General features: G+C 48.5%; 8 protein-coding genes, 3 non-coding genes and 1 pseudogene across 17 annotated transcripts; 5 read left to right on the top strand and 7 right to left on the bottom strand.

Moving 5' to 3' along the window:
• Positions 1–1,166: 1,166 nt before the first annotated feature.
• On the bottom strand, positions 1,167–6,929 carry LOC136314515 (large ribosomal subunit protein eL32). Its single transcript, XM_066245532.1, has 4 exons — positions 6,823–6,929; positions 5,551–5,651; positions 4,759–4,940; positions 1,167–1,361 (listed from the first exon to the last, which is right to left on the bottom strand). The coding sequence occupies exons 2-4, from the start codon at positions 5,644–5,646 to the stop codon at positions 1,232–1,234; spliced, it is 408 nt and encodes a 135-aa protein (XP_066101629.1). The 5' UTR covers positions 5,647–5,651; positions 6,823–6,929; the 3' UTR covers positions 1,167–1,231.
• Positions 5,720–5,859, bottom strand: LOC136314847 (small nucleolar RNA SNORA7). The gene has a single exon (XR_010727420.1). It is a non-coding gene; the product is annotated as a small nucleolar RNA SNORA7 (small nucleolar RNA).
• Positions 6,930–11,877: 4,948 nt separating the features above from the next.
• LOC136314516 (large ribosomal subunit protein eL32) lies at positions 11,878–17,357 on the bottom strand. Its single transcript, XM_066245533.1, has 4 exons — positions 17,248–17,357; positions 15,944–16,044; positions 15,152–15,333; positions 11,878–12,072 (listed from the first exon to the last, which is right to left on the bottom strand). The coding sequence occupies exons 2-4, from the start codon at positions 16,037–16,039 to the stop codon at positions 11,943–11,945; spliced, it is 408 nt and encodes a 135-aa protein (XP_066101630.1). The 5' UTR covers positions 16,040–16,044; positions 17,248–17,357; the 3' UTR covers positions 11,878–11,942.
• On the bottom strand, positions 16,113–16,252 carry LOC136314845 (small nucleolar RNA SNORA7). Its single transcript, XR_010727419.1, has one exon. It is a non-coding gene; the product is annotated as a small nucleolar RNA SNORA7 (small nucleolar RNA).
• Positions 17,358–19,984: 2,627 nt separating the features above from the next.
• EFCAB12 (EF-hand calcium binding domain 12) lies at positions 19,985–41,695 on the bottom strand (the record flags this gene model as incomplete). Its single annotated transcript, XM_066244317.1, has 8 exons — positions 19,985–20,243; positions 20,943–20,999; positions 24,163–24,322; positions 29,728–29,941; positions 33,708–33,901; positions 37,255–37,411; positions 39,418–39,603; positions 41,234–41,695. Coding segments are annotated over 8 exons (1,689 nt in total), but the record flags the coding sequence as incomplete, so codon positions are not given.
• Positions 41,696–55,728: 14,033 nt separating this feature from the next.
• On the top strand, positions 55,729–56,532 carry LOC136314341 (large ribosomal subunit protein uL23-like; annotated as a pseudogene).
• Positions 56,533–57,154: 622 nt separating this feature from the next.
• On the bottom strand, positions 57,155–68,315 carry MBD4 (methyl-CpG binding domain 4, DNA glycosylase). Of its 5 annotated transcripts, none has more exons than XM_066245268.1 (8): positions 68,185–68,315; positions 66,546–66,770; positions 65,277–66,133; positions 61,692–61,766; positions 61,480–61,614; positions 60,154–60,303; positions 59,146–59,249; positions 57,155–58,235 (listed from the first exon to the last, which is right to left on the bottom strand). In XM_066245268.1, exons 1-8 carry the CDS (start codon positions 68,196–68,198, stop codon positions 58,158–58,160), a joined length of 1,638 nt encoding a protein of 545 aa, XP_066101365.1. In that variant the 5' UTR covers positions 68,199–68,315; the 3' UTR covers positions 57,155–58,157. The 5 variants fall into 5 exon arrangements, with proteins under 5 accessions (XP_066101365.1, XP_066101363.1, XP_066101362.1 ...); XM_066245266.1 differs by having other exon boundaries at positions 59,092–59,249; positions 66,546–66,766; positions 67,949–68,219; XM_066245265.1 differs by having other exon boundaries at positions 66,546–66,766; positions 67,949–68,219.
• A 128-nt stretch (positions 68,316–68,443) lies between these two features.
• IFT122 (intraflagellar transport 122) lies at positions 68,444–149,056 on the top strand. 3 transcript variants are annotated; one of them, XM_066244490.1, is made up of 30 exons: positions 68,444–68,574; positions 80,539–80,605; positions 81,904–81,988; positions 88,284–88,362; positions 90,469–90,545; positions 93,142–93,208; positions 94,176–94,322; positions 95,305–95,481; positions 99,130–99,205; positions 103,644–103,835; positions 103,996–104,134; positions 105,672–105,874; positions 106,914–107,051; positions 109,028–109,192; positions 112,403–112,600; positions 117,719–117,859; positions 121,216–121,269; positions 124,055–124,216; positions 128,707–128,873; positions 131,940–132,111; positions 133,525–133,627; positions 135,383–135,523; positions 136,675–136,769; positions 141,015–141,115; positions 143,177–143,342; positions 144,267–144,378; positions 145,764–145,889; positions 147,553–147,629; positions 147,979–148,143; positions 148,614–149,056. In XM_066244490.1, the coding sequence occupies exons 1-30, from the start codon at positions 68,534–68,536 to the stop codon at positions 148,701–148,703; spliced, it is 3,723 nt and encodes a 1,240-aa protein (XP_066100587.1). In that variant the 5' UTR covers positions 68,444–68,533; the 3' UTR covers positions 148,704–149,056. The 3 variants fall into 3 exon arrangements, with proteins under 3 accessions (XP_066100587.1, XP_066100589.1, XP_066100588.1); XM_066244492.1 differs by lacking the exon at positions 95,305–95,481; XM_066244491.1 differs by lacking the exon at positions 95,305–95,481 and having other exon boundaries at positions 94,176–94,334.
• An 8,524-nt stretch (positions 149,057–157,580) lies between these two features.
• Positions 157,581–164,067, top strand: RHO (rhodopsin). The gene is made up of 5 exons (XM_066244883.1): positions 157,581–158,051; positions 159,776–159,944; positions 161,183–161,348; positions 161,452–161,691; positions 162,544–164,067. Exons 1-5 carry the CDS (start codon positions 157,691–157,693, stop codon positions 162,652–162,654), a joined length of 1,047 nt encoding a protein of 348 aa, XP_066100980.1. The 5' UTR covers positions 157,581–157,690; the 3' UTR covers positions 162,655–164,067.
• Positions 164,068–168,706: 4,639 nt separating this feature from the next.
• LOC136314877 (U1 spliceosomal RNA) lies at positions 168,707–168,867 on the top strand. The gene has a single exon (XR_010727447.1). It is a non-coding gene; the product is annotated as a U1 spliceosomal RNA (small nuclear RNA).
• A 1,857-nt stretch (positions 168,868–170,724) lies between these two features.
• Positions 170,725–177,984, top strand: H1-8 (H1.8 linker histone). The gene is made up of 5 exons (XM_066244357.1): positions 170,725–170,824; positions 174,583–174,842; positions 176,528–176,768; positions 177,341–177,405; positions 177,733–177,984. The coding sequence occupies exons 1-5, from the start codon at positions 170,725–170,727 to the stop codon at positions 177,982–177,984; spliced, it is 918 nt and encodes a 305-aa protein (XP_066100454.1).
• An 11,880-nt stretch (positions 177,985–189,864) lies between these two features.
• On the bottom strand, positions 189,865–242,480 carry PLXND1 (plexin D1). The gene is made up of 36 exons (XM_066244528.1): positions 240,998–242,480; positions 225,441–225,617; positions 222,766–222,897; positions 222,375–222,475; positions 222,148–222,277; positions 220,308–220,485; positions 220,021–220,129; positions 219,488–219,590; positions 213,221–213,325; positions 210,531–210,620; positions 210,235–210,328; positions 209,083–209,237; positions 208,136–208,287; positions 207,170–207,269; positions 206,925–207,064; positions 205,978–206,145; positions 205,806–205,896; positions 205,310–205,573; positions 205,073–205,222; positions 204,091–204,205; positions 202,144–202,251; positions 201,937–202,049; positions 201,013–201,117; positions 200,367–200,497; positions 199,721–199,919; positions 197,615–197,761; positions 197,264–197,420; positions 196,036–196,139; positions 195,891–195,954; positions 195,140–195,174; positions 194,788–194,892; positions 194,082–194,245; positions 192,835–192,982; positions 191,422–191,562; positions 191,199–191,273; positions 189,865–191,040 (listed from the first exon to the last, which is right to left on the bottom strand). The coding sequence occupies exons 1-36, from the start codon at positions 242,315–242,317 to the stop codon at positions 190,924–190,926; spliced, it is 5,787 nt and encodes a 1,928-aa protein (XP_066100625.1). The 5' UTR covers positions 242,318–242,480; the 3' UTR covers positions 189,865–190,923.
• Between the last annotated feature and the right edge of the window lie 14,287 nt (positions 242,481–256,767).

Below are 256,767 nucleotides of genomic sequence, written 5' to 3'. Positions count from 1 at the left end.
GCACTATTCAGTCAGGGGTAATGACCTCTTTTCCCTTATATTGTAAAAAAAAACCCCAAAACCAGCCATTTGGTCAGATAGGCAAAATATGTGCGTATTTTTTGAGAGGAGGGGAAATAGTGAGACAGATACCCATGTGCACCCCAACTGGGATGTGGCCTGGCACCCCATCTGGGCCAGTGCTTGTGGACTGAGCTATTTTTAGCACCTAGGCTGATGCACTCCAAGGGAGCTATCCTCAGCACCTGGGGCCATGCTCGAACCAATCGAGCCACTGGCTGCTGTGGAGGGGAACAGAGGAAGGGAGGGAGAAGTAGATGGTCACTTCTCCTGTACGCTCTGACAAAGAATCAAACCTAGAACAACCATATGCTGGACTATCTACTGTTCCACCAGCCAGGGCCAAAAAATGTATTTTTTAATGTGCTGAATTTTGGTAATTGTGTGCCATGAGGTGTAAGTTTTAAAATCACTGTACTAGAGTATCACACACCACATACCATGCGACCTATGTTGCTAACTGAATACCATTTCTTGGGGTAGCATAATCTTAGAATTAAAAACAGCTAAATTCTAGCTTTTGTAGCTGAAAAGGAGTTTGAGTGTTCTATTCTGAGTCCCAAGAGACCTGATTATCAACAATCAGTTAAGGATCTGATATATGTGGAGTGTATACCTGAAGTAGCAAGCTGGAGGAATTTATATAAGAGACTGCAAGCTATCTTCAAACATCTAGGACTGACATATATTAGAGGGATTTGTGTGTCATCCTGTTTTGTATTTTTGGACAGAAGCTATATGGTGTTACTTAAGCACCAAATTAACGATTAAACCTTTCACACACGTTCTCAATCTTCACAAGAACCATACTGGGTAATTTGTTATCCAACATTACAAAAGTGAGGCTAAGCACAACTTCTTGCTCTGAGATGCAAGGTCCTTCAATCCAGGGTGTTGGAACCTACCTTGGTCTGAGGGCCATGTCTTCCCCAGCCCTTACTGGAGCTGACCAAGGCTGGTCTGGGCACCTGAGGCTAGTGTCCTGTGAAGGATTCAGTCTCCTTTATAAAAGCCCCTTTCCAAATGGCAGATTTCAGACCACTAACAGGCAAACGAACAATCTCTGACAAGCTGTCAAAGTAAGAAACAGAGAATAAAACCAAGGGTGGAAATGCCAGATGGCATAATTTTTCAATTTTATTAACACAAATACAACGTGCACACAATCTGTCTATTCATTTTCTTCACTGCGCAGCCTGGCATTGGGATTGGTGACTCTGATGGCCAGCTGAGCTGCTCTTTCCACAATGGCTTTGCGGTTCTTTGAGGAGACGTTGTGAGCAATCTCAGCACAGTAAGATCTGGAAGAGAATCCATAAGTAGGTGAGGAGCAAGCCAGCCTAGAACATGCACTTGTGTGCTCCACTGGGAAGGCAATGGGTTTGGTCATGTCACCTCCAGAGCCACAGCACTGACCCAAGAGGGTGTTGGTAAGTGGCTGTTGAGTGCGACCTGAACACCCCAAACTCCATGTTACTAGCAAGGATCTTAAAAGTGTTTCCTGTGACATTAAGAATCCTCACTGCCCTCTCTTATTTAATCCTCATGGCAGCCATGTAAATTCAGGTATCATCTCTATTTTACACACAAGAAAGCCAAGGTCTACAGAGCCGGAAGTGAATTTCCAAATCACATATTCAGTAACAGACAGGGTCGGATGGCTCAGGCCCAGACTCCAGGCTCAGAGATTCTCCCCGTTTTTCTGGCCACTCTGCTCAACTCTGGCAGTTTCAGGGAGCTTGGACTTGCTTCTGAAAAGTTTTAGAGCTGCAAGAAGCAGAACAGACTATAACAGTCTGATTAATCCAAAGGCTCCTTGATCCAGACCATCAACTTTTTACTTGTTCAACAGCTGCAGATCAATTTTAAAGGTGAAAGTAATATTGCCTCAAACCACCCAGTAAGTGGCAACACCTTACTATTCCCAAACACAGGATGCTAGGAACCAGTTTCATCCATTCCTCACAGGTAAGCCATACCCCAATTTGGTAACAAATTGGTCTAAAGAACACATTTCAGTGGGGAGGTGATCTGTAGCCCTAGAAGGTATCTTTAAGAAAAGATACTACTCACCCTGGAGGAATTTCAGCAAAAAAGGAAAACTGTAAGGAGTGATTAAATAAGGCAGTAGGTATATGTTAAGTTATAGCTTAACAGTGAGACAAGCAAAATAGACAATTTTTTTGTTTTGTATAAATGAGTTCACTCCAGCTCAAAGTAGCTACATTAAAATGTTTCCATGATCTTTGTTTTCAAGAAAACTTAAGTTGTGCCTGACCAGGAGGTGGTGCAGCGGATAGAGCATTGGACTGGAATGTGGAAGACCCAGGTTTGAGACCCCAAGGTCGCTGGCTCCATAAAGGGGTCACTCGCTCTGCTGTAGCCCCCTGGTCAAGGCACATATGAGAAATCAATCAATGAACTACTAAGGAGCCGCAACGAAGAATTGATGCTTCTCATCACTCTCCCTTCCTGTCTGTCCCTATCTTCCCTCTTTGTCTCTGCCACAAAAAAACTTAACTTGTATTATAGCTTTTGTCTTTTTAATTTCCCCAAAATTCCTCAGTCCTTGTCCATATGTATGTAATAACCACAATCATCCTGTACATATTTAAATGCTTTCCCTGCAGCTTGGGCATTTTCCATTCTCAATTTTTTTTATTTTTAAACAAAGGACCCTTTAATTGTTTTTTTTATTTTTATTTTTTTTACAGTGACAGAGAGAGAGAGAGACAGATAGGGACAGACAGACAGGAACAGAGAGAGATGAGAAGCATCAATCATTAGTTTTTCATTTTCATTGATTGCTTTCTTATATGTGCCTTGACCATGGGACTACAGCAGACCGAGTAACCCCGTGCTCGAGCCAGCGACCTTGGGTCCAAGCTGGTGAGCTTTGCTCAAACCAGATGAGCCTGCACTCAAGCTGGCGACCTCGGGGTCTCAAACCTGGGTCTTCCGCATCCTAGTCCAACACTCTATCCACTGCACCACCACCTGGTCAGGCCCATTCTCCATTTTCTTAATGTATGAATAACATTCCGCTCAGTTGCACTCCCACCATCTGCCAATTACATTTACAATTATTCAGTTACTGTTGCAATGATCAGCTTATAAAGTTTCCCTTTTTAATTATTTAAGGATAAATGCCCAGAAATGGAACTTAATGATTAAAAATCATGGATTCAGAGTATTTCTATGGTTCTCGATACCACAATATTGCCATCACAATCTTTTTTTTTTTTTTCCTACACAACAGGTATTAGATTACATCTTTGTGTCATAATTCTCCTTCTGGCATTTCAATGTCTGGTTAAATCTCCAACCTAGAAACTCAACCAAAAATGGTTTTGTTCATTTTTATTGCTTGTGTCTTCAATCACAATAGCTAAAAGATCTTAGAAAATATGTACACATCACCTCCCACAAGCGATCTTTTCTCAATCCACTGCCCTAGTTTTGGCCTAAGCAGACCAAAGTCTCATACAGAGCTAAGTGTCTACCTTTCTTCAAACAGTGAAAAAGTGAGTCACCCCTCCACACACTCTTTTTTTTACAGAGACAGAGAGTCAGAGAGAGGGATAGACAGGGACAGATAGACAGGAATGGAGAGAGATGAGAAGCATCAATCATTAGTTTTTCGTTGCGCATTGCAACACCTTAATTCAGGGGTCCCCAAACTACGGCCCGCGGGCCACATGCGGCCCCCTGAGGCCATTCATCCGGCCCCCGCTGCACTTCTGGAAGGGGCACCTCTATCATTGGTGGTCAGTGAGAGGAGCATATTGACCATCTCATTAGCCAAAAGCAGGCCCATAGTTCCCATTGAAATACTGGTCAGTTTGTTGATTTAAATTTACTTGTTCTTTATTTTAAATATTGTATTTGTTCCCGTTTTGTTTTTTTACTTTAAAATAAGATATGTGCAGTGTGCATAGGGATTTTTTTATACATTTTTTTATAGTCTGGCCCTCCAACGGTCTGAGGGACAGTGAACTGTCCCCCTGTTTAAAAAGTTTGGGGACCTCTGCCTTAATTGTTCATTGATTGCTTTCTCATATGTGCCTTGACTGCAGGCCTTCAGCAGACCGAGTAATCCCTTGCTCAAGCCAGCGACCTTGGGATCAAGCTGGTGAGCTTTTGCTCAAACCAGATGAGCCCACGCTCAAGCTGGCAACCTCGGGGTCTTGAAACTGGGTCTTCTGCATTCCAGTCCAACGCTCTATCCACTGCACAACCGCCCAGTCAGGCCCTCCACACACTCTTGCATGTATACAACTCTGTGTAAGTGCCTTCTGCCTGCGGTCTTCCTCTTCTTCTCCATCTCTGGTCACTGAGCTCTAAATCAGTCAGCAGCTCCTCCGTGCCTGTAGCAATCTGAAGATACCCGTAGCCACAGTTTAAGTGCTCCTTAAGTCTGAGGCTCCTACCCCTAACATAAATAATGGTCTGCAAATGACTCCCAAAAGCCACTGCAGTGTCTGTGGTGGCAGAGTCCTTCTCTTTAGGTATCTACACTTAGTAGAACAAGTTGCCTCCTTCACAACACAAAACGTCTTGAAGTTCCCAACAAGCATTCACTAAGCTGAGAGAATATACTTCTCCAAATGTGTTCTGAAAGGTCTAGAGTCCCTACCAAAAATGTTCACACAGATGCACCCTTCTGACAGCTGAACTCAGAGGTGGGATCCAACTCACTTGTTGCACATCAGCAGTACTTCAAGCTCCTTGACGTTGTGGACCAGGAACTTCCGAAAACCACTGGGAAGCATGTGCTTTGTTTTCTTGTTGCTCCCATAACCAATATTGGGCATCAAGATCTGGCCCTTGAATCTCCTGCGCACTCTATTGTCAATGCCTCTGGGTTTCCGCCAGTTTCGCTGGAAGAAAACACACAGGTGGGTAAGTGTCTGTGCAAACTGCCAACTCTTCATTTGGAGGAAAAGGGGACCAAATGACAAGGAAACATAACAAACAGCAGTTGTCTCTGGATAACAGGACTTCCCTACTTCTATTTTCCTGGTGAAGAAAAATAGGGCTCCTGTGTCTGCACACCAGGAATGTAGACCTACATCCACACTCCTTCTAAGCAAAGGAAAAGTGGACTACACACCGACAGACTTTGAGGGGATTATGTACACAGGAAGGTGAAGAGCATGGGTTTCAACACTGCACTCACGACCCAAGGTTTCTCATCTATAATATAGGGATAACCCTACTCATCATCACCATCATAAAGCCACCTGAAATACAACACAAATATAAATATAAGCGTGTAGGGACCTCAAAACAAGCACATGTGCCTTGTCATCTAAACTTCAATTTACATACCAAGAGGCTGAGGGCCAGTAAGTACAGTACCTGGGTTTCTACAGTGAGCTCTTCCACCAGAATGGTTGGTTCTCTGCCAAAGGCAAGCTTCTGACTAGGTGATGACAGAAACTCTTTCCTTTACCTCAATACTTTCACTTCCATCTCAGGACCACCTACCTTAATTTTGACATATCGGTCTGACTGGTGCCGGATGAACTTCTTGGTCCTCTTTTTGACAATCTTGGGTTTCACCAGGGGTCTGAGGGCAGCCATGGTACCTTCAAAAGAGAAAAATACCATGAAACAAACAGTCCTGGAAGGAGGCTTTCCTTGCTCAGGGCTTTAATGTTGTTGCAGAGTGTCTTCCAATCACCAGCTACAGAGCAAGCGGGGACTGGAATGGGTACCTCTGCCAGGCTTGCTTTCCCTCCCATCTCCGAAGCTGGAAGAATATTAGCCACTCTCCAGACGCGATCCTGGGAGGTTAGGACTCATCTCTTGCATTCAAAGCCAAGAACGAATGCCAATAGCTGACCTAAACAAAACGGCCTCCAAAAGGGCAGCAAATCCTACTCCACAAAGTATCCGAACCCCCAAACAATCCAATTTCTTTTTGTTATGCGGGCCTTTAACAAACTACATGAACTGGAGTGTTTCCTTATATGTAAAACGGACATTCTATTGCAAACTGAATGCTTGCAGTGCCCAGACCAAAGAACATTTAAATAAACAAAAACCTCTAGATACACTGCCAGAACGTCTCAGCCTTTGAACATACCGATCTACCAGGAACTCAAGTTACGTTCCTAAAGGTGTCCTCGGCAAGCCTCATTTTCCCCCCACTGCAGCCATCAATTTCCCTGTCTCACAGTTGGTACTCAATTAAGGACACCTCCGCCGCTGCATCATGATTTCCTCACAAACATGATGGAGTTTCAATTCCCAGAGAGCCTGACTCGCTATCAGAATTTCTGGTAACTGAACAAGTGAATTCACAACTCTATTTTTATCTCTGGCAGTCCTACCGCAGCAGTAACCCCAGGGCCAGAAACTGGAAGGAAGGGAGGGTCGAGCAACAAAAATAGTTTTTTTATTTCTGTAACATGTGGGCAGATATCGCTGATCCAGGTAATCCGACGACTCGAGCACTGGCCAGTAAGACCGCAACCCCCGGATCGCTCCACGTCCCGGAGAAGCCCCGAGGTTTGACCCCGGCCCCGCCAGGCCCTGTACCTCCAGGATTCAAAGAAGGCGCCCCGCAGTTCACACTGACCCTAGCAGGCCACCGTAGGAACGAAAGCGACTCGGGTAAGCGAATCTCAATCAACAGCTAAATCACTTCGTCCTGTTCCTGTACCCGCGTCAGCTAGGGGACAAGGACAATACCGCCCAAACGATGGGGCTTTGTGGAGACCGCAGAAACACAGATTACCAACGACTAAAACTCACCAAGTAGGAGATGGCTGCCACCTCCTTAGGCAACGCCGAGGAAGAGAAGGGAAAGTAGGACGCGAGGCCTGATGGGACTTGACGTCTGGGTCCTGGCAGGGAAAAGGCAAGATCGTCGGGCTCTTGGTCGTTAGAAAATAAAGAAACGTCAAAATAATAAAAAAATTTCGGATTACCTATATTTATCTAGATATTATTATCCCAGTTTCATACCTATTCAGTGTAGTTCGATGTGGGCTCACGCACAGATTTTTTAGGGCTCCTTAGGTAGCTATCCCGTATAGCCTCTACAGACTGGTCTCTGACTGATGGCCTACCAGGACGGGTTTCTCCACCAAACTGCTGGTTTCCTTCAACTGCTTATCCCACCTAGTAATGTTATTCCTATGTAGTGGCGCTTCATTATAAACGCGCCGATATTCACGTTGCACTTTGGTCACGGATTCAAATTTAGCAAGCCACAGAACACACTGAACTTTCCTCTGTACTGTCCACATCTTGACTGGCATGGCCGTGGGCTGCTCTGCTGTATACACGGTGTTACGTCATCATCTGCGCATGCGCACATGCTGCCACATCATCCTACAGAAACTGGAAGGGTTTTCCTTTTATTTGGTGCAGATTTCACATTTCCATCGTCTTTTGTTGTACTTCTTGTCAAGGGATAGAAATTAAGTGAACACTTTACAGCAATAGTCACTATAATTCTTTTTTTTTTTTTCTTTTAAATGATAGGGGGAAGGCAGATGCAGACTCCAGAATGCAACTGGGATCCACCCACCAAGGACCCTCCCTACAAGGGGATGCTCAACCCATCTGGTCCCCCTGCAGTTGCTTGGCTACTGAGCTATTTTAGTGCCTAAGGCGAGGCCATGGAGCCATCCTCAGTGCCCAGGGCCAACTTTGTTTGAACCATTGGATCATGGCTGTGGGAGGGGAAAAGAGAGATGGTGGGAGGGAAGGGTGGAGAAGCAAATGATTGCTTCTCTGGTGTGCCCTGACTGGGAATCAAACTCTACATGCTGAGCCTATGCTCTACCACTGAGCCAACTGGCCAGGGCCACCAATTCATTATCAAAAATAAAGGTGCATAATATAAATTGGCTGCTCAAATGCCCTGTAGGTGACCTTGAAACTGATTTGAATGACAAAGAAATGGTTTCTTGGGAAACCAGCCAGTGTTAAGGTCCAGAGGGGAAGAGACTGCCAGGCTGAAACCAGAGGAGATTGTGAAGCAGGGTTGTGTGCCATAGGTGGTCGAGAGTAAAACAAAGATGTGATGCAAGGACAGGCTCAATAAAGGATGATCCATTGTTGTTTCCCACTTTAGGTCAAAGCTGGTTCTGTGAAGCAAGAGTTTGAGAAGCAAGATGAACTGAAACGCTCTGCAATGAGGGCAGTGGCTGCCTTGCTAACCATCCCAGAAGTGGGGAAAAGCCCCATTATGGCTGACTTTTCTTCCCAAATCAGATCCAACCCTGAACTTGCTGCCCTCTTTGAAAGCATCCAGAAGGATTCTGCTTCAGCCCCCAGCACAGACTCAATGGAACTCAGCTAGCCCTACCCAACCTAATCCCTAGATGGGCCCTTACTCAAAGCGGGATCCACCCAGTCCTGAGGCCTCAGCCTCCTTCTGCCACCCCAAGCCTTTACCTCTCCCTTTCATCTCAGTGGGGTCCTTGTTCTCTTTGGGGTTTACAGTGCCTTCTCCAAGGATCCCAACTCAAAGGCCTCCAATCTGAAGCTGTAAGGCTGCCAACGTTGGGCCCTTAAACTCAGAACAGTCATTCAAAGCAACAGGGTGGAACGTTCCAAGCCTTTCACATAGGTTGATATGACTTCACACTGGTCTGGTTCCTTCAAGCTGATGAGGCCCTGCCTCACAAAATACCACTTAGTATTTAGATCTACTCATGCTCACAGCTGAGAGGTTAGGAGGCAGTAGGCTGGCCTTTCTTCCCACTAGTGTCCCAGATTTGTCCCACCATTCTCATTTTTCCAATTCACTCAATCTATTGATATACCAAAAATTAGTGCTTTGGCTGGGCATCTTAAAAACTCAAGATACTTCCGAGTTACACTTTAGAATTAAAAAGCTTTCTAATTGGCAATAACCAATCAGAAATGTTTTCTGTGGGGTGTGGTAGAGTGTGGGTAGTGAGTTACAGCTGATGTTTTCTAATTTCAAAACTCTCACTCAGCCAACTGTGAAACAGTAAAGCATGAAAGTATAAACAATCTTTCACGTCACCCCACGTAGGCATTTCCAGGTTTGTGTCTTTCTGAGGAAGGTTTTGAACATGTCCTTTTTACTATCAAGGACACAGAATTAAGTGACAGGCCAAGGAATTTTCTGTGCTATCCCAAGTTAATAAAGGAGAGAGCATAACTTACAACTATTTTCTCTGCACAATTCCTCCAGTCATTACTTACACCACATATCAGTATGTCTCAAGTACAGCCCACCTCAGTGCCAGCAGCCAGGGGCAGAGGCCAGGCAATGGTTCAGGGCCACAGTTTGCACTGGCATGGGGCTCAAGTCAATTTAAAGAAATGAAAATGACCAATAATTTACTTAAATATTTCATATTAGTATTTGAACAGGAGGCAACCTGTAAGACATTTACTAACTGAAACAGCCTTAAATCCAGCCATGACTAGCACACCAAGAAAATTATAATCAGTGTATTATTTCTGGCTCAGTTGACCAGGATGGTGAAAAAGAAAAAAAACAAAACAAAACCCAACCCAACTCTTATACCAGAACAGCAATATTCAACCAGTGTGCCACAAGAATTTTTTAAACATACTTGCCCTAGCTGGTTAGCTGTTGGTTAGAGCACTGACCTAAAACGCCAAGGTTGCAGTTCAATACCGGTCAGGGCACATATAATCAACTCATGAGTGCATAAATAAGTGGAACAAACTGATGTTTTTAAAATAAAAAACATGCACTATTCAGTCAGGGGTAATGACCTCTTTTCCCTTATATTGTAAAAAAAAAACAGCCATTTGGTCAGATAGGCAAAATATGTGCTTATTTTTTTTTTTATTTTTTTTATTTTTTTATTTTTTTTTTTTATTTTTTTATTTTTTATTTATTCATTTTAGAGAGGAGAGGGAGAGAGAGAGAGAGAGAGAGAGGGAGGGAGAGAGAGAGAAGGGGGGAGGAGCTGGAAGCATCAACTCCCATATGTGCCTTGACCAGGCAAGCCCAGGGTTTTGAACCGGCGACCTCAGCATTTCCAGGTCGACGCTTTATCCACTGCGCCACCACAGGTCAGGCCTGTGCTTATTTTTTGAGAGAAGGGGAAATAGTGAGACAGATTCCTATGTGCACCCCAACTGCGATGTGGCTGGCATCCCATCTTGGGCCAGTGCTCCTGTACTGAGCTATTTTTAGCACCTAGGCTGATGCACTCTAAGGGAGCTATCCTCAGCACCTGGGGCCATGCTCGAACCAATTGAGCCACTACTGTTGTGGAGGGGAACAGAGGGAGGGAGTAAGATGGTTACTTCTCCTGTATGCTCTGACAAAGAATCAAACCTAGAACAACCATATGCTGGACTATCTACTGTTCCACCAGCCAGGGCCAGAAAGTGTATTTTTTAATGTGCTGAATTTTGGTAATTGTGTGCCATGAGGTGTAAGTTTTAAAATCACTGTACTAGAGTATCACACACCACATACCATGTGACCTATGTTGCTAACTGAATACCATTTCTTGGGGTAGCATAATCTTAGAATTAAAAACAGGTAAATCCTAGCTTTTGTAGCTGAAAAGGAGTTTGAGTGTTCAATTCTGAGTCCCAAGAGACCTGATTATCAACAATCAGTTAAGGATCTGATATATGTGGAGTGTATACCTGAAGTAGCAAGCTGGAGGAATTTATATGAGACTGCAAGCTACCTTCAAACAACTAGGACTGACATATATTAGTGATTTGTGTGTCATCCTGTTTTGTATTTTTGGACAGAAGCTATATGGTGTTACTTAAGCACCAGATAACGATTTAACCTTTCACACACGTTTTTTTTGTTTTTTGGGGGTTTTTTTTTTGTATTTTTCTGAAGTTGGAAACAGGGAAGCGGTCCGACTCCCACATGCACCCGACCGGTATCCACCCGGCATGCCCACCAGGAGGCAATGTTCTGCTCATCTGGGGCGTTGTCCATTGCTCTGCTGCAACCAGAGCCATTCTAGTGCCTGAGGCAGAGGCCATAGAGCAGGGGTCCCCAAACTATAGCCCGCGGGCCACATGCGGCCCCCTGAGGCCATTTATCCGGCCCCCGCCGCACTTCTGGAAGGGCACCCCTTTCATTGGTGGTCAGTGAGAGGAGCATAGTTCCCATTGAAATATTGGTCAGTTTGTTGATTTCAATTTACTTGTTCTTTATTTTAAATATTGTATTTGTTCCCATTTTGTTTTTTTACTTTGAAATAAGATATGTGCAGTGTGCATAGGAATTTGTTCAGTTTTTTTTATAGTCCGGCCCTCTAACGGTCTGAGGGACAGTGAACTGGCCCTCTGTGTAAAAAGTTTGGGGACCCCTGCCATAGAGTCACCCTCAGGGCCCAGGCCAACTTTGCTCTAATGGAGCCTTAGCTACGGGAGGGGAAGAGAGAGACAGAGAGGAAGGAGAGGGGGAGGGGTGGAGAAGCAGATGGGCGCTTCTCCTGTGTGCCCTGGCCGGGAATAGAACCTAGGACTACCGCACGGGCCTCACACATGTTCTCAATCTTCACAAGAACCATACTGGGTAATTTGTTATCCAACATTACAAAAGTGAGGCTAAGCACAACTTCTTGCTCTGAGATGCAAGGTCCTTCAATCCAGGGTGTTGGAACCTACCTTGGTCTGAGGGCCATGTCTTCCCCAGCCCTTACTGGAGCTGACCAAGGCTGGTCTGGGCACCTGAGGCTAGTGTCCTGTGAAGGATTCAGTCTCCTTTATAAAAGCCCCTTTCCAAATGGCAGATTTCAGACCACTAACAGGCAAACGAACAATCTCTGACAAGCTGTCAAAGTAAGAAACAGAGAATAAAACCAAGGGTGGAAATGCCAGATGGCATAATTTTTCAATTTTATTAACACAAATACAACGTGCACACAATCTGTCTATTCATTTTCTTCACTGCGCAGCCTGGCATTGGGATTGGTGACTCTGATGGCCAGCTGAGCTGCTCTTTCCACAATGGCTTTGCGGTTCTTTGAGGAGACGTTGTGAGCAATCTCAGCACAGTAAGATCTGGAAGAGAATCCATAAGTAGGTGAGGAGCAAGCCAGCCTAGAACATGCACTTGTGTGCTCCACTGGGAAGGCAATGGGTTTGGTCATGTCACCTCCAGAGCCACAGCACTGACCCAAGAGGGTGTTGGTAAGTGGCTGTTGAGTGCGACCTGAACACCCCAAACTCCATGTTACTAGCAAGGATCTTAAAAGTGTTTCCTGTGACATTAAGAATCCTCACTGCCCTCTCTTATTTAATCCTCACGGCAGCCATGTAAATTCAGGTATCATCTCTATTTTACACACAAGAAAGCCAAGGTCTACAGAGCCGGAAGTGAATTTCCAAATCACATATTCAGTAACAGACAGGGTCGGATGGCTCAGGCCCAGACTCCAGGCTCAGAGATTCTCCCCGTTTTTCTGGCCACTCTGCTCAACTCTGGCAGTTTCAGGGAGCTTGGACTTGCTTCTGAAAAGTTTTAGAGCTGCAAGAAGCAGAACAGACTATAACAGTCTGATTAATCTAAAGGCTCCTTGATCCAGACCATCAATTTTTTACTTGTTCAACAGCTGCAGATCAATTTGAAAGTAATATTGCCTCAAACCACCCAGTAAGTGGCAACACCTTACTATTCCCAAACACAGGATGCTAGGAACCGGTTTCATCCATTCCTCACAGGTAAGCCATACCCCAATTTGGTAACAAACTGGCCTAAGGAACACATTTCAGTGGGGAGGTGATCTGTAACCCTAGAAGGTATCTTTAAGAAAAGATACTACTCACCCCTGGAGGAATTTCAGCAAAAAAGGAAAACTGTAAGGAGTGATTAAATAAGGCAGTAGGTATACGTTAAGTTATAGTTTAACAGTGAGACAAGCAAAATAGACAAAGAATTTTTTTGTTTTGTATAAGTAGTTCACTCCAGCTCAAAGTAGCTACATTAAAATGTTTCCATGATCTTTGTTTTCAAGAAAACTTAAGTTGTGCCTGACCAGGAGGTGGTGCAGCGGATAGAGCGTTGGACTGGGATGTGGAAGACCGAGGTTCGAGACCCCAAGGTCGCCAGCTTGAGCGCGGGCTCATCTGGTTTGAGCAAGGCTCACTAGCTTGAGCCCAAGGTCGCTGGCTCGAGCAAGAGGCCACTCGCTCTGCTGTAGCCCCCTGGTCAAGGCACATATGAGAAATCAATCAATGAACTACTAAGGAACTGCAATGAAGAATTGATGTTTCTCATCTCCCTCTTTTCCTGTCCGTCCCTATCTGTCCCTCTCTCTGACTCTCTTTGTCTCTGCCACAAAAAAAAAACACTTAAGTTGTGCCTGACTGGGTGGTGGCGCAGTGGATAGAGCGTCGGACTGAGATGCAGAGGACCCAGGTTCGAGACCCTGCGGTCGCCAGCTTGAGCGAGGGCTCATCTGGTTTCAGCAAAAAGCTCACCAGCTTGAGCCCATGGTCACTGGCTCGAGCAATGGTTACTCAGTCTGCTGAAGGCCCGCAGTCAAGGCACGTATGAGAAGGCAATCAATGAACAATTAAGGTATTACAATGCGCAACGAAAAACTGATGGTTGATGCATCTCATCTCTCCGTTCCTTTCTGTCTGTCCCTGTCTCTGACTCTCTCTGACTCTGTTTAAACAAAAAAAAACTTAAATTGTATTATAGCTTTTATCTTTTTAATTTACCCAAAATTCCTAAGTCCTTGTCCATGTGTATTTAATAACCACAATCATCCTGTACATATTTAAATGCTTTCCCTGCTGCTTGGGCATTTTCCATTCTAAATTTTTAAAAAATTTTTTTTGTATTTTTCTGAAGTTGGAAACGGGGATGCAGTCAGACTCCCGCACACCCACCAGGGGGCGATGCTCTGCCCATCCGGGCTGTCGCTCTGTTGCAACCAGAGCAACTCCAGCGCCTGAGGCAGAGACCATAGAGCCATCCTCAGCGCCCCAGCCATCTTTGCTCCAATGGAGCCTTGGCTGCGGGAGGGGAAGAGACAGATAGGAAGGAGAGGGGGAGGGGTGGAGAAGCAGATGGGCGCTTCTCCTGTGTGCCCTGGACTGGAATCGAACCCGGGACTTCCACACGCCAGGCCGACGCTCTACCACTGAGCCAACCGGCCAGGGCCCTCAATTTTTTTAAGGTATGCATAACATTCTGCTCATTTGCACTCCCATCATCCACCAATTACATGTACAATTATTCAGTTACTGTTACAATGATCAGCTTATAAAGTTTCCCTTTTTAATTATTTAAGGATAAATGCCCAGAAATGGAACTTAATGATTAAAAATCATGGATTCAGTGTATTTCTATGGCTCTAGATACCACAACATTTGCATCATAATCTTTTTTTTTTTTTTGGCTACACAGCAGGTATTAGATTGAATCTTTCTGTCATAATTCTCCTTCCGCATTTTAATGCCTGGTTAATCTCCAACCTAGAAACTCAACCAAAAATGGTTTTGTTCATTTTTATTGCCTGTGTCTTCAATCACGACAGCTAAAAGATCTTTGAAAATACGTACACATCACTTCCCACAAGCGATCTTTTCTCAATCCACTGCCCTAGTTTTGGCCTAAGCAGACCAAAGTCTCATACAGAGCTAAGTGTCTACCTTTCTTATAACAGTGAAAAAGTCAGTCGCCCCTCCACACACTCTTGCATGTATACAACTCTGTGTAAGTGCCTTCTGCCTGCAGTCTTCCTCTTCTTCTCCATCTCTGGTCACTGAGCTCTAAATCAGTCAGCAGCTCCTCCGTGCCTGTAGCAATCTGAAGATACCCGTGGCCACAGTTTAAGTGCTCCTTAAGTCTGAGGCTCCTACCCCTAACATAAATAATGGTCTGCAAATGACTCCCAAAAGCCACTGCAGTGTCTGTGGTGGCAGAGTCCTTCTCTTTAGGTATCTACACTTAGTAGAACAAGTTGCCTCCTTCACAACACAAAACGTCTTGAAGTTCCCAACAAGCATTCACTAAGCTGAGAGAATATACTTCTCCAAATGTGTTCTGAAAGGTCTAGAGTCCCTACCAAAAATGTTCACACAGATGCACCCTTCTAACAGCTGAACTCAGAGGTGGGATCCAACTCACTTGTTGCACATCAGCAGTACTTCAAGCTCCTTGACGTTGTGGACCAGGAACTTCCGAAAACCACTGGGAAGCATGTGCTTTGTTTTCTTGTTGCTCCCATAACCAATATTGGGCATCAAGATCTGGCCCTTGAATCTCCTGCGCACTCTATTGTCAATGCCTCTGGGTTTCCGCCAGTTTCGCTGGAAGAAAACACACAGGTGGGTAAGTGTCTGTGCAAACTGCCAACTCTTCATTTGGAGGAAAAGGGGACCAAATGACAAGGAAACATAACAAACAGTAGTTGTCTCTGGATAACAGGACTTCCCTACTTCTATTTTTCTGGTGAAGAAAAATAGGGCTCCTGTGTCTGCACACCAGGAATGTAGACCTACATCCACACTCCTTCTAAGCAAAGGAAAAGTGGACTACACACTGACAGACTTTGAGGGGATTATGTACATAGGAAGGTGAAGAGCATGGGTTTCAACACTGCACTCACGACCCAAGGTTTCTCATCTATAATATAGGGATAACCCTACTCATCATCACCATTATAAAGCCACCTGAAATACAACACAAATATAAATATAAGCGTGTAGGGACCTCAAAACAAGCACATGTGCCTTGTCATCTAAACTTCAATTTACATACCAAGAGGCTGAGGGCCAGTAAGTACAGTACCTGGGTTTCTACAGTGAGCTCTTCCACCAGAATGGTTGGTTCTCTGCCAAAGGCAAGCTTCTGACTAGGTGATGACAGAAACTCTTTCCTTTACCTCAATACTTTCACTTCCATCTCAGGACCACCTACCTTAATTTTGACATATCGGTCTGACTGGTGCCGGATGAACTTCTTGGTCCTCTTTTTGACAATCTTGGGTTTCACCAGGGGTCTGAGGGCAGCCATGGTACCTTCAAAAGAGAAAAATACCATGAAACAAACAGTCCTGGAAGGAGGCTTTCCTTGCTCAGAGCTTTAATGTTGTTGCAGAGTGTCTTCCAATCACCAGCTACAGAGCAAGCGGGGACTGGAATGGGTACCTCTGCCAGGCTTGCTTTCCCTCCCATCTCCGAAGCTGGAAGAATATTAGCCACTCTCCAGACGCGATCCTGGGAGGTTAGGACTCATCTCTTGCATTCAAAGCCAAGAACGAATGCCAATAGCTGACCTAAAACAAAACGGCCTCCAAAAGGGCAGCAAATCCTACTCCACAAAGTATCTGAACCCCCAAACAATCCAATTTCTTTTTGTTATGCGGGCCTTTAACAAACTACATGAACTGGAGTGTTTCCTTATATGTAAAACGGACATTCTATTGCACACTGAATGCTTGCAGTGCCCAGACCAAAGAACATTTAAATAAACAAAAACCTCTAGATACACTGCCAGAACGTCTCAGCCTTTGAACATACCGATCTACCAGGAACTCAAGTTACGTTCCTAAAGGTGTCCTCGGCAAGCCTCATTTTTCCCCCCACTGCAGCCATCAATTTCCCTGTCTCACAGTTGGTACTCAATTAAGGACACCCCCGCCGCTGCATCATGATTTCCTCACAAACATGATGGAGTTTCAATTCCCAGAGAGCCTGACTCGCTATCAGAATTTCTGGTAACTGAACAAGTGAACTCACAACTCTATTTTTTCCTCTGGCAGTCCTACCGCAGCAGTAACCCCAGGGCCAGAACCTGGAAGGGAGGGTCGAGCAACAGAAATGGGTTTTTTATTTCTGTAACATGTGGGCAGATATCGCTGATCCAGGTAATCCGACGACTTGAGCACTGGCCAGTAGGACCGCAACCCCCGGATCGCTCCACGTCCCGGAGAAGCCCCCCCGTTTGACCCCGGCCCGGCGCTGCACCTCCAGGATTCAAAGAAGGCGCCCCGCAGTTCACACTGACCCTAGCAGGCCCCCGTAGGAACGAAAGCGACTCGGGTAAGCGAATCTCAATCAACGGCCGAATCACTTCGTCTTGTTCCTCCTGTACCCGCGTCAGCTAGGGGACAAGGACAATACCACCGAAATGACCATTCAGAAGAATAAGCCTCCTCACCAGAGGATGATATGGCTTGGTGGAGACCGCAATAACACAGATTACCAACGATTAAAACTCACCAAGTAGGAGATGGCTGCCACCTCCTTAGGCAAGGCCGAGGAAGAGAAGGGAAAGTAGGACGCGAGGCCTGATGGGACTTGACGTCTGGGTCCTGGCAGGGAAAAGGCAAGATCGTAGGGCTCTTGGTCGTTAGAAAATAAAGAAATGTCAAAATAATAACAAAAAAATTTCGGATTACCTATATTTATCTAGATATTATTATCCCAGTTTCATATCTATTCAGTGCAGTTCGATGTGGGCTCACGCACAGATTTTTTAGGGCTCCTTAGGTAGCTATCCCGTATAGCCTCTACAGACTCATCACTGACTGATGGCCTACCAGAACGGGGTTTCTCCACCAAACTGCTGGTTTCCTTCAACAGCTTATCCCACCTAGTAATGTTATTCCTATGTGGTGGCGCTTCGTTATAAACACACCGATATTCACGTTGCACTTCGGCCACGGATTCGAATTTAGCAAGCCACAGAACACACTGAACTTTCCTCTGTACCGTCCACGTCTGGACTGGCATGGTCGTGGGCTGCTCCGCCGTTTACATTGTTTTACGTCGTCATCTGTGCATGCGCGCATGCTGCCACATTATCCTATAGAAACTGGGAGAGTTTTCTTTTTATTTGGTGTAGATTTCACAATTCTATAGTCTTTTGTTGCTTTCCTGTGACCGGTCAAAAGTGCACCATGACTTGACGGACACAGTGTATTGAAAAACTTTTATACCTGCTGTTCGGACTATGTAGAATATTTGGAATTCTTTCTGAGCTTCTAAGACCTGGGGAGCATCCACTTCCGCCAGAAGTTGAAGCCAGTTTTTAGATTATTTTCGCCCTCGTTTCTTCTACTTCAAAGCGCGCCTCTTGGTGGCCGGGAGGAAACAAAACAGAGACTTCCTAATACTCCCTCACGTCAAGAGCAATGAGATTACCTATTCATCCAATAGGATTTACTATCCTCAGAATTCTATGAAATAGGTTTATTGTTTCCCCCATTTTACATATGTAGAAAATGAAGTTTGGAGATTTGACTCAAAAAACCACACTTCTAACCATTAGGCAAACTGTCAAATATTTAATTATTCTTTTTTTTTAATTTATTGATTTAGAGGGGGAGAGAGAGAGAGAGAAAGAAATATCTATTTGTTGTTCCACTTGTTTATGCATTCACTGGTTGATTCTTGTGTGTGCACTGACTGGGGATGGAACCCACAACCTTGGCTTATCAGGAAGATGCTCTAACCAACTGAGCTATCTGACCAGGACTTTGTTTTGTTTTGTTTAGCTTTTGGGTTTAAAATTAGTGCATGGCCATGGCTGGCTGGCTCAGCGGTAGAGCGTCGGTCCATCATGTGGATGTCTCAGGTTCAATTCCAGGCCAGGGCACACAGGAGAAGTGACCACCTGCTTCTCCACCCTTCCCATCCTTGCTTCTCTCTCTCTCTTTCTCTCTCTCTCTTCTCCTCCCCTCCCTTCCTGCCAGGGCTCCATTGGAGTGAGTTGGCCCCAGGCGCTGAGGATGGCTCCATGGCTTCCACCTCAGGTGCTAGAATGGCTCCGGTTACAACAGAGCACGCCTCAGATGGGCAGAGCATTGCCCCCTAGTGGGTTTGCTGGGTGGGTCCCGATCCAGCACATGCGGAAGTCTGTCTCTGCCTCCTGTCCTCTAAAACAAAACAAAACAAAAAAACAAAAACAAAAACATTACTGTGAAAATTAAATTTCAGAAGGCAAAAAATGCCCCTTGATTCCACAATACTAACGTCATTAGTGATCTCAATAGGAATAATTAAAGGGGCCAGATGAGGACAGAAGCTAAACTGGATGTGTTGTTAACTGAATGAAAAGTGAGAAGGGAGGAGGGCAAGTGTTGGCAACTCCTTCATGAGATTTTGACTCATGAAGGAGAATTTGAGAAGACACAGAGAAGTGAAATGGGAAATGTAAAATCAATTGTCTTGTCTCAGGTCACACAGCTGGCAAACAGAATTGAGACTAAAACCCCATTGTGTCTGTGACTGCACCACACTTCAAGAACCCTGCTTATCCTGTGGTCTGTAGAAAGTCATATGGGATGTGGAGTGTGGGAGCACTGTGTTAATAGCTCCCCACATGATATGTGTCCTAAAGGAAAAGGTCTTGATGGGATCAGATGGGTTAATCAGGCAAAGAGCTCATGAGCTGGACAGCATGCTTCCAATTGCAAAAGAACCAAGAGATTTGGAAGTAGTAATTCAATGGCTCAGTTTTGAGGAGATGAGGGACAGTTTTGAGGGGATGAGAGACATGGTGTTTCTGAGAGGAGGGTTCAGGGCTCCCTGCACTGCTTGCTGCTTCCCCAAGAGCACTGACATCTCAGGATGAGAGGCTGCAGGTGCCATGCAGGTATACGTCAACACCCTAGGGAATGTGCCTGCTGTAGTACCTCAGGCTCAGGACCCCAGCTTTTCTGACCACCACTCTGGCCACAACTTCTGAGCAAGAAATCACGTCAGCTGGATCAGAGGTGACGTAAGAAAAACTCCAACTTGATTTGTTTCAAAAGGCCAGGGAAACACTAACGAACTGCACCTCTTTCCCTAGACATATCTGCCTCTAAGACCCTGGACACCTTTGCTCTAGAGAAAGCTAGCCCCAGGCCATCCTACTAAAAGGATTTATTTTGTCTGGCTTTTTGACACTCCTGGTGTTCATGGCTCTGGGTTCAGCCTCAGGATAGCGGAGTCTGACAACACCTGAGTCACTCTAGTTGATGTGGTAGACCTTAGGGGCATCGTAATAGGCACAGGTCATGTAGTTCCCATTCCTAATGGGCCACCAGTGGTTGGAGTGGTAGGTGGCTGAGTAGGCATGGGGCGGCTGTTGGACACAGCTGAACAGTGCCAGGCTCCGGTCCACAGTCACAGTGGGCAGGTAGAGCTGCAGCTTGTCCAGGAGGTGACCTGGCCAGAAGAAATTGGGATGGGTTTTCTGTGAACCATTGGGACTCTTGGCCTTCAGCTTCCTGTAAAATGAGAAGATACAGGGAAGGTTGTCATAGTAGACAGGCCAAGGCTGGGGTTCCTCAGCAGAGCAAACCAACTGTGACCATAGAGGAGATATAGTATTGTGCTAAACGCTCCAATATCTCAGTCTTTACTACAGTTCCATGTGGTAGGTTCTGTTACCTTATCTACCTGACCAGTGAGGATCCAGAGGCCTAGAGAGGACAAGTCATTTCCCCAAGGCTACACAGTGACTAAATAGAGAGCACAGGCTTGACTCCCAATCTGCTGACTCTTAAACCCAAACTCTTAAGAGTATACTGTCTAATCTCTAGAAGCTTTTTAATGTGGTGTTCAGAGTTCAGCCTCTGGAGCCTGTGTAGTGGATTGAATTCCTGCTTCACATCTTTAACAGATGGGTGACTTTAATAAGAAATTAACTTTTTGGTATCTCAGTTTTCTCTTTTGTAAATAGAGTATGTTGAGAGTAACTTCATAGAGTTATTGAGAGGATTTAAATGAGTTAACACATGGAAAGCACCAGAGCAGAGTCTGCCTGGTACTCTTAAGTTTTTTCCTTCCTCTCAGCTCCTGGGCACTGAGCTCCAAACGCTGTGCTAAGAGCACCATGGAACATGCAGAGTCCAGGCATCTCCACAGAGTGAGACTAGACCTCTGCCCACATACCCCCCTTCCAGAGATAGGTAATTGCTACAGACCTGGTGAATTCCTCAAATTCCTTAAAGTGTACTCTCTTAATTTTCTTTGGCAGTTTCCTGGTGGATAAGAAAGAGGTACTGTGTCAGGAGAGTGGAAATCCAGGTTGGTGGGACCCCAGGGATGTAGATTGGGAGCCTCAGGGATGGGCCCATCTCTGAGTCCAAACCAGAGTTTTGAAAGGAGAATTTTTTCTATCTGGGCTGGGGCCCCGATTCTGTCCTCCCATGCTCCAGTGGAACATGTAGTGGGCTTGGTTCAGCCAGGCCTGGGCTCATCACCTGGCTGACTGGGTGACTCTGGGCAAGTCATTTCCCGTTTCGGAGCCTCAGGTTTCTAATTTCCCAGAATAGAAAATAGTTATGAGAGACGCTTAACAATCTGAATCCTTGGCTAGCTATGAGAAATGCTCAATAATCTGACTCATTTTTAGGTCCCTGGCTTCCACTTCCCCTGCCAGGGCAGAATCCAGCCTTGGAGATAAGGATGGTAAAACTAACTCTCTAGACCCAAGGCCTGGCAGACATCACTAATCAACTACAGCTCTCTTTCCCAGAAAGCCTGCTTTCAGCCTCAGAATCTTACGCGACACAGTCTAAGTAGCAGCATGAAACCAATGCCCATCCCTGCCCAAGGTGACCTCTCTTTATCCTTTATAGCTGTGGCCTACGGAAGCATGGTTCCCACCTATGTCCTAGGCTCCCGGTTCAGGAATAATTGGTGCCAGCCACCTGGGGGCTGGAAGGCAGTCATTAAGAGATCAGAAAGAGCCCTCTAGGCCAATACCATCTGTGTGGCTCAGCTCAGTTCTTCCCAACCAGAGTTACAGACAGACCCTACCTGCAACCTAGGCCACTCCTGTGCTTGAGAACATCCTGACAACTACATCAATCATTGCTCAAGTACCAACTATCTGCCAAACACCGTGCTAAGAAGTTTACATGCATTTCTTCTCTTGGTCTCATTGTATATGGTAGGAGTTTTGTATATGTCCACCTCACAGATAAAAATCCTGATGCTCAGAGAATGAAGTAACTTGTCTATTTTGATCTGCAACTTGTCTAATTTCCACTCAGCTCTGCTGCATCCCATCCCAGCCCTTCTGGCCATACCAGCCCAGTGGGCAGCTGACAGGGATCCAGAGTATAGGCAGGTTTTGTACGCCTCCCCCTTGTGATATCCAGCCAGCTGCCCCTCCTGTTCCCACGCGGGCCCCATCCCTCTGCAGTTCTCCAGTCTACAGTCACCATAGCTGCTGGCTCATCATCTGCCCTTGCTTCACCTCCTTCCAAAAAAGGACATTTTCTCTTCTCTTCTTTGTTTCTTTCTTTTTTGTTTTGTGACAGAGACAGAAAAAGAGAGAAACAGAGAGGGACAGATAAGCACAGGCAGACAGGAAGGGAGAGAGATGAGAAGCATCAATTCTTCATTGTGGCTCCTTAGTCTCCTTTGTTTCTCAATGATTGCTTTCTCATATGTGCCTTGACAGGGGTGGGGGAGGCTACAGCAGAGCAAGTAACCCCTTGCTTAAGCCAGAGACCTTGGGGTCATGTTTATGATCCTACACTCAAGCCAGTGACCCCGCGCTTAAGCCGGATGACCCCGCGCTCAAACCAGTGACCTCAGGATTTCGAACTGGGGTCCTCCATGTCCCAGTCCTACGATCTATCCACTACACCTAGTCAGGCCTTTCTTTCTTTCTTTCTTTCTTTCTTTCTTTCTTTCTTTCTTTCTTTCTTTCTTTCTTCCTTTCTCTCTCTCTCTCTCTCCCTCCCTCCCTCCTTCCTTCCTTTTTTTTTTTTTTTTTTAAGTAGAGGAGGGGTGATAGTGAGACAGACTCCTGCATGCTTACCGACTGGGATCCACCCAGCAACCCCTGTCTGGGGCAGACGCTTGAACTAATCGAGCCACTGGCTGTGAGAGGAGAAGAGAGAGGGAAGTGGGAGAGGGAGGGGAAGAGAAGCAGATGGTTGCTTGCGTCTGCTGTGTGCCCTGACTGAGGATTGAACCCGGGATGTCCATATGCTAGGCCAACACTCTATCCTCTAAGCCAGCCGGGCAGGGCCTTTTCTTTTTTTATTTTATTTTGAGAGTACATTCATTAAAGTTGGGTACAATGAAACAGGAAGGGCTTAGGGTAAAAGAAGCAACAGGAGAGCCTAGGCAAGGCTGCTTTGGCTCACTGGAAAGTCAGAGAAAAGAAGGCCTTGGAGACAGGTTCAAGAAGTTAGCCTAAGATGAGCTGCCACTTCCCACTGCTCCACTGGTTGCAAGCCTTGTGGAGTCCCATAAGTTTAGGAAATGCATGCCTGAGAGGGAAGAAAGGTGTAGGTGTGCTCCTGTGAAGGAGAGCATGCCCTGGGTTAAGAAGTATATTTTCTGGCCCTGGCCAGTTGGCTCAGCAGTAGAGCAATCGGCCCGGTGTGTGGAAGTCCTGGGTTTGATTCCCAGCCAGGGCACACAGGAGAAGTGCCCATCTGCTTCTCACCCTTCCCCCTCTCCTTTTTCTCTATCTCTCTCTTCCCCTCTTACAGCCAAGGCTCCATTGGAGAAAAGTTGGCCCGGGCGCTGAGGATGGCTGCATGGCCTCCTCCTCAGGTGCTAAAATGGCTCTAATTGCAATGGAGCAACATCCCAGATGGGCAGAGCATCGCCCCCTGGTGGACATGCCGGGTGGATCCCACTCGGGCACATGCGGAAGTCTGTCTCTCTGCCTTTCCACTTCTCACTTCAGAAAAATACAAAGAAAAAGAAAAGAAGTACATTTTCTTAGAGAGGACTCGACCTGAGGATTAGAGATAGTACCCAGTGCAGTTATTTTCTCCTCCCAGGGGCTACAAGCCCCCTTCATGCCAGAGGTGGGCAGGAGAAGGGGCTGCCCCCACTATGTCCTTTGTAGTGTCCCTGACATTGGGCCTGTAATTGGTAAAGGGGCCTCTGATTCTCTAAGAAGTCTTTCTTTTTAATCTTTTCCAGAGAGCTTGAGATCATGTAGAATGTGGCCAGGAGGATAGCTGAGTAAGAATGAGATGTGGCGGCTCTGGACCTCAGACGTATGCTAGGGGTGACACCAGGGACTAGCCAGGCTGTGCAGACTCAGTTGGGCATGCTGGGTTAGGACAGAGACACTGGTACAATGTGACACCCCAAATCTGTCAGCATGTCAGCTTCTGTAGCAGGGCAGGAGGCAGAGGGAAGGGGGAAGGGGGTGAGATACTCAGCTTGTCAGTCTTCTTAGCCATAGACTCTTCGAAGCCCATGGACTTGAGCAATGCTCGAGTTGGGATGAAGGCATTAAAGTCTGAGTAGTAGCCTCCTGGCTGCCGGATTGGGCGCACCTGATCGTTCTGGAAAATGATCCTGTCCCCAGGGTACAGGAGGGCTGTGAGGAGCAAGAGAAATGTGGCCTGTCAGCCCAAGACCCCTCCCCACCACTGAGGCTTTGGGGCAGAGGGGAGCTTTAAAAATAATAAAGTCACATTTTTTTGTTTAAAAATATTTTTTCTTATATATATTGTTTACCTTTTAATTTTTAAGTGATTGTAGATTCAAAGCAAATGGCAAAAGTAGTGCAGAGGGTCTCTTAGTCATAGCATATACAGGTGTACCTCCTTTTATGGCACTTTGCTTTGTTACGCTTCACAGGTGGTACTTTTTTTTTTTTAGCAAGAGACAGAGAGAAAAAAAAGAGACAAAGAGTGACAGATAGGGACAGACAGACAGGAAAGGAGAGAGATGCAAAGCATCAATTCTTGGTTGTGGCACCTTAGTTGTTCATTGATTGATTTCTCATATGTGCCTTGACCAGGGGCTTCAGCTGAGCCAGTGATGACCCCTTGCTCAAGCCAGCGACCATGAGCTCAAGCCAGCAATGTTGGGCTTCAAGCCAGTGACCCTTGGGCTCAAGCCAGCGACCATGGGGTCATATCTATGATCCCATGCTCAAGCCGGCAACCCTGTGTTCAAGCTAGTGAGCCCACGCTCAAGCAGGCAACCTCCAGGTTTCAAACCGGGTCCTCTGTGTCCCAGGCTGACGCTTTATCTACTGCACCGCCACCTGGTAAAGTGACAGGTGGTACATTTTTTTTTTTCAAAAAAGTGAAAAACGGCCCTGGCCGGTTGGCTCAGCGGTAGAGCGTCGGCCTGGCATGCGGGGGACCCGGGTTCGATTCCCGGCCAGGGCACATAGGAGAAGCACCCATTTGCTTCTCCACCCCCACCCCCTCCTTCCTCTCTGTCTCTCTCTCTTCCCCTCCCGCAGCCAAGGCTCCACTGGAGCAAAGATGGTCCGGGCGCTGGGGATGGCTCCTTGGCCTCTGCCCCAGGCGCTAGAGTGGCTCTGGTCGCGGCAGAGCGACTCCCCGGAGGGGCAGAGCATCGCCCCCTGGTGGGCAGAGCGTCGCCCCTGGTGGGCGTGCCGGGTGGATCCTGGTCGGGCGCATGCGGGAGTCTGTCTGACTGTCTCTCCCCGTTTCCAGCTTCAGAAAGAATAAAAAAAGAAAAAAAAAACAGTGAAAACCAAAACCTTCCACAAGTAAAAAAATTATGACTAGCTTTATTGGGATACTCGCTTTAATATGGTGGTCTGGAACTGAACAGGCAACATTTTCAAGGTATGACTGTAACTATAGTGCAAGATCAGGAAATGGAGTTGGTACCATACTGCTAACTGCACTAGAGACAAGGGTGTTTATTACAAGATTGGCAATGGTCCTGGGCTGGGGTGCGATTAGGATGGAGCATGAGGCCCCACACCACACTCTGCAGGGAGCCTCCCAGTTAGATTGCCAGGAAGGGGGAGGGGAGAATTCACCCAAGACTTCACTAGATTCACTTAGACCTAGTTGATGGCAGTTTTCTCCTTGCTTAGAATTAGTTTTACAGATAACCTTGGGAGAGTTTTCTTTTCTTTTTTTTTCTTTTTTTTTCTTTTTTTTGTATTTTTCTGAAGCTGGAAACGGGGAGAGACAGTCAGACAGACTCCCGCATGCGCCCGACCGGGATCCACCCAGCATGCCCACCAGGGGCGACGCTCTGCCCACCAGGGGGCGATGCTCTGCCCCTCCGGGGCGTCACTCTGTTGCGACCAGAGCCACTCTAGCGCCTGGGGCAGAGGCCAAGGAGCCATCCCCAGCGCCCGGGCCAACTTTGCTCCAATGGAGCCTGCGGGAGGGGAAGAGAGAGAAAGAGTGGAAGGAGAGGGGGATGGGTGGAGAAGCAAATGGGCACTTCTCCTGTGTTCCCTGGCCGGGAATTGAACCCGGGACTTCTGCACGCCAGGCCGACGCTCTACCACTGAGCCAACCGGCCAGGGCCAGGGAGAGTTTTCTAAGAAGTGCAGTACATAAGAAACACTGGGCCAAAGTCTCCATCTTCCTGCAACTATGGAGCAATGTTTGTCCTAAGATGGTGACACTTGAAGAGTTCAAGAAAAATTGCTGTAAAGTTACACTCCTGATTATTAATGTTGGTTATTTGTGGGGTGGGCAGGGATTATGCAGGTGAGAAAGGAGAATAGGGAAGAGGATATGCAGCATCAGCGTTTTTTAAAAGGCATATAGGGGTTTTGTTTGTTTTTTAGTCAGAGAGACAGAGAGAGGGACACATAGGGACAGACAGACAGGAAAGGAGGGAGATGAGAAGCATCAATTCTTTGTTGTAGGACTTTAGTTGTTCATTGATTGCTTTCTCATATGTGCCTTGACTGGGGGGCTCCAGCTGAGCCAGCGACCCCTTGCTTAAGCCAGCGACTTTGGGCTTCAAGCCAACAATCTTTGGGCTCAAGCCAGTAACCATGGGGTCTCTGTCTCTGTCACAACACAACACAACAAAACAAAAACAACTACATTTAAAAATATATACACATGACTTTAAAATGATTACATAAATAATTTTGCATTAATGGAAAAGAAAAATAGGTTTGTGAGAGAACAGTCACTAAAATATTAGTAGTGGTTAACTCAGGCTGGAGGGGGATTTTTATTTTTATGTTTTCAAAAATATTTAAGTGAGCAAATATTATCTAATAAAATAAGGGGGAGAAAACAATGAAGCTATATTCCCTGGGGAGAGAGGAAGTGCCTCAGTGTTCTAGAATCCTGGCCCATGAGCTTGAGACGTGGAGTTTGAGCTCGCCAAGTTCTAGTCTAGAACACAGACTTGGAAGTCCCGGCACTTGTGCTTCTTTGTCTATAGCAGAGCAGGCATCTGTCATAAAGACAGCCACCATATAGTGGCCAGGACAGTGGGACTTGTTCTAGAAATCCCATCTAATGACAAAACAGGCTGAACTCTTCTTCCTCTCTTCTCCCTCCTTCTTCCCAGGGTCCCCACCACAGGCCTCAGTGGCTCTAGTCAGAGATGGACTAGAGCAGCGGTTTTCAACCTGTGGGTCGCGACCCCGGCGGGGGTCGAACGACCAAAGCACAGGGGTTGCCTAAAGCCATCGGAAAACAGCGGTTCTCAACCTGTGGGTCGAGACCTCGGCGGAATATGTATTTTCCGATGGCTTTAGGCGACCCCTGTGTTTTGGTCGTTCGATCCCTGCCGGGGTCGCGACCCACAGGTTGAGAACTGCTGGATTAGAGTCTATTCCATCTACAGATGCTCCTGTGTGCCCATGAATGTGAGATCCTGGCAAGAGGGAAAGCTCACAGACCCGGGAGCTGGCAAAAGCCAGCAGTGGAGAGAATCAGTAGGGCCTTCATATTCAGGCAGGGACAAAGAATCCACATCCGGAAGGAAGACCTGACCCACAAGAGTAGTTCAGGGTGCATGGCAAGCCTGCCTACGTTTCAGAAGACAGCTGCAGCTCCACCACTAACCAAGATGAGGGGTGTGAAGGATCAGGGAAGACGAGGCTCCCTGAGGAAGAAAGGAGAAAGATGATTTGGTGAAAAGTCAGGGCCCAGAGCTGCAGAATCTCCCGTTTCTGCCCTCCCAGCCCAGGCAGTAGTAGCAAGTGGACACCAAGCAAGGATGTACAACACATACAGGAGACAGTGGCCATTTAGGTTGTTTTTTTCCTTGAAGGCCCTTGGCTACATCCTCCTGGATAGACCTATATATTATGGGCTGAATTGTGTTCCCCCCAAATTCATATATTGAAGCCCTAACCCTCAGAACCTCAGAATTTGTATTTGGAGAACAGGCCTTTCAAGAGGTGATGAAGCTAAAATGAGGCTGTTAGGGTGGACCCAAATCCAACCTGACTAGAGTCCTTATAAGAGAAAATTTGGACACACAGAGAGACGCTGGGGCATGTGTGCACAGAGAAAAGGCCATGTGAAGAGGCAGCCATCTGCAAACATGGGATTGAGGCCTCTGAGGACACCAATCCAGCTGGCCCTTTGATGTTGTATTTCTGGCATCCAGAAAATAAATTTCCTGTTGTTTAAATCACCAAGTCTGAGGCTTTTTGTTGTTTATTTTGGGGGGTTATTTTTTGTTTGTTTGTTTTTTGTATTTTTCTGAAATGAGTAGCAAAGGGAGGCAGACAGACTCCCGCATGCACCTGACTAGGATCCACCCAGCATACCCACTAGGGGGTGATGCTCTGCCCATCTGGGGCATTGCTCCTCTACAACCGGAGCCATTCTAGTGCCTGAGAGGGAGGCCATGGAGCCATCCTCAGAGCCTGGGGCCAACTTTGCTCCAATGGAGCCTTGGCTGTGGGAAGGGAAGAGAGAGAGAGAAAGGAGAGGGAGAAGGGTGGAGAAGCGCCTCTCCTGTGTGCCGTGGCCGGGAATCAAACCAGGGACTTCCACATGCCAGGCTGATGCTCTACCACTGAGCCAACCAGCCATGGCCACTCTGAGGTATTTTTAATGGAAGCTCTAGCAAACTAAAACAAGAGTCTTATACATTTGGCACTTGTTTCCCTTCCTCTTGGGGAAAAAATGGAAATAATCTATTGTGACTGTTAACTCTTGCTCTTGGGGAAGACACCAGTCTCTGTGTGCCCTTTCTCAGAGAACCTCATTTCCCAATATGGCTACAGCTTCTGCAAAATTCCTACAGAAAAACCTCTTCCCTCATGCAGTTTGCTTTTCATGTTTTTTAAGCACAGAGAGGAAAGGAACCTGCGCATTAAATTTATAAATTCATCAATTTGGGATGCCAGCATTGCTCTGTGATCATCAGGAGAATAAATATGTTGGCACTTTCTGCCCCTATCTCTCAGAAGCACACACTCTACCCAGAGATGTGGAAGATTCAGGTCTGTGTGGATGTATGAAAACATAATTCATAGGGTGGAACCAGTATGGAAAATTTAGTGCTGAGTCCTGTTGTCTGAGCAGAGAGCAAAGGTCCTCAGCAGAACCTGACTCTGGGTGCATTCCTACCTTACTGTTGCAGAAGAACCAAAAAAATGGAACGGGCCAGGCCCAGGGAGGTAGTCTCAGAAATGCCCAATACAGCATTGTGTGTCACTTATATCAAATCTCCCTCTTTGAAATTAGGATTGTTCCTTAATGCTCAACTTCAGGGCTTCCTTGCCCAGTATTCCTGTCCTTGGAGCTTTCTGCTCTAGAATGCCAGTTCATCAAGCTCAGATGGGGAACCCAGACCTCTAGGCCTGCGGAACTTGTGGACTCACAGGATTCTAAACTAAAGTTCCCCTCTAACAGCAAAACAGGCTTTATTATTCTTCCCCTCCTCCCCCTCTTTCTCCCCAGTGTCCCCACAACAGGCTACAGTGGCTTGGCTGGGTGCATGTCACTGGGGAGGGACAAATCTCAGGTGGACATCTGAGCATCTTTTGGGGTCAGTGACCAAGGCCCTTACCTTTTACAAGGATGTCCTCTGTCAGCGGGAGGCCATAGTACTCACAGACCTTCAGACATTGCAGGTAGACCAGAAAGTTGTCCCTGCGGTACAGGTTGATGAGCTCACTCATCTCCCCGCTGATGGTGGACGGGAGGCAGTGGCTGTCAAAGTGCTTATTCCCACTGCGCACCAGGCGGCACTGCTCCGTGTACTGGATGGAGGGGATCGCGAGCTGCAGAGAGATCAGCGGTTGGCACACACTTCCCTTCACCTTGCCTCTCTCCTCTTGGCCTGAAGGCTGACAGTCTACCTTTCCCCACGAGTCCCCTGTGAGGGGCACAGCAAAGAGTGCATGGTGGAACCCAAGTTCAGGTTCAGAAGTCAGTGACTTGAAAGAAAAGTCACACGTGGTCAAAGTTACCCTTGAAGAGCACTTGATGGTCAGTGCATGCGGTTCTGTGTGCACAGCCCCATGTACAGACAGATGTGCATGCCTGATTGTATAATATATAAGTAGGGAACAGTGCAAATGTTCCACACGTGTCCTACTGGAACATTACATTCAAGCGTTTGGCTGCATGAGAATTTAAATTAGGTGCAGCCACTTGTGACTTTGAAGTGGAAGCCACTCATTACAATGGCAGAGCAAGGTAGAAGAGGCCTGGGGAGTGTGTAGCCACTTTGAGCTTTCTTATTTATCTATTTACAAGGAAATAAAAATCTATCTTTTTAAAACTTCTAAAACCAGCCTGACTGGTGGTGGTGCAGTGGATAGAGCGTCAACTTGGGACATTGAGGTCCCAGGTTTGAAACCCCAAGGTTACTGGCTTTAGCATGGGCTCATCCGTCTTGAGTGCAGGCTTGCCATCTTGAGTGCAGGGTTGCAAGATTGAGCAGGGGGTCACTGGCTTGAGCGTGGGATTATCAACATGATCCCATGGTTGCTGGCTTGAACCCAAAGGTTGCTGGCTTGATGCCCAAGGTCACACTGGCTTGAGCCCAAGGTTGCTGGCTTGAGCAAGGGGTCACTGACTTGGCTGGAGCCCCCTGGTCAAGGCACTTATGAGAAAGCAATCAATGAACAACTAAAAGTGATACAACTATGAGTTGATGCTTCTCATCTCTCTCCCTTCCACACCCCCTTCTCTCACACACACAAACAAAACTAAAGCTGGAATCAGTAAAGTACAGCCTTATAGGTCAAATCTGGCCCACCACCTGTTTTTATAAATAAAGGTTTTTTTGTTTGTTTTTTTTTTTGTTTGTTTGTTTTTGTATTTTTCTGAAGTTGGAAATGAGGAGGCAGTCAGACAGACTCCCACATGCGCCCAACCGGGATCCACCCGGCATGCCCATCAGGGGGCGATGCTCTGCCCATCTGGGGCATTGCTCTGTTGCAACCAGAGGCCACAGAGCCATCCTCAGCGCCCAGGCCAACTTTGCTCCAATGGAGCCTTGGCTGCGGGAGGGGAAGGGAGAAAGAGAGAGAGGAATGAGAGGGGGAAGGGTGGAGAAGCAGATGGGTGCTTCTCCTTGTGTGTCCTGGCCAGGAATCGAACCCGGGACTCCTGCACGCCAGGCCAATGCTCTACCACTGAGCCAACTGGCCAGGGCCTATAAATAAAGTTTTATTGAAACACTGCTGCCCTCATTTGTTTAGATGTCTGTGGCTGCTCTTGTGCTCCAATGGCAGAGCTGACTAGTTGTGACAGACACAATAGGGCCCAAAAAGCCTATTTATTATCTGACTGTTTATCAGAAAAGTTTGTCACTCCTGATTCTAAGATTTTGGGGGTTTTTGTTTCATAACTAAATCAGATCTTAGTTGGTGTAGCAGTTACCAATACCAAACATTTTATTATATTGCTATATAAAACATTAAAATATACTTCTCACAAAAATTAGGGGATATTTTATAGTTTTATATTCATTTTGAAATATCCCCTAATTTTTGTGAGCAGTATATTTATCTATATATAGTATAATATTAATAATGTCTGCTTTCCTGGCTAGACTCTCTAGACTGGCAGCTTCTTTACTTTTTAATTTTTAAATATTATTTATTGATTTGAGAGAGAGAGGAAGGTGGAGAGAGACAGAGACAGACAGAAACATTGTTCTGTTCCTGTATGTGCCCTGACCTGGGATGGAGCCTGCAACCTTTGCATATTAGGATGGAGCACCAGACTGGCAGCTCCTTGGTGGCAGGGGCTGTTTTGTTGTCTGCAGCACCCAGAGAGTTGCCTGGTACATCATAGACTCTCAATAAATCTTTATTGGGTGAGGCTTGACCTGTGGTGGCGCAGTGGATAAAGCATCGACCTGGAAATGCTGAGGTCGCCGGTTTGAAACCCTGGGCTTGCCTGGTCAAGGCACATATGGGAGTTGATGCTTCCAGCTCCTCCCCCCTTCTCTCTCTCTGTCTCTCCTCTCTCTCTCTCTCTCTCTCTCTCTCTCTCTCTCTGTCTCTCCCTCTCCTCTCTAAAATGAATAAATAAAAAAAAAATTTAAAAAAAAATCTTTATTGGATGAATTAATTCAGGCAATCAATTCTTCCATTACTGGTCATGTATACTTAGTGCCATGCCCTATGCTAGGCTCTTGGGTGATAAAGATGTAGCCCTGGCCTAGCGTGCGGAGGACCCGGGTTCAATTCCCGGACAGGGCACATAGGAGAAGTGCCCATTTGCTTCTCCACCCCTCCGCCGCGCCTTCCTCTCTGTCTCTCTCTTCCCCTCCCGCAGCCAAGGCTCCATTGGAGCAAAGATGGCCCGGGCGCTGGGGATGGCTCTGTGGCCTCTGCCCCAGGCGCTAGAGTGGCTCTGGTCGCAACATGGCGACACCCAGGAGGGTCGCAACATGGCGACGCCCAGGATGGGCAGAGCATCGCCCCCTGGTGGGCAGAGCGTCGCCCCCTGGTGGGCGTGCCGGGTGGATCCCGGTCGGGCGCATGCGGGAGTCTGTCTGACTGTCTCTCCCTGTTTCCAGCTTCAGAAAAATGCAAAAAAAAAAAAAAAAAAAAAAAAAAAAAAAAAAAAAGATGTAGCCCTGGCCTGACCAGGCAGTGGCATAGTGGATAGAGCATTGGACTGGGATGCGGAGGACCCAGGTTCAAGACCCCAAGGTCTGGCCCTGGCCAGTTGGCTCAGTGGTAGAGCATCGCCCTGGCGTGCAGGAGTCCCGGGTTTGATTCCTGACCAGGGCACACAGGAGAAGCGCCCATCTGCTTCTCCTCCCCTCCCCCTCTCCTTCCTCTCTGTCTCTCTCTTCCCCTCCCGCAGCCGAGGCTCCATTGGAGCAAAGATGGCCCGGGCGCTGAGGATGGCTCTGTGGCCTCTGCCTCAGGTTCTAGAATGGCTCTGAATGTGACAGAGCGACACCCCAGAGGGGCAGAGCATTGCCCCCTGGTGGGCATGCCGGGTGGATCCCGGTCGGGCACATGAGGGAGTCTGTCTTCTGACTGCCTCCCCATTTCCAGCTTCGGAAAAATGAAAAAAAAAAAAAAAAAGACCCTGAGGTCACCAGCTTGAGCGCAGGCTCATCTGTTTTAAGCAAAAGCTCACCAGCTTGGACCCAAGGTCGCTGGCTCGAGCAAAGGGTTACTCAGTCTGCTTAAGGCCCACAGTCAAGGCACATGTGAGAAAGCAATCAATGAACAACCGTGTCACAACAAAAAACTGATGATTGATGCTTCTCATCTCTCTCTCCGTTCCTGTCTGTCTGTCCCTATCTATCCCTCTCTCTGACTCTCTCTCTGTAAAAAAAAAAAAAAAAAGATGTAGCTTTGGTCTCAGGATGTAAAGTCATAATTAAAGAGTGGGCGGAGGGGAACCTGATACTTTCATAAATGTTGTATCATTTCATCTTCACCAAGACCTTGTGAGGTTATCCAGATGAGGGAACACAGAGGTAAAGCACCTGCTCCCAAGACTTTCCCCAGCTAGCCAGTGTTACAGGGCAGGGGATCCGTCCTGTGTCCTCCCCCTTTGGTGGGGTACCTTGGTCCGCCGCTTCCTCTCCCGGTACCGCTTGCCAACTTCCTCCATCTCCTCCAGGGTTAAGGGCCTTGCCTCTGTCCGGTTATCAACCACAGGCACCGTCAGCAGGTCCATCTTGGGAGGCTGCGGGGCTAAATTCACCTTCTGCTTGCATGGACGTTGTGAGGAAACTCTGTGTTTGGCAGATCTATTATCTGGAGGGAAGAGACAAAGGAAGGAGGGACCGAGAGGGTGCCCAGCCATGGAATCCGTCAAGCAGTTAACCAATGTCACCAAGCAAGTGCTAGGTCATCTCTCTGCTTGTTTCGTATGTCCATTCAGTGCCATCTGAGATGCACCTTGAAGGTGCCTTTTCTCTCCATCTCTATTATGGCCTCCCTGGTACAGGGCACTTCCTTTCTCACCTGCACCTCTATTGCCATTCTCATCCTCTAGCATCCTGTTTTCACCAAACAACAGATAGGACCTTTAAAAGATATAAACCATATCACTTCATTTCCCCTGGTTTCCCTAGCACTTAGATTAAAACCCAGATCCTCTCCCTGGTCTGCAAGGCCCTGCAGGGCTCAGCTGACTGTCCCCCTGACCTACTCTTACTGCTCAACCCTCACTCACTCTACCCAGCCACCCTCATTTCTTTCTGTCCTCTGAAGACTTTCCTGTCTCGGGACTTTGCCTTTGCAGTTGCATCTGCCGAAGATTCCATTCCCCAGACTGGCTCCTCATCCCTCACTCAGGTGTCAGCACTGATGGCTGCTTTTCAGAGAGGCCTTCCCTGACCACTAACCCCTCATTCTGACCTATTTTCTTCAAAGCATTAATCATAACTGAACATCATCCATGGAAACTCATTGAAGGTAGGGGTGTTGGCTTCTTCACTGCTGTAGTCTCAGTTCCTAGAAGTTTCTGGCACATAGCAGGTACTCAACAAAGATCCAAATGAATAAGAACATCCCATTGTCCCTGCCCTGGTTCAGGCCTGCACTGTCCCTGGCTGAAATGAAATCCAGGCCCCGCCACCTTCTGGTTTTGAGACAGCGGACAGATGGTCAACCTCTCTGATCTTCAGTTTCCTCATTGAAAAGCTTGACTAGCATCCCTGATGTCCGGGACCTTGAAGAATAAATTAAGCTAATGCTGTGGGTAAAGCCATCCAGCATACAGAGAGTGCCTCAAAAGGCTATGTTGGGCAGATAAAATGTATTATGCTCACTTTGTTAAAGATGGCGCTGCCCACATGGAGGCTGTCACCCAGGTGATATTAATGTGTGTTGGGGGCGGGCTGTGGGCAGGCAGGATCCTTGTAGCCTGGGGTTTGGTTTTGGGATTAAGCCTTTCCCACCCTTTTTGATGTGGGGTGGTATAATCCCATCATGTCTCTGATAAGTGACTTTGTATTAGAGACTTCCCTATTTTGTATATTGGATTAAAGGTTATGAATCTACAGTATAAAATGAGGGCAGAACGGGAGCTTGCTCTCTTGGTTCCTGAGATTATCATTAGAGGAGAGAGCAGAGAGGAGAGCAGAAAGAGGCCATGTGGCCAGGAGAAGCAGCCAAGATGGCAGAGTGTTGAGTGAGAAGCCAGTTTGTACAGAGTTTGTGCAGGGAGAAGGAAGGAGATGGGGAACAGAGGTGAATAAATCTGGTGAGCTAGAAACCTTTGATTCTAGGAAACTCGGATAAGTCAGTAGCTTTGTGAGCACTGAATGTGAGTGGGTTTTGGAGCCCAGTGTGTGTTTTTACTTGCCCGCCGGGTGCAAGCTAGGATTAAAGATAATGGCCCATCAGTTTTTGGCTTTGTTGTTTCTTTACCGACTGTCCAAATCCAATGCGAACCTGCATGGGTCAGGGTGCTGTGATAGTAGCCCTGGCTACTGGCCTTACAGGCTACCATTGCCTGACCTGTGGTGGTGCAGTGGGTAAAGCCTTGATCTCGAATGCTGAGGTCGCCAGTTCACATCCCTGGGCTTGCCTGGTCAAGGCACATACAAGAAGCAACTAAAATGAGCTGATGCTTCCCCCTTTCTCTCTTTTTCTCTCCTTTCTCTAAAATCAATAAATAAAATCTTAAAAAAAAAAAAAGGCTACTGTTTTCTTTCTTGTGAGCCAGGTGCGCAGACTCTTGACACTGCTACTGCTCTGGGCAAAGCAAAAGACTCCCAAGTCTGCTTACCCTACTCACTGTGGCTCTCCAGGGAAAAAGGACTCAGCTATGCAGCTGTGATAGCACTATTTAAGCAAATACCCATTGCTTGGCTATTTACTGGGAAATAATCGGCCCTAAATACCTTTGCTGCAAATACACATTGTGGCATCGTGGCTTGTAGCCAACTACACAGATAAAGATCAGCTTTGGTAATTTATCATGAAAAGGTCAACAGAGAACTTAGGGCCCGCTGAGGGTGTGCTTGATGTGAAGGGTGTGGGAGGTGGTGACTGTGGGGGTGCTCATGTTCCCTGAGACTCTGTGAGGGCAGTGACCCTGCCTGGGAGGGAGGATGCCTCTGTCCAGTGGCTTGTTGAGACTAGAGGTCAGAAATTTGTAAGCTATGCTACGATTTAAGCTCCGGAGAACTGAGGAATGGATGGTCTAAGGAAGCTGCCTGTTGTCCCCTAAAGAACTGACCAGTGAGAACGTTGAGCACTCAGCCCAGAGTGACTGGGAACTCCAGAGGCCATGCTCCAAATCTTCCTCCATGTAAGGAGCCCCTTCCACTACCCACCTAGGGTTCTTTCAATGACCTTGGAGAGGACCCGGAGTTCCTCCTTCCCAAAGAGGTCTGAAATTAAATTCCTGCCAATCTGACAGGTAGGAGCAAAGAAAGATATGGTTATATTTAGGGAGGGCTCTGGAATGGGGGGGGGGGGAGGTTAAAGGAAGGCTTTAATTTATCTGTAGTTGTTCAATTTTCTTTTTTTTTACAACTAAACTATAAAGAAGCATGACACATCCTTATATTGTAACTTCATATCCAGAGCTATGTATGGCAAGTACATTTCTAATTTGCCTCTGGGCTTCATCTGGACAGAAATGGCTCCAGAAGCACATGGCTTGGCAAAGGAAACTTGAGCTGTATGTAACCTGTACAGCTGTGCACAGCAGCCTGCTACGACCTCTGAGAGTAGAATGCCACAGCAGACTTTCCAGTAAACTCTAATTATGTGCTAATTCTGGTTGCTAAACTTTAGTTAACTTTTTATCAATAAGGTGCGGATTAGTAATAAGAAGTTCTTGGACCCACATACAAATAGAAAGGCTTGGCATTTGGGTTCTCAACCTATTAAGTAGGCTGAAACCACTCTCTGAGAAACATCCTTTAAGGATAAGGGCTGGGCCCCTCCAGTTTTCAATGGACAAGGTAGCCTGGTACTCCAGAAAATACCCACTCCTTATTTGATCTCTGGGCCGGAAATTCCAGAGTCTTGGTCCCCCAACAGTAAGCCAAAGTTGGAGAACACACTCAAGGAATGAGCTAAGGCTGCCTCTACCCTGCTTGCTCCAAGGATGGGGAAGTGGAGGCATGGGAGTGACTTTGGATACATACAGTCCCTTAGGGTTGGCAGCGTGCTTCTCTGCTGGGCCAAAGACCACTCCTTGTAGTTGCTGGCCAGGATATCCATGGTGATGCTGTTGTATTTACCCAGAGAGCTGAGATAGATCACAATATCCTCTATCTCCTGGTTTCCCAGAGGGACTCCAACCTGAGCAGAAAAGAGAAGTTTCTGAAGTGGACAAGTTCCAATCCAAACACCCTACTAGGATGGCCAAGGCCTTGTCAGCTTGGTCCCACCTTTCAGTCTGGTTTTAACCACTCCTAGCTCATATCTGAGGTTTCTGCTGCAGGAGTGTAGGGCCCTTTCCTGCCTCTGAACACACCCTGTGCTTTCTTACCCCCCCCCCCCACACGTCTACTCAGATGTTTCTTTTTCGCTGCCTGAAAAACTATCCCTCCTTCAAAACACAGTCCAGTCTTGCCTGTGGTGGTGCAGTGGATAAAGCGTCGACCTGGAAATGCTGAGGTCGCCGGTTAGAAACCCTGGGCTTGCCTGGTCAAGGCACATATGGGAGTTGATGCTTCCAGCTCCTTCCCCTCTTCTCTCTCTCTCTCTCTCTCTCTCTCTCTCTCTCTCTCTCTCCCTCTCCTCTTTAAAATGAATAAATAAAAAAAAATTTAAAAAAAACAACACAGTCCAGATATGCCATCATCTTTGCAGAGTCTGTTACTTCTTACTCTGGCACCTGACTTCATACCGATCTCAACGCCAGCTTCCCCATGATGGGTGTGAGGAAGGACTTCACTATCTCCCATCCTTGCCCATTCAGGACTGAGCAAATTTGGAGGAGTGTAATGCTTGCCAGCCATATCAAATATTCAAGAAAAATGTTTTAAAGGAAATATAATTTTATTCTTCAGCTTCTTTAAACAGCAGTCATTGTTATTGAACTTTCTTAGAAAACTTTTTTTATATATTTTTTTATTTTTAACTTTATGCAGTTTTTTTTTAGAGAGAGAGAGGAGCAGAAAGCATCAACTCTCATATGTGCCTTGGCCAGGCAAGCCCAGGGTTTTGAACCAGCGACCTCAGCGTTCCTAGGTCGACACTTTATCCACTGCGCCACCACAGGTCAGGCTTACTAACTTTCTTTAAAGAAGACCAGAACTCTCCAAATATGAAAGAATTTCATGTTTTATCTTATTGGTTATGAGAATTAAAGACTTTATCTTTTTGTTGTTTTTAGTGCTTTGAAATATTCAGATAAGTATATGTCATAAAATGGTGATGTGAAAACATGGTGATTTAAAACCATAAAGGTGTGGCAGTCAGCTTCCTACAATTCTTTTATAAAGTATTTTGTATTTGAAGTATATAAAAACTTAATTCATTCAGACCAAGGATCAGCAAACTTTTTGTATAGAGGGCCAGATAAGAAATAGTTAGGCTCCATGAGTCATATGGTCTTTGTCATAACCACTCAACTCAGCCATCATAGCATGAAAGCAGTCCTGACAATCCATAGATGAATGAGTGAGGCTGTGTTCCAATAGAACTTTATTTACAAAAACAGGAAGCAAGCTGGATTTGACTCCTGCGCCCTAGTTAGCAACCCCCTGTGAAGACTAATAGAACCTTCTATAATGATGGAAATATTCTCTGTGTGGTCCAATAGAGGAATGGCTCACTGCATGTGACTATTGAGAACTCAAAATGTGGCTGGTAAACTGGATTTTAAATTTTATTTATTTATAATTAATTTAAATGAAGAATAGCCAGTGAAAGTGTGGTCCGTGGACCAGTACAATGGGCATCACTGGAGCTGCACAGAGAGGTACTGAGTCAGAGTATGCATTTTTAAAAGACCTCTATGTGATTCATGTGCCAGTGACAGTTTGGGAAGCTCTAGAAGGCTCCATAGGCAGGACTGAAGGCTTAGCAATCTCAGTGCTCAGTTCTGGGGTCTGATGGGCAGCTGGTTGGTTATAGGGTCAACTGCAGACTTTCTACTCAGGTAGGGCCTTTCAAGGTCAGACTGGTGCAGGGAGGTTTTTACAGGTCTGAAGTGGCGATAAGACCGATAGTTTGAGTTCCTTCAGTCTCCTTTTCAGTTGGTCCAGGAACCTGGGGTGGAGGCAGCAGCAGGGAGAAGGGTGGTACACAGACACCCTCCCCACTCTGGTCAGCCCAGAGGGAGCACGGGAGGCACTTACCGCCTTCAGAGCCAAAATGAACTCCTCCCTGGAGATCTTATGGTTTTTGCTCTGGTCCACCTTGTTAAATAGCTCCAGAATCTTGATCTTGCGGCTGCGCAGGTAGGAGTACAAGGCCAACAGGGAAGAGGGCTTGGGCAGTTGAAGCCGGGGCACTAGTTGGTGGGCAAGTCGGAGGTATTTCTTCTGAAAGAGGCAAGTGAGTGGGATAGAAGGGAGAGTTCAGGGGAGACAGAACAATGGAACATGACCCCTAGAGTTAGAGAGATATGGGAGACAAGGGCCGAGCAACTCTAAACAGCAAAATTAAATGCAAAGGGCCCTGGCTGGTTGGCTCAGTGGTAGAGCGACGGCCTAGCGTGCGGAAGTCCCGGGTTCGATTCCCGGCCAGGGCACACAGGAGAGGCGCCCATCTGCTTCTCCACCCCTCCCCCTCTCATTCCTCTCTGTTTCTCTCTTCCCCTCCCGCAGCCAAGGCTCCATTGGAGCAAAAGATGGCCCGGGCACTGGGGATGGCTCCATGGCCTCTGCCCCAGGTGCTAGAATGGCTCTGGTTGCAACAGAGCGACACCCCGGATGGACAGAGCATCGCCCTCTGATGGGCGTGCTGGGTGGATCCCAGTCGGGCGCATGCGGGAGTCTGTCTGACTGCCTCCCTGTTTCCAACTTCAGAAAAAATACAAAAAAAAAAAATAATAAATAAATGCAAAGAACATGAGATTCAGGCAACCGCGGAACAATTGCATTCTGCCACTGAACTCCTGGGAGACTTTGCTTGGCTGGGCCTCTATTTCCCATCAGAAACAAGAAGCTTGAACAATATGAGAACTAAAATTTTATTCTTTTCCACATCTCTCTTGTCAGACTAGTCATTATTATAATCCCACTGGGTTCTTAGTGCACCAAAATGCATGCTGGTCTGGAGTTAGATGGGGCTCCCCACCCCTCCCACCTCCTAGCCTTTGTTCCAGCTGGGCCTTCTGCCTAGAATACCTTTCCTTCTTTCTCTACCTGTCCCAATCCTCCTCCTCCTCCAATTTTAGGTGAACAGAGAAATTTAAAAATAACACTCCCTAATCTTGATGCAGCACTTGACAGTTTACAAGGGCCTTCCTGTCCCTTAGCTTATAGCTCCTCTGTGCTCCTGAAGGGTTGGAACCCACATCTATTCATGCCTGTAGCAAACTGTAGAGTCATATCCCTCCCAGGGCCCAGGGTGGTTTTAAGTTATAGCCACAAATTCTTCAACTCTTTCCCTTCCCCTCAAGTGTAGGCAATACTTGGTGACTTGCTTCTGACAAATGGAATATGGTAGAGGTAGTAGTGTGAAGCTTCTGAAACTAAGACCTTCTGAGATGGATTATAGAAGACACTGCAGCCTCCTCCTTGTTCTCTCTTGGACCATCCACTCTGGAGAAAGCTGGCTGCTATGTAGTGGGGACACTCAAGCAGCCCTACGGAGAGGTCCATGTGGCTAGGAACTGAGGCGTCCTGCCAACAGCCATGTGAGTGAGCCACTGGGAAGCAGATCCTCCTACCCTAGTCAAGCCTTCAAATGTCTGTGGCTTGGACCAACATCATAAGATGAAAAGACTGAGCCAGAGCTGCCGAGCTAAGCTCCTCCCAGATTCCTAACTCTTAGAAATAGTGACACAATAAGCACTTGCTGCTTTAAATCATTTTGGGGTATTTGTTATCAGCAGTAGATAACCTAATATACCTCCCTTTAAGGACTTCTGTTTGCTGCTCTGTCAAATGGGGTGAATGATCCCTATCCTGCCCCTAACATCCTCATTTGGCAAATAGGGCTGCCCACCTTGGTGGCTTTGGTGGTAGTTAGGGGGACCATCAGCTGGGCCTCAGGTTCCTTGCGGATCATGTGTAATAGTAAGATCTTGGCCTCTGAAGGAGTGAGGCTGGACTTGTTCTGCAGCCACCTGTCTATGTTGCCAAATGACTCCAGTTTCTGCCGAAACATCAACCTCTGCCTCAGCCAGGTTCTTGCATCCTCTGGTGGGTGTTGGATGTCCCCGGCTTCCAGAGCTTTGAAGTTGGGGATGGGTTGTGGGGGAGCCTGGGTTTGGGGCGTTGGATTGACGGGGGTTGGATCTTCCTTTTGAGGCAAGATGATGATCCGCCGACGGCTTTGAGGCAGGTGGAAGTCCTTCTGCTTGAACTGCTTGAAGCAGTGGGCAGTGACCAGTTCAGGGTTGAAGACCGGGTCCCTGCTGGTGTTTTCATCACCAACCATGGTCTGAGATTGGCAGAGCCCTTTGAGGGAAGAGTATTAAAAGGTGAGCTCCTTTCAGGAAGGATTAAAGGAGTCAAGAAGGAAAAACTTTAGCATAAGGCTGGGCACCAGGACACTTGGGTTCCAGGCCTGGCTTTATCATTGTCTTCCAATAATGACGAAAATGATTACAGGGGGTCCTCGGGTTAGGACAGTCTCAACATACGACATTTCAAGTTTATGACGTTCACTCCAATAAATAGTATAGGTAGAGGCCCTGGCCGGTTGGCTCAGTAGTAGAGCGTCGGCCTGGTGTGCAGGAGTCCCGGGATTGATTCCCAGCCAGGGCACACAGGAGAAGCGCCCATCTGCTTCTCCACCCCTCCCTCTCTCCTTCCTCTCTGTCTCTCTCTTCCCCTCCCACAGCCGAGGCTCCATTGGAGCGGAGATGGCCCTGGTGCTGGGGATGGCTCTGTGGCCTCTGCCTCAGGCGCTAGAACGGCTCTGGTTGCAACAGAGCAATGCCTGGTGGGCATGCCAGGTGGATTCCGGCCGGGCGCATGCAGGAGTCTGTCTGACTGCCTCCCTGTTTCCAACTTCAGAAAAATACAAAAAAAAAAAATAGTACAGATAGAATCACCTCCAGCATCTCCTGCATGTTCCTTAGGCAATTCTGATTCACCTGACCCAGTATCTCCAGCACCTTCTGCAGGTTCTCCTGCCTCTCCAGCTTCCTCCTCCCAATAGGTCACTCTCTCCAACCACAGGAATAAAGGTAAGAAATTGTTTTTTTGGGTTTTTTTTTTTTGCATTTTTCTGAAGCTGGAAACGGGCAGGCAGTCAGACAGACTCCTGCATGTGCCCGACCGGGATCCACCTGGCACGCCTACCAGGGGGCGATGCTCTGCCCACCAGGGGGCAATGCTCTGCCCACCAGGGGGCAATGCTCTGCCCATCCGGGGTGTCACTCTTTCCCGACCAGAGCCACTCTAGCGCCTGAGGCAGAGGCCACAGAGCCATCTTCAGCACCCGGGCCATCTTTGCTCCAATGGAGCCTTGGCTGCGGGAGGGGAAGAGAGAGCCAGAGAGGAAGGAGAGGGGGAGGAGTGGAGAAGCAGATGGGCGCTTCTCCTGTGTGCCCTGGCCGGGAATCGAACCTGGGATTCCTGCACGCCAGGCTGATGCTCTACCACTGAGCCAACTGGCCAGGGCCAAGGAATTGTTTTTACACTCATTTTTTTTCTGTTACTACAATACAGTGTACAGTACAGTATATTTATGTCCTTTTTGTTTTCTGTGGCCTAGTTGTGTTTTTATGTTCTAGATTATGATTTTACAATTGTGTTAGGATAGATAAGTGACTTAGTCTAGGGTGTGTTTCGACTGACACCAAAATTTGGGTTACGTCACTGCCGTAGGAAGAGAACTGTGTTGTAACCCAAGGACTCCCTGTGCATCTAATGTGACTAGGCACTCCCATAGGCATGCACTATGCTAAGGGTTTTATGAGCTTTTTCTTATTTAATTAACTCAGATTCTACTCTTACTCTACCCACACCCCAGTACTCTGTATTGGCAATTCGAATGATCCTTTTAAAATACCATTCTTATCTGCTCTGATCATTCAAGGCAGCATAGTGTTGTTAGGAACAGAGGCTTTGAAGCCAGAATGCTCCAGTATGGGTCCTGACCCTGCTACTTCCTTGCAGCGTCATCTTGGACAAATCCCTTATCCATTCTATGTTTCAATTTCTTCATGTGTAAAATGGGGATAAGTGGTTGTATAGCCAGAAGCCAGGGCTACCATCGCAGCAGCCTGGCCCATGCAGGTTCTCATTGGATTTGAACAGTCGGTAAAGAAACAATGGAGCCAAAAATTGGTGGGCTGTCATATTTAATCCTAGCTTGCACCCGGCGGGCAAGTAAAAACACACACTGGGCTCCAAAATCCACTCACATTCAGTGCTCACAAAGCTACTGACTTATCCGAGTTTCCTAGAATCAAAGGTTTCTAGCTTACCAGATTTATTCATCTCTGTTCCCCATCTCCTTCCTTCTCCCTGCACAAACTGCACAAACTGGCTTCTCACTCAACACTCCGCTATCTTGGCTGCTTCTCCTGGCCTATTCCACGTGGCCTTTCTCTGCTCTGCTCTCTAATGCTAATCCCAGGAACCGAGAGAGCAAGCTCTCAATTCAAAACCTTTAATCCAATATACAAAATAGGGAAGCCTCTAATACAAAGTCACTTCTCTGAGGCATGATTGGATTGTACCATCCCACATCAAAAAGGGTGGGAAAGGCTTAATCCCAAAACCAAGCCCCAGGCTACAAGGATTCTGCCTGCCCACCTCCTGCCCCCAACACACATTAATATCACCTGGGCAACAGCCTCCACGTGGGCAGCGCCATCTTTAATAAAGTGAGCATAATACATTTTATCTGCCCAACAGTGGTGAAGCTGTTTAGAATCAGTCCATTTTGGAGTTGCTTTGTTCACAGTAAGTGTGCCATTATTTATTTTATCTATTTATTTATTTTTGTGGCAGAGACAGAGAGACAGAGAGAGGGGCAAATAAGGACAGACAGACAGGAAGGGAGAGAAATGAGAAGCATCAATTCTTTGTTGTGGCTCCCTAGTTGTTCATTGATTGCTTTTTCATATGTTCCTTGACTGGGGGGACTACAGCAGACCGAGTGACACCTTGCTCAAGCCTACAACCTTGGGCACAAGCTGGTGAGCCTGGCTCAAACCAGATGAGTCCGCGATCAAGCTGGAGACCTCAGGGTTTCGAACCTGGGTCCTCCGCATTCCAGTCCAACGCTGTTGGGTAGATAAAATATATTATGCTCACTTTGTTAAAGATGGCGCTGCCCACGTGGAAGCCCTTCGCCCAGGTGATATTAATGTGTGTTGGGGGCGGGCTGTGCGCAGGCAGGATCCTTGTAGCCTGGGGCTTGGTTTTAGGACTAAGCCTTTCCCACCCTTTTTGCTGTGGGGTGGTGCAATCCTATCATGCCTCAGATAAGTGACTTTGTATTAGAGACTTCCCTATTTTGTATATTGGATTAAAGGTTTTGATTTCTGCACTATAAAATGGGACAAACTGGGAGTTTGTTCTCATGGTTCCTGAGATTAGCATTAGAGAGGAGAGCAGGAGAAGCAGCCAAGATGGCAGAGTGCTGAAGGAAAAGCTAGTTTGTGCAGAGTTTGTGCAGGGAGAAGGAAGGAAATGGGGAACAGAGGTGAATAAGGCTGGTGAGCTAGAAACCTTTGATTCTAGGAAACTCAGATAAGTCAATAGCTTTGTGGAGCACTGAATGAGTGGATTTTGGAGCCTAGTGTGTATTCTTACTTGCCCACCGGGTGCAAGCTAGGATTAAAGATGATGGCCCACCAGTTCTTGGCTCCGTTGTTTCATTACCATCTGTCCGAATCCAATGCAAATCTGCATGGGTCAGGTGGCTGTGATGGTGGCCGCGGCAACTGGCCTTACAGACACTATCCATTGTGCCACTGCCTGGTCAGGTTGCCATTACTTTTTTATGTACTCACCCTCCAGCCATTTTGAAACACTTCTATGACTTTCTATAGCCCTCAAAATAAAGTCCCATGACCCTCCTCTGCCAACCTTTCCTGCCTCAATACCTGTCCAGCTTTCCTTATGATGTCCCAGAGGCCTTGACCTTCTCTCTGAATAATTCCTGAATGATCCAAGCCCTGTCCTGCCTAAGGGTTTTGCACATGCTGCTCCCCTTTCCAGGAATGCTCCCTCCCTCACCCCCTCCTCCCTCCTCCTCATCCTCCAGCTCTTAGATCAAATGTTACTGTACCACCTCCCAGGCTCTCTTATATCCTCATGTTATCTCTGCATAACACAATCCACACTTTTCCTTCAGACCACTTATCACAAGTATGTAAATGAAGAGTTGAAAACTGACAGACCTCACTCTTAACAAGGCTTGGGGTTCACTTTTATTTGACATTCTTTAAAATTATTCAATTTGAGTTACTTTAGGCTGGGGCACACCCTCTTCAGCCTGCTCTGGTTCCCACCATTCCCTATCGTCTCACATGCAGCACAATTCTTTCATTAATGTGTCTGGTTCAGGCAGACATTTGTGTTTAAAATCCCTGGTTCAATTACTTGGTTGATGTTTGTTTGTTTGTTTGTTTGGGAGAGAGAGAGAGAGAAAGAAGCATCAACTCATTCCACTTAGTTGTGCCATCGATTGCTTCTCATATGTTTCCTGATTGAGGGCTTGAACTGGCGACCTTGGGGGTTGAGCTGCACCCTCAATATCAAGCTGGCAACCCTCCAGATCGAACCTGTGACCTTGGCGCTCCAGGAGGATGTTCTATCCAGTGCGCCACCGGCCAGGACTACAATGTTGTTGTTTTTTTCAATAGGTTGTGAAGCGGGATCTCATCTTTCTGCTCCCTCACCTCTCAAGCCCTAACACCTCAATGTGGCAGCTCAGTAAATATTTGGTGAATGAGTGAATGACAAATGGGCAGACCTAAAAGGTTAGCTCTATGATTATACTCATTTCACAGATAAGGACAGTAAAGTCCAGAGAGGCCCAAGGTCACATGGTTGATAAGTGGCAGAGTTAGGACATGAACTCTGGTTTGCCTGGCCCCAGATCTCTGCTCTTAGCCATTATCCCAGGCTGTCATTGATTCTTGCTGTTGGGCAGATAAAATGTATTATGCTCACTTTGTTAAAGATTACGCTGCCCACGAGGAGGCCGTCACCCAGGTGATATTAATGTGTGTTGAGAATCCTTGTAGCCTGGGGCTTGGTTTTGGGATTAAGCCTTTCCTACCCTTTTTAATGTGGGGTGGTACAATCCAATCATGCCTCAGAGAAGTGACTTTGTATTAGGGACTTCCCTACTTTGTATATTGGATTAGAGATTGTGAAGCTACAATATAAAATGGGGGTAGAACGAGAGTTTGCGCTCTTGGTTCCTGAGATTATCATTAGAAGAGAGAGTAGAGGAGAGCAGAGAAAGGCCACGTGGAGGAGGCCAGGAGAAGCAGCCAAGATGGTGGAGTGCTGAGTGAGATGCCAGTTTGTGTAGAGTTTGTATCTGGGATAAGGAAGGAGATGGGGAACTGAGGAGAATAAGGCTGGTGAGCTAGAAACCTTTGATTCTAGGAAACTCGGATAAATCAGTAGCTTTGTGAGCACTGAATGTGATTGGGTTTTGGAGCCCAGTGTGTGTTTTTACTTGCCCGCCGGGTGCAAGCTAGGATTAAAGACTATGGCCCACCAGTTTGTGGCTCCGTTGTTTCTTTACCGACTGTCCGAATCCAATGTGAACCTGCACTGGCCGGGCTGCTGTGATAGTGGCCCTGGCCGTGGCTTCTGGCTTTACATTTGGCGTAGTCTGTGGCAGGATTCGGTACAGATCGGCAAGGAGCCTTTGAGCGGTGGAGTAGAGGACTGGCTAGAGTTATGGTTCCCCATGGCTGTCCTTTTGGGGATTGTAGGCTGGCTGACTTTTACAGCCATGCGTGAGGAAACCGAGAGCTCTGTGGAAGAGGCTGCCCGGGACCTGCAAACCGAGCAGTGGAAGGAGCTGGAGCAAACGTGGGAGAAACAGATGCTGACCCTGGAGCTGGAGGAAGCGCTGGAGGAGGAGGCCGACCAGGTTTGCGAGATTCGCCTGGAAATGGAGCAGCTACTGGAGGAGGATTCACAGGTTCGTGAGTTGCAGATTGCCCTGGATGTTGTGGAGAGCCAGCAGCGGCAGGAGGCCGAGGCTGAGGCTGAAGCTGAGGCCGGGTCCGGAGGTGCAAGGTCTGCAGAGCAGAAGGTGGCAGCGGACGGAGGCTCGAGCCCGGCAGCCGGAGCTGGTGTTTTCAGTTCCTCTTTGGAAGATGAGGAGAATCGAGCTGGAGTTGTGATCTACGGTCTCCAGAAGATGGAAGCCCAGCTGGAAGGAGCACCTACTGCAGCCCCAGTAGGTCTGCGATTTTGGGACATAGGGCTGGACATGTTATCCGGAGCAGAGATGGAAATGCTGACTGACATTGCCACGTGCCCCTCTTTGGGACAGTGTAAGACCTGCCAGGATGGCAGGAATGAGGGGGGTGGCTGATGACCCACGTGCGTGGACTGATTTCCTGGACTACGACCGGAGTGGGCATTGGCTCCTTTGTTGGATGGATTTACGGATTATGGATTTTGGACAATGTGAAATACCCTGATGCGGGTGGGGGGTGGCTTTGCTGGAAGCACTCCCCTGCCCCGGGAAGCTTTTCCCATAGGCCGAGGACATTTTGCGCTTTGGGCAAAGTGCTCAGAGACTGGTGAAGTGTACCTTTGTAATTGTTGAAATTGTATAATTTGCCATGTTGTAATTTGTGTAATATGCCTAATTTCCTTGTACAGGGATGCCGGTGGTATAGATTGTGGGTAGTAAAGTGAGCATAGGGGTGGATTGTTGGGCAGATAAAATGTATTATGCTCACTTTGTTAAAGATTACGCTGCCCACGAGGAGGCTGTCACCCAGGTGATATTAATGTGTGTTGAGAATCCTTGTAGCCTGGGGCTTGGTTTTGGGATTAAGCCTTTCCTACCCTTTTTTGATGTGGGGTGGTACAATCCAATCATGCCTCAGAGAAGTGACTTTGTATTAGAGACTTCCCTATTTTGTATATCGGATTAAGGGTTTGGATTTCTACACTATAAAATGGGGATGGAGCGGGAGCTTGCGCTCTTGGTTCCTGAGATTATCATTAGAAGAGGGAGCAGAGGAGAGCAGAGAAAGGCCATGTGGAGGAGGCCAGGAGAAGCAGCCAAGATGGTGGAGTGCTGAGTGAGATGCCAGTTTGTGTAGAGTTTGTATCTGGGATAAGGAAGGAGATGGGGAACTGAGGAGAATAAGGCTGGTGAGCTAGAAACCTTTGATTCTAGGAAACTCGGATAAGTCAGTGGCTTTGTGAGCACTGAATGTGATTGGGTTTTGGAGCCCAGTGTGTGTTTTTACTTGCCCGCCGGGTGCAAGCTAGGATTAAAGACTATGGCCCACCAGTTTGTGGCTCCGTTGTTTCTTTACCGACTGTCCGAATCCAATGCAAACCTGCACTGGCCGGGCTGCTCTGATGGTGGCCCTGGCCCTGCCTACTGGCTTTACACCCCGGATGGGCAGAGCATCGCCCCCTGGTGGGCATGCTGGGTGGATCCCGGTCGGGCACATGCGGGAGTCTGTCTGCCTCCCCGTTTCCAGCTTCAAAAAAATACAAAAAGGAAAAAAATAAAAAAAACATTGTCAGCATCATTTTTCTTCTAAAACTAAAACTCCTGCCTAAAACCCTTCCATTGCTGCCAATTATTATTATTTTTTTTTTGGTATTTTTCTGAAGCTGGAAACGGGGAGAGACAGTCAGACAGACTCCCGCATGCGCCCGACCGGGATCCACCCGGCACGCCCACCAGGGGCTACGCTCTGCCCCTCCGGGGCGTCGCTCTGCCGTGAGCAACCAGAGCCACTCCAGCGCCTGGGGCAGAGGCCAAGGAGCCATCCCCAGCGCCCGGGCCATCTTTGCTCCAATGGAGCCTCAGCTGCAGGAGGGGAAGAGAAAGACAGAGAGGAAGGAGAGGGGGAGGGGTGGAGAAGCAGATGGGCGCTTCTCCTGTGTGCCCTGGCCGGGAATCGAACCCAGGACTTCTGCACGCCAGGCCGACGCTCTACCACTGAGCAAACCGGCCAGGGCCTTATTATTATTATTTGACAGAGACAGAGAGTCAGAGAAAGGGACGGGTAGGGACAAACAGACCAGAAGGGAGAGAGATGAGAAGCATCAGTTCTTCATTGCTGCACACTAGTTGTTCATTGATTGCTTTCTCATATGTGCCTTGACTGGAGGGCTACAGCAGAGAGTGACCCCTTGCTCAAGCCAGTGACCTTGGGCTTCAAGCCAGCAACCATGGGGTCATGTCTATGATCCCATGCTCAAGCCAGCAACCCTGCGCTCAAGGCAGCAACCTCGGGGTTTCGAACCTGGGTCCTTCATATCCTAGTCTGATGCTCTATCCGCTGTACCACTGCCTGGTCAGGCAAAGTTCAATCTTTTTAATCTGATTCTACCTGTCCAATTCAACCCTACCAGCCTCTCTGATTTCTTTTTCTCTTTTTTCTTCTACTTTATCTTGTATTTACACCCAAACTGTATCTGACTGTGATTTCTCCGTTCTCCCTTCCTACCTCCCCATAAAAAAACATGCTGTGTCCTCCCTCTGGAATACTCTTCTCTCTCCTCTGCTTCACTTATTTTTTATTGATCCTTCCAGACTCAGCTCAGCCATCACCATCCTCTCAAGCCTTCCCAGCCCTTCCCTCGTGCCCCTTCTGGATCCCCACAGTCCCCACACTTAGCCCCATCACAGCACTGACCATATTTTTCTGGATTAAGATGCATTCTGAGTTTTTCTTTTTCAAAAACCTGTGAGTTTTTTGATGGCAAAGACTGTGTCTTAGTTTCCAAGTGTCCCCAGTGCCCAGCCTGACACAAAGTGAACATGCGGTACATTCACTAAGGCTCTTTACAATCAATGCCCATGTGTTCCTTTTGTGGTCAGAAAATAGTGAGTGTATATCAATGGACAAAAGTGAGCGCTTCTCAACAACCCACTTATCATATCCTTGAGGACAAGATGCTGGGTACGACTGAGAATTTAGTCATTCATTGAACCAGCTTTTACTGAGAATCACCCAGGGCTTGGTACTGGCCTGGTGCAGATCCAAAATAGGCTGGTTGCCCAGCCCCAGTGCACTGGCACAGAGCAAGATGGGGTAACCAGAGCGATAATGAGGTACTCTCAGCCAGGGAGGGGAGAAACACTGATGGATGGACCCAGGTGGTCATCACAGAGGAGGGGACATGAAGTGCGCCTTCAAGAATGAGTCGAGTTTCAAGGGGTGCAGGGACCAGTGTGGGGGCAGATGACGTGTGGTGGGATTTGGGGATTTCAGCATCACGCAACAGTTTCATAAGTTGGAAGCACATTGTGTGTGCGGGAGGAGTTTAATGGGAAATAAAGTTGAAGTCATCTCGAATGCCAGGGTAAAGGTTTTAAATTTTATCTTGTAGACCCATGGGGACACATTTAAAATATGCTTCTTGGCCCTGGCTGGTTGGCTCAGTGGTGGAGCGTCGGCCTGGCATGTGGAAGTCCCGGGTTCGATTCCTGGCCAGGGCACACAGGAGAAGCACCCATATGCTTCTCCACCCCTCCCCCTCTCCTTCCTCTCTGTCTCTCTCTTCCCCTCCCGCAGCCAAGGCTCCATTGGAGCAAAGATGGCCCGGGTGCTGGGGATGGCTCCATGGCCTCTGCCTCAGGCGCTAGAGTGACTCTGGTCGCAACAGAGCGACGCCCCGGATAGGCAGAGCATCGCCCCCGATGGGCGTGCCAGGTGGATCCCAGTTGGGCGCATGCGGGAGTCTGTCTGACTGTCTCTCCCCGTTTCCAGCTTCAGAAAAATACAAAATAAATAAATAAAATAAAATAAAATAAAATAAAATATGCTTCTTACTGGTCTCGCTACTTCCAATTGTGCCCTACCTAGACTCACAATTCATGCTCTACCACAGAAGAGTCATCCCCATCTGAAACCCTTTAATAACTTCTTTGAAGTATCTTTCAGTGCTCTTAGAATAAATACACCCCTCCTAACAACTGCCTACAAAACTATCCTTGCTGGGGCCCTGATCCTCTTGCTTCCCTCATCTCCTCCCCCTCCCCTCCCCCTTGATCTTTTGATCCAGCTACACTGGCCTCCTTTCTCTTGGTCCAACTCTCCCAGCTCAGTCTTGGCTCTCAGTTTTGGCATTTGCTGTGCCCTATGAAGGGCATGGGATTTACAAAGTTTTGCCCCTTGGCTGAGTCTTTCTCATCATAGAGTCCTCAGCCTAAGTATCATCCCCACCCAAAGTCACCCCAACTACCCTCTTGAAGGTAGCATGCCTACCACACCATGAAGCTTGCATTTTAGTGATCTTTGGGGTCATGTATCCATTGATAGGAAAGTGAGGCAGGCTCTTGTAACAAAAGAGGTCACTATAGTTTTGTGTAGAGACTGTGTGAAAATGTTCCTGTGGGATTGATGAGGAGAACTCTCAGAGGCTAACTAGTCCCATTGCCTGCCCAGGTCAGGGAACTCTTTCTGTAATGCCCTTGGCAGACTTTGCTTCTGTATATGTCCTATGATGGAAGTTCTCTAACTTAACATTGGAATGCCTAATTCTGACTGCTAGAAAAGGCTCCCTTATATTGACTCAGACTTTGTTTTCCTGGAATTTGTACTTTTTGGTCTTAGTCTTCTCCACCGATACCTCAGAAAACACATTTGTTCCCTCTTTTTCTGGGAAGCCTTTTAGGTGTCTGCAAACAATTCTACTTAAAAAAACCAAACAACTCTCCCTTTTTCCCTTGGCTCTGATTCAAATTGCTCCCTAAGTTTCATCTTGCCCTTCTGGCCACTTGCTCTTGAGCCCCTCTTTTCCTACTCATTTAAAAATTGGTACTTTTAAGCTTACTTTTTTTTTTTTTTTTTTTGTATTTTTCTGAAGTTGGAAATGGGGAGGCAGTCAGACAGACTCCGGCATGCGCCCGACTGGGATCCACCCTGCATGCCCACCAGGGGGCGATGCTCTGCCCATCTGGGGCGTTGCTCTTTTGCAACCAGAGCCATTCTAGTACCTGAGGCAGAGGCCATAGAGCCATCCCCAGCGCCCGGGCCATCTTTGCTCCAATGGAGCCTTAGCTGCGGGAGGGGAAGAGAGAGACAGAGAGGAAGGAGAGGGGGAGGGGTGGAGAAGCAGATGGGCGCTTCTCCTGTGTGCCCTGGCCGGGAATCGAACCCGGGACTCCTGCACACTAGGCCGACGCTCTACCACTGAGCCAACCGGCCAGGGCCAAGCTTACTTTCTTTTTTAAAATTAATCTCCTTCACTCCTGTTTCTATAGCCCTCTATACGCTGAGGACAAGCATACCAATATATACCACTTGGAATTATCTGCAACTTTCTACATACAGTTAGTTGTTCCTAAAGCATCTCCATTTTGATGGCTTACAAAGATTTTATACTCAACCAACTAATACTAAACTTGTCCCTGTCCTCACCTAATCTGGTCCTTCTGGTAGGTTCCCTATCTCTGTAAAAGGCACCTCCATGTACCAGGTCATCCTATCTACTAACCCGAGCATCATCATCTCTGATTGTTCTTTCCATGTTCCCCATCCAATCAGCCCCCAAGTCCCTGTAGTCCCCTCTCTTCCTTACCTCCCAGTACCTCTCACTCCCAACATCCTTAGTCAGCTAATTCAGTCTCTGCATTTGCTGATGCTCCTAATCCAATCTTGTCATTCCCTTTGGCTTCTCTATCTCCTGGCTCACAAGATCTTTCATGATCTTATCCCTTCTGACCTCTCTTGCCTCATCTCCAGCAACACTCAAACTACCAGCAGTTTCCTGAAGCCACCATGTCTCCAGGGATCTATGCATGCTGTCCCCTTAGCCTGGAATGCTTTTTCTCCCCCTTTTGGCTCGGAGAACTCCCTGTTAAGCTCCAATGTAAAGGTCTCTTTCAGGATCTTGCCATTGTTCATACCCATCCTCTATATTTAGCAGGTCTCTTACTCCTGGATGTCACCCCTGGACCCAACATTCACTTCTTGTTCTGTAGTTATCTGTTTATCTGTCTGTCCTTCACCTCTAATGTTGTAGTGTTTTGCCAAGGAATTGTCCCACAGAAGGCTATTCCCGAAAGTTTGAAGACTGATAGTCTTCATGCCTCTTCTCCGGTACCAAATACATTAAGGTCCAGTGGAAAAATGGGGTGAGCCTGGGCCTGGATGCTTTTCCCAGGCACAGGGGGCTTGGCCCTGGTTTCCAAGCCAAGGCAACTTGTCCCACTCCTCAGCATGGAAATCTGAGAAATGTGCTCGACCTGCCACAGACTCCTGGCAACCCCTCACCCAGAGTGGGTACGGCAAAATGAGCTATGCACGAACCCCCCGCCCCCCTCCCATCCTTGCCCTCACTCCACTTGCACGAATCCACACAGGCTCAGGGGTTCCTGGAGGCAGCGCTGCTTCCCGGGAGCGGGAGCTTACCGAGCAGCGACGGGAAAAGAGACTAGAACTTTTTATAGGAATAGTCTATGGTCGCGGCTCTGAAGAGCGAAACGCAGGGGTGTTGGGGTACCTGAAAAGAGAGTAATTTTAAGTTTTGGAGGCTTGAGATTCGCAGAGCGAACGAAACAGTATGTTGCCAGGACTACGACAGCCCGCGCTGATTGGCTGAGCGCTGCCACTGGCATGCGCTGAGGCCAGCTGATCCTGAGGCTAAGATTATTCCTTTTACCTGTCCAGGGAAGGGTGCTGGAAACTGTAGAGTTCCCGACTTGGCGATAGGCAAGCTTTCTTAGTTTAGCTCAGTGGCCCCTGAATCTGGAGTAATAATAAATTCTTGGTTTTCCAGTAAACCGTGGGATCTCAAGCAGGTCTCTATTTTTCCATCTCAGTGTTTTCATCCAAAGGACAGGCCCTGATGTAGGAATCCAGTTGAGTGGTGGCCAGACAGAGGCAGTGGTTCTGATATACTTTCTCCATGCAAAACAGCGTGCCACGTTTTGTAATTACAGAATCTGAGAAATGGAGTGTTAACGAACATTTGTAATGCCCATCAACTAATGAATAGATAAACTAAATGTGGTCTATTCATACAATGATAAAAAAGGAATGGAGTATTGATATATGATGACTTCAAAGATACTGTGCTAAGAAGCCACCACCACACACAAAAGGCCACAAATTGTGATTCAAAATATAAGAAATGCCCAGAATAGGCAAATCTATACACACAGAAAGATTAATGGTTAACAGAGGTGGTGGGGAGTGGGGAGGGGGCACTGGGTTTGACTGCTAACAGGTACAGGGTTTCTGTTTTTGGAATGATGGAAATGTTCTGGAATTTAATGATGGTATTGCACAACATTGTGAATGTACTAAAAACCATTGAATTGTACACTTTAAAAATGGTTATGAGTTTTATATTGTGATTCTTGTCTATATAAAAGTTAGGACCTGGGAGGTTGGCTCAGTGGTAGAGCATCAGCCTGGTGTATGGAAGTCCCGGGTTTGATTCCCAGTCAGGGCACACAGGAGAAACGACAATCTGCTTTTCTACCCCTGCCCCTTCTCTCTCTCTCTCTCTCTTTCTCTCTCCCTATCCTGCAGCCATGGCTCAAATGTTTTGAGTAAGTTAGCTCTAGGCACTGAGGATGGCTTCGTGGCCTCAGGTGCTAAAATGACTCAGATGCCAAGCAATGAAGCAGCAGCTCCAGATGGAGAGAGCATTGCCCTGTAGGGGGCTTGCCGAGTGGATCCCAGTCAGGGTGCATGCAGGAGTCTGTCTCTCTGCCTCCCCACCTCTCTCTTAATAAACAAACAAAGCACTTAAGTGCTTACTCTGAGTAAGGTACCACTTTTACTGAAATGCATTATCTTTGTGACTCTCTCCATTCTGAGTTAGACGCTCAGATCATTCCTATGGGCCACAGTAATGTAGCTCTTTTGCAAGGCTCCATTTAAGCACTTACATGTATTAACTTAATAATCATAGGCACCACTATGCCATTCTAAAGATGTTAGGATACAGGTATAGAGGTCAAGCAACCTCACCTGCAGCGAAGAGGAAAAGTCAGGTCTGGCTGTGGCACTCCTGATGGAGATTTTAGGGAAGGGAATTTGATAGCAGGCCCTGCCACCCAGCCATACTCAATGCCCTACTCTTGGTGAGCCTACCCTAGCCTCCAACCCCAGCTGCGGCCCAGGGTTTCAGAGGCTTCTATTTTCTTAGCTGCAGTATTTGGGCATCTTATTTCCACAGCTTACCCCTTTTTTCCCCCCTTAATTATTGTGTGTGCTTTTTTTCCTCTTCCTGTGAAAGTCTCTACAGAACGTTTCCATCTTTGTATCCTTCCCCAGCACAGGGCTTTGCACTTAGTGAATGCTACTTTAATGTTTATGAAATAAAAATGTGATGGGGCTCTTCACAAAGATGGCACCAAAACAGAAGGAAGCCCCTGCCAAAGTTGAAGCCAAAGCAAAGGCTTTGAAGATGAAGTCAGTGCTGAAAGGCGTCCACAGCTACAAAAAGACGAGATCCGCATACCACCCACTTTCCATCGGCCAGACACTGTAGTTCTGAAGGCAGTGTGTCCCCAGAACGTCCCCAGGAGAAACAAGCTTGACCACTATGCCATCATCAAGTTCACCCTGACTACCAAGTCTGCCATGAGGAAGACAGAAAACAACCATACATTTGGGTTCATTGTGGATGTCGAGGCCAACAAACACCAGATCAAACAGGCTATGAAGCCCTATGACACCCTGGCCAGTTGGCTTAGTGGTAGAGCTTTGCCCTGCATGTGGATGTCCCAAGTTCAATTCCAGTCAGGGCACACAGGAGAGAAAAGCGACCATCTGCTTCTCCACTCCCCCCATCCTCACCTCCCCTCCTGCACCCATGGCTCAATTGGTTCGAGAGAGTTGGCCAGGGGTGCTGAGGATGGCTTCATGGCCTCCACCTGGCTCTGTTGCAGAGCAGCAGCCCCAAACGGGCAGAGTATCAACCCCTAGTGGGTTTGCTGGGTGGGCCCTGGTCAGGGCACATGCAGAAGTCTGTCTCTCTGCCTCCTCTCCTCTCACTAAAAAAATAAAATAAAAAATAAAAAAGAAGCCCTATGACATTGATGTGGCCAAGGTCAACACCCTGATCAGGCCTGATGGAAAGAAGGGATATGTTCAACTGGCTCCTGACTATGATGCTTTGGAAGATGCAAACAAAATTGGGACCATGTAAACTGAGTCCAGCTGGCTAATTCTAAATATAAAATTTTATACTGTAAAAAAAAAATGTGATGGGAATTTATGAAGTAGATGTTTGCCTTCAGGGTGTGTGTGGCCAGTTTTCCTGTTCTCTGGCCAAAACCCATCCCTCTCTAAAAACAAACTTGCTCACTAAAATGGAAACAACTGACTAGCTCTGCAATACACTGCATTCTGATTCTATTCACACAACCTTACAACAAAGGTAGTTTCCTTAACAATTTTATTTTTCATTTATTCAATCCACTTAATTTTCAAATTATACTTTAAAATAGCAATTGGTCATTGAGACTTGCTAATAGGATTATTTTGGTTCTTCCTAAGGCAAATGTTTCAGTTAATGAGTTATAACATTATAAAATATATTAAAAATGACATAAAACTTAAAACGTCCTGTCCTCTCGTCAGAAGATAAAAGATGGGTGGTAAATGCTTGAGTTTTCACAAAGGGAAAGGTAGAAGTCAATACTCTGAAACGGAGCTGTGGGCAGATGTTCACATTATCAAATGGATGCTGGGGTCAAATCTCCAGTTCCTAAAAGCCAACACATGATGGCAAAAGAATCTTATTTTTCTTTGGGGGAGGCGGATTAGTAAATATTTCTTTTTTTTTTTTTTACAGACACAGAGAGAGGGATAGACAGGGACAGACAGACAGGAACAGAGAGATGAGAAGCATCAATCATTAGTTTTTCTTTGCACAATGCGACACCTTAATTGTTCGATTGCTTTCTCATATGTGCCTTGACCACAGGCCTTCAGCAGACCGAGTAACCCCTTGCTCGAGCCAGCGATCTTGGGTCCAAGCTGGTGAGCTTTTGCTCAAACCAGATGAGCCCACGCTCAAGCTGGCAACCCTGGGGTCTCGAACCTGAGTCCTTCCACATCTCAGTCAGACGCTCTATCCACTGCGCCACCTCCTGGTCAGGCAGTAAACATATATATTTTTTTAATCTTTTTTTTTTTCTTTTCTTTTCTTTTTTTCTTTATTCATTTTTAGAGAGGAGAGAGAGAGGGAGAGAGAGAGAAGGGGGAGGAGCTGGAAGCATCAACTCCCATATGTGCCTTGACCAGGCAAGCCCAGGGTTTCAAACCGGCGACCTCAGCATTTCCTGGTTGACGCTTTATCCACTGCGCCACCACAGGTCAGGCAGTAAACATATTTTTAAAATTAACTGCACAATACCTACTGTACCATCTTTCCACATTTGGCTGCAAACTCTTTGATTATATAATGATTGTATAGATCATTTTTATAGAAAGAGAACAGAAAGCCTAATCTTTCCTCAAGCAAGGGTGACAGAAATTTGCTTTTATTATTGATAGCTTAGAAAAATTTATCTTCAGATCACATTTCATTATTGGAAGACATATACATTTTTAGGACTGTTTTCAAATCACAATTTATTTTTTAAAGAAATCTCTAAACATGTCATAGCACATTCAGTAGCAAAGATCTACCACACATTAAGAAAACATAATTAGGTTTCTAGTTGGTCTGATTAAAATCTATACACCTGAAAAGGTAGCTGGTTGGCTTAATGGAACTTTGAAGAATCAAAGTAATATGTAAAAAACAAATCTGAAAATGTCACAGTTTTACGACAGACTTAATTTTTCGTGATTTTCCCAAAGCCAGTCATGATATTTATTTAGCTTATGGTCTTCAGGGTGCACCTGCAAGAAATTAGGAGACAGAGGTGTTATCTAAGTTAGTCAGAAATACATTTTTGAAACTGGCTTTTTAAAGATATGGTCGGAGAACATATATTATGATAATATACCTAACAATTATAACCTTAAACCTAATGAGATTCACAAATGTTTAAAATTATAGCTTACATTAAGGTAATCCTTTATAGTTTATAAAGTACTTTCCTTTAGTACTATTCTTCACCAGAACCTGGGTGTGAAGTAGTGATAACATGATGAAGCATCAACATGCCATTTTCCAGTAGCAGGTTATAGACCCTCAGAGTTCAATGGATTGCTCAGGTCACAATAAATGGTGGAGCAGGGATGAGCTTGGCCAGACCTACTAGCTAAATGCTTTAGAGTGGTCACAGACTAAGAGGACACTGTACCAGGCTACTTGGCAGTGCCCACCAGCCAGGACATTACCCAGATTCCTGTGTGCTAGGAAAATTCAATAGAATGGGCAGCTGAAATAGGACCCAGTTACCACAAAAATAGCCTAGACTATTAGTAGAAACCCTAGGTGCATTCCAAGTTCAAACCTGCCTGCTTTCCTGTGGTGTACTTTTGAAGACTAGTATGATTGTGACAGGAAGAAAACCACATCAGGCTTAGAAGCATTACTTGAATGGAATGACAGGAACAGTGCCAAGTGACAAACTGTTGGAGGTCAGTCAGAGGCACCCCAAGCAGTCTTTGACTTGGGAGAGTCTATGAATCCTCTCCCTGCTGCCAATAACTGCATGCCAGCCACTACCCTTCAAGCTTGGAACAAAACTGTTTGTGACTGTAAAAATATATGTATCCAAGAAATAGTTTTAGCCATAAGTGGACTTACATTGTCTCAGAGACAAAATATGCTGGAGATGTTCTGGCTACAAGTAGACCTCACCTGCTTCCATTCATTGATGCAAAAAATTCGGTAGGAGTCATTGCCATATTTGCCAATCCCATGAAGCTCAATTGGATATCTCCACTGCTTTGTCAGATATTCATCTGAGAAAACAACAGCTCAAACGTCAGGCCCACCTCTAGGAAGATACCTTCCCCAAATGTGTGGTGATGGGGGCTGGATGGGAGAACAGAAGAAAGGAACAGGAAGAAAGAATCTTTCCTAACAACCTTAATTGTTACTGCTCTTTTTTCCGAGTTCCCGAAGCACCTCTGTCTGAACATCTCATCTACCACTTACTGACCATTATTATTTTGCACTAACTCAAAGAGGTATTGTCCTGAGGGTTTTCTGCTTCACTGATTTTTTTTCTCTAATTATGCCCACACGGCCTGACCCAGTGCTGGGCAAAGATTTATTGCCCGGTCAATGGGAGTCTGTGGGTTGGGGCAAGTGGACTGTTATTTTTTTTATTTTTTTTTTCATTTTTCTGAAGCTGGAAACAGGGAGAGACAGTCAGACAGACTCCCGCATGCGCCCGACCGGGATCCACCCGGCACGCCCACCATGGGGCGAGGCTCTGCCCACCAGGGGGCGATGCTCTGCCCATCCTGGGCGTCGCCATGTTGCGACCAGAGCCACTCTAGCGCCTGAGGCAGAGGCCACAGAGCCATCCCCAGCGCCCGGGCCATCTTTGCTCCAATGGAGCCTTGGCTGCGGGAGGGGAAGAGAGAGACAGAGAGGAAAGCGTGGCGGAGGGGTGGAGAAGCAAATGGGCGCTTCTCCTGTGTGCCCTGGCCGGGAATCGAACCCGGGTCCTCCGCACGCTAGGCCGACGCTCTACCGCTGAGCCAACCGGCCAGGGCGAAGTGGACTGTTTTTAGATGCCTTTGGTGCTTGAGCTGAATGACCAAGATTAATGTAGCATTCGTGGACATAAAAGTTTAAGGTGTGGCTTTCTTAAATAGGCACAGTTTATGTTTTTCCTATGGGTATATGGGAAAGTACCTGAGAACTTAATAATGGTTTTGGCTCGAAGTTCGTAGAGACCAATGGGTTTAAGAAGTTCTGACACATCTCTCCAGTCTGCAGTTCTTGCTACCTCAGCTGAAGGATACTTGTCCAGAAACTCCCAAAGCACAGGGATTGCCATTTTACCTGGGGTGTAAAGATAACTGTGATTATAAGCCTCCAGATGGGCTAATTTAGGTTCCGGTACTTCCTCCACTAGAAATCTCATACAGAGCTTTTTATTTTCTTTTTAAACCACTAAACCAACAATCACTTTCAGAGTAAAAAACCTAAACTAGTAACGGATTTGGTTAACAGTCCAGATCATGCTGAAACCTGGCCCTACATAATAAAAGGGTGGGCAAAAATAGGTTTACAGTTGTAGTACAAATAAATAATATAATAATTGATCAATAATAATACAAGAATAAACTCTGTTTTGCATACTCACCACTGTAAACCTACTTTTGCCTATCCCGTATTAGTTTTTAAATAACGAGATCATCAGATAACTAGTGTAAAAGCATACAGAAGAGAAAGTATGAATGAACTTAGGGTCATGTCTATGACCCCAAGCTCAAGCTGGTGAGTCCATGCTCAAGTCAGATGAGCTCGCGCTCAAGCCGGTGATCTTGGGGTTTCAAATCTGGGTCTTCCGCTACCCAGTCTTACACTCTATCCACTGCGCCACTGCCTGGTCAGGCAACAAAGCTTTTTATATACAATAAAGGTGAAGGGATGTTATATAACTGATTTTCATTGATAACCAAAACTAATTTCAAGTAGAAAATACCCTGACCAGCCGTTGGCACAGTGGATAGAGCACAGGACTGGGAAGCGGAGGACCCAAGTTCAAAACCCTAAGATTACCGGCTTGAGCGCAGGCTCATCTGGTTTGAGCACAGCTCACCAGTTTGAACCCAAGGTCGCTGGCTTGAGCAAGGGGTCATTTGCTCTGCTGTAGCCCCCTGGTCAAGGCACATATGAGAAAGCAATCAATGAACAACTAAGGTGCAGCAACGAAGAATTGATGCTTCTCATCTTTCTACCTTCCTGTCTGTCTGTCCCTGTCTGTCCCTCTCTCTTACTCTCTCTCTCTGTCACACACACAAAAAAGTAGAAAGTAAATGAAAACCTGCTCCTTAATGCAAACGCTAGTCTAACTTTTGCATGGGTGAAACGTTTGAGGGCTGAAAGGGGAAAGCCTTTACCTGAGGTAACACAGACACAAAATCAAACTTGAAAACAAATTTCCCAATCAATTCAGTGCTCTTTCTCATCACACTGTCTCTACTAAGGCACAGATTAAAATAACCCACAAACCTGAGGTCCGATTGAGAAATATAGTTGCTATGAGGAGCTTCCATGGGTCATGAAAAAGTGTTTCTTGAACAAGATTAAAAGGTGACCGAGGAGGTGTCCACTTCTTAAAGGCTTTGCGTCGTGGGGGACTAAGAGCTGAACAAACACACTGCATCAGAGCTAAACATCTGAAACAGATTTAAAATCTAATTTTCTGATTGGGAAAGGGATACCTTCTTTGTTGTATTTGCTGGAAAAATACAGGCTTGTTTTCCTTTTCTCTACTTGTGTCCGTGGGATGGTGTCTTCTAAAAAGGAAGAATATACATTATTTATAGTATCTATGGTTTAGCCTAAAGAAACATTCAGGGATGCAAATAGTAATAATAAACTACTATTATAAAGCATTAAGTATGTGCCAGGCACTATTCTAAGCACTTTACAAAAATTAAACAATTTAATCCTACTAATGAACCATGAGGTTAGGGAGTATTTTATCTCCACTCTATAGATATGGAAAGTGAGGTACAGAGAAGCTGAGTAACTTGCCCAAGAATAAGTAAGTATTAGGGCCGAAATTCAAATCCAAGTCCTCTCGCTCCTGAGTTTACGCCTTTAACCACTCTGTGACACTAGTTATTTTTTTTTTTCCCATTTTTCTGAAGCCGGAAATGGGGAGAGACAGTCAGACAGACTCCCACATGCACCCGACCGGGATCCACCCGGCACGCCCACCAGGGGCAAAGCTCTGCCCACCAGGGGGCGATGCTCTGCCCCTGGGGGGGGGGGGTCGCTCTGCCGCAACCAGAGCCACTCTAGCGCCTGGGGCAGAGGCCAAGGAGCCATCCCCAGCGCCCGGGCCATCTTTGCTCCAATGGAGCCTTGGCTGCGGGAGGGGAAGAGAGAGACAGAGAGGAAGGAGGGGGGGAGTGGAGAAGCAGATGGGCGCTTCTCCTGTGTGCCCTGGCCGGGAATCGAACCCGGGTCCCCTGCACGCCAGGCCGACGCTCTACCGCTGAGCCAACCAGCCAGGGCTGACACTAGTTCTTTATGACTTACATTCAGAGTTCATAGTTTTGAAAAATTGGCAATAATGTAAAATATTTTAAATTATGACACATTTGTATAATGTCATTAAAATATTTTGAGAATATCTCATGAAGATTTTCTCACATCATTCACTTTCAAGTGAAAAAAGGCAATATTCTACATATGACCCCAATTTAATTTTAAAAAGAACACACACACACACATACATACAGATTGAACAAAATAAATCAAAAAGGTATAAGGGTTGTTTCTGAATGGTAATTTTTCTTTTCTTCTTTAATTTTCTATATTTTCCAAAATTTCTGCAGTGAACATTTTTACACTTGCCCCTAAAAAAGGGCGGGGGAGATACACATATAGACAAAACAGAACCTGTAGAAAAACCCAAGATTTCAACCTTGGAACACCTGAGACCACTATCTACTGGGAAGCTCAGTTAATTTGACCAGTGTTATCAGGCTTCCCAAGTTTCAAAAATTATCACATTCAACACTCCCTTTAATCATATCCTTTAAATTTTTGAATGTCAGTTAATAATATCTATCTTGTATTCATAGTGTTAAGCCATCTTTTTCATTTCTCATTTTACTTTACTATATTCTTAATATGAAAAACAGCACTATTGAAGGTTATTACCTCCATTTTACAGATGAAGAAACTAAGACTTAGAAATTAAGCAACCATCCCAAAATGTTAGTGGGACTAAATTTAAAGGTAATTAGTTCAGTGTTTTTGCCTTTTAAGTTTAAATAGGTAAAGACCAGTAGAAAGTAAAACAGAGTTAGAACAAAGGAAACTGTACTTAGTAGCTACTTGATAATTTTTTTTTCTGTAGGTTCCCATAAATAATTACTAACTAGCCTCCTTTATTACCAGGAGACTGGGCTATTTCTACATAAGCAAATGGGAAAGTCTTTATTATTCCACTGAATATTTATTAACCTAGGGGTACTTCATTTTTTTTTTTTTTTTTTTTTTTTTTAACAGAGGCAGAGATAGACAGGGACAGACAGACAGGAACGGAGAGAGATGAGAAGCATCAATCATCAGTTTCTCGTTGCGCGTTGCGACTTCTTAGTTGTTCATTGATTGCTTTCTCACATGTGCCTTGACCGCGGGCCTTCAGCAGACCGAGTAACCCCCTGCTGGATCCAGCGACCTTGGGTCTAAGCTGGTGAGCTCTTTGCTCAAGCCAGATGAGCCCGCACTCGAGCTGGCGACCTCGGGGTCTTGAACCTGGGTCCTTCCGCATCCCAGTCGGACGCTCTATCCACTGCGCCACCACCTGGTCAGGCTAGGGGTACTTCATTTTATGTTGAGAACTAGACTTCATGTATAGGATAAAGATTCTTCCATTGTAATTGCAAAGGATGTTTTTAATATTTAATTTACCCATTATACTAGCAATAAATCTACATAAGTCTCCAGGTTTTAAGAAGCTCAAAGTCTTTGAAGAACAGACTTTAAGAATTCTTATGCTGGTTCTAGGTATCATATATGTGGCCACCTTCTGTTAAAAGTGGAGAAATTCTAGGTACAGCAAAGACATAAAATCGTGAGTGGGCCTGAGAGCAGTAATCAAAACTAATCCCCAGCCCCACCAATTTGTCCAGGCTATCTTCCTACAGGATTTAATTAAAATTACTATTGTTCTTTAAAGGAGTTATTCATTATACCATAATCACATAATGAATAACTAATACTGGGCTGCTCAAAAGGTCTCCTTTTTATCTTTTATTTACTGAGTTATCATAGAGGCAAAAGTACTCAGCTTTAAACTCTGTATTAAGAATATACTACAAATAATAGATGTTCTAAGTGAGTAGCATTCTGAATTATTTAGAGCTTTAAAGCAGTTCAGGGAGGCCCTAGCCGGTTGGCTCAGCGGTAGAGCGTCTGCCTGGCGTGTGGGAGACCCGGGTTCAATTCCCGGCCAGGGCACATAGGAGGGGCGCCCATTTGCTTCTCCATCCCCCTCCTTCCTCTCTGTCTCTCTCTTCCCCTCCTGCAGCCGAGGCTCCATTGGAACAGAGATGGCCCGGGCGCTGGGGATGGCTCCTTGGCCTCTGCCCCAGGCGCTAGAGTGAGTGGCTCTGGTCACGGCAGAGTGACGCCCCGGAGGGGCAGAGCGTCGCCCCCTGGTGGGCGTGCCGGGTGGATCCCAGTCGGGCACATGCGGGAGTCTGTCTGTCTCTCCCTGTTTCCAGCTTCAGAAAAATACAAAAAAAAAAAAAAAAAAGCAGTTCAGGGAAACATTACATTATAATAGATAAAAATGACTATGATATCTGTACATACAAAATTAAAGTGGAATTTACATATCTGTAATAATCCGGAGTGGTGCAAAGAGAAAACACTATTTTCAACCAGTTTACGTACAAGAGGAGTCTTCCTCAAACCTTTTCCAAGGAAGCCTTTCATTTCCCTCAAGTTGTAAGATTATTGGCTGGAAAGAAGATGGAAAGAAGAGAAAGCACTGTTGAGGAGAGTCCTAGCTGATGCACCAGGGAGAGATTGTAGCAGCTGTTAATGGCACAGTTCTCCTCTGCTGGGGACATCAAGGCAGTAGCCAGCTGATTCCCTCTGCTAAAGATAGGAGTTTGAAGATTGGTGAGACAAGGTACCAGGATCAACTGGTAGGATGTATCTGATATTTGACCCTATTTCTTCATTTTACTCCCATATCTTAACAGGTTACAAGCATGCAATCCAGTATCCAGGAGTATCAACTCATCATATGTTTAATAGCACTTTAATGCACTGAATACCTTGACATATTTTCACAGAAGTAGAGTCTTTTTCGGTTTGTGAGCAACTGTCGTCCATTTCGGAGCCACATTTTAAATTGCCAATATGCAAATGTTCCTTCCTCTCTGCAGCTTCTACTGCAGTTTTTGTTATTTCCTCAGATTCTAAAAAGGTATCCTCAGACTTCTTGCGTTCTGCTTCTTTGGTTGAACATAATTTGCTTATGATGCCAGAAGTTATTTGTTCAAAACTAAAATTTGATCCTGAACTCAATTTTTCTTTTACAAGTCTCTTTTCTTCATTGGTCACACTGAGGGACTTGTTGCTTGCTCTGGCATCAGAAATGCAGAAAGTTCTATCAAGCTGACTTTCTTGTGCAACAGGTTCACTTTCAGCATCTACCTTAGTACACACAGATTTTCTTTTTCTATTCCTTTGAACAGAATCTGGAAGACTCTTCCGGCACCCTGTTTTAGTTTTGTTAATTTGAATTCCTTTCAAAGTAGTTATCTTCCCTTTCGACTTTCTAACCATTCTGGGATCAACATTATTAACACTTTCAACTTCTTTCAAAAGCAAATGCACAGAAGTAAAGTCAGATAGTTCTCTGCTGTCTTGCAATTCCACACTACCACTTGGCAGAGGAAACACCTCTTTTCTCCACCTGCTTCTTGTCCTGAGGTTCTGGTTTGAAACACTACTTTCCTTTTGCAGTTGGGATGTCAGAGCTGCCATGCTGGAGTCTTTGTACCTTGACTTGATGCCCTTTTTAGAAAGTACAGTAAAATCAAAATCTTCTGGCTTAAGAGAATTCTCTTCATTTTTGTGAAGATAATTAGCAAGTGAACTTTTGGATCTGAACTTCAGTCCTTGTGGGCTAGAAAATGATATTAAAGGAAACTTACTGATAGTAAATAAAAGCGACTTTTAAAAGAATTGGACCACATTTCATATTTTTAATTAATAATTTCCAAATATTGCCACAGGTATTTGTCATTTAAAATAAAAATAGTGCTAAAACGGTATTTTTTGTTTCCTCTATAGGGAGGAATATGATACTATAAAATAATTTTGCAAATATAACTTAAGTGCAACCTTATCATTAACTAGTCACAGTAGGATAAACTGTATGTACTTGTCCCTAAAACTAACCAGTGACACTTAGAAACCTGAATCCATAATGGTTTTATGGTAAAAATAGAAAAAAATCAAGATACCTGCTGTGCTTTCCCACTACCTGTTTAGACAAGTTATTTGGCTGTACTATCTTTACCACATTACATGCTCACCTGATAAAATATACATCATATCTTCCTGCTGTTTTTCCAGATAACCTCTGCTTCACAACTCTTTCCCATCCACATGGGACAGACTTATGGCACTCTGCCATTTCAGTGCCACCAAGCTGAGCAGAAGCAGTGGGTTCTCGTAAAAGGGGATTACACTCGTTGCTGCTTTTTATCACCGTTTGTTTTTCATCTTCTAATCTTTCTGATCCCATAACATTATCCTCGCTGGAAAAAAGTACACGTGGTTAGCTCATTTAAAATTGATTTTCTTCTGCTTATTCAATTTCAGTCCATGACAGAGCAGGAACCAAATGAACTATTTGGATTATGGAGAGATTAAAATCAGTATGAACCAGTATTATGCTATGGGAATATCTTCCTGCCCTCCAATATGAATTAAAAAGGGTTGGAAATCTCTATACACAATGAAAAGTTTAAGCTATTTGCTAGAAACTTAAAAAAAGAATTAATCATTCAATAGGGCTTTAAAAATATGAACCAAATGCTAAGCTCTTAACCTGGGTCCAACAAACCTGCTTAAAAGAGTCAATGAGGCCCCTTCCCCTTCCCCAAATAAGTGAGGTAAAAATGTGTTTATATATATATATATATGTGTGTGTGTGTGTGTGTGTATATATATATATATATATATGTACATTTTTCTGGGGGAGACCATCACTTTCATCAGCTGTTGTAAGCCTTCAAAATGTAGGTAATTTCTGATACAGAATAATCTAATCTCTTTGATTCTTGATTTTCATAACTTTATGAAGTAAACTGGATAAGGATTACTCTAATTTTATTGATAAAATTGAGTAACAGTAAGATTAAGTTACTTGCAAAACTGATATCAGAAATCAAGTCTATTAAATGTTGGTCTAATACTTCTTCCCCTGTGCAATTATGTCAATATACTGGATTCAAATTCTAGCTCTGCCATTCAGTAGCTGTGTGTTCAAGAGCAAATTACTTAACTTCTCACTCTCCTTTCCTCATCTGTAAAAAGGAGGTTATACCCTTTAACATAGTTCTGAGGATTACATCTTCAAAGTATGTAACTCGTTTTAGTCCCAGATTGCACGTATACAAGTACTCAATACATGACTGTAGCTTCCTCTGTTAGTTGTCATATGACCCATTTTTGGGGTGCTCCCCGATACTTACAAAGACATCTCCTTCAAGGTCTTCATCAAGGATCCTCCAACCCAAGCAGAACACTCCTTGTATCACCCCCATGCTCCTCCCAGCTCCCTCGTCATTTTGGGTAAAGAAGACGGAAGCACCCCAGGGCTGACCCCACTGAAATAGTACTGAGCTCCAGCCTTAACTCCTAGTAACTAACCCTTGAGCCCCTGCTACCATTTTACAGGCGCTGAAAATGAGTTCTCAAAGGGGACAATAACTTGCCGGAGGTCACGCAGCGGGTCTGAGACTAGGAGCTCACTGGAGGTCACGGAGGGGGCAGCTCTACCATTCCCCAGGCTTGGACTTTCCATCGCAGCCATGCTTCTCAAGCGTGCTCCGGCTACACCAACAGGCCGACAGGGTGCGACGCCGTGAGTGCGGAGCTGAGTAAGATGTGAAAACTTCTTCAGATCAAAGCACTACGCTAAAGCCAAAAGCTGAGGGCGGTAAATACCTGTCAGACTCCATTGCCACCTTTTGGCCGCCCACTCTGCCACAGCTAGTTCCACTGCTCAGCCAATCAAGTCCTTTGAGAAGAAAAACGCACCGCCCCACCGCCCATTCCGACCAATCGCGCGCGCCCCAGTTACGCAGACGCTCACTAGACTCCTGTTCCATCTTTGCTTTTGCTCCTTTCCTAGCTCTCCTTTTTAGACATGCGCACTCGGAACTCTCTGGCCGCGCGCGCGTAGCTCACTGCGCATGTGCGTTGCTAGGGGTAGCGCGGGTAGCCGAAGTGGCCTGCGGAGAGGGCCATAGCGCTGAGGTAGAAAGGAGGTGCCCCAGGCGTGAGGGAGGCCGTGATGAGGGTCGTGTTGACGTGGAGAGATAAAGTCGAGCATTGGTGAGGAGCGGGGCAGTCTGGGAGGAACGGGAGGCTGAGGCCCGGTGGGGATGGCGGGACCCGTTTAAAAGAACTCCTGTGGTTGCCAGGGGCAACGAGCCTGTGGCCTAGGCTGAAGGTACTGAAGCCGGGACTGGGCGACTGCGAGGTCGGCCTCCTACTCCTTTGTAGATGGAAAAACAGGCCTAGAGAGGGGTAAAGGAGTGTACAGCGCGTGAGGTAGTCGCCTGTCGAGGTGGTTTTACACATAATCACCATCTGGTCTTGTCGCTCCCTTACTCACAGTCCGCCCTGGGCTTCTTTTACATCCACGATGTTTCTCCAACTTAATTTTTTGCCACATCCACATATTACCCATACTCTTATTTACTGGACTTTTTTCTTAAGTTGTTTTTTATATTTTATGATTTTTACTAAGAAATTTTATTGCTCCATATTTAAAAATATCACTTGGCTGTAATAAAGTAACTAAAACTTAAAGCAAGGAGAAACAAAACTGTTAGTAAGTTGTAGATACGTAGTTGTTGCTACGGAGCCTTTAAGCCTGAGGTCTACTGTCTCTAGAACTGGAGATTTAGCAAGTTTGGTCGGAAAGGTGCATGAGATGCTTAGCATCAAACCTAAGACTTTCTCCTATGCTAGTTAGGGAGGCTTGCGGAGAGGCCCTGGTGCTGAGGTGGGAAGGAGGGCCCCCAGGGGCTAGGGAGGCCCAGACGAGGGCCGTGTGGACATGGCGAGAGAAAGTCGACCAGTCAGGCTGAGGAGCGGGAGGCTGAGGCCGGTGGGGATGGAGGGAAGTTAAAGGAACTCCTGGAGCAACAGGCCTGCTGCCTCCCCCGAAAGCACTGAACCTGGGACCTATAGTAATCAAAAGAGAATGACATTCTCACCTTAATGTTACTTAGTATCCTATTCCATTTTTATCACCGAAACCCATCACACAGTGATACATTTTGGAAAACTTGATTTGTTGGGTAGTTAGTTCTCCTCAGCCTGACTTTTAAAATCTTTGCGTAGATGATCTTTTCAGCTTCATTGTGAAGGCTGTTTTGGCTCCTGACACAGGATATTTGCCATTCCCTCCTCTGTCTTTTCTTAGGACTTTCTGTGTGAAGAAAGGTAACCTTCTTTCCTCGTCTATTCACATTAAACCCTAAAGATCCTATCAAGCTCCCTTTAGAGATGGTCGCTCTGTCTTTTGTACTCTGCACTAGTGATAGCTGTTACCTTGTGCCCGGCACTGGCTAAGAACATCATATCTTTTATCTCATTGTCATCTTACAACAGTCCTCTGAGGTAGGTACTATGATTACCCCTATTTTACGTGTGAGAAAACTAAAGCACAGAGAGGGTAAATAATTTGACAAAGTCACACAGTGAGTAAGTGCTGAAGCCAGCTTTCAAGCTCAGGTCTTCCTCATTCCAAAGCTAATGCTTTTAGCCACTACATTAATTTTCCTTAGTAGTATAGAGGCTGAGAACTCAAAGGCCTGCAGGAGTCAGGCAGGCAACATAAATGGGAGATGTTTATATGCATCTTAAACACAAGGAATTGTCTGTTTTCCCTAGGAGTATTCTATTCATTCTACAACCCACTTTTCTTGAAACACATAGCTCATCAGTTCCACTTAATAGAGATTTGAGTTTTAAAATTTTTCTTCTTACTTTTAACTCTATTATTTGTTTTTTTTAATTAATTTATTATTTTTTTTACAGTGACAGAGAGAGAGACAGATAGGGACAGACAGGAAAAGAGAGAGATGAGAAGCATCAATCATCAGTTTTTCGTTGCGACACCTTAGTTGTTCATTGATTGGTCTCTCATATGAGCCTTCACCGTGGGCCTTCAGCAGACTGAGTAACCCCTTGCTTGAGGTGAGCCTTGCTCAAACCAGATGAGCCCGTGCTCAAGCTGGTGACCTTGGGTCTCGATCCTGGGTCTGCCTCATCCTAGTCTGATGCTCTATCCACTGCGCCACTGCCTGGTCAGGCTTAACTCTATTATTAAAGTAACCACAGCACAAGCTGATGATAACCGGCAACTGAACATACTTGGCTTTGGTGTCAGAGAGTAACGGAGTGGCAACGATTGTGGCAAACTGGAGAGCTCATGCTCTGCCTAAAAGGGGCAGCTGCTGCTCAGATCCTGCCAATTACCACCCTGTAGTAATTGGCCTAATATTCTCAGATCTTCCTATTTTCACGAGACACTAGGAATCTGGGTTTTTGTGCAAACCATCCTAATTTTTTAATATTGTAATTTATAAAAAAATTCCAAAAAACATTGTGGGCCAAACAAAACATTTGCTGGCCAAATACAACCTGATTTGCTCCAGTTTTCAACCCCTGTCATAGAATTTTGTTCATTCCTCTCTTGTGGTACTTAGAATCTGTCTAGTGCAACAATTTTCAACCTATGTGCAGATGAATTTTTAAAACATGCACTACCTATTTAGTCAGGGGCACTGGCCCTTTTACCTTAGATTGTTAAATAAAAAATAAAAAAATGACAACAGCCAACAATAGTTGTCCGCTGTGAATTAATCAAAATTTTCCTTTTTTTTTTTTTTTTTTAAGCAAGAGAGACAGACAGGAAGGGAGATGAGAAGCATCAACTCATAGTTGTTTCATCATTTTTAGTTGTTCATTGATTGCTTCTCATACTTGCCTTGTGGGGTGGGGGTGGATCTAGCCAAGCTAGTGACCCCTTGTTCAAGCCAGTGACCTTGGGCTTCAAGCCAATGATATTTGGGCTCAAGCCAGCAACCATGGGATCATATCAATGATCCCATGCTCAAGCTGGTGACCCTGCAGTCAAGGTGGTGAGCCTGTGCTCAAGCCAGCGACCTCACTGTTTTGAACCTGGGTCTTCATCATCCCAGTTCAACGCTCTATCCACTGCACCACCACTGATCAGGCATATACCTGTTTTACTTATTGATTGATTTATTTTTTTAGACAGAGAGGGGGACAGATAGGGACAGACCGACAGGAAGGAGAGAGATGAGAAGCATCAATTTTTCATTGCGGCTCCTTAGTCTCCTTAGTTGTTCATTAATTGCTCTCTCATTTGTGCCTTGACTGGGGGCTACAGCCGAGCAAATGACCCCTTGCTTAAGCCAGCAACCTTGAGTTCAAGCCAGCAACCATGGTGTCATGTCTATGATCGCACGCTCAAGCCAGTGACTCCGCGCTCAAGCTGATGAGTCCGTGCTCAAGTCAGATGAGCCCGTGCTCAAGCTCAGGGTTTTGAACCTGGGTCCTCTGTGTCCCAGTCCGATGCTCTATCCACTGCGCCACTGCCTGGTCAGGCCCCATTTTTTTTTTATCAGACATGCAAAAATATATTTTTTGGTGTGCCACAGAATTTTGTAATTAGTTTATGTGTGCCAAGAGATGAAAAAGGTTAAAAATCACTGGTCTAGTATAAGAGTTATTTGTGATTCTATTTATCCCAGAAGTCTATAAAACCCTTAAAGACAGCAACTATGTTTTATTCATTTCCAAATTATTCCAGAATCTACGCAAATAAATCAGTGTTTGTTGTGACAATTTGGTGAACAGATAGATAGGTATACTGTAATAATGAATGTGTAAGTGAGTGAATGAATGATGAATGAAGATTGGTTATTTGGTTTTTGGTCCATTACAGGTTTGAAACAACCTATTAGAATATAGGCTGTAGTGGTTCTATAGACCAGCAATCTCGATGGCAGCTACATGTGCCAGCTGATAGCCCAGAATGAGACAAAACAATAACAAAAAACTATAAGAGATAGGTAGTACAACTAAAAAAATCCCAGATGTCAAATATAAGTACTTCACAACTAAACCAGCAGCTGTCTCCTCTCTGATCTTTTACTTCCATTCTAACCTTTGCATATCAGCAAGAATTCTCTTTTTTGAGTGCTGTTACTCTGATGGGCTAGTCTACTTTTCATAAACCTATAGTGACTCCCAGTTACCTTCCACATCAGATTATGCACTTCAGTAGGTGGTCCTACTTACTCCCCACCTCCAAGTGCTAATGTTTAAATTTATGCTTTTTAGTTCAGCTAAAACCTCCATTTTCCTATCTAAAGGCCCTTTCCAAATGCTATGTAATTCTCTGAACTCCTTCATTTGCTCCCTTAAGAGTACTGCTCCAGGTTCAAAAAAAAAAAAAAAAGAGTACTGCTCCAGGTTTATCTCTACTATGATGCCTTATTTGGCTAGCCCACCTTATTCCAGTCAGGCCCGTATCTACTATAACCCTACTATTTACTGGAGTTAATTCACACCAGCTGGTATTTACTGAGTACTTGCTGTAGACCAGAGTGGGTTTACATGTGCTACCTTGTTTAACATACACAACAACTTGTGAGGTTGGAATTGTTACTCCATTTACAGATGAAGAAACTGAGACTTAACAGGTGACATAATTTGCCAAAGTTACCAAAACAAGTAAGTGGGGCTGGGTCAGATTTTGCAGGATTTAGAGAGGCTTCTTGGGATTTCACTTTAAAGTGGGGAAGGACCAGGGTTGACAGAGAACAATTTGCAGGACTCACCCTCTGTCTCTCTGCCATGGAATCTGATGATGTATTTTTTCCATAAAAGGGGGTAGGGTAGGAGAGAGGAACATCTTACAGTGTTAGACTGCCTTTAGGTGGGTGAGCTTCCCAGCCCTGGGAGTGTTCAAGCAGAGGCTGGATGGCCATCTATAGGGAATTCCTGCCCGGTAGGGGAGTTAGAGTACATGCCAAGGTCCAATTCGGAGTTTCTGTAATCTCATGATGTAATTAAATTCCAAAGGATTCAAGATAAAATATTGTCAGTTTGTCAAATATATTCATTATGTATCTAGGACAAGTCCATGCACATGGGTCCACAAATGTCTAAAACAGGGTTGTTCCCCTCAAATTGCATATGACTGTAATGCAAAGGACATAAGATAGTATCTGAAACAGTGTAAAATATTGAATAGTGTATAATTCAGAGCTAACTTGAATTGTACAGATTCTAAGTACAATAAGAATTTAGGTTGGATAAATCAGGCATCTATATGTTAGGAAGGCGAATTTTAAGAAATTCAGAGAAAATGAATTTTGACATCTGAGGGAACATAGTTTAAGGCTTGGCCCAAATGAGACACTCAGAAATGATTTTCTGATAATGTAACCCAAAATGATCCTTATGAAGAACAGGCCATACAGAAACCACTTTGAGGAGCTCAGACATGTACAAGGCAGAAAGGATGCCACATATCCTAGGTTTACTATAAAAGAGAGGTGCAGACCCCTCCAAAATCTTAATACCTCATCATACAACCCACAGATGGCAGGTACTTTGCCCAGGCTGGCTTACACACAGTTTTCTATCCTTGTTTTGTAGGTAAGGATGAAAGTTTAGACTAGAGGTTAGCTCTTCTGGGCCCAGGGTCTGTGTTTGCTTCTATCAAGAGGGATGCCCAAGTAGAAAGGATGTAACAATCATCCTTGTTCCAGCTTCTCTATCAGTCAGCTATGTAACAGCAGACACATGACTTGCCTTTGTTCTTCAGTTTCCTCACTGATAAACATAGGCCAATAGTGCCTGGCCTACCTCCAACATTATGTTATCATAGGATCAAATGAGATAATATAAGTTTATACTCTTTCACAACTCTTATTTGGTGAATATATGTGAAGAGTTATTTTTCCTTTAATAAGCTTCTGAGGTTAACAGAGACTGTATTAAAACTTTGTGAATTCTACATGTGAAGGTGTTGAATAGATGAGAATACTTTTTAACTTTTTATTTTTTGCTGTTGATAAACCATGGAAACTGTTGCTAGTTATTTTGTCAACCATAGCATATGCTAATAATAAATAACAAAGGCCACAAAGCATAATGATTAGAGCCTGGGTTTTGGAGCCAGACTGCCTGGATTTGAATTTTGGCTCTGCCTCCAATCAATAGCATATTATTTTGGGGCAAGTTATTTAACTTCTCTGTGCCTTGGTTTTCTCATCTGCAAAATAGGTGTAGGATTGTGAGGATTAAGTGAGTTAAAATATGTAAACCATTTAAATTGTCCTTTAAGGGTAACAGATTTGTTATACTCGACAAGAACTCAAGAGAGTAAAAGGCAGGCAATATAACAGACTCTAGAGCCGTGATGGTGAACCTTTTTATAAAAACCAGAACCAGCCTGACCTGTGGTGGCACAGTGGGATAAAGCATTGACCTGGAACGCTGAGGTCGCCTGTTCGATACCCTAGGCTTGCCTGGTCAAGGCACATATGGGAGTTGATGCTTCCTGCTCCTCCCCTTTCTCTCTCTTTCTCTCTCTCTCTCTCTCTCTCTCTCTCTCTCTCTCTCTTCTCTGAAATTGAATAAATAAAATCTTTAAAAAAATGGTCATATGGCCCTGGCCGGTTGGCTCAGCAGTAGAGTGTCGGCCTGGCGTGCGGGGGGACCCGGCTTCGATTCCCAGCCAGGGCACATAGGAGAAGCGCCCATCTGCTTCTCCATCCCCTCCCCTCCTTCCTCTCTGTCTCTCTCTTCCCCTCTCGCAGCCAAGGCTCCATTGGAGCAAAGATGGCCCGGTTGCTGGGGATGGCTCCTTGGCCTCTGCCCCAGGCGCTAGAGTGGCTCTGGTCTCGGCAGAGCGACGCCCAGGAGGGGCAGAGCATCGCCCCTGGTGGATGTTCCGGGTGGATCCCGGTCCGGCGCATGCCGGAGTCTGTCTGACTGTCTCTCCCCATTTCCAGCTTCAGAAAAATACAAAAAAAAAAAAAATAGTCATAAAAACCAGAACCAAATGGTGCTATGATTGGTGGACTAGTGCAGGGGTCTCAAACTCAACTCAGCATGTGGGCCGCAGAGCAAGATCACAGCCGTTCTGCAGGCCGCACTAGGTCTACAAAAGGCAACTGTTTACGCAACACTTTTCTCACTGCAGTTGAAAACAAAAAAAAATCAGTACAACAAGCACAATCGTACATGCAGTTTACTCAGTGTCACAAAACGACCAGAAACTGTAGTTCGCATCACAACTGCTGTTAACTAAGCTAATATCTAGCTAGGATGCTAGAGAAATGAAAAATACAAGTAGGCCCCTAGGCTTACTTAATTTTATCCAAAATATTTTGAACTTCGTGGATTAGTCTGTGGGCCGCACAAAATTGTTCAGCAGGCCACGAGTTTGAGATCCCTGGACTAGTGGAACGCCCACTAGTGGGCAGGAGGGACCAGGTTGACCAGCACTGCAAAAGTGGGCGGTTTTTATAAAAAGGTTCGCCATCAAGGCTCTAGAGCAGGGGTCCCCAAACTTTTTACACAGGGGGCCAGTTCACTGTCCCTCAGACCGTTGGAGGGCCGGACTATAAAAAAAACTATGAACAAATCCCTATGCACACTGCACATATCTTATTTTAAAGTAAAAAAACAAAACGGGAACAAATACAATATTTAAAATGAAGAACAAGTAAATTTAAATCAACAAACTGACCAGTATTTTAATGGGAACTGTGGGCCTGCTTTTGGCTAATGAGATGGTCAATGTGCTCCTCTCACTGACCACCAATGAAAGAGGTGCCCCTTCCGGAAGTGCGGCGGGGGCCGGATAAATGGCCTCAGGGGGCCGCATGTGGCCCGCGGGCTGTAGTTTGGGGACCCCTGCTCTAGAGGCAGCCCCAAGTTGAAACTCTGGCCCTTTCACTTGCTGTTCCTGTGATGTTGGGGGAGGTACTTGACCTTTCTGAGCCACGGTAGCCTCAACTGCAAAATCAAGTAGTAATTCCTACCTCATAAAATTGTTGTTGAGGATGAAATAAAGGAAAGCATTTGAAGAGCTCAGCATGGGATCTTTCTGTGGCAAATGCTCCAAATACTATATCAGGGGTGTATATTTTTACTGACAGTTCCCAGGTAAATTTATTTCACTCTAAACTTTTCTAATAGGCTGTCTTGGCAGTGCTGTCCAACACATTCTTACTAGAGTCACCTGACATAATGAAATACTCTGCCTGGGGCATTCAAGAATCTTTATAATATGGCTTATGCCTGTTTTTTGGCCTTATCTCTCCCTACACTGCCTTGCGCAGAGCCAAAGGTTTCAGTCAAATTAGATTACTTAGTGCTCCCCCTTCATGTCTTTGCTTTTGTTCTCTGCCTGAAATACTGCACCTACTCGATCTCCTGTGTGTCTGGAAAGCCCTACCCTTTTCAAATACTGCTTTCATCATAAAGCTTTTTCTAATCCTCTTTCCAAATCAGAACATTGAGTTTTCTTCCTCTGAATCCTGTATGTTCTAATATATCTCTTAAAGCCTTTTTTAAAAATTATTGAATTTATTGGAATGATACTGGTTAATATAATTATATATGTTTTAAGTGTACAATTTTATAATACATCATCAGTATGTTGTGTTGTATGTTGACAATCTGAAGTCAAATCTCTATCATCATTTATCCTGCCTTTACCCTCTTCTACCTCCCCTCACTCCCCTTTCTGTCTGGTAATCATCATACTTTTTTGTCTGTGTCTATGAGGTCTTTTTTCTTTGCTTAATCTTCTCACCTTTTTTACTCAGTCCTCCAATCTCCCTGCCCTCTAATAGCTGTCAGTCTGTACTCTGTATCTTTGAGTCTTTTCTATTTTGTTTGTTTGTTTATTTTGTTCATTAGATTCCACATATAAGTGAAATCATGTGGTATTTGTCTTTCCCTGGCTGGCTTATTTCACTTAGCCTAATACTCTCCAGGTCCATTCATACTATCACAAAAGGTAAGATTTCCTTTTTTTTATGGCCAAGTAGTATTCCATGGTGTAAATGTACTGCAGCTTTTTTATCCACTCATCTACTGATGGGCACTTGGGCTGCTTCCAAATCTTGGCTGTCGTAAATAATGCTGCAGTGAACATAGGGGTACATATATTCTTTCAATTAGTGTTTCAGGTTTCTTCAGATATATTCCCAGAAATGGAATTGCTGGGTCATAAGGTAGTTTCCTTTTTAATTTTTTGAGGACACTCTATACCGTTTTCTTTTTTTAATTTACTTTATTTTTTTAATTTATTCATTTTTAGAGAGGAGAGAGAGAGACAGAGAGGGAGAGAGAGGAGAGAGAGACAGAGAAAGAGAAGGGGGGAGGAGCTGGTAGCATCAACTCCCATATGTGCCTTGACCAGGCAAGCCCAGGGTTTCGAACCTGTGACCTCAGCATTCCAGTTTGACAGTTTATCCACTGCGCCACCACAGGTCAGGCTATACCGTTTTCCATGGTGGCTGCATGTATGGCCAGTAGTCGCTGCCATCGTGGCCATGCACATGCAGATTCTCAGTGGATTAGGGCAGACAGTAAAGAAACAGTGGAGCCAAAAAATGGTGGGCCGTTCCTTTATTAAAGTCTCACACTGGCCAATGAGAAACACACAGGGGAAAAACACTTCCCTCTTCAGTCAGAGCTCACAAAGCTACTGACTCATTATCCGGTTCCACAGTCAGGAGAATCTTCTCCAGTTCCTCCTAGAATCAAAGGCCCCACCAGTCTCAGTGGAGCTCACGAAAGTCCATCACCTTTTCTCTCTGCAAAAACTGGCTTCTCTTTCCCTGCTATCTTGGTTTCTCTCTCCCCTTCTTCTCCTTCTTCAGCAAAACACTAACAAAACAATGTCCCCTCCCAAGCAGGAAGGTAATTTGCAATTTCACAGATCACATACCCGGCGCTGCCCAGCGCCATTTTTTGTTGTTGAATATTTTATTGTTGAACATTGATTGCCATAGTTTTTTTTTTGTTTTTTTTTTTTTTTTTTTTTGTGGCAGAGACAGAGAGAGTCAGAGGGACAGATAGTGACAGACAGACAGGAAGCGAGAGAGATGAGAAACATCAATTCTTCATTGCGGTTCCTTAGTTGTTTATTCATTAATTTCTCCTATGTGCCTTGACCAGGGGCACTACAGCAGACCAAGTGACCCCTTGCTCGAGCCAGCCACCTTGGGCTCAAGCTGGGAGCCTTGCTCAAACTGGATGAGCCCGCACTCAAGCTGGCGACCTTGGGGTCTTGAACCTGGGTCCTCCGCATCCCAGTCCGACGCTCTATCCACTGCTCCACTGTCCAGTCAGGCCCCAGCGCCATTTTTTTTTTTAATTAATTAATTTATTTATTTCAGATAGAGGGATAGATAGGGACAGACAGGAACGGAGAGAGATGAGAAGCATCAATCATCAGTTTTTCGTTGCGACACCTTAGTTGTTCATTGACTGCTTTCTCATATGTGCCATGACCACGGGCCTTCAGCAGACTGAGTAACCCCTTGCTCGAGCCTGTGACCTTGGGTCCAAGCTGGTGAGCTTTTTGCTCAAGCCAGATGAGCCCGCGCTCAAGCTGGCAACCTTGGGGTCTCGAACCTGGGTCCTTCTGCATCCCAGTCCAATGCTCAATCCACTGTGCCACCGCCTGGTTAGGCCCCAGCGCCATTTTTAACAATAGATGTGAGCAAACTCAAAAAACACAAATTTTAGAAACTCATTTGCCCAGCCCTGCACCAATCTGCATTCCACCAACAGTGCACAAAGGTTCCCTTTTCTCCTTATCCTCACCAACACTTGTTTGTTGATTTATAGATGATAGCCATTTTGACTGGTGTGAGGTAGTATCTCATTATGGTTTTAATTTGCATTTCTCTGATGATTAGTGACATTTAGCATCTTTTCATATGTCTGTTGGCCATCTGTATGTCCTCTTTGGAGAAGTGTCTATTCAGGTTCTATGCCCATTTTTACATTGGATTGTTTGTTTTTTTGGTGTTGAGTTATATAAGTTCTTTTTATACTTTAGATATCAACTGTTTATCAGACATATCATTGGCAAATATGTTCTCCCATTCAGTGGGTTGCCTTTTCATTTTGAGGATGGTTTCCTTTGCTGTGCTAAAACTTTTTAGTTTGACATAGTCCCATTTGTTTATTTTTTTCTTTTGTTTCCCTTGTCTGAGGCAATATATCAGAAAAAATATTGCTACGAGAAATGTCCAAGGTTTTACTATGTTTTCATCTAGGATTTTTATGGTTTCAAGTCTTACACTTAAGTCTTTAATTCATTTTGAGTTTATTCTTGTGTATGGTGTAGGAAGGTGGTCTAGTTTCATTTTTTTACATGCGTCTGTCCAATTTTCCTAACACCATTTATTGAGGCTGTCTTTACGCCATTGTATGTTCTTGCCTCCTTTGTCAAATATGGGTTGACCATAAAGGCATGGATTTATTTCTCCTAAAGTCTTTATCACAGTATTATTCTGTATTTAATCTAAGAGGACATTTATTATAAAATACCATTAATTTTCATATTACTAAGAAAGCAAAAAATGCTGCCAGGTAAACTGACACATCATCGATTATAAGACTAATCCCAACCTCAGAGATATTAAAATGTGAAAATGTACGCTTTAGAATTGATGACATGTGGTAGCTCCTTGTGAATGTGTCTGAGTCACACCTTCCCAGTGGATGGTAATTTCTTTGAAGGCAAGGATGGATTATGATATGCATCTTTTATCTTTTAGCATCTAGCACCTCAGAGGCATTCATAAGTATCTGATTAATTGGAAATAATTATGACTGAAGAACCAATTTTTTTCAGAGATGTGTGGATTTACTAGCCCTCACACATTCTTTCAGGTTGTCTAGCCTTTGTGGTATTATTAGGATAATTAGTGCCCTCAACTGTTGACCCTTTGAATCATATCTGGCCTCTGGCTTCTGGACAAGGGAAACTGGGACATAGAGCTAGCTGCCCAGTGGATGTGATTGAAAGGGCTGTCAAGGTGTCATGGTTGAATGAAATTTGCTACCAAATGCAATTCCTAACCATTATTTTTCTCCCTTATCCACAAGTAGTGTTTTATAATGGAAATAAAGTTTGCTTTCCTGACTATTAGCAGACCTCATCATTTTGGTTCCTAATTGTCCTTTTGTCTTGTCTTGTCTCCTCTTTAGTATATATGATCTTGCATTTAAGCCTGATGGAACCCAGCTGATTTTGGCTGCAGGAAACAGATTACTGGTAGGATTTTGTCTGAGTTTCCTTTTTAAGTGCTTTTTTTCCTTTCCTTCTTGTAAGTACTCTGATATCTGACCCCCTTTTCTTGAGATAAAAAAGGCAAGGGCGGAAAAACCAGTCATTACTTTTTAATTAGGGAAGGAAATGGGCTATGTAAAACAGGTAAGTAAACTGTCTGTCAGATAAGAACCCGTGAACAATACCTCCTTTGGAGCTATTAATCTTTCTCTTTTCACTTTGAGACACTCATGAAAGATTGAAAACATTCAAAATGCCTTTGAAACTGGGCTGGTGTCAGTTTACATTTTGTTCCCCTGAAAAATTCAAGCAACAGGATTGAAGGGGCTCCCTCAATGAGAAGGCAGATAGCCTGACCCCAGCATTTAGACACTGGTCTACCTAGACAACTCCATATGGATGCTGTGCTATTTTTCATATTTTCAAAGAAGATAAGCTCCCTCTGAAAACTATCCCAGTATATTAAAGTAATTTTAAGAGAATTCTTTGACCTGAAAACCTTTGTATGATGTCTCCTTCCTTCTGCATAAACCGACTTCCTCTTATTCTGTTGTCTCTAGATATGCAGACTGACTGATCTCTATTCTTTCATGGTAACTACATAATCTTAAAGTTATGGTTAAATTGTTCTGCAGACTTCTTTTCTCTAGGGTAAACAGTCCAAATCCTTTTAGTTTTTCTCCCCATAGGTTATTTTCTCCAACACTAATCATTTTTTGTAGGGGTTTGCCTTGATTTCTTATATGTGTTTTTTAAATCTCATATTTATAGGTGTTATATAGCTGTGAAATATCCTAAATCCCCATTACAGCTGAATTTTATGACATTCCTTTCAGTTTGCAAACCTCGAGTTTAGGTTTGTGACTTTCAAACTCTTGGTATCAAATATGAAACATTCCCTAAGATGTTGATATTGGGGGCAGAGCTAGCAATAAAATTTAATCATGTTGTAGGTGATTCTTTCTATGTGCTGGCTTTATTTAGGAGGGCCTAGCTTGATTGGTAATATATCCAAAACACATAAGAATGAGTGAAGTTTGTAGAGAAGTTCCAGAGTAATGTTATGTTTTTGGTAATAAAATGCATAGAATTGGGATCTCACCTTGGGTTTCCCAACATTAAATCACATTCTTTCTGGTTTCTCAGTGCACTTTTATTTTATACACATTTAGAATGTTGACATATATTTTGTTATAAAAAGAAAAATAACAGCAGCAGCCTGTAGGGATTTCAACTAATAAATGCCATGTGAATAATCTGTACTTTTGTACCCTTTTTGCCAGGTTTATGATACTTCTGATGGCTCCTTACTTCAGCCCCTAAAGGGTCACAAAGATACTGTGTACTGTGTGGCGTATGCGAAGGATGGTAAGAGGCTGCTCTGGGTTTATAGGCTCTGTAATGGCCTCATGGCTTTTCATTTTTCTCCTTAGTCACTCTTTAATTCTTTTGAGTAAGCTAAAGTACAACGTGCAAGTTCAGAAGATAAGTCTTTTAGCCTTTGTTTCAGTCATTCAATTCAACAAGTATTTAGTGAGGACCTATGTGCCAGGCACTGTTCTAGCTGCTTTAGATACTTCAGAGAACAAAACAGACAAAAGTCTCTGGCCCTGGCTGGGTTGCTCAGTGGATCAAGAGTCATCCTGGCATGTTGAGGTTGCGGGTTGATCCCTGGTCAGTGCACATATGGGAAGCAACCAGTGAGTGCAGAACTACACGGAACAACTAGGTGGAACAACAAGTTGATGCTTCTCTCTCTCTCTCTCTCTCTCTCTCTCTCTCTCAGATCAATAGAAAATTTTAAAAACAAAAAACAAAGGTCTCTACCCTTATAGGGCTTAAATCTATGGGGGAAGGGAAGGAAGAAGAGAGAGTATGAGGGATGATACACAATAAACAGCAAACAAGTAAATGAAATAGTGTGTTGGAACATGATAATTGTTAGGGAAGAAGAACAAGGTCAGAATGAGGACTGAGAATAGTATTGAATAGGTAGGGTAGTGAGGGTAGACTTACTGAGCCAGGGACAGGTGTGCAAAGACTTGAATGTGGGGAGGCAGTGAGAGTCTGATGGTGGACATCTGGGGGAAGAGAGTTGCTTACAGAGGGAAGAGCCATTGCAAATGCTCTCAGGTGTGAGTGTGACTTCCAGCAGCTGGGGCAGCAAGAATCAGGGGGAGCAAGGGGATAAGGGTAGAAGGGTAACAGGCATGGGGTGGCTAGATCATGTTGGCTGTCATAAGGACTTTGACTTTGATTCTCAGTGAAAATAGGGAACCACTAAAGAGTTCTCAACGGAGTAAAGATCTGATCTGACTTGGATTGAAAAGCTGCTGTATTGGAAACAACCTGCAAGGAGAGAGAGTTGGGACTGGAAGATGAACAATGAGATCATTCAGGCAAATTTTATAACATTGATGATGGGGGCTCAGACTTCTGGAAACAGAGGAAGTGGTGAGAAGTGGTCTGATTTTGGATATAGTTTGAAGGTGGAGCCAATAGGATTGCCTGACAGATGTGGGGTGTGAAGAAAGGAGTCTGGGGTGATGCCGAGGTTTTTGACCTGATAGACTGGAAGGATGGAGTTGCATTCCACTGAGATGGGGGAGGGTGTAGGTAGACAGACTTACAGTAGGAGATCAGGAGTTTTTGGACATGTTGAATTTGAGAAAGTTGGTGCTGTGAGAGAGAGGGGAAGGAGTTGCCAGAACAGAGTCATTGAGTGGGGCAAGAGGAGATGGGATCTAGGGCAAAGATGGGGCATGATGGGTAGGTAGAGGCTGTCACTGCAGGTGCTGACAGGTAAGGGAATGTGGTGGTAGGATTCTAATGGAAATTCTCTTCCATTCTTTCAGTGAAATAGGAAACAATATCAACTGAGAGTAAGGATGGGGAAGGAGGTATGAGATAGTTGAGGAGAAAGGAAAAAATGTAAAACAGACCCAGGAAGTGTGGTGAGACCCTCAGTGACATGAAGGGCCCACTTGAAGCTGGTGGTCATGAATTGAAAGTGAGAGCAGTTGGTTTGACTGTCTTTTTCTCTAACACTTTGAGCTGCATAGATACAAGGGTGGAGGACATGGAGATCTGGATTTAACTGCATGGTGGATTTGCAAGCATCTCTGAAAATAATGTAAGAGGGTAAGGCAATGAAGGATATATGCAAAGGAGTGATTATATACAGTGACCTTGAACTGTTGGCTGAGTAATGACAGGTGAGAGGGCTGCAGGGGTGAGGGGCAGTGGAGAGGTGATATGTTCTGGTGGTGTTGAAAGATTATTGGAGTTGGGATACCAGGTGGGGTGAGAAGGAGGAGAGGTGCTAGTTAGAGAATTGGGTGCATTTAATTGATACTGAGAGTTAAAAATAAATCTGTGCTACTCAAAGCATGGAGTTAGTGGAAAGAACACAGGCTTTGAAATGATATGGCTCCAAGTTCCAACCCCAAAAGCTCTGTAAGTTTGAAGTGGTTATTGAATCTCTCCGAGGCTCAATTTCCTCATGTGTCAAATGACCATTATATATATATATATATATATATATATATATATATATATATATATATGGCCTGACCAGGTGGTGGCGCAGTGGATAGAGCGTCGGACTGGGATGCAGAAGGACCCAGGTTCGAGACCCCGAGGTCGCCAGCTTGAGCACGGGCTCATCTGGCTTGAGCAAAGGCTCACCAGCTTGGACCCAAGGTCGCTGGCTCCAGCAAGGGGTTGCTCGGTCTGCTGAAGGCTCGCGGTCAAGGCACATGTGAGAAAGCAATCAATGAACAACTAAGAAGTCGTAACGCACAACGAAAAACTAATGATTGATGCTTCTCATCTCTCTCTCCGTTCCTGTCTGTCTGTCCCTGTCTATCTCTGCCTATGTAAAAAAAAAAAAAAAAAAATATATATATATATATATATATATATTTGTGTGTGTGTGTGTGTGTGTGTGTGTATATATATATATTATAGTGAGAGGAGGGGAGATAGATAGACTCCCACATGTGCCTTGACAGGATCCACCTGGCAACCCTGTGTGGGACATTGCTCTGTCCATTTGGGACTGATGCTCGCACCTGAGCTATTCTTAGCACCTGAGGTGGAGGCTCCACAGAGCCATCCTCAGCACCTGGGGCCAACACACTCAAATCAATCAAACCCACTGCTGAGAAGCCACAGAATCAGAGTGTTATAATGCTTGAACAAATCTTGGAGATCACTAAGGCTCCAGGCTTTTAACTTCTTTTGAATGATGGACCTCTCTAAGAATTCAGTAAAAGCTGTAGACCCCTTTCTAGAAAAAGACACATACTTCATATATACACAGAATTTTGTATATAAAGCTTTAGCCTGTTCTAGCCCAATCTCTTCATTTTATTTTATTTTATTTTTTTAGGTTTTTTTTTTTTTTTTTTTTTTTTTTTCATTTTTAGAGAGGAGAGGGAGAGACAGAGAGGAGAGACAGAGAGAGAGAAAGGGGGAGGAGCTGGAAGCATCAACTCCCATATGTGCCTTGACCAGGCAAGCCCAGGGTTTCGAACCGGCGACCTCAGCATTTCCAGGTCGACGCTTTATCCACTGCGCCACCACAGGTCAGGCAATCTCTTCATTTTAGACCAACATAAAGAACTAGAGAAGTCAAGTAACTTGCTAAGGTCATCCAAAAGTGTTAATGGCAAAGACAACACTAATTTTTTTTCTTTTTTTTTTTTAATTTTTAATTTGTTGTGTTGACATGGTTTCAAGTGTCCCATTCAATATAACACCCTCTACACATTGCATCATGCCCCCTGCAAAGTTTCTTTCCACCCTAATTTCCCTCCTTTGTCCCCACTACCCCTACTCCCCCCCCCCCCCCACTTTTGCTCTGGCTATTGCTACCCTGTTGTCTGTATGTATGTGTTATGTGTATATGATTTTGGCTAATGCCTTCACCCTCTTTGATCCTGTCCCATCTTACCCCTTCCTTCTGACAGCTGTCCATCTGTTTTCTGTGACACTGCCTCTGTTTCTCTTTTGTTCCTCAGTTTATTTGTTCATTAGATTCCACTTATAAGTGAGATCATATGGTATTTGTCTTTCTCTGCCTAAGACAATACCAATTTCTTGCCTTGTAGTCAGGTGTTCTCTGCCACAGTAGTCATAGGGTTTTTTTTATGTGTGTGTTTGAGTTCAAGTTCAGAGTAATACTGTTGGGGGAACTATGGGACCTCTGGAGTTTATAAGGCTCTTGGGCCTGCAACACCATTAAGGCCCTTGAGGATTTCAGAGTGTGACCTGCCATTAGTGGTATTTGTCAGCTTTTTGAAAATTCTGTCACACACATTATTTTATTTGATTCTCCCAACAGTCCTGTGAAGCAGATAGGAAAGTCCTCTCACAGATGAGAAAATAGGCTTGGAGCAATTACAAGTAACGGGCAGAGCTGGGCCTGACCCTGGTCTTCCAAATACAGAGCCCTTGTTCTAATACATCATGCTACTTCTTCATGACACTTACATAGTGATTAAGAAGTTTTGTAATTCCTCTCAACTGGTCTTTTCCTATTAAATTTGGAAATGGAGATACCCTGAATTATGATTTTGTTCTTTAAAGCTGCTTGTTTCTGATTTCTCCCTTAAGTTTTAATTTTTTTTTTTTTTTTTTGTATTTTTCTGAAGTTGGAAACGGGGAGGCAGTCAGACAGACTCCCGCATGCGCCTGACCAGGATCCACCTGGCATGCCCACCAGGGGGCGATGCTCTGCCCATCTGGGGAGTTGCTCTGTTGCAACCAGAGCCATTCTAGCACCTGAGGCAGAGGCCACGGAGCCAACCCCAGTGCCCGGGCCAACTTTGTTCCAGTGGAGCCTCGACTGCTGGAGGGGAAGAGAGAGACAGAGAGGAAGGAGAGGGGGAGGGGTGGAGAAGCAGATGGGCGCTTCTCCTGTGTGCCCTGGCCTGGAATCAAACCCGGGACTCCCGAACGCCAGGCCGACGCTCTACCACTGAGCCAATTGGCCAGGGCAAGTTTTAATAAATATTTAATGAGCAACCATGACACAAAGGTTTGTAAGAACTATTTTGTTTTTTATTCAAGAAAGTCAATACAAGACAATATGAAGAAATAATAATAATAATAGCTAATTATTTTTAGCATTGATTCTAATCCAGCACTTTCCTATATCCTTTAATCTTATTTAATCTTCATAACATGACATCACTGGGAAATTCCAACTCAGACTCTGAGCCTGTAGCCCACTCTTTATCACCTTCTGCCTGCCAGGATGGAAGAGGAGTGACAGAAATAATCACATATGAAAGCAGCTTTTTAGTATTTGCAGCAACGTCATACGGCTCACCATAATATTTATTTCTGCCATTATGAAAGGTGCTTCACAGATATTATCAGAGTTGAAATCCAAAAAGAGCCTCTGATGAAAGTATTATGATTATTCCTTTATATTTCAGATAAAGACAATTAGGCTTAGAGAACAGTGACTTGCCCAAGATCAACTTCCAGTTGCCCTAAGAATAAAGTCTAAAAGTCCTTAACTAGGTGTACAAAATCTAGCCTGTGCTTTACCTCTTAATTATCATCTTTCACTGGATTAGGTAAAGGCTCCCTGTTGTTTACTGCCAGGATTCCCTCTTCTACTTCAAAGCACTCACAAACTTGTAGCAATGTAATAAGTAATTACTTGTTACATGTTGCCTCTCTCTATTCTATTTGGTAAAGTCTAAGTCATGTGAAAATAAAAATCTCACTGTCACCCTTGCCTGACCTGTGGTGGCGCAGTGGATAAAGTGTTGACCTGGAAATGCTGAGGTCGCTGGTTCGAAACCCTGGGCTTGCCTGGTCAAGGCACATATGGGAGTTGATGCTTCCAGCTCCTCCCCCCTTCTCTCTCTCTGTCTCTCCCTCTCTGTCTCTCTCTCCTCTTTAAAAATGAATAAATAAAATAAAAATTAAAATAAATAAAATTAAATTAAAAAAATCTCACTGTCACTCCTTTACTTAAAACCTTTCTTTAGAATAAAGAGCAAGATCTCAACTGTGGCCCTGAAGTTCCTAGAGATCTCTCCTCTATCCCCTTTACCCCTTGTCCTTGGTGTTTCATGCTGGCTGCTTCTCAGCCCTAGACATGCCAGGCTTTTCCTGCCTCAGGGCATTTGCACATCTATTCTATCCATGTGGATGGCTCTTTCTCTTGTTACACCTGGCTAAGGTTTGCTCATCTGAAGCATCTCATCCTCAGAGAAATCTTACCTCATTTAAATTAGGTGCCCCAAGTTAATTCTCTCTCATAGATCTCACTTCATTTTTTTTTTTTACCATATTGTATGTTTTGGATTAATTTAATGCTTACTTTTCCCACTACACTAAACTCTGTGAAGGTAGGGATTATGTGTACTTTAACCACTACTTTATCCTTAACACAGAACATGATTCCTAGCAGATAGTAGGCCCTCAATACATCTTTGTTTACTCAATGCCTGACAGACCAGGATTTGTACCCAAATTTCCTGACTCCAAAGTACTATACTGCTGCCCAGTACTGATAAGAAGGAGTGGAGAAGCAGCCAACACGTACTAGATACTTAAAGAACCAGTTTTCTAAGAAATATTCTGAGAAATGCTGATTTAAAATAAATATAAGAATTTTATTTTTTTTAAATACTTTTAGGTAAGCGCTTTGCTTCTGGATCAGCTGACAAAAATGTTATTATTTGGACATCAAAATTGGAAGGCATTCTGAAATACACGTAAGTAACCATTTAGGTGTACAGTATTATTAGTTTGACTCTTATCTTATTGAGTGACTGTAGCAAAAGCACCTTACAAAAGATATAAGGAAGAACTGTTTTTCTCTGCAGTTGAACTTGAAATTAGGTTATGGGGATATGTGGTGTAGAGGAAGGTTGGGTAATGAATAAGTGAATGAACATTTCTTGACACTACTAGCTTGGCCAGCACTGGGCTAAGTCTTGGCAGATAGCTAAGTTTAGTGAATCTGACACTGCAGATTCTACTCTGGCCCACCTTATCTTCTTCCAATGGCCTTATTTCTCAGGGAATGGCCTCACATCTACCCGGTGGCAGCAGCCAGAAAGTTGGCATTGGTGTGCTCCAGGCTTCTCTCACTGTAGAAACTCTGCTTATAGTCTTCCTTGTTCCCCTACCTGATTAACTTCTTGCTCTGCATGTGTCATACCTAAATGCTGTTTCTTCTGTGAAGCCTTTCCTGTCCGTCTCAACTTGGTCAGATTTCCTTAATGGCATGTCTCACAGTTGTAGTTTTACATTTATTCTGGTGATTGATATCTCCTATGAGCCTTTAAACTCCAGGAGGGAAGATACTGCATCTTTTTCTGCTCACCCTGTGTCCCTGATAAAATACTTGGCCTGTAGTGGGTACTCAACAAATTATTTTTTTTCTTTTTAATTGTGGTAAAATACACATAACAAAATTTACTCTCTTAACTATTTTTAAGTGTACAGTTCTTTAATGTTAAGTATGATATATTCATGTTGTTGTTCAACCAATCTCTAGAACTCTTTAAATTTTGCAATACTAAAACTCCATACTCATTTAACAATAACCCTCATTCCCCCTCCTCCAACCCTTGGCATTCACAATCCTACTTCCTGTCTCTAATAATTTGACTATTTTAGGTGCCTCATATAAGTGGAATCATACAGTTTTTGTCCTTTTGTGACTGGTTTATTTTACTTAGCATAATATCCTAAAGATTCATTCATGTTGTAGCATGTCAGAATTCTCTTCCTTTTTAAGGCTGAATAATCTAGTATATGTATAGAACATGTTTACTGTATCCATTTATCTCTTGTCAATGGATACTTGGATTGCTTCCACCTCTTGACATATTTTGATTAATGCTTCTATGAACGTGGGTGTACAAATAACCAAACAACTTTTGAGTGAATGAATGAAGTTGTGAGTAAAGTGTCACATGGAAATGAAGGAATAAAACTGAGGCTGAGATGTCATGTGTGGTACATGACTCACTCACCTTTCATTGTTGTCTAAGGAGTTGCTATATGTCCAGTTCTTAGTCTATAATATCTTCATTGCACCTCCATCTTGTATTTTTAGGTCTCCACAAAACAATGAGAGTGGCCCTGGCCGGTTGTCTCAGTGGTAGAGCGTCGGCCTGGCGTGCAGGAGTCCCAGGTTCGATTCCCGGCCAGGGCACACAGGAGAAGCGCCTATCTGCTTCTCCACCCCTCCCCCTCTCCTTCCTCTCTGTTTCTCTCTTCCCCTCCCACAGCCAAGGCTCCATTGGAGCAAAGTTGGCCCAGGTGCTGAGGATGGCTCTGTGGCCTCTGCCTCAGGCGCTAGAGTGGCTCTGATCACAACAGAGCAACGCCCCGGATGGCAGAGCATCACCCCCTGGTGGGCATGCCGGGTGGATCCCAGTCGGCTCATGCGGGAGTCTGTCTGACTGCCTCCCCGTTTCTGGCTTTGGAAAAATACAAAAAAAAACCCAACAACAATGAGAGTAACAGCCATTAATAGAGCACTTCCTATGCAGCTGGCACTAGACTTAAGTACCTTACATCATTATCTTATTAGCTCACAAACTAGAGGTGTTCAGCATGCTAGTCCTGGAGGAGGTTGCATTTAAGCTAGGCGAGGTGATGGGTGGGTAATGTTTAAGAGCTAAAAATGGGGTCAGGGGAAATCAAGGAGAAGAGAATTAATTCCTGTGCTTTTTTGTTGGTCACTTGCTCAAGAGCTTGTGGTGTATAGTCAGAGAGGCTATGGGCTCACCATTTAAATATTCAGTGGTAGCTATCGAATTATTTGTGGTTTGCTGCATAACAATCTATAATTATTTACCTCCCAGGCACAACGATTCTATCCAGTGTGTCTCCTACAATCCTGTTACCCACCAACTTGCATCTGGTTCTTCCAGTGACTTTGGTAGGTTCCCAATGACTTGTCCTGGAATAACTGCAGGCCTGAGCAAAAAAATGCTAAAATCCATCCAGAATGTGGTAATTTTATCCTGAGAGAGTTATTATTTCTCTTCCTTCAATGACTGGGAGAGTGGAGGATGGGGAAACGACAGATATTCTTTAAATTGTTTAGAAACCTAGAGAGGGAATGATGATACTGAGTTTGGTAATTAATCTGGGAAGCAGCAAGAAAGGACCCAGGGAAGGGAAATGGCTAGAAGGATGGGAGGGCACAGGCATAACTTGATATTGTTACCTCTGGGAAGCCTCCCTTGCCTCAGCCTGGCAGGGACAGTTCAGTTGTTCCCACCTCTGTGTCTTCCAACATCTGTGTATGTATGAAATTCTTTACCATTTTAACTGTGCTTCTATGTAGTATATCACCATTACTACTGGTGCGGTGCTGTAGCTGTCCTCCCTTAGGGGTTGTGTGCCTTGAGACATTCACTTTGGCCTCATGCACAACACTGGCATGGTGCTGGTACAGAGGAAGGGGCCGGTCTAATGTGCATCGAGGCAGGGAGGGAAAGTGAGCAGAGGCTTATAGGTTATCTCTATTCAAGGTCACTTCTGGCTTTCAGCTCATCAGTTCTATTTTCCTTGCTAAGAGATAGTGGGTACAACAGAGCAGCCATTATCGAGGAGTCAGAGACCGAATCCTGTCCTGCTTCACTTTCCTCATTTAGATGAACATGTTTCACCATTCTATTTCACTGATAGAGTTCTGAAGTTCAAAAGAGAGACTGTCTAAATAAAAAAAGGAAAGAACTGTCATTCATTAATAAAATATTACATTTTTCTATGTGAGGCACTGGTCTGTGTGCTTGCTTTTGGGATTACAAAGACAAAATAAAATCCCTGCCCTCAAAGAGCTTGTAGTTGGAGGGGGGGCAGATAAGAGGGAAGATAGAATTTGTAAAAATGTAATAGGCCTGACCAGGCAGTGGTGAAGTGGATAGAGCATTGGCCCGGGATGCTAAAGACCCAGGTTTGAAACCCCTAGGTCGCTGGCTTGAGCGCAGGCTCACCAACTTGAGTGTGGGGTTGCTGGCTTGAGCATGAGATCATAAACATGACCCTATGGTCTCTGACTTGAGCCCTAAGGTTGCTGGCTTGAGCAAGGGGTCGCTGTCTTGAGTAAGTGATCACTGGATCGACTGGAGGGCCCCCTGCCCCAGTCAAGGTACCTTTGAGAAGCAATCAGTGAACAACTAAGGTGCTGCAACTATAAGTTGATGCTTCTCATCTCCCTTCCTGTCTGTCTGTCTGTCTCTATCTCTTTCGCTAAAAAAAATAAATGTAATAGTAAAAATGGTACTTGTTGAATATTTGTGATGTGCTAGTTACTATGCTAAGGGTTAAAAATGAATTCTATTTGAGCTCTATAATAACCCCTGAGGTCAGGTTATTATTCTCATTCTCACTCCACTGATGAAAAAGAATTGGGGGAGGGGCAAGCAGTTCACTGGAGGTCACCCAGCTACTAACTGGTGGAACCAGGGCTTGGACTTGTGCCATGTCATACATGTTGAACCTCCTGTGATAAGTAAGCACTGCTAAGGGAGGCCCAAGAGGGTTGGGTTTCTTCCAACTAGAGGCTCAGTGGAGCAAGATAATATGTGCACAGGTGGAAATATTTGGAGGAAGTATTCTAGACCAGAGGGAAGGGGAAAAAATAATTTACACATAGACATTGCACCTTACTATGTAAATATATTTTTGCACTATATTTACTTTCTTGGTTACGCTTTATGGCTCAGGCAAGGGGTAGAATTTGTTTATATTGCCTGGACATACACCTGTTATGGGGCCCTGAGACAGAGAATCTGGGGGCAAGAGGGACCAAACCGAAGGTAACCAGTGTGTTATGGACAAGGCACAGCTTGTATAGGGCCATGTGCTGTGAGTGAGGCCTAGGAAAGGAAATCAGATTCCCAGAAAGCATCATTTATTACTTTGAATGCTAACTTGTATTCTGGTTGCAATGTAATAGTTATTTACACTGAAGTTGCCATTTCTTTGAGTAAAACCCCTGAAAAGTTGGCTAGAACTTTACCAACCTATCATCCTCTTTTTTTAAATTTCAAAATAACTATAGATTCACAGTAAGTTGCAAAGATAATAGAGAAGTCTTGTATACCCTTCTTCCAGTTTCCCCATGGATACGTCGTATGTAACTATTGTATAATATCAAAACCAGGAAGCTGGAGCCGGGGTAGTCTGTGAAATAGTTCTGTCATTCGTCATCTGTGTAGATTACCATCACCACAAAGATGCTCCTTATCATCATTTAACCCCCACACCTTCTATTATCCCTATTCTCTGGTACCTGGTAACTCTTAGTTTGTTCTCCGTTTCTATATAATTTTGTCATTTCAAGACTTTATATAGATAATGGAATCATACAGTATGTTAGTCACCTTTTGAGATTGGCTTTTTTCACTCAGCCATAAAGGCCTGAAGATCCTCTAAGGTGTGTATGTATCAATCATCTGTTCCTTTTTTATTGCTGAGCAATATTCCAACCAATCTATCTTTTTTTATATTATTTTGCATTGAAGCCTTGTGGTCTCCTGAACAGAAGTCTATCTCCAAGCACAAATCCAGCAGCAAGATCACCTGCTGTAGGTGAGTTAGAGACAGCCCTGAAGGTAGGGTCTATGTTCCCTCCTCTTCTAAACAGACTCTCAAAATCCACAAAGTAGAGAAAATTTGTGTTAACTAGTTGGTTTGGGCCCCTATTTCTCTTTTCTTCTTTTCTGGTCTCCTTGGTGGGAAGGACTTGTACCTGCCTTTGATAATGAAGCAAAAGAAAACTGTACATTGTTTTTATGCAGTTATCTAGTTATAAACCTCCTCTGCCTGCGTGGTCCTCAGTGATGGATCTCTGGAGATGCAGGTTATGCTTCCCAGGCAGCAAGTGCACTGAAGAAAGCACAGGCTTTGATACTAGACCTGGATTCAAATCCAAATGGATCACTGACAGACTCGGTGACCTTAGCAAAGTTACAAAATCTCTGTGAGCTGGAGCTTCAGGATCCTTGTTGATAATACTGGATAAAAATACTGATTTAATAGGGCTGTTGTGAAATGCACTCAAACTAAGGAGTCTAAAAGCATACAGCACCGCACCTGACATACAGAAGACACTAAATTGTAGCTATTCTTGCTGTTCAGCTTCTGAGTGTAGCTTTTCTTTTATTCAACATCTGTTAAGCACCTGTGCTAGAGGCTGGGAATACACCAAAGACACAGATTTTGCTCTTAATGTGCTCTTGAAGCAGGAGGGTGATGAAATGGTGGGTGGGGTGTGGAGACTGACCCGGTTATGCAGGCACAAATTAAAGGCTGATGTGGAGATCTGTACAGAGAACTGTGAGAGCTCAGAAAAAGGTGCTACTGCCTTCACATCTATCTGTTTATCCCAGAAATAAATGGGATTTTAAGTCTGGTCCTCTAATTTTTACATTATAACCAGTATGAGCCTAGCCATTGCTGCCTCATCAGATTCTGTGTCAATCAAGGCATTATCCTCACTGGTTTTACTTTCTGTGTGTTCCTTTCCCTCTCTCACACAACCCTTTGCTGTGAACAGCTGGACAAATGATGGTCAGTACCTGGCTCTGGGGATGTTCAATGGAATCATCAGCATACGGAACAAAAATGGTGATGAAAAAGTGAAGATCGAGCGGCCAGGAGGCTCCCTTTCTCCTATATGGTCCATCTGCTGGAACCCTTCAAGGTGCTCTTACAGGTGTCCATTTAGGGCAAACACTTTTATGAAGAAGGCCTTGCTCAGCAGGCTATTCCTTCTTTCCCCACAAGGTCTTCTCACCCCACTTGACTGACCTGGTTTGGAACCTGTTCATTTGAGTGGAGTTTTTTAAGAGCCCATCTTGTGTTTTGAAATGAATCCCAGAGACTTAACTAAGCAGATGAGCTATCTAGGCTGTCTCAAAGCTTGTGTGTATACATGTGCATACATGCAACAGAAGGGCCATTTTCTTATGAATTAATAGCTTACCTCTTTGCTTTATTTTGGTCTTTTCCCTTTTTTCAGTTCTTTCCTCCAAGTTGGGCAGAACATGTGCCCACCCAATAATAAATAGCTATTTCATGTGTCTTTTTTTGCTGCCCTTGCCAAAATAAGTCTAAATTAAGTCTACAAGTGTCCTCAAATCCTATAGTCCCCAAAACAAGTGGCATTTACCTTCACAAACCTTATACATTCCTTTCTATGCTGACTTTGAGGTAGATTAATAGCTTCATATGCTCTTTGTATAATCCTATAATATTAAACGACCAATATCTTCCACAGAGTCCTCTGAAGGTAAATTAAAGACTTAATTGTTTACCAGCCCAATGTCACTTTACAGGTGGTGCCCACTTGATTTAGAAGGTTGTTTAGTTCTACTGCCTTTTCTACACCAGCTTATTCTTCTTTCTGTATAATTTTGTCCAGCCCAGAGATGTATATACCATACATATCTAATGCCTTCAAAGGCCATTAGCCTACCCCTGAGTTCCTGCTGTAAGATTTTGTGGCCACAGATGACTTTGTGGCTTCAGGGTACCATCTCTAATTCATGAGAAGCAGGATGCCTGGTGTACCTGGCTGCTGTCCTCTTCCGGCAGGGTTCAAGGGCTCCTTGACAAGTTTTGAAAGTATGGCTTTAGTGTAGTTCTAGACATTGTGATTGTGAACAACTGCTTACTATCTACAGCCGATGGGAGAGTTTCTGGATCAACAGAGAGAACGAGGATGCCGAGGAAATCATTGCCAACAGCTATTTTCAGGATATCCCTTCCACTCTGAAGTCAGCAGTGTACAGTAGTCAGGGTAGTGAGGCAGAGGAGGAAGAGCAAGAGGAAGAAGATGACAGTCTCAGGGACGACAACTTGTGAGTGTTTTCCGAGGAGTGGGAACCCTCTTTGGAAGGGTCCAGGTCCTGGTATAGACCTAGTTGGGCAGATGCCACTCTAAGCTCCTCAATAAGAGGGTTCAAGGTCATTGTTGCAGAAACACCCCTAACAAGGGGGAAACATATCCTTTAAAACTTGTAAGTGAATTATAAAATCCTTTGAGAAACTTAAGGGAATACTGAGAAGTCTAAAGGAGAAAGTTCAACTCTTCTGTAAAACCCCATCCTCTGAGGAAATTATTGGTAGCATTTTATTGTATTTCCCCTCAGTTTTTTAGTGTGTTCATATAATTACCTAAATCATATCCTACTTTTATCCCCACTTAACACCATAGAAAGAGAATTTTACTCTTTCTAGTAAAATTAGAAGTTCTTTCAAAAACATGATTTTGAATGCCTGCATTGGCCTAGGGATTGGGAACCTATGGCTCACGAGCCAGATGTGGCTCTTTGGATGGCTGCATCTGGCTCACAGACAAATCTTTAATAATAACATTAAAAATATAAAACATTCTCATGTGTTACAATCCATTCGTTTCCTACAGCTCATGTTCATGGTTGTGGGTGGCTGGAGCAAATCACAACTTTTTTTATTGGATAATGCTTAATGTACACGGTTCGTTGTATGGCTCTCACAGAATTACATTTTAAAATATGTGGTGTTCATGGCTCTCTCAACCAAAAGGTTCCCTACCCCTGCCCTGGCCAGTTAGCTCAGTAGAGCGTCATCCCGGTGTGTGGATGTTCTGGGTTCGATTCCCGGTCAAGGCACACAGGAGAAGCACCTATCTGCTTTTCCACCCCTCCCCTTCTCTCTCTTTCTCTCTCTCTCTCTTTTTTTCCCTACCCTGCATCCATGGCTCTATTGGAGCAAGTTGCCCCAGGCACTGAGGATGGCTCCATGGCCTCCACCTCAGGTGCTAAGAAAAGGCTTCAGTTGCAATGGAGCAAGGGCCCCAGCTGGGCAGAGCATCGCCCCCTAGGGAAATTGGTGGGTAGATCCCGGTCAGGGTGCATGCAGGAGTCTGTCTCTGCCTCCTCTCCTCTCACTAAAATAAAAAAAATAATAATAATAAAGAATGCCTGCAGTCTGCCTTGGTACTATAATATACTGAACACTTCCTCTATTACTGGACACCTGTCTTAGCCTGGTCCCACATTGCACCTTACCTTGCATTTTCTAGGACACATATTAGAGAAGAAACCTTCAACTTACCCATAATCCTCATCTCCCAAATTCTGGAGTTCCAGGCCTTCTTTCTTTTTTCTTTTTCTTTTTCTTTTTCTTTCTTTATTTTTTTTTTTTTTTTTTTTTTTTGTGACAGAGACAGAGAGAACGACAGACAGGCAGGAAAGGAGAGAGTTGAGAAGCATCAGTTCTTCATTGTGGCTCTTTAATCTTCTGAGTTCATTGATTTCTTTCTCATATATGCTTTGACTGGGAGGCTACAGCAGACTGAGTGACCCTTTGCTTGAGCCAGTGACCTTGGGTTCAAGCTGGTGAGCTGTGCTCAAACCAGATGACCCCGTGCTTAAGGCGGCAACCTTGGGGTTTCAAACCTGGGTCCTCTGTGTCCCAGTCTGACGCTCTAGCCATTGCACCACCGCCTGGTCAGATGGGTCTTCTTTCTTCCTGGATTGGAATTCTGACTGATTGAGTAAAATGATCTAGCTTGGAACTTTCCAAACTGTGTTCTGTGGTACCTGGGATTCTTTGGAAGAAGGTGGGAGGTGGGGGATAAGGAAAGGAGGAAGGGGTGGGCTTCAGGTCCCCATCTGTGCTTCAAAAAGAGTAGCCCCTTGGCTCTGGCCGGTTGGCTCAGTGGTAGAGCGTCAGCCTGGCATGCAGGAGTCCCGGGTTTGATTCCCAGCCAGGGCACACAGGAGAAGTGCCCATCTGCTTCTCCATCCCTTCCCCTCTCCTTCCTCTTTGTCTCTCTCTTCCCCTCCCGCAGCCGAGGCTCCATTGGAGCAAAGTTGGTCCGGGCGCTAAGGATGGCTCTATGGCCTCTGCCTCAGGCGCTAGAATGGCTCTGGTCGCAACAGAGCAATGCCCCAGATGGGCAGAGCATCACCCCCTGGAGGGCGTGCTGGGACCCGGTCGGCGCATGCGGGAGTCTGTCTGACTGCCTCCCGTTTCCAACCTCAGAAAAATACAAAAAGAAAAAAAAAAGAGTAGCTCCTTTTATTGCTGACCTGAGTTTTGTTTTGGTAGAGACCCATGCCGTGTAAAAATAGGAAAAAGGTTGAAAACCACCTATCCAGTTCATGGGGCTGAACGCAGCTCAGAGTCATATATAGCATGCCCAAGAGAGCTCCCTGCAGCCGAGGCTCCTAGACTGAGTTTGGACTTCAGAGCCAGTCACACAAAGTTTACCTGCAGGTCCCTTCCTGTTAACACCGCTCTTGGTCTTTGTCTTTTTACTTCCTTATTTGTGAATTAGTGCTTGTAGTATTTTTACATTGCCACTCCTGGCTGAGCTTTACATATAAGACTGTACCATTCCTGGCCTTCATATTTAATGGTGCTGCCAGGTGACCACAAAGCCTTGAGCTCAGAAAAGCTGGAATCAATAAACAAAGAGAAGACATTAGGTGGGTTAAGACCAGGCCTCAAGGGTAGGGAACATCTCTCTCTCAAACTAGATTCCCAAGTAGCCTGATCCCCCTTGCATGCTGGTGCTACAGCCCTGGTCCCAAGGCACTGATCCTGATAGGGACTCGGTTTCAAAGACAGTTGTTGATCTTCAAAGAGCCTGTTATTCTTTTATTAGATCCAGTCAGAAACCATTTTACTCCAACTGTGAGAGAACCTAATTTAGGTATTAATTTTTCTTCTTCAAGAAGAGAAAGCAAGGCCCTGGCTGGTTGGCTCAGCAGTAGAGTGTCAGCCTGGTGTGTGGAAGTCCCAGGTTTGATTCCTGGCCAGGGCACACTGGCCTATCTGCTTCTCTACTCTTCCCCTTCTCCTTTCTCTCTGTTTCTCTCTTCCCCTCCCACAGCCAAGGCTCCATTGGAGCAAAGTTGGCCCAGGTGCTGAGGACCAGCTACATGGCCTGCCTCAAGCTCTAGAATGGCTCCAGTTGCAATGGAGCAATGCCTCAGATGGGCAGAGCATCTTCCCCTGGTGGGCATGCCAGGTGGATCCCAGTTGGGCGTACATGGGAGTCTGTCTCTGTCTCCCCTGCTTCTCAATTTAGAAAAATTCAACAACAACAAAAAGTCTGACAGTCCATGCCTTCCCACTGCAAAAGATGTTTGTTCACCATATCCCTATATTTTAGTATATAAGAACAAAGCACTCTTGAATCTGCAGTGTTGCTCCACAGGAAGTTTTGAAATGAGGGGTTTAGCTTCTCCACTGTGGCAGTGTCCTATTGCCACAAGCTCATGGAAGGATGTTCAGTGAAATAACAGATCCCAGGAGGGCTGAACTGAGCCTTGCTTCCTTCTATTGGACTGGTTGATGGGCTGGCCCACATTACAACTTTTGGCCTCAGTACTTCTGTACATTTGGCAATCTGACAGGCTGGCTAGGGCTTTCTTTTTCCTGTTGTTTGTTAAACCCTTAGGGCTAACTCATCAGTAGGCCATATCCCTATATAACCTCTTTTGTCTTCTGATTAGAGAGGAACATAATGACATCCTGGCTGTAGCTGATTGGGGGCAGAAACTTTCCTTCTACCAACTGAGTGGAAAACAGGTATGTAGCTCTGTACAAACCCAGTGGGAAATATAGTTACAATCATGCCTGTTACAGTTTTCATTTTCTGAGGTTGTATTAGTAATTATGTTATTATTGTTTGCTTCTATTTATTGAACATTTGCTGTGATACCAAACACTGTGCTCTGTGCATACTTTATATAATTTAATTCTAATAAAACCCTGTAAAGTAGGCCCTTTTCTTTTTTTAAGCAAGAAAGAGAGCGAGAGAGGGACAGACAGGAAAGGAGAGAGATGAGAAGCATCAACTCATAGTTGCAGCACCTTAGTTATGCATTGATGCTTTCTCATATGTGCCTTGACCTGGGAGGGGTGGGGGGGCTCCAGCTGAGCCCAGTGACCTTGGGCTCAAGCCAGTGACCTTGGGCTTCAAACCAGTGACCTTTAGGCTCAAACCAGTGACCATGGGGTCATGTCTATGATCCTATGCTCAAGCCAGTGACCCCATACTCAAGTTAATAAGCCTGTACTCAAGCCGGCGACCTTGGAGTTTCAAACCTGGGTCCTTAGCATCCCAGGCTGACACTCTATCCGCTGCACCACCACCTGTTTGGGCAAGTAGGTTCTTGGATTATCAATATTTTAGAAATGAGTAGATAAGACTCACAGTGTAAAATAAATATTATGGGCCCTGGTCGGTTGGCTCAGCGGTAGAGCGTTGGCCTGGCGTGCGGGGGGACCCGGGTTCGATTCCCAGCCAGGGCACATAGGAGAAGCGCCCATTTGCTTCTCCACCTCCACCCCCTCCTTCCTCTCTGTCTCTCTCTTTCCCTCCTGCAGCCAAGGCTCCATTGGAGCAAAGATGGCCCGGGCGCTGGGGATGGCTCCTTTGCCTCTGCCCCAGGCGCTAGAGTGGCTCTGGTCGCAGCAGAGCGACCCCCCGGAGGGGCAGAGCATCGCCCCTGGTGGGCGTGCCGGGTGGATCCCGGTCGGGCGCATGCAGGAGTCTGTCTGACTGTCTCTCCCCGTTTCCAGCTTCAGAAAAAGAAAAAGAAAAAATAGATAGATAGATAGATAGATAGATAGATAGATAGATAGATAGATAGATAGATATTATGTTTGAGATTCCACACTGCTAGTAAATGGTGGCACCTGGTATTGAAACCCAGACTGGTCTGACAGTAAAGCCTTGGCCTTAGTCATGATCCTGCCTTCTGATGTTTGCTTTATTCATCCTACCCACTTTTATTAGCACCCACTTAGGTCAGTCCTTCACCAGTGTTAGGAGCCACTAACATCAAGCTATGTAAGTTCATGCCTCTGCTCTGCCAGAGTTCACAGGCTGGTGGGGAATGACTCAATAGCCCACAGTTCCAGTGCAGTGTGATACATGGCACGATGGAGAGCTGTCCAGACAGATAGCTATAGGGACACAAAAGAGGGTGACATCACTGCTTGGAAGAGATAGGGGATTTTGTCGAGGTGACTTTGAGTAGGATAAGCAGGAGTTTGCTAGTCAGAGGATGTTGGAAATTGTGTTTCAGGCAAATGAAATAGCATCTTCAAAGGCAGGGAGGATTGAAAATAAATGACAACTCAGGGAACAGTGAGTTGTTCAGGTGACTGTATCCCAGGATTTGTGGAGAGAAGATGGTGCTAGAAAGGAAGATGGAGACAGGATTGTAGTGTGAAGAAGGAGTTTGAACATCCTACATGGTAAGTATCCTAGAGCCATAGATTTAGGTAGGGAGCTACTTGGTCAGATTCCTGTTTCAGAAGAATTCCTTGTTTCTGTGGAGAGTGGATTAAAATAGACCTGCTGATGGGAAACCTGTTAGTAGACTGGAGACACTGAGGATTAGAGCAAAGGTAGTGGGGATGGTGTACTACAACATCCAAGCAAATGAGAAGTGCAGCCAGTTCAATGGAACCTTTTGCTTAATAGCATTCTTATTCCTCAAAACATCAGCTGGAAGTGGGGGTTTCAGGTATGTGTAGCCCAGTTTGGAGCCATTTTTTCTGCCTTATCTTACCATTGGACATTTCTTTGTAGTCAAGTAAAGATAAAAGTTGTGGATAATGAAAATTTTTCTCTGTTTTCTATTACTTTTCTCAGAACCCTCATTTTAATTATCTGGCATCTAGTTTCCCTGGCCCTGTCTATTTATCCACTTAATGTATGTTTATCATCACTTAACAAATATTTATTGGCATGTCTACTGTGTACCAGTACTGAGTTTGGATATTAGAAGTGCCCTGGAACAAATAACCACATTACACTAAGAGGGAATGGGGTCTTGTTGCTATAGTGACAGTAAAAAAGAGCTCAGCATGGTAGTCAGGGCCATGGGAAATATCTCGCATGAATGCAGCCCCACAGTTCTTGTTGTGGCCCAGAGTTTTTGACTGATAAGCAATGTCAGTCTGCTGAGAAGGTGAAGGTAACTTCAAATTATTTGGGACAGTAAAATTGTTTTCTTAGTGTGTGATTGCCTTTTAACTCTGGGAAGATTTAGAATTAAATATGGAATGATGAAGTAAATCAAACCTATGCTTTTGGGTTAGGCTTAGGCATAATTTGTATATTTTTGGCATTTTAAATGTTTATAATATTTAAAGGGATCTGGCTTGATAATAATAATAGCTAACATTTATTGAGTTTTAGGCATTATATATAAACTCTTTACAAAGCTAATTCTTTTATTCCTTATAACAACTTTATGAGGTAGACACTATTATCACCACTTTATATGTAAGAAAATTGAGGCATGAAGTTCAGTAACTGCCCAAAGCCACAGTTTGGTTAGTGGCCAAGCCTGGATTGGAACCCAGGAAGACAGATGGTGGGTTCCATATTAGAATATTTATCAGATTTGTCTTATAATGCCCATTTAAAGCTATAACTACAGAGTAATGAGAGAAGTGCTATGGGAAAGGAGAGCACAGAGGCCATGGGAACACAGGGGAGGTGAGTCTAAATCAGGCAGGGATATTGGGGCATGTTTCCTGGAGGAAATGACAACTGGCAGAGAAGTAGAGTGAAAGGACATTCCTGGCTGGGGCTATGGTGGCATGGAGAATAGCAGCTGTGAGCACACGGAGGCCTAAAAGAACTTGATTTACTTGGGAAACTATAAGAAGTTCATTTTGGCTGTGGGAAGGATATTGGGATGTGAGTTCAGGAGCTTGACCTTTATCTTAAAAGCTGAGTGTCTATTATCAAAGGTGAAAAGGCAACTCACAAAATGGGAGAAAATTTTTACAAATCACATATCTGATAAGGGACTTGTATCTAGAATATATAAAGAACCCCTACAACTCAATAATAAAAAGACAACCCAGTTAAAAAATAGAAAAAGGATATTGAATAGACCAAATAGACATTTCTCTAAATAAGGTATACATGTGGCCAATATGCATATGAAAAGATGCTCAACATCTTTAGCTACCAGGGAAATGCAATTTAAAATCATAATGAGGTACCACCTCACACCTACTAGGATGGAGAAGTTTGGACGCTTAATCACTACTGGTAAGAATATAAAATGCTATATCACTTTGAAAAAGTGGTAGTTCCCTATGACTCAGAAATTCCACTTCTTGGTATATATATCCAAGATAGATTAAAACATATGTCCAAACAAAAACTTATACACAAATGTTCCTAGCAGCATTATTTATAATAACCAAAAAATAGAAGTGGCCTTTAACTGTTGATTGTATAAATACAATGTGGTATGTCCATGTAATGAAATATTATTCAGCAATGAAAAGGAATGAGGTACTGATATATGCTACAACATTAGTAATAAAAGGCCACATATTATATGATTTCATTTGTTTGAAATGTCTGACATAGGCAAATATATAGACACACAAAGTATATTAGTGCTTGCCAGGGAATGGAAAGGAGAAGGGGAATTGGGCTTGACTGCTAACAGGTACAGGATTTCTCTTTGGGGTAATGGGAATGTCCTGTGATGATGGTTGCACAACGTATTAAAAGCCAGTGAATTGTATACTTTAAATGGGAAAATTGTATGGTATGTGAATTATACCTCAATAAAGTTGTTAGAGAAGTAGGATGACTGTAGTTTCAGAATGAAAGAACAAAGAAGTTGAGGGGAACCATTGAACCCTAGCAGGTGCTCTGTGTGGAGGAGGGCCTAAGGAAGGAAGACTACCTTCAGTTTCAGATTAGCTGAAGAGCTAAGACACACACTCCTAAAGCAGTTAGGTGGGAACTGGGGGCTGGGGGATGCTACTGGCTCTAATAGTCAAGGATTTGGCTGTGTGGAGAGGAGGAGTAGAGTGCTCCAGAGGAGGATGGCCTGTGTTCACAATGGAATCGTAGGAAGTAAGGCTGGCCAGCTCTTCTCTGTCTTCTCAACTCCCCTCACAAAAAACCCTTGATTGTATTGCAATTATTATGGATTCAGAAGTGGTTTTTCCTTTGCTGTGTGTTTTCTTTCCTTAGATTGGGAAGGATCGGTCACTGAACTTTAACGCCTGCTGCATCAGCTACTTTACTAAAGGAGAGTACATTTTGCTGGGGGGATCAGACAAGCAAGTATCCCTTTTCACCAAGGATGGAGTGCGGCTTGGGACTGTTGGGGAGCAGAACTCCTGGGTATGGACCTGTAGAGCGAAACCTGATTCCAACTATGTGGTAAGAAGAGGAAGTTCATTTTGTTGTGCTATTGCCCTATTAGGCACTGAACATCAGGCATGTTTAGTCAGTCAGATCATTTATGTTTGTTCCTGACAAATGGAAGGATAGACTCTTTCTCCATAGAGAGCTGGGAATTGACAACTCTCTTTCCCTGCAGGCAGTAGGTTGCCAGGATGGCACCATTTCGTTCTACCAGCTTATTTTTAGCACGGTCCATGGACTCTACAAGAACCGGTATGCGTACAGGGATAGCATGACTGATGTCATTGTGCAGCACCTGATCACTGAGCAGAAAGGTAAAAGATAGGGATATCCCCACTGCCCTCCAGACACTGGGAAGAGGGGTTGGTTGGGAGGGCTGCTGACAGAGCAAGTGAAATGGTAGGCAATATTTCTCCCTGGTCTTTTAGAAACACATTGGACCACTTGTTCTTGCTTTTCTTGTGAGGAGGGCATGGCGAGGGGAGGATGTAGATGTCTTAGACCAGTGGTCCCCAACCTTTTTTGGGCCACGGATTGGTTTAATGTCAGAAAATATTTTCACGGACTGGCCTTTAGGGTGGGACGGATAAATGCACAAAATAAAATTATGCGACCGACGTAAAAACTGTGGTATTTTTAAATATAATTAAACTTACGAGACAAGCATCAAGAATGAGTCTTCGACGGATGTAACAGAGGGAATCTGGTCATTTTTAAAAAATAAAACATCGTTCAGACTTAAATATAAATAAAACGGAAATAATGTAAGTTATTTATTCTTTCTCTGTGGACCGGTACCAAATGGCCCACGGACCAGTACCGGTCGTGGCCCGGGGGTTGGGGACCACTGTCTTAGAGAACCTAAGGACAGCAGGAAACCCTCTCAAGAAAAAATGCACAGACTCACAAACTTTTGCAGATAATTCCAAGGGGAACACGGACTCCCTAACTAAGGGAGGATAATGTATAACAAGTCAGAGTCAGGGTAGCTGAGCTGCATGGATCATTGTGGACCTACATGCTCTCTGGTCAGAGCATTTCTGGAGTACTTCTCCCTGAGCTCCTTCTCCACTTGCTTCCTGGCAGGTCCTTCCCCCAGAGATGAGAAGAGCAGTGGATCACCACGGGCTCAGTCAGATTAGGGTTTCAGGACTAGTGCAGTCAGTCTAAACCCAGTCTTTTGTCCACCCAAGTAGCTGGGATGGTTAAATAGGCTAAGAATCCACTTGTTTAAAGTGTATTCCTATCCAGATGTACTGGCCATAGCACACTGCCAGCTGCCTGTGCACAGGGATTCTGGTTGGTAGTTGTATCGCCGTTTCAGATGACATCCTTTGTTCCCCATCGGGGAGCACCTATGTTTGAAGAGTTCAACTGTGATGGTGAGGGTGTAGCCACTTGGGCAGCTCCACAGTATCTGTTGTGGAGATAGTTTATCCCCCTGGTCTGTAGTAAGTGTGAGAACCTATTGTGTTCCAGAAACTATACATGGTTCTCTGTTGTCAAGAGTGGTGTTTGGGAGTGCCTAGAGGTGTGAGCGGTCACTCAGGCAGGCTCCCAATCATCAGGGGCCATTTAATGCCATGCAGCGGAGTTTAGATTTATGTTCAGCAAGTGATGGACCACTAAGAATTTCAGTTATAAGCTCTGGCCCACAAAGATTATATATGACTTTGGATCCTGGTGTTTAGCAGAGCTGATTGTATATATTAGACACTGTAAAGATTTTTTTGATGCGAGTGTCTCCTTTAATTGCCAGTAGCATTAAATAAATGATAGCTTTTAATTTTTCTGCCTTCTACTTACTTACCAACCTCTTGCCAGAACAGGGTTTTTTTTTTTCTTTGACAGTTCGGATTAAATGCAAAGAGCTTGTCAAGAAAATTGCCATCTGCAAAAATCGATTAGCTATCCAACTGCCAGAAAAAATCCTCATCTATGAGTTGTATTCAGATGACTCATCAGACATGCATTACCGGGTAAAGGAGAAGATGGTCAAGAAGTTTGAATGCAACCTCCTGGTGGTGTGTGCTGATCACATCATCCTCTGCCAGGTAAGCAGCAGAAGGTTGACTGGATCCGCTTCATGCTTCCTCCAGGGATAGGGTACTCAACTCAGGGTTATTGTTCATTAATAATTGGTTATTGTTTTTATTTTATTGACATCTATATGAGTTCACAGTATGCTGGAAAGTCATGGGCCATAAACTGGAGAATACTTTGTTTTTGTATTGTAAAGTACTTTGTGATACTGGGATTATGTATTTTTAATGATTTACAGCTTAAATTGATATCTCAAAAAATGAAGATTGATATTTTTTGGTGAACATATACAGATAAAAATTTATGATATTCTTCAATTAAAAAACAAAAAAGTTATTTTAATTAAAATAATAAAGGAAATTTTTACTTTCTGATAGATTTTTTTCACAGAAAAAGTATTCTCAACTTAGAGCTTCCTAGAAAATGTCTACGTCAATGCCAAGAGGAGTTTGGAAAGACTTTGAGAGAAGGCCTAACCCAGCATCCTTCTTGGAAGTAGAGGTGGATTCGGTTTCATGAAACTAGGCCTTTTGGAAGTGATAAAATGAAAGTAATCCTTTAGAAATCACTGGATGTAAAATACTGTTAAAATCTCTCTATAAGCCTAGAACTTCAAGCAGTTTAGGGATGCCACAGGTTATAGGATAGAAGAGGCAAACAGGTATGCTTTTGGCTGCCTAGAGGTCTGCACAGAAGATCTGAGCCTGAGCTAGGTTCCACAGGAAGACCTTCATGAAGGGTAAATGATACCAATCATTGGAACTAGGTTAGATAGATCAGTGTTTTTCAACTGTGGGTCCACAGACCAGGGCCAGCCTGCCAGAAATTTTGCACTGGTCCATGAAAGAGTTAACCAGCCTGATGTTGTACAAAGATTATAGTCTATTTCTGGCAGACCAGCACCAGTCCATGGAAAGGCTGTTGAAAACCACTGAGATAGATCCTGAATATGAAGTGTTTTTCATCCCTCAGAGGCAGGAAGACCTCCTTGGGAGGGCTGGGGAACACTTATTCTGTTGAATATACATGCAGAGGTGGGTTACTTTCTAGGAGAAACGGTTGCAGTGCCTGTCCTTCAGTGGAGTGAAGGAGCGGGAGTGGCAGATGGAGTCTCTTATTCGCTACATCAAGGTGATTGGTGGCCCTCCAGGAAGGGAAGGCCTGTTAGTGGGCCTGAAGAATGGACAGGTGAGTGCTCTTTTGAGTCTCCCATCAGGCTGATTATCTGCCTGCAGATGTAGGCAGCAAGTCAGGTTATGACTCTGAGAATAGGTTTCCACAGCAGGAAAAGGCTTCTTTCCCTCATGGGCATATTAGAGCTTCCTTTCATGAGGCTAGCCTCCAGCCAGTGATAAGGTGGCCCTCAGACTCATAGCATGTCCCATTCTGGCGGAGTTGGCACTGCAGCCTCTGGGATGAACGTTGATGGGAGATTTGTTAGAGGTGCAGTTTTTGTGGCTTGCTAGAGAGGGAAGCAGAGATCATTCCTTAGGTCAGATTCCTTCTAGAGCAGTGAATAGATTAAGGCAGTGTGTTCTAGCTTGTGTCCTAGAGGGTGCTGGTCTGCAGGCTATTACTAGATGTTATAAGAAAAATGGGCCCTGCCTGATGCAGTGGATAGAGCATCAGACTGGGATGCAGAGGACCCAGGTTTGAAACCCTGAAGTTACCGGCTTGAATGCGGGTTCATCTAGCTTGAGCACAGGGTCGCTGGCCTGAGTGTAGAATCATAGACATGACCCCATGGTCGCTGACTTGAGCCCAAAGGTCACTGGCTTGAGCTAAAGGTCACTGACTTGAGCAAGAGTTCACTCACTCTGTGTAGCCCCCAGTCAAGGCACATATGAGAAATCAATCACTGAACAACTAAGGTGCCACAATGAAGAATTGATGTTTCTCATCTCTCTCCTTTCCTGTCTGCCTGTTCATATCTGTCCCTCTCTCTGTCTCTTTCTCTGTAAAAAAAAAAAAAAAAAAAAAAAAGTGGGTCTACTGCTTAAATAGATATGGAAAATCTAGGTTACACAAAGTTTAACAGTTTTCTGTGTATGTTCTTTGCTTAAAATAAGAAAAGTTCTAAGTGGGCTACATGAAAATTTGAAAGTGAAAATGTAACTGCATGAGCCTGAGAGCCAAGCTGTCTAGCAGATGGCTTGTGGTGGAGGTTTATCAGGCCTTTCCTGGGGACGGAAGTCATGGAGTATAAGTTAACAGGGACCATAGAATAGCAATACCAAAGGGGAGGAAACTGCTTCTTTGTCACAGTCAGCTGTCACTTCCAGTGTGAGGCCTGAGAGCATGGACTTCTGGGGGCAGGTTAACCTGGGGTCGTGTTTGTGCTTAACTACTCACTTGCTGTGTGACCTTACGCAGGTCACTTCATCTCTCTAAGGCTCAGGTTTTACAAATGAGGATAATGTTTTACAGGACTATCAAAAACAGTCAATAACTGATTGATTTCACCATCATCATCATCATTATTGTTTTTGCTCTGGTTTTACCAGATATCTTGTCAGTGTTTACAGTACGTCTTCCTATGTTAGTGACTCAGATCTCTGCTAGATGGTGTTAACTAGCCCGATAGTTGGGTAACATTAACAAATCCCAGCCTGACCTGTGGTGGCGCAGTGGATAAAGCATCAACCTGGAAATGCTCAGGTCGCCGGTTCGAAACCCTGGGCTTGCCTGGTCAAGGCACATATGGGAGTTGATGCTTCCAGCTCCTCCCCCCTTCTCTCTGTCTGTCTGTCTGTCTCTCTCTCCCTCTCTCTCTCCTCTCTAAAAATAAAATGAATAAATAAAATTAAAAAAAAAAACAAAAAAAACAAATCCCTAGTCAAGCAGACTTTCAAGTGAGTTTGTCATGTTTTGGGGCCAAAATGTCATTACTTTGGTGACCTCTGTTGAACGACACTCTGGTTTCCACATCCCAGTCCGACGCTCTATCCACTACGCCACCGCCTGGTCAGGACACTCTTCGTTTCCTAAGGGTAAGCCTTGATCCCTTTCTTTTGGTGAGTCCTTTTCTGTGCACACAACCTCTAGTGAAGTTAGTGGGAATTGTTTTTGTAGAACACCTGGAATTCCAACAGCTGGCAGTGTTCCAGGGTCTTGTTACCATGGTTACTCACACTTTTTTTTTTTTTTGTCTGAAATTTTGCCAGATCCTGAAGATCTTCGTGGACAATCCCTTTGCCATTGTCTTACTGAAGCAAGCCACAGCTGTGCGCTGCTTGGACATGAGCGCTTCCCGAAAGAAGCTGGCTGTGGTGGATGAAAATGACACATGCTTGGTCTATGACATCCACACCAAGGAGTTGCTTTTTCAGGTGAAGTCCCACGGAGTGCCAGAACATGGTCCTTTGATTAGAGACCCTCCTCTAGCTTCCTGGTCCTATAGGAGGTATTTACACTCTGGCTTCGAGGTGGATCTCTGGGAGGAACAGGGAAGTGTAAGGGTGTAGGGGCCAAACAAGGGTCGAGTCTAAGAGGTCCCCTCCCACACATGAACTGCAGGAGCTGAACCAATCTCTTTGAACTTTGGTTTCCTGAGAGCAGTAAATGAATGATAATAATTCTAAGTGGGTTGTATTGTAGGCTGTCAGTGCATGAGTTAATGTGATAATGATTCTTTTGAAAAAGTCTTCTCACCTACTGGAGGCTGTGAGAGACCTAAGACACAGTAAGGAAGCAAGACCAGTTTTGTCATCTGAAAGAAGGGGAGGCATGGGGAAAGCCCTCCCTTCTGTATATTTCACAAGGATACTGTAAGAGCCAAAAAAATGTGAACTGTTTTGGGAATAGGCATTGTTACAAATCATTTGGTCCTGTGGCTGGAGGAAGCGTGTCACTGGAGAAGAGAGCTAAAAGGCTCAATGCCCAGTGCCTGGTTGGCTTTCTCCTGGACTTAGCACTGCTTTTTGCCTCTTTAGGGCTTTTTTTTTTTTTTTTTGTATTTTTCCGAAGCTGGAAATGGGGAGACAGTCAGACAGACTCCTGCATGCGCCCGACCGGGATTCACCTGGCATGCCCACCAGGGGGCGATGCTCTGCTGCAACCAGAGCCATTCTAGTGCCTGAGGCAGAGAACATGGAGCCATCCTCAGCGCCCGGGCCAACTTTGCTCTAATGGAGCCTTGGCTGCGGGAGGGGAAGAGACAGACAGAGAGGAAGGAGAGGGGGAGGGGTGGAGAAGCAGATGGGCGCTTCTCCTGTGTGCCCTGGCCAGGAATCGAACCCGGGACTCCTGCACACCAGGCCGACAGTCTACCACTGAGCCAACCGGCCAGGGCCCTCTTTAGGGCTTTATAAGTGGTCAGGGCCTGTTTGCCTGAAGTGAGTTCCCCCAAAGCTAAAATCTTCCCTGATTGGCTTCCTGAACCACTGGTTTCCCAGTATAATTGGCTGATTGAAGTCCCCTTATCAGGGCTCTTCCTTGTCCTTGGCAGCAGAATCAGCAGGGTGTTGGAGTTGGGAGCTGCTCCTTGGAAGAAGTTGCCTGATTACCACTAGTTCCAGGTGAATCTCAGTTGATAATGACTCGCTCACATAACTGGAGAGACAGAGGGGTTTAGGGGAAGGGGCATAGGTTTTGACTTAAGACAGATCTGGACTTCAACCCTGACTTCATCACTTACTTTGTGATCTCAAGCAAGTTAGTGGACTTCTCTGAGTCAATTTCTCCTTACCTCTAAAATAGAACTTGTAATTTTCCCCTCACAGGACTGCTAGGGGACTAAATAAGATACCATAGTGCCTAGCTCAGGGCCTGGCACACGATAGGGCCTTAGTATTACTTCTCTTCCCCCAGTCTCAACACCACCCCCTCTAGGTAGGTTAGCAGTCCCCAGTTGTGAATTTGTGTCCAGCCTAGAACCATATAGAAGTGGAGAGGCATGTGTCCTTCCTGTCCCCACTGAGAGTTCTATACTAGGCTAGGGAAAGTAATTCTTAGCCCTTGCCAGGGGTTATAAGCATTCCCAGCTATCTGTTTTTCCTCTCCACTGTCCCTGCCCCTTGCAAATGCAAGCAGCTATGTAGTTTTAGTCTCCTTATAAAAGTAATACATGCTTATTATGAAATATTTAGACATTGTAAAAGATTTTAGGCAGAGAGGTATGAACATCTGCTGGTCCTTGGGTTTCCAGTGCTGAACAGAAAACTTTGAGGGAAGATGGGGGAGAGAGTACCTCCCAGGGTGATTGTATTTTTACAGTGTACAGATAATAAATGTAGAGACAATATGTTATTTTTTAATTTTAAAAATAGCTCTCTGTTCTTTTTCTTATTATAAAAAAATAAATGTTCATTCCCAAAAGAAAATTTCAGGCAAAGAAAAAACAAAATGTAAAGCACCTACAATTCCACCCACTGAAAGACAGTCACTGTTAGTTCTTTGGATTATATTTCTTTTTTTTTTTTTTTTTTTTTTTTTTTTCATTTTTCTGAAGCTGGAAACAGGGAGAGACAGTCAGACAGACTCCCGCATGCGCCCGACCGGGATCCACCCGGCACGCCCACCATGGGGCGATGCTCTGCCCACCAGGGGGCGATGCTCTGCCCCTCTGGGGCGTCGCCATGTTGCGACCAGAGCCACTCTAGCGCCTGAGGCAGAGGCCACAGAGCCATCCCCAGCGCCTGGGCCATCCTTGCTCCAATGGAGCCTTAGCTGCGGGAGGGGAAGAGAGAGACAGAGAGGAAAGCGCGGCGGAGGGGTGGAGAAGCAAATGGGCGCTTCTCCTGTGTGCCCTGGCCGGGAATCAAACCCGGGTCCTCCGCACGCTAGGCCGACGCTCTACCACTGAGCCAACCGGCCAGGGCTGGATTATATTTCTTTAAACCTTTTTTCTTGCATAGCTATGTTCAGGGGGTCCTTGGGTTACGACAGTCTCAACATATGACATTTCAAGTTTACGATGCTCACTCCCATAAAAACTTTAAAAAATTGAGACGTGAGTGTTTTGGCTTACACTGTTAGCGTTGTACTTACGGACTACATGGGCTAACTAGTTTGGTTGCGTGCAGCGGAAGAATACAGAGTAACGCAGCATATGAGTGAGGGACTTGGCATCCCTCAGTACACTTACCTATGCCATTTTGGACTGTTAAAAGTGCAAGTGTCCCATTTGTGTTAGGCTAGGGTGTATTTTGACTTACACTAAAATTTGGGTTACATCACTGTCGTAAGAACGGAACTGTGTCGTAACCCGAGGACCCCCTGTATATTCATTCTTTAATAGAAATAGAATCCACTTTGATGATTTTCTCACTTATTATGTAATGATTACTATTTGGGGATAATAATTTTTATTCAAAAGTAATTCTTGCTTATTCAAAATTTCTAACATAGAAAAGTGCATAGAGGTGCTTGCCTCTATACCTCTATCCATTTCTTCAGATTCCCTTTTCTTCCCTTTTCCTCCATCTCAGTGTTGGAAATTTAATGTAATTCGGGCTTTAAAAAGAGAACTTGACTGAATGTAGGAATGGTGCCAAAGCCCAGGGTGGTAGTCCCAGGATCCTTACCATTTCTGTCCCCAGGAACCAAACGCCAACAGCGTGGCCTGGAACACCCAGTGTGAGGACATGCTCTGCTTCTCAGGAGGAGGCTACCTCAACATCAAAGCTAGCACCTTCCCTGTGCACCAGCAGAAGTTGCAGGGCTTTGTGGTGGGCTACAACGGCTCCAAGATTTTCTGCCTCCACGCCTTCTCCATGTCTGCTGTGGAGGTGCCACAGGTAACCCAGGGTGACTGTCAGCTCTCAGTAGTGGCGAGGCAGACAAGACCAGGAAAGCCAGGACCCTTAGAGGGAAGGGAGACAAGAATGGCAGCTGTGATGTCATGGAAGGCACTCTGGACTTGAACCTGAAGTCCTGTCTCCACCCTATGCAACCCATGTATCTTTGGGCAAGCAGCTCAAAATCAGTGAGCTTTCATTTCTTTCTTCCCTTTTCTGGTAGGGATGGGGAGGGTATGCAGGGTAGTCTGTCAGCAGACAGAGTTGTGTTTTACTGAGAGCTGTGCTCGGGGCAGAGTGGAGCAAGCTAGCAAAGCTGGGAGTCCGGGCAGGGTGTGTGCACAGGCCATATGGTGTGTGTGAGAGAAAGAGAATATGGGTGAAATAGGGTGTGGGGGCAGATGCCTGTGAGCCAAAAAGGCAGCATGGGAGTATCTGCGCAAGTCCCTCAAACTAGGAAGAGGCTAGAATAGAAATGAGAGGCTGAATGTGAGCCATTGCCACTGTAGAACTGTCATAAAATAGAGATAAGCACCAAAGAGAGACTAGCCCTCAGAATCCCATCCTCAAGAGAGAATCACTCTTAAACATTTGGAAAATATTCTCCCAGACCTTTTCTATATGTATAAGTAATATATGCATAACATATAATCAGGAGTATCTGATTTTATATAAATTTTTAAACAAAAGTGGAATCATACTGTAAATATTGTTGTATTACTTTTATCTATAAGTATTGCTCCTATAGATAAAACCTCAGATTCACAGTACTTTACTGAATGTGAACTATAAGTAACAGAGACTTTTTTTCTTTTTGTGACAGACAGAGAGAGGGACAGATAGGGACAGACAGGAAGGGAGAGAGATGAGAAGCATCAGTTCTTCGTTACAGCACCTTAGTTGTTCATTGATTGCTTTCTCATATGTGCCTTGATTGGGGAGGGGGGCTACAGCAGAGCTAGTGACCCCTTGCTCAAGCCAGCAATCTTGGGCTTTAAGCCAGCAACCATGGGGTCATGTCGGTGGTCCCATGCTCAAGCCAGCGACTCTGCACTCAAGCTGGTGAGCCTGTGCTCAAGCCGGTGACCTCAGGGTTTCAAACCTGCGTCCCAGTCCAATGCTCTATCCACTGCACCACTGCCTGGTCAGGCAGTAAGAGAGACTTTTAATCTTTGTCCTTGATGTCCATCTTCTACTTTGACCTAACAGTCACATATTGCAGATCAATCACTTTATGAATTGTCAGCTATCAACTAGTGATCTGGCTTTTTCACTCTGCAACCTACTGGAAACATGGCTCCATGTCCATAAATGTCCTTGTCTAGATGTTTTTGGGTTTTTTTTGTATTTTTCTGAAGCTGGAAACAGGGAGAGACAGTCAAACAGACTCCCGCATGCGCCCGACCGGGATCCACCCGGCACGCCCACCAGGGGCGAAGCTCTGCCCACCAGGGGGCGATGCTCTGCCCCTCCAGGGCGTCGCTCTGCCACGACCAGAGCCACTCCAGCGCCTGGGGCAGAGGCCAAGGAGCCATCCCCAGCGCCCGGGCCATCTTTGCTCCAATGGAGCCTTGGCTGCGGGAGGGGAAGAGAGAGACAGAGAGGAAAGAGGGGAGGTAGAGAAGCAAATGGGCGCTTCTCCTATGTGCCCTGGCCGGGAATCAAACCTGGGTCCCCCGCATGCCAGGCCGACGTTCTACCGCTGAGCCAACCGGCCAGGGCCTGTCTAGATGTTTTAAATCCTGAAACGATAGATTCGCATATAATTGTAAGATAGCATACAGAGATCCTTTGTATAACTTGCCCAGTTTCCCCCACTGGTGACAGTTTTGCAATACTGCAGTACAAATTTATCACCTGTATAGGCTGGTATACGCACCAACAACAACCTGTGAAATCCCTGGTGTGGGGTTAACTTTTTATTATTACCACAACTTCCTCCCTATTGCCCTTCCTCTACCCACATTGTTTTCAATGACTGCTTTTTGTCCTGTTTCATGGCTCTTTCACAACTTATTTAACCTAATACCTGTTGTTAGACATTTGTGCTATTTGCAGCTTTTTGCTGTTGTAAATAGTGAGCATCTTTCTAGCTAAGTCTTTGTATTTATCCCATATTAGCTCCTTGTTATAAACTAGAAGTAAAACTGCTGGGTCAAGGACTATTTAGGCTACATTTGAGAGATTTTTAAGGCCCTGGCCAGTTGGCTCAGTGGTAGAGTGTCGGCCCGAGTGTGGAAGTCCTGGGTTCGATTCTCGGCCAGGGCACACAGGAGAAGCGCCCATCTGCTTCTTCATCCTTCCCCCCTCTCCTTCCTCTCTCCGTCTCTCTCTTCCCCTCCTGCAACCAAGGCTCCATTGGAGCAAAGTTGGCCTGGGCACTGAGGATGGCTCCATGGCCTCTGCCTCAGGTGCTAGAATGGCTCCAGTTGCAACAGAGCAATGGCCCAGATGGGCAGAACATTGCCCCCTGGTGGGCGTGCCAGGTGGATCCCAGTCAGGCACATGTGGGAATCTGTCTCTCTGCTTCCCTGCTTCTCACTTCAGAAATACACAAAAAGAAAAGAAAAAGATTTTTAGACATGTTTCCAGATTGCCTTTTAGCTAGGCTACATCAACCTCTCCCTTCCACACATCTCACCTTCATTCACTTTCCCTGGCTTGGCTTCTTGTAAAGGGTGAAACTAGAGTTTGTTTCTTCCTCTCTGCTGATGATACCCTTGTTACTCATTGGGCAGAAATTATTAGTACCTGACACAGGGCAGTTGTTCAATAAATGTTAGTTAGTAGACTTCAGACCTGAGGAAAAGGAAAGAGGAAAAAAGAAAGCCAGAGAAAGAAGAAAGAAAGGTGGGTGGAAGTGGCGGCAAAAGGAAGGGCAAGAACAGACCCTGTGGAAACTTCTGTTCCCCTTCCCAAACCCGTGCACCACATCCTTCAGAAACCCAACCTTCCTCAGTCGTGCCAAACATGCTATGTTGATTGAAAGTTTTTTCTCCCAAGACTGCCATGCTGACCTCAGGATAAATGAAGTTTGCTGTTTCAGCTTTGGTAGGCCAAGAGGAGTTGAAGGGGTGGCCTGGGGCTTCCACTGCCCAAGCTGTTAAGATTCAGAAGCCAGAGTCCCCCCAACCCCCGCCCCATGGCTGCACCAAGGCCATCCTGCTGATGCAGCCGGTTAGAACTGCCAAGCATTAGGAAAGGCAGCCTCAAGACAAAGGCTATTTATCTGTTGCCTCTGCCTCCAGCCATCCTGTGGTTTCTGGCCTAGGGAGGGGGGAGAAGACATCAGACCCACTCTGGGGATTTCTGGTTTCCTTTAAAAATTTACATCATCTTGTGCAAGAAATGATTTGTCAGGGCTGCCAAGTGGGGCGGTAAGCCCTAGGCCGGCTTCTCAGGGTGGGTGACTTCATGCTTGGAATGCAATAGCAAGATAAAGAAGAGCTCAGAGGGCATTTGTTCAGTTAGGGTATTTTTAAAACTCCCACTCTCAGATTTTGCCTCCCAGGCAAGTCCAAATGTTAACCATTTGTCATATGCTCCATTTTGATGGGCCTGTCTGAGTCCCTGTACTCTCTTGGGACATTCAGCATGGTGAGAAGTTACACAGTTTAGGGAAAGGAGTACTGTCTTTCTGACTCTGCTGCCTAAACCAGCTATGACTTTGAGCAACTCTGTTCACTCTTTGGGGGTTCACTTCTTTTCTGTGCAAAAGAGGTTAAATATAACCATCTTTCAGGTTTTTTCTGGCCCAATTCCTATTATTGTTTTTAATAATATCAAACACTGCAAAACAGAGTTAAATTGGAACAGAAAATGCTCACTAAAGGAGTTTAGAAAGGAAAGCTCATTGTGCGTGGGTAGTTTGAGAAAACTTCCAGGTAGTGGTGACACTTGCTCTGAACCCTGAAAAGTCTGGAACAGCAGAGAGGAGCAGCAAGGGTGTTTCAAACCAAGGGTAAGGTGAGGGTAGGAACAAGTCTGGAGAGTTTGGGAGCTGGAGAGGAGCTGGAGCTGAGAAAATACTGTGGATGTAATAAGCATGCTCATTTTTTACCCAGCAAAATAACGTATTTTTCACTCCATAAGATGCACTTTCCCCTCCCCCCCCAAAAGTGGAGGGGAAAATGCCCGTGCGTCTCATGGAGCGAAAAATACGTTATTTTATTAAATATTTTAACACACCATTTGGTTCAGAATATTTTTTTTTCTTATTTTCCTCCTTAAAACCCTAGGTGTGTCTTATGGTCAGGTGCATCTTATGGAGTGAAAACTACGATATCTATTTTCAAAGCACTTTTCTTGTTTGCTTATGGTAGCGTGTTTTCTGGGCAGGGCAGCTAAACAGAAGTTAATTTACCCTAAAATTTACACAGCTAGGTTGTGGCTTAGCCAGGCCTGGGTTCTAGCTCAGCTGCTCCCATGTCCATACCCTGCGGCCACTTGAAGGGAGGAAAAGGGGGTGGGGTGGCATGGTAGGGAAAAAGTATTCAGAAGCAGGCACATCTTGTTGTCAGAGGATAGAATGACTTAAAAAGAAAAAATTTCCTTCAATTCTAAAGTTAAAAAATGGGACAGGAAATTTCAAAGATTAAGGCTCCAAATGGAGAAAACAGCACTTCAGCTCCACATTTGGGAACCATTAGCACAGGGGTACTGGCTGATTGATCTCCACTGCCCAGGAATCCAGAAGGAGAGTGCAGGTCCCTTCCTAAAACAAGGGCAAGCACGGCCTTTTGTTATGAAAGACACTCAGGCCCAGCTCAGACTTGCTCTCATGTAAACACACATATACACACATATCTAAGAGGTTATCCCAGGCCCAGGCCCAGGATCTTCCATGTTCCACTTGTGTGCCCTCAGACAAGTCAGTGTCCTCACTGAGTTTCAATCTCTTAGGCTTTAATCAGGGAATGATAATATCTGTGACACAGGGGGTGGCAGAGTAGAAGGCACAGAGGGTGGGCTGGGGAGTGGCTGAGAAGGGTACTGATTAACCATTGCAGCATTGCTTTGCAGGCATTTGTAATTAAGTCTGCAGTCAGGCTTTGTATGAATCTGACTCTTTGCATTGCTCTAAAAAAAACAATCTTTCCTTTTGACAAAATCCTGCAGTCTACTCCCATGTACCAGTACCTGGATAGGAAAATGTTCAAAGAAGCCTACCAGATTGCTTGCTTGGGTGTGACAGACACTGATTGGCGTGAACTGGCCATGGAAGCTTTAGAAGGACTAGAGTTTGAAACAGCAAAGAAGGTAAGCGTCTAGTCAGCATGAGCTAGAATATGGTCCTCAGAGGGTCCTTTGAGGAGGCAGAAGGGGGTTCAGGTGACCTACTGTAGTGGGCTCTGGAGTTGGACTGACCTATATTCAGCTCTGAGCTTAGCCATCTCCTAAGTGTAAGACTGAGCAGGTAACAACCTTGGTTGTTCATTGGTAAAATTAGGGTGATGATAGGCCCCATCCTCAAAAGTTATAAGGATTGAATGTGATAATACCTGTAAAGCTTGACATAGGAGAGGCAGCTGATAAATTCTAGCTCTCACTCTTATTAGCTATCATTTATGTAAAACACCTATCTAAAAGCCTGGTTTATAATAGACACCATAAATGGTAGCATTTGTTATTGGTATAGCACTTATTGGTAATAGGTCATTTATTACACAAGGTTATTTTTCTTGGCACTCTGCTAAGTATGGTGGAAAAAATGGTCAAGCTCTCTGATTCTGATAGCAATGTTACTCCCCACATACCTTTATGGCATGATTCATGACCTTGATTTATGGGAACATTTCCTGGATAAGTCTATTAAAATTACAGCAATGGCTGAAAACATTTTACCCCTTTCCATGCATTATTAGAAAGAGCCCAGCTATGTCTCTGAATTGAGTTTTCATCTGGAACCTAAGGTATGGGGAAAGGAATGGCTTCCAACTCTATCCCCTGCTTCTTCTTTTTGTCTTTATCTTCCCTCAGCCAATTAATCAGATACTCATGTTGCCCATACTACCTGCTGAGCTGGTAGGGAAGGAGTTGCAGCAGTATGTGATGCCATCACCATGCTAAGTCACTATTTCTAGGCATGAAAGGAGAGTGGACCAAGACCAGACAAGAGTTCATAAGTTTGGTTGAGAAACAGCTCAGCTATGTTCAGGCTGGATGACCCTGGGCAAGCCACTTCTCTCAGAGCCTCAGTCCTCCTATTTCTACAGGGGGGAAGGTGAAGACACTAGCTGCCAAGCCTGCCTGACACACTGTCATCTGGCTTAACTGTCACATTGCAAAAGGGATTCTAAAACTAGCAATGGTTGTACAAATGCTAATGTCATTAAAACAAGTACAATTTTAATTATATAATGATTATATTATAGTTTTAGATCAACTGTGTCAGGAAAGTGGTAGTAGAGGAGGACCTTAAGATTCAGAGGAAGGAGGAAACATTTCCACAGAGGGAGCTTCACTCTCCTGCCCCACCCCAAAATACCAGGAGGGATGAAGAATAACAGTGGGTTCCTAAAATATGTTTTGTTCCATTGTAGCCTGGGATGAAATTAGACAGTAGTGCCTAGCACAATGTTAAGTGCTCAGCAAATGTTTTAATGGGTGAAAACCAAACTGGAATGACTTTCCATTTGTTTAACAGCCTCCCTCAATTCTGTATACCCCCAAACACTCCCTAAGAATAGAAATTGTTGTATTAAAGCCACGAGATTTTGGCGATAGACTATAACTCAATCACTTTATCCAAATCTCTAATCTCAGCCTTTCTTTTCCTGCATTGCCAAGTCACTGAGGCACACACATGGAGGTGGAGAATGGTTTTGGCAATAGATGACTGTCCCCTCTAGATGGCAGAGGAGAGCTGTTTAAGCATCTAGAACCATTGCGCTGCCCTGAGACCAACTGCAGAACTGCTCTGTTCCCATATTTCCCTCTGCTGAGGTTATTCACAGGCCTTGTGACTCTGACCACTCCAACAGGGGCACCCCTGACTCTGCAGAATGTTGAGGCTGAAGGAACTCAAAAACAGATTTCTCTCCGTGGTGGGGAAGAAGTAGGCCAAGGGCCTCTCAGCTGGAATCTCGGCTAGAAAGAGAGCTAGGACTGAGAAATAAAAAACTCCTCTTTCCTCCCTACTACTTTGCCAGACATCCCAGGTGTCCCTTTCATGTTGCTTTGAGGATGCCCAGACCTCAAAGATGGCTTATAGGACCTCCAGTGAAGAACACAGGTGCATTTAGCTCTCTCTCCTTTTGCTCATGTAATACCTGCTTTACCCTTTCAAGGAATTCCTCTTCAGGAATACTCATTTACCAGGTTCCCACTCTGTGATGCTTTGCTTAATCCTGCCTCCCACTAGTGCTCATTGCTCAGACAGTGAGTCTGTGTTCTCCAGGGCACCTAGTTCATACTTGTGTAGCTCTTAGCTCAGGGAGATTTATTATCTGTTTAATTTGCCTGCCTCCCCTTTTAGAATATGAGTCCCTGAATTGGGGAGGGGGACAGAAGCCAAGTTGTATTTATCTCTGGGTCCCCAGCCCGGCAGGATGCCTGGCCCTATGGGCTGAAAAGATGAAGTCCCATTGTGGTCATCTGTGAGGCAGCCAGAAGCTGGGTGACTCGCTCATTTCTACAAGTCTTTTTGTGATAGAGGATGTCATGCAGCTAAGTAGAGGCTGCAAGTGGCCAGGGTTGTTGTTCTTTCTGCATTTCATGTTCTAAAGTCTCCTGGATTGCTGCCTCCTCTAGGTGTATGTCAGCCCATTTCAAATAGGACAGTGTAAAAGTAGCATAGCTGGGTACAAATGTTGACAGCAAAGTCACATAAAGATCAGCCTGACATGGTGGGTTGTACTTCTCTAAACCCCATGTAAAGTCTGAAAGCAACAAAAGAGGCTTAGTTAACATCAGTGTGCATCAAGATGAATGCCTAGAAACTTCCAGCAGCCCATGGGTTAAAATCTCCGTCTTTACTGGAGTCCAAGGCAAGAGCTACACTCTTAGGATTTACTCAAGAGTTTGCCTTTCAGGGACTTGGAGTGGTTCATTCCCTACCTTCCCCCTTCCTTCTAGAAACCATCTTTATTCCTTCTCAAATTTCCACTCCTTTTCTCCCTTCATCATGGTACTGTGGGCACAGGATACCCTGTGTTTATGCACTGTTAGTAAGCATAGCTGGTTCCTGTTTTCCATCCAAGTCACCAAGATGTATGTGCAGTCTCTCCTCAGTCAGTAAGTATATCTCCACTCCCACTCCAATGCCACTGCCTCAGAGTGTCAGACTGGCTTGTTCTTCCCTTTTGCATAGAAATTCCTCCAAGCAGGCACCATCTCAGACTGCAGTATCATAGTTCGGTAGTTTTTGTTTCACCTAATCCCAAAGTGATTGTTGCATCCAGGGCTTCCTTGCTCTTCTTTGTATGGACTAATCCCAGGGATAAAGCCAAGCCTCACTGGGTGGTATAACCCTGAATGCAGTGATTAATCAATGCTTGCTTCTTTTCCCTCCTTACTGACTCACTTTCTAAAGCTTGACTTTCCACCCCCAGCCAATCACCCACTTTTGAAGCTCAGAGGCAGCTGATTTTATTCTGTTATTTCCTCCTCTGTAGGCCTTCACCAGAGTACAAGACCTGCGATATTTAGAACTTATCAACAGCATTGAGGTAAAGATGAAGTGTTCTTTCTTCTCAGGAAAGCACACACTCACCATCTGTGGTTTACAAGAAGCTCTTCAAGCAGGCAAGAGCCTTGAGGACATAAGAACAAAGCCACTGGTGTCGGTATCAGGGCCACAGCCTGGCCTGGGGGTGCAAAACACCAGGTGGGGGGGGGTAGAGACAACTCTTGGTAGCTGGGGCAGGTAGGTGTGTTCCTAATCTCTCTGATCTTTGGTTTCTTGTCTGTGAAATGGGATGAGACCTACCTCACAGGGTTGTTGTGAGGATAAAATAGATTCTCAGTGACGAGTTTTCATTCTAGCAGTGGTTACCATCCTATAAGGCTTCAATAATGTGCCAGTGTAGGAAGCATTCCCAAATGCACATGATCTGCATCCCACCTATAGCAGTGGTTCCTGGGGAGGGAGGTCTGAACTGGGCGCCTAGAGACTCTGGAGCCCTCCCTCCAGCCTACCATTTCTAGCTGAGAACACCAGCTTCATCAGCCAAACCCAGGAGAGGTGGTGTGGACTAAAGAGGCTAGTTCTACAAGCACCATTTGCTGAAGGATGGTAGACCATATTCTTAATTCCTGTGTATCTTAGTGCAGTCTGTCTGTAAAAAGGCATACATATTTTTTTCTCCTGAACAGATTTATTGTGAGGCTATGAGAATACATTTGAATTTCCATAGGGAAGTAGTAAAGAAATCAGTAAATGTCTTGTCCCTTTGATTCAGTTCAGCATAAAAAACACCTGTTGTGGGCCAAGCCTTATGCTGAGCCCAATGGGCAGAGCTGAGTGGAAGAGACAAGCAGGAGCTCACAGCCTGCTAAGCCTAATAATTGTTGCCATTTGCTGAGTGCCTGCTCATCCCCACGCATTATCATGATTAGCATGTATATTATTTTAAATCCTTACAACAGCTTAATTAGTCAAATACTGGTTTTATCCCTTTTGGAAAAATAAGGACACTAAAGCTCAGGAAGGCTAGGCCACGTCCCCAAGGCTCCACGGACAAAAGCTTGATTCAAATTCAAAGCCAGTTCTGTCTTTACTCTAGGGCCATGTGACCGAATAAGAAGTTGCTCTGGTGCAAACCCCACACACCTACTTCCTCCCCCAGCACCATCATAAGGAACATGTGTTTTCTAATGCTTACTTACCTGCATGGTAAAGGGTTTGTTCAGGACTATTTATCCATGTTACCTAGTATTACTTAAGATCAGGGTTGGCATTTGTGATTCCTCTGGCCTGGATCTACGGGTCTTAATCAATGCAAAGGTAACTGACCTCTGTGGGGACCACCTTTTGTTATTTACCGGTCTTACTGAGTTCCTGTCTTATTACTGCCTCATCTAGTGTGCTATGAACTGGGCAGTTGGTTAAACTTGTAAGAATTGTCTCTTGAAACCGAGTCAAGTGCCTTCAAGAGAAGATCCATTTTGGCTGCTCTGAGGTCTTGGTTGTTTGCTTCTAGGTAATCGGCATTATTCCAGAGAACTGAGGTTCCCTACTAGGCTCCTTTTGCATAAGTGAGATATAACTGTACTGATAACGGGAGGAAGAAAAGCTACCCATTTGACTTCACACATACTGAATATATGTAAACCGTGTTTCTGGATCATAGTGATAATCTGTGGCCTAGAATGTGTATGGCCTATATTCCATGCCTAATGAAACCTGTTTCTTTATCTCACTGCAAGGTTTTAATTCATTTCAATTAGGAGTTAGTTTATTTGGCTGATTAGTCCATAAACTGTGTAGTTTCTTTCTGTTTTTTAAAATTACTTCTGTCAGTGGAGAAGCATGTTGCCTCCAGCTGTTAAAACTTTCACCAGCTTGTCTGGGAGTTTGATCCAATGTCTCATCTTCTTCCACTTTGATATATTTGCTAGAAAACAAGCAAAAGAAAACTGCTGGGGCTGAGAGATTGGGTGCTATTGAATGTTTACAAATACTTAAGCTGTAGACTAATGAATGTTCCTTAACACAGGAGAAGGGAGTGTGCCAGTTATTTCTCTTCATCCTCAGCACTGCTATATGTTTGTGCATAAACACGTGTGTGAGTGCATGTGTGCATGCATACGCAGGTGTGTTGGGGACCATCACTTGTATCCAGAGAGTATTATGTGGTACAAAGAGCATTTGGAGTCAGACAGACCTAGTCCAAATGCCAGCAGTGTGTAACCTCTACCTGCTTCTCTTCTGAATCTCAGCTTCTCTTGGGGTGACAGTTGGGAGGTACCACCCACCCCTGGTTTTGTGTGGGACACCTGGGTGCTCAACATGTGGTATCACTTACCTTCACTTTGGAGAGAGGGACATAGTAAGGCTCATTGTATTATTCTGTTGGTCTCCTTCTGGGGATGAAACCCTAAACCTTCTCCTTGTCTACTGTCATCATGAGTCACAACTCAGCCAAACCAGGCCTGGGAACTTGGGAGATCTTAGGAGCTTGGGAGCCACCAAGGTGTGGGCAGTACACATGACCCTAAGTATGCAGTTATTTCCTTGGAAGAATGTATAAGAAAGCAGCCCTGAGGAATTTCCATTAAAAAAATAAAAGTTTGCATCTCTTTTGATCTTCACTCATGGAGTGGGGTGGGGGGTCTGCTTTTGTTGTCAAACATTCCTACCAGAAACCTAGGTTAGAGACACAACAGCTCAGGAGCCAAGTGTAGGTTCCACTAGGAAGGCCCAGGGACTTGAAATAGCAGCATCTAACCTTTGTAAAGGCTGCTTCCTGCCGTGGCTGCAGAGGCCATTTCCTGTGCTTCTAATTTTTCCAGGAGAGGAAGAAGCGGGGAGAGACCAACAATGACCTGTTTCTGGCAGATGTGTTTTCCTACCAGGGGAAGTTCCACGAGGCCGCCAAACTGTACAAGAGGAGTGGTCATGAGAACCTCGCACTCGACATGTACACGGACCTCCGCATGTTTGAGTATGCCAAGGTAATCCCCCCACATCCTGGCCCAAGCTGCCACGTAGAACCCACCAGTGTTCTGATATTGAGGTGTTCAAGTTGTTTGGCTCCAGACAGAAAATAACAGTGGCCTCAGAGAGAATGTGGGCAAACTGGTAAGCAAAGGAACTATCGATGGCCACAGGTTGAAGCTGACCAAAAACTGACCCTCCAAGGTGACATCAGATGGACAGAATAGGACAGTTCAGACCTCCATCAGTGACAGACCTGGATGGACTGTGAGTCTGAACCAGCTGTGTCCCTTCGTTAAGTGTTCAGGTTTCCGGGCATCAGAGTTGTCTCCCACATATTCTCTTAGAGCTTTATTAGAAGCCACCAAGAATCAATGTCCTCAGGCATGAATGGTTCTACCATCCTCATACAGGACAGTGTGGGTCACTCCAGCCAAGGTTTCCTAAGCAAATGCTGGTCTGTATGGTACTGACTGGCCTTTGCACTGGACCTTGGAGACAATATAACAGAGTCTGTGCCCTCTGGTGCTAGCACAGTGTGCCTCCCATCACCTTGGTTAGTGTAGCGTGGCTCCCCCATCATCTGCATTGTTGATGGTGGAGATTTTCCTTTGCATTTGAAGGGGCCCACAAGTGTGAATACACATGGGTGTGCTTCCTGGAGTAGGCTCCTGATGGCTTGTGTGAGCATGAGTCCCACTGAGAAACCCAGACCATCAGGACACTTGCAGTTTAGCCTAACTCTAATGTAAGGTGAAAAGAGCCTTGGGCGCATTGAGTAACTAGGCTCCTCCTTCCTCGGAGGTGTCTTTGTTAACCCCCTTTCCCTGTAGCGGCAGGATCTTCAGAATGCTATTAAGTGAGTCATCAGCCACAACCAATTAGTGGCTATTAATGGTTATTATCTAGCTCACAAGTTCAAGATGAAAAATCCTCCCCATTTTTTTCCTGCTCTTCTGTTCCTGAAGATGACTGCATTCTTTTATCTTCCACCATCTGTGAGTTATGTCTGGGTCACTGTGATATGGCCCAGAAGTGTCCGGTAATTAATACCAGGACAGGCACCTGGTCCTCAGCCTGTCTCTTCACCTTGGTGGTTCCTTCACTCTGTCCCTCAGATCCAAGTACTTCAGGTTCCTCCACTTTGCCTTCTTCAACTTTTTTTTTTTGACAGAGACAGAGAGAGGGACAGACAGGAAGGAGAGAGATGAGAAGCATCAGTTCTTCGTTGCAGCTCTTTAGTTGTTCATGACTGCGTTCTCATATGTGCCTTGACCAGAGGGAGGGCTACAGCAGACCAAGGGACCCCTTGCTCAAGCCAGTGACCTTGGGCTCAAGCCAGCAACCTTGGGCTTCAAGCCAGCGGCCTTTGGACTCAAGCCAGTGACCATGGGGTCATGTTTATTATCCCACGCTCAAGCCAGCGACATTGGGGTTTCAAACCTGGGTCCTCCATGTCTTAGTCCAATGCTCTATCCACTGCGCCACCGCCTGGTCAAGCTTCTTCAACTTTTTTATAACCCTCCCATATTCCCACCACACACACACACACACACACACCCGCACATGCACACATGCACATGCACACACACACACAACATATGATTTAAAACTGCATTCATGCTGAAACAGCTAAATCAGTGCATCTCTTTCTGAGGATAACAGTTAAACTGAGGCCAAAACCTTAGACTAAAGGATTGAATCCTAGGATCCTAGGGGTGGAATTTAGGAGAACTGGCTGTGGATGTTCTTTGGAATTTCTGAAACCTTCCGGCAGGCAGCTGTGGGGCAGTAGACAATGTCTTCTTACCTTGGCGTCCAGAGAGTTGATGTGAGTCTTGGTTCTTCCTATTAGTAACCCAGAAAGGCTTTTCACTTTGCTAAGCCTCCATTTTCTTCTTGGAGGTGACAGTTGCAGCTCAGCTTAGTTCTGAGAATTGCACAAAGTAATGTATGAAAAAACCCTTTACAAAGGCCAAGCTGTAGAAAGGTTAGGAAAATAAAAGGGGCCAAGCCTGACCACAGAGTGGCTATTTTTCAGACCTCTCCTCAGTCAGCCCCACCCCTGTTCCTACACTGAGGCCCCCTCACACTTTGGAGAGGCTTCGTTCACCAACAGTCTCCCACCCAGAAATGCAGCCTATTTATACACTCCATCTGGTCTGCCTCCCTATGAAGGTAAATACTCTGGGGGTTGTTTTTAGTTGTAGTTTTTTATCACAATTCCAAGTAGGTCAGTTCTGTTTGAATCCCCTCCCCTCCAATAGTTTGAATTGGGAGAGTGTGTACATATACATTATGTTGGGGGTAGGCAGAAATACAGTACTTATTAACATGGCATGTTTTTGTTTATTTGAAAATTGCTTCCCAAGATTCAATCTGGTTTTCAGAAAATTTCTAAATTACATTCCCACGTACAAATAAATTATATGCTTTCCAGATAAGTGACATGTTTATATGGTGATAAAGGGAATTATAATGCTCTTAACTCTTATGTAGTATATCCTTATCAAAATCACCAAACATGAGAACACTGTTTAGTCTCATTCATCATTCAGCACAGCCTCTTTCTGTCCACTCTAGGGCAAAGTCTTTGCCATGGCTCCAGATAATGCGTAAATTATCTTCATGGAACCAAAGAATCTTTGAAAACCCAGTTTGTTGAGCCTTGAAGGAACCATTTAGATTCAGCTTTGATGAGGTCAAAGCGCCTAGGACTGGGATGTTGGGCTAGAGGAGGTTTCTTTAAGTCTGTGAACTGTGTCCTTGCCTGGTCTCCTTACTGATGACCCAAATTTATGGCTTGCTTTTAGCCTCTGACTCTTCTCACTACAGTCACCTCAAGTCCACAGAATACTCACTTTGAAGACCATTTCTGTTCTCTTATGATGATGCTTTTCCCCAGATGTTAACTTCATTTAAGCAACCGAGTTAGCAGAGTTTCCAGCTTTGCATTGGCATAAAGAGTACACATCACAGTAGCTGCCAAGAGTAAAGACTGTCTGAAATGGCCCAAACTAGGCATCTTCAGATAATTAGCGGTTGCTTTCCAAGCCTCTTCCCCTGTATGAACTCTACAGGAAAGAAAGACCAATGAGGTTGGCCTGTCTATTGGATACCCACCATCAGGTTAAATGATAATCTTGCCTCTCCTTAAAACGGTTGTCTTAGGCCAATCTAATATATTATTTTAGGGGCTACACAATTACTCTGAAAGCAAATGGAAAAAAAGCTAATTATTCAAGTAGGTTCTTAGCATACATTGACTGTACTTTCCTGACAAATGAGTGCTAATCATGGGGAAAGGAGTGCTTTTTTTATACTTAGTGAGGTTGACACAGCGCACTCTCTGCAGGATACATTATTCCTAAAACAAACCGCTTCTTATTAGTTATGCAGATCTGGGCTATTAAAGCTCTCAATTTCCCTTTTTGAAATGCCCCACCTTTTAAAATGTCATCACCAAAGCTGCTTCAACCATGGCAAACTCCCACATATATATTTTGGGTAATTGTATCCTGAAAAGAGGTGATTTTCCGAGGCTGTTTCTCACACATTCTAGGGCCAACCCAGGGAAGCTGGCATGGCCATTTAGAGGCCCCCTGTTTTGGTGGAAGGAACACAGGCCCTGAGACTTGACCTCTAAGCTTCCAGATCCACAGGCCTCTCTTCCTTCACTAGTTCTCTCCTGGCCCCTTCCTCCTGCCTCAGATCCCCCATGGCCTCCTGCTGTCCCCACTCCTGCAGACCTGGTATCCAGACAGTGTGCCACTATCCAGTTGAGAAGTAATTAACCAAAAACATTTGTGCTCATTTTCTGCTCCAGGCAAATACCTGGGGGCAAAGCCAATGGATAATGCCCTAAGTTCAGGCAAACAGAACATGTATAGAGTCAGAAAGCAGAGGCTAATAGTACTCCCAGCATGGTGGAGGGGAAGAGGGCACAAAAGGACTCTCCTGCACTCTGTAAATCATTTTGTTTAAGTTTAGAGGACTGTGTGCTCAACCTCACTCTGAGGCATGTGGTATCATCCCTATGACCTGAATAAAGATTGTAAGTTTGAATATTCAAAATTGTGCTACCAGGTTGTAGAGTCATGATATAGGAATAGTCACACATATATCAAACTCTAGGAGAGAGAGAGAGAGAAACCTGATCATACATCCTCCACACTGCAGAGTTTGTGTACAGTACCACAGAGTCCAGAAAGTATTGTTTAGCTAAAGAACAAATATCCATTAGTGAGAAGGGCAGGAAATATTGAGGGTCCTAGTCATTGACCTGTCCCAGTACTCCCCAGGAGCACATGTGGCACTCCTGTAAGCACTCCTCCCCGACACCTGGGACTGCCCCCCCCCAGCTATGTAGGGATGGGCTCACACTTGCATCCTGATCGCCTGCTTCAGCCAAATGGGCCCTTCCTTGCACCAGCTTTCAGCAGCCTGACGTAATGCTGGCAGCAGGAAGTTCTAATTCGGAGTGTTTTTGTTTGTTGTGCTTCCTCAGGATTTCCTTGGATCTGGAGACCCCAAAGAAACAAGGATGTTAATCACCAAACAGGCTGACTGGGCTAGAAATATCAATGAGCCCAAAAACGCTGTGGAGATGTACATCTCAGCAGGAGAGTATGTCAAGGCCATAGAGATCAGCGGCGACCATGGCTGGGTTGACATGTAGGTTTTCAGTCTCTGCCCCAAGAAGCATTTGGCAGCATGTCGTGTCTTGTCAGCTCTTGGTTTTGACTGACAAGGAAAAAAATAATGTTTCTCTAAATATTTAATCCAAATGTGATAGTGATTAGGTTTTTGAGATACAGACTGGATGAGGCATTTGCTGCCTTTGAGGAGTTAGCAAATCCCTGAGGGAAAGGGTGAGATGGAGGAGAAGGAGACATCCATCTGCCATCTCCTGAGCCCTCCCTACGCACCAGGCACTGAGAAACCTTGTAGACATTTGGTTCTCCCACACCTTAAGTGTGGGTGTTTCCATGTCTGTCTTCCAAATGAGGAAACCAAGGGTCAAGGACCAAGTGATCACACAACGCCAAATAGCTGGGAAATTGTGGAGCTGAGCTTCAAACTGATCTGGCCAACTTCAACCCATAATGCCAATAATGGTAGGATCTGAAGAACAAGAAAACTTAGCATGTCAGTGAAGGAGACATGAATTCTCACAGGAGGAGCCATGGATGTCTTCTCCTAGGCGTTAGTCTTTGCATAAAGGGCTTTGACAAATTTCAAGAGGCAGAGATAACTGAAAGGGGCAGGACTTGCAGACCAGAAGAATAGTACAAACCAAAGAGTTGGCTATGGTTGTGGTAAAGGTGTAGGAGAAAGCAAGTGAAAGACAGTTGGTTGCAGGCAGGGGTATCTGGGCTGGTCACACTGGGAGGGCCTCAGGTGCCTCAGTTCGGCACCTGAGGCATTTAGATTTGTCAATAGGTAGTGAGGACCCCTGGTTGGGCTGTGCTGTTGGAAGTCCACTCAGGCAGTGGGTGTAGAATGGAGGGAACACTAGAGGAAGAGAGACTGGATAAGTAGTCACTGCAGTAGACCAGGGAGAAATATGGTAGCCGAGGGAATGAATGAGAAGTGGATATGGAGAAGACAGTACTGACAGAAGCCAACTGAATGGGGGTCTCGGGGTGGGGCCAGGCAAGGGAATTGCAGGCTGATTCTGAGATCTGGAGCTGGTGGGTAGTAATGCCATTAGCCACGCAAGAGAACAGAAGAGAAGCAGGCTTCATGGGGCTGCCAGAAAGGGGATAGATTCAGTCTTGAGATTCTTAGAGCATTGTACCTCCACGGGAAAGTCAGAGAAAGTGGGTTTCATGGTCATACATGTGTGTGCACGCATACATGTGTGTACATGTGTGTAAACACATTGCTACAGCTGTTAAAGAGAGCAGGTGAGGGAAGAGCTTCTGAGGTCAGCTCAGTCTGAGCCCTAAGGCTGTTAATTGTTCTGGAAGCCCCTAAGAACCCTACTATGTAGTTGGTATGTGTCCAAGAATAAAATTTCTTGAAGAAAGAGGTACAGATTTTGCTCCCCAAATTATTCTTTTCACAAAAGGTATGGTAGAGGAGAGAGCCTTTCTCCCCTCTAGTTTTTTATTTTATTTTTTAGTGAGAGGAGGGGAGGCAGAGAGACATGTACCCCAACCAGGATCCACCCAGTAAGCCCACTGGGAGGCGATGTTCTGCCCATCTGGGGGTTGCTCCATTGCTCAGCAACTGAGCCATTTTTTAGTGCCTGAGGCAGAGACCATGGAGCCATCCTCAGTGCCTGGGGTCAACTCACTCCAATCTGAGCCATGGCTACGGGAGAGGAGAGAGAGAGAGAAAGGGAGGTAGAGAGTAAAGAAGCAGATGGTCGCTTCTTCTGTGTGCCCTGACCCGGAATTGAACCTGGGATATCCACACACCAGGCTGACATTCTACCATTGAGCAAACTGGCCAGGGCGCCCTCTAGTTTTTCATGTCACTTTCTTTTGCAACTGATGTATCATATCAGGGTTACCTTGAGGAGACTTAAATTAATTCAGGAGAGAAACATTCAGCATGTTCTTCCCTCTTCTATGTCTGGCTGTAAAAGGTGCCTCTCCTCCAGGGACATTTGGTTTGATGGGTGGGGTTGGGGCGCTCTAAAGGTTCGCCTGTGCCACCTTTCCCTAAAAATGTATCATTTCTCTGCTGAGAAATGTTATTTTTAGATTCCATTATTATTCTAAGTACAGATTGACAGATCTCCCTGAGCCTGCCTATCTTTGAGACAGGGATCTGTTACAGCTGCTTCTTCCCCTTTCTTTCTCATAAAGAGCAAGCTAGTTAGCAAGCTCCTTTTCCTGGAGAAAGCTGATTTTACCCCAAATTTTGGCCAGACCAGAAGTAACAAGCAGGCTTCATTTAGCCCCATGGCCTCACAAGCAGTGGGGAAAAAGGTCACCACTGGGAAGAAGTGGTAAGCCACTGGTCCCTGTGGCCCCTCACTCATGGTTCGCACCTTGGCCAGGAAGAGAGGCATAATCAACATTACCTGCAGGCCTTTTTCCAGAGCCCAGACCAGACCCCACATAAGCCCCTTCCTCTTGAGATCCTGTCACTGAAGAATTCTCACACCTCTGCCTCTACTTTCCCATGAAAATTCCCAAAACTGGTGGGAAGAGCCCTCTACCACTTCCTGGCTGCAGAGTCTTAGGCAGGTTGCTTCACCCTCCACCCTAGCCTTTAGTCTTCTCATCTATAGAGTGGAACTAATAATACTACCTCTTAGGGTGGTAGGGATTCAATGAGAGCGCATGTAAAAGCTCATGGCACTGTTCTTGGTACAGTAGGTAATCAGCAGATGCTCATTTTTCTCCCCAGATCCTTCTGGATAGATTAGTAACTTCTGTGAAAGGAATATAGAGGATGATGTCCTTTAGCACAGTGTTTTTCAACTGCCTGTCCCTGAGTGGTTAACTTATTCACAGACCGGCATCGGTCCCTGGACTGGCAGTTGAAAAACACTGCTTTAGCAGGCACTCCCTCCCGGCCACTGGGCACTGTTTCTGAAGTGTGTATTCACTCATTTAATAACCTCCCTCAAGCAAGGGGCTGTGGCACTGTATTAAGCATTGGATCATCAACATGAATTGATACAGAACCTGCCCTCAAGAAGACCCAAAAGCTTGTACTGCTTTCTTCTGTCAGACTCCTTTCACAGGAGTCCCTCTCCTCCCTATGTACTTGGCTCTCCAGGTTAATTGACATCGCCCGCAAGCTGGACAAGGCTGAGCGGGAGCCCCTGCTGATGTGCGCTCGCTATTTCAAGAAGCTGGATAACCCTGGCTATGCTGCTGAGACCTACCTGAAGATTGGTGACCTGAAGTCCTTGGTTCAGCTGCACGTGGAGACCCAGCATTGGGATGAGGTGAGTGTAGAGCACACTTCATGGGTTAAGGAGTCTTGTCTGAGCCCTGGACCACAGGGGGCTTTCTGGGGTTTGGATAGAGAGCAGCTGCCCTCATTGTGAGAATGAACATTAGCCTCACAGTCAGGAGACTTAACCTTGAATTCTCCAAGCCAGAGTATTTTTTAAAAGCTTTCTATTTGTTGATTTATTCACAGCATCTTTGTGGACATCTGGCTCTATGCCAGCTCCATGATAGGGACTGGGGATGTGAGAGTTAACTTAACAGTTCCCATTGCTTGCTATTGGTCTGAGCTGCCTCTGACTAGCACCACTGTCTGACTTATGTCTGACAGGGAAACACATCTGTATGACATTTAAGAACATCTGGGTGGCAGAAAAGGTCACCCATACTTTCCAGATGCAGAGCTATTTCAGAGGTCAGCTCCTCCTTCTTTCCTACCTGGCCCTACTTTGAGACCTAGGCTTCTCACATGAGAGCAGGTGAGAAGAATCAGCCAGGCCAGCAGGAAAGATGACTCAGGTGAGGATACAGAAGCAGTGATGTGCTGCCCTCTCTGTGGCCTGAATTCATCTGCAGATCCTTGGCTGCCTGAGGCCTGGATTAAAATCTATCCCCAAAATGATTAGAGGCTGCACCCTTGGTCCTTACCGTACCTCACCTGACTACTATGGTCTAGTTTACAGAGCCAGAATGTAGGCCTTCCCTGAGTATGAGTTGTCTGACTCCTGTCTGTCCTCTTGAGTGGCTCCATTTGGTAAAGTGACATGGTCACTGATGGGAAATGGTGGAGCCAGGGACAGAGATAATAATGGCTTCTCAAGATAAATTTATCAGATTTTTCAAGCAGCATAACTTAGAACATCTTGGAACCACTCAGTCCTGGCTGTGTATCAGGCAGACTTTCTCCCCATTGCCACATACTGTCCCCCATGACTCATTTCTGATTCTTCTGGCCTGACAGGTGGTTCTGGGACTTAGATAAAGCAGGCACTGGGTCCCGTACACCACCAATCCAACATCATCTTTGACAGCTAATATGCAGAATGATGATAATGTCAATTCTGTTTCCTTAGGTGTCACCTGCAATTAAAAGAAATCTGTTTGCAGCGCTGCAGGAGCCCACGCAAACCCTCAAAATAAAACGTTTCCTATTCTTTGCTGCTTCTGTGGTCCAGAAACAGACTGTTGTGTTTGAAACCAGTCGCTTGCATATTGCTGTTAATTGCCTTTTGTTTTCAAAGAGCTGATTTGTTTTTGCGTTTCTGGGGGTAATGGGGGGAAGGTACTTTCCCCCTCTGAGTTGTCAGGCTGGCAAAATATGACAGCCCTAATGGATTCAGCCAAGTGCCATGTTTTCATGGGGGCTGCGGGGGCTACTTTATTACTACTATATTTCTTCCTTCCTTCAGGCCTTTGCTCTAGGAGAGAAGCATCCTGAGTTTAAAGAGGACATCTACATGCCTTATGCTCAGTGGCTAGCAGAGAATGATCGTTTTGAGGAATCCCAGAAAGGTAGGCTACACAGACTGGCACCTTGCAGAAGGGGCAGGAGAAGGCACTGCCCAGACACACCTTTCAGGAAGACTGCCACGCCCCTCCTACTGTAGGCCCCCAAATGAATGACGTTATGTGGGCATGTGGTAAAAGACTGTGGAGCAGTGGAAAGAACATGGGCTTTGGAGTGAGACATACCTGGGTTCTTGGGAAGATCCTATCTCTTCTCTGAGCAAAGCACCACACACTCAGATGCAGCTTACCATTTAATCCTCAAAGCAGCCCTATGATGTAGATGCCATTTTGTAGATGAGAAAACTGAAGTTGAAAGAGGTAAAGGATTTGCCTAACACCTCACAGCAAGTGTTAGAGAAGGAATTCGAGCCAAAGGGACGAAGACAAAATGAGAGGGCTCCCACAGTGTCTAGCACAGTCTCACCTGCCACTTTACCATGAATAGAAACTTGGGTTCTGTTTCTGGTTCAGATAAATGGGGTATCCTCTGCTCCTTGGCATTTCCACTGGCTGGGCACTTAACTACATAACCTTGAATTTTGGCAGCAGCCGTACAGAGACACAGAGACTAACTGTGCACTAAAAAGTCACAAAACCAGAGAGTGGCAAAGCCCAAATTGGACCAGGATCAGTCTGGCTGGGGAACCTGATACTTCTGCTAGGTTTTGCTGCCTCTTTAAGAAGTCTTCTCATTGAAGTTGGGTGTGTCATATTCCATAGCGTCTCATTTACATGTCTATATGGTTGCCACCTCCAGACACATTTTGGAACAAATGTCTCCCTGTTGGAGCTCCTCAGCTTAAAGCCCCCTTTGAAAGACAGCATGTTCTCTGCTGCTTCAGCATTTCCAGAGAACCCAGTTGTTAATGTATCTGCATGTTTAGGCAAAACATATCAACCTATCCATCTGTCTGTGTCTGCCCTTCCAAGAATCCATTGCCATAGTAACGTGGTACTCAGATGCGAGATTGGGGATGAGAATGGAACAAAGGCCAGAGCTTTTCCTTCTCTAAAGCTGAGGATTTGGATTGTCTGCGTGCCCACAGAGAAACTAGAAGTGCTTCTCTGGCAGCCCCAGTATTCCAAGGGCTTGGCACATAGGGACAGGAAATTTCTCTTAAATGGAGATGGGAACCATTGAGAGATTTTTTTTTCTTATTTCACAACTGTTATGTTGCCAGTTTTTTTAAGGTTGTCATAAAAAAACACTCAGTTGAAGATTGACTGAGGACTTGAGTTGGGCTCAGTTCTGTGACCTTGGGCATGCCACTTTACCTCCACTTGCATAGCCCATTAAAAAAAAATCTACCTAAGACTTTATGTTGTCATGACCTATGAGGTAATCAGCAACAAAAGCACTTTTTAAACCATCAAGCCCATTCAAGTGTCAGGTCCTGTTAGTGCCACCTCAGGAGTCGCAAGGCTTTGCCCTGGAGTGAGGTGGGGCGAAACTTCACTGACAAGAACAACAGTTTCATCCTCAGACTTTGCCCTGCACTTTGGCCCCTCACATTTTTCTTGCTGTCATGCCTTTCCAAAGTCAGTTGCCTTTTCCCAGCCAAAAGGGAGCATATCTCACTGTAGTTTTTCTCAGGAATATAGCCTCAGTTATTTATAGCCTTCGGCCTGAGAAGCTCATCCCAGCAACGAAGTGCTGCAGATGGCTCTGATGAATGTCCTACTTCTCAGCAGCCCCTTGCAAGCCCTGCAGAATTCCCTCCAACTCCCTGAATTGCATGTGCTTTTGTGCCCCTCCAGCCTTCCACAAGGCCGGGCGGCAGAAGGAAGCGGTCAGAGTGTTGGAGCAACTCACAGACAACGCTGTGGAAGAAAGCAGATTTAATGATGCTGCCTATTATTACTGGATGCTGTCCATGCAGTGTCTCGATATAGCTCAAGGTAAGTAAACACCAGCCAGGCCACTTGTTTTCCCCAGCTCTGCTCTGGCACCAAGATAAACATCAAAAGAGCTGGGACGTTTTAATTAAAGCCCTAGGCTTGTTTATTGGGTGTATTGTCCATAACCCTATCTTGCAATGGCATAATCTGGTGTGTCATCTTTTTCCAGTTTGCCCATAAGCTTAAAAACTGTATGAGGACCATCCTGGGGTTGCAGATGGGAGGTCCTGCCCTGTGTTGCTAATTCAGAACATGTTTCTCTCCTGCAACCTGGGAACCCATAACTAGACCTGGATGAGCTCTGGTTTAAATAAAATTTTTTTAATTAAATGAAAAGATGGAAAAGAGATCACTTTACAATAACACACTCCAGATTCTCACTTATCCCAGGCAGGAAAATAGTTTCAGTGTTGCTTTCTTTCACAAGACTTCCCATGATGCATGAAGAGAGTTCTGATAGTTGTGGAGACAGGGAGATGTTCTTTACTAGACTGAGGCCAGCATGCAGAAATTAGAAAGCACTGGAATTGGAGGCAGTTAGGTGACTTGTAACAAGTCATAGTTCCTCCCTCAGCTCTACATCCCTGTCTGTAGTGTGGGGTAATCTTGTCTTGCTTTCTTCCTGAGGCTGCTGTGAGTCTCCCCAGAATCCATGGTTATAGTTTGATAACTGTCAAGTCCAGATATAGGGTGACATTCTTCTGTTTTGGCCAGTGGTCTGTGATTTTGATATGGAATGGCATGGTGGGAAGAGGCTTGAGGTGAGCATGAATAAAGTTGATGCCTGCCCACCCTCCTCGAGTGTGTCTGGGTGCCAGTGATCACCCTCTTCTTGCCCCAGCTGGTGCTTTCCCAGTAGAATGACCCAGAGTATGGTGTAGGATCTGGGAGGACCTACAAGAAACATACTCAGACTTTTCCTGGCCATGTGCTCTGCCAAGCTGAGACTTTAACTGTCTTGGGATGGCCCCACCTCGTAAACAGAGCACCTTTACCATTCACTGCACCTCTTTGCCACTTTTCCTGGCATAGGCCTGGTGTCAGGGGAGAACTGACACTGGCAACAGTGCCATTGCTTAGCCCTTCCTTCTAGACATGGCTTGACACATCTTTTCCCTCTTGCCCTTCTCCCCTCCCACTGCACACCCCAGATCCTGCCCAGAAGGATGCGATGCTCAGCAAGTTCCACTACTTCCAGCACTTAGCTGAGATGTACCATGGCTACCACACCATTCATCGGTACACGGTAAGGCGCCAGGAGATGGGTGTCTGAGTCAGAGCACTGCCTACTGCCTACTACTGAATTAGGGGCAATGGATATGTCTTTAGTAAACCCACTGGATAGAGTGACCTGCTGAGAAATCCTGCTCTCCTCCTGAGAGACATAGTTTGGAACCTTGATTTTCCATGATTGGCTACTTGTTTGACACATAAGAAGCAGTGGGCTTCTGAATTAGTAAGCCAGAGCTAGATTGGGCCTTTCTACTTGCTTTCTTCAGGTTTGGGTGACTCAGATTCTAGGTTAGCTATACAAAGGACTATATAAAATGGTCAGGGATAGACATTCCATGGGACTCTTCTCTCCTAGATAGGTGAAGACCTAGCTCTCACCAAAGGCCGGAGGTCCCTCTCTAGCCCTGCAACTGACTTTCTGTGTGACCTTGAGCAATTTACTTCCTCTTTCTGATCCTCAGTTTCCTTCTCCATAAAACATGAGGGTTGGCTTGATTTCCAGAGACCCAAATAGTTATTTTTAGTTACTCCCTGATTCTTTTGCTTAAGCCATTTTAAATCTACCTCCTGACAATGGGAAACTGGTGATAGGTTGTCATCAATTTCTTCATTTTGTGTGTCCTCAGTTACTCAACAAATGTTGCTTAAGCTCCCACAATATTAGCTTATCCTGTGCTAATCAGCCTGGAGTATAATATCAATAGACAACATTTATTGAGTACTTCATACAATATAAGGAATGTGCTGAGGGCTTCATTGTATCAACTAATTCAAAGCCTTTCAATCATACTGTGAGATAAGTACTATCATCCCCATTTTACAGATGAGGAAACTGCAGTGCTAGACAGAAAAATTCCCATAGCTAGTAAATAAGAAAGCCAGGACTTGAACCTAGACAGGCTAGCTCCAGAGCCTGTCTCTTAGCCTTTTCCTGCCTCCCTCTAACTTAGACCTCACATTCCAGCTCTACTGTGTGACCTTGGGCAAGTTGTTTACTTTCCTCTGTGTTTCTGCTTCCTTTACTATAAAAGAAGGGGGTAATAATAGTATCTACTTGATAGGGTTGTTTTGAGGATTAAATGAGTTAATATTAGAAAAGCACTTGTGACCCTAGATGGTGTTAGCTGTCTCGCTGCCCAGTGCAGAGGCTTCAGAAGAGTTTTCCATCAGCCTGCTCTCCCAGGCTGAGCATTTCACAGTGTTGTGACCATCTCTGAGGGCCTGCTTTCCACCTGGGCACCTCTTTGCCCCTTGTTTATATTGAGCTCTCAGCATATTATTTGCCTCTGGGGAAAGGCTGGTAAGAAAGACCCCTCTGATAGACTCTGCCTGAGTCAGCCATCAGGCCTGCATATCATCTCTTCCCATATCAGGGCAGTGGTCTCAAGGGACGTCATCTGTCCTTGTAGTCCCTTCGGGGCCCTTCATCTCTATCAGGTGCTCACCTGGAAAGAAGCCAACCTCCCCCAAAGACCCCAAACTCAACTTAGGCTCAAAAGTCAAGGCCCTAGGTCCATATCAGTTTGCGTGAGCCACTTTAGAGCCTAGCTCTTTCTCTTCTTCCTCTTCACCTCAGGACATGGAATCAGGAGGGGGCCTATGTGCAGGACATACCATCTTTTTTGCTTCATAAGACGCACCTGACCATAAGACATACCTAGGGTTTTAAGGAGGAAAATGAGAAAGAAAATATTCTGAACCGAAAGGTGTGTTAAAATATTTAATAGAATACCATATTTTTTGCTCTATAAGATGCAGGGGCATTTTCCCCTCCACTTTTTTTGGGGGGGGAAAGTGCGTCTTATGGAGCAAGAAATACAGTATGTACACCTGTGAGCTTGTGGCAGTGTCATACCAGCTGGGGACCTTGGTTATTCATTCCAGATGAGGCTTTTTTTTTTCTTTTTCTTTTTTTTTTGTGACAGAGACAGAGAGAGGGACAGATAGGGACAGACAGACAAGAAGGGAGAGAGATGAGAAGCATCAATTCTTTGTTGCAGCACCTTAGTTGTTCATTGATTGCTCTCTCATATGTGCCTTGACTGGGGGGCTACAGCAGACAGTGACCCCTTGCTCAAGTCAGCAACCCCGGGCTTAAGCTGGTGAGCCTTGCTCAAACCAGATGAGCCCACGCTGAAGCCAGCCACCTTGGGGTTTTGAACCTGGGTCCTCCACATCCCAGTCTGACGCTCTATCCACTGCGCCACCACCTGGTCAGGCCAGATGAGGCTTCTTCATTGGACCATTCTTTCATTCAACAAATTCCTGCTGTGTAACAGTCCCTGTTCTGAGGCCTCAGGACACAGTAGTGTACAAGACATTGACCCTGCCTCTGAGAAGTTCATAGTCTAGTAACAATCAGTTGCAGTACAGTTCCCTCAAGGGAAATGCTTAGAGGACTAAGAATACTTACTGGAGAAGTTGACCCCTAAACCCTAAGTCAAGAGGAGGGAGCTAAGTGAGAATGGGACACATGAAGAGGAGGAAGAGCATTCCTAGCAGAGGTCAGAGCATGTACAAAAGCCTGAAGGTAGGTGGTATTTTAGGGTTTGGCATCAGGTCCTAGGGTAGCAGCTCTGATTCAGAACAGACTGGAAAGGGAAGCAGCAGACCTTTCCTGACATATGGCTTCTTTCCCGGAGGAGAGGTGCTAATCCTGAAGAACTCCCCTCAATCCCTTCTTTCTGGGACATTTCTTAGCTTCCACTCCTATAGCAATGTAACCAGAGGCAGGCTTCTCTCTGGCTCTCACACAGAAAAGGATGCAGTCTCAGGTTTTCTTGGGTTCTTGGAACTAACAGAGGCTATAGACATTTAAGTGAGAACTGAGGAGAGAATGCTGAGCTCTGAACTGAAGTGTAGTATAAAGTGAGTTCTAGTGCATTTAGACCAATTAGGGTCTAAGTCCTGGTAGCTCCATGATGACAGTGGTCTAGCAAGACCTTTAAGGAAATGTGAGTTTATTACCATTTAAGCACTTGAGTGGGGAGGGGTAGCTGGCCTGATTTAAGTATTTTCATCTTTTAAAAGTCTCAGTGTATACACACGGTGCCACATTCCTTCAAAACAGGTTATTCTTAACCTTTTATGGATCCTTCCTAATTGAAAATTCCCAATGGTTTGTTGTGCTGAGCTTCTGGTAGCATCTAGGTACAGAAGACCTGTTTATTCAGTTAATGTGTGTTGAGAGCTTCGTCTTTTAGGAGCTGTGCCAGGTGCTGGGGCACAGGGATGAGCAGTTGAGGGACCCCACTGCATGTACTCACTTGGTGGGTGTTGAATGGGCAAGTCACTGGTGTAGACCAGAGAAGAGGCATGCGATTTCATGCTATAAATGGTTAACTACCTCCCTTTAAAGACAGGTTTATAGTGTGGTCATGTCCTAAATTGCATAAAGGTCTTCCCTATTAGAGTTAATTGGAGACAACTCTAGCTCAGGGAAATGGAATCATTTACCAACCCCACAAGCAGTGCCATGTGGAGGAAAGACATGCTTGAGCTTTGGAATAAGATCTTGGGTTTGAATCCCAACTATACTCCTTTCTAGCTGGGTGACCTGGGCAGATCATCTTGGTTTGCTCAGCAGTATAGTGAGGATGAAAATGCATTTCTCACAAGACTGTATTAAAGACCACATAAGACACTTTCTTTCTGTCTGTCTGTCTGTCTCTCTCTCTCTCTCTCTGTCTCTCTTTAAAAAAAAAAAAGACACATAAGCCTGACCAGGCAGTGGCGCAGTAGAGTGTCAGACTGGGACACAGAGAACCCCGGTTCAAAGCCCTAAGGTCACCAGCTTGAACGCAGGCTCATCCAACTTGAGTGCAGGGTCGGTGGCTTGAGTGTGGGATCATAGACATGACCCCATGGTTGCTGGCTTGCGCCCAAAGGTCGCTGACTTGAAGCCCAAGATCACTGGCGGCCTGAGCCCAAGGTTGCTGGCTAGAGCAAGGGACCACTCACTCTGCTGTAGCCCCTAGTCAGGCACATATGAGAAAGCAATCACTGAAAAACTAAGATGCTGCAACGAAAAATTGATGCTTCTCATCTCTCTCCCTTCCTGTCTGTCTGTCTCTCTCTGTCCCTCTCTCTATCTCTGTCACACACAAAAAAGACACATAAAACAGTGGCTGTGAAGTCCCTGACACACAGTAGGTGCTATTTACTGAAGTATCTTAGAATTATTGGCATCTGCCTTTCAGCCTGGCCCAGCAGCAGCTCAGTTGAGGAATTCAATCCCTGTTTGCTTTTCTCACTGCAGGAAGAGCCATTCAGTTCCCATCGTCCTGAAACCCTCTTCAACATCTCCAGATTCCTGCTGCACAACCTGTCCAAGGACACCCCTGTGGGCATCTCTAAAGTGTATCTTCTCTCTTACCCCCACCCTCTGTCCCACCCCTTTTGTCTAATGGCCCTGTGAAGTTCTTTTTAGAGCACTTTGCTGGCAGAAGCTTCCCTCTCTCCAGCAGCCCTCAGGGAAGACAGAGAGCTTGCCCTGCCGCTGCTGTTTGCAGTAGAAGAGACTCAGCCAGGGAGGTTGAGGGGCTAGTGCCAAGAGAAGATTAGTTTTCTGGGCTCTCTGTGCTAGACCCAGCACTGGGTCTTCAGCCAACACACTCTTCAAGCCCTCCCGGAATCCACAGATGGTGACGTGATTGAAATATAGGAAGCACCAGGCCTTTGGTTTGAGAATCTTGGACACTTCCCCAGGGAAGCCAGTGGGAGGCATTTCTTCAGCCCAGGTGGATAGACACCTCTTGTGCCCCAAGCACCTTCCCAGGCAGTAGGCAACAAAGCTGCTGTCTAGTGGGGGAGGTAACAAATGTCAGGGTCTGGTTCAGTGCTGCTTCCAAGGGGGTAAGGCAGCTAAGGCTGGGGGCTTGGGCAAAGAAAGCTGCCTGGAGGTAACATCCATCCTACAGACCAAGATAACCAGAGATAACAGTACAGTAGATGTTTCAGGGAAGTATACAGCACATGGAAAGGCATGGAGTGAAATGAGCAGAAATTGTGTGCAGAAGGAACTAAAGTCTGCCCTGGGGAACCAGGCTGGAAAGGCAATGGCCTGAGAGCTTCCTTCCTTCTCTGGATGGTGCAACCCACAGAGTGGGCTGTAAGCAGAGGAGAGGCAGAGGGTCTCTGCTGCCAGAAACTACCAGGAAATGACTAAAATCTTTAAGGTCCAGAAAGTCATAAAGGTCATTATTATCCCCTGTTCTAAATCGCACTATTCTCTCAGCTCCTTCCCTGTCCCCAGTGGGCCTTCCTTCTGCAAGGAGAAAGCCCTCCCACGAGAGGGCTCAGAGGTACTAACCAGGTATTTCTAAAGGGGTCTAGACCCATCAGTCACATTTCAGAAGAAACCCCACCAAATCAGCTGGTGCCATCATTGACTGAAACCCCTGCAAATGAGCGGCCAAGGCCACACTTGCTGGGGTCTCAGCACCTGCACCCAACCTTTCCAGCAATTCCATTCAAGTCAGCAATGTTTGGTTGAACCCCTGCCCTAAATTTCACCCTGTACTGTCCACTGGGGACCTGAGAATGGCTCCTGACACAGTCCAAGACTTTGAGGAGTCACAGTGGGACACAGGCAAGGAAAGTCACTTCCATATACCTGCTGGAGTGTGGGAGCACGAACCCCAGGGACAGGGCAGTCGGGAAGGGATGGGACTGGGGCATCAGCGGTTAGCTGAGGCTTGCCAGGGGGAAATGGGGAAGGGCGTTCACAGGTGCAGTGGGGAGGAAGGGCAGGCTGGGCCTGGGCATAACCAACATTTGAGGTGACCTGAAATTGAACACAAGGTCTTGTCAGCCTCAGACTGAGGAGCTCAGAGGAAGGACTCAGCAGGAGAAGCTGCCACTCAGAAATCACCGTGGCCCTTGGGACATTCTGGGCAGAGAGAAATGCTCTGCACCCAGTGGCCTCTGTAAGCTCTGCACCCAGTGGCCTCTGTAAGCTCTGCACCCAGTGGCCTCTGTAAGCTCTGCACCCAGTGGCCTCTGTAAGCTCTGCACCCAGTGGCCTCTGTACCTGAGGGCGACTACCCAGGGAGTCTGGGGCCAGGCTGCACCTGGCAGGGCTAGAGCAGGAGGGTTTGGCTGGCAGTCTGAACAAGGTAGGGAGAGCCATTTTGTCCTGGTCAGAGTACAAGATGAGCCATCAGCAGGCCCAGAGAACCTATGCAAGATTAAAATATTAATGGAAACTTCACTGTCTTAATCTCTGAAAAAATCCCTGGGCCTTGATATCTGAGAAATATATTCACATCCTACGAAAGAATAAAGTACTCCTCAGGCTCTTGCCTTTGCCCTTCTGGCACCAGCACGAGCTGTATTCTAGCACTGGGCTCACTCAGGGTAGGTGGTGCCAACTCTTGGGCCCCTGTGTAGCCTTTGCTGTCCTTAACCCTGTCATCGCAGGATCACACTCTTCACTCTGGCCAAGCAAAGCAAGGCCCTGGGTGCCTACAAACTGGCCCGAGATGCCTATGAAAAGCTGCGGGGCCTGCGGATCCCTGCCAGGTTCCAGAAGTCCATTGAGCTGGGCAGCATAACTATCCGCGCCAAGCCGTTCCATGATAACGAGGTGAGGACACAACCCCCTCAGGCTCCTCCTCCTCTGCAACATATTTTGATGTCTCCTGACACTCTCTTGCCTGGCCATTTGAAAGATGGCTGCCATGCTCTGCTCTTGGGAATCTGTGCCCCTTCCCCTGCCTAAGCTCTGGCTTGGCAACTCCTTCTGCCCCTTCGTCTCTGCCTCCTCTGTTCTCCACTCAGCTCGTTGTGCTCCAGCTGCAGCCCTCAGCTCCCTGGAATCCCACAGCCCTGCCCTTTTCTTCCTCGTCTTCCCAAGGTTCTGATTCTGCTGCAACAGCCCATGCTGCTCTGCCCCAGCCTCCCTTCTCACCTCCATGCCCAGATGGCTCTGCCTTTACCTCATCCTAGGAACCCCTGCCGTAACCCACCTTCCTTATTGCTCTTCAGTAAACCCAACCCTTGTATCTTCAGCCCAGTCTATACCCAGCCCTCTTTCCTCCAACCCAACTAGCTACTGTCTCTTTATAATCCCCTCCTTCAAACTCATAGCAGACTTGACATCAGACAGACATGACTTCAGATCCTAGCCCCACCATTTTCTAGCTATGTTTCAATGTTTCTGAGCCTCGGTTTCTTCCTCTATCAAATGAGGGCATGCATAATAGCTTTCCCGTAGTGGCTGTGAGGATAAATGAGCCAGTGCAGGTGATGTGCTTAGCACAGTACCTGGAGCATGGTAAGTGGCCAGTAAATGTGGCCAAGGTTATTGTCATTCCTGCCAGGAGCACAGAACTTAGGAGCCCTGCCTGTGAAGGAGGTGTCCAGGCCCCAAGTGACAAGGGTTTGGGGCTTACACCCTTACTCTGCTTCACAACACAGAGCCCCAGGTCCAGTGCCACCTCCCCACCCACCCAGGTGGCCTTTCCTCTTGGCAGCCTGGCCCCAGTCTGTGGTGCTTATATTTCTGCAGGAGCTGGTGCCTTTGTGCTACCGCTGTTCCACCAACAATCCATTGCTAAACAACCTGGGCAACGTTTGCATCAATTGCCGCCAGCCCTTCGTCTTCTCTGCCTCTTCCTATGGTGAGTCCAGTGCATGCAGATGGGGCACCAGTGGATAGCTGGGCTCACTCCACTGTTTGTTGGCCACATGTGTCCTGATTTGTAGATTGGGAACCAGGTGAAACCCACCCGGCCTGATGCACAGTCATTTAGGGTTCCCAAGGACAGGACCCACAGTGCTGCTCAAACCTGAAACACCCATTCATCAGAACCTCATGTGAGATTTTCTATAATGTAAATGCCTCAGGAATAGAGACACTCCAGAATAGAGCCCTGGTCATTTGGTCTGGGAGGCTGAGTTGGACTCTCAAGTTCCAACTAATTCTATGTGATATAGGATCAGAAGCCCCTTTTCATTAGCTGGGCAGAGACCTTGCCTCTTCCCTCAGGGAGAAGCCCATCCAGCTACTAGAGGAAAAAGGCGGGGCTAAAGGCTCCCAGTTCTCACCCCCATCCACATGGGCACACCTCCAACCCAGCCCTGCCCCGACATTCAGTAGGCTGGAGAGGTGGCTCTGCTACTTCTGCTTGTCTGCTTCATTTCAGAGAAGCCTGCCACTGGGTGGGGAAGGAACTCTTTATTTATTTATTTATTTATTTATTTTTTACAGAGACAGAGAGAGAGAGTCAGAGTGAGGAATAGACAGGGACAGACAGACAGGAACGGAGAGATGAGAAGCATCAATCATTAGTTTTTCATTGCGCATTGCGACACCTTAGTTGTGCGTTGATTGCTTTCTCATATGTGCCCTGACCACAGGCCTTCAGCAGACTGAGTAACCCCTTGCTTGAGCCAGCGACCTTGGGTCCAAGATGGTGAATTTTTGCTCAAACCAGATGAGCCCACACTCAAGCTGGCGACCTTGGGGTCTTGAACCTGGGTTTTCTGCATCCCAGTCTGATGCTCTATTCACTGTGCCACCTCCTGGTCAGGTGGAACTCTTTTTTATTTATTTATTTTATTTAGTGAGGGGAGGCAGAGACAGACTCCTACATGCACCCCAAACTGGAATCCACCCAACAAGCCCACTAGGGGGCGATGCTCTGCCCTTCTGGGGCCCTTGCTCTGCTGTAACTGGAGCCATTTTCTAGCACCTGAGGCAGAGGCCATGGAGCCATCCTCAGTGCCCAGGGCCAACTCGCTCTAATCAAGCCCTGGCTGCAGGAGGGGAAGAGAGGGGTGGGTGGAGAAGCAGATGGCTGCTTCTTCTGTGTGCCCTGACCGGGAATTGAACCTGGGACATCCACACGCCGGACTGATGCTCTCCCACTGAGCCAACTGGCCAGGGCCGGAAAGGAACTCTGATCCTCCCGCTCCTCTCATGCTGCCTGGGGAGAGCATCTAGTCCCTAGCTGCCCCCAGGTTGCCATCTTCCCAGAACCCCCCCATGCCCTGTGTCCTCCAGAGGTGCTGCACCTGGTTGAGTTCTACCTAGAGAAAGGGATCACTGATGAAGAAGCCGTCTCCCTCATTGACCTAGAGGTGCCAAGACACAAGCGTGAGAACAGATGTCAAGAGATCACAAGCAACAGTATCCTGGGCACCAGGTTGGACCCCTGTGCATGCCAGCCAAGCACAGGACCTGGGTGTGAGGAGACAAGAGGGCCTTGGAGGATTGCTGGGCCATGTAGGGCAAGGGTATAGCAGGCAATCACGTAACTATTGGAGAGGCTGACATGGTGCAAGGACAGGCCAAAAATGGGCAGAGAGCTGGCCCAGGTGCAGGTAGGTGCAGGATGGGACAGTGCGCGCTCATAGGTTTAGAAGTGGCATGTGGGAGAGGAAACAGCACCTTAGCCTTTACCTTTTCCCCCAGCAGGCCTCCTACCCACTCCTGTCTCCTAAAAGGCACTGTCCATGCTTCTGGACCCACAAAGCTGAGGAATAACTAATAAGGCATTCCCAACTCTTCTAGTCAGGTCACTTTTATGTACAAGGGGCAGAAAGCATGACTCAAGGAGGCCAAGTCAACTAAAGTGTGTGGCGAAGCCTAGCCATAGAGGGAAACTCAGCCAGGTCCAGGTGCTCACTCGGTGCTGGTGGGAGGCTGGCTCCTGTCCTTTTGGCTCTGCTGTCCCCTGGGTGGCCTCATTCTTAGGCAGCACCGCTCATCTCCATTAGCAGTGTAGACCCTGCAACCCTTCAACCTTGCAACCACTCGGAAAGAGTTGATGCTTCTCCAAGCGTGTCAGCCAGAATCCCCAGGTCCTCCCTTGCTGAAACAACTTGGGCCAAAGGCCACATCTCAGCTTCTCCCTGTGGTCAAGAATGTGTTCATTGTCCCACTGAACACAGAGGGAAGGCTTCTGTATGTTCCCTCCTCACCTGGGGCCTTGTTAGTACATGGCAACTGGCTTAGCAGGTCTGGGTGGGCTGGGAGCCTGTATTTCTACAAGCTTCCAGGTAATGCCAGTGCCACTAGCCCATGAACCACATTTCGAGAAGCAGAGGAGAGAGGAAACCCCAGGCAGCTCAGGAAGGGAGCCACGGTGACCGTGCACCAGTCCTGTGCTCACACATCTGCTTCGGCTGCATTGTTGCTGCTGTGTGGGGCCACATCCACCTGACTAGGCACCAGCAGCCTGCAGTCTGGGGGCTTTTCTCATGGAAGCCCCTCTGCCCTGGCCTCACATCAGCTCCTCTACCACTGCCTGGCGGAGGTGGTGGCTCCCGGGGGACCTTCAGCCTAGACTGGCTAGCCTTGGGATCTGCAGGAGCCCTCATCCCTTCTCCATGATATATGGCCTGCAAGGCCATCTTAAGTGCGTGCAAACCACCCAACTACTGCTGAGTGTTTCTCCAGGAACTGCCAGTTCTCTGGCCCATCATTTCTATAGCCACACACAGCAGGCCTGCAGACCTCTGGTCACATGGTGTGTCTGGCTGGCAGGCTCACGTGAGCCATGACATATGGTCCCTGTGGGACAGCAGAGAGCCCATCAGAGCCCCTTTTCCACCTGTGCGCTAGGGCTCAGTCCCATCGTCTGTGTAATCAGGGCTCTCTGCTCCCAGGTCTGTGTTCCCTCCATTTCTCCACCTGGAAACCTGTCCCACCAACCCTGTTGCTCTTCCCCAGAGCTGTAGGGAAACACACGAGGCCTGGTGGAGCTCCTGTGAGTCTCAACATGTTGGGTGGAGGGTGGGACTTGTTTCCTGTTCAGCCTCAGGTTCTATCCTTGACCAGACTCCTTCAGATTCTCAGACTCTGAGACTGGACGAGACTGTGGGCTGCATGGGAGATGACCCGTTCACAGCAAAGCTGAGCTTTGAGGTGAGTGTGCCTCTGTGAATGATGGGCTGCCGAGACCAGCAAAGCTGTCAGGAGGGTGATCTTAGGTCTCTCCTGTATACACTGCTTGGTGTGAGAAAGGACTTGCTTCCTGTCAGAGCTGCCAGGGAAGAATAGGTGGTGGGCTTTCTGTCACCAGAGATGGCCAACTGGGGATACATGACCTGGTAGGGTTCTGTCGAGCTTCTTGGCAGGGGTAGTCTCTGGGGTCCTTCCTGGCCACTTCCAAATATTCTGGGATCATGACCCACATAAACATGTCACTGTGCCTGAGTCAGGGCACCAATGCCCCTGCTTCCTGCCTGCTCACCCCTGCATTGTCGCTGTGTAGCAAGGTGGCTCAGAGTTTGTGCCCGTGGTGGTGAGTCGGTCGGTGCTGCGCTCCATGAGCCGTCGGGATGTCCTCATCAAGCGCTGGCCCCCACCCCTCCGTTGGCAATACTTCCGCTCACTCCTGCCTGAGGCACCCATCACCATGTGCCCCTCCTGCTTCCAGGTACTGTGCCACTGCCTGCACCTCATGTGTAGTGTCCAGTTTCTTCTTTCTGTTGATTTTCCATTTCCTGAATGTCCCCTTGGGGAGGCCAGACATCTGGGAGGAGCACAGTGATCCCTGAGCAGCCAAGGCCCAATTGGGAGAGAAGATTTAGCTGGCCCCCTCCTCTGGCTTGCCTCCCACGTGCTGTCTGGAATGCTCTTGCCCCTGACCCTGGGCTCTCTGCACCTGCCTTTGATCTGGGAGGGCCGGGAAAGTATGATTCACATTTGAACTTCGTTTAGAAAACAAGGGGCCACAAACCCTTCCCCGCTTCCTCGCAGTCCTTGGAGAAAGGTATCCTAGATCTGGTTTTCTAACCCTTACTCTCTGCCAAGCCACTTCCCCTTGGGAGGGCTGCAATCTATGCCAGGTTTGGGGCTGATGCACATCTAGGGCTGCTGCCCAGAGTCATGGCCATCTCTCCTCAGATGTTCCACTCAGAGGACTATGAGCTACTGGTGCTTCAACACACTCGCTGCCCCTACTGCCGGAGACCTATCGATGGCCCCAGCCTGTGACTGGCACCCTAGCGACCACCCTCTCCCTTTGGGCTACCAGGGAGTCGGCAGCAGAAGAAAGAAAGAGTTCAACTGTTCAAATGTGTGTGTGTCCAGATGAAGTTTGTATTTTAGGGAGGGGCCTTGTGTAATGACAGAATTCTTATTTGTGGCATTTCATACCTTATAAATAGCACCAGGAGAAGGAGAAGAGAATGTATATATATTTTCTAAGGAAAAAATCTGTTCCTTTCAGAACGGCTTTGAGTTGTTCATGGCAGCCTGCTGGAGTCCACAGATCTGTCAGACCATTAACATATACACTTTGCGAACAGATTGCCTCAATAATTACAAATAAAGGGGCTACTTATTTTCATCAGTGTCTGCATTTTAGCAAATCTTCATATTGTCTGCAACTTAATTTCCTTATGCAAAAGTGCACCTGTTTCTAATTTGATCCAAGAGGAACATTACATTTGTGTTCTCTTAAAATTTAATCGAAATGGCAATATGGGAGTGAGTAGAGGGAACAGGGTTTATTTATATATTTTGATATATTGATTTAACTGGGCTCTGTCATGAAAAGAAAATAAGATACCTGGCTCCAAAGAAGATGGCAAAGAGGGCCCCTCCCCGTAGGTTGTACTTGCCAGCTAAGGCCAGGCCCCCCTCCACCACCTTCCCCCAGCCTCATAGAGACCCCAGCCCAACCTGAGGCTTTCCCTTCCCTCCAGCTTCTGAAGGCAGTGGGTTCCATTTAAGTACTTAATAAGGTCCCATCCCCTGGACATCAACAATATCTGAGTTGAGCTCAAGAGCATGGGTGTGTAGGTGATGGGAAGCCATGGAGGGAGAGCTGATATTTATTGGGGACCTTTTCTGTGCTAGGTGAGTTTCCTGTGTTGTCTCAGTTCTCACAGCAGCTCTGTGAGGAAGGGCAGAGGTGCTGGTGCCCAGGGAGCTCCTCTAGCCCTGGGTGGGAAGCCCCTGATCTGTCCACCCCTGTGGCCTGCTCCATTCACCCTTCACTCTACCTGCTCAGGAGGGAGTGAGCAAGCACTTCCTGCAAAGCCCTGACAGCAGGAGAAAGGGAGCATGTCAGAAACTACCCTCGTGAGTAGATATTGATACCTTACAGGGCACCTGTGAAGTGGGCAGAGCTCAACCGAGGTCCTCACTGGAGGGATGAAGAAGGGCGTGGCTGCAGAGGCCAGCCACAACGAGTGCAGGAGCTGGACCCCTGCCCCACACCCTCCCCTCTGCCTCCTTCTGCATCTCTCTTTGGAGATGATAGAGGCAAAGGAAGAAAGGGAGCCAGACAGTTGTGCCAACAGAACTCCTCCGTTGAGTGTCTAATTACTTACGATCATGCATGCTCTCTCTCGCACTAAACATTTATTAATGTGTTAGGATTTCCATTAGCACATTACTTGAACCAAAATCATTTGCATATGGCTGGGAGAGGGAGAAAACAGCCCTAGCCACCCAACAGGCAGGTGTCAATCACAGTGGCAGATCAGATGGTCCACAGTTAAAGGCAGAGGGAGGGGCCCAGCCTGAGACTCCAGCATGCATCCAGTCAGCTGAATAACAAAAAGGAGTGTATGCTGTGTCAGGTTCTACTGCCACAGAGAAGCTGAGCTTTGGAGGCCTGAGTCTGAGAAAATCACTGCAGCTCCCATTAAATCAAGTGCTTATTGAGTGCCAGTCCCTATGCTAAGCACTTTCTATACATCCTTTTATTTAATTCTCACTAGCGTCCAAGCATGCCCATTATAGAGATCATGAAACTAAGACAAGTTTTCTTGTCTTTAAGAAATATTTATTGCCTGACCCGTGGTGGTGCAGTGGGTAAAGCATTGACCTGGAATGCTGAGGTTGCTGGTTTGAAACCCTGGGCTTGCTCGGTCAAGGCACATACAAGAAGCAACTGCTATGAGTTCATGCTTCCCGCTCCCTACAACCACCCTCATTTCTCTCCTCTCTAAAATCAATAAATAAAATCTTTAAAAAACATACTTTTTGAGCCAAGACAGGGTTCGCACCAGGTGCAGTCTTTGCACGTAAGCACTGCTTTACTGCTGTCCTGTCCTGACCTGGACGGGGCCTCGACCAGCTCCAGTTCCCTCTCCAAGGCTGTTTTCTGATGTGTGGGGAAGGACCGCCTCCCGCTCTGACACAGAGGTCAGGCCTCGGTCTCCACCATTGACCCTGACGATCCCTCACATACTAGGAGGAGGAAGGTGCCACAGGGGTCCTGAGGTGCCCATTTCACTGAGAAGAGACTGAGGCCTGGAAGGAGAGGCTGCCAGAGGCTGTGCAACCTGGAGGTGCTTGACCTACAGCCCTTTTTTCTCCAGTTCTCAACACTGTTCCCACATTCTGGAAAGAAAAACCAGGGAAGAGGGGGCATTGGATGGCTCAGAAAGAGCCCCAGGCTAGACTTTAAGTGGGCCTGCCTCTAGCGTGGCCTCAGCCAGCTGGGTGTTTCCGTCTATCCCTAGCGAGGCTACCAAAGCCAGGAGCCTCTGTGACTCTCAGACAGATGAACAGCTGCCCTTTCACCAAGATTGCTGCCAACTGCAAATACCAGATGACACTCCACTTTCACCAGCCCTGCCCTTGGAACAAACAGGGGCCCCAGCTAAGAGGCTACCACTGGGTGGGGCTCTCACCCTGGGCCAGGTACTTACCCCAGTACTCCCTGGTATTCCTCCACCCAGACTCCAGAATGTCTTTCCAAAATGGGAACATGATGACGCCCCTCCCCTGCTTGCAACCCTCAGTGCCCATTCTGCCAGCCTGCTAGCACCTGACTCCTAGTCCTACCCTGCCTCCCCTGCCACCTGTCCTGGGGCCCCTGTGTCTGCATACTAGCTGGCCCTCCCCTCCCTGGGCCTGGGCCACACCGCCCCTGTCTAGGCTGTGGGAGCCTCCCAGGCTCTCTCCCGGTCCACTTCCTGCTCTTCTGGGCCCCCACAGCACTTGGGGCTGAGAGCAAATTTCCCACCTCATAGTTATTAGTTTTTTTCTTGTCTGCTGCCTCCTGAGAGTAGGAGCTCCTTGAGGGCAGGGACTGTGTAAGGATTCATATCAGTATCCCGAACACCCAGCCCAGGCCCTGGTGCATAGAGGTGTTTGGCAAATGTTGAGGTCAGAGGGAAAGCAAGAGAGAGGGAGGGAGATAGGAGGAGGGAAGAAGATATGGGAGGAGAAAAAAGGGGAGGAGAGAAACTAAGAGGACTCTTCAACCAAGGAACACTGAAGAAGCCACACCGAGACTGCTTAGTGTATCCCAAGGTTCTCTTTACCACGCCACAGTCGCAGAGCTCCAGGGAAAAGCAACCTGGTCTCATCTCTCCAGGCAGAGGAGAACAGAAGCTCCATCTCCACACATGCTGCAGATGGCTTTTCCAGTCTACCTGAATCATTACCAGCTAGAAGCAGTGGTCATTGGGACTTGGATGTGAGCTGCAAAGTGTAGAATTGTGACAACAATTCCAGTGCCATGCAGACTTTTCCTGGATGCGAACTTTTCCTGGACTCCTGCTCCTTGTGACAGCTCCTAACGGACTGAACTGGGATTGGGTTGCATTTGCAGGGATTTGGAATTGTGTTGGTGCCAACTTGGACTTGGTGAACATGTTAAAGACACTACTCTTTTATGGATTCTTGCTGTATTGGCCAAGAGTTTGCTTAAAGGCTTTAATCACTATAAAAAAAATAGAAGACTGGATAAAGAAGATGTGGCACATATACACCATGGTATACTATTCAGCCATAAGAAATTATGACATTGGATCATTTACAACAAAATGGTGGGATCTTGATAACATTATACGGAGTGAAATAAGTAAATCAGAAAAAAACAAGAACTTCATGATTCCATACATTGGTGGGACATAAAAACAAGACTAAGAGACATGGACAAGAGTGTGGTGGTTACGGGGGGCGGGGGGGGTTACAAAGAAAACTAGATAGAAGGTGACGGAGGACAATCTGACTTTGGGTGATGGGTATGCAACATAATTGAATGACAAAATAACCTGGACATGTTTTCTTTGAATATATGTACCCTGATTTATTGATGTCACCCCATTAAAATTAATAAAAATTTATATTAAAAAAAGAAAGAAAGGGGAGGAGAGTTAGTTTTTCTTCTTCCCTCCTTCCTCCTTGACATTCTCAGCTCAGTCTGACGCCTCACCCAGCCTGGTGACGCAGTAAGGTAGGGCTAAGCCAATGAGGGAAGGCAGGAAGGAGGAGGAGGAAGCTGCTGACCAAGCAGCACCTCCATGCAGAGGCTTAAGAGCTATTTGTGCCCTACCTGCTAAGCCCTAATCCTCCATAGCCGAGTCAGAGTCCTGCTCCTGGGCTCCCAGAGGGGCTCGGCTGGGGAGCCCTGAGGTGGCTCTGTCTGACTTCAGAGTCAGCCAACCCCAAGGCCCCGGTTCCCACCACTCTCGGCTCTTCACAGCTTGTTCTCAGCCTGGCTGAGAGAGAGGCTAAGGGGGAAATGGCTCAGAGTGTCACCCACGCTCAGGCTTGCCCACTGGCAAGCTCTTTGTCCCTCTCTGGACCACCTAACATGGAGATGAGAAGACAAATAGCACTGTTACTGATCAGTGACAGGTGCCAGAGTAGGAAACTGAGGCACAAGAAAGGAAGGGGGCTGGGCTGCACCTGCCTATGTGGCTGCAAAGCCTCAGTCTGGGTGAAGGGGAGGTATAAAGGGGTTGTATGGGGAAGGGCCATGAAACCAGAGTTGTAGGCTCTGAAGGTCCATGAGACAGGCCCTGGTGGGGAAGGCAGCTCATGTTTGCCCTGTAAACAGGTGTGGATCCCTGAGGTTTCCTGGGCCCAACAAACTGAGGCCCAGGGAGGGGAGGAAGTGGATTTCCTGGGTTCTCCAGGTAATGTAGAGCCAATGGCACTCCCTGCCCTCAGGGCCACCACTACGGCCCCAGGCCTGTGTGATTCAGCCAGGACCTTTTTCACTACCCAGTACAACCTTTCTCTGTCATGTGTGTCATGGTGTGCAGGACTGGAAGAGCTTTCCTGAGAGCTGTCTTTGGTGCTGGAGGAGGTATGGCCGGGCAGATAGGACTGTCCCTGATTTGTCACATGACCCGGGCAACTCTCTGTTAACTCTGGGCCTCAGTCTCCCCACGTGCAAAATGTAGCACGAAGGGTCAGAGTAGGTGACTTTTTTGTGTGTGACAGAGGCAGAAAAAGAGAGACAGAGGGAGGAACAGACAGGGACAGACAGGCAGGAAGGGAGAGATGAGAAGCAGCAATTCTTCGTTGTGGCTCCTTACTCTCCTTAGTTGTTCATTGATTGCTTTCTCATATGTGCCTTGACGGGGGGGGGGGGCTACAGCAGAGCAATTGACCCCTTGCTCAAGCCAGCAATCTTGTGCTCAAGCCAGTGACCATGGGGTCATGTCTATGATCCCATGTTCAAGTCAGCGACCCCATGCTCAAGCCAGATGAGCCCATACTCAAGCCGGATGAGCCTGTGGTCAAGCTGGCAACCTCAGGGTTTCGAACCTGGGTCCTCCGTGTCACAGTATGATGCTCTATCCACTGCGCTACCACCTGGTCAGGCAGTAGGTGACTTCTAATGATCTTTCAGCTCACACCCTGAGGCTGTTGGTCTGAACAAAGAACATTTTTTGTTTTTTTTAAAAAATTATTTGTCATGCCTTACAAAATACAGAGCACCATTACCTCAGTGATGTCCTTTAATCCTCTATCACCTCCCCTGTGAGGGTGGGATAATTAAACTCTTTCAAAGAAGGGACTTGAGACTTAGAGAGGGGAAGTACTTCCTGAGGTAACCTAGATCCAATCACTCATTCCACAAATATTTATCAAGCACCTGCTCTGTGCCAGGCCCTGGGGCTGCATCAGTGAACAAGAGAGACAGACTGAACAACACAGATACGTCAGTAAACAAACCAGCTCTTTCTAGTTCCAGGGAAATGATTTGCACTGCTCCTGCCACATGCCAGGCACTGTGCTGGGCTCTGGGGGCCCTGTGGTGAGTGAGACCCCAGCCCACCCTTGTGGGCTCACATTACAGCCTGGAAGATGGACCAAAAACACATGAACAGAACATGAATTAAAAGTTTCCAGCCATGACCAGTTGCCTCAGTGATAGAGCATCAGCCTGGAGTGTGGATGTCGTAGGTTCGATTCCCAGTCAGGGCACACAGGAGAAGTGCCCATCTGCTTCTCCTCCCCTCCCCCCCCCCCCCACTTCTTTCTCTTTCTCTCTCTCTCTCTCTCTCTCTCTCTCTCTCTCTCTCTCTTCTCTTCCTCTCCTGCAGCCAAGGCTCAATTAGAGCAAGTTGGCCCCAGGCGCTAAGGATGGCTCCATGGCCTCCACCTTAGGCGCTAAAAAAAATGGCTCCGGCACCCGGTCGGGGCTCATGGGGGAGACTGTCTCTGCCTTCCCTCCTCTCACTAAAATAAGTCAATCAATCAATAAATAAAAGTTTCCAGGCTTCTGGACAGATAGCTCAGTTGGTTGGAGTATAGTTCCAGAATGCTGAGGTTGCTGGTTTTTCCCTGGTCACAACACATACAGGAGCAGCTTGATTCCTCCCTCTCTCTGTCCCTCTCTCTCAAATAATAAAATAAAATAAAAACGTTTCCAGGCTGTCATAAGCATAAAGTGACAGGAGGCTCCGATCAAGGGTCAGCGGCTCAGCCCAGCCAGGGCAGGGCTGTGTGAGGACAGTTTTGACTCAGGGAATCCAGTTCTCCTCCCTCTGTCTGGCCACCAGGGGCTGGGCTGTATCCGAATCAAACCCTCCACCTTGACCTCATTAGCATTGGGCCTAATTACCCGCCAAGCGCCTTAAACTGCACCCACCCTGCCATGCCACCCTCTGTGCTCAGTTCATCAGCCCTTTGTGTGCAAGCCAAGCCCTGACACAGCCTGGGCAGGCAGGGGTCTGGAGCCCTAGGTGGGCTGCAGGGAAGGGGGCACCTTCAGAGCTTGAGCAGACAGATCTAGGAATCCCAGGTGGGAAGAGAGACTGGGTGTCAGAAAGCTTAAGTGGGTAGAAGTCTCAGAGACAGAGGACACTTCCCTGCTGGCCTTGGATTTCCAGTCTCAGGGTCTTTGCACTTGCTGTTCCTTCTGTCTAGATACACACACACACACACACACACACACACACACACACACACACACACACACACACACATCTTGGCAGGGCTGGCTCCTTCCATCATTAAGTTCTCAGCTCAAACTTTACCTTCTCAAAGAGACCTTCTCTGAGCTGCTCTAGATAACAGTGTGTTGGGAATCGATCGTGATCTGAACTTTTCCGATTGTTCTTTGTTTGTTTCATTACCCTTTTGTGATGAAATGCTTCCTGCAGGAAGGGGCTTGGTCTTTCTTGTCCACTGTGTCTCCCGGAACCAAGCAACTTGGTTGCTACACATCTGTACCTGGACAATGGTCATCAAGTACCCTGCATGCCAGCCGCTCCCAGACACTCCCTTTGCTCCTATGAGGCGTCATCGCACTCCTGATGAGGGGAGCCTCCATTTGCCCCCAAAGCTCATCCTACTCTTCTGGGACCCACCGTCATGGGGTTACTTGTCTCAGTGTCCAAGGCCTACTGTCCCAGGCAGCCTGACCAGACATCCCCGGCCATTGGCTGTGTGTCCAGGGTCTGTCTGCAGTATCCAACAGTCCTGTTTCCAGGGTCTGCCTCCCCTTCACACTGGAGTCCCCAGGAGGCTGGCACTCAGCTGCCTTGCTCACTGCAGTGATCTGGTGCCCAGCACAGGGCTTGATATAGTCTGCGTCCTGGATGCAAGGCCTTGCTTCAGGGTCCCGGACAGCTATGTCCCCTCCCTTCTTCAGTCACCCCCTTCCCTGGTCCCCTCCTGCATCTTTACTCACTCTAATCCATCTATGGAGGCATTTATGCCACCTTTCTGTCCCTGAGATCTGCCCAAGCCACTGCCCAGTGCCCTCCGGATAAAGCCAGGTTCCTCAGTTTGGCATCAGAGTTCGCCTCAGCTCATGTGCAGCCACACCCCAGATGGGCGTCAGGCCTCCGCCCAGGCTTTGTCTTCAGTGTACGCTTCTTCCCCACTTAGCAACCTGGGAAAGTGCTCTCCTCCCTCAAAGACCCAAACAGCACCTCTCTGAATGCCTCCCCCAGGCAGGCCACCTCTCCTCCCTGGGCTGGGATCTATCTGTTCTTCCCACATCAGAGTCCTCCTCCTATAAGCTCCTCCTTTCTTAATCTTTGTATCCCCAGGGGCCTGCACATAAATGTTTGATAAACAAGTGAGCAAGAGAATTCCCATTCAATGCAACACGTACTTACTGAGCTCCTGCGCTCTGCCCAGTAGTATGTTTGTCAGGATGGGGACCCTGCCCTCATGAGACTCATAAGATGGGCTAGTGTCAGTGTCCAGCATATGGATGAACCAGGAGGTGACTTAGGTGGGGAAGGCATAGGTAAGGAGCTGAGTGGGGGGATGAAAGACTGAGAAGATGGCCAAAGCCTCTGTCCTCAGGGAGCTCATGGTCCAGTTGGGAGCAAGACAAAGTCAGCTCATGCTAAGCCAGAGGGTAATGGGCTAGGAGTCTGAGGTCCCAATGCCAGGCCAAGGCCATCAGGCTGAGATGAGCAGAGATTCTTGGGGGACAGAAGAGTGGCAGCATCTTGCCCTTTCCCAGGTCCCCAGAACCTACCCTCCCCACTTTAGGCTTCTACCTGGAGTCACCTTGGCCTCTCTTGGGAAGCCAATTAGGCCCCCAGTTGTAGAACTGGGGATTAATATGATTAATAACGCCCCCAATCTCCCAGGTGCTGATTCAGCCAGGAGCTTAGGGAGGGGAGGTCACTTTATAAGGGCCTTGGGGGGGCTCAGAGCCTGGAGGTGTCCAGCCAGAGCCCTACGTGGCCAAGCTCAGGCCCCAGCAGCATTCTTGGGTCAGAGCCGCCCACAGGGCAGTCACAAGAACCTCAGCCATGAACGGCACGGAGGGCCCCAACTTCTATGTGCCCTTCTCCAACAAGACGGGCGTGGTGCGCAGCCCCTTCGAGTACCCGCAGTACTACCTGGCTGAGCCCTACATGTTCTCCATGCTGGCCGCCTACATGTTCCTGCTGATCGTGCTTGGCTTCCCCATCAATTTCCTCACGCTCTATGTCACCATCCAGCACAAGAAGCTGCGCACACCCCTCAACTACATCCTGCTCAACCTGGCCGTGGCCGACCTCTTCATGGTCCTTGGAGGCTTCACCACCACAGTCTACACATCTATGCATGGATACTTTGTCTTCGGGCCCACAGGATGCAATATGGAGGGCTTCTCTGCCACCCTGGGCGGTATGAGCTGTGGTGGGGGTGGGCAGGGGACGGAGGGTTCTGGGGACAACCCCAGGCTTAAGGTTGGGGGTTAAGAGGCTTTCTTCTCTATGTGGTCATTAGTACCATCTCAAGCTCTCATTTGCTCAATCAACGAACTTTGGTGATGATGAGCTAGGCTGCCGTTTGGGGAGAGCAGGCACTGAGCTCTGTTTATCTCACTGGGAGTGGTACCACTGCCTTGCTTTACAGCAAGGAAACAGGATGAGAGAAGTCAAGGGCCTTGCGGGGTTCATGTTGTGGCAGGAAGAACGCTGTGTTTCAAGCCTACATCTTGTGGCTCCTGAGGCTATGCTCAGTTTCCCTCAGAGCCGATGCACCACGCAAGACCTATGCCGGGCACTGGGGAGAAAGCTGGACAAGACAGGTCCCTGTGCTCAGGGCTCCCAGCACGGGAGGTGGGGACGCAGAGCTGTATCCCTCCAGTCTTTACCTGTGCTGGGCCACAACCCACTTCCAGCCTCTCTGCCACACATGAAGGCTTTTAGTGTTGAGGGTCGCATCCACCTCAAAAAAAAGAAAAAAAAGAAAAGAAACCCTCCACAGGTTTCTTTGTGATCTGTAGCTTTGAAAGATGCTTTTAAATATTTCTTTGACTGGAAAACTGATGCAAGTGCTGCAGAGACAATATAGCCCATTTAGCAGATGAGAAAAGTGAGGCATGTAGAGTGGAAGACTCATTTAGGGATGTGGCAGGGCAGTGACCAGAGCCTAGGTCCCCTGGCTCAGGTCCATGAACTTCCCCCCAGGACACAGCCACTCAGGCAAGCAGGAGACACCAGCAGTCACTATTACAAAGCCAGGCTGAGGGGCAGAGCCTACCACCAGCCAGAAGGCCTCCTCTACTGCCTGTCTTCTCTCTCCCTCATGTGTCCAGGTTGCTGCCTCAGCCCTACTCCCAGAATCTCTGGCTATCACTGGCTGTCACCCTCAGTGACCACAGATCTTTCAGTCTCAGGCCAGAAAGCAGGGGTGAGGCAGGGGTGCCACATACAGGCAGACAATTTCTGCAGCATCAGTCTTAATTTACAGCTATTGTCCTAGAATAATTACCAGCGTTCCATCTCACTCTCAGAAATGGCCCAGTATGGTTGATAGGTTCTCTGACCACCCTCCCTCCTGAGTTTCTGCGGTGATGTGCAGCACAGATGGCTGAATTCCATCATTATTTCCTCCTTTGTCCTCTAAGCCAAACATCATTCATCTCCCTGGCTCCTAGGAGAGAGAGGGCCCCACAAGCCCAGGTTACTTTGTTTCCCTCGTGGGGAGAGGCCACTGCTCCAGAGGGACGGAGGGACTTCTAGTCCCAGGTTTGCCTTGCCTCTGCAATACCTTTCAACAGGGACTCTGCCTGTTGCTCCATGAAGGACACATTCTCCCTGCAGGGCTGCAGGGCTCCCAGTCCAGTCACGACCCCTAATCTGATATCTGTGTCCCTCATGAGCCCAGAGCTCTAACTGACCTAAACTTCCTAAGAGCTACTCCCCCGCCCTGGCGCACCAGTCCCTTTGCCCTGCACCCCCTCCCCTCATCTTCTCAGGGTCTAAGCCCGCTCCGCCCTGAGGCCTCACTCCAGGCCTGCCCAGGGTGCCTGCCTGGCTGCCCTCACCCACATAGGGAGAGCGCCGCCTCCTTAGACGGTGGGGTACAGGCAAGTGGCATGCTGACAGCTGACTGCCTTGCAGGTGAAATTGCCCTGTGGTCCTTGGTGGTCCTGGCCATCGAGCGGTATGTGGTGGTATGCAAGCCCATGAGCAACTTCCGTTTCGGGGAGAACCACGCCATCATGGGCGTCGCCTTCACCTGGGTCATGGCACTGGCCTGCGCCGCGCCCCCACTAGCTGGCTGGTCCAGGTAATGGCAACGAACAGAGGGAAGGGTCTCTGGGGGTCTTCTTAGGGTTCCCCAGCCAGGACTCAAACCTGGGGCTGTCTGGTTCCATCACCAGGCTCGCAACTCTCCTGGGGTTGGGGTTAACTGCAGGGGAAGGGGTTCAGAGCCTAATGTTGCTATGGGGGCTGGTCTCACCTCCTGAATTTGTATATCAAGGAGAACCCAAGACACCCATCCCTTCACCTTGGCCGCGCCCCTCCCTAATCCTCAACTAAGCCAGGGCCAGCTTTCAATCCTCTTTGGTCCAGTGCTCTGTGGGCAGCTTCCTTTAACCTTGGGCCTCACTCAGCACCTGGGGAGGCTGAGCCTTCCTAGTGTAGGTGGTGACGTTGTAGCCCCTGGGATCCAGGTCCTCTGCAGCCTGAAGGCCACTGTCCCCAAATGGGGCTGAGATGAAAGATGTGGAGAGGGACAGTGGTTGGGAAACAACTAGTGACTGTAGGTTCTCCGAAGCCTCGTGTTCCCCTTCTGCCAGGAAATTCCCATTTTCTTCCCTTTCCTCCTCAGTCTCCCTGGGGTGGTTTTTCTGCCCCGTTCTGAATTCAGAACCGCCCTTCTCCAGCCTCTTTTCCTGCCTGCTCCAGTCTGGTCCAGTTCATCCTTGCAGGCACAGCCAACAGACACGCCGTTTCCTGAGGTCGGTCCAATACCACTGTCCCATGGAATCGCTGAGCATCCTAACCACATGTCCGAGTCCTTTTGTTTCCAGAAACTGGCAAAGATCTCTTAGTTGCCCTGTGTGCCCATCACTGGGTTAAAAAAATACTCTTAACCTGTTGGTAAGACTCTGATTGGTACAAAGTACCTTAAATAAAGAGTTTGGGAGCTTTCCCCTTCTCCCCACCAACCTCTGCCCTGAACAGCCTGAGACCTGGCCTCTGGCTGCTCCGGGCAGAGGGTCTGGTGAGGAAATCCTGCGGGTGCTGCCAGGTGAGAGACCGGCGAGGACTGGGGTCATATCCTGGTAACACAGCCACCAAGCAATGAAACACCTGTTTCCACAGGTGCATTTGAATCCCTTCTCTCAGTTGATTTGATCCTCACCATCACACAGACAACAGACATTTTATTATCCCCATTTTACAGAGAGGGAAAGTGAGGCCCAGAGCAAGGCCAGCCACACAGAGGGGGCCTGTTCCCAGGTTCCTCACAGGTGTCTCCATTATGCCCCGTCTCGTCCATGCTCTGTCGGTCCTCAGGTACATCCCAGAGGGCCTGCAGTGCTCGTGTGGGATCGACTACTACACGCTCAAACCAGAGGTCAACAACGAGTCCTTCGTCATCTACATGTTCGTGGTCCACTTCACGATCCCGCTGATCATCATCTTCTTTTGCTACGGACAGCTGGTGTTCACAGTAAAGGAGGTAGGGTCCTGTGCTGGGTACTAGGCACACACACTGAAGGGGCGGAGCACACCCCTCGCCCAGAGTTGCTGCAGTCTGGACACCAGGCCCTGTGTCCCTGCAGGCAGCTGCCCAGCAGCAGGAGTCCGCCACCACCCAGAAGGCCGAGAAGGAAGTCACTCGCATGGTCATCATCATGGTCATTGCGTTCCTGATCTGCTGGGTGCCCTATGCCAGCGTGGCGATCTACATCTTTACCCACCAGGGCTCTGACTTTGGCCCCATCTTCATGACTTTCCCGGCATTCTTCGCCAAGTCATCCTCCATCTACAACCCCGTCATCTATATCATGATGAACAAGCAGGTGCCAGGTGGCAGGGCGGGAGGGTCCGGGTCCCCCAAGCTGCAGGCACTTCCTATGGAGGACGAGCCACAGCCTCCCCTGGGTCTCAATCTTCCCATCTGCAAAATGGGATTGGGGAGTTGGTCTCCCCTAGAGTATCAGAGTCATCTGGGAGGAGTGCATATTCTGGGGCCCCCCAGATTGCAGCTCAGGGCGGGCCCAGGAACCTGCGTTTCTAAAAGGTCCTCCAGGTGGTCCACGGGCTAGCTCAAGTAAGATGGTTCCGGAAGTCTGCTTTCAAAGTGAAGTGGTCAGAGTCCCAAGCCTGGGAATGGGATGGTGCCAACCTCCATCAAAGAAAAAAAAAGAGCTAAAGGTCTTATTCTGAGAGATAAAGGGATGAAGCAGTCCTTTAACATAGACTAGAGGTTTCTCTACAGGACCCAGGAGCCAGTGGGGAAAACGTCATCTCTGGATTCCTATTGAATTTAAATCTCAGCTCTGCCATGTTCTAGCTGTGTGACCTTGGGCAAGTCACTTCTCTTCTCTGGGCTCCAGTTCTTCATCCATAGAAAAGGCAAAATTCCAAACTCTTGCATTAAAATCAGATAGTTGACAGTTAGCCCTTGGCACACAGAGGGCATCATGGAATGTAATTAGTGACAAAGCCTCCTTGGGTTTGGTCCCTGCATCTCTAGGGAGGGGTCACATATATTTAGGAAGTTCCCTCCAGAGAACCAGATGTGACAAGGGAATGAAAGCTGTGAGGGCCAAAGCAGGAAGGGGCTGTAGGCAAGTCTCGCCAACCACAGCAGTTTGCTACACACACCTTGAATGGACCATGACCCTGACTCCTGCCCCCTTGCCTTCCAGTTCCGGAACTGCATGCTCACCACCCTCTGCTGTGGCAAGAACATACTGGGTGATGATGACGCATCCACCACTGCCTCCAAGACGGAGACCAGCCAGGTGGCACCGGCTTAAGCCCTGCTGAGGACTCTGCTGTCGGCTGTAGGAGTCTCCCGACCCCCAACACCCACCCCCGGCCACAGCTGCCCCACCAGGAGTCATGCCTGTCGGAACCAGGTCTCACAGGCTCCATGAGTTAAAAAAAAAAACACCAAAACCCAAAACAATTAATGAGAAAAAAGTGAGGCTCCCCACTCGATGCAGATGGCTCGATCTGGAGTGCCGAGTTCCCAGGCGTCGGTGAGATCTGTACCCTCCTCCCCACAACTCATCTCTCAGGAGCAAAAGAAGTCTTGCTGTCTGGAAAAGTGTCCCAGCTTAGGGATAAGTGTCTAGCACAGAGTGGGGCACACAGTAGGTGCTTAATAAATGCTAGATGGAGGAAGGAATGAATGGAGAAATGAATGAAGGGATGAATGGGCAGGGAGAGCATATCTATCCTCTCAAAACCACCTCAGCAGTAGCAACCCCTTGGCTAATGACCCTGAGCGATTGTTTTCTTCCCTGGGCCTCTCTTTCCCTGTAAAGTTGGGATCCTGAGTCCCTGGTCCTGCCATACATGGCTGCTGGGAAGATCAAGTGAAATGTATGTGTGTGTCTGTGTCTGTGTCTGTGTCTGTGTGTGTATTAAAGCAATTTGTAAATGGCAAGAAGCTGTACAGATTATAGCTGATGTTATTGAACAATATCAATTAATATAATTAATTAATTACTATGATCATCTTCTCTTGATAGTGGCCATTTTGAGATTGGACAAGGCCCCAAGTATCCAGTCTCAGCAGGTTTTATAAAAATTAGTCAGGTGTTAAGGCCAGACGAGCCCTAAGGGTGGGGCTACAGGAAGGGACATTCCAGTGAATGCAGAATGCAATCATCAAACCTGACAGAACATCAGACTGGAGTCTGGGGCCAAGGCCCGGGGTCTAACTTCTGGCTTGGAGTCTCGGCCCAGTGCCTACCCTTCCCAGCGCAGCTTGTGAAGAGACAGGCCTTTTTCTCAGCTCTGGAGACCATGTGCTCTTCTACCCAGCACTCAGGCCACAGCATGTCTGGGCCTGTATGGAGCTTCTAGAAAGCCATGCTCACCTACCCACAATTAATAAAGAGCTGAGTCTCCAATGTCACCCTTGTGGCAGATAGCTTAGAAACGAAGAGTGGGAAATTCGGTTGGGCCCACCCTCCCTTTAGATGCTCACAGGTCCCAGATTCCAGTTCCCTTGCCAGCGGAGCTTGTCTTCAGCAGCTCCGGTCCATGATCCCTCCTGGAGAGTCCTTGCTGCAAAGCTGGCTGAAACTCTGGGGCATCAGAATTGAGCTGCCTCAGTAACTGCCCCTCCTCCTTCACGTAACCAAATCCAGGAGCTCCAGCTCTCCCAGCCCTGCCTGGAGACTAAGGCAAATTGGGGCATTAAAAGCTCAGCTCCTGTACTTGGTGTTTCTGTTACACTCAAGCTCTTTGTCTGCAGGATGGATTGAAACTCGACAGCATCCACCTGGTCCCTGACCCTGGGATACCTGAATTGGGCAATCAGCAGAGCCTCCTGGGGGCGCAGGGTGGAGGGAACCCCAACTTTGGGGTCACAGCGACCCAGGTGACTGGTGAAACTGCAAGCATGTTTTGTCTCTCTCTGAGCACCCTTATCTGCAAAAGAGAATCCTAAAACAGATCTTGAGGGGATTAGATGAGTTTGCAGACAATGTGACCAGTCTGCTTCCTGGCACACAGCAGGTGGTGGAAGATTTCTAGCATTACCGGGGCCTCACCTCAGAACTGGCCTTGCTGGGCACCCCGTTTGCAAGGGAAACAGGATGGAGCTATAGCTCCCAAGAGCTATCCTCATCCTCCAAGGTGGGAGAGGGTGGCTGAAGCCTGAGATGCAAGTCCCTAAGTGCCATGGTAAGGCTGGGGCAGGTAGTCATGGTAAGGCTGGGGCAGGTAGCCATGGTAAGGCTGGGGCAGGTAGCCATGGTAAGGCTGGGGCAGGTAGCCATGGTAAGGCTGGGGCAGGTAGCCATGGTAAGGCTGGGGCAGGTAGCCATGGTAAGGCTGGGGCAGGTAGTAGCTGGGATCTCTCTACTTGTCCCTCTTTGTTCTGTCTCCCTGGGTGATGTCAGTAAGTATTCTTTTGGCTGCAAGTGACAGCCTTGTGGGGCTGAAAGTAAAGGGGACAACTATTGGTTTCCATAACAATGGAAGCCCAGGGCTTTAGGAACTTTGGGGACAGGTGCTCAGATGATGCAACCAGGCTTCTGGGCCTCTCCCGGCCACACTTTTCTCTATGTTGTCCTCACACGCAGGCTGTTTCCAAGGGATGGCAGAAATGGCCACAGGTTGTTCCAGGCTCACAAGCCTTGCAGAAAGTAGGCTTCTCTTTCCTGTCAGTTCCAACAAATTTCCCAGGAAGGGCTCTCACTGGCCAGGCCTGGGTCACCTGATTGTCCTCATAGCCCAGAGTTAACCCGACATAAACCAGATGGTCTGAGAGAGGGGACAGAAAGGTGCCCAAAGGAAACCTGGTGGTGTTGTTACTGTTGTTTCCAGAAAGAAGAGGAAGGGAGGAAGGCGGGTAGAATCCACGGTGGCCCAGAAAGGATAAATTTGAGGTCGCTGATGTTTCACCAGACCAGGCCTCCCTCCTGCACTGCAGACACAGGGAAGCAGGTGCCCATGGTTGGTCCTGCGGATCACTCTCCATCTCAGCTGCTGTGCTGGGCCAGTCATGGCCCTGGGAGGGACAGCGGCGTCCCAGCTGCCCTGTCTTGCAGGCAGCCCTCTCCCCTGACTCCCCAACCCCAGTTCACTTATTCTGAACAGCAGCATGCTTGTCTCAGCCTCACATCTAGAGAAAAAAATTTACTTTAAAACCAGAACATTCTGTGTTTTTTCCTAGTAGATAGGAAAACCTTTTTACCTCCTTAATTTACAACTGATCTGACAGCTATGTCTGGGGCCTTGGCCGTTGTGAAGGCAAAGCGCCGCTGACCCAGCCTGGGAGGCGGTGATAGCCACCACCTCATCTCTAGGCTCCCGGCAGCAGGCAGATTTATGCAATGCCAGCTTTGTGCAATTGTATCTCCACTCAACTCAACCTCAGAAAGTGGGTCCTGGGCCGGAACATGCCGGACACTCCAGAGGTGGATTGAAAGGACCCCGTCTCTGGGCTGTGACCTAGCCAGTCTTGGGGTCACAGAGCTCTTTCACTCCCAATCTTTCCTCTGGGAGAAGACTGTGTGAACCCCCCACCCCCCAAGGCAGTGGGGCCTCATGACAGCCTGAACCCCCCTCCCAGTAGAGGCATGCAGCCCTGACACCCCAAGTTTCCCCCAGGATGATGGTGGGTGCCTTTTCCAGCTGTGTGACTTTGGACCAAGTTTATGAACCTCACTAGGCCTTCAGGCCCCTCAGCTTTAAAGGGGAGAATCATCCTAGTTGGTAGAACAGTCTAAGGGACTAACGAGATTGTTGATATAGAAGATGCAGTGTGTGGTGGGTGTTCAATAAATGTAAGTTCCCTTCGCAGAGAGGTGAGCCAAGTTAAAAGGAGCAGCCCCTGCTGTGGTTGAGATAGGCGTTAAGGAAATTAAAAGAATAGAGGAGTCTCAGCAAAGGGAGAAGTGACAGTGAACTGCCTCAACATTCATTCCCTGACTTTCCTTCAGTCAAGTTCTACCTGGCACCTTGCCACCCAGCACCAGAATTCATCTCCCAGCGTCCCTTGCGCCTGCAGTGGCATGACGTTAAGGTCTGGCCAATGGAGTATAATCAGAAGTGATGTTCATAATCTCTGGGTTTTGCATTTCAGAGAATGGAGGTGCCCTCCACTTTCTGTCTTCTTTCCTTTCTGAAGAGGCAGGAATGCGGTCATGATGACCAGAGCTGCAGCAGCTCTCTTGGATCATGAGGTAGAATCTGTGGGCAGAGAACAGCAGAGCATCAAGAAAGGAGCCTAGGTCTCCCAGGCTGCCTCACCAGCCCTGCACAACTTATTCTTGAAGAGTTTCATGTGAAACAGTCTCATGGTTTCTGGTCTGAGCCACTGCTACTTTGGAGCTGGTTTCTTAACTAACAGGGCTTCCAGGTCACAGCCCCAGGTCTGGACTCGGGACGATCCAGCGCAGGTCCTCTCGGAACTTCTGCTTTGTCATGTGTAAATAAAATAGTGGATATAAAATATTAACATGGATATCGAACATGGCAGCTACTACTGTTCCTACCCGGCCCTGTTTGCATTTATTGACCGGAAGTCATAAATATCCTGATGCTGCAGAGGCTAGAGTTAGACAAAGCAGACACCCTGTCACTACCTCAGACAGCAAAGAACTGTAACCTTCAGCAGGATCAGGAACTTCTCGTGCAGGTGGGCCCTGATCAGTGTTCCAAGACTGTAAAAAAGTTTTTGGCAAAACTTAAATTTCATATAGGCCTCAGCGAGTGTCACATGGGTACAGCCAGCCACCTCCCCTCTCCACCAGCAAATCCGCATGATTATCATTTCCCTGTAAAAAAGCAATTCTTTAGAAGAATTTTTAGATCACACAGTACATTTTAGAGCTTCTTCCCTCTACATGCAAACCTCCATCTGGGCCCAGTCCAGGAGCAGGGCTTCAGATGAGACTCGTGGGAATGTGTATGTTGCTGAGTCTTTTTTTATTTCTCAATTTCTGGAAATGCCCCACAATGTGATCAAAACTGCTACCCCTGTTTGTGCCAGCTTCCATGTGCCTCTTTGCCTCATGTTGTCCCCTGCTCTAGCTTGGTTCCCACACATGGTTTTGAGGCCTTCCTGCACTCAGCTAAGCTGGGCTCTGTCTGACACTGGGGCCTCCAAAGCAATGGGTGCTGAGCACCACTGTGTGCCAGGCTCTGTACTGGGCACCAGGAATACCACAGAAAAAAGACAGACACAGCCCTGGTCTCCCCAAGGGGAAGGGTTAGTGCAGGAGACAGTCATCAGGGTGCTAGAAGCTCCCAGATAGAAGTCCAGGGTCTGCTGGCAACCAGAGGAGGGGCCTATAATCTCCTAGGGACCCAGGGAGGGCTTTTCTGAGGAAATGACATCTACTCTGAGGTCAAAAGGATAAATGGGAGGCCCTGGCCAGTTGGCTCAGCAGTAGACCATTGGCCTGGCGTATGAAAGTCCCAGGTTCGATTCCCGGCCAGGGCACACAGAAGCACCCATCTGCTTCTCCACCTTTCCCCCTCTTCTTTGTCTCTCTCATCCCCTCCTGCAGCCAAGGCTCCACTGGAACAAAGTTAGCCTGGGCGCTGAGGACAGCTCCAGGGCCTCCACCTCAGGTGCTAGAATGGCTCCGGCCGCAAGGGAGCAACATCCCAGATGGACAGAGCACTGCCCCCTGGTGGGCATGCCGGGTGGATCCCAGTCGGGCACATGAAGAAGTCTGTCTGACTGCCTCCCTGCTTCTAACTTCGGAAAAATGCAAAAAAAAAAAATTTTTTTAAGGATAAATGGGAAATAATCTAGAGATGGTAGATGGGAATAAAGGAAGGTTTTCTAAGTAGATTGTATCAGTTAGCTTATGCTGCATGACAAACAGTTCCAAAAACCTCATGGCTTAAAACAATACACCATGCATTGTCACTTGTGACTCTGTGAGTCAGCCAGGCAGTTCTGCCGGTCCAGACCAAGCTTGGCCAAACTCTGCTGGGCTGATTAAAGCATGGATTTTTAACTGGAGGATTGGCTGGTTGGCTAGAAGTTGGCTAGGTGATAGGGGTATGAGCCTCTCAGCATCCAGCAGGCCAGCTAGGACTTGTGCACTTGGTGATGGGATTAGCATAACTTCAGTTCCACCACATTTTACTGGTCAAAGCAAGTCACAAGGCCAGCACAAATTTAAGGAGTATGAGATCACCTGCAAAGTTACATTGCAAATGAGCATGGATATGGGCAGGGTTGAAGAACTGAGGCCATTTCTACATCAAGCTAACATGTACACAGAGAGGAAACACAATGGTCAAAAATCTCAGCACCAAGCCCATTCAAAGAGCAACTGTGTGGCAGGTCTGTTGGGTTCTAGGGGCCAGGAGGCTCCAAAAACCAGACTAGTACTTACCTGGCAGGGAGATTCCATGATCACAAAAGGAGTTTTCTCAGGGTGAGGCTTATCCATTGCACTCAGGATGTGCTGACCCCTGAGATTTCCCCAAGTGTGGGAAATTCGACTGCATAATTTGTGGAAGCAGGGGGCTGCATTTGCACTCTCCTGTTTAAAAGAAATGCCAGGTCCTGGCTGGGTTTCTCAGTGGATAGTGTCTACCTGGTGTGCCAGAGGTCACAAGTTTGATCCCCAGTCAGGTTGCGAACGAGAAGCAATCAATGAGTGCGCAACTAAATGGAATAACTAAGTGAAACAATGAGTTGATGCTTCTCTCTCTTCTCTTCCCCCCTTCCTCTCTCTCTACCTTTTTCTCTCTCTCAGTCTGTCTGAAGAGATCAAACTTTCAACCCAAGGCAACGGGGAGTCACAAAGAGTGCTAGGCAGGGGAGTGATATCTGATTCACTTTAGAACACTTTGCTGACCACTGCCTCCCTCAATCCAGACCTCTGGTAATGGAGAGTCCCCTGGGAAAATTCTAAAATGGACTATAGAGAGAAAAATTTTAATCTGTTTTAAACCCATCCCCTCCAAATCCTATGCCTTGCTCAGAGGTAATCCCTGCTATTACCTTGTTATCAATCCTTTTAAACCTTCTGTGCCTTTAACACACTCACGCGCACGCGCATGAGTTCTGTCTTCTCAGAAATGGAGAGCATTATTTCTCAGATATTCTGGCTCATTTTTATTGTTGTGTATGGTTCTACTGTATGAGTAGACCACAGTTTATTTGTCCACTCTCCTCCTGATGGGCATTAAAGTTGTTTTGAAGTTTTGCTAAGATTGTAATAGTCATCCTTGCACATCAACATAAAGTTTCCCTGATTCACACCTAGTGATATGGGTGGGATAAGGCATGAGCCCATCCTTAGCTGTATTCGACATTATTGAATTGCTTTGTAAAGTGGCTCCTGGCTTACCCTTCTAATGGTTACACATTTCTTTATATCCTGGGCACTCAGCATTGATGGACATGTAAATATTTGTCATTCTATTGGGTGTGAAATACAGCCTCATCTTTGTTGTAATCCACCTCATCATTTTAAGTGGCTGCAGGCTATTCTACAGTAATGGAGTAAATTAGCTAGGCCCTAAGTGATTCACTTGGAAGTTATATATTACTTTCTTTTCCTAACTATTGCACTTCTAAAACAGAGAAGTGGAGTTGCTGGGCTCAAGGGAAAACCATTTCAAAGTCAGCTGCACCCCAATTTACACCCCTCTGCATCCAGCTCCCTGCCAACACTTTGTCTTCAATTTTTGTCATTTTTATGGGAAAATAACATCTCATCGTTGTTTCAATTTGAATTTTCTGAGGTGCCATCTGGAGTGCCAAGGAGGTTGAGGATATTTTCTTGTGTTTATCAACTGTTTTGCTGAATTGACCATTTATATTTTTGTCTATTTTCACAATGGCCATTGTCATTATTTATGGAGAATTTTGCTAAAAAGTTGCTCTTTCATCCCACAAGGATTTCATTCTTAAAAAACAAAAAGGATGGCCGCAGGCTGACCTAGGGGTGTCGGCTTTAGGCAAACCCCGCTGGTCAGCCTCCACCTGCCACTTCATGAGAAACCAAGGCAAGCGGTGCCCAGGGAGCAGCGTTGGACACTGGCGGGGGGACTGGGGGGGGCCTACCTCCACAGCCCAGCTGTGCTCGATTCCCGTCAGCATCTCCAGCCCCTGGTGAGCAGAGGGCACAGGAGGGACAGAGCATCTCAACCCCCATCCTTTTACCACGGGGGCTGAGACCCAGAGAAGTCAAGTGGCTCATCCAAGTTCACACATAAGTGGGTGACTAAGCTGGGTGTCAGGGCCCCAGCCTAGCCTTCCTGCCCCAATCAGCCGCTCAGAGCCTCCCAGCCCAATCAGGGGCTTAATTGGAGTCCTGGGGCCAGGCCACCGGCATATAAGATGAGCAGGCTAACCTAGAAGCCTCACTTCTGGGCCTGCGTCTGCCTGTGCGATGGCTCCCGGGAGTGTGGCTTCCAGCAACACCTTGACCGCCTCAGCCTCCCTAACCCCCATGACCTCCATATCCGGGTGCTCTGGGACCAAAAAACCAGGTGAGCAAAAAGGCAGCTCCTTCCTCATCCCTGCAAGCCCATTCCCTGGGTGTCCAGGACCCTTCCTCTCCCCACCCTCCCTCTCTCCCAGCCTGGCCCCAGTCCCCATCCTAGAGGTACTGAGTTCAACTGCCCAGTTGGCAGATGCCAGTGGTGGCAGGGGCCAGGCAGGACCTGAGAGCTGAGCCTGGCCCAGCTGGAGGAGAGGGAGGGCAGAGCAGGCCTCCCCAGCTGCAACCCATTTCATTTGGGGGGGAAGGGTTGGTAGACCAGCTGCAGCTGCAGGGCAGCTCGTTGAAAGCACTAGAACAACAAATGTTTGACACACAATGCCATTTGACGATGTGGAGTGTGCTTTAATGGCAGGAACTCAGAGGGTTTTAGGAGCCCAGAGGAGTTGCCTAACCCACTCTGTGAGGTCAGGGAAGACTTCCTGGAAGAAGTGACCCCTGAAGGAAGGATAAACATTACCCATGGGAAAGAGGGTGGGGCAGGGCAATTTTTCTGAGTATTTGCAAAGGCTTGTTTAGAGGAGGAGGGAGGATTCCAGGCGTTTTGGGAACAAAGGACAGAGCTCCTCGCTCTGGCTTGGGAAGTCAGGACAGGTATTCAAATCACAGTGCTATTTGAGCCTTGAAGGTGAAAGCTGCCTGGCTGACAGCGGAGGGAGGCCGCCCAGACAGAAGGAACAGCATAGGCAAAGGCCCAGAGGTGGGAGTGCTGGTGGAGTTGCAAGTCTTTCTTTTGGCTAGGGGCAGAGTTGGGGAGAACACCGTGAGAATGGGCCAGGACCAGTCAGACTGGGCCTCTCAGGCTGTAGTCCGGTGCATCCATCGGCCCTTACACTGAAGGCAACCTGGAGGTGAGGAAGTGAGATGCAGTGAGGAGAATGGATGGGAAGGGAAAGGAGGCAGCAGGGAGGAGGCTGGGGCCCTGGTATGCCAGAATGGAGGGAGAGAAGCCCTCGGGGAGGGGAGGCTCAGGGGATCCTCTGATCAGGTTGGGCGGGGTGCCGTTCCTGGGAGGGAAATGTCAGAGGGCAGTTGTGAGGAGGTGTGAGTTCTGTTCTGGACAGCCTAGTATTGAATAACTGCCAATTGAGGGGCTACATCCAGCTGGAAGGTATGGGGAGGAGCAGACTTGGGGTGACTCCCTGACAGGGCATGGTTTGGGGGAGGCAGGAGACAGATTACTAAGGTAAGGTGTCAGTTCAGGCCAGGCCTGAGGACGCCTCTTGAAACCCTAGCACAATGAAAACTATTAATAGATAGAAGGTGACAGAGGACAATCTAACTTTGGGTGATGGGTATGCAACATAATTTAACGACAAGACAACCTGGACATGTTGTCTTTGAATATATGTATCCTGATTTATTGATGTCACCCCATTAAAAAAAATAAAATTATAAAAAGTTAAAAAAAAAAAAGAAACCCTCTAACATTGCAGCTAAGGGGGCTCAAACCTCTTTAGAAACCCCCTTCTCCACTGTACAGATGAGAAGACAGATGAGACCCAGAGAGGAGGATAAAAGTCCCAAGGTTGTAGGGATAGCTGACCGAGGACTCCACCAATTCATAGGCTTTTGCCCCAAAACAAGTGTTCCCAGACTCTGGGCTCTTCCTAGCGAGCGGGCAGCAGCACTTCAATTGGATTAGGTCTCTACAATTTTGCTCAAGGGCAAGAGTTTGTAGATTTTTTTTCCCCTACTTTAAAGTGTTTTAAATATGTGTTTTAAAAAATATCTATATTTTAGCCAGTTGATTGCTTTTTGAGTCTTTAATTTTTGCAAGTTGATCAGAAAGCAACATTTCTAATCACCATATTTAAATCAGGTTTTATTTTTAAACCACTTTTATGTACCTTATGGTGATGGACACCTTCTCACACTTTCTGCCTGCTTACACCTTATCCTACTCTCTTTTGCAACTTTAAAAAAAAAAAGTTTATTGAGATATCTCAATAATTCACATACTATACAATTCAGCCATTTAAGGTGTCTAAAGGCTTTTAGTGTATGCACAGTTGCATATCCATTTCCACAGTTGATTTTAGAATTCAAAAGAAATCAAAAGATTTTCACCTCAAAAGAAAACCTGCACCCACCAGCAGTCACTCCCCACCCCCACACCCCACGCCCCTGGCAGCCATGAATCCGCTTTCTGTCCCAATGATTTGCCCATTCAGAACAGTTCATAGAAATGAAATTATACAATATGTGACTTTTCATGACTGACTTCTTTCACTCAGCATAGTGTTTTCAAGAAGCACTTCATTCCTTCTTTTGGCTGGATGACACTCCATATAATTGCTTTCACATTTTGTTTATCCACCATTAGTATTTGTTTATGGACATTTGGGTCGTTTCTACTTTTGTGCTATTATAAATAATGCTGCTACAAACATTTGTGTAAAAATGTTTGTGTGGACATGTGTTTTCATTTCTCAGGTATATACTTAGGAGTAGAGTTCTTTTGTAACTTTTATTATGAAAACTTTCAAATGAATACGAAAGTAGACGGAGTGGTACAGTGACCCCCACCCCAGCCTCACCCGGGGCCCCCGCCATCCGACTTCAGCATCATTAGTGGAAGGCTCCTCCTGTATCACATGCTATGTTATTTCGAGGCAAGTGCCAGTGCTATCACTGCATTCAAGGTACAAACAGTCCAGTATGTACCTTTAAAAAGTAAGAACGTCGCCCTGGCCGGTTGGCTCAGCGGTAGAGCGTCGGCCTGGCGTGCGGGGGACCCGGGTTCGATTCCCGGCCAGGGCACATAGGAGAAGCGCCCATTTGCTTCTCCACCCCCGCCCCCCCTCCTTCCTCTCTGTCTCTCTCTTCCCCTCCCGCAGCCAAGGCTCCATTGGAGCAAAGATGGCCCGGGCGCTGGGGATGGCTCCTTGGCCTCTGCCCCAGGCGCTAGAGTGGCTCTGGTCGCGGCAGAGCGACGCCCCAGAGGGGGCAGAGCATCGCCCCCTGGTGGGCAGAGCGTCGCCCCTGGTGGGCGTGCCGGGTGGATCCCGGTCGGGCGCATGCGGGAGTCTGTCTGACTGTCTCTCCCGGTTTCCAGCTTCAGAAAAATACAAAAAAAAAAAAAAAAAAAAAAAAAGTAAGAACGTCTTACAAAATAATTTCAATACCATTATTATAACTGAAATAACAAACAATATTATCCTTAATATCATCAAATATTTCCAGTGTTCACATTTATCAGGTTGCCCCCCCCCCAGCTGGCTTGCTTATTGTCCAGCTCTGAGCAAAGACCCCATGTTGCATTTGGTTGAAAGGTCTCTCCAGAATCTCTCATCTCTGTGCCACTTTCTGTTTTCCTCCTTGTTTACCTGTAGATGAAACCGGGCCTTGTGAAAACCAGCCTCACAGTCTGGGTTTTGCTGATTTCATCCCTTTCCCAGAAGCCTTGGATTCCCTGTAAACTGGTATTTAGATCTAGACGCCTGACCAGATTTAGGGCTATTTAATAAAAAGAATATTTAATTCTTTCCATGGGCCTTCATGGAGCACTTAGCGTGCGCCCAGCCCCACGAGGGACACTAGGAGACAGTGGCTGGCCAAGCAGCACATCCTGTCCTCGGGGTGCTCACAGGCACTGACCGGGGGTATATTTGATCCCTGCGCCCTTCGCCCACCCCCCGAGTGGCCTGGCTGGTACCTGGTGTGTGCTTCACTGAGCATGTTTGTGGTCAGTTGGTTCTGAGGGTGGTTTATGCTCTGGGTGATGTCCTGCTCGTCCATCCACAGGCCCAAGCCATAGCGTCATCAGAGCCCCGCGCCGCCACCCACCCATGCTGCGCATGGTTCTGGAGGCGCTGCAGGCAGGAGAGCGGCGGCGGGGCACCTCGGTGACGGCCATCAAGGTCTACATCCTGCAGAAGTACCCTACGGTGGACGCCGTCCGGCTCAAGTACCTGCTGAAGCGAGCCCTGGACACTGGCATGCAACGCGGCCTTCTCGTCAGGCCCACCAACTCCAAGGCGAAGGGGGCCACTGGCAGCTTCAAAGTGAGCCTGCTGGGGGGAGGGGGGGCTGCAAGGTGAGAGGGACTCCGCCAGGGGGTTAAACTCTGGGTCCAGCGCTCTCCCCAGCCAGAAGGCTCTCCTCCCGCCTTCTCCTCGCGTTTTCCCTGTGTGTGTGCTCTTGGAGACGCCCTCCTTTTCAGGAAGGCTGGTGTGTGTGCCTCCTCTGAGGTGACACAGCTGTGCCCCTCTTCATCCCTGTCAGGTGTGTTCAGTGACCAGGGACACCTCAGCTGTGTTCCCTTCTGCCCGTAACCCCTTCCTGGAACTCTTCACTACATTTGAGGCCATCCAACCTTAGGCTCTCGAAGGTCACAGAGTTGGGGTTTACTCACCATACTCTTGGGCTCCAAACCAGGCTGGCACCTCCCTGAGCAACCACATCCGCCTCATTCAAAGGGGAGCATCCCAGAGGGGGTCAGATTTGTCACAAAATTGAACTCCAGCATCATGACTGTCAGTTGCCACCAGGGAAATTTCAGGGACCCAGACGTGGGGTCTGTCATGTCATTGCTGTACCCCAGCATGTAACAGTTGCTCTGACAGTTGCCATGGAATGTTGCAGAACATTCTCAAGCTACTCTATTCCAGTCCTTGAGGTAATCGGTGGCTGAGCACAGGAAGTCCCGTCCTTGTAGAACTCCTAGGTGCAGGTCAGAGCTTGGACCCCAGCCATGGCCGGGCCCGATGACCAGGTGGGGTGAGGGAGAGCAAGAGGGGGGTGCTGGGGGCACACGGCGGGGCTGGGCTGCATGGCCTGGGGGCCAGTTAGGAAAGGGGGCTGGGGATGAGAGGCAGGGAAGAGACCTTAGGGCACTCACAGGGTTGGATGTGTATGTACTAGGGTTGGAGGCTGTTTCTGGTCTTGGTAGGAATTGGGGAGCCATGAGGGCTCAGGGGTTGGGGAGCAACATCGTCAGAGGTGGGCTCTAGAAGGGCAGGGATTACCTTTTTGCCATGGGCCCTTGTGTCTCCCTGATGCTCACACCCTCTCTGATGGCTGCATTATAAAAATGGGAAGACAGGCTAGCTGAGGCAGAGAAGGCTTTACTGAGTTGCATAGCTGGGGAGGGTTGAAAGAAGTGTACCCTGGGCTATGTGATCTTGGAGTCCATGTTCTACTGGTGGGTATAACAGGCGAGACAAGGAGTTTGGAGACATGAGTGTGAGGTGGGGCAGGCTTTCCTGGGGAGACGGAGGAAGAGTCAGAGCTACAGTCCCGGGGAGACGGAGGAAGAGTCAGAGCTACAGTGTCGGGGAGACAGAGGAAGAGTCAGAGCTACAGTATGCTGGAGGTTCATAGCTCAGCCTCATGGAGGGTGGGGTCAGGGCTCACAGTGCGTGCCATTTGCTCCCAGAAGCCTTGCTTTGACACTTCCAGTTACAGATGTGGGGGGGGGGGAGGAGCATGTGGTCTCAGGAAGCAGGAAGAGCACCTTGGCAAGTTGCTAAATGGCGACAGCTCTCCATTGCAGCGCAAAGAATGCTGAGTGTGTTACTGGTGGCAGGCGTTTGGGAGGTGGCTGTGTGTTTTCTCCCCATGCCCTTGGCCACCTCCTTTTCCCTCCCTCTTTTGGAATGGGGTCTTCTCCTCTGAACTCTTTGTTGGAGTAGGGACACAAGCACCCAGAACTTCAGCTCTCGATCCCATTCCATTTCTTCTCTGCTAGTTAGTTCCCAAGCGCAAAAAAAAAATTCAGCCAAGGAAGACATCCACCACGACGGCTTCCAGGAGACCCAGTGAAGCCAAGGAGGAGGCCCCCAAGAAAGGTGGCCAGACCAAGGACGGAGAGGCAAGAGTGGGCAAGGCCAGAGAGGCCCCCCGAGTGCCAGCCAAGACCACAAAGGCTCTTCCTGGTGTCAGTGAGCCCCCTGGGAAGTCAAAAGTTAAAGGCAGAAAGAAGAGCCCAGGTAGGCGTGTGGAAGAGCTGAGAGGAGGTATGGGCAGCCACTGGACACGTGGATGGTGGGCCGGCTCTGGGAAGGAGGTTCCTGTCTGGTGGTGAATGTGCCCTGAGCTTTAGGACAGACAGAGCTCATGGACGCTGGTGGCAGGTGGGGAGGAGGAGCCTGACTCATCTCTGAAAGGGGTCAGGGAAGGCTGGACTTTACCAGGAGAACAAGGAGGGGCCATGAAGTACTCTGAATAGGGAGCAGCTAGGGTCTAAGTTTGTTTTTTTAGTGTCTCTTGGCTGCCATGTGGAAGAGGGGCTAAAGACTAGAGGCTGATAAGCCTGTTAGGGGCCTTTGTTGTGGATGGGGGCAGAGCAGGGGGTCTACCCTGGTGCTTGGCTCAGGGTGAGGGATGGTCACCCACGGTTTGCACACTAGGGCAACCGGGTTCAGAGGCTAAACCATTTGGCCCAGGTCAGTAGGTGCCAGAGTCAAAGCAGGACAAGGGCTCCAGAGCCCCTGAACCTTCCTGCCCACCAGCAGCTCCTCTTGAAAGTGGTCCTTCCCACATACCCTTCCCCACTTTCCAGCAGATGCCAGGGCTCACAGGAAAACCAAAGCTGGGACTCAGAGTTCAAAGCCCACGGTCACCAAGGTAGGTGCCTGTGTGGCTTCCCTGGTCTGGGTCTCCACCCTGCATAGGCCACAGTTTGGGCATCCCCTACCCAGCCTTTGCAATGTCAGCTGGGGAAGGGTTCAGTTATTTTCCTACGAAGCACAGTTCCGTTTCTTCTCCCCTCCAGCCCTCTAGTGCCCTGAAGATCACCATCCCTATTTTGCAAGTTAAGAGACTGAGGCTTAGAGAGAGTCACTTGCCCAAAGGCACCTAGAACTGGGATTTCAAGTGTACGCTCACGGGCTCTGGGCCGTGTGCTTCACTCGTCAGCTCTGTTGCCTTGCTCCTTGGTTTGCTTTCTTACAGGGCGAGACTGGTGTGGCTCCCCCAGCCAAAAAGAAGACTGGGGACAAGGTCCCTAAAAGTACCGCTGCCCAGCGGATCGGGAAAGGGTCCAAAGCCAAGGCTGCTGCTGCTCCTAAGGGCAGTGGGTCCAAGACAGTACCTGTACCACTGGCCAGGAAGACAGAGGTCCTCAAGGGTCCAAGAACTCCTGGCATGCACACCAAGACCTCGTCATCCAAAGGGACCAGCAAGAAGGCAGAAGCCAAGAGCTAGAGGCGGGGTGGAGAGAGACTAATATTCTGTTGGAGTTTTTATTCCCCAACAAACCATCACTCTATTTATTTCTCTGTAACTTATTTATCAATAAAGAATTTTTCCCTCACAAATTTGTGTGGCAGGAGACTGAGGCTAAGGATTTGGCTGTTCAGAGCCCAGATAGGAGCACCCACCCCAGGGGAGACAGACTGTGTACAGTGTAAAGAGTTGGTGCAGGGATCCGAGGGCACAGCTGAGGCGTTTATTACAACCTGGAATTTGGGACTGCTTCTGGAGGAAGTGGCTTTTGGTCTTAAAAGGATGAACAGGAGGTGCCGGACAGGTGCAAGGAAGAGCATTTGCAGGCAGGGGGCTATAGCATGTGGGTGGTGGAGTAAGGGGGATTTGTGGCTTTGAGAGGAGTGTGGGGGGAGGGGTGGTATGAGCCACTGGGCCATGGGGGATGGGGCAGATAGGGAAAGCAGAGCTCTCGGGGGCAGTGGCAGCCAGGGAGAATTATAGGCAAAGGAAAGAATGGTGTGTATGTTTAGAAAAAGCCCTCTGGCAGTGGAGAGGAGAGAGTAGGGAAGGTGAGAGGAGTTGGAGACCATTCAACAGCTAGTTACTGAGCACCACTGTGGGCCCTGCTCTAATCAACAGAAGGAAGGAAGGTGTGAAGGCCCTGAGCTGGCAACATGCTTGGCAGGCTCAGGAGCTGCCAGGAGGCCCATGTACCTACAGCCAATGAGTAGGACGGTAATGAGGCGTGAAGCCTGGGGTACTTTAAAGACATCTGTGACACTCTTCCCATGGAGAGGTGGAGTCTGTTTTCATCCTTTGAATCTGGGTTCTGTGATTGCTTGACCAGTAGAAGACAGTGGAAATGACATGATGACAGTTTTTGAGTCCAGGCCTTAAGACTCTAGCCACTTCAACTTCCTGTGTGTTTTTCAAATTCCCATTTCCTCACCCCATTCCCCTTGGGCAACTGTCAGCTTGTTCTCTATATCTGTGGGTCTGTTTCTGTTTTATTTAGTCATTTGTTTTGTTAGATTCCATATGTAAGTGAAATCATACAGTGTTTGTCTTTTTTTGTGTGTGTGGCAGAGACAGAGAGAGAGGGACAGATAGGGACAGACAGATAGGAAGGGAGAGAGATAAGAAGCATCAATTTTTCATTGCGGCTCCTTAGTTGTTCATTGATTGCTTTCTCATATGTGCCTTGACGGGGTGGGGGTGGGGGTGGGGTGGGGGGCTACAGCAGACAGAGTGACCCCTTGCTTGGGCCAGCAACCTTGGGCTCAAGCTAGTAGGCCTTGCTCAAACCAGATGAGCCTGCGCTCAAATTGGCGACCTTGGGGTCTCAAACCTGGGTCTTCCACATCCCAGTCCGATGCTCTATCCACTGCGCCACCGCCTAGTCAAGGCGGTGTTTGTCTTTCTCTGACTTATTTCACTTAGCATAATACCCTCTAGGCCCATCCACCCATCTGTGTTATCATAAATGGTAAGATTTCATTCTATTTTATGGCTGAATAATATCCCATTGTGTATATATGCCATATCTTCTTTATCCTTTTGTCCATCGGAGGACACCTAAGTTGCTTCTGTATCTTGGCTATTGTGAATAACGCTGCAATGAACATAGGGTGCATATATCTTTTCAAATTAGTGTATTTGTTTTCTTCAGATAAATGCCCAGAAGTAGAATTGCTAGATCATAAGGCAGCTATATTTTTAATTTTTTGCGGAATCGCCACACTGCTCTTTTTTTTTTTTTTAAGATTTTATTTGTTGATTTTAGAGAGAGGAGAGAGAGAAAAAGAAAAAAGGTGGGGGTTGGTGGATGGGGGGGGCAATGCAGTATGGAAGAGCAGGAAGCATCAACTCACAGTTGCTTCTCACATGTACCTTGACTGGGCAAGCCCGAGGTCTTGAACAGACGAACTTCAGCATTCCAGGTCAATGCACTGTGCCACCACAGGTCAGGTGCCATACTGTTTTCTATAGTGGCTGCACAAATATATAATCCCACCAACAGTGTACGAAGGTTCCCTTTTCTCCTTACTATCACTTATTTGTTGATTTATTGATGATAACCATTCTGACTGGTGTGAGGTCATTGATACCTCATTGTGGTTTTAATTTGCATTTCCCTGATGACATTGAGCATCTTTTTATATATCTATTAGCATCTCTATGTCCCATTTGGAGAAATGTTTATTCAGGTCTTCTGCCCATTTTTAAATTAGATTGTTTGTATTTTGGTGTTAAGTTGTATGAGTTCTTGATATATTTTGGAAATCAAACCCTATTGGATATATCATTTGTAAATATCTTTTCCAATTTAATAGGTGTATTTTCATTTTGTTTATGGTTTCCTTTTTGTACAAAAACTTTTAGTTTGATGTAAAGCCATTTGTTTAATTTTTTCTGTTGTTGCTCTTGCCTTGAGGAGACATATCCAAAAAGATACTGATGAGAGAGGTGTCAAAGAGTTTACTGCCTGCGTTTTCTTCTAGGAGATTTATCGTCTCAGGTCTTACATTTAAGTCTTTAATCCATTTTGAGTTTATTTTTGTGTATAGTATAAGAAAGTGGCTCAACTTTATCTTTTGCCTGTATCTGTCCAGTTTTTCCAACACCACATATTGAAGAGACTGTCTTGACTCCATCGTTTATCCTTGGCTCCTTTGTCATAGATTACCTTGTGCTGACCATAGAAGTGAGGATTTATTCCTGGGCTCTGTATTCTACTTCATTGACCAATATATCTGTTTTTTTATGCAAGTACAATGCTGTTTTTTTGTTTTATTTTGTTTTTTTTACAGAGACAGAGAGTGAGTCAGAGAGAAGGACAGAGAGGGACAGACAGACAGAAACGGAGAGAGATGAAATGAGAAGCATCAATCATTAGTTTTTCATTGCGCGTTGCAGCACCTTAGTTGTTCATTGATTGCTTTCTCATATGTGCCTTGACCTGGGCCTTCAGCAAACCAAGTAACCCCTTGTTGGAGCCAACGACCTTGGGTTCAAGCTGGTGGGATTTTGCTCAAACCAGATGAGCCCACGCTCAAGCTGGTGACCTTGGGGTCTTGAACTCGGGTCCTCTGCATCCCAGTCCGACGCTCTATCCACTGCACCACCGCCTGGTCAGGCCAATGCTGTTTTGATTATAGTCATTTTGTAGTATAGTTTGATACCAAGGCATGTGACACCTCCCACTTTATTCTTTCTCAAGATTTCTTTAGCTATTTGGGGTCTTTTGTGGTTTCATATAAATTTTAGGATTAGTTCTAATTCTGAGAAGAGTGCCATTGGTATTTTAATAGGTATGACATTGAATATATTGCTTTAAGTAATGAGAACATTTTAGCAATATTAATCATTCTAAACCATGAGCAAGGTACATTCTTCCATTTACAGTATTTGTGTCTGCTTTGCTTGCTTTCTTCTGTGTCTTATTGTTTTCAGAGTATAGGTCTTTCACCTCTTTGGTTAAATTTATTCCTAGGTATATTATAGTTTCTGATGCAATTGTCAATGAGATTGTTTTCTTAACTTCTCTAATCTTTGTTATTGGTGTATATAAATGCTACAGATACTGATCTGCTTATTGATTTAGTATCCTGCAACTTCACTGAATTCACTCATTCTAACAGTTTTTTGCTGGAGTCTTTTGGGTTTTTATATACAATATCATGTCATCTGCAAATAATTAGTGTTTTACTTCTTTCTTTCTGATTTAAATTCCTTTTATTTCTTGTTCTTGTTGCTTGCTGTGACTAGGACTCCAATACCATGTTGAACAGAAGAGGAGATAAGCATCTTTTTCTTGTTCCTGATCTTAGAGGAAAAGCTTTCAGCTTTTCACCATTGAGTATATTAGCTGTGGGTTTGTCACATATAGTCTTTATTGTGTTGAGATATGTTCCTTCTATATCTACTTTATTGAGAGTTTTTATTAAGATTGTATTTATTTTTTTAAGAGAGAGGAGAGGGAGAGAAAGAGAAAGGCATTGAGAGAGGAGCAGTAAGCATCAACTCATAGTTGTTGCTTCTTGTATGTGCCTTGACAGGGCAAGCCCAGGGTTCCGAACTAACTACCTCAGTGTTCCAGGTTGGCGCTCTATCCACTGTACCACCACAGGTCAGGCGAGAGTTATTATAAAAGGCTGTTGAATTTTGATAAAAAAAATTTTTTGCATCTATGATCATATGGTTTTTGTCTTTTATTTTGTTAATGTGGTGTATTGTGTTTGATTTACTCTGTTGAACCATCCTTGCACCTCTGAGATGAATCCCACTTGGTCACGGTGTACAATCCTTAATGTATTCTTGAATCTGGTTTGCTAATATTTTGTTGGATTTTTGCATCTATGTTCATCGAGGATATTGTCCTATAATTTTTTTGTAATGTCTTTGTCTAGTTTTGTTATCAGAGTAATGCTGGCTTCATATAATAAGTTTAGAAGTTCTCCTTCTTTTTCAGTTTTCTGAAATAGTTTAAGGCAGTGTTTTTCAACCACCATTCCAGGGACTGGTGCTGGTCTTCCAGAAGTTTTGTGCCAGTCCATAAAAAGGTAACCACCCTGTTGTTGTCCATAATCTTCATACATCAGGGTGATTAACTCTCATGGACCAGCAAGAAATTTCTGGTGAACTGGTACCAGTTCACAGACCAGTGGTTGAAAACCACTGGTTTAAGGTTTAAGAAGAATAGATATTAATTGTTCTTTTAATTGTCCAGTAAAATTCACCTATGAAGCTGCCTGGTCCTAAACTTTTATTTTGGGGGAGGTTTTTTGTTTTTGTTTTTTTACTGCTTCAATTTTATTGCTAATTAGTTTGTTTAGATTTTGTATTTCTTCTGGGTCAGTCTTGTAAGGTTATATTTTTCTAGGTTGTCAAATTTGTTGGCATATAATCATTTGTGGTATTCCGTAATGATTATTTGTACTTCTGTGGTGTTGGTTGTTATTACTCTTTTATTTATTTATTTTTATTTTTTTTACAGAGACAGAAAGTGAGTCAGAGAGAGGGACAGATAGGGACAGACAGACAGGAAGAGAGAGAGATGAGAAGCATCAATCATCAGTTTTTTGTTACGACACCTTAGTTGTTCATTGATTGCTTCCTCATATGTGTCTTGACTGTGGGGCTACAGCAGACCGAGTAACCCCTTGCTCGAGCCAGCGACCTTGGGTCCAAGCTGGCGAGCTGTGCTCAAACCAGATGAACCCGCGCTCAAGCTGGCAACTTCGGGGTCTCAAACCTGGGTCCTCCACATCCCAGTCTAACACTCTATCCATTGTGCCACGGCCTGGTCAGGCTTTTATTTATGATTTTATTTGTTTTTTTGGTTTTTTTTTAGTCTGACGAAAGGTTTGTCAATTTAATTTATTTTTTCAAAGAAACAGCTCTTAATTTTATTGATATTTTCAATTGTTTTCTTAATTTCTGTTTTATTTCTGTTCTGATCTTGACAATTTCTTTCCGTTTACTTTGGGTTTTGTTTTTTCTTTTTCTAGTTTCTTTAAGTATAGAGTTAGATTGTTTATTTGAATTTGTTTCCTGTTTTCTGAGGTAGACCTGTAAACTTCCCCCTTGGAACTCTTTTTGCCACATTCCATAAATTTTGAAAAGTTGTGCATTCACTTTTAGTTGTTTCAAGATAGTTTTTGATTTGTTTCATTTCCTCTGTGATCCATTGGTTGTTTAGTAGCATGTTGTTTAGTCCCCACATATTTGTATTTTTTCCAGTTTTATTTTTCTGTAGTTGATTTCTAGTTTCATGTCATTGTGGTCGGAAAAAAAATGCTTGATATGATTTCAATCTTTCTTGAATTTTTGAGTCTTGTTTTGTGACCTATTATGTGACCTATCTTGAAGAATGTTCCATGTGCACTTGAATAAAACTCTGTATTCTGCAGTTTGAGGATGAAATGTTCTACAGATGTTTATTTAGTGGATCTGATATAATGTGACATTTAAGTTCATTATTTCCTTTTTAATTTTCTGTCCATTATGGATATATGTCCATATATCCATTGATATAAGTGACATATTAAAATTCTTTGCTATTATATTACTGTGGATATCTCCCTTTCTGTCCATTAATAATATTGCTTTTATATATATAGAGGCTCCTATATTGGGTGTATAGATATCTGTGATTGTTATATCCCATTTTTGAATTGACCCTTTTATAATTATGCAATGTCCTTCTTTATCTTTTTTTGTACATATTTTTGTTTTAAAGTCTATTTTGTCTGATATGAGTATTTGTTTTGTTTCTATTTGCATGGAATATCTTTTTCCATCCTTTTACTTTCAGTCTGTGTGTGTCTTTCAATTTGAAGTGAGTCTCTTGTAAGTAGCATGTAGGTGGTCATGTTTTTTAATTCATTCAGCCATCCTATGTCTTTTTACTGAACAATTTAATCCATTTACATTTGAAGTAATTATTGATAACTAGGTACTTATTGCCATTTTGTTAATTGCTTTTTGGTTGTTTTTGTATCTTTCCTCTGTTTTTTTTCTTCTCTCTTCCCTTGTGGCTTGCTGGTTTTCTTTAGAGTTTTGAGTTTCTTTCTCTTTATTCTTTGTATGTCTTTTGTTGATTTTGGTTTGTGGTTACCATAAGGTTTGTATAGGTCATTCTATATCTATAGCAGTCTATTTTAAGTTGATAGACATTTAAATTTAACTATATTCTATAAGGACTACATTTTTACTCCACACTCCATGCTTTATGCTATTGATATCATGTTTTAGATCTTTTTGTGTTTTAAATCTCCTAACTACTTACGGTAGTTTGAAACTTTACTCTTTTAACCTTTGTAGTAACTTTTTAGATGTCTGACTTGCTGTATTTATTAAATATTTGGCTTTTCCTGTGAGATTTTTACCTTTCTCATATTATTGTATTTCTGTTTATGACCTTTTCATATTCTGCTTAAAGAAGAACCCTTCACATTTCTTTTTTTTTTTCTTTTGTATTTTTCTGAAGTTAGAAGCTGAGAGGCAGTCAGACAGATTCCCTCATGCGCCCAACCGAGATCCACCCAGCGTGCCCACCAGGGGGCAATGCTCTGCCCATCTGGGGCGTTGCTCCATTGCAGCTGGAGCCATTCTAGCGCCTGAGGTGGAGGTCATGGAGCCATCCTCAGTGCCTGGGCCAACTTTGCTCCAGTGGAGCTTTGGCTGTGGGAGGGGAAGAGAGAGATAGAAAGGAAGGAGAGGGGGAAGGATAGAGAAGCAGATGGGCACTTCTCCTGTGTGCTCTGATCTGGAATCAAACCTGGGACTTCCACACGCTGGACTGACACTCTACTGCTGAGCCAACCACCAACTGGCCAGGACCCTTTTACATTTCTTGTAAAGCTGGTTTAATGGTAATAAATTCCTTTAGTTTTTGTTTATCTGGGAAACTATTTTTTTCTATTTCAGTTCTGAATGATAAGCTTGTTGGGTAAATTATTCTAGGTTGTGGGTTCCTTTGTTTCAGTACTTTAAACATGTACTGCCCCTCCCATTTGGCTTGTAAAGTTGATAATTCAGCTAATAGCCTTATGGGGTTTCCTTTGTATGTAATTTGTTTACCCCTTGCTTCTTTCAACATTGTCTTTTGTCATTTTAATAACAGTATGTCATCATGTGGGTCTCTTTGGGTACACCTTGTTTGGAACTCTCTGGGCTTCCTGGACCTTCGTGTCTGTTTCTTTTCCCAAGTTAAGAAAGTTTTCAGCTATTATTGCCTTAAGTAAATTTTCTGTTCCTTTCTTTTCCTTCTGGGATCCCTAAAATGCAAATGTTGGAGCACTTTATGGTATTTCAGGGGTCTCCTTACTCTCCTCATTTAAAAAAAAATTTTTCTTTTTGCTGTTTCAATTGATGATTTACAGTAGTCTGTGTTCCAGGTCACTGATGTATTCTTCTGTATTAGCTAATCTGTTGATTTCTTCTGCATTTTTTAAATTTCACTTTCTATATTCTTCAGGTCTACTTGGTTCCTTATTATACTTTCTAATTCTTTGTTGAAGTTTTCCCTAAGTTCCTTTATTCTTCCCTCAAGTTTGGTGAGCATCCTTCTGACCATTTCTTTGAATTCTTTATCAGGCAAATTACTTGTGTCCATTTCCTTTCAGTTTTTTTCCTTGGGATTTTTCTTGCTCCTTCATTTGAGAGATATTCTTCTATCTTTTCATTTTGTTTAACTTTCTACATTTATTTATATGAATTTAGGCAAAATAGTTGTCTCTCCAAATCTGTAAAAAGTGGCCTTATGTAGAAGCGGCCTCTGCATAGTTGTTTGTGCTGAGTGGTTTTGGCAGGCCAACAGGAACTGAGCAGATGGCAGTCATCTTGGGCACTGGCCTACTGAGCTGGGGAGGCCAGGTGTGTATAGTAATGCACTTTTGATCCTGCTTGCTTGCTTTGTTTGGCACTGAGATGGGCTCAGGCAATGTGTCTGGGGACGTGCTGTAGCAACCTTGCAAGTATGCCAGAGAACCTGGATAGAGCCTCCACCAGCACTACTGAGGTGCTATGAGATATAAACAATGGTGCCCATTGACCCTCCAACCCCAGAGACACCCCACAGCCCCTGAGAGAGCTCTGTGGCTCCCCAGCACTTTCTGTACAGTCTCTCATTTGTTGTAGAGAAAGTGGCCTTGAGTAGAAGCGACCTCTGTGTGGGCTGTATATGTCAGGTAGGTTTTACAAGCTGGTTGCAGGGCAGGTGATTACAGTGCTTGGGGCTGGATGGGCTGGGGTGGCTCCTGGCAAGGAGGCCAAGGGTGTGGTAACACTGTTGTTCCCACTTGCTCTCTTTGTTCAGACACAAAAGGCTCCAGGCAATGTAGTGGAACTCTGTGCTGATCCTGCAGGTAGGACCAAAGCTGAGTAGAGCTTCCACTGCCCTTCCTGTGGAAGTGGAGGGGATGTAAATAAACAATGGCTTTACCTGCTCCTCCTGCCCTGAGAGTTCCTGCAGCTGCTCCCATGGCCTCCCAGCCTTCTCTATGCATCTCTTCCTCTTGTTTACTTTTCAGAAGCAGTTCATCCAGCCTGTAGTTTTCTGGTGGATGTAATTGTTCTCTGCATACATGTATATTAGAGTTTGCTCATAGCAGAAAGCAAGCTGTCACTGTCATCTTGGACCCCCTCAAAATGAGTGGGTTTTTTTGATACTTGCTCTGAGCTACCATACTGTGGGGAAGTCTAAGCAGCTAGTGGAAAAGGACCAAGCCACACCGATTTTTAGCTCCTGCTTAACTCCCTGACCAGCCAGCACTATTTTGCCAGCAATAGGAGTGTGCCATTTTGGACTTGAATCTTCTAGTCCTAGTTGAGCTGCCCCAGCTGACACCACAGGGAACAGGGACAAGCCTCCCCTGCCCTAATCACCCATGCATGAGCAACATAAATGATTGCTATTGCTTTAAGCTACTGAGTATTGGGCTGGTTTGTTAGTTAGCAGTAGATAACTATAACAAGAGCTGCAGGATAAATAAAGGCTAGATTCTGAAGGACCATGTAAACCAGGATAAGAAGTTTAGGTTTTGTTCCAATTGTGATAAGGAACCATGAGAGGACAGAGAGCAGCAGAGTGACTTACCTCAAAGGGCCATGGGCAGCAGGAGGCCAGTGAGGAGGCCCCTGCAGTGTCCTTCTCAATGGTGAAAGGTAGCTATGGAGGGAGGGGTCAGGAGTGGTGGAATAAGGTAGATTCTGAAGCAGGATGGATGGGATTTGCTGAGGGATTGGACGTAGAGTGGGGCCAATGATGAATCCACAGTTTAAACAGTTTGAGGTCTTCATAGCTAGGTGACTGCATGACAACCACTACCTGGTATGAGGACTCTTCATGGCCAGGAGGCTGCTGAGAGGCGATCTAGATGTGGAGTGACAGCTAAGCCAGCCTGGGGGCAGAGAAGGAAAGGGTGGGTTTGAAGGGAGTCAAAGGTGAACTGGGCAGGGCTTAAGAAGGGAACAGATAGATGATGCACAAAGGGAAACTGAGGCAGCCCAACATGGGGCATCAGACTGTTTTCTTTCTTGCCCTGCTCTCTACCCCATCCTCTCCTCCTCAAATCCCATATGAGACTTCATCTAGCTATCCTTGGTGTGTCTGTAATGTGGCTGCCAGGAGGGCCTCAAGGGGCACCAAGAGCAGGTGGCAAGGGATTGGGATGGCACTTCACAGGGTGGGCGTGGGGTTTCTGGCTTTGTCTCTGTTCTTTCCATGGCTTGGCCAGGGGCCACGAGAGGTACCTAGGCACTGTCTTGGAGGGGGACCCGCTGGGCATCTCACCTCTATGAGCTGGGGGCCAGCCAGCATCTGGCACCCATGAGATCCAGGCACATCTCCTCTGCTGCATGAAGACTCTACACCAAAGGTCCCCACCTCTGGTGATCCTCAGAGCAAAGGGACACGTGTAGCTGCAAGGCAAGTATTCAGGGCCCCAGACAAGAATGTGGGTGGGTGGTCCACAGAAGTTGGCCACCTTCCGTGCTGAGAAATGACCCTGGAAACTAGAGATTTCCTCCATTTGCAAATGCATTTTTAAATGTCAAGAAGAAATTACATGTTAATTAGGCATTAAAACAGGCTGTGGAATATTTAATGACATAGAAAGATGTTACTGACATATTGTTGCATGGGGGAAAATACAGGTTTCAAAATGGTGTGTACACCGATTCCAATTTTTACTCCTCTGTCCCCAGCCCAGGCAAGGCAAGTGCATGCTTTGATGGTCTCCGAGATACTGAACCTGGGTGGGCTATGGGAGCTTTATTTTCTTCATGCTTTTTGTACTTCCTGACGTTTCTGCAGGAAACACGTATTCATTCTAGAATACAGCCACAAAAAAAGAAAAAATCCCTATCAAATGTGTCAATAACTTAAATTAGAAAATTTGTTGCTTAATAAAAAGGAATCAGAGTTCAGAATAGGAAATTTGAAAAGATAAAGAATCTCTTTACCCAGAAGCCACTACAGGAAAAGGCTATTTTTGAAGCTAAAGATTGTTTACTTTTCTCACTTCTCTGTTCTCATTAATTCTAAAACTGGTATTTGTGGGATTTTGTTTAAATTGTATGAATTCTTCTGTCCCAGTTCTTACCCTTGATAAAAATGTGTGTGCTTATTTTTCCTTCATAAAGGGAAAAAACTTCAGTTGCTTCTAATTTGGAGGCAGTTTTGCTTTCTATTGACCTTTTCCGGGGGGTTAGAGATGAGCCTCACGCCCAGCTCAGACCCAGCTGGGTGGGCTGGGGTCTCTGGGTTTGCTGACCTCGTCAGGCTGCCCTACTGGCCTGGGGGAAAGATTTCCTCATCTGAAAAATGGAGTTAATAATACATATATATTTAAGATTGACGAAAAGTTCAGGGTGAGTGTGTAAATGTTAGCTCTTTCTAAAAAGTGTGGTCACTTGGGCCTCCCTTCACATTGGGAGGGCTGCTGTGGAGACTCTGGCCTGGCAGACGCACGGATGAGAAATGAGGGCCCAGACAGCCTAGGCTATGCCCCCACTCTGCCGCCCCTGGCTCTGTGACCTGTGGAAATTCCTCATCTGTGCTGAGCTTCCACATCTCTAAAAAGGGCACAATAGTACGTACATTCCTTATGGGCTTGTTAAGGAGCAGGGCCTGTCCAGGGGTAGATGGCACACAGGAGGTGTGACATCTTTCTAGAAGTCCTTGTGGGTGCCCTCAGAGCCTAGGGGATGTCAGCTGTGGGCCAGGCCCGTGGCAAGCAGGCAGCCACACTGTCCCATCGCATAGCCTTCTCAGAAGGCTGAGGTAGGTTCTAAACCGGGGTCCCCTCCCTCTTGCTAACAAGCACTATTTTCCCTTCTTGGCCATTATAGGATAAAGACTGGAGTCCACAGTAGGTTTTCCCATCAGGCTTTTATTATAAAGAAGGTTCCAGAGCATCCCAGCCACCCCCTCTGGCCCAGTCCCCGGGGCTCCACGCCAGGCCCTGCACTGGCCGGGTCAGCTGTGGGGGAATTGAGTCAGCGAGAGGGTCACTTGTGATGGGAACAGAATGGCTGATTTTCTCAGGGTGGAGGGGGAGCTGTACAGGTGTGCCCATCCTCTGGAACAGGTATTTCCAGTGTTGCGTTGGGAGCCCCGCGGTCCCCACCCCAGGTCCTCTGCACAAGCGGCAGCTATTCACAGTTGGCATGTGATAAGTTTAATATATAAAAGCTTTCTTAAAAAAACAACAAAAAGTGGTACTATCTTTAGAAACACTTCCAGCAAGATCAAGTAGCCCAGCTACAGCCTTGGTGCAACTTAGCCCCTCCCCCACCCCCAAGACCAGGACTGCCAGCTCCGGTCCCCTGTCCTCTGCCCTCCACGGCTCAAGAATAGCCTGTGGAGCCTCCACACAGGCAGCAGCCACTGCCCACTCTACCAGTAACCGCCTGAGCAATAAAAATCTGGAACTGGGTGTGGCTAGGGCCCTCTCTGGGTGAGAGGAGATGGAGACAATGTTTTGATGGTCGAAGCAGAAACCAACCGAAGGCTGGTTCAAGGAGGCCTCCCCTCCATCGGAAGGGCTGAGGTAGTGTTTCCGGCTGTGGCCTCTGCGCCAGGTGGCCTTTTCTGCTTGTTGGTTTGCTGGGCCGAGTGGGGCAGGGCTCTTAGCACCTGGCTGTGAGAGAGTGAGTGGGGAGCACCGTCCAGTTTGTGCTGGTGGACGGTGGGAGCCTTCCTAGAGACTGGCTGTGTGTCATTCAAGTCCCCATCCCGGAGGCCAGGTCTGGGGACAGAGGTGCTGACGGGGCCAGGGCTAGGGGCTCCTCTGCCTGGCTCAGAGAGGCCCTTCATTCCCCCTCTCCAGTGACTGCTCAGTCACTTCCCAGCGGAGTCAGAGGCACTGGGGACCAAAGGAAGTTGAGGGCCAGGTGCCTGGTTCCTTCCCAGCACCGTCTCCCACGGGCTCAAGCCTCGCTGTAACATTCATAGATGTTGTCCTCCATCAGAGCCACCACCTGCTCAAACTTGTGCTGCAGCTGGGTCCTCCGGGCCGTGGGATTTGCCTCCAGGGCAGTCATGATCTGAGGGGAAGCAGAGGGGCAGCTGGGAGAACACCCTGCCTGGATTCCCACAGCTGGTGACCCGCCCGTAAAGCAGAGGTGTCCTGGGATGTGAATGCTGGAGTGGGAACCTCTCTGGCATGAAGTGGGGTGGGGCGCCTCACCCCGGGGGTACCCACCTGTGGGCGATACCTCTTGGCATATTTATAAATTTCTGCTATGGCCACATTGGTGTTGAACTCGTTCTGGTATTTCTGCAAGCAAAGAGAAAGGAGTTGGGGAGGGTGCTTAACCCATCAAACCTGGGCCCAGCCCAGGCTTGCAGCTGATACACAAGCCCTGCAGCTTTTCACAGCCCCTCGCGGTACAGTCACGTTCCGGACCCCCACAGCCCAGCCGCACCCTCGACTCCTCCGCCAGGTGCGCGTTCATCTCCTGCTCGCTGAGTGGTGTCATGTCATGGATCTGCTTGTAGTAGCGCTGCACAATTTTCCGGTACTCGGGAATCTCCTTCGCATAGAGGAGCTTGTTGGTTGGTGAATCCTGGGTAGGGAGGAGTGAGGGAATAAGAGAATAAAAGGACCGGTCTTTCTCTGGACGAGCCATGGTCCCTATGGCCCCACTAACGGCCCAATCATTGAGTGTTCCCACTCTGCCGGCTTCAAACCAGGGGCTGCTCACCACCCTTCCCTCTGTTGCCTTTTTATGTTGAACCCCTGTCCCATCTTCTGAGACTATCAGGGTGATGACCTGAAAGGGGATCTTCTTCTCTCTCTCTCTTTTTTTAAATTTCTTGGTTTTAAAAAGAGAGAGAGACACATTGACCTGCCCGTCCCACCCATCCACGCTATCACTGGTTGATTCTTTTATGTGCCTGGCCGGGGATTGAATCTGCACCCTTGGCATATTGGGATGACGCTCTAACCAACTGAGCTACCCAGCCAGGGCGGGCCCTACTTCTTTTAGGGGGATAAATGCATGGGGTTTGTGCCAGCTCTTGGTTGCACACAGGCTGTTCTGTTTACATCCTTGCTTAGGGTTATAGGTCTTGGTGGCTAAGATTTCTGGAAGCCTGATTGCTGGCTCAGTGGAATGTTCCCACCACATGTTTCCAATGCCCGAAAGTGAAATGTGCCAAGTATACTCCCTGTTCTTTGTCACAGGCATCCTGCCTTTCAAGACAGTGTAGAGAAGTGATGGCACTTACTATCTCTTGTGGCCTCTCTGAGAGTCATGGGCTCAGTGCAGGGCCATGTACCTGCCATCCCGCCCGGCAGCTCTGCTCACACCATTTCCTTAACCCTCACAGCAACCAGGCCTCTTTCACGCCTTCCTGTCTTTCCCATGCCATTCCCTCTGCCAGGAACACCACCCTCTCTCCTCTCCCCAGACAGACGCCTTCCGGAGCTCCCTCCGGCATGTATCTCACAGGTCGTGATCACCTGTTTCCCCTCTGCCCTCCCCTCCACTCAGTGCCCACCCAGATGGCTCTTAACCCTCAGGATGGCCGTCTGGAGCCTGGCTGGTTCTCAGATGCTGTGGTGGTTGACCAAGCAGGTTTCCCACTCCACACTGGCTTCCCAGGACTGGCTCTGTGGGCTGAATGCTGGAAGCGGAGGCTGGGCATGCCTGAGGTAGGAGCAGCTGGGGTCTAGCGATGCCGTGTCTGAGTACAGGTGCCAGCGTTTGGGAGTCTCCCCCAGTTGTAATGTCCCCATTCATCCCCACACCCGCCAGACCTGAGCTCCTGTGCTTCCCCTCCCAGAAAGACCTCAGTCTCATCACTGGGCAGCCTGCCCCCTGGCAGAAGCTGACCTTGCCCAACTGAAGGTCAGAGATGGAGCAGGCGTCAATGAAGGCTTGTGCGATGACCGACAGGCAGGCGTCAATATGGTCCGTCTTGTCGATGTCAAAGACGAACTGCGGGTTTTTCAGGATGTTCACCCAGAACCGAAGAGGAAGGCTGTGGGTTGGTGGCAACAAAGGCAGTGTGAGCCCACCCCAAGGGCAGGGCAGCCAGGTCTAGAGCACAGGCTGGCTTTACCACTCAGGGCTGGTGCAGCCTACTCACAAGGTAGAGCCTCTAGGAACCTTGATTTGCTCACCCGCAAATGGGGTTGATGACCACTCCTGCCTACTGGGCTAGGAGCAGCTAGGAGCCAGGTTTCCTGCAGGGAGCAGGGCAGCAGGCTGAGTCAGGGGCTGCAGGCTTAGCTGGAGTGTGGGGGCCTGAGTCCGCCCTCACTGCCCTCTCCATGGAGCCTCCTGCAGGAGCCTATAGCCAGGTCCTGGTTCTCACTAGAAGCACCGCTATGCCACCCAGGCTCCTCCCTTAGCCTCGCACAACAGCAGGAAGTCCACCGTTAGCAGCAGGCTAGGGCTGAAAGAGGGTGGGGCTTGCATTCCTGGCCTTGGCCTCAGGGCCCAGAGGGTTGGTAACACCCACCTCACCACCCGGGGGCCTCCCAGGGACTCCGGCAGCCCAGGGCTATGGACCTCCAGAGCTCTGAGACACCTTTGAAATTGCACAGAAACTTCTGGGCCTGTGGCTTTTTTCGGAGGGTCAGGCTGAGGTTTTCAACAACTTCTTATTGGGATGTTACCCTCCAAAGCTAAGACATGCCTCAAAAGAAGGTTATAAGTTGGGTATGGGAGATCAGGCTTTGAGCCTGGCTCTGCCATCACAAGGGCTGCATAATCTTGGGCAGCCATATCTCCATGAGCCTCAGTGTTCCCACCTGTAATATGGAGCCGACAGTGCCTGCCTGAAGAGAATCGTGGGAGAATGATGATAGGGCAACACTTACGTAAGGCTCATGTCTAGTTCTAGTTAATTCTTGGTAATTAAGGTAAATTACTTTTACTGCCCTGGTTTTACAGCTGGGGGAACTTAAAGCACAGAGAGGTTAAGTCACTTACCCAAGATCACAGAGCTGGGAAATATGGCAGATAGGACTGAACCCAGCAGGTGGACTGAGAGACTGGGCTCTGAAGCCCGCACTACTGCTGCCCGCAGTGACACCTAGAAGTTGCACAGCCCTCTCCACATACACACCACCCACCTGTTGGTTTTCCAGATGTGCAGGGTGTCAGGATCCGAGATCCCCCTCTTCTCAGCCTGCTCCTCCAAGAAGTCGAAGAAGTACTTGACGGCCAGAGGGGGCTTGTCCTCACGGATGCTCAGAATGGCCTTGAACAGGTCATCTAGAAACTTCTGCAGCGTGCCCTGCAGGGGAGCATGGTGGCTGCCGTCAGCCCATGACCATGTGTAGTCTAGGGCTGAAAGAGGGTGGGGCTCAAATTCCTGGCCTTGGCCATGGGTGAGTAAGCAGGACCCGCGGGTGGCCCTGGGGAGCCTGCGGTGCTTGAGCTGGTGAATGTGGAAGCCATGCGGCATCAGGCGGTCACCTAACCTCTCTGGGCCTCAGTTTTCTTGTCTGTGAAATGGGTTAGTGAAGTCTACCTCAAAGGGGTGCTGAAAAGTCTGGGGTGTAGAGTGGGAAATCAGTGGAGCCAAGATGTGGTCTCTAGGGCATAAACTGCCACCTAAGCTGTGTGACCTTGAAGACATTATTGACCCCTCTGGGCGTCCGCTGTCCTCTCTGTTACATTGGCTGGTACAGAAGTTGTCTGTTGGTCACCTTTCATGGCTATATACAAAAACCCTTCTTGGGCAGAACCTTAAGCCCTGGGAGCCCGTATGGCTCTACAGAAGAAGAACTCTCGCCCCCACCCCCTTCCAAGACAAGAGAGTAAGGCCAGGCCTACCTTGGTGGAGAGCAGGCGAGTCAGGTAGATCTCAGGTAGCACCTTCTTGCGGTGGCTCTGCCGGTGAGACTTCTTGGGCTCTGACAGCTCATCCGTGGGCAGCACCTTGAAGGCCAGAGCAATGGTCAGTGCTGGCGCCAGGCACCCCCCTCGGCTGTCCGGGGAGGTCCAGTCCTTCTCCCATAGGCACACACTTCGTATACACAAACGACCAGGCTCCCGTCTCCACTTCCCACCCCCCCGCCTTTCCCAGGGCCTGGGAGCACTCTCCCCAGAGGCCCAGGGAGGCAGGAAGCCAAGTCCACACCCAGCCAGGGGCGGGAACCCCCAGGGCCAGTGGCCGGGCACTCACCAAATGGAAATACTTCTCTGTGTCCAAGTCTTTCACTATGAGAAGAAAAACACACAATAAATAAACAAGAGAGGAGAGGGAGGGAGGGAGGGAGGGAAAGAGAAACAGAAATGGAGAAAAAAAGATGGAGGGAGAGAAACTAAGAGAAATGGAGAGTTCCAAAGAGAAGCATGGAGAATGAGACAGAAAGATAAGAGGTATTGAGAGACAGACACATGCAAATGATAGGAGAAACAGAGGGGGAGAGGGAGGGGGAGAGACAGACATAGTCACCCGTGGGGAGAGGAGAGGCCTCCCTCACTCTACCACTGGCCCCAGAGCTCCCACCAACCCAGACCTCACAAGCTGCTGGGAGAGACCCAAGATCCTGCTTCTGACCTCAGGAGGGGACCGAGACCCAGAGGAGCCTAGGACTCCAAACCTGGCAGCTGGACAGTAGACCTGGGACATCAGCGTGTAGACAGTGGGATTTAAGGCAGGGATAGAACCCAAGGCCCAGAAGGGCACGCGAGACACCCCCTCTGGCCTGGCAGCTACTCAGACCTATTAGACCCACATGCCGCCCTCCTGGGACCCCTCTCTGGCTGCCCAGAGGAAGTCCCTCCCAAGCAGCACTGGGTCAGAGGAGCCTGGCCCCTGCTCCCACCAAGGAGGCCACGACCCAGCCCAGCCTGCCTCTTGACGCCTCAGTTTCCCCACTGGGACTGCTCAGAAGGGGCGTAGACACCCTTCCCCGGCCCACCAGCAGTACCTCGGCCCAGCGTGTTGTCCTTCTTGTCGGTGAGGCTCATGGCCAGGGAGGCTCCTTCAGGGATCTGACAGGAGGGGAGAAGCCGGGGTCAGAGGCCAGGTTAGGGAGGCTGGGAGCGGAGGCTGGGTGGAGCTAGGGACCCCACCTTGTAGTGTGCTAGCGTGTTGAGCTTCTTGCGGCCATCCTCCACCACTGAGCTGTCATCCAGGTCCCGGAGGATGTAGCTTTGCGTGCCCGAGGCAAACCACTCTGGGGAGAGGGAGCAGTGTGTCAGGGCCAGGCGCAGGGAGCAAGCCTGAGGGGACAGCAGCAGCTTGGCCACATGGGGGAGGCCATGCATCTCTCTGAGCTTCTATGTCCCCATTTGTGAACGGGGTGGGGGAAGAAACTAGGGAACAGGGGGCTGTGGTAGCGGGCACAGAGAAGGAGCTCTGGAATATCCTCATCCTCGGGTTGTTACTGTTACTACTGCTGGTACCTACCCCTTCCGTGGCTCCCCAGTCCTCAGGGTAAAACCCAAGTGCTGCCTCTGCCCTTCTAGGCTCTGAGTGATTGAGCACCAGCCCAGCCCATCTCAGAGCCTGTCTTGCCCACCGCATGCCAGCCCTGGTGAGCCACCTGAAGCCTCTGCTCTGGACAGTACTGTATCTGCATGTTCATTACAGCCTGGTGCTTATAAGGGAGCCTAGCACAGACCAAGTGCTTGGGAAAGGCCCATGATCATAGACTGAATGGCCCAAAATTCTTGGCCAAACCCGGACTCCTATGCATCTTTCAAAATCCACTCCAGCCTGACCAGTGGTGCAGTGGATAGAGCGTCGGACTGGGATGTGGAGGACCCAGGTTCGAGACCCCGAGGTCGCCAGCTTGAGCGCGTGCTCATCTGGTTTGAGCAAAGCTCACTAGCATTAGCCCAAGGTCACTGGCTTGAGCAAGGGGTTACTCCATCTGCTGAAGGCCCACGGTCAAGGCACATATGAGAAAGTAATCAATGAACAACTAAGGTGTCGCAAAAAAAAAAAAGATGATGATTGATGCTTCTCATCTCTCTCCGTTCCTGTCTGTCTGTCCCTATCTCTCTCTCTCTCTCTAACTCTGTCTCTTAAAAAAAAAAAATCCACCCCAATATCCCCTCCTTGGAAAAGCCTTTCCTGAACACTTTTTTGCTACTGCCTGCAGCTTTGCGCACACAGGACCAATCTCCCCACCAGAACAGGAGCTCTTTGCTGATGGGCACTCATCTGACCATCTCCCATGTCCCCAGTGCCAAAATCTGTGCACATCTGCTCAGTGGAAGGAGTGCATGGCTAAGGCAGGGGCTACTTCCCACCAAAACAGCCCAGCGCTAAGTTGTGCTGCCCCACCCTGCCCACCGAGATCGACGTCCTCGGCGCGAGGCCATTGAGAGTAGGGCACGTTCTTGCAGAAGGCTTCCAGGATCTTCTCCTTCACCTGGGTCAGCGTGTCGGTGTCCATGGCCCGCACGCTCAAGGAGTCCATGCCGCAGCCCTGGAAGGACACGTTCAGGTTCTGCAAGAGAAGGGGAAGGACGGCAAATTCTTACTATCCCTCCCCTAGACCCAAGCAGGGTGACAACCCGCCAGAGGAGGCAGGGCAGGAACACAGCCTCCAGGCATGTGGGGACCCCCCCCTCCCAGCCATCTCGGGAGATGGTCCCGCACTGCTGCCCAGCTGCCCTCTTCCCACCCGCCCACCAGGCTCACCCGGGGCTTGGCCTCAATGTTCTCCCGGAGTAGCCACTCCTCGTTGAGTGTGTAGCGGGCCTTGCCTGTGATGGCGTCAATGGAGCCCTTGTTGATCTGCTGCTTGATGGCACACAGGAGCAGGAAGAACGGCTCCCCGACTGTCTCCTGGGGTGGGCAGGGGCTGTCAGGGGCTGATGCCCAGTCTGCCTGGCCCCCACCATCTCCCTGTCCGCCCACCATATTACAGCCCCCAAGCCTCTGGCCGTGCTGCAGCCCTGGAACACTCGCTAACCCCCTTCCACCAACACCTCCATGGCTGCCTGTTTAATATCCTCATTTTGGATCCTGGTGCCATTCTTCCAGCCCCCATTGAAGTCTCCATGGACTCTAAGGTCGAAAACCACTGGCTGTGGGCAGAAACATTCATTTCATCATCCCAGCAACCCTTCCATGTACCATCCTCACTGCTGAGGCTCAGAGAGGGCAAGCAACCAACCCAGAGTCACCCAGCATGGAAGTGGCAGAGCTGGAGCGGCTAACTCGTAAACCTGTGACTTTTTCTGCTAAGCCTCCCAAAGTGAGTTCAGGTAGAAGCAGAACACAGATATGGTCTCAACCCAAATCTTGGGCTTGACTGGGGCCTCAGATACCCCTGCTCTTGATGGTGCATTTTCATAGAATGCACAGCCAGAAAGGGAGTCGGCTGCTAGCCATAGCCAGCTGATTTTCATGGTCATTTTATAACAAGTGGTCAGGTATTGCCTTGATGGTAGATGTTTGGGTAAAAATGGTAAGCTGATATAAGGAAAAAAATTAAGTGCATAATAGTGTTAGGCAGAGTTGGACAGATGCTGAAGGTACTATGCCAGCTCTTATTCCTGATCTAGGTCTACAGGTCTGAGGGGCGGGAGCCAGTGATGCCCCATTTTCTGGAGGAAGAAACAGAGGTTCAGAGGGAAAGCCACATAAAGAGGCCAGGGGAGCCGGGTCAGGTCCACTGCAGCCCCTGTGGTCCCTGTTGCAGCAGGGTCTTCCTTGATGACTGGAGAGGCAGCCGGTGCAGACCAATCAAAGGCCAATAGCACTAGGAGAGCCCCAGGGGGCTGTGTCCTGTGAGCCCCGCCCCAGGCCCAGCCTCCTCTTTTCCACCCCCACCCCTCTCTCCCTACCACTGGGCTCCCAGGCTATCTGCCCTCACAAGCCCCAAGCCCAGGGGCATGGCCCCACCAGATAGATAGAAACCACAGTACAGAGAACGCAATGCCTTTTCCGGGGTCACACAGCTGGTTTATGCCAAAGACAGGACTCAAATCCAGGACATCTGAGGCCCTGGTTCTGGGCTTTAGATAGGCCTGTGCATTTCTCCTGTGATCCCCAGACAACTTCCTGGCCTCTACCACCATAAGGTAGCCAGACAGTCCATGAGGACCAGGGATGGAGCAACTGCTCTGCAGAGAAGCCCTAGTGCAGAAGGCCCTGACCACCGGGCCCTACTGGACTTTCCAGCCTCTTCTTATCAGAAAGACTCACTGGATTTCCTTCAGTTCTGTTCATAAACAGTTCCTCCTCCTGGCTTTGCCCTGCTGTCACCAGAGCCTGGAGCACCCTCCCTGCTCAACTCTGCCTGGCTCGTCCTTCCTCAAACCCTTACTTAGGCCGCCACCTTGAACCTCCAGCCAGGTCAGAGGCCTCCGTGGTTGAGCTCCTCTGTAGTTCGTTTCCACATCTCCCTCCACGAGTGCTGGAGAGCCTCAAGGCCGGACTGGGGTCTGTTTTACCTTCTGAACCCAGAGCAGCAGCCCAGGGGCACACCAGGGAAGGTCTGATGACTGAGGACAATCTTCTAGAACAAGGTCTCTGACACGGCCTCTGTTCTGCCCTGAGCTGGCTCTGAACCCTCTCAGGCAGCCAGGCCTCCTCTGAGCCTCAGTTCCCCTTCTGTATAATGGGTCCTCTGGGTCTGTCCCTGCCCTCCTCTGAGCCCCTCTCTGCACAGCTGCACAAAGGACGTGCTAACCCTCCTGGAAGAGTTGCCGGAAGGATAAAATGAAGTCCAATCTATCACAGGAAGACTGGGAGGCAATGGTCCCTGCTGTGTGGGTGGCGCCTTCACGCCTGCCTCACCCTCAGACAGCTGTACATGCAGATTGACATCCAGTTGGTGAGCATCTTCTCGACCACGGACTCCGTGCGCCGCAGCATGAGCTTGGGGTTCTTGGCGGCAGAGGCATCGATGAGGTCTACTAGCAGCTCCTTCATGATGCTCGTGTAGTACTCGAGCTTGCCATGGAGTGCGATGGTCAGCAGGGAAGCCAGGCTACACCTGTGGGTAGGCACAGGGCATCAGCTCCAGCTGCATCTCATGGCCCGGGATCTAGGGACCTCATGCTGGGAGCTGCCGGCTGCTTTATCTCTGGTGTGCCTGTGCAGGTAGAATCCGGGCCCAGGAAGGGACCCCTAGGACTCAGGATCTGATGCTGGGAGCTGCCGGCTGCTTTATCTCTGGTGTGCCTGTGCAGGTAGAATCCGGGCCCAGGAAGGGACCCCTAGGACTCAGGATCTGATGCTGGGAGCTGCCGGCTGCTTTATCTCTGGTGTGCCTGTGCAGGTAGAATCCGGGCCCAGAAGGGACCCCTAGGACTCAGGATCTGATGCTGGGAGCCAGCTAGTTTCCCAGAGAACATGGTAATTTGCAAAGTGCCCCAGCCTAGGGTCTGGCCAGGCCGACCCAGGACTAGCAGTATGGCCTCAGACAGTCTTGTGGCCTGACCTGTCTCTCACTGCAAAGTCCTTCTGCTGCTCCAGTGCGTGGACAAAGACAATGAGGAAGTGCTTGTTGTTGAGCAGTGAGGAGAACAGGCTGATCCCCTCCTCCATGTGGGGCCGGCAGCTCTCAGGAATCTGCAGAAGCAATTGGTGATGGGGTAATCACAGGAGTCCAGTGCTTCAGCCTGGCCTAGGAGTCAGCACTTATAATGCCCTGAATGGCTCCTTGAATGCCTTCTGGGATGGAGAGTTCACTACCTTGCAATGGTGGATGCCTCCTAACTCCCCATAACTGGGAACAATGGCTCAAGTAAATTGAAAAGTGGAGCACAAAGAAGGGCAAGGGTGCCTGGAGGTAACTCACATCCCCATGTAGGACTCACTTTCTGTTCTCTAAGCAGCAAGCAGAGTGGGATGTCCAGGGAGGCCCAGTTCTCTCCCCTCTCTACCTAGCCTGGGGTCAGCACCTTGAAGGGCTGCTCCATTGCCTCCAGGGATGAAGTACTCAACTACCTTCCAGTGGCAGATGCTTGCCCTCCCCCATGATTGAAATCAATGGGTCAGATGAGCTGGAAAGTGGGGCCTGAGAGGGACGGGGTTGCTCTGAAGTAGCCCAGTGTGTGTGCATGGGGGAGGTCAGGGGTACTCACCTTCCACTCCCCCAGCAGAGGGTGGGTCTCCTGCACCAGGGAGCTGCCCTGGGAGTTGAGGGTCTGGGTGGGCAGTACGTAACGCTCTTCATAGAGGGAGGAACACTGTGGAGGCAGACCCCCAGCATCTCAGCAGGGCTACAGACTCCCCTGATTGGCATGCAAGGGCCCCTCAACAAAAACAAAGGGACACTTTACAGAGGAATTAGAGGCAATGGGCCGCACCAAGGATTCACAGGATTCCAGAGGAGTGGGGAAGGGTGTCCCAGGGGGCTTCCTGGAGGAAAAGGAGTGGAACTAGCATGAGCCAAGGTGTAGCAATGCAAGAGGGCACAAGGCCTAAAAGGAAACAAAGGCAGCTCAGTGTGGAATAAGGGAAACTGAGGCAGAGAGGCTGCTGCATGAAGAATGGTATGAACAGAACACGAGAACGGCACTGACTATCAGCACAAATGCATTGGACAGGCCAAGGGTCAGGGCAGTAGCCCTTCGAACTGAAAGAGGTATGGGAAACATGGGGTGGGGCAGAGCCTAGCAGGCGGGAGGAGGGGATGTGGGGACCAAGAGAAGCCTGGCTGGGCAGGGCCCAGAGACGAGAGAGGCTGGCAGGGCCTGTGAGGCCTGGGAGCACCTGGGCCACCTCCGCTTGCCCCTCAGCGAGGGAGAGGCCGGCCTAGCACCCAAGAGCAGGGCTGACAGCCAGCTTCTATATGGCCAGTTAAACATCAAGGGAGTAGAGAAGAAAAGTGGGTGGGAAAAATTGGCCCCCTCCCCTGGCAGGCCCCGTGGGCAGGTTTTGCATTGCTCAAGGGGCCCACATTGTGCTAGCCAAGTCTTCCCATGTGCATAAAAGTGCCCTCTAGAGTGCCACAGCCTTCAGACATCCCGGAGCCCATGAGGTGGCTGATGAGGGCACAGGCTGACCTTAGGGAAGAAAGTGCGGGTCACAAAGTGCTTATACTCCAGGAAAGGGATGCCCTGGCTGCGGTTCAGCTCCTTGGTCAGATCCGTCATGTCTGTCTGCAGCTCTGCAAAGCCTGTGACATGTAGGTGGCGGTGAGTGTATCTCAAACCCATTCCCCTGTTGGGAAAGCCGAGGCTCATGGTCCTGCGTGGCCCCCACCCCACTACCTTTACGGATTTCCTCTCGGATCTGAGATTCCATCTCCTCCATCTGCAGCAGCGTCTTCTGCCAGTAGCGCTCAGCACGGCGGCTCTTTGTGCAGAAGACGAACAGGGCTGCAGGCATTGGAGAGGGGGTCAGGCCTTGAAAGCCCTTTGGAAAGAGTTGGCCCTGCTCTGTGCAGGGCCTCATCTGGAGGGAGGGGGCCTGCCTGCTGGTCTCCCTACTTCCTCTGGGCAGGCTGCGGGAAGGTGCCCAGTCTTCCCCTCCCCACTGGCTGACAAACTCCTAGGGGACAAAAGGTTTGGGGAATGACAGTAAAATAAGGTTCAATGTCCCATTATAAAAAGAACTGTGTATGTAAAATAGCAGTAAGCAGTGGCTTTTCCTAGGTGAGAGAATGATGTGTGAATTCTGTTCTTTCTTAGCATTTTCAATTCTTTCTACAATGACTAAGTGTTACGTGTGAATTAAGAAACGTTGGAAAGCAGATTATAGCCCTGGCTGAGTGGCTCAGTGGATAAAGCATCATCCCAGCACAGAAAGGTTATAGGTTCAATTCTAGGTCATGGAACACATGAGAAGCAATGAGTACACAACTAAATGGAGAAATGAACCGATGCTTCTCTCTCTCTCTCTCTCTCTCTCTCGTCCTTCTCCCTATCTCTCTCCCTACCTCTTTATCAGTGGGGAAAAAATTTAAGTAATAAATAAAATGCTATTAAAATAAATAAATAAAAGCAGATTATAAAGTAGCATTATATTATGATTCCTTTCTGGGGTGGGAGATGGAATATATATATATTCAAATATTTTACATTTTTATATACAATATACATTTGTGTCTACTATATATATAATATTTATAAAATTTTAAGAAAAGACACTGATAGGAAATATACCAAAACATACAGGGTGTTCATGATGGGTATTTTTTTCACTTCATTCAGTTTTCCTTAAAATTTTCTATATTGATTATTTTTAAAAAAACAGCTTTGTTAAGATATAATGTGCATGCCATATATCCATCCACAGCTTTTAGTATATTCACCACTATTTACTTTTAAAACACTGTCATTGCCCTAGGAAGACACATAGCCACTAGCTGTCACTTCCTCTTCTCACTCTCCCAGCCCCCGACAGCCAAAAATCTGCTTTCTGTACCTATTCTGGACATTTCATATAAATGGGATCAGAAAATACGTGGTCTTTTGTGAGTAGCTTCTTTCACTTAGCATAATGTTGTCAAGGTTCATCCATGATGTAACATATGTCAGGAACTCTTTCCTCTTTATGACTGATATCCCATTGTATGTATATACTACATTTTATTTATTCATCAGTTGATGGACATTTAATTGTGTCTATTTTTTCGGCTGCTAGGAATACTGCTGCTATGAATGTTCATGCACAAGTATATCTCTTGGGTAGATACCCAGGAGTGGGATTGCTGGGTCCCATGGTAACTCTTTAACATTTTTAGGAACTGCCAAAGTATTTTCCAAAGTGGCTGTACCATTTTCCAACCCCACCAGCCGTGTATAAGGGTTCTAATTTCTCTGCTACATTGAATATATATATATATCACTTTTATACCATTATTTTAAGAGCAGTAAATCCTAGGTTAACTTCCATGAACAACCCTCTCTTAAGTAGCTTCAGTAGCTCTCTATTGACTGGGAAGCAAGGTTCCAAGTTCCTCTGGCTGGCACTGGGGCCCATGCCGGGGCCTAGACAGCATCCCAACATCTATTTTCCCCCACCTATTTGTGCTGGAGCTGAGCACACCTCTCATCCCGCCTCTGGGCGTGGAACCTGTTCCTACCCCCAAGCCTACGTTTAAGCTGTGCCCCCAGCCCACGATGCCTTCTCTTCTATCTGCCCATCTTCAGAGAGGCTGGAGCAAGGTGGGGTAGGTCTCCCCTCCAAGGTGTTATGAGGGCAGGGCTCCTTACCGACCACGGAGAGCAGCAGCAGGACACTGCAGATGACGATGGAAACAATGATAGCGGTCTCACTACCGCCGAGCTGCAGCGTGGCAATGGTCTGGTTGAAGTTCCCTACCTGGATCTGCACAAAGGTAGGGGGAGGGGCTTGGAGCTTCCCTGGACTTAGGCCTTGGCTCTTCTCCTAACTAGCTTTGTGGCCTGGGACAAGTCACCTACCCTCTCTGAGCTCAGATACCACATCTATAACACAAAGATAACCACGCCCACCTCCTGGGGATGCTTGAGGGCTAAATGAGATATTTGTCATGCTTGTAGTCAGGGACCTGTCACAGAAAGGAACTCAGTACAGGGTGCTATGATTATTATTACAGGCCGGGAGAAGTAGTGGAGGAGCCAGGGAAGTTCACAGGTCCTGGCTGCCATTCCCAAGTACCTGTAGGGTTGTCCTGGGACCAGAGGAACAGGTGGTGACTGAGGGCAGAATTGGGACTGAGGTGTAGATGAAAGGGAGCTTTCCCGGTCAGAGCTGTCTTGAGGAGATACTGTTTCGTGTGAGGAAATGAGCTCCCCATCCCAAGAGGCATGCAAGCAGGTACAGTGAAGAAAAGATCCCACTTTCTGGGCCCTCTCTCCACTCCTCTTGCTTCCCTCCCCTCCATGATTCTGTGTGGTGACTGGCAGCACACACTGTGGTTGGAGCATGTAGTAGAACAGGGACAAGTTCTTACAGCCATTCAGAGTCCAGCCCCATCAGGCCTATCACTGACCTTGATTAGCTGGGGCATCAGTGACCTTGAGCAAGACCTTAAGTTCTCGCCCCTGTTTCTTCATCTGTCCAGTAGGGATGTAAAGCTCTGCTTTGCTCTGCTTGCCTAAGCTATTGAGCATGAAAATGCTCAGTTCCAATGTGCTGAGCTAGGGACAGGTGCTCAGGCAGATGGGGCTGGGGACTAGGTCCTCCTTTGCCTCCAGTGCCCCATCCACTCACTGTGATAGGCAGCTGCCCCTCAGCTGTGCCCAGGGACTCGTTGACCGAGCAGTGGATGACTCTCTCCGAGACAATCTGGATGTCACAGGCCACTTGGCCTATCTTGACCCGGTACTCATGGCTCTCCAGCCCCAGGCTGTCCTGCTCCTTCTGTGAGAGAGGAGGGGAGTGCTCACCCAGGCCCATGGCTGAGCCCAGCCTGCTCAATGCCCCCACCTGGCACCTGCTAGCACTCACGTGGATGACTAGGGTGAGGGGCTCCCCAGGGTGGTGCTTGATCCACTTTTCTCTCTTGGCCGTGGAGAACTGAGGGTCAGGGAGGTAGTCCAGACGGAATCTGCTGCCCCGCTGTGCCTCCTCGGAGTCCAGCAGCTCCTCGGCCACTGCTACCTCATCAGCATAGGCCCGCCCATTGATGAAGAAGTCCACTGGTGCTGATGCATTGCTTAGGGCCCCCGGGGATGGGCAGGTGATGAGGGTAGAATTGAGAACCTTGCAGAGCTGGTGGGACAGGGCCATGGGCCAAGGTTGGGGATGGGGGATGAAGAGATGGACATGGAGAAATGGGGAGATTGAGGTTTAAGGAGACAGAGAGATAAGAAGAAATGGGGAGACAGGAGAGAGACAGACAAAGAGGCAAAAAGATGGGAGATGCAGCAGAGTACGGCCCGGTTAGTCAAGGCTGCCGGCCATCCCCACCAGCCCTACCCACCTCGGTCCCCTGCCCCCTCACCGTGGGCTGCCGGCCAATGTGGTGCACAGCCATGGACACATTCTGCACCATATGGAAACGCTCGCCAGCAACTGTGATGGTCCTGCCACCGCTGTGGGGACAGCAAGCCTCGTCAGCCCACCTGCAGCCCCAAAGAGCTAGAACCACCTGGGGATCAGGGTCAGGGTCTCACCTGATGGGGCTGCGGCGGGGACTGATGGCTGTGATGACCGGGTTCTGCATATACCAGAAGGTGAGGTTGCCACGCACACAGCCCCGGCGCTCAAAACGCACACACACGGCCACGGGAGTCGGCAGGGCGCCCCCAGGCACCGTGCAGGAGATACTGGTGTCTGTGCGCCTGAGTGAGGGCAATGGGCTTCATCAGCAGAGCCCCAGCTCCCATTGCTTGCCCCTGCCCAACGCTCCCTGCCCCATCACCCAGGGGCACAGACCTGTGCACTTGTATTGGATTTAGGCCTTTTCAATTGGCCCCAACCTGGTCTTCTGCCTCCTTGTACATAAATCTGTTTCCATATTCCCACTGCCACACTCTACCCCTCCCCACCTTGAATATCCTCCTTTCTCTTCTCTGACCTTGCCTGTACTACCCAATTACCCAGTCCCACCTCCTCCAAGAAGCCTTCCCAGAGCTCTTCTCTTGACTCTGCCCTCAATGAGGGTCCTGTCCCACGGCTCTGAAAGCCCAGGCTTTTCTCCTAATCCCAACCCTATTGGGTATTTCTATTTCCTATGGGAGTGTCTGCTTTTCCCTGAGGGCTGAGACTGTGTTGGGCTCATCCTTGTGTACCTAGCAGTGCCTTGTGTACCTAACAGAGCTGGTACACAGTAAGTGCATAATATAGACAGAGCTGTTTACCATGACCTAAGGATCTCAGAGCAATCATCACCATTTTTAGCGCACCGTCACTTATGGAGCACCTACTGTATGCTGGGCCCAAAGTACTTCCCACAGTTCACTGATACTGTTATAACCAGATGAGGAAACTGAGGCTCAGAGAGGAAAAGGGTCTTGGCCAAGGGGTGACGCATGATTCCAGGATAGCACCCCCGCCCCTCCAGCTCCCTCGCCCCATGGTTTCTATGGGCTGGAGTGGGAAATGGGGCCAAGAGACTTACACAAGCTCCGTGCAGGGCTCCGTGTCATTCAGGAGGACCTGGAGCTCGGAGCCCACATGTAGGTCATTCCCATGGATGGTGATCCTGGTGCCCCCTGCCTTGGGGCCCATGGAAGGCTCCAGGGAGTGGACCAGGGGCAACTGTGGGGTGAAAGGCAGGCGGTCAGGCCTTGGGCCAGTCCCTGGGTGTGTGCTTGGCCGGGTGGGTGGGGCAGTGGGTGGGACGGTGGGCAGCAGCCCCCTTACCACGTAGGAGAACCGCTCCCGTGACTTGCCCTCCTTGCTGGCATTCACTGTCACCACATCGGAGAAGGCCCCTGGGGCTGGCCCCGTGGCACACACAATCCTGCAGGAGGCAGCTTTGGTCAGGAGAGCAACTTGTGGATCCTGGCGGCCTGTCAGGCACCAAACTGCTTCTCCAAAGAACAATGTCCCCATTGTACCCCAGGGTATGTGAACTCCCCATTCTTGCACTCAACCACCTCCCCTCCCACTCCCGGCTGGGGCTGGCATTCGGCCGGGACACACCTGAGGGCTTTACCCCCTGAATTCCCTATCAGTTAGAAAACAGCCACTGAGCCCCCCAAATGTCACCTGGCTCTTCCTGAGGACTATCCACTGCCCCACAACTTTCCCACAATTTTGCAACTGTAAGACAAGGAGTTAGAGACAAGATAGTGTCCTAGGACACCTGAAAATCCTGTGACCACAAGAACATTTGCTGGGCTGGTAGCCCTATCAGCAAGCCTGCTATAGGGGCCCTCAAAGGAAATCTGGTTCATTCATTCCCTGCTCCCGAGGGTTTCCTTGAGGCTGCACAGCTGGAGGCCCAGACCTTTGTACCTCACCAGCAACCCCCACATTTTCTTTGTTTTTGTTTTTTAAATATTTTTTTTCTTTTATTTACACCACATTTTCTTAAATGCATCTTTTTTTTTCATCAGAGCAAGGCTTCTGTGGAAGCTGGGCTGGTTAAAGGCAACATGGGAGGGCTTCCCTGAGGAGCGGGCACTCGAAGGGTAAAGACTGATGTCCCCAGCAGAAAAGGGCATGATGTGGGTGGGAATGACCTCAGCAAAGTCCAGGTGAGCTGGGAGTGAGCAGCCTATGGGGGTGCGCAGCAGGGCGCCTGCTGGGAGGGTAGACGGCCAAGGGGATAAGAGCAAGCAGAGATGTGGGGTGGGGCCTGGGGGTCACTCAGACACTACTTACTCTTCTGACACCGTGTATCTATCGACCAGTGGCTCACAGGCCACGCCGCCAATCCATACGCCATGGGCCACATCACTGAGCCGCCGGCCCAGGTTCCTGCCACGGATGGTCAACAGGGTCCCACCATCCAAGGGGCCACTCAGGGGCTCGATCTGCCAGGTGACCACAGAGAGGTGTGAATGAGGTCCCGAGGCTAGAATGCTGGCAGGGTTCCCCACCACTGTCACAGGCAGCCAGGGGGAGGCAGGGCCACCAAGACCGAGAACATTGAGACCGCCAGTCACCTGGCAGGTCACTGGGGCTGCCAGTGAGGACGTGTATGTGAGTTCTTAAGCCCACTAGGGTCTGGGGACACAGAGTGAATGGGCAGAGTCAATGCTATTTGGTGGTGCTGGGGAGGGTCTCCTGAGGACACAGAGGTCCACTCTCAGTGGCCACATCTGACCACACAATCCTACCTCCCAGCCAGAACTAGCTGGGCCTGGGATGGGCCCCTGTCCCAGGCTGGGTCAATCAGAATCCTTCCCTGAGACCCTTTTCCTAATGAAAACAGAGGCTTGGGAGTAACTGGCATCTGCAGTTGTCACACTAGCAAGGTCTCCCTGCCCTCACTAAAAAACTGGACACTCAGCCCAGCATCTCTGCCACCTGACTCCCAACGTCCCTCCCTGCCTCGCCATCTGTCTCCACAGTACTTACCACCTTCTACATATAAACTATTTCCCTACCCAGCCCCGACTAAAACATCAGCGTCGTGAGGACAGGTACTTTGTTTTGTTCACTGCTATGTCGCCAGGACTGGAGGGGTCTGGCACCCAGGTGTTCAACAGGTAACAGTGCACGTGTGTGCCTGGGCGTGTGCAAGCACCCGTGCTGTGGGTCCCTGAGCTCGTGTCGGGTGCTGCGTAGGTGCCCACGCGGGGGCTTCCCTGGAGGAAGGTGCTTACCGCCCGGATCTCAGGGGCGGGGCAGGTGCCAGGCAGGGGCTGCAGGGGCCCCCGAAGGCGGCAGCCATCACTCCACATACACAGGTGGCCTACGTCCTCCCGGCCCAGGCACTGGGAGCAGTCGGGGCTGCCCATGGCGCAGTTATAGACCTCCACTGGGGAAAACAGAGGCAGCATGGGTTAGCCCCGCCCCATTACCGCTGTCCCCTCCACACTCCCCAACTCAGTGTGGTGTCCTGCCCAGAGGCAGGTCCCGGTTCTGAGGGTCAGGACCCCATGAGGTTCTTGGTACTTTCTCCAAACCCTCTGGGGCCTGTGCTAACCCCAGTGCAGCCACAGCCTTGTTCATATCATTCATCCTCACTGCGAGTCTATCATATGGGAGCTGTTTATTAGCCCCATTTGACAGACAAAACACAAGGCTCAGGGAGACAGAATGACTGGCCAAGGTCACATAGGCTGTGAGTGACAGAGCTGGGGTTCACACTCAGGCCTGAGCGGATCCAGGATGCTGGGAAACACTGAGCAATGTGGGCTCTGCAGGCCACAGACCCTGGGAGGGGCCCACGGAGATATGCACGGAGGACCCTCAAGGGCCTCAGGGTGCTGGCTGGGCTGAGGCCTTTGTGGTGGGGATGTGGGGAGCACCCTGTCCACTGGGGATGTCTAAGGTTCCCCATGAACTGTCCTCATGAACAGACAGTTGAGTCCCTTGGAGGGTTGACTCAAACATACAGACACCATCTACCATTTAGGGGTGTCGACTGTGCCCTAGACACCCTTGTAAGGCTTTATGTGTGTCATCTCAGCAAATCCTCACCAAGCCCTCTGCAAAATGGCCTGTGCCCGCATTTCACATGGGGACACTGAGGCTCAGAAAAGGAAAGATAAGTACTGTACATGCCTGAGGTTCCACAGCCAATGGCATGAAGATGCCTTGAAGGCATGGTACCTGGTCGAGTAGCTGCTCAATACGTACTAACTGGTAGGGCTGGCATCTGAGAGTCTGTGTGCATCAGGGAACGCATCCAGGTGAGATGGGACAGCTGTAACTCTACTGGGAGCAGTGGAATGAGGTCCCCCTGCAAGGGTGAGCCCCACCCACTGTGGCTGGGGACCCTGTGGCCATGTGGGGAGGTTGGGGGCTCCAACCTGTCATGGGGTCAGGGCTGTCCAGGAATCGGGCTGGCTGTCCCTTTAGTTGGAGGCTGAGTGGAAACACCTGGCTTTTCTGGGTCGTGTGTAGCTGGAAAAGGATGGGAAAAACATGAGGGGTGTAAATGATGTTCGGGTCACTGGGGAAGAGGGTGTCATGGAGATACATGAGGACAGGGCTGTTGGGAATGGGGGCACCAAAAAGGGGGAGGGAGGTTAGATGGGATGAAGGCGGGGCAGCATCTGGACTTGTGCAGCCCCCCCCTCCCCCCCCGCAGAACCACACCACTCACCACCACTTGATTACAGAGTACAGCTGATTCATTCACCCACATGGCCTCAAAGACATCCTGCTGCCCAAAATTACATTCAAGGGCTGCACTCTGTGGGAAACAAGGGTGTGTGGTGGGGAGAGTCAGGTCAGCACCCGCTGCCCTCCTGCTCCGTCAGGACATCATGACTGCTGCCTTGGAGAGAGGGCTTGGTCCTACGATCAGGCCTTGGCCCGGGCTGTACTCTCCTCCAGAATGGCCTTTCTTGCCTCCACATCCAATATTTGAGGGAAGTAAGGAGTATTCAAACACCTAGAGCTTTGGCCTTGTGCTCTCCATGTCACTAACAGCCTCTCCAACATCCCGTAATGGGCTAAAATAAACTAGGGCCTTTTACTCAGCGCATGGAGTGCTGGCTCTTTAGCATGACCAACATTTCATTCAAAGTTCATCCCAGTGAAACTCCACCTGCTCTTTGAACCTTAACACCCCCCACTTCTGCCCCATAAGGCCCATGCCCCAGACAGTCCAGGACACTCTGGGACATTGCCCATCCTGTCCTGCCCTCAGGCCTTTGACCAAGCCCATTCTCCAACCCAAAAAGCTTGTCCCTCCTTTTATCACCCAGCAAAACACAGCCTTCAAAATTCAGCACAAATGTCCCATATTCCAAAGCCTTCCCAGACCTCCCTCAGATCAGGGGGGCACTCATTTGATCCTTCGTCCACTCATTCAGCAATACATATCTGGGTGTGTGCTGAGGCTCCACTGAGCTCCTAAAGCTGTCCCCGAACCTGTATGTCAAGGACTACCCTTATCCCAATGCTCCGGCTCTGTTCCCATCCATCCCCCCACCCACTAGGGAGGGCTGGGGCTCGGTCTTGGCCCCTCTCACACCTCCAAGGGCAGCTGATGGCAACTGAAAGAGCCCAGGTTCTACCTCACACAGTGCCGGGTTCAAATCCTAATCTCTGCTACTTCCTAGCTGTGCAGTCCTATGCATGTGGATCTCCTCTCTGAGCCTTGGTTTTCTAAACTGCAATGGAACAAGCTTCCCTACTCTGCAGGGTTGCTGAGAAAACTGGAGATAGTGTATCTCTAGTAGATTGCACACAAAGGGTGCCTAATATGTGCTGATTGTTATTAGTATACAGGTGCTCAATAAATGTTTGTTGAATGAATAAATGGCCGAATTCCCCAGTCTATCTTGCCCTTGGCCCAGCATGGGGCTTCCAGGGAGTAGCATCAGTAAATATTTGCTGAGTGAAAAAACTCAGGTTTCATGAGTGTTAGGCCAGCCACGTGGCAGGACTTCCTGTTTATGTTCCTATCATTGGCAGATGTGACACCATGAAGAGAAAGCAGGTCAGCAACCTTTCCCTTGCCCTGCCCTCTTTCCCCTCTTCTCTCTTTCCCCCCGCCTTAACACAGGAAAGTGGTTACTGACAGGGCTGAAAGCCCTTATTTGTCCCCTGCCATGCTAAGTTGAGAGGCGGGTCTATCCTCTGAGTCCCTGAGCTTAGGCCTCAGCTACCTTGGAAACAGCAAGTCCAGCATGTTCTGGAGGGTCCCCAAGCTACAGGCTCAACAATCAGGGCTGCTGCAGATGCCAGGCAGGGGGCTCTGCCTACCTTACCCTCAGCGTTCTAGAAGGAGGCCTGGGGCCAGGAGGGCCAGGATCACTGAGGCCCCGTGAGGGCAAACACACAGCCAGAAAGCAGCAGCCAGGACCCACACCTAGGGCTTGGGCCTCCCCGTGCCGGGTGCTGGCAGCCCAGGGAAGCAGCACTGCCCTCCACATGGGCCCAGACCCCTGGAGGCTCTGGGAGGCTCGGCCCCAACCACTGCAGGGTGGAGTTTGAGGGACAAGTAGGGCCCCACCTGCCCCTCACAGAGCTCTAGCCCCACCATGGAGCTGCCTGACACATTCCAGATGCCCAGCACGTGGCCCCCACGTGTGACGACAGGCCCCAGCTTCACCGTGAAAGCGACAGATGGCAAGTACCCAGGAGCTGCAGAAGGAGGTGGCTGGCATGATTCCAGGACTCATCAATGCTTCCCACCCATAAAGGACCCAGAAAGGGGTGACATCCCTTCCCCCAGCCCAGATGGGCAGTGGGGGAAGGGACAGGAAGGCTGGCTATAGGAAAGAGCACTCAATTGGGAGTCCAGGGCTAGGGTGCAAGTCTAGCCCGATGTCATGTCACACAGAAGCATCAATTTCCCTTTTCTGGGCCTCACTTTTCCCGTCTAGAAAAGGGAGCATGGGGTAGCAAAGGGGTTCTCCGGCCCTTCTCCAGGGAAGACCGGGCAGCCACACCTGGGGAGATACATCCAGGTCCACAGTTCAGCCGAGGGGCAGGGCACAGCAGATATACATGGGCAGTGTCCACCATGGGCTGGGCAGGGGCCCAGTTCTGCCAGGGTAGGGGAGACGGGGGGTCCTGGCCAAAGCATTCTGATACCCAGTGGTCCTGGCCAAGGTTTCCCTCAGGTTGCTGGTGGCCTGCTATCCCTTTGGCCTAACCCTGACCACCTACTTCCCTGTCCCCCTCTTCCTGTCCTAGCAGAGTGGGGCTTTCTCCAACAGAAACTGAAAACTCAGAGCAAGCAAACCAAAATGCGCAGGTGGGCCGGCAGCACTGGGCCCCGCCTGGGACCTGGCTCTTCCAGACCTCCGCCCCACCCCACCGGGCCTGGTCTCCACTCACCTGGAAGAAGGCGGCGTTAGTCAGACGCACTGGGATGGTCTGGGAGCTGCCCGTGGGCATGGGTGCCAGGGGTGAAGGCAGGATCTGAGGGCAGTCCTGAGGGCTCTGCAGTCAAAACATAAGGAGGTGGGGGTAGTGGGGGGCATTTTAGAGACAGGCTTCATGGCTGCCCCAGCCTGCTCATTAAGTCCTGCCTCCCCAGGGAGGTGCCAGTCAGCCATGTTGTGAGAAAACATTAAGAACAAAACCACATGGCGCAGTGGATAAAGCGTCGACCTGGAAATGCTGAGGTCGCCGGTTCGAAACCCTGGGCTTGCCTGGTCAAGGCACATATGGGAGCTTCTAGCTCCTCCCTCCTTCTCTCTGTCTCTCCTCTCTCTCTCTCTCTCTCTCTCTGCCTGTCTCTCCCTCTCCTCTCTAAAATGAATAAAAATAAATAAATAAATAAATAAATAAAAGAACAAAACCACAAGATCTAGCAGCACTGAGGGCAAGTGCCAGAAAGTCCCATAGAGCATCTCACTTGATCCCCAGAGCAACTCCATGGGCAGGATGGTTTACTGGCCCCATTTTACAGATGAGAAAACTGAGGCACAGAGAGGAAATAACCTGCTCAGAGGTGGAACTGGATCCCTCCCATGCCTCTGAGAGGAGGCTAGGAAGCTGAGGCTGAGGACTGGCCCCCTCTTTGTCTCTGGGCTCCACCTTTCCTGTCTGTAAAATGGGGGGCTGTGCCAGTCTCCAAGACCCCACTAAGCTCTGGGATGCCAGTTTCCAGGTGATATACCTTAATGATTCAAAGAAAAGAACCCCCAGAGAAATGAGCTGTGAGGGCCCTGGTGCTACCAGGCTCCAATGGACAGACCTTCCTGCTTCCAGGGGTTCAAGTCACAGCCCTAGGCAGAGGCGCAGCTCCCAGAATCCTGGGGAGGGCCTGGGCATCATCATTCCCATAGTGGAGGTAGAGTCACTGAGGCTACTTCAAAAAAGGGAAGGAGGGAGACAGGTTAGAAGGATAGGCAAGAACCTGAGGTTCAGAGAGATGGGGGCTGCCTGAGGTCAGAGGGCAGAGCTGATCTCTGAACTCCCATCTGCCTGACTCAGGCCAGAAACAGACCCGTGGCGAGGGGCAGAGACCAGGGGGTAGGACTGTACTCGCCGTTCCACCTTAATGGCCTCTCTGAGCTAGGAAGTTTGGAGCCCCCATCCTGCCCTGTGCTCCTGGTGGGCCATGTCCTGCCTCCTCACACTCCCAAGAGCCTGACCTGCGGGGACCCTGAGAGGGGGGCACTGGGGACCTGGGAGCAACCACAGCCACACTGAGGAGCCGGCCACTCTTCAGTCCAGGGGCTTCCTGCTCTGCTCTCCTCCTGCCCAAGTTTGTCCATGGAAGGGTTTGGAAACACGATGATCCATTTGTCGCCTTGAGGTCACCCAACAGCATCAAAGGCATCTAAGGATGGTATGTGGAGGCCTTCCTGAGGTCTTCTCCCCTTGTTACTAGTCAGACAGGGAGCTCCTTGAGGAGAACCTCAGGGATCCAGTGTCAAACCAGACCTCGAGGGGACACCAATGCCAAAAACAACAACTAATGATCATGCTAATGACAGCGGCAGCCACTGCTCGCACAGCCCTCGCTGTACACCTGGACGGTTCTTAGCACTTGGAACTGTATTCATTCACCAAATCCTCCTTCCAAGCAACCCTATGAATTAGGTGCTATCATTACACCAATTATATTGACAGGAAATTGAGCCACAGAGAAGCAGAATGGTTTGCCCAGGACGGACTGTGCAGCACAAGAGGCCTCTAGCTGCCCAGACCTTGCGCTGACTACCAGGCCAGAAACGCTGCCCAGGCGGGTGGGTTTCCTTGGGAGCAGTGTCTGATGCGGAGCACAGGGGCCTTGGCTGAAGAAGTGACCCAGCCAGACCCATGCGAGGCCTCCTGAGCTGACCACACTGCAGGACTGGGAGGTAGGCGCTGGTGTCCAGCCCCCTATGTGAGCACACACGAGTCGCTGTCCCTCTCTGCGCCACTGTCCTGTGCTGTCTCATGTATAAACCCCATGGAATTTCAGGGAATAAAATCCACATGTTTTCAATCAAGTTCCATGGCTGCTGCCAGTTCTGCTTTGCAGCTGGCTGGAGACCCAGCAGCTCTGTCCCACCAGCTCCTCCCTACCCAGGGGGTAGGTGGCTGATGGGGGTTGGGGGGCCTGGGAGTGAGGGTCAGAGACTCCACCCAGAAGGAATGACGTGGGGCCGACTCGGAGGGCCCTCTGACTCCTCTTGACCCTTACATCCTTTGGCTACTTGATGTTTGTACCCATTTTACTGAGCAGAACCAAGGGTGAGAGTGCTGGCACAGCTCTGCCCTCCTCCACTGCCTCCCAGGGGCAGCTGAGCCTCCACGGGGCAGCTGCTGTGTCTACTGCTGGCCTCCACCCCTACCATCTGCCTCCCACTCTGGCTTGGCCTGTGGGGGACCTCCCCTAACGCCAGGCCTCTGGTTTGGGAAGACTGACCCTACACCCGAGCCCCAGGGGTGCCCAGACTGCTCTGGCCTCAGCAGCTGGTTTGGAGAGTATGTGCAGTCCCAGTTCAGCAAGTGAGACTCAGCTATAGGACTTCTCCAGAACCACAGTTCTCGACTCCCAGGGCTGCCGGCAGAGCAGGAGCAGCCTGAAGGGGCTGAGCCCGTCTTGCCCCCAGGAGGGAGGGCCTGCCTGAGCATGGAGCCTCCCAGAGGAGTGGGAAGGACCTTGACCAGTGTTGGAATCCCTGGACCCAGTTTTGTCTAGAAGTAATGCCATCCCCCACCCCAGACTTTTCACTAACATGAGCCAAGGAATTCTGTTGGGGCCAAGGTCAGTTTGAACTGGGCCTTCCTACTTGCAACTGAAGGGTGGAGGCCTCCTTGTCCCAAACCCAGCCAAGCCATCAATGCCTCAGAAAGAAGCCAGTGGCTCTCCCTTTGCAGGCATGAGGCCTGGGCATGGCCTGCAGGCTCAGGAGACCAGGAGTGGGGACAGACGCGGGGCAGCAGTGCAGGGAGCCACAGACCCAAGGCAGGTCCAGCATGTGCTGGTTCAGAGGCCTCACCTGCTCCACGTCGTGGCTCACAGGCTCTCCATGTTCTCTGTCAAGCCCAAGGGCAGAGAACTGCTATCCCAATCAAGGGGAGCACTGACTGCGGCAGGCACCCTAAACCAAACTGACGTGTTTCCCTCCCTCCCTTTCTTTACCCTTTAATCCCCCTAATCAGCCCCCATATTCCTCCCAAACCACTCCACTGGCTCCTAATGAAGTTGACACGTGTCCATCCAGGCCTCCCATCGAGGGAGCTTGCCCTCCCATCTGCCACACCCTCTTTGCATCTAAGGCCAAAAGTCACACCTCCTTGGGGAAGCCACCCTCAGGGAGGTCACACCATGCCTCAGACAACTGAAAATAGAGGACATGGCCACCTTCCTCACTCTCCTCCTTAGAAAAGCTACACCCCCACATCCTTTCTCTGAGGTCCACAAGAAAACAGGGAAATGACCCAAGACTCAGGCCTTAGCACCCGCTTTCCCAGGGACACCACCCGGCCTTGCCCAAGACCATCGCCTCCTCCCAGTCCTTGAGGGATCCAAGAAGATGTTCAGACCCTGCTGCCTACCCCCAACCGGAGGTATGGCACCTCTACAGCTAACTGGCACTCAGTTAAATGGCAAATTCAGAGCTTCCCGCAGGTCTGGGGAGGGGGTGCCTTTTCTGCTTGATTACCATAGTCTTCTATGACAGGCCCTCTCAGTGCTCACACCCCAACTCCTGGCCCACAGAGCCACAGCCAAAGAAATAGCTCCAGACTGGTGAGCTCCTATGCATGTCAGAACCTAGCACAAAGGTTCCCTCCCCAATGAAGTTCTCCCATCCCATCTAGCCTTTTAGTGAGCACCTACTATATACCAAGTATGAAGTCAGTGTCTTACAGGTATAACTTCAGAGCCCCACCCCAGCCTTTGAAATAGCCCCCATTTTACAGATGGGAGAAGAGACACAGAGGTTTGGTGGCTTGCCCAGAACCACACAGCCACAACTCAGAACTCAGGTCTTGGCTCATGATTGGGAGGGCAGAACTATGTCCAACTGAATTCTTTCCCAGTGCCTAGTATAGACTCAGGATACAACAGGTTTTTAATAAATGCTGACTTAACTGTGTTGAGGCTGAGTCCCTGTCGTCCCCCCACCCCTCTAGGTTACAGTGCAGGAGGCAGGCTGCCAGCTCAAGTACTTCCTGCTGACATGTACTGAGTCCCTACTATGCACACAGCCCTGGCTGGGGGCTGAAGACGTGAACCCCAAACAAGAGCAGGAGTCCTGGCTGGCCCAGGCTGGATATCCCAGCACCCAGTGCAAGAGCTCGGGGCCTCCCTTTGGTTTAGCCACGCAGCTTCCACTGCCCTCTCCCCGTGCTGGAAACCCACGTTACCACCTCACTGCTCTGAGGTAAGCATTGCTCCTGCTGGATTCCCCTTCCTCAGAGCTCTTCTGAGGCTCAGGCAAGAGGGATTGAGACTGAAAGATTCTAGGTGTGGGCCATGGCATGGTACCGGCTGTGGGCAGACAAGGCTTCATGGATTCCTGGCAAGGTCCTCTGAGCCCCCAGTGCTGAGAGGCTGGGCTGCTTCCTGGATGCATGTTAAGAGTGGGGCCCCAGTGACCTCCTTCTGTGAGGAGCCAGGGCCCCTGGGTCATACGGACTTCCTCAGTTGTGCCAGCTAGGAAATGAGTAAAAACATCCCTTTCCTAGAGAGATGAGCTGCAGGCAGAAACTCAGGACCTCACCCTTGCAGCCCTGGTACAAGACAGGGCCCAGCAGTCAGGTCTGATGGGAGATGAGCTATGGTCTTAGGACCCTGGGACCCTCACCCCCACTCCAGCCATTCCATCTTTTTTTTTTTTTTTTTTCATTTTTCTGAAGCTGGAAACAGGGAGAGACAGTCAGACTCCCGCATGCGCCCGACCGGGATCCACCCGGCACGCCCACCAGGGGTGAAGCTCTGCCCACCAGGGGGCGATGCTCTGCCCATCCTGGGCGTCGCCATTTTGCGACCAGAGCTACTCTAGCGCCTGGGGCAGAGGCCACAGAGCCATCCCCAGCACCCGGGCCATCTTTGCTCCAATGGAGCCTTGGCTGCGGGAGGGGAAGAGAGAGACAGAGAGGAAAGCGCGGCGGAGGGGTGGAGAAGCAAATGGGTGCTTCTCCTGTGTGCCCTGGCAGGGAATCGAACCCGGGTCCTCCGCACGCTAGGCTGACGCTCTACCGCTGAGCCAACCGGCCAGGGCCTCAGCCATTCCATCTTGGCTGACATCACCACCCAAGCCAAAGTCTCAGGAATCCTGTTTAGTCATCTCTGGCACAAGGCTTGGGATGGTCTTCCAGGCTCTTTGAGCAAAGGTGAGAAGCCACCCTGCAAATGAACATATGCTAGAAACAACTGGCAGCAAGGTATGTGCCATTTCCATCTGTACTTTTCTCCTGCTCCCCACGTTCCTACCACACCCGGCCCGGGGCGATTAAGTCCAGCCATTCCACAGCACCGGGGAGGGCCTGGCCCACGGCCAGTGCAGAATCAGCCTGCGAAGCCCAAGGGGACCAGCATGAGCAAAGAACTGGGAGCATGTGGTTCCTGAAGCAGTGTGCCCTCTGGACCCAGGTCCCCAGTGCCAATGGGGAGATCAAGGCAGGAGCCTTTCAGCTCAGCTCAGCTCCTCATTTGGAAAAACGGGGAGAACATGGGCTTAGAAAGAGGGGTTTGGATTTAAGGTCCAAGTCAGGTATTCCCTGACCCCTTAGGGTTGCTGAAAATGTTGAAGGTGGATTGAAAACCTAGCCAGTACTGGCACGATGTGTGGAAAGGGACCCCCTACTAGGGATGGGAGTACAAACTGGCTCAGGATTTCTGGAAGGCAGCTGAGATAAAGGGTAAAAAATACGGCCATACTTTCACCCCAAAGTGCCATTTCTAAGAGTCGGTCTGCAGGGAATAATCAAGGATGCACACAGGGCCCTGGTCAGATAGGCACGTGAAAAAGAGATGCAAAGTGACCAGCCTGTCCAAACACAGGGGATTGGCTAAACATGCTATGTGACAAGCACAGCTGTGAAATCTGGTGCCAAAGAAGAACATTTAATGATGTGGAAATGTTCTCAACCTGTTAAATGACAAAAAAGGTAATGAAACAGTGGAGGCTGAGAGCATCCCCAGGCCTGGCTTACCGTGGGATTTGGTGAGGCCTCACACCGAGACTGGTTGGAGACACAGGCGTGCTGCTGGGTGCACCAGAAACAGGGCCACTGTGCTGACAGGCAGCTGGTGCAGCTGGAAGACAAGGGGGCCCCTCAGATACTCAGCTCTCACTTTGCCCTTATCCCCTCCAAATGCAACTCAGAAGGCAGATCCCAGCACAAGGGAAGAAGGTCTTTCTCATCATCAGAGCTGCCAGAAAGGGTTGTGCACTGCATAGGGTAGTGAGTTTTCCGCTGCAAGAGATATGCAAGGAGGAAGTAGGCAAGCAGGATCTTCAGGAGACTAAATTAAGTATAAAAAAGGCACTTCTCTCTACCCCTACCCACCTAGGTACTCACAGAGGCCAGGCACTTGGGTGATAAGAGTTTGTTGCCTGAATAAGTGAGTTGGCAAGTGAACTACTGAGAATCCTACCTCTAGGGCACTATCATTTTTCTTCCAAAGGTCTCCACAAGAGCAAAACCTCCTCCCATCACCGGAAGTTAGCCCCCAACCCACTCACGCTGTGTGGGGGTACACTTGTCCAATGCGACTGCAGTCGTAGATGATGAAATTGGCACTGACGATATTCCGCCTTTTGACCCTCACAGACATCTCCACCGTCACATGGTCTGGAGTGATTAGGAGAGCCAGGGAGGGAAGAACAAGGAGGCAGGGGGTCTCCACTGACATCAGAGGCTGTGATACCAGGACCCCCATGCCTGAGATCCATCATTACACCCCTTCGGGGCTGAGCATCCGAGGGCCCCCAAATGGCTGTCCCCACATCCCAGTGAATACAGAACATACCTTGGTGGGATGGGAAGGGTGGGAACTGGTCCTTGGGTAAGAGATTGCAGTAGGCGATCTGATGGCCAAAGGCAGGGCCCGGTACTCGGGCCACAGTACGAATATTGTTCCCATAGTCACAGGCCATCTCCATGCCACTGAGGCTGGGCAGGCTGCCAGAGATCTGAAGGATCATGCCCTGGAGGCGAGGGACTTAGCTGAGGTCAGGTCCTCCCCTCACAGCCCCACCCCCAGCCTAGTAACCCTGGGAAAACTGGTGGTGATGGCAGAGGGTGGCTAGGACTCTAGGTTACAGCCTATATGTGGCCCTGCCCCCACAGGCTTCAGTTTCCACATCTGCAAAATGAAACAGATTTTATAGTAGCCAAGGAGGCCCTGCATGATCTGGCCCATGACTTCTCTGACCCTACCCCCTAATTCTCTAATCTGCCAATCTTGTTCTCACCTCAGGGCCTTTGCACTGGCAGTTCCATCTGCCCAGAATACTCTTCCCATATACTCAGCTTGGCTCACCTGTGTCATATCTCTGCTCAAATGTCACCTTTGCCGTGAATCCCCCATCCTGACCTGGTCTAAAATGTCAGCACCCCCTGACTCCAGCTCCACCCTTCCCTCTGTTCTGCTTTCGTTTTCTCTATAGCACTTATCATCACCTTGATATTTTATCCTGCTTATTCTCTCTCATGAACATGTCAGCCCCTCAAGGGCCAGGGATTTGTCTGTCTAGAACTGCTCTTGGCACATAGTAGGTGCTCAGTAATATCCTAAATGAATAAATGGATGGCCTGACCTGTGATGGCACAGTGGATAAAGTGTTGACCTGGAATGCTGAGGTCACTAGTTCAAAACCCAGGACTTGCCGGGTCAAGGCATGTACAAGAAACAACTATGAGTTAATGCTTCCTGCTCCTCCCCCCACTGCCTTTCTCTTTCTCTCTCTCTCTCTCGCCTCTCTTTAAAATCAATAAACAAAATCTTAACAAACAAACAAAGAATAAATGGATGAACCTATGCCTGGTCTGCTTGACAAGGCAAGGCATGTGAAGAACTATGTGACATGTAATAACGGAGGGCGTTGCAGAGGGGCCCCAGGCCCCAGCAGAACCACCCACAGGTGACAAATGAGGACACTCTGCCTCAGAGCAGTCTCTGAGCGCAGGGCTGGGTGGGCTTCAGGCCCGTCTGTCTCTCTTCCCAGCCCTTTGCCAGGGTCTGGAAGCACGCCTGCCCCAACGCTGCCTGCTATGGGTAGGGAGGGGGCTGAAGAAGCTCTAGGCCCTTCTGGGCACAGGCAAAGGGAGAGACACTTGACCCTGTGCTACAGATTCATCTGTTTCTGAGAACAAGAAATAGCAGCCTGGCACTGGGTGGTCCCTCCATACCTCCCTTGTTCTGGGGCCAGGAAAAGGCAAAAAGGTGAAAGTGAGGGACTCATTCTCCTCCCATCCTACAACTTGCCCCTTCTTCTTGGGACTCTGGAGCCTGCCCATCTGAGTTCGAATCCCAGCTCTGCTACTCCCTGGCTGTACAATCTTGAGCTAGTCACTTTACCTCTCTGTGCCTCAGTTTCCTCATCTATAAAATGGGGATGTTAAGAGCATCCACTTTATAGAGTTGTGTGAGGTCTAACAGAGGTGAACATCATACATACAGAGCGTTCTGGCACTTGGTCCGTGCTCAGGAAAGCCCAGTCATCCTCCCTGCATCATTGTTTGTCTCCAGGTCCCTGGGGCACTATGGGCAGGAGTCCCCACCTCTCAGGGCTGGGGTGCCAGGTGAAGAGCAGCTCCCTACCCTATGTCCCCTCAAAGAGGGTTCTGCCCTCCCCCCCCAAACTCACTGGGTACTCCTGGTGCACGTCAATCTCAGCAGGCAGGACTGTCATGGTGGGACAGCGGCCGGGGCCCTCGCTGGCGCTGGTCCAGAAATGCTGCTGGCTGGAGTTGGCGCAGTCCTGCTGCAGGGTGCACCTAGAGTAGAAGGACACCATCAGGACTCAGGTGAGCTTCTCCCCTGCTGTAGCCTCTCGGGGCCCGGGCCAGGCCCGGCCCCTGCCCTGGGCCTTACCGTGTCTCCAGGGCACACCAGCCGCAGTAGGCATCAGCCGCGCCCACGCAGTCCCTGCAGGTGGTGTGCACGGCACACGCAGCAACTCTCACCCTAACCATCTGGAGGCAGAGCAGGGGCCCACTCAGTGGGGCAGCCAGCCCCTTCCTAGGGACTCAGCCTGGTGAGGGCCACGAAAGGCTGGGGAACTGAGGTTCAACATTGTAACAAGCAAAATATGGGAACAAGGCTTCCCTGCAGAGGTGATGTCTGCACTGGGAGGTGAAGGGTGAGCAGGCAAAGGAGGGGGGGAAGGAGGGTGCTCTTGGTGGGAGGAACATGTACAACGGCCGGGCAAGCAAGATAGCTCAGCTCATCCTGGGACCTTGTCAGGCCGGGGCACTGGCCTTACCTGGTGGGAGGTCATCAGATAAAGGTAACCGGGGTCTGCTGGATCGAACTGCATGACGTGGTGCACAGGCTCTCCATAGGCCACTGTCACTAGCCGCCTGCTGACCACCTGCATGCTCTCATTCAGGTTGATCTGGGGGGGGGGCAGGGTGATGGTGTGCTGAGAAGGTGCCCACGGCAGAGGAGGCCAAACACAAGGGAGCTGCCACCCAGCGGAGGGGACCTGACCCAGGCTTGAGGGCTCCACCTCCCCATCCTCTAGGGCCCTTCCAGGACTGGTGGGAAATCATAGACATGGAAGGGCAATGGTCCAGCCTCTGTGCTTTTGCCTCTGCTGTGCCCCTACTAGGAACTCCCTCTCTGCCCCTCCCCAGCACATCCCCCCTGAGATGTCACACGGGCTTTACAGTTTATAAACATTCTCTGGGAGGCTGTCTGGCATCATGCCTAAGAGCAGGAACTTGGGTTTGAATTCTGACTTTGACATTTACAAGCTGTACAAATGGACAAGTTGTCCCCAAGGTACTCCTCCCTCTGAGCCTCCAGGAAAGCTGCCTACATGCCCTCCAGAAACCAAACTGAAATCACTCTCTCCCCAGGATCACAGGCTCTGTCCTAGGCCCTGAGACACCCCCAGTGCCAGGTGGCCTCTTGGTAGAGTCTGTCCCAGGCAGCTTGGCCCAGGTTCAGTATGCTGTCCCCAGCCCCACCTCCATGCATCCAGTGGACACTCAATTCATTTCTACTCCTTCAAATGTTTCCTGAGCCTTAGTTTCCTGAGCTAAAGGGACTAATGGCAGTACTCACCCTGCAGGACTGTGGGAGTACTGAATGAGAAGATGCATGCAAGGTGCTAATGGGCTCACACTGCTCATTCCTCCCCCATTACACCCATTTCACAGGTGACGACACTAAGGCCCAGAGAGGCCAAGGGACTTGGCAAGAGTCATAAAATAAAGATGTCTCAAGGTCACAATATAAGCTTCAGGCTGTCTGGTTCCAGAGTCGAAGGCTAGGATTAGGGCATGGGGTCCAATATCCAGGCAGGAGGACAAACAGGACTAGCTGCGGCCTGGAAGCTTCCCTGGCTAGGGTCCTCCCTAGGTCCTTCAGGGTCCCATCAAACTAAACTGCCCTTTTTCGACTGGCCTCACATATTCCCAGCATGCTGCCTTGTCAAGGACCACAAAGGCCCTGTGCTGGAACCAGTGGCCAATGCCTTCCTGGGACTTCCTACTGCCCAGCCCTCCTCTGTGGGCTTTCAAACCTTTAGTGGTTCCTTCCTGATTATGTAATAAACTTGCGCTATTCAAGGCCCTGATGATCTGACCCCAACTTACTCTGCCAGCCTCATCTCCACCTACTCAACCCATTGCACAAGACAGGGAAACTTCTAGGCCTTTGCCCCAGGTGTGCCCCCTCCTGGAATATCTCTCCCCATCCTACTCATGTGCAAATGAAGCCCAGCTCTGTTCTCGCAATGTCTCCTCCAGAAATGCTGCCTACATGCCCTCCAGATACCAAACTGAAATCACTCTCTCCCCAGGATCACAGGCTCTGTCCTAGGCCCTGAGACACCCCCAGTCCCAGGTGGCCTCTTGGTAGAGTCTGTCCCAGGCAGCTTGGCCCAGGTTCAGTATGCTGTCCCCAGCCCCACCTCCATGCATCCAGCGGACATTCAATTCATTTCTGCTCCTTCAAATGTTTCCTGGCCACCTGGGCTGGGTATTATGATCTAAGTCCTCAGCTAGCAGGAGATAGAGTCTGCACAGGACAGGATGGCAGGTGAAGAGGCTGGGTTGAGGAGTAGTATCTGCTCTGGGTTAGCAGAATCTGAATTCAACCCCCCCTCTTGCTGTGTGACTTTGGGGCAACTGTTTTCCTTCTCAGCACTTCACTGCCCCATCTGTGAAATGGGAATCATGATTTTCTCGTTTCTTTTTTTTTTTTTTTTTTTTTTAATTTTTTTAAATTTATTCATTTTAGAGAGGAGAGAGAGGGAGAGAGAGGAGAGAAGGTGGGGAGGAGCTGGAAGCATCAACTCCCATATGTGCCTTGACCAGGCAAGCCCAGGGTTTCGAACCGGCGACCTCAGCATTTCCAGGTCGACGCTTTATCCACTGCGCCACCACAGGTCAGGCGGAATCATGACTTTGACTTGCTTGCACAGGTGTCAAAATTAAATGAGATAATGCCCATGATGTGCCTTGTGAGGCTGGGAAGACAGTGGATACCTAATAACTGCAGCTTCACAAGAAGAAAATGGGATGAGAGCGCCCACGTGCCAGGTTGTGGCCTTCGCCCTGTCAAAGTCACACAACAGTCTCAAGAGGCAGGGCTTATAGTCCTTCAAGACAGGGAAACTGAGGCCCGCAAAGAGAAAGTATGTCACACAGGGTCAGACAGCCTGACAGTGGCAGAGCCTGGAGAACTGAACTCAGCTCCATCTTCCTCAAAGCCCCAATCCCAGAGCCCCAGAAAGAAGGGCCGACCAGCAGCAACTGGTTCCCTCTGTATGCCAGGGCCCCTGCTGTCATAAGCAGGAAGGGAAGAAACAGATGTGAAAATGCTCTGTAAACTGTAAAGTGCTAGGGTAGACAAATCAGAGAAAATGAAGGCTAATGTTGGACCTCAGCCTCCCCACTCCCCACCCCGAGCCTCTTCCCCCAGCCCTACCTTGAGCAGACGCCCACTGACTGTGCCCAGGAAGACCACCGTGTAGTTGCTGATACTGGCCACGGCCACAGAGGAGAGGCCCGGGGCTCGGAACACGGGCATGGCCTTCAGGGGCTGCAGGATGGATAGCGGGTGCTGTAGGTGGGCCGCTCCACAGTCCAACTGCTCCGGCTGCAGCTGGAAGAGAAAGAGAACACTGACCTTGGCCCTGGAACCTTCTCCAGCTCCCCACCTGCACTGTGCGTGTCTCAGCGCTCAGCATCAGAGCCTTAAAGTCGTGCTTCTGCTTTAGAGACCCAGCTCTGGGCTAAGAGCCAAACACAAGCAGGGTCCCATCCCCAACCCCAGCTGATTTCTGACCTTGGCTTTAGTCAAAAAATTGCCCCAAGATGACGTTTCAGGCACGCAGGAACCGTACAGGAGGAGTTATGGACGGAGGGTAAGAAGGGCTGGCAAGGGGACAAGGTCAGGTATGCAGGGGCCAGGGAGGTTGGGACACGGTGAGGTCTACACAGCCTCACGTCCTTGGAACTGCTCCTCCTTTCCGGTCACAGACTGGCAGAACGTGAGACCCACACTTACCTGCTGACATCTAAGGGGCATCCATCCTGCCTCAGCTATGTCTCCACAGCAACCATGGGATTCCCTCCACCCCGGCCTCCAGCTCTGACCCCAGCTCTGACCCCAGTACCACCCCTAAATTCCCAGCAGCTCATCAGACTCCAGGTTGAGTCCTCTCCAAACTGAGGCCCTTCGCTCCCCTCAAGCACACATCCCCTCATCTACCCACATTACAGATGGACAAAGCGAGGCCAGGTGTGTGCAAACGCACAGTCCCACCATTCATATCAGCCCAATGCTACCTTAGGTAGAAAATTAGCCCCACCTCACAGGAGCATGACGGCTGTGGCTGGTGATCCCAGTCCCTGGCCATTCCCTGCGCGTGCTCCCACCTTTCCCACCATTCTCCAGGTCTTGTGGTCCTTTCAAAGTTTTGCCAAAAATACAAAACAGACCTCCAGGAAGCAACTTTGAAAAGATAATTGTGCAAATCTACAAGGATGAGACACAGCATAGTTCAGAAGAGCAGATGGGGACACACTTCCCATCTGACAGGACTGGGCACATCAACTACATAAATTTCGGCACATCAACCAGAAAAGCCACTCCACCCCTAGGGCCACCCCAAGTCTGTACCGATTACAACAGAAACACATCTGGCTGAGAAAAGTCACAGGACATCATACATCATGGGGCCATTTTGGTAAAACAGATACGTAAATAACAAAGTAAAAGTCATGGCAGTAAACATAATAATAGGCCAGGTTTACCAGGAACAGAGACTGGACCTGGCATGGCCATCAACTTTCCTGAATCCTGGAAGCCCTATGACCATGTCACAGATGGGGAAATGAGGCTCAGAGGGGAAGGGGCCTGCTCGAGACCACCATCTGCAATGCCATGCCTCTAGGACTGAAGCTGGCAGCAGACTTAAGACCACACCGGCCCCCAGATGCCAGGATGTGGACATCAAGGCTCTGAACAGGGACCTAGAAGGTCACCAGAATATAGCACTGAAAGTGGCTTTCAGGTGCAGCTTTAGTGAGGCTTTCCCCCCCTTTCTTATCTGTGCTATTTGCACATCTAAACCATTGACTATGTGCCTGTGTGGTGTTTGCACAAAAGCTCAGCTAGTTTTCAAAAGAAAACAATAAATATTAGGTCCTTCTATCCTTGAGCAAATAAACATAGCTGTAGCCTGATGGGCTTCCAGGAGGGGGCCATTTCCCAACACAACCCTAACTGGTCGAGCCCCAATCCTAGAGGTGGGGTGGGGCTGGGGGTGCCCTGAGCAAGAACCCATGAGTAGGGTAGTCATCCATGGGATGGCTGGAGGTGAAGTGAGCAAGTAAGTCACTTCTCTGAGTCTTAGTATACTTAGTTATAAAATGGGTGCATCTATAGCATCTCACTCAAGGGGGCTGGGATGAGATAATTCATTGGAAAGCACTCATACAGGGTATGGCCTACGCTCAATGCTCCAGAGGACTAGCTGATACTATTCTGTTTCTGATACAATTGTCACTAAAATTATTACTACACTGTGGAATCTGGGGCAAATCATGACTACCTCAAAAGCTTCTGCACCTGTCTCTGACCACCCTGAGGTGGCTCTCCTCTCACCTAGGAGGCTCTCCCATACCCCCTCTTCTCTGGGGTTACCCTTGTCCCCCACATTTCCCCCTGAACACAGCTGCCAAGTGAGCCCTTTAAAATGCAAAGCAGGTCTCCCCAGTTTAAAACCCACCAATCGTGACACACAGACTCAACCATGAATCCTGAGTCCTCCCACCAGGCCACCGGGATCTTCAAGCTGATCCCACACCCTCCTCCCCTCACTCCTCCACTCCAGCCACAGTGGCTTGATTTCTCAAACATCCCAAGCTGGGTCCTGACTCAGCTCTTTGCCCTTGCTGTTCCCTCTGCCTGAAGTGCCATTCCCCATATTGTCATATACAGTCGACCCTGGAACAACACAGGGATTAGGGGCACCGACACCCTGTGCAGCTGAAAATCCATGTACAATTTTTGACTCCCCAGTCCTAAGCGTCAGAGGGAGATTGGTTCCAGGACCCCCTGAAGATACCAAAACCCAAGGATGCTCCAGTCCCTTATATAAAATGGCATATGCAGTCTGCCCTCCACATCTACAGACTCCCAACTGCAAACCATGGCTGGTTGAATCCATGGCTGTGAAACCTGAGGACACAGAGAATCAACTGTATATTTTTAAGAATTTGCATATAAGTAAGCCCAGGTGGTTCAAACCCATGTTGATCAAGGGTCGACTGCAATTTGCTCCCTCTTGTCCTTTAGCGGCAGACCTGCCCTGCCCCATTTCACCCTGTGTGTGTGCCCGAGCTGAGGGCAGCCCTGGAGAGTGGGCACTGCACCCTCGCCCCAGCTGCCTCTCCCAGGCCCAGGCCACCCCTCAGCAATTCTGCAGCTGCAGAGGGGAGTGAGCCGGGCTCTGTCTGCCCTCAGGCCCCAGCTTTGGCTGTGAGGGACACGCTTCCTTAGGGGTTATATAACTTTTCTTCACTGAATATGGATTACTCCTATCCTTAAACAATAAGTTGTTTTAAAATTAAAACTGTCAACCTTTGCCCAGAGGACATGACTTTACTCCCTGAGCTCTGAGAGGTCCTGATGTCACCTTTCGGGTTCTCTGCCCTGGGCCCTGCAATGGGGGGGGGGCAGCACCCAGCCGGGATGGGGGTCCTGGGAAAAGCCTGACGGGCACCCAGCCCCGGGTGCTTTGTGGGCCAAGCAGCAGAGAGGGTGAGGGGAACAGGCTGGGAAGTCGGCTCTCGCCTGCCTGTCCTGACGTTCACAAGCCATTAATTCTGCGCTGAAGGAATTTTCTAAAAAGCCTTTCTTCCAACTTTTTTTCTCATCCTAAAAATAAAATTTAAAAAAAAATTTTTTTTTTAAAGGAGAAGTAACCCATCAGCTGCTTGGAATGATCTGTGCTCTGAGGGGGAAGCTGACTCCCGACCGACCGCGACCGCGGGGGAATCACAAGGCTGGGCGGGAAATGCCTCCCTGCTGGGGGAGGGGGCTGCAGGACTGAAAAATAGGGACAGCAGGCTTGGGGACCAGGCAGCCAGCCCTAGTGTGGCCTCAGCCGAACTTGGTCTCCTGAGGCAGTCAGCTCCACAGGCTCAAAATATCACCCTGACCAAATGACACTGCTTGAAATTCCTCCATTAGCACCGGCCTTCCTTCAGGTTTCACTCAGCCCAGGTCTCTCAGAAAGTCAGTCCCCTGGGAGTAGGGAGAGCTGGGCTGTCCCAGCAGCTCCCTTCCGTCCACAGGGTCACTTTCCCTACAGCGAAACTGGTTAGTCCTGTCTTCCCCCACTAAGACTGTCCCCTGGCTCTCTGCTGTCCTCAGGATCACGCCTGGCATTTAGGCCTTTTGTGATCCCGCTCCTGCCAAACGGTCAAGCCGCCACCTCTCCTTTCCTCTGCCCCACCCTCTGCTCCAACCACACCAATCTCTGCAGTTCCTCAAATGTGGCCACATTTTCCTGCCAGGGCTCCTAACCTTCATAATGTTACTTCCTTAGCAGCCAGTGCCTTCCCCACACCTCTGAGCCACTCATACTTCCCCCTGGCCCCCCAGACCCCTTGCCTTAACCATGCTGTTCCCTTTACCAGGTATGCCCATGCAGTAAGTTTTTAGCCAGCCTTCAAAGTGTGGCTCAAAAAAAATCTCCCTTCCTCTGTGAGGGCCCTGTGCCGGTCACCACCTTCGTTTCTCATGGCAGCATACGCATGAGTCTCTCCAGGGCAGGGACTGAGCTCTGAGGTGAGCGTTTACTGAAGAAAGAAAACTAATTTTGACTAAAGTGTGGACAACTGTACTCAGCTCATTCCTTTCCAACCAGAGAGACTGAGAATAACACTGCCATGCTGAGTGCTGGAGAACTAAGGGAAAACTAGGGGTCAACTGTCTGCCTGCTCAGCATGCGTACCACCAGGAGCAGGTGTTCAGGCCCAGACAATACCTGGATGCTAGTTTCAGTTCCTCTAAGAACTTCAGCTTACCCCTCTCTAAAATGTGATGAGCAAGTCTCTGGTCTCCATTCTTTTCTGAGAGCAGGATGCCCCCTGCCCCCTCCTGCTCGCTGCCTCCTGGGGCCAAAGCTCAGCTCTGCCCACTCTCCCATTAAAAGTCTGACATATTGATTTCACTACCAACTGTAATTGTGTTGACTTTCTCTCCCCAGGAAGCCAGTTGGAGCAAGAGCTTCAAGAGCCTGGCTTCTCAGGCCTCCCACATCCTGCCTGCAGACCCCACCAAACCTCAGTCCCACCGCAGGTAGCTCTCCGAGAAGGATGAGGCACCAATGGACACCGTGGCAGACTGCAAGACCTAGCGGTCCATCTCACATATAGACAGCACCGGCTGTTGGGGCTCTGTGTACCTTCCTGCCTCGAGTTTTGATTGTTATTGAACTGTAATCTTGGGCAAGTGAGGTTTCCCTGCCAGAAGTGGGAAGCACACTTTTGGGTATTAAGTGGCTGACAAAGATGGCTCACTGCTCATCACTCCTGGGCTGGGGACTTGGTGGGCACCTTCCCATTCACCCTCCACAGTAGCTAAAGGGAATCTTTAAAACTACGAACCATTAAATGCAAAGGGGATACTGGAAAGGTAAAGGGACATTCATGGAGTAAAATCTGGAGTTTAGTTGAGCGTAATGGACCTATGCAGTGGTTTTCACCCTTTTTACACTTGGGGACCAATGAAAATAGAAATATTTCAGGGACCGCTAAGGCAGAAATCACCCTGAGCATAAGCAAATTCAACTACGATTACTGGGCTTATAATCTTCATACAACATCAGGGGGGTTAACTCTTTCGTGGACCAGCATGAAATTTCTGGAAGATTGAAAAATACTTGTTAGACAAATGCCCCATGGTTATGGATGGCCTTGGCAATGGGGACAACCAAGGGGAGGGCATGCAGGAACTATCTTTGTAGCTTTCCTGTAAATCTAAAATTATTCCAAAATAAAAGTTTCTATTAAAAAACACACACACAAAAAAAACTGCAAAGCAGCTTGTAACCCCTCCACAGCTCAACAGCCGTCAATGGATCCCCAGTACCCTCAACATAAACCCAAACTTTGCTCCCGGGCCCTACTGGATCTGGCTGGCCCAGATCTCAACGCCCTGTCTCAGTCAATTCCTTCTCCCTCCTCTTGGACTGCTGAGGGGCTGGGAGATGCCCCAGAGACAAGGACTAAAGGAGAGGGAGCTAGCAGGGACCACAGTGTAATGGGGATCTGACAGGTACAGTCTGCCAGAGGCTTCAAAAGCCAGGCCTGGACAAAAGGGCCTACAAAGGTCTGCAAAGCCCAACTGAGTAACTCCTCCCCACATTTCAGAAGCTCCGAGGTTAAAGGGGGAAGTATTCTCAAGGTCACCCAAGGGCACATGGTCAGGTCAGAATCTGAAGCCACACTTATGACTCCCAAACCCAAACTCCACCCTCCTACTTCATTCTGCAGGGCTTCTCTGAACACTGCTGCTATGGGCTATGGGTCCACTGAGCTGACATCAGCACTGAGGGCAAACTGAGGCATGGAGAGAGCCAAGGGCCTACTATTTGCTGGCCCTGGGAGGAGTCAGGATGGACTCCACTCTAGGGGGCCTCTGGCAACGGCCCCCGTGCCAAGGAGGAAGCTGCCTGCTGCCCAGAGAGGAAATAGCAGCACCTCCCTGTGGGTGACCAAGACGCTCACTTCCTGGAGGGGTCAGGGTTGGAGAGGATGGCCAGCAGGCCAGGGAACAACAGGAGGCCTGGGCCTGAGCTGGAGAGGAAAAGCAACGTCTTAGGGAAACCAAGGCACCGAGAGGGACAGAGGCTTTCTCAGGACACACAGCGCAATAATTCCCCATCTTGCCCTAGGCTGCCTGAATCAGGAAGGATGAACTGGCAAATGGCAAGGACACAGCAGTTCAGGCAGACTCTTCCAGTTTTTGAGAGTCCTACCTCGGTTTCCCTGACCCCCTTCCCTGGAGCTGGGCACCATCTGGAAGAGCTGTGTGAACCAGCTGACCAGGCTGCTCTGAACACGAAATGTCCACCCACCCACAACTAACCCTCCAGGCCCTGCCAACAGGCTGGACACAGTCTGGAGGGGCAGCCTCCATGCTGAGGTCAGAGGCCTGGCCATACTGGGATGAGGGCGCGGTGGCGTACACACTCTTGTGTCTCCATACAGACAGAAGCTAAAGCTCCTAATGTGCCAGATTTCATGGCTTTTAACACAATGGGGTGCCCCGTCCTTTCTGAGCCTCAGTCTCCTCATCTGTAAAGTGGGGACCTAAGCGTGGGGGAGCTCCCAGGAGGAGCCACTATGCCACTTCCCAAAGTCAAGCATCTGAGGCTGGATCAGCAGGGCTGCCCCGATATAGGGAGCTAGGCTGAGGCCTGCTTGGCTCAGGGCCTGCCTGGGAACTATGGCCACAGCCGCTGACTCAAGCAGCCATTGTTTTGTTAGCTGGACGTGGCCCCCCAGGCACCCACCTCCCCCTTCTCAAAGCTGTTTCTCATTCCAGCCCAGCCTGGCCCCATTTCCAGCCCGCCCCCCTGGGTCCCAGAGGAGCGCAGTATGGGATGGGCAGCCAGTGACTTCCCTGGCCCCAGTGAAAAGTCACTCCCTCCCACCAGCTCGAATGGGGGGCAGGGTGGTAGAGCACTGTGGCTCTGGCCCCTCCCTACCCGGAACAGTTTCTGTTCCAGCTTCTTCCCTGAAGGGGATGCAGGCCAGGAGAGGCTGAGAGCTGCAGCTGTCTCTCCCCTCCTGGGGCTGAGGGGCCCTGGAGACTGAAACTCACACCCTCCTCCCCTGGGGTGCTGGCCTTGGTCCCAGAGTCACTGTAAAACTGCCTGTGGGCACAGCTCAGAGGATAGGGCGGGCTTGCGGCCCCCAGCAAACATTTCTGGGTCGGGTCTTCTGTGTTGAGGACATCGAGGGCACACGTGAGTCCCTCTCTCTAGCTGCCCAGATCCCAGTTCAAGACCAACCCTAAGTTGGGAAGTGACAGCTTCATAATAACAATATAATAGTATCAACAACATAACAATAATAATCAGCTACCATTTACTTTGTGCAGAGATCTCTGCCTGTACAACCTCATTTAACCCTCACCACACCTTAGACAGTTGATGTTACTTTATAGCTAAGGTAACTGGGGCACAGACAGCAGAAGTGACTAGCCCAAGGTCACACAGCCGTTGTGTCCAGATGGGACCCTCAGTCCTAGGCAGGCAGGTTCTAGAGCCCTTGCCCTTCACCACAGCCTCTCATCTGCTACTCTGTCCTGCGTTGCCAACAGCTCCTGGGAGTGTGACCACGCGGAGCTGAAGTGCCCTGGGTTGCAATCTGGGGAAGGAAACTGAGGCGCATCAAGGTGCTGGCCACCTCCTGGGGGCTCAGTCGCCTCAAACACAGACAGTGGGTGCATCTTGAGAGGAGCATAGGGGGAGGCGGTGGACGCTGACACTGGTTAGCTCCTTTCCAGGGCCCGGCCTCCACTCCGAGGCCTCTGCCCACTGCCCCCCCATTATTTACCGATCAGAGCAGAAAGTGCTACATGATTAACACCCCACTGGGGCCTCGCTGAGCCTTATAATGGAGCTTAGAGCTTCCTCCCTCCTCCAGCACGTGATTTATGGCATTTCAGGGTGAAGGATGCTGGACTGGGTGGGGCGAGCCCTGCTGGCCCGAGATGGGAAGATACAGGTGGCAGTGAGTATGGGCAGCAGAATGGGAGGTGTAAGGCATGTCCTGGTGGCCTGTAGGGTTTGCCCTGGGCCAAACATGGGCTTTGAAAGGAAGAAAACAGCCTCACTCTGGGGGTAGTAGTTAGGATCCAAATCCACATGGCTGGCGCCAGGAGACTTTCTGGGCCTGTCCCTATGTGTGGACCTGCTGGTTTCCATGGCAATCACCACACCATTCTCAGAGCTGGAGAGGCCCTAGGGAGTCACCTGGTCCAGCCGCTGTGAGGGCTCTGAGAGAGAGAGCTTCCTGCTTCTACCAGCATCTGGCAGGACTAATTAGGGGCCAGCACCCATGGGTCCCTTCTAGAAACAGATTAACTGTCTCACCCTTCCCCCAAAGCCTTGCTGGCTCTCTGCAGCCCACAGGACAGTGTCCAAATCCTTGGCCTACACCATAGACCCCACAGACTCTCAGCTTCATCTCTGCCTGCTAATTAAGCCACGTTCTACCACATCTCTGGGCCTCTGTCCCTGCTGTGTCCTCTGCTTGGAATGCCTTTTCCCACCCCATCTTCCAAAGGCCTGCTCCAACGTCACCTTCTTCCAAGAAGCCTTCCCTGACTTCCTCAGATGAGGCTAGTCAGCATGCAACTCTGGCTACAGTATGTCTTCTGTCATGATCTCCTCCCTGACCATCTGGGCGGTCCCTGGAAGGCAGGGACAGAGTCTGCTTCATCCCTTTTGGGGGGCTGCCATGTAACAAAGCTGAGCCAGCCCCTCATACTGCCACACTTCAGAGTGCCCTCCACCCGGAGGACAGTCAGGGCAGGAGAGGTGGCCCAGGACATGTTGGGCCCGGTGGGCAGAGGTGGAGACAGCTGCAGCCCCACACCTGGGGGACCTGACCCCAGCTTGGGACCGTGCTGGGTACTGGGCTGGGCAGTTCCACAGGCCCCACTGGACAGACAGCTCTCATCACTCCCCACAGCAGCTCCAGCAGGGGCAGAACTTCCCTGGGTTTCAGTTTCTCCACCTTTTAAATGGACCCATTCACCCCTTCTCACTGTGACCACAAGGCCCCTTTGGCGCACACCACCCTGGGCAGTGTTTCCAGAGGAACCAGGGAGTCAAGGTGATATACACAGGCTCTGCAGCCGGACACCGGCTCTGCCTCTACTCACTGTGTGACCCCAGGCAAGTCACTTGGTCTTCCTGGGCCCCTGTGTCTTCTTTTTGTAGATTGGGAATAACACTCACTTCATTCAGCTTCAGGGTGGGGGGTTGTATCAAAAGATACTCTATGTAAAGTACTTAACAAAGTGCCCAACACAGAGTAAGTTCCCAGGAAACAATAGAAATAATAATGATGTGGATGGGAGCAGTTCTGGTGGCAGAGTGAGGACTTCCTTGCCACCCCATGGCCCAACTCAGATCAGGAAACTGAGGCCCAGAAAGGGGAAGGGGCTCATTCCCAGGGGCTCAAACCCTCATGCTCTTTCCGTAAACCATGTCTTTCTTCCTGCAGCAACCAGGGCTCGGGACAGGCCTATTTCCTTAATCTCCATGAAAACCAGCAGCTGTGGGCAGGCACAAATGAACTCTTATAGAAGGTGCTTCTGCAGGGGCTGACACCAACTCACAGATGGCCTCCACCGAATGCCAGGCTGCCCTGTTCTTCCCTATGCTGAGCCCTCTTTACAGATGGGGAAATGGAGGCCCAGAGAAGGTTAGTGATGCCCGAGGCTACAGTAAGTTAGGTGCTGAGCCAAGATTTGAATCCAGGGAGTTGGCACCAGGGTCCAGCACTCACACTCTACTCTGGGCCCGCTTGGGTGTGGCAGGTTCTAATTGTGGGCATGGCCAGGGCCATGGTAGATCCTCCATCCCCCTTCCTAGCAAATGACAGGCAATGAGGTGCTGCCCTGGGGGGGAGAAAGAATCCTGCCCAGCCCCAGTCCCCAGCATGGTCTGCACTCGGTGAGGCTGGGTTCAATGTTGAAGGCATGTGTCAAGTCATCATTCAAATTAACCATATCCCTCATTTGCAAACTCAAAAAGCCAGGACCTCACTCCTTCCAGAGTCCAGATAATCCCATTTTTAGAGATGAATACAACCAGGTGCTCCCCTGCCTCTCCCACTTCCATAGGAGGCCCCGTCAGTCACAGACCCAGAGTTATGGCCCAGCTTCTGCAGATGCCCCAGCTGGCTGCACCCCACACTGAATCTCAGTCACTGCAGCCGTCAGTTTCAGCTCAATCGCGGCCTGCCTGGAAGTGCTATCACAGAAGGGGGTTTTATATATACAAAAGGCTCTACCCAGCCTGACCAGGTGGTGGCGCAGTGGATAAAGCGCCAGACTGGGATGCGGAAGGACCCAGGTTCTGGACCCTGAGGTTGCCAGCTTGAGCGCGGGTTCATCTGGCTTGAGCAAAGACCTCACCAGCTTGGACCCAAGGTCCCTGGCTCCAGCAGGGGGTTACTCAGTCTGGACCGTGGTCAAGGCACATGTGAGAAAGCAATCAATGAACAACTAAGAAGTCGCAACGAGAAACTGATGATTGATGCTTCTCATCTCTCTCCGTTCCTGTCTGTCTGTCCCTGTCTATCTCTGCCTCTGTAAAAAAAAAAAAAAAAAAGGCTCCACCCAAACCTCCATGGGAGTGAGGGGTAAGTGCCGAACCTGAGCAGAGAGCTCCCAGTTAACACCAGCATCACCCAGCATAGACTCTGCAGTCAGACAGCCAGTTTGCAGATCCCTACTCCTGCTAATCAGCTGTGTGACACTGGGCCTCAGTTTCCCCACGTGTAAGCTGGGGATAACAGCACTTCCTGCCTCAAGAGGGCAGTGGGACGGGGGCTGTTGGTAATACTATTTGTGAAGGGCCAGCACAGTGTCCCCGCTCAGAACTCAGAGCTCCAAGAGAGCCCCTACCCTCTGCACACCCCTCAGGCCCAGCAGAAGCTCAATGTCTGCCCCACTCTTCCCATCTCAGCTCTGTCCTCCTGTCTCTGAGCCCAGGGGGCCTGCAAGGCACTAGACACACCCTCACCTCACCCCTCTGTCTCGCCTACCTCTGTCCACTTTCAGGGCCTGATTTGATCCCCTAACGCATCCTCCGTCCTCTGAGCACTCCCTGCCTCGCTGGCTGTTCCATTCATTGAACATACTTTTCTCTGATGTGTCTTTTCCCCTCCTGATACTAATACCTCTACCTAACATTTCCTGGGCAGTGCATGTGAGATTTTAATCCGCCCACATCCTTCCTCAGAGGAAGACACTGGCCAGTTTCATAACGAGGAAGCAGGAGACCCAGAAGGTAAATAATTTACCCCAGGTCACACAGCATACAGGCCAGAGAACAGAACTCAATGTCAGCTTTTTACCTTCACCTACCTGGGAATACAGAGAGATGACATTCCCAGGCAGGGACGTTAACAGTGTGCTGGCCCAAGCCCTGTCTCTCTCTCGTTTAGGAGGTCATCCTAGCCAACCCCATGGGAACCCTTTCTCCTAAGTCCTGCCAAGTGTCTCTGCTTGTACCCTTGGCCACAGGGAGCTCACTGCCAGCCCCATCCAGTCCCAACTGCAAAGCCCATCTTGGAAGCTCTGTCTCCCTCCACCTCCACCCAGTGTTTCAACCCCTAAATTGGTTCAGAAACCGCCTTCTTGACAACGAGCACCCACCCCCACATGCCAGTTTAAAACTGCCTGAGCATTTTTTCCCACCTTTACTATAAAAAGACACCTTGAAAATGCAGCATTGACATTTCCCTATCAGTTTTCTTTTTTACTTAAAAACACAAATATTATGGTCATTCAAAGGTGAAGTCGGGGAAGATCAGGAAAGGAAGGGAGACTCAGCCTGCCCTGACTTGCTGGGTGATGCCGCAGCTCAGTGCCCCCCCCCCCCCATAGCTGCGGTAACTTCCCAACTACCTTCCACTTCAACATGAGGTGAATATAGGAATCTGTGCAAGAGGCAACCACGGCCAATTTCCTCACTCACTTCCTCTATCAAAAGTCCCACAGCCCCAAACAATCAAGGGCACAACCCAGGCTCCCCACCTCTGACCTCAAACCTCAGCAGCTCCTCCCTTCTCTGCCAGGTTCCCAGGTGGAAGGCAGTGGCAGACACTGAGACTTCACTGTCCTAAGATGGAGAGCAGAGGACAAAGCCTGCCAGGTGAGGAGTGGGGATGTCTGAGCACCCCCGCAGAGGCTATGTGGGAGGCTGGATTTCCAGAGGCCTGGTCAAGCCACTTCCCTTGCCTGGAGGTCAGATGTCCCTGGAGAACAGATGGAAGAACAAGGTGCTATTGCCCAGCTCAGTGGCACCAACTTCGATCTGACGCCAGGCCAGACTGGGCAGCTTCCTTCCCCTCCATCTTGTCTGTCTCCGCCTCTGGGACTCCATCCTGGCAGCCATATCTGTCCTGAGCCCACTGCTACCCTCCATGCTCCCTGATGGCCCATCACAGCCCCAAGAACAAGGCCTGGCCCGCCGCCGCCGCCGCTGCTGCTGCTGCGCCCAGAGCCCACTGCAGTAAGTGCTCAAGGAATATTTGCAAAAGAATGAGTTATTCTCCTGAGAGATGGCCCTGGCCTCCTAACTACTAAACCTTCCTCTCATCTTTCCTTCTCACCAGCAACCTAGGAACTTTCTAAAATAATAATATTAAAAATAATCATAGTAACTACAAGCACGTGTTTTGATCACGCTACTAAAAGCTTCACATGAATTATCTCATTGAATCCCCACCACAGTCCTGTGAGGTAGGTACTTTTATTATTGTTCCCATTCCACAGAGGAAGAAATGAAGATGGGTCATTCAGATCATATCACTGCTCTGGCTAAAGCCCTTCAAGGCTCCCTATGTCCTCAGGATAAGTCCCGATTTCGTAATCTAGCCAACCTGCACTCCGCAGGCTCTACCTGCCACCCCACTCCATCAGCCACACTAACCACCTTTCAAGTTGCTCTAGCCAGCCTTGCCTTGTCCAGGCATTTGCACAGGCTGTTCCTTCTTCCTGGATGCTTTCTTCTTCTGCCAGCTTCATGTGCCTAACTCCTGCTCATCCATCCACCTCTGCTTTGATATCACTCCCCTGGGGAGCCTTGATGCCCCTCTCCTGGCTCCCTCATCACTTGGGGCTATAATAGCCTGGCTACATGCCAATCCTCTGCTCACTGGCATGGCCCACGAGAGCAGACACTGAATCACCACTGGCCCCTAGTACACAACACAGGGCTAGGCACACAGTAGGGGTTTAGCAAATGTTTATTGAGGCTTCTATCTGGTGCTAGAGGTGGGAGATGGAGGAGTATTCATTGCTACAAAAGAAGCCAAAATAGGCCACTCTTTGCTGTTCAGGACCAAGCCTATGCTAATATTGTCCCCTGGGGGAATAAAAACAACAAGAATGGCAGAGCCAGGTGCTTATTATCTGCCAGGTAATAGCAAAGTGCTTTATATTAATTAGTTCATTTAGTCCTTAAAACAAGTCTTAGATATTGTTTTTATTATTCCCACTTTACAGATGAGGAAACTGAGGCTCAGAAAGGTTAGGTCCCTTGTCAAGGTCACACAGCTGGGAAGTTACAGAGTACAGTTTGAATTCAGGGTGCAAAGTCCAAGTTCTTAACCTGTAACTGGGATGATGGCAACAGCCTGGAGCAAGAACTATGACCACCCTCCCCACTTCCACCATGGGGCCTTGAACACATCTGGGAGACCTTGCCCAGCGGCAATGGGCACTGGCCTGTGCCCCCATAGCTCAATATGGGAAAGGGGAGAGTAGTGGGGAGGACATAGGGAAAGTGGCTGAGGAGAGCTGAGAATCTGTTCCACTTTGGGGTCAGGAGGGGGCCCTTGGCCGCTCTGTCCCTGGGGCTGTGTCTCTGGAGAGGCCCTGCCTGCCTAAAAAGAAGGAAGCCCCAGCCTCCTTCAGCGGAGTGAGTCACTGCACTGTGGGAACCAGGATGGTTCCTGCCCGAGGGGGAGAGAGACTCACACTGAGGGCCTAACTGGACCCAAAGGGCCTTGAAATCACCCTCCATAGAGTGGGGCTGACTCCCCACTCACTCCTCTAGCCCTAAGGCCTCCAGAAACAAAACTCACCCCCTCAAACACAGCCCATTGCGGTATGTAGCTCTGGGGAAAGGAGTAGTGGATATCACAACCACAGTGCTGGGCCGCCAACCCGAACTGCTCCCTGGGACAGTCTGCCCTGCTCACCCACCATGACCTTTATTGTCAGGGCAGCCAGCCAGCCGGGTGGTGGGCAGTCGTGGGAGCCTGACTATAGGAGAAGGAATTTGCATTTTCTCTAAGTCCCAGTGTTGGGCACACTCACAGAATAATTAAGCTCATGAGATTCTTGCTACAGCCTGAGGACCACAAAAGGGCTGGGGCAGGGCCACTGGGGGACCTGGCACCAAAGAGGACTCTGTAATCACCAGAAGTCTGAGTTTGGCATTTGCAGAGGAAGAAACTGAGGCTTCCTAGTCAGCCTGGGGTTCAGACAGAGTCTCCAGACTCAGACCCAGATGCAGAGTGTGGAAAGGTGCAGGGTTCCACCTCCCCAACCCTCTTAGAAGAGTGACCCCTTTCCAGTGCACTTCCTTCAGAAGAACTGCACAAAGTTCCCTCCTGCACCCTTGAGTCATGTCCTCACAACTTCAAACACACAGTGATCCCCCAACCTGGCCCCCTTGCCACTCCCCAACCCAGCCCAGGACACTGGGTCCCCTTCCCACCCAGCTGGTGTGCCCCAACACCTAGCCCCTCCTCATTCCCTCCTGAGCCTTCCTTAGTCCTGCCTCCTGCATACCCTCCTGGCCCTGGCAACTTAGGGCCGTTGGTCAAACATGCACTCCCTGTGTGCTCAGCTCACCGCCTATGACCATCCCTACTCCTCCCCAGTCAGGTGCACACCTGAACTATTGTATATAAAGAGAGCACCTTTAGTTCTTGTCAGCAACCTGGACCCCTCCCACACACCTAGGTATTCGCACCTGTAATCCAGCACTCAATTGACCTCACACTTGGGCCATATCGACGCCTCCACCTCGGATGACACCTGTATCCTCATGAGTACACCTAAGTCCCCGAAAAGGCACCTGTGGCCTAAAGTACACACCTGTGTCTTCAGGGTCCCGGTACGCTCAGTGCACAACCCGCCGAGTTACCGGCCCGCTCTCCCTTGGCGCCCTGAGCTGGGTCCCTCGCACCCCCGCTGCCTGGGCGTACCTGGATGTTGCGCTTGCGCTCGCAGGCTGGCCCGGTGCCTTGCACCACGCTGTCGAGCACAGCCACTACGTCGGGTGCGGGCTCCACGAAGCAGGCCGTGCGGGCGGCGCGGATGGCAGCTTGCACGTCGGCGAAGCGGAACGCGCAGAGCGCGGCCGGAGCCGCGCGGGCCGCGGGGGCCCCCAGGGGCCTCTCGAAGACCGCAAAGAGCAGCTCACGCGCGGGGAAGACCGACACCAGGCGGCTGTAGAGGTCGCCGCGGCCCGTGCCGCCCGAGCACTGCAAGCCCAGCTGGATGTAGGACTCGGTGAGCTTCTTGGCGTCGCCGCCAGCGCCGCGAGGCAGGCAGATGCGCGCCAGTAGGCTCCGCGCCTGGCTCTCCTTGTCGCCCGCGCGCGCCTCGCTGTTGAGTGCCAGGTACGCGTAGGACTGGGCACCCGACGGCGGGTCCGGTGGGTGCAGAAAGGCGCGCACGAAGCCCAGCTTGTGCTGTTCCTTGGCCCCCTGCTTTATCTTGAGGATGTTGTCGTCGGAAGGGTTGAGATCGAAGGTAAAGAGCTTGGCCAGGTCGCCGCGCGCATCCAGGGAGCGGATGGCGATCTCGGGTGTGTTCTCGAAGCGGTGGTCTTCCAGGCTGCGGTTGCGCGGGAAGAAGGCGCTGCCGTAGCCGGTGTACGTGGCACCTACAAGCAGGCGGCTACCTCCCGCGCCGGCGGCGGGCGGCAGCACCAGCCCGACGGTGGACGCGTTCGGGTGGTTGGCCGCCACGTTCAGCATGCTGGGGAACACGGTTACGGGCTCGGCGGGCGGCGCGGCGGGCGGGAAGTGCACGGCCACCGTCGAGATGTTGCCCCGGCGCCGCAACTGGCAGAAGCCCTGGTAGATGGAACCACACACGACCACCAGGCCTTGGCCGGGGTCCAGTTGCAGGATCTTGTTGTAGTTGTCGGTGAGACGCCGCGGGTGCTCGCAAGAGGCCTGCGGCAGCTGCGGGGCGTGACACAGCGGGCTGTCGGCCACCGGGCCCACGGCCGCCTCAGCCTCCAGGCTCAGGTTGGCGCCCGACAGCTGGTAGAGGCGGTTGACGGCCGCCAGGTACACCGTCCCCGCCGCGCCGTCCAGGGCGAAGTTGTTGGTGGGCGTGGGCGAGGGGAAGCGCCGCTGGATCTCTAGGGCGCCGGCCTGCGCCGCCCCAAGCAGCAGCAGCAGCAGCAGCAGCGGGCACGGCAGCGGGGCCCGGAATGGCGGGCGCGGCGGCAGGGGGCTGGCCGCGGCTGCCCAGGCGCTAAGGGGTGCACCGCCCGCGGCGCGACGAGCCATCCGGGCGTGCGCGGGCTGCGCGGCACGGCGAGTGCATGGGGCGCGGCGCGGCCAGGAGCCGGGAGCCCGGAGGAGGCAGGAGGCGGGGGGCGGGCCCGGGCCGCGAGGCGCTTCCTGCCCGCGCCAGCCGCCCCCGGCCCCGGCGCCCCGGCCCGGCTCAGCCTCACCGCGCAAGCCGGGGGCGGGGCGGGGGCGGCTCCGTTGCGGACACGCCTTCGTGCCGTGCCCCGCCCCTGAGTCCCCTCCCGCCCCCCGCCCACCTTTCACAGCGTCCCGGCCCACTCCACGGGCTGCCCACTGGCCCAGCCCCACCCCGCCCGCTCGCCGCCCGCTCGTCGCGGGCTGGCTCGGCTGTCGGAGGGTCCGGCAGCCCGGCGCCCTCCAGGACCCTTCCGCTTAGCGTCCGCGGCCCCGGCTCCCTTTCCCGGCGCCGCCTCGGTCTCTGTCGCTTGTTCTTTCCTTCCTTCCTCCTAGCCGCTCGGCCGGTCTCGCTAGGACTAGTTTTCTTGCCTTTCTCCACTCCCGTCTGTCTCTCTGTCTCCCTGTATTCCTGTCTATCTCTGTCTAACCGCCCTCCTTGAGGGTTGCTATCTTCCTTCTGTTTTCCTATCCTTGGCAAAATCTCCCTCTCTCCGTGGCTCCCTCCTCTTCCCTCCCCCTGAAATTCTCGGTCTCTCTCCCATCCCTTGGACCCCCCTCTTCTCCATCTCTGTCACCTTCTCTTCCTCTCTGCCTTCCACAGCCCTCCCTCTCCCCAGCCGTCTCCCCTTTTTCATCCCCTTTCACGGGGCACTGTCCAGGCCTTAGGCCCCCAGGCCTGAGCACCTCCAGGGCCAGCTGGACAGGGAGCACCACCCCTCAGTCCCTACGATCTGTCCCCTCAAACCCCAGCCCCATAAAAGGGGTTTTATTAATGGTGAGACAGAGGGGCAGACGCATAAATCAGGAAAATGGAGAGAGGAACTACTTCAGGCTGTGGGGCAGTCTGGTCTGCGTGAGCCACACCCAGTGAGGCCTCGGTCCTGAGAGCGAGTGGCCCCCAGAGGCCTTGTATGGAGACCCAGCCCTGTGGGCTGCTACTCTCTTGCCCACCACAGTTCACCAGGAGGCACTTCCACTTTGTGGGGGACTCAAAGGGCCTAAACTCCTCTCAGATTTAGTGGCAGATCAGCTGCATGAGCTGTCACTGGGCCACTTCTTTCACCTGAAAGGAGCAGGTAGGCATTGGGATGGGAGACAGGTAGCCATGATTCCAAGGCCACAGAGCTCATATGAAGAGCCGTCATGGCACCTGGCCATGGTGGGTACTCCAACAGGTCCTGTGCCAAGATCTGTGTTAAGAGCTTTACATGAATTAATTTACATCCTCTTCATCACAGCTGCCCCCTGAGGCTGGTACTGGTGTCCTACCTTACAGAGCAGCTCCTGAGGCTCCAGAGGTGAAGGGACTGTCTGGAAAGCACAGCTCATAAGGAGCAGAACTGCAATGTCTGAAAGCCAAACTCTGTTGGCTTTGAAACCACCCCAACCCACACTCAGCCCCCGCCAGCTCTGGCCTGTCACAACAGGAGGGGGACGCTCTGATCAGACCCCTGGCTGCCACATGGTACCCTGTGGCCTTTGCTCTAAGGGTGGCCTGATCTCAACTCACTGTTCCCACCTAGCCAGGAAGAAAAAACAGGGGATTTCTCTGTGCCCCACAGGGTAGGCAGGAAAAGCCAGGCCTACAGCAGCCCCCAACTTCCCTAGCCCAACACCCTCCCCTTCCTGCCTTCCTGCCTTCCTGCTGTCAGTGTTTGCCCATCACGCCTGTCTTTTCCAGCCCCCTCCCTTCCTTTTCTCCCTTCCTCTTCCTCCTCCCTCATTCCCAGGTCCTTCCACTGCTTTGATAGCCAGGAGGTTTCGGCTGCTGGAAATCAGAGGCTCTGCTTCTGGCGTCTGTCCTGCTGGGCTCAAGACCACTCAGGGGACAGTCCAGTAGGACCCATGTCCCCATCTCCAGGGCTCCTGGTATGCCACCTGTGGAAGCAGTGGAAGCAGACTGAGGCCCCTGGCAGGGGTGCAGGAGGCTGCCTGCCTCAGTGTACCTCACCCAACACCTCCTTTGAGCCCCCCTCCCCTCCCATCAGTCCATCTGCCTGTCTCCGTTCAGTTTTATCTTTCTCTAGCCTTCCCCACCCTATCTCTGTTTCTGTCTTCTTGCTCCTTCTGGTTTTTCTCTTTGCCTCTCTCTTTCAGTCTCTTCCCAACCCCTCTCTTTCCACTCAGTCTCTTTGTGTGCATCTCTTTATCTCTCCCTGTGTCTCTGTCTCCCTCCTATTCCCCACTCTTCTCTCTCTCTTTCGCCCCTCCTAGCTTCCTTCCTATCTCCAAGCTCTTCTTGCTGCATCCTGCAGCTCCCCCCACTGAGCCCTGAGAATAATGCTCTTCGTCCTCAAGGCTCAGCCTGGTGCACAGTGGAAAATGGTTCTGGGCACTTTCAACACAAAACTACCTGCCAGATTGAGCACTAAGACTGGAGCCACCCCAGGCTGGGAGAGTGCAGGGCCAGTTCAGACTATAAATGGCTTGGCCAGGGTCCAAGTGTCGTGGGATAAACTGGAAGTAGAAGTGCTATGTGGCCTAGGGCAAGGAACTTACCCTCTCTGGGCTGCAGTTTCTTTATCTGTAAAATAAGAACACTCATTATAGCACACTGGCCCCTGGGAGATTGCGAGACATAACAAAAAGCACAGTGCAGCCACATTGCAGGGACTGGGCAAATGCCAGTTTCTCTACCCTTGCATTGAGTAGTGGTGGACCAGGGCCCTACTTTCTGTCATGAGTCCCACAGCAGTGAGTGGAGTGCAGCACTACCCTGCACAATCTCATGTCATCCTTACAGCCAGCTGACAAAACTGGGATCACTAAACCCATTTCAGAGATGGAAAAACTGAGGGGCATTAGCAAAACTCAGATCTATCTCCTGATTCATCTCCAGATCTCCTGTCTGTCCATTAGCTGGGAGCTTCTTCAGGCCATGATGGGTCATGGTGGCAGTCACCCTATACCCCTAGCTGAGCAGAGGAGGTGCTGATAACTCTAGGCAGGAGGGAGGGGGAGGGAGGGAAGGAGGGAGAAGGAACCCACATCTTCCCTGGCCAAGATGCTATGGCATGTCTTCCCAGAGGGTTTGAAGAGGGAACCAAGGAGAGATGGAGGGCACCCTAGGTGGTATGAACTAACTGAATCAACCCACTCTGATTAACCAACTCTGAATTAACTACTAGCTAACCTCGAATCACATTGTAATTCAGGCCATTTTCAATTTTTGTTCAAACCTTCCTATTATACAAGGAGAAGATCTCTGTTTAGAGCTAATGTGTCTTTAATGCCTCTTTAACATTTGTCATTGTCCTTTTTTTTTTTAGAGACAGAGAGTCAGAGAGAGGGATAGATAGGGATAGACAGACAGGAAAGAAGAGAGATGAGAAACATCAATCATCAGTTTTTCGTTGGGACACCTTAGTTGTTCATTGATTGCTTTCTCATATGTGCCTTACCATGGGCCTTCAGCAGACCGAGTAACCCCTTGCTCAAGCCAGCAACCTTGGGTCCAAGCTGGTGAGCTTTGCTCAAACCATAGATGAACCCGTACTCAAGCTGGCGACCTTGGGGTCTCGAACCTGGGTCCTCCGCATCCCAGTCTGACGCTCTATCCACTGCGCCACCACCTGGTCAGGCTGTCATTGTCCTTTTTTTTTTTTTTTTTAATATTTTTTATTTATTCATTTTAGAGAGGAGAGATAGACAGAGAGACAGACAGACAGACAGAAAGGAGGAGCTGGAAGCATCAACTCCCATATGTGCCTTGACCAGGCAAGCCCAGGGTTTTGAACCGGCGACCTCAGTGTTTCTAGGTTGTCACTTTATCCACTGCGCCACCACAGGTCAGGCTTTTTTTTTTTTTTTTTTTTTTTTTTTTTTTTTTTTTTTGTATTTTTCTGAAGTTGGAAACGGGGAGGCAGTCAGACAGACTCCCACATACGCCCAACTGGGATCCACCCGGCATGCCCACCAGGGGCAATGCTCTGCCCATCTAGGGCATTGCTCTGTTGTGACCAGAACCATTCTAGCACCTGAGGCAGAGGCCACAGAGCCATCCTCAGCACCCAGGCCAACTTTGCTCCAATGGAGCCTCGGCTGTGGGATTGTCCATTTTTAATAGAAAAACAGTCTCAAGCTCATCGCTGTTGATGGCAGCACTCTAGAATTTACTCACATATCCTGTTTTCGTTATAATATTTGCAGTTATTTTCTGGTTTTTGCAAGTGATACTGTCTAAGTACAATGATGATATAAAGTTTGCTTAATAAATGCATTTATTGAAGTTTTTAAAAATGTGAGTTAATTTAAAGACATATAAAGTAGCTCATAATCCTGGTGGCACAAAATGCCCAGAAGCAGGGGAACATCGACCCAGTGTAGTGCCTTTGTAGATGAGAACACGGCCGCTCAGATGGGACAGGTTCTTGCCTGGGCTCTGAGGGGTCAGTGGTCAGGCTGGCCCAAAGAAGACAGGCTGGGCCTCTCCCCCGCCTGGGCGGGGGCTCCCATCCTGCCCTGTCCATCCTCAGCTCTCTGCCAGCTCAGAGCAGAGCGGTGAGAAGGAGGAAATGTTTTTCTTCTACAATTGGAAAAAATAACAGTGGGTCCAGGTTTGTGCTGGGAGGAGGGGGCTCCTGCCCTTGGGCCTGGCCTCAGAGAATGCTTTTCCTGCAGGAAATGTCCCTACACACTGACTGCTCTGAACACTGCCTTGGTGACAAGAAGGTGCTGGAAACGGAATCCTCTGGGACAGCTTAGCACCCTCAGCCTGGGCCTCCATAGTGCCAGGAGCCGTCACTGAGGCTCCTTCAGGGCTCTACCCCTATTGTTTCCTCCTGGAAGCAGCCTGAGAGGTGCATTTTATCAGCCCCATTTTATAGATGGGATCATTGAGGATCAGGGAGGTGCCACCACTTGCCTGCGGGGGCACAGCTCACTGGCATCCAAACCCTGCTCTTGACTAGGCCCAGCTCTGCCCCTAACCACCTATGTAGCCTTGGCGACCCCACCTCTCTTTGAGCCACAGTTTCTTGATCTGGAAAGAGGAGAGTATGATCCTCCTTACAAGGCTGCTATGAGGATGGAAAACACACACACACATGTCACAATACCCAGCACATCAGGAAGTGTGGTATCCACTGTCTTTCTAGCTCTGAAACACAGCTCCTTTGCCCCAGACTTCTCAAATCGAGCATTTGTATCCACTCAGGAAAGACCCCAGACCCAATGATATCATCCTCATGGCATTGCCACTGAGGCAACTTATCGGTGCCATCTCCAGTAAGAGCTCAGATGCACAAGATCATGTTTAATTAACCTCTATTGGATCTCCCTCCTTTTCTTATAAACATGTACACCAAGGTTCAGACAGGCCTAGAGGCCTACCCAAAGTCAGACAGCAAATAGGTGGCCTAAAGTGAGCCCTACTCCCTCTCTAGCCCACCTTGTCCCACCACACCAGATCTCCTGTCTTTTTTTTTTTTTCAGGTGAGAGAAGAGGAGATGGTGAGGCAGACTCCCGCATGTACCCTGACTAGGGCCCACCCAGAAACCCCATTTGGGGATGATGCTTGAGTCAACTGAGCTATTTGTAGCACCTGAGGCTGACACTCAGACCAACTGAGTGGCCAGGGCCATGCTCAAACCAATGGAGCCACAATCTGCGGGAAGGGAAGGGGGAGAGGAAAGGTGGGGAACAAGATGGTCACTTCTGTGTGCCCTAACCAGGAATCAAATGTGGGATGTTCATATGCCAGGCCAATGCTCTATCCACTGAACCACTGGCCAGAGCCTTGATCTCCTGTCAATGCCACTGTATCCCACTGAGTGGCTCAGGGGCAGCTGGGGTAACCCTCAAGTGGCAACCCTGACAGGAGACACAGCACCCATCATGCTAATGTGTTTAAGTTGCAGACAGTTGGTGCTGCTGGCATGGCTCTGTTGGCATTTCCTCACTGCAGATGCTGCAGGAAACTAGGTTTTTCCCCCTCTGGAGTTCTGGAGTGTTCTCTCCCCTGCCTCTGCTGATGTCCTCCAGAGGTAAGGAGAGAGTAGTGGCTTTGTAGCTCTGGTTTCAGGGCAGAGGAGTGACCTGCCTTGCCTGAGGGGACAAGTCGCCAGGTCATTTCTCTTTGTCTTTGTCTCCTTCAGGGCTAGAGGAAATGGTTCTCATTCCTGCATGCGAGAAGCGTCCTCTCGACTCTGGGCACATTCGTGCCCTCTGCAGTGGGGACCCGGAGCCCCTGTGCGCCCATCCCGGGCGCCTGGCCTGCCGAGCCCCCGTGTGGCCCTTTGTGCTCTGTGAGTTGGATAATGGGAGGCATTCTCAGACATCCAGTCATGGGTCTGGGCCCAGGAAAGGACCCGGCAGCTCCACACTGAGGCCTCTGTCCGGCAGCCACCGCCCCGGGGGTCCCCACCCACATTCCCAGGCTGCCGCCATCTCCAGGGGGACAGAGCCCAGGGTGGGGTGGGGGCAGGCAACCAGTAAGCAGACAGTAGGTGCTCCACAAATCCGTCCCTGATGACAGGAGCCACAGAGAGGCAGGCAAGCCCAGAGTTGAGGAGTACAGGGAGCCACTTGGGCTGATTCTTGGTGTAGTGTTTAGGGTCCTTTCTCCTCTAGGCAAAACCTCAGGCAGAATAAAACATTAGAACAGAGTCCTTCCTTCCTTCAACAACCACTGACTAAGCACCTACTATGTGCCAGGAACTGGTGATATTATGGGGACTCCACAGGCATGGTCCCTGTCCTCAACCCAGCCTCATGTGGGAGAGAGTCTTTAATCAAATAACTGAAATAATTATTACATAACTGGAAAGGATCACTGGTTCTACAAAGGGGTGATGCCAAGTGGTTCAAGGGGACCTGAGTCCATCTTGGTTTCTTGGTTGAGGACCTACCTAAGGCAGTGACCCTTGAGCTGCGATCTGCAGTCTGCCAAGGAGTCAGAGGTGGGGTCAGGGAGAGCCATCTCACCTTGCTGAGCTTGGGGCACTGTCAATGGCTTTCTGAGGGAAAGGGCAGGATCAGATGGACCAAGGGGCCCTGGCCAGTTGGCTCAGCAGTAGAGCGTCGGCCTGGCGTGTGGGGGACCCGTGTTCGATTCCCGGCCAGGGCACATAGGAGAAGTGCCCTTATACTCTGGTTTCTCTTCAGATCGCATAAATCTTTCGCCTTTTACATAGGAGAAGTGCCCATTTGCTTCTCCACCCCTCCGCCGCGCCTTCCTCTCTGTCTCTCTCTTCCCCTCCCGCAGCCAAGGCTCCATTGGAGCAAAGATGGCCCGGGCGCTGGGGATGGCTCCTTGGCCTCTGCCCCAGGCGCTAGAGTGGCTCTGGTCGCGGCAGAGCGACGCCCCCTGGTGGGCAGAGCATCGCCCCTGGTGGGCGTGCGGGGTGGATCCCGGTCGGGCGCATGCGGGAGTCTGTCTGACTGTCTCTCCCCGTTTCCAGCTTCAGAAAAAAAAAAAAAAGAGTGGACCAAGGGAGGCCAAGAGGGGGCTTATGCTGATGTCCAGGCAGGTGATGATGGAGGCCTGGACAGGTGGTGGCAGGGGCAGAGCAGGAAGAAAACTGGCCAGAGGGTTTTTTAGGAGGTAGGCTCTCCAGGACTGGGGTGTTGGATGGTGGATGAGGGTGAAGAAAAGAAGACTCCAGGTGGGGAGTTCCCAGGTCTTGGGCTTCACCAACCTAGGGGGCCTCTTTCTAAGTCAGAGAGCACTGGGGACAAGCAGGTTTAGAGGATCTGGAGTTCACTTTGTTAAGTTCAAAGGACCCCCCACTCAGTGGGTGCAGACTCTGCCCCAAAGCCTACCACACAGACTCTCTACCTCGTCTGCACACACTTAGTGGGTGTAGTGTATCACCCAGGCCCCAGCTCTGAAGGAGCAGGGCCTTCTCACAGACAGCCACCAGGGAGGGCGGGGCTGAGCCACATGGTCCGGCTCAGCTCACAGAAGCCAGGAAAGACACCAGGGGCCCCATGGAGCAGCCCTAGTAATAAGCTTTCCCCAAAGCACCAGCCTGTAGAAGGCCCTGTCTGGAGGTTGTTCCCAGTATGTATAAATGCGAGGGAGGTGGGGTGGGGGAAGATGAACACAGATGTGAGATGTGCACACAAGTAGAGATGTGGACATGTGTGCATGGAGTGCACATCAGGGTCGTGTACACGGATGTGGATCCAGGTACATGTGGGGATGAGTATACAATCCAAAGTCTGCAGGTATAACAGGCTGATGTGAGGGATCGTATATGAGGGCTGCTATGGGCAACAACAGTCTGTAGTTCATGCTGGGATTCGGGCCATTAGAGGTCATCAAGAACTTCTCTGTTGCCCTGGCCAGATAGTTCAGTTGGTTAGAGCATTATCCCAAAACACAGAAGTTGCCAGTTTGATCCCCGGACAGGGCACATATAGGAACAGATTAATGTTTCTGTTTCCCTCTCACTCTCCCTTCCTCTCTCACTAAAATCAGTTACAAAAAAAAAAAGGACCTTCTCTGCCTTCTCTGAAGGCCACTGGTCTCGGTCCTGCTGCCCCAGGACTGGAAGAGGGACATCAAATTCCATGATTTTTATAATCAGCCCTCAATAGCATGATCTTTGCTTTTCAGCCTGGCCTTGGGTGGCCAGCTTCTGATCTTGGACGGTCCTGCCTCTGGCCTTGGATGGTTCAGCCGTTAACCTTGGGCAGCCCAGCCTGAGTAGTTACTCAGCCTAGCCAAAGTCCCCTCTTTTGAGGAACTCGGAACTGATTCTTTAGGGACTTTTGGGTGACGCCATCTCTTATCTTACTCAATAGCAGCTTCGCTGACCACAGGATGAGCCACAGTCTTTTGCCTGTACTTCTCCCCAGACTTCCGCGTCCCTACTTAGGATCTGAGTCCCAAAGGCCCATCCCCAAGTCCCTGGCATGCAGGTTAAGTCCCACCACAACCTTCCTGCCTGCCCTGTCCTCCTGGCTATGTCTCTAGGACCCGGCTCTGGCCTCTCTTCTTCCAGACAGCATTCCCAGACCGCCCAGGCTGGGATAGACTCCTCCTCTGGACTCCCATGGCACCCCATGATGCCACCATCAGAGCACCCATGTCAGGTGACAACATATCTGTTGCTCTGGCTCCCCCACCAGCCAGAAGGCATCTCAGAATCACAAGGATGAATGAATGAATGAATGGGAGAGGAGATGAATAAATGTTCTCCATCATTTTCTTGGCTGGTACCCACTCCATACATCTCCAGGGCAGCCTTAACCCTCCCTCCCTGCCCCTTGAGGCTGTCCCCACTTACCAGGAAAGGTCGACACCCCCTGCTCTGGCCCGGGAAGGGTTTGTGTGTCTAAAATACAGGTTTTCCACCTGACCAGGCGGTGATGCAGTTGATAGAGACTCAAACTGGGATGCGAAGGACCCAGGTTCAAGACCTCAAGCTCACTGGCTTGAGCATGGGCTCATTTGGTTTGAGCAAGGCTCACCAGCTTGAGTCCAAGGTCACTGGCTTGAGCAAGGGGTCACTGGCTCTGCTGTAGCCCTCTGGTCAAGGCACATATGAGAAAGCAATCAATGAACAAATAAGATGCCACAACAAGGAATTGATGCTTCTCATCTCCCTCCTTTCCTGTCTGTCTGGCCCTCTCTCTATCTCTCTCTGTCATTGTCACACACACACAAAAATAATAAAATAAAATACAGGTTTTCCTATGAGGATGTGGCTTGGCTGGGTTGAAATTCATAGGGCCACCATGCCAGCCTCTCCTCCATTCCCCAGCTAGGGCCAAGGCCAGGGAGGGGCACTCTGGGCCCCTGTGCAGCGTGGGAGGCTGCGGGGCCAGAGGGATCCCAGTTCACATCTGCTTCATCCCTTCCCAACTGAGGAACGTTGGACAGAGCCCTTCTCTCTCCCAGCCTGTTGCACATCTACACATCTCTGACTCATGGGAGCATCGTCACTTCTTACAGAATCAGGACCTACAAGACCTGAGGTAGAAAAATACTTTTGGAATAAAGCAGTTACTATTTATAGAGTTTGCCCAGGAGCAGGGAACCTTTGAAAGCTTTGCATGGATTTTTGTATTTATCGCTCACAGCAAGCACCTAAAAGCGAGGTGCTTTTATTATACCCATTTTACGGATGGGGGATGTGAGGCATGGTAAAGTTAAGTGACTTGTGCAAAGTCACAGAGTAAACGAGTGGCACATCCTGTATTCAACCCTCGGACCCCCACTGCAATGTGCTCAAGGCAGAATCTGAGAGGCACCTGGATGTCCTGCCCCTTTTCCTGCCTGTCTAGAAGTCACCTCCTAATCAATCCCATCATTGGAGACTACTGCATGGGCCCAAGCCCCACCCCTTTCTGCCTGGACACCTGCTCCTCTCCTGCTGCCCTCCTGAGTCATTTCTCCATGAAGCAGCCTGATGGATATTTTCAAATTGCAAATCTGTTTACACTGTTTTTCTCCAACTTGAAACCCTGCAAAAGCTCTTGGGATAAAGCCCAGTCCCTTTCTCCTCATCCACAGTCGCAGTGTGGCCTGTGGCCACACTCCAGGCACGCATGCACTGCTGCTGGTCCCATCACCCAGTTGGCTGCCCCTCTTGCTTCCCGGCTCAGCTCTGTGGTCAGACGCCCTCGCACCCTCCCTGCACAGTCCTCTGGGCACATTAGTTGTATAATTATTTGGTTACTGTCCATGGATGCCTTGAGGGCAGGTCCTCCTCTCCTGTTCACTGCTGCTGTCTGAGCGCCAGCCCCCTAGTAGGTGCTCCTACATCCCTAAATGAGCAACCAGTGGATTCTCAGGTTGGTTTGGTGTCCAACAGAACACAGACTTGAGTAGTCAGCAGTGAATGCTCAGGCCTGGGTGCAGGCACGCTGGTGGAGACTTTGAGCAGCTGCCTAGGGAGGGAGCCCCCAGGGCCTGCCCAGTATCCAGGGGAAGCTATTTCCAGCTCCCGGAAATAGGAAGTGAGTCATGGCCTAAGAAGCCCCGCCGGACGCTTGGCACTTTGGGTGCGATTGATGAGCGTCTGGACGGAAGGGCCCAACCTCAGCCCAGGGAAGCAGGAAGGAGGCCTGGAGGAAGAGGATAGGAGAGGAGACCCTTACCCCAGCAAAACAGGCAGCCCTGTGGGGCCCCAGCGGAAGACGATGAGATCAGCACAGATTTGGCTGCCTACCCCATTATCCAGCCACACCTGGGCCTGGACAGTGGGGCAGGAGTGGCCACATGCCCGAACCCTCCAACCCAACTGACACCCATCCTGGGCCCCTCCAGGCCAGGCCTGTGCTTGTCTCACTTGCTCTCCACATGAGCACAGTCTCACGGGCCCCATTCTACAGAAGGCCAAAAGGAAGCAGGGGCTTGCCAAGGCCGTGTCAGCCAAGGATAGCACTGGATTTGAACATAGCTCTGTGTGATGGTGGAAATCTCTCAGGGCTACAGGAGACTCAGGGGACTGTCCACTGGCCGCAGGGCAGCTACCAAGAAAGTCTGGGGCAGGGGTCTGAGGCTCTGTCTAGAAGAGGCCAGGGTTCTAGTCCTGATTCAGTCTCTATCTGAAAACAGGACTAATCTGGTGCCCCTCCCCCAGCCTCAATGTCTCTGAACCCGCTCAAGGGGCATAACTGGGCACGCAAGGGTCAAAGCAGGGGTCTGAGGCTGGGAAGATGTCCCCAAGCTGGGGCTTCCTGGGCAGGAAACCAAGGGACCCCCTTCCTTCCTGCATCACAGCCTGGGGCTCCTGGAACTCCATGGATAGTACGGCTGGGTGGTGGGGACACCACCCTGGGAAACTCCATTCTGATGAGGGGGCAGTGCTGGCCCACTGTGGGCAGGCCTGTCAGAGGCGGGAGGACTCGGGTTATTTTCATTTCTTCTACTGGATCCATGTCACCTCATTCCTGCCTCTCCATTCTCACTTCCCCCTTCATGCCTGTGGGCAGACTTGCCCCAAGAGGAACTAAGAGCTTCCATGGCCTGAGCTCCCAGGTCTCGGGCTTGAATAGGCCATGCAGCTGCAGATGGGCACCCTGGGGCCTGAGGTGCAACCACTGAAGTGTGTATCCTGGATCATGAGGTCAAGGAGAGGCAGAATTAGGCAGCATGCAACCCCCATGCCTTGCCTTGCAGGGTTATGACTTTTATTTATTTTTTATTATTTTTATTTTTGGGAGGGGCTCATCCAGGATATGATATTTTAAACTTTTTTTGGATACAGACAGAGAGAGAGTCAGAGAGAGGGATAGATAGTGATAGACAGACAGGAAGGGAGAGAGATGAGAAGCATCAATTTTTTGTTGTGGCTCCTTAGTTGTTCATTGATTGCTTTCTCATATGTGCCTTGACCATGGGGCTACAGCAGACCAAGTAACCCCTTGCTCAAGCCAGAGACCTTGGGTCCAAGCTGGTGAGCTTTGCTCAAACCAGATGAGCCCGCACTCAAGCTGGTGACCTTGGAGTCTCGAATCTGGGTCCTCTGCATCCCAGTCCGATGCTCTATCCACTGCGCCACCACCTGGTCAGGCTGGGTTATGACTTTTAAATGGGAGAGATTCAAGTTTTTCTTTCTTTGTGTCTAAATTTTCTAAGTTTCCTTAAAGAATGTATATAATTTGTGTTAGAGAAAAACATGGGACAGAAGCCATGGGTTGGGGATGTGGCTTCTGGTGGACTTTTGCAGGGAATCAGTATGCAGCTGCACCTGCCAGGGCACATGGTGAGGCTTAGACCAGGACATTCAGACTGCAATCCACTCAGAACTTGTCGCCTCTCTGTACAGCTCCATTCTTCAGATAAGAGACGGAGGCACAGGGTTGCCAGCTACCTGTCTGAGGTCATCATCTCAGACCTTCTTGAGGTCTCAAGAAGGATTGCCCACCGTAAACTTTCCCTTCAATCACAACTTTTATGGCTGGACTCATCTGGGTGAACTGCAGGCCCCCTTTGAAAGCCTTGGTGACACCCAGCTTTATAACTTCCGGGCAAGTCACTGCCCTATCAGTGCCTCGGTTTCTCATAGTTGCCAAGGAGGCACATAACAAGTGCTATTTAAACGTGTTGCTATCTGAGGGGCACTGGGCTTCGGGCCGTGCACATGTGTGGGGGGTGGACTATTGTGTTACCGTCTGCAGGCAAACCTTCCTACTTATTACCCAGCCAGAAGGGTGCAAGTGTTTTTCCAGGAGGTGTCTCACTCTGTCTCCTCTTCCCCTATTCCAGTCCCTCTCTCCTCACCAGCCCTCAGGGCCACCAAACGGGGTTTGAGCATGGGGAGCCTAAGGGGAGCCCTGACCCTTTGGACCCTTCTTGCCCACCCAACGCTGGTCCCCACGTGATTGGTGAGAGGCCGAGAGGTTAAGTGAGGAGCCTCAGAAAAGCCTCTTAAATGCTGCAGCCACAGAGTGATTTACAGCAGGGTTGAGTCCTCCCCTGCCCATAATTCACTTCCATTTGCAGGACCCTTGCCCCCTCTCGGAAGACGCTGGGGGAAGACAGGAGTGGGGTGGCCGCACTAATTTTAGCATTAGTAGTTGAGTAGCTAAAGGTGATTTATGGGTCCAGGGCTCTGCTTTTGCCTCCTCAGTACCAACCCCAGCTCCTGCCCTTGCTAAGCTAGTTAAAACACCTGCAGGGAACTCCCTGACCAGTGGTTCTCATAGGGCACACCTGGAAGATTTTTCTATGGTATTCCAGAGAAATATGTGCCTGTTGGGGACCAAAACACCAACAGGGTTTTTGGAGTTTAGGTTTTTGGGGGACAGAGATGTGGGGAATTGGCTGTAAGCTGACAGTCTGCCCAACCCCCCACCTCACTTGCCTGATTATGTTGCAAAAGGCTATTAAGCTGTGGTGCTGGATTGTTTACACTACTCCCCATGTTCTCCAAAAAGACTGGAGGCAAGTTTCTTCTATCCTTTGTTTGGTGTAAAGTTAAGATGATATGTATGGTGGGGATTCTCTGCACTTGGTAAAATTCTTGGGTTGTCTTGGAAACATGATCAGAGACCATTGATTTGCTAATGGCTTCACTTTGCCATATAAATAAAGCAAGATGCGGTTTTTGGGCACGCTTTGTTCTTGCCAGCAGCAATTACAGGGCCCTCCTGACCCCGTATTTTCTTAATTCCATGTGTTTTCTTAATTCTGCACTGTTCCCATTCAGGACGTGGAATTACTAGCTGCGCTGGTTCACAGCATGTGCCCAAATATAAAAATATACCATTTCATTATGGAAAGATCGCTCTTTTTGTTAACATCATTATTATATTTATTATTAATACATCATTATATTATTTTTAGATAAATACACCCAAATAAAATGGATAGATTTCTCAAAAAGAAGCATGATACTGAAGAATCCGATTC

The sequence above is a fragment of the Saccopteryx bilineata genome, chromosome 10 (genome assembly GCF_036850765.1).
Source record: "Saccopteryx bilineata isolate mSacBil1 chromosome 10, mSacBil1_pri_phased_curated, whole genome shotgun sequence".
NCBI lineage: Eukaryota > Metazoa > Chordata > Mammalia > Chiroptera > Emballonuridae > Saccopteryx > Saccopteryx bilineata.
This window is presented reverse-complemented; position numbering and strand designations above follow the sequence as displayed.

Coding starts and splice junctions, on each gene's coding strand:
- LOC136314515 (XM_066245532.1), bottom strand. CDS start 5,646: ATGGCTGCCCTCAGACCCCTGGTGAAACCCAAGATTGTCAAAAAGAGG. Junction 4,941..5,550: donor ACCGATATGTCAAAATTAAG/GTAGGTGGTCCT, acceptor GTTTTCTTCCAG/CGAAACTGGCGGAAACCCAG. Junction 1,362..4,758: donor GTACTGCTGATGTGCAACAA/GTGAGTTGGATC, acceptor ATTCTCTTCCAG/ATCTTACTGTGCTGAGATTG.
- LOC136314516 (XM_066245533.1), bottom strand. CDS start 16,039: ATGGCTGCCCTCAGACCCCTGGTGAAACCCAAGATTGTCAAAAAGAGG. Junction 15,334..15,943: donor ACCGATATGTCAAAATTAAG/GTAGGTGGTCCT, acceptor GTTTTCTTCCAG/CGAAACTGGCGGAAACCCAG. Junction 12,073..15,151: donor GTACTGCTGATGTGCAACAA/GTGAGTTGGATC, acceptor ATTCTCTTCCAG/ATCTTACTGTGCTGAGATTG.
- IFT122 (XM_066244490.1), top strand. CDS start 68,534: ATGAGGGTCGTGTTGACGTGGAGAGATAAAGTCGAGCATTG. Junction 124,217..128,706: donor GCATGTTTGAGTATGCCAAG/GTAATCCCCCCA, acceptor GTGCTTCCTCAG/GATTTCCTTGGATCTGGAGA. Junction 132,112..133,524: donor AGACCCAGCATTGGGATGAG/GTGAGTGTAGAG, acceptor TCCTTCCTTCAG/GCCTTTGCTCTAGGAGAGAA.
- RHO (XM_066244883.1), top strand. CDS start 157,691: ATGAACGGCACGGAGGGCCCCAACTTCTATGTGCCCTTCTCCAACAAG. Junction 158,052..159,775: donor CTTCTCTGCCACCCTGGGCG/GTATGAGCTGTG, acceptor ACTGCCTTGCAG/GTGAAATTGCCCTGTGGTCC. Junction 159,945..161,182: donor CCACTAGCTGGCTGGTCCAG/GTAATGGCAACG, acceptor GTCGGTCCTCAG/GTACATCCCAGAGGGCCTGC.
- MBD4 (XM_066245265.1), bottom strand. CDS start 68,050: ATGGCTGCGATGGAAAGTCCAAGCCTGGGGAATGGTAGAGCTGCCCCC. Junction 66,767..67,948: donor CGCTGCGTGACCTCCGGCAA/GTTATTGTCCCC, acceptor TTTTCCAGCGAG/GATAATGTTATGGGATCAGA. Junction 61,615..61,691: donor CAGCAAATACAACAAAGAAG/GTATCCCTTTCC, acceptor GTGTTTGTTCAG/CTCTTAGTCCCCCACGACGC.
- H1-8 (XM_066244357.1), top strand. CDS start 170,725: ATGGCTCCCGGGAGTGTGGCTTCCAGCAACACCTTGACCGCCTCAGCC. Junction 170,825..174,582: donor CTCTGGGACCAAAAAACCAG/GTGAGCAAAAAG, acceptor GTCCATCCACAG/GCCCAAGCCATAGCGTCATC. Junction 176,769..177,340: donor AGGCAGAAAGAAGAGCCCAG/GTAGGCGTGTGG, acceptor CCCACTTTCCAG/CAGATGCCAGGGCTCACAGG.
- PLXND1 (XM_066244528.1), bottom strand. CDS start 242,317: ATGGCTCGTCGCGCCGCGGGCGGTGCACCCCTTAGCGCCTGGGCAGCC. Junction 207,065..207,169: donor GGGAGCGGTTCTCCTACGTG/GTAAGGGGGCTG, acceptor TTCACCCCACAG/TTGCCCCTGGTCCACTCCCT. Junction 196,140..197,263: donor CGCCGAGGACGTCGATCTCG/GTGGGCAGGGTG, acceptor CCCTCTCCCCAG/AGTGGTTTGCCTCGGGCACG.